Raw genomic sequence first — 212,728 nt, 5'->3', positions numbered from 1 at the left:
GCTATCTCCCAAAATTGTTTTCCAAACCTTTCACTCCTATCTTTTCCTTTCTGTCTGCAGTGCTTCCTTTAGTGTTTCCTGTAGAGCAGGTATCTTGTTCACAAACTCTGTCATTGTCTGTTTGTCAGAGAATATTTTAAGCTCTCCCTAATATTTGAAGAACAGTTTTGCCGGATATAGGATTTTGGTTGGTGGTTTTTCTCATTCAGTATCTTAAATAAATCACCCCCTTTCCTTCTTGCTTCCATGGTTTCTATTGAAAAATCCTCAATAGTGTTATCAAGCTTCCTTTGTATGTGATGGATCACTTTTCTTTTGCTGCTTTCAGGATTCTCTCTTTATTTTTGATGTTTGATAATCTGATTATTAAATGTCTTATTTTCAGCCTATTCCGATCTATTCTGTTTGGGGTATGCTCCGCTTCTTGGATCTGTAATTTTATGTCTTTCATAAGAGATGGGAAATTTTCAATCAGCCACTACGAACACTCCTTGGTGGCTTTTAAGAGATCTCAGGGAAACTTAAATGGTAGGACAATTGCTGGAAACATCTCTGTCTACATCAGATTCATCTTTACCAGAAAACTCTACTTCATCTTCTCCAGGTATTTGTTGCATATATCTCCAAATATAAGCAGTCTGGTCTCCAGAAGCAGTGAAAGCCAACTGCTCTGATGGATGAAATTTTATAGAATTTACTGACCCCACATGACTCTCTCTATATATATAATTTTATTTTGAAATAAATTCAAACTTACAGGAACAGTTGCAAAAACTATACAAACCCCATACACAGAACTCCAGCATACCCCAACCGCCCTCCCCCGATACCCAATCTACCGACTTTAACATCCTGTCATGCCACCATTTCTTTCTTTCCCTCCCTCCCTATCATCCATCATCTATTGATCTGTCTTCTGAACATATGAGAGCAAGCTGCACACATCCTTGAACAAACAATATAATTCACATATACGTTTCCCATGAATAAGAACATTCTTTTACGCAATCCCATTAAGTGCAGCTAAGAAGCTCAAGAAATTCAACACTGATACAAAGCTTAGATTTTATATTTCCTTTTTTTTTTCCTTATGTCCCAACTGTGTCCCTTTGAGCCTCCTCTCCTCCATCTTCAGATCCCATTCAGGATCATCCTTGGCATTTAATTGTCATTATCTATTTAGACTGTCTTTTTTTTTTTTTTTCCAATTGTAGAAACATATATACAGCCTAAATCTTCCCATTCCAACCTCTCCCTAGCATTCCATTAATGGGATTAATCACATTTAGAATGTTGCAGTGCTGTCACCTTCTCACCATCCATTACTAGAAATTTCCCTTCACCCCAAACAGAAACCATACACTCATTTCTTAACTCCCCATTGCCCCTTCCCCCACTTCTCATAACCCGTACTCCACTTTTCGTCTCTATGGTCATATTCTCTGATGCTTTCTTTGTGTTTACCATGGGGCTTAAAGTTAACCTCTTAAATCTATAACAGTCTCATTTTTCTTTGATACCAACTTAACTTCAATAGGACATGTAAACTACGTTCCTATATTCCTCCATTCCCCCACCTTTATGTAGTTCTTGTCAAAAATTGCATGTTTTACGTTGAGTCCAAAACCACTGATTTATCATTACAGTTTATGTATTTTAGATCCTGTAGGAAGTAAATAGTGGAGCTACAAATCAAAAATAAAGTAGTATTGGTATTTATATTTACCATGTGATCTTTACTGGAAATCTTTATTTCTTCATGTGGTTTCAGTCAATTGTTTAGTGTCCCTTTCTTTCAGCCTACTCAATTCCCTTTAACATTTCTTATGGACTGATCCACTGGTGATGAAGTCCCTCAGCTTTTGATTATCAGGAATGTTTTCATCTCCCCCTCACTTTTACCCTCCAGGTGTTTGTGAATTTTCTAAGTCTCTGATGGTTATTGACTTCTATTTGTATTCCATTGTGGTCAGAGAATGTGTTTTGAATATATTCAATTTTTTCTTCTTTAATTTATTGAGGCTTGTTTTATGCCCCAGCATATGGTCTGTTCTGGAGAAAGATCCATGATCACTAGAGAAGAATGTGTGTCCTGGTGATTTGGATTGTAATGTTCTATATATATGCCTGTTAAATTTCTCTCTATCTATCTCTCCTTTCTCTGTTTCTCTGTCAGTAGGGCTCCCTTTAGTATCTGAAGTAGGGCAGGTCTTTTATTAGCAAAATCTCTGAGCATTTGTTTGTCTGTGAAAAATTTAAGCTCTCCCTCAAATTTGAAGGAGAGTTTTGCCAGATAAAGTATTCTTGGTTGGAAATTTTTCTCTCTCAGAATTTTAAATATGTCATGCCACTGCCTTCTTGCCTCCATGGTGGCCGCTGAGTAGTCACAACTTAGTCTTATGTTGTTTCCTTTGTATGTGGTGAATTGCTTTTCTCTTGCTGCTTTCAGAACTTGCTCCTTCTCTTCAGTATTGACAGTCTGATCAGAATATATCTTGCAGTGGGTTTATTTGGATTTATTCTATTTGGAGTTCACTGGGCATTTATGCTTTGTGTATTTATATTGTGTAGAAGGTTTGGGAAGTTTTCCCCAACAATTTCTTTGAATACTCTTTCTAGACCTTTACCCTTCTCTCCCCTTCTGGGACACCAATGATTCTTATATTTGGACATTTTATTTTATCTATCATATCCCTGAGATCCATTTCAATTTTTTTTATTTTTTCCCCATTCTTTCTTGTGTTCTTTCATTTTCCATCCTGTGGTCCTTTAGGATGCTGAGTCATTGTTCAACTTCCTCTAATCTTGTATTATGAGTATCCAGAGTCTTTTTAATTTGGCCAACAGTTTCTTTTATTTCCATAAGATCTTCTAATTTTTATTTACTATTGCAATTTCTTCTTTATGCTCTTCTAGGGTCTTCTTTATGTCCTTTACATCCTGTGCCATGCTCTTCTTCATGTTCTTTATATCTTGTGCCATGCTTTCATTGTTTGACTTTAGTTCTTTGATTAATTGTGCCAAGTACTGTGTCTCTTCTGATCTTTTGATTTGGGTATTTGGGTTTGGCTTCTTCATATCGTCTGGTTTTATCATATGCTTTAAATTTTCTGTTGTTTTTGGCCTCTTGGCATTAGCTTTACTTGATAGGGTTCTTTCTGGATATAAAAAATATCACTCTCTAATTTGCCGGATCTACAGCTTGGTGGCATACACTTTCTCTACTAGCCAGCAGATGGCATCCGCGAGTCACCTATTCCCCTCAAGTCAGTTCTCCCCAACTTTGTCTTTGTGGTGTGTGGGGATCTGATTCTTGTGGTGTTCAATTGGTGCACTAAGTTTGGGTGTTTTGTTGGTGCTGTCCACTCTGAATGTGAGGTGTGTGTCTGGGTGGTTAGGGAGACAGGGCAGCTTTAATAATCAAACCTCCCAGGTGTTCCTGGAGATTTAAGGCTGTTGCAATAGTCTAAACCTTCATTTCAGTCTTGCCACAGATTGTCTCTGCCACTGACCCACAAGTCCTTGGTATTGGTGTAGGGTCCCTGGGATTTCCAAGCAGGTCCCACTTCTCAGCCGTGCTCTTCCAGGACCTCTGCTGAGGGAAGGCTGTGCCACATCACAAATGTGTGCCGGCCCTCCAGGGAAGCCCTGGGCCTCTGGGCCATGCAGGGGCATTCCCAGCCTGCTGTAAAGATGGCTGAATGAGGTGTGTTAATTTCCCCTTTTTCACACAGCTCCACCTTCCCAGTTCCAGGACAATTAGCTGTGAGTGCACTAAAGGCCACTGTCCATGGCCAATATTGTGGTGTGTGTGCAGTGCTGTGGGAAACACTCCCTGTCGGACTGGGTTTCTTGGCATGGCTCTGGGCTATAGCTCTGGCCCCAGGAAGGAGCGTTCCCAGCCTGCCGGGAAGATGTCTGCAAGGGGCGCGGTTTCTTTCTCATTTTGGCTCCCCTCTGCTCCCCTGGCACTGAGACAATCAGCAGCAGACTATCCTCCATGCCAGATGCCTAGAGGTTGGCACAGCCCGCTCCTGCCGTGCTTCACTGCGTGGTTCTCACCGTCGTAACTGCAGCCACTCCCCGGTTGTTTTTTTTTTTTAAAGAGCTAGTTCATCTCCAAATGCCAACCCATGGTTTCCCCACACCACAGCGCAGCTGCCAGACTTTCAGCTGACTCACTCGCTGGTTTCAGAATGCAGACTCCCAGTTTCACCAAATGCAAAGTCCCTGTGGATTTAGCAGAACTTGTCTGGCTGGTGCATCACTGGAACTGGTGATCTGGGTCACTTTCTGGCTTTTATCTAGTATTTTTCATGGAGGTGTTTTTTTGCCCTGTCTCACCTAGCTGCCATCTTAAGTTCTCCATGACCTATATATTTGACAAGGCACTTTCCTGTTTCTATACTCCATAGCAAAGCTGTGAGATCAGCAGATGCAGTTCCCAGCACCACTAGCTGTGTCCTGGCAACATTTACATCTGGGATTCCATCATGTGACCAATATACTCCTTCACAAGCTGGAAGATGGCCCTTGATGTTGTAGTCTTAAAGCTGGGAACAGTCTTGGTAATAGCAGCTTTGTATGTAGTCTTTCTGTACGTAGTCTTTTTGTATGTAATTTCTGAGAAAGCTAACTATGAGTGGCTTTTGTTTTGAGTTGGCCCTTGCTCAGTTCTGTCCCATCAGTCACTTGTCTCTCAGCAGCTAACCATTCATTAAGAGTATCAATTCTCTGTGCAATTCTGAATTTTCAATATAAAGTTTTCAAATTCTCTATTTGACCAAATAGTTCCAGGAACATACTATGAATCAAGAAAGACACTTTAGCATCATGTCCTTCTAAAATTTCTCTTGAAGTCCTGTCCTTTCCTGTTCTGAGCTGTTAATTCTTCCAATAGAAACTCTATGTGATTTGTGTTTTTGTTTTGCTTGGTGAGCAACTGAACAACTTCCATTTTTGGTGGGCATTACTTGAAGAAGATAATGTCCAGGTCACTCCTATCAAAGCTGCTGTATGCCCAGCTACTGCCCAGTTTCCAGCCCCAGGCTGTTTCTCTGTAGCCAGACAGTTCCCAGTGCCTGCAGCACAGCTGAAACCTGGCAGAAAGTGCATGCCATGGAGTATCTCCCCCGAATTTTTCTTAATGGTGTCTAGAATGGTGAATCCTGTCCAGGAGGTTTTCAATTTACTTTGCCCAGATCCATCAGAGGAATCACTATTCATGGTAGCTATATCCTTATGAAATGTATTTCTTAAATAATATGACTTAAAAGTTGAAATTACTCCTTGATCCATGGGCTGCAGAATGGATGCTGTGTTAACAGGCTTGAAAACAACATTAATCTCATTGTACATCTCCATCAGAGCTCTTGGGTGACCAGGTGCATTGTCAATGAGCAGTAATATTTTGAAAGGAATCTATTTTTCTGAGCCAAAGTTCTCAACAGTGGGCTTCAAATATTCAGTAAACCATGTTGTGAACAGATGTGCTGTCATCTGGTCTTTGTTGTTCTATTCACACAGCCCAGGCAGAGTAGAGTTAACATAATTCTTAAGGGTCCTAGAATTTTCAGAATGGTAAATGGGCATTGACTTCAACTTAAAGTGACCAGCTGCATTAACCCCTAACAAGAAAGTCAGCCTGTCCTTTGAAGCTTTGAAGCCAGGCATTGACTTCTCTCTAGCTATGAAAGTCCTTGATAGCATCTTCTTCCAGTAAAGGCTGTTTCACTTACATTGAAAATCTGCTGTTTAGTATAGCCATCTTCTTCAGTTATCTTAGCTAGGTCTTCTGGATAATGTGCTACAGCTTCTACATCAGCATTTGCTGCTTCATCTTGCACTTTTATGTTATGGAGATGGCTTCTTTCCTTAAACCACATGGACCAACATTTGCTACATTCAAACTTTTCTTTGGCAACCTCCTCACATCTGTCAGCCTTCACAGAATTGAAGAAAGTTAGGACCTTGCTCTGTTTAAGGGAATGTCATGGCTGGTTTGTTCTTCTATCCTGACCACTAAATCTTTCTCCATATCAGCAATGAGGCTGTTTCACCTTCCTATTATTTGTGTGTTCACTGGAGTAGCACTTTCAATTTCCTTCAAAAACTTTTCCTTTGCATTCACAACTTGGCTGACCATTTGGTGCAAGAGGCCTAGCTTTTGGCTACCTCATCTTTCAATATGCCTTCCTCACTAAGTGTAATCATTTCTAGCTTTTGATTTAAAGTGAGAGATGTGGGACTCTTCCTTTCACTTGAACACTTAGAGGCCATTGTAGGGTTATTAATTGGCCTAATTTCAATATTCTTGTGTCTCAGGGACTAGAGGGGCTGGAGAATGAGAGAGAAGGGGGGATGGCTGGTGGGTGGAGCAGGCAGAACACACACGATATTTCTTGATTAAGTTTTCCATCTTTGGCGCAGTTTCTGGTACCTGAAAATGATTACAACAGTAACATCAAAGATCACAGATTACAGATCACCATAACAGATATAATAATAATGAAAAAGCTTGAAATATTGGGAGAATTACCAAGTGTGACACAGAGACATGAACCAAGCACATGCTGCTGGAAAAAATGGCGCCAATAGACTTGCTTGACGCAGGGTTGCCACAAAACTTCAGTTTGTAAAAAATGCAATATCTATGAAGTGCAATAAAGCAAAGCACAATAAAACAAAGTATGCCTGAATTTGTAGTTGGTGTTAGAAGCTGCAAGAAATTGTTGTGGAAGTTGGAGTAACTGATTGAAGTTTTTGATGCCAACATATTACCACAGCAGCATTTTTCCTTTTTTAATGGTATTTAGAACAATGGTGTATCTCACACTTGCTGGTATCTTAGAGGCAATGAAATGCAATAATATATATTATGGCTTAAGAAAATTTATTCTTTAGGCATAATATTTTCATGAGCTTCTTTCCCTTGTCCTCCACTTGGATTTTAAAGGCCAAAAGCATAGATTTACTTTGTTTCCTTGCTTCTTTCTCCTCATTAAATAGAACAATCGATAATAGATGTTTAAGAGATTTATTGACATTGTTTTGTTAATCCTGAGTTAAGTCATTCTTTTTACCTAATTTGGGGGGTCAAGGAGGCTGAATCATGGAAAAGTGACCCAAAAACTAGGTTCTTAGAATCATTTATTATGAATTCATTTATTCATTCACACCTCAGATACTTACAGAGCACATCTTATATGCAGGCACTTTCCTGTACTGGAAAATCAGCATGGAATAAGACAGCCAGGGTCCTTAATCTCATGGAGACTGTATTCCAGAGGAGAGTGACAGACAATTGAGCTGATAAATGAGAAAATTCTAGGTGCTGATAAATTCCATGAAGAATAGAACACATGCTAACATAATAGAGAACAACTGAGCAGAGACAGTTGTTGATCCTTTCGATGGGATAGTGAGAACAGATGGCAAGGAGTCAGCCAAGCAAAGAGCTGGGGAAAGCATTCCAGGCAGGGACAATAGCAAGTGCAAAAGCCTCTGAGTCATAGAAAAGAAGAAAAAAGAGCAGCGAGGCTAGAATATGGTGAACAAAGAGCTGGGTTGTATATATAAAATATAGTCAGGCAGTGACTTAAATATAGGATAGAGCTTTATGTCTTGCTCATGTAAAAGATCAGGTGGAGAGTCCTGACTTGATGTTTTTGGGGACTTGGAATCTTTCTATCTTGTGGCTTTGCCATTCTCACCATGTGGCTTCTATCTTGTCGCTTCAGATGGTGTATTAGTCAGGTGTATTCTCTAGGGAAATAGAACCAACAAGAGATAACTGTGAATATAATATGTTATAAAAGTGTCTCATGCAACTGTGGGGATGCACAAGTCCAAATTCCATAGGGCAGGCAGCGAACTGGCAACTCTGATGAAGGTGTTCGGTGAACTGGTCAGGAACTGTTTCGCTGGTCAGGTGAAGAAGTGAAGGTCCTCTATCTGTCTTGCTTCAAAGTCTTCAACTGATTGGATTAAATCTAGCTGATTGAATTCTCTTATTGCAGAAGACATGCCCTTCATTGGTGTAATCAGTCACAGGTGCAATCAAAATTGACTGAAGATTTAATAAACCGGCCTTCTGGTTTATTAACCAGCCACAAATGTCCTTGCAGTAATGGTTAGGCCAGTGCTTGCTTGACCAGGCACCTGGACACCATCACCTGGCCAAGTTGACACATGAAACTAACCATCACAGATGACTGATCTAGCTACACCCTTTTACCATCATACTGGCATTCCAATCAGTAGGAAGGAGGTGAAGGGAAACAGAAGGCACATGCTTTCTATTTAGAGGCAAAACTTGGAAGTTGCACAGATTACTCTGTTCACATCCCATTGGTGAGAACTTTGTCAAATGGATACATCTAGCTGCGAGGAAGGCTAGCATATGTAGTCATTAGCTTGGATTCATGTATCTGCAACAACTTTGGTGATTGTTTGTAAACAAAGAAGAGGCAAGTAATTGTTAAGGGACAATGAATAAACTTTCTCCAAGGATAGTGATAGAAGAAGTGGTAACTATAGTAATATAGGCAGAATCCTGGGTATGGAAGGTCTTGCAGGCCATGGTAAGGAGTTTGGATTTGATTGTATATGTATTAATTATCTATTGCTGCTTAACAAATTTCTCCCAAAATGTAGAAGCTTAAAATGACAAACATCATCTTATAGTGTCAGGAATTTGGTGCAGCTGAGCTGGGTGGTTCTGGTCTCCCAGGAGGTTGGAGTCAAGATATTGACCAGGGCTCCAGCCTTCTGAAGGCTTGTTGAAGGTAGGAGGATCTGCTTCCAAGACGGCTTATTCACATGTCTGTTGGCAGAAAGCCTCGGTTCCTAACCATATAGTATGGACCTCTCCTTTGGACTGTTTGAGCATCCTCTTGACATGGCAGCTGGCTTGTCCCTGAACAAGTGATCCAAGAAAAGAGAGCAACGAAGAAACCACAGTGCCTTTTATATCCTACTCCCAGACATCACTCTCCATCACTTTTGCTACATTCTAGAAGTAAGTCATTAAGTATGACCCACAATCAAGAGGAGGGGAATCAGATTCTGTCTTTTGAAGGAAAGAGTAGCAAAGAATTTATGGACTTATTTAAAAACCATTACAGTATGATAGGAAGGCATTAAAACATTTTAAGGAGGAGAGAGTGACATGGCATGTTTTACATTTTTAAACAATGGGTTTGACTTCTTTGTGGAAAATATATTGCACAGGGATAAGAAACAGAAGCAGAGAACCCAGGCAGGTGGCTATTACATTCGTTTTGGCAATTGATAAACGTGCCTAAGGTTAGGGTGGGAGAAGTGGAGTTAAAGAGAAATAATGAGGTCCGGGATATGTTTCAGAGGTAGAGCAAAAAGAACTTGATAAAATATTACTAAATCTAATGTTATTTTGTGTCACTTCCTTTCACACCCTCAACTACAGTGCTTTTTCAAACTGGCTGATCATCAGAATTCCCTGGAGAGCTTTAAAAACATGGATTACTAAACTTCACTTCCAGACAATCTGATTCAATCGGTCTAGGATGGGATGACATTCAACCAGAAGTGGAAACCACTGCTGCATGTATTCAGTGAGCAATGAGAAGTATAATTGTTATTATTATTGCAAAATGGGGTAATTATTATGCAATGGGTTCTATTATCCAAAATACTCATTTCTTCACCTCCCCCCCAACCCTCACATTCAATCAGATACTAATCCCTGTGGATTCTGTCTCTAAGGTAACTCTCAGAGAGTGAATTCCTCCTAGCCCCTATTGCACTAGTCTAAGCAATCATTTATTACCTCTCAGAATATTGCAGTCATGTTTTATGTAATTTCCTACACAGAGATCTTCCTATCCTACATTTAAAATCTTACCACTTCTCTATTAAAGAAGAATCCATGGTTTCTTAGGATTCCCAGAGAAAGTTCAGGCTCCTTTAGGATGGTATTTGAGGTACCAACAGCCTGGTCCCATTCTGCCTTTGGAGTGATGTCCTGACCCTCTTCAACACATTCATCCCAGGCACAATTAATTATTCCCCCTTCCCTTGGAGTTATGTTTGTACTTCCACATCTTGACAGCTTTCTTCACATTGTTCTTTCTACCCAGAATTCTCTTCTTCTGCCCTCCCTCTCCTGACAGCATCCTACTCATCATCCCTCAAGGCCCAACTCAGATGGTCACTGCCTCTATCCCTCACTCAGAATTGGTCATTCCCTTTTCTGAATTCCCAGCTCATTTTTTTAAAAACACATTTATCATTTACGCCTATGCTCATAGCACCTAGTAGTGTGCTTGCACTTAGTGGGCTCCAAATAAAAGGTTTGTTTAAATGAACAGAATTTATTGCCTCCATTTGACCAATTTTTATCCAATTAGCATGGAAACAAAAGGAAAACTCATGTCATAAGTTTGGTTAATGAAATGTAGATGGAACATCTACCCGGAGATCTGTACCCAGTCAGAGCAGTCCATACCTGCTGCACTTTACATCCACACATTGTGGCATTAATAATTCTGAGGAGCTGCAAAATCTTTACAATCCAAATATTTTATTAAGAATTCCGGTGGCAAGATCTGAAACATAATGGTTTGTGGGTCTTTTTAAAGACTTAATCACATTTAGTTAGAAATTTAAGTTAACAAGAATATCCCATTCCCTAAACATTCTAGTTACTTGATGTTTAGCATATGGGTTACCAAATTTGCCTTTTCAAAGTCCGCATTTAGTGAATGCAAATACATCTATTAGGTTGATTTTCTAAATCAGTCAGGTTTTGATTTGAATATTTAACTTTTGCACAATTTGACCTTTACCTAACCTTTCACAATTATTTTAACAGACCTACATTTTCCTTCCTGATGGAATGATTTGCTACAAAATAGCTACTCTCAGTAGTCCAGAAGACATCTGTAGAGTTCCTTTGGCTGTCAAAATCCACCTGTCTTATATTTGGGGGAATTCCTCATTGAGTGTGGTCTTGGTGGAATACCAGGGTCTCACCTTCCCCTGTGGAGACCAAAGGATTCAAATCTTGCTCTCTCCACACTCTGGCATCGGCAGCACGGGAACTCTTACCCAGGATCTGACAATGAACACTCACACCCAGGCCTGTACCCCATTGAGAGGAAGGAAGAGTCTCTGCAGCAGCTCGTGGGGGCAGCATGGTGTCCAGTGATGGTTTCTAGGAGGTGCAGCAGAAGCAGAGATGGTGGCATCTTGGATTAGAGTCTTCCGATGGCCTGGTCTCCTGAACCCCTGGGTCCCTGCCCATTTCCCAAGCCTGCTTTTCCAGGCTCCTAGGATGTGTGAGCTCCTCTTTCTTCCAATATCTTTTTCTCTTTAGACAGTTAGAGTTGGTTTCTCTTGCTTGCAAGCAAAAAACCCTGGATGATGCCATCGGTATTGCAAGGGACAGAGAGAGGGTTCTGGACTCTAGAGTCAGACTGCTGGGTCACTTACTAGCTGTGCTTCCTCAGGCAAGCTGCTTATGGAACCAAAACCAATATCTGTGTCATAGGATTGTTGTGAGGATTAAATAAAACAATCTCTGTAGAGTATTTAGCATGGTCCTTAGTGCATAAGGGAGCATTCAATAAATAGTGGGTTTGTTATTACTAAAATTCTATGTACCTGCCCATGTGTTCAGGCTACTCACCACATGAAAAGAGCACCCCAGTGCATACTCTGTATTCAGGGTTGCAAACTCACACAGCCCCAATCTCATCTCTCCCCCTCATGATTTTATGACACGTTCTTGCATTGAGTACTTTCTCTATACTTCATTTTTTTCCCCATGCTGGTTTTGTTTTATTTAGTTTTGTTTCCAGTTTTAGATGTCATAACCCCTTCCATACTCTATATCCTGAGACTCTCTTGGGGAGCACTCCTGGTCACTGTACCTGGATCCTCTCTCATGTGACTGTTGCTCCCCCTACCACCTGCCCCGCAGCTGCCCCCCCAAGCTGTCCCCTACCTCCAGGCCTCCCAAAGGAGATCAGCTGCACTCAAGACCCAGTGACTTCAGGTGGAAAAGGACAAAACTGAGTTGAAGCAAGAGAACTTCTTCAACATGTGGTATACAGATTTAGTAGGTTTAATGGAATTTTTTAAAAATTAACAATCTATACCCCAGGACATATTATGGAATCTTTAATTTATGTACTTAGCTTTTGATTGATTTATTTTTCTTCCACTAAAATACACATATGTCCTCTCATGCTTAAACTGCAGAATCTTTCCCACTCAACTTCCTCCCTCTGGGATGTAATAAAAAGACAACTTATGGCCCAATAACACATTGGAGACAAATTTCCTGGAATAGAAAAATGTTTTTTATTACATGTAATGTTTCTCAAAGGAGGTACGTCAAAACATAGATATCAATCCTCTGACTCCATTTACTAAATATCATATTTGGTTTGAGAATATTAAAATGCAGTATGTTACTTTGGAAAGAATGAGTATTTGTAATGGCTGCTTTAATTTCCATAACAGCCATGTATAAATTAGAATAAAGGATAAATTAAAATTATATACATTCTACATCCTCTACTTTCTAAAAAAGGTGATGTCTTAGTTTCTCGGCTGGTAAAACAAATACCATGCAACGGGTTGGCTTAAACAGGAATTTATTGGCTCACTTTTTTGAGGCTAGGAAAAGTCCAAAATTGAGGCATTGGCAAAGTGCTTCCCTGAAGACTGTGGCATTCTGGGGCTGGCTGCCGGTGATTCTTAGGTCCTTGACTTTTCTGTCACATGGCAATGTGCACGGTGATGTCTTCTCCTTTCTCTTCCAGATTCCTTTGACTTCCAGCTCCCAGCTCTTAATGGTGGCTCTCTTTCTACAAGTTTCTTCATTCTGTTTATAAAGGACTCCAGTAACCCAGATTAAAACCCAAACTGATTCAGTTGGCCACACCTTAACTAAAAATGTAATATCTTCAGAAGGTCCTATTTACAATGGGTTCACATCCACAGGAATGGATTAAGATTAAGAACATGTTTTTTTCTGGGATACATAATTAAACTTACCACAGGTGATAAAAAGAATGAACATGGAGAAGAAACAGTGTAGGAGGCAAAAGCACAGCTCACTGATTGGGAGTTAGAAGACTGGAGACTTCTATCCTGAATCGGTCACTTCCTAGTGTGACCCTAGGCTCAGCCGCATTTTCCAAAGGCATGAAATGGGGACAATAATGCTCTCAGTGATGGCTATGAGAAACAAATGAAATAATTTGTAAAAAAAATTTGTATATTCTCATAGGAAGAACTCAATGCATGCTAGTTGATGTAATAGCTCAACATAGGATTGTCAGAGGTTCAATCATTTTAATGACATTGAATTATTTACTTAAAGTAAATACATTATTGTAAGTCTATAGTAGTAAGTCTACTACAGAAGAGTTCTGATTTGATCAATGGATTTCGTCAAGGAAGGCAATAGCAATTCAAGATAACTCCAAGACAAAGTTAAGTTTTCTTTTTTCTGAATTTTGATTAATTACTGAAAACATTCTGTGTTTAAGCTGGTATTATTATGATATTAAGGACATAACCTCAAAGAAACCATTTTCTTTTCGGTTATACTAATTATATATTAAATAATTAGACAGATAATGACCCAAATTTACTGAAAGGAATCTGGGAACTCCATTTTCTTAATTACTTAAAAATAAATTTGAGTCCTGGGATTAATATATGTGTGAGCTAAAAGTACCAATGTAAAACAAACCTCAGGTATTTGCTAAACGTAAATTTTATTTTTTTTAAAATAACAGAACTCGATCTTTATTTTACAAAACTCCTCTGCCAGGAGGTGGAAATGAAATTTCCAGGTAATATCAGTTGATTTGGTCTTCTCTTCATTCACTGTCTACACTTTTCTCACCAGCTAGAGTCTAAGTGTGGAGGTGGTGGCATTCAGTCCTCAGCTACAGCCATCGCTTTAGCTAGCGTCCTCTGAGGTGGGAGACCCCAGGGAGTCTCTGATGAAATGTTTTGTATGTGAGGCTATTCCATTTCTGCTGTCTCTCAGAGTCCCATATGCTCCACACTCAGCTATGAATGAAACACGCAAACTGGGGTGGCTGGGAAGGGCGCCGCTGCCTTGCCATCTTCTGCAGAGGCTCCTTCAGGCCACTGTGCCCACTGGCTTGCCTGGTGCATGGTGGGCTGTTCTGCTCCATGAGGCTCGCCCCTGTTCTCGTGTCCATCTCAGGAGGGAGGCACAAGTCGTCTCAGCTCTACGCCTTCATATTCCCCAAACTAGCAAGTGTCCCTGTTGTTTCTTCCGCTCCCAGGCTCCAGTACCTGGTTGGAGATCTACAGTGGGGCTCCTTCTAATGCCTAAGCTCCTTTGCTCACTTGTTCCCTCTCTCTCACAGCCCCAAAGAATTTTGATCTCTTTCTGGGTTAGGAAAGCTCCATTTGGCTTATCATTTATTTTTCTAAACCTGTTTTTTATGGCATAAACTTTATAAACCGAATTCTCCAAGTCAATGGAACTTGATACTCAAAACCTAGGCTTTTGAAACTTTCTTAAATTATTGTTTCTGTCTTGAATTCCACAAGTCCATTTTAAAATTCAAAGCCACGGACAACTGTTATGGTTTTCTGTAAATTTCTTTTGTAGCATCCTTGCTAATTGAATGAATGACTGCTTGGAATAGAAAGGAATTGCCAGGTACAAGCAAAACAAAATACTGCTTAAGGCATCAAAATACTATCAGGCCCACAAATGGAAGCTGCCTTATTCCTTGATCTAGTTTCTTCTTAGTTGCTTGGCCTAAATGATTTTCTAGCAAATGACTTTTCCAGTTAATGACGTGAGAGACTAGAACATACAAATGGAGAATGGTCAGATCATTTAGGATCATGGGACTCTGACCCACACTCTCTGCAATAAGCCTGAGAAGCCAAACCACAACCTCTGTGGCAATTGGCCTAGAACTGTTAGGAACTGTTGATCAATTACCTCCAGCTTCCTGATTCATCCACCTCCCTTTCAACTGAGGAACAATGAGAGAAAGCCAAAATATGCTTCCCAAACCAATCAGGTAAGATGGCCTGCTTCTAGTTAGCCGGCCTCCTACTTAGCCCTCCTCCAGCGTCCCCATGTCTACAACTGACAATCAGAGCTCACCTGAAGACTGCCTTTCCCTCCCTCCCTCCCTCCCTTCTTCCTTCCTTCCTTTCCTTCCTTCCTCCCTCCCTCCCTCCCTCCCTGCCTTCCTGCCTTCCTTCCTGCCTTTCTTTCTTTTTTTAACTATAAAGTTTCCTCCATGCCTGCCTTGAGTCTCTACCAAATACAAGTGATTGCGGGTGATTCCCCTGCTATAGCAAATTCTAAAATAAAGCCTCAGTTTGTTCTTATTTGGGTGCTCTTTGTTTATTTCCACAGGCTTAATCCACATAATGCAGTTATATTCAGACACATACATGGAGAGTTGAGCTTGAATTTGTTTTGGTCATAAAGTCAAGATGTTGGGAGTAAATAAATATTCAGCTTTGATCTCTGCTTCAACAGATAAGAATTAAAAATTATAACTAGAAATATCCTTTCCTTTGAATTGGTAGGTATTGTTATGCTTGCCTCAATAGATACAATTGGAATGTTGGTAGAAGTGTATGTGAAAGACATCATTTTCATAAACTGTTACATTTTAGTTAAGTTACTATTAAAAGGGACCCTATTGTGCATTCATTTGAAAGTGAAGAACATTTTTATAGTGCAGGCAATTTCCTTAAATCGGCATATACCTGTATCAGTCTGGACATATAAACCTGACTACAGTAAAACGATGATAGTCCTCAAAGGCACAAATAACACACATTAGTACACAGACATTTGTAGTTTTATTTTTAGCTCACTTTAATATGCATTACTTCATGCGGTCATCACAGCAACACTCCAAAAATAAATATTACTATTCTCATTTCATAAATGAAGAAATGAAGGCTAAGGCAAAATGACTCACTCAAGGCCTCACTAGTAAGGGATGAAGCTCTTCATTATCCTACAATGGACCTTGAGCCTGAAGCTCTAGCTGGGGAGCTTCTTACATCTCTGTGCCTGAAGGAAGGCCCCTGTTCCTCTGGGAAGGTCATGGAAAAGGGGGTAAGGATACTCTTGGAGCAGCAAGAAGGGAAAAGGGCCACCACTCAGAGGTGTCTCCAGTTGGGTTAACCTGGTGTTTGATGGCAAAGGTAATGATGGCCAAATGACCCACCCGTACAAAGAGTGGAGCCAGAAAGAAATTTAGGCCTTCCCATGCAAAGATGAGTTCTTTCCACTGTGCATTTGCCCGTATTACTCTTAAAATAAAATCCTGATCTCTTACCATGGTCTACAAGTCCCTAAATGGTCTGGCCTCTGCATTGCTCCTTTACTTCTCCTCCTACTACTCTCCCCTTCTCTATACTCCAGACACCTTGCAATTTCTCAACATGGTGAGCACATCCATTCTTCAGTGCCTTTAAAATCCTCACTGGAACACTTCTCCAGGATCACAAGATCTCCACATGGGTGGTTCCTTCTGTCTTCCTTTTTAAGTTAAATGTCACCTGATAATGGTCTTTCATGTCCGCTTTAACTAAAGCAGGTGCTCCACCCCTACACCCAGCATACTCCAGTTTCTCTCTGTCACACTGTCCTTCTATGTCAGATATCTAAAGCTAAAATTATTTTCTTTGTTTCTTGTTTATTGTTCCTTCTCCAGGTTGTAAGTTTGGTGAGAGCCAGAACCCTGTCTGTTATGTTACTGCTGGATACCAAGTACCCAGAACAGTGCCTGGAATATAGCAGGCCCTCAAAACATATTTGTTGAATAAATGAGTAAATAAATCACGAGCCCCCATTGAGAATCTGATGACAGATACGTACTACTTTGCAGAAAAAAAGCACAGAAAGTTTTATACATGTTTTTAGAAGGTTTCAGAGCCTTGAAAACTCATCTATATAGTCCTGGTTAAAAACCCTGTTATTGTTATGTCATTTCATAACGTTCATTTTGAAATTGTTTCTAGAATTTTGTTCTTTGTAATTAAACATAAGCATGAATTATAAAATTACATTTTATAGATAAATGGGACCTCCTCAAAACTGAATACTTCTGAGCTTCAAAGGACTTTGTCAAAAGGGTGAAAAAGCAGCCAATACAATGGGAGAAAATACTTGGAAAGGACATATCTGATAAGGGTTTGATATCCAGAACACACAAAGAAATCCTATAGCTTAACAATAAAAAGACAAATGACCCAGTTTAAAAATGGGCAAAAGACATGAATAGACATTTTTCCAAACAGGAAATACAAATGGCTAAAAAGCACAGGAAAAGATGCTCATCTTCACTAGCTATTAGGGAAATGCAAATCAGAACGGCAATGAGATATCACTTCACACCTACTAGAATGTCCCCTACTAAACAAACAGGAAACTGCAAGTGTTGGAAAGGATGTGGAGAAAAAGGAACATTTATTCATGCTGGTGGGAATGTAAAATGGTATAGCCGCTGTGGAAGATGGTTTGGTGGTTCCTCAGAAAGCTAAGAATAGAGTTGCCCTATGATCAATAACCCTGCTACTGGTATATACCCAGAAGAACTGAAAGCAGGGACACGAACAGACATGTGTAAACTGATGTTCATAGCAGCATTATTCAAAACTGCCAAAACATGGAAACAACCCAAGTGTCCATCAACTGATGAATGGATAAACAAAATGTGGTATATACCTACAATGGAATATTATTCAGCAGTAAGAAGGAATGAAGTCCTGAAGCATGTGACAGCATGGATGAACCTCGGGGGCATTATGTTGGGTGAAATACAGACACAAAAGGGCAAATGTTGTATGGTCTCATTGATATGAACTAATTATAATATGTAAACTCATAGACATAGTATCTAGAATATAGGCCACCAGGAGATAGAATGAGATTAGAGAATGGGGGAGCAGTTGCTTGATATGTGCAGAATTTTTAACTAGGTTGAATTTAAATGTTTGGAAATGGATGGAGGTGATGGTAGCACATTACTGTAAGTATAATTAACCGTGCTGAATTGTGTGTGAATGTGGTTGATAGGGGTAGTTTAGGGTCATGTATGTCACCAGAAGGAAAGCCAGGGATTAAAACATGGGGACTGTATAACAGTAAATCTTGTGGTGAATGATGACTGTGATTAACAGTAAAAATAGAAAAAATTTCTTCCGTGAACTAGAACTAATGTACAAAACTATTACAAGGAGTTAATAATAGAGTGGTATATGGGGAAAAAATGCACCTATGCAAACTATGGACTATAGATAACAGTAATATCTTAACATTCTTTCATCAACAGTAACAAATGTATCACACCAATGTTAGAGGTCAATGATGGGGGGATAAGAAGTATGGGATGTTTAGGGTTTTCTCTGTCACCCCCCCCCCCTTTTTTTTGAGTAACAAAATGTTCCAAAATTGATTGTGGTGATGAATGCACAACGATGTGATGATTCTGAGAGGCAATGATTGTATAGTTTGGATGAATTGTATGATGTGTGAATATATCTCAATAAAATTGCATTAAAAATTACATTTTAGGTGGGATATCACAAATCAGAGGCCAATCATTGTTCATTGAATCAATGATTTCTGAGATAGTAATTGATCCTAATGCCCATATTTCATTGAATTGAAGATGTGTTTTATGATATAAACATCAAGTGTTCAATTACATCCAGTTCTCCTATCCTTTGAAAGAGATGGGAGAATTAAACTTCCCAGTTCCCCTTGCAGATGGTCAGTGCCATATGACTAATTCTAGCCAAAGGATTGGAGAGAGAAGTGACATTCCATTTCCAGGCAAGAGCATATAATTGCTGGTGTGAGACCCTCCAGGACTCTACCTTCCACTACAGAAGAGATTGTGGAAGTACATGCTGTTATGGAGGCACAATGCCAAGCCATCATACAAAGGAGAGTTACTCTGAGTGTTACACAGAGCTTCAGCAGACTTTGTTGTTTCAGTCACTGAGATTTTCTGATGATTTGTTATTGCAGCACAACCCAACTTAACATTGATTTCCACCACTGATTGGAAAAGTACTTTTATTTTATACAAAATTAAGGGAAAAAAAGCTGCCATTTATAACAGTAAAAGTTCATTGTAAGATGCAACACAATTTCAGTAATGTAAAAATGTAGGTCTTGGATTGGATAAAATGTAGATTGTTAAAGAAATTCATTAAAGCATATTAGTATAGTGTTGAGAGCTTCAAGTCTAGAGTTGGAAAGAAAATCATGGATTCAAATCCCAAAATGTACTAGGGTGTGATTTGGTAGCTTAGTTTGTGGAATCCTTAGTTTCCTCATTGGTGAAATGGGGATAATAGAAGTTGCCTCATAGGGGTTTGTGAATATTAAATGAGATAATTCTTATAATGTGTTCAGCATAGAAATTATTCTATACTTTTTTGTCCCATTGTTGGTTAAAGCACAGAGCTTGTTCAAAATGAACATTAATTTCAAACAATATACAGGAAAACGTTCTTGCAAGTTTGCCATTATATCATACTAATCAATAAGCAAATATTTATTAATTCCTCACCTGGTATGAGGACTGGGCCTCTGAGTTAGATGCTCTTGGAGATTAAAAAAAAAAAAAAGCAGATGTAGAGGTTAAGGGCCCAATATAGATTACCCTAGGGTCTATCTACCCCTCTCTGATGTGTTTTTGGGTGAATCAGGCTAGAATGAACATCAAGAGCAGCTATGAAGAGTAAAAGAAGTAATAAAAATGCACCTGAAGAATGTATGAAAGGTAAGTCTCATCCCCACCTTGGTGACAGGTAGGGATGGTAAAAGGAAATCTGAGGTCTGTGTGTGTGTGTGTGTGTGTGTGTGTGTGTGTGTGTGTGTAATTATTACTACTTTTTGCCAAACCCTTCTCACTTAAGGCTCTCTTTCTCAACCATACCAACAAAATGCATACGTGCACATGAACGCGTGAGCATAAGGGTAAATTATTGTAGCGGAAGAGTTGCTCTTTTGAGATCTGTACAAGATTGTTCCTACTAAAATAGGGTTATACCCATACAGACTGTATAAAGTTATTCAGGGAACAGTATTTGATTCATGTTATATTCAAATTCATATAGAGCAGCCACCACTCTTGTTTAATTGCCTTTGCCTAGACTACATTTGAAAAAACCTAGAGCCATTAACAAGGTGTAGCAATCATTAGTTCTGAAGTTCACTCTAGACTGAAGTTTTCTTCACACATACTTTATAAGATTTCATTCTGTCACTAAAGATGAGCACTGTGGATTCTAACACAACATTCTCACTTCAGTTTTCTGGAGAACATATGCCTGTGAAGGAACAGGTGGCTGATTAATATAATTATTTTTATTAAACATCTGAACTACTGCAGAGAAAGCCATTTTCATTAAAGGAATTATAGCTGCATCTAACTATAATTACGGGCTATAGTTTGCCTTTTCTGTTCATTTTATTTTTAACTTGTGCAACTGTATCTTGGGACTTGGGGCATATAACTGGTTATCTGATATGGGCAGAACAACAGTGAATCAATGGTAATGATTCTGCCACCAAAGGAAACAGAGGGGACTTAAATAAGTTTCCAGAAGACAAAAGACTCTTTTCCTGTACAGTTTACAACATATGTTTCAACAATTTTATATTATTCAAAAAAAAAAAAGTTTTCTCACTACTTCCTTTTAAAGACCAAGAACACAAAAACAGAGAAAACTAACCCCAACTTATATATTATTTATCAGATATTCTGGATGAAATTCAGATTAAAAAAGACTTTCCTCCTCTGCCCAGCAAAACCATTAGGATGAGACCCCACCCCCCCACCCCAGACCGCGAAATACACCACTGGCACACACTAGAGAAAGTTGCCCTGTTGGTCCACGAGGGAGGAGGGGAGTGCTAGTGGAAGCAGGTTTGGGCTCCCTCGCCGCAGGCTTGTTACTTGGGTCTTGCGCTGCGAGACCCTTGGGCCTGGGGCTTACGATTGGGTGTACCTGGATATGCACCTAGAGGATACTGGGAAAATCTCAAGATCTAGAGGACGCCTATACCGCTGAGTACTCCCTAGGACCTCATCCATCCTCGTCTCTTGATTCGCTGGCGTCCTGCTAGTCGCCCCCAGGAACTTTAACTTTTCCTCGAGGCAGGTGTTCTGCGCGGACCCCCTGGAACGCGCAGCCAGGCTCGGTCCCGCTCGCTCTGGCCTCCTGGCTTGCTGGAGTCCCCGGGAACGGCTCCGAGCCGGGCGCGGCTTCTCTTTTCTTCTCCGGGGCAGCGAAGAGAAGAGGCGAGAGGAGGTGCTCAGCTCTCCTGGCTACACGCCCTAATATTTGCAATTTGGCGTTTACAAAACGAAATAATGCTAAAAAGGCAAAATAGGCAATGTGGAGGTGCTCAGCACTCCTGGGTGCACTCCCAAATATCTCTAATTTGACGTTTAAGAAACAAAACAATGCTAAAATGCAAATTAGTCAATGAATCCCCAGAATGATCCACGTTTGATAGGCCAAACTGAGATTTTAATGGAAAGCTTATTCATATCCCCACACTGAATTCATTCTATCTTCAAGTACTTTTAAAAAAATTGTGTAATTTTAAGTTCCGCCATTGTCATAATGAACACTCCACCATAACAAGCAGTGGAACAATGGACACCCCCAAATCGCATTGTGTTAGGTAATTACGAAGTGTCGCCGCGCGGGAAAGCTAAGGTGGGAACGTCAATGTGTTCTCCGCAGCGTGTACGAGAGTTCAGGGCCTCGTGTCTCACGGAGCCTCATCAAACCGTTCACGCCAATGCCTAAACCCAGAGAGAGGACAGACGCAATCTGAGCTTGGCCCCAGGTGTGGAAGGAGAGGGCCGAAGAGGGGGCGCGAGAGCGCGGAGACAGTGAGCACGGCTCGGTGGGGAGCCGACGCGTGCTGGGAAGTCACGGGAGAGAATCAAAACCGGCGGGGTAGGGAGGGTCCCACGCGGGCGTGGCAAAGGCGTCTGGGCTCCTGGAGACCCGGAACCTTACGGGCCCCTACCCTCCCAGCAGCACCCATCCAGCACAAACCTTTTTGGATCTAAACTCCCGGCCCTGGGAGAAAGGCGCGCGGTGTCACCGGGTAAAGCTGTTACTTTGTAGCGGAACACACGCTTCTCTGTGTGTGTGTGTGTGTGTGTGTGTGCGTGCGTATGTGTGTTTGTGTGTGTGTGTGTGTGTGTGTGTGAGAGAGAGAGAGAGAGAGAGAGGGAGGGAGGAAGAGAGAGGGAGAGAGAGGGAGAGAGAACAGAACGGGGGGAGATAAAGAAAAAAGAAAAGAAAGGAACGGGGGGGGGTCATAAGGCCGAGATGTCCCACTTTTAAGTAAGTGGTTCACTGAAAGGCAAACAAGTCAAAAGCTACCATGGAATCGCAGTGGGAGCCCGCGCGCCGCTGGGGGACGACCAGGCAGGGAGCGGGGACCTCTAGGTTCCACGCGCGCAGCAGAGGCCCCCAGAGAGGGAAACTCTACTCTGACAGCTGAGCGGAGGTCAGGGCTGCGGTTTCCTTTCCCTGGGACCCCAGCGCTGCAATACAGGGGCCGTGAGCTCAGTTTGTCCCCCTGGGCAGGGGGAATCTGCCCACTCGTGCCGCCACCTCAGGTCCCCACGCCCTCCCACTGGCCAACCTCTTCCCCTCGCTCCCATTCATTTTCTTTAGCAGCTTCTAGGTCGGGATCAGAAAACAACTCCAAACCCACCCGAACCCATATCACGAAGCTAAAGGAGGACTGGGGTCGGAGCGATCACCGAGGCCCAGGGGACCGGGATGGGATGCCGAACCGGGGCGTCGCGGAGCGTAGGCGGCCGCGAGGGGCGCCGCGTCCCGCCGGTGCCCGCCGAGGATGAGCCGGCGGCCGCGAGCAGCCCCCGGAGGAGCCGCGCAGCATTAGCGTATATGGTGACGGTGGAAGCCACGCCCGCTCGGGAGCCAGGGGGCTGTCCTAGCTCCCCCCACCTTTCCCCCTCCCTCCGGCCCCCCTCCTTTCCAGCTCCCTCTTCCCCCTCCTCCCCGCGCCGGCCCCCGGCCCGCCCCCGGCTCGGCTCGCGGGAGGCGCTGGGCGCCCGGGCTGGCGCGCTCTCCCAGGCGCACACACACATCCACGCACGCACGCCCAGAGCAGCCCTCTCCGCGCCGGGCCCTCGTTCCCCTCGCCCATGCAGACAGACAGAGCGACGGAAGATGGCTGACGACTCCACGGGGCACCGAGAATGCAGCCCGGCGGCGGCGGCGGCGGCGGTGGCGGGAGCGGCAGAAGCAGCGGCGGCGGCAGGGGCAGCGGCGGCAGCGGCGGCGTTGGCGGCGGCGGCGGCGGCGGCAGCAGGAGCAGGAGCGGCGGCGGCGGCATCCCCGAGACTCCCCGAGCTACCTTTCCCTCTGACAGCCACTGACGTTTTTCGCCGCTAGAAGAGACCCCGCTTCTCCGGCGCCGGCCTTCCCTCCCCCTCCCAGCCCCAGCCCCGCCAGCACCGCTACCTCCGCCAGCATTGCCACCATCAGCACCACCTCCACCACCACCACCACCACCACCACCGCCACCACCACCGCCGGCGGCAGCAGCAGCCATTTCATCTCCACAGAAACCAGACACAAAAACATGGCAGAAATGGAGAAAGAAGGGAGACCTCCGGAAAATAAAAGGAGCAGGAAACCAGCTCACCCAGTGAAAAGGGAGATCAATGAGGAAATGAAGGTATTTTTGGACCTCGGGGGCTGGGGAGACGGAGCTCTTTCTTCCGCCCTCTCCCCTTTGACCGTTGTATGGATACGGGGGGTCCTGGGGAGCGCTTGTCAGTTTCTGTAGGATGCCCAGAATGCCTCAGCTCCTCCTCCAGGTGCAAAACAGAGGCTAACTCGCAGTCTGTATCCCCGAGATTTGCCTACCTCATATTTGACTGGGGTGGTGGTGGTGGTGGTGGTGGTAATAAACCACATACTGTTTAACCTCATAAAACCCAAGTTGGCACAGACGCGTTTCAGGCGGTGAGGACGGTGAAGAGGCTCTACTAGTGGGCGGTATAGTTTTTTCCCCTTCTCTGGGAACCATCCTTCGGATCCCTCCAAAGTTAGGAGCCGCCGGCCAAAGCACCCCGGGAGCGCTCGATTCCACCCAACTCCCCAGTTCATCTTCCTGATCTTCGAATCCCGCTTTCCTCCAAGTAGCCAGCTGCGACGCGGTAAAGAGGCTGTCAGTGCCGGGGCGAGTTGCGGCCCGGGAGGCTCGGGGCTGGGTACGGTCCTGATGACCGCTCGCCTCGCCCGCCCCCGCCGGCTCCTCCCGCTCGGCAGCCTCCGCCTTCCGCTGGCCTTTGCATGCCTCCCTTCCCAGGTCATCAGCCCCGAACAAGCCCCGCTGCAAGAGAACTGTCTAAGGGGCGCCTTTCGTAGGGCGCCTGCCCATTGTTCCGAAAGACCAGTCGGGCTAGCGAGGCCGGGCTCCCCGCCAGGCCAGCGGTTCTCCAGAGGTGGCGAACGCAGCAGCCTGGCGCTCCAGCTGTTCGCGTTGGAGCGATTGCACAAGAACGCCGCTCAGCTCTGGGCCCCCTCATACTGCCCCCCCTCCGCGCCCCTTAATTCCATGAAGTTGCTGTTTTTGCCCGAGCGAGGGTTTGATTGATTTCATGAGTCTGTCTTGTTTATATTTCTTGTTTTTTAAATATATTTTTTCCTTCTGTGAGTTACAAAGAAGTAGCAGGTTTCGGGGCATTTAGTTTGCATTCTGCAGCCTTCTTGGGTTCCCCGTCTTCTGCACAGAATTCTTAACACGGCCAGCTGACTTGGTCAGTTAGGTTAACTTTCTATTTAAAAGACAAACTGGATGAAAATGGCCTGCAATTAACTAAAAATTTCACATTTTGACATTTTCTTGATTTGAAGGAGCGTATTCTGTGAGTGTGCCTTGTATATAGCCCACGCTTAGAAAGGGGTACATGTATATACATCCTATATGTGCATATGCTTAGCTTTCCCCTCCTCCCTGAAATGTTAGTAGTAATCTAAATTTTGGAATTAGGGTTTTTATGTCTGGGTAAGGAATTTAGTGCCTGGAAGCATGAGGGGCAGCATCAGTTCAATGGAGAGTTAAGGATGAATCGCCTTGGAAATCAATGCTGTCCCTTTTGATGGACACCACCATTGATTCCAATAATAGTTGTTGTTTACGTTTTTTAAGAGTAGTAGAAGTTGTTGTCTTTGTGGAATTGAAACACTCTACAATAACCATTCTTCCTCACTCTACCCTACTCTCCTGCTTTGCATTTCCAGATTACTTTTCCATTTCATTTTAAATGGGGGGCGGGGAGGGGAGGAAGGCCATTAGGAAATCACTGTGCACACTGGCCCTTTAAAATGCTGCCTAATGTGATCTATATGGATGGCAGCTTTTAAGTTTCATAGGTTCTAGAATTACAAATTAGCTAATTTTAATCAAAACATGTGAAATGTTATCCCGGCTGGATATAAAGGCTGACTGTGCTCTATGCTTGGGGCTCTCGTTGTTGACTTTGGCTGCAGGCGCACTCCGTGGTTTGGGAGATAGTTGTCCTTCTACAGTATAACAGATGTTTGTCTGAACTGGTGAGGAAGAAACAAAAACAACATTGTGTGAAGGGGAAAAATTACACAATTTTTAGCCAGTGCCATAGGACTAAGTATGGAATTAACCTTGGTGCACAGAATTTCCTCTTTTTTAAATGTTATTTTTCTTTCAAATCACTGCTTACTATTTGAAGTTCTAATCCTCATCATTTTAATACACAGCAGCATTAAATAAGAAGTTTTATGCAACAAATAATTAGTTGCCTCTAAGATTTTTTTTTCTCTCTCGCTGGTTTGGAACAATGTAAGGGAGTCCTGGCCGAAATCTTTAGTCATGCTCACTAAGTGCTAGACCTCAAATCACATTTCTAGTGGAATTGTTTAGAAGGTTTGCTCTAATATAACGGCACCAGAAGCCCTCGTTTAAGAAGTGGTTTCTCAAGGTCAGTAGGTGGAAAGATTATTTTGAACTCATTAATATTTTTCTGCTTTTAATATTAGCAACAATAACAACAAAACCCCATCCCAAACCTCATGGTATTATTAGGCCTCCATCTCCTCAAATCTAAAGTGTAGAGTAACATAACAAGTTGGTTGCCCTGTGCAAAAACGTGTGCAACAAAATGTCACCGAGAACACAATGTGGCCTTGTGTAGCTTCATATCGGTGCCGCTGGAGCTGCCTGGCTGTGTTTGCCTTCGTCTGAACGGCTTTCATCTGGACCAGTGTAAACTAAGCCCTGGTAAGTAATCACTGCCCAGCAGAAAGAAAGGAATGTATACAGCTAGCACAGCCTAAGCTGTAAAAACGGAAACCTGAGCCCCCACCGTGGATCACATATCAAGGCTAGAAGGTAGGGGGAATGAAAGGGGGAAAGAGAGGGAATGGAAAAGTCAGTCTGGGAAGTGGAGGATCAGGAGGAGGCCCCCCTTAGGGAGATTTGGCTCAGGGATTAGGGAATTTTATCGTGGTGTACAGTGACCTACTCAGGTTTCAACACTGGTTGGATCGAGTTGCTTCTCTGTGAGCTGAAAGAAAAAGGGCTGGTGTGTATGTGATTTTTTTTTTCCCCTTCGGGAAATAGAAAGGACATTGGTACAAGTGTCTATTTTAAGTACAGCAAATGCAGGACACTGAGAATGAGCAACAAAATTGCCTCATCAGAGAGACTTCCTTCAAGATTTCCTAATTGAGATAGTCACATATTTATTCAAAAATGGCTGGAGAAGACAAACCAGCTGAGGTTTAGCTGACACCAGTCATGGCATCGGAGATTGTCCTCATGTGGCTGGGAACTAATGTTGGTTGCTGTTTCACTAAATCAGATATTGTTACATTTTTGTTATCACTGGTTTAATGTACATGACAGTTGTAACAAATTTAAATTTGATACAATATAATTCTCTGTGTGAAAATACATGAGTTGGCATAGCTTTCTTATAGTCTACTTCAGTGAAAAGGTCTTCAGGTTGAAATGAATGCCTGACTATGACCTTTACAATATTTCTTTCCTTTTTTTTCTTCTTACCTTCATCCCAATTTTTCTTGATTGCTTTTATGGTGACTTGACTTGACTTACGATTAATATGCCTGATTTAATTAGTGACTAATAGAGATGATTTTAAAAAATTAGATGGCAATTCAATTTATATTTTGACTACTTTTGATTTCTAAAGTGAATATTGTAATTGTGTCTAATGTAATACGTCTTCAATATACTGTTAGCTTACACATATCATAATAAATGGGTCTGACAAAGGAATTTGAACATATGGAAGGGTTCATTAGTTTCAGGAGTTCATCCAGAATACAGTAGATATAATATATAAAAACTATTTGTACAAGCGGACATATACAGATACGAGTAAATATCGCTGCATTTAAGAGCACACATGGGTCCATACATAAACATGGATCTTAGTGAACTGTGATCAGTGGCTGTCAAACAATAATACAACTCAAAACTCTAAACTATGACTAGAGATAGTGAGTCAGATTTTTATCTTCTAAAACTCTTTGACAAAAGCAACATGATTGGATCAAGGATGTTCTGCCCTGGGCATTCCTAAACAAGCTATTATTAATGCAAATGTTTAGCTACAGGATAATCTGTGTTAAGTGTCATAGAGTCTCCTTTGCTGAAGAAGTTTTCTGTCTATAAATATTCTCAGTAAGTAATTTGTATCTAAAATTATGCTTCAGTTCCTATGCCTACAGTTTGTTAGGCACATCTGTTAGAGTTTAGTAGTAAACTCACCACAAGATTTTCTAGTTTGGTTTCTGATATTCTTTTGACATTAAAGAATGACTTATGTCAGTTGTGTAGACAACAAAGCTAGTTGCAGAGCTGGGCTGGTGAATGCAGTATGGTATATAGCTTGGAGGTTAAAAAAAATTAGAGAAATCAGAGTGTAGATTGGAAAAGTCAGTGCATTTAGGGTTGAAAGCAGCTCATTACCAAAACAGATATATCTTTTAAGTCTGGCCACTGAAACTTCATACTGAGGTCTGACAGTAAGCCTAAGGAACCTAGAAAGTGGGCTTGGGGTCAGATCTCACTGTGACATTGACGAATAATGTCAGACCTCCCAGCTGAGCAGTGGCTTCAGGTGTGCCACGTGGCAGGGCTGAGGACTAATGTAAGTCAGGACATGGCCCTTGCCCCTTGGGAGCTGGGACAGGATATTCCTGAGCCCACCAGCCTTGTCCTCAGCATCCCTGTCAGCTGTGCTACTCAAGGCTCCAGTCTAAACCCGTAAGAGACCGTTCAAAGTGGGGGTTTGGGGGATGAGTCTCTAGCTCCATCTGTGAACCTGGGAGTGTGATGTGTGGTAGAGCGTAATTCTCTACGCCTTATACAACTTGCGGGTTCCAGAGACGAGGAAATGGAAAGGAACCACTCCACTTCCTCCCGAATCTGAAATAAACATTTGAACTAGAAGAAAATGAGTCTGACAGACTCATTCCCTTCTGCGTTTCCTGCCTCTGTGCTTGCCAAGCACTGCTCTGAGAAGCCAAATCCTACTCCCCTTGTGTGAAAGACAGACTCATAGAAACCAAGAGGTAACAGAGTTTTTAAAGGAAAGTCGAAAACAGGGCCTCACGAAAGGCGAATATCAGTGAGCATAAGTGACTCTGAAAAAGGAGAGTTCCAGGGAAAGAGTGTCTTTTTAGGGTGACTAGACTTCCTATAGCTTGTAGGAAATGTCCCTTTTATTGTCTTTATATGCTTTTTTTTTTTAATTATTAGAAGTAGTAGAAGATGGATCATTTAAAAATCCCTGAAGTCTAAAACTTCCTCTTGTGGAATTGGAAACCAACTACTTACACTCTCAAGCTAATAAGATTATTGAATATTTTTCTAGAAGAGGAGGGATATTACAGGGTAGAATGAGAAGGGGAAAAAAAGCACTTTCTTTTTCGATAGTGCTAATTGAAACATAAACGTACATGAAAGCATGAGGTAAGTAAGATTTGCTGAATGTATATTTAAGGATCTATCAACTGATGGGTGTTTATGTCTCTTATATAACCAAACGCCTGTGGAACTCTGTAGGGCTTTAAGGCCAGTGGCTTTGGCTTTGGCACAGAGGGAAAACAATGTAACAGTGTTGGTGATTTTGAGGGCAATTCTGCAGCTGTGATAGGACACAGCTGCACACAGCTGCACACCTGCCACACTTGCCACAGTGTCAGCCTGAGGACCAGTATCATCAGTTTCACAGCATTTGTTTGACCCTTTTAGGACATTGGATGTCCAGGCAGCAGATTAAAATGTGGAGATATAATTATCTGTTCTGTCACAACCAAAAAATAAAATGAAACGAAACAAAAAACAACCCATAGATTTTATGTGTGGAAGCACACAATTTTGGTTTCATAAACCTATCTATGCCATCCGATTCATAATATGTCATCGAGAGAACAAGGCTTTCTCCTGAGGCCTGCTCTAGGCCAGAGTTGGGTATTAGTGTCTGGATGTGTCCTTTGCCTTCAGTACTGAATTATAATCATTGTGTTGTGGCTGAGAACAATGCTGCAAAACAAAGCAAAATAGAGCACAGTGACCATCTTCAAAGGATTTCAAGCCAAAAACCTGTAGTGCCAGCCTGGGAATAGTGCTTGAAACTGACTACTAGTCAAATTCAACTCCTGCTTCACTTTGGAATTCTGAACAGAGCTCTGCCTTTCTTCTGCATATTCCATTTCTTTATTTGTGTTAGTGCATCCAATGATGCTTAACAGAAAAACAAAGTATAATTTTTCAACAGATATAATCACAATTACTGTCAAATTTTAATGTAAGTTTTCATGCCATTTTCTATGTGTGATATATAGCTTTTTAAAAAAACAAAAACGGTCTCAGTGTACTAAGCTGCCTTTTAAAACTTAATATATTATGAATATTTTTCTGTTGCTATAAAAATTTATCCATGTATCTAGTGGAAAAATTGTATTCCATTATATGACCAAACTATAATTTATTTAACCAAATTCCTATAGTTAACATTTGTTTCTAGGAAAACAACACTGATTTAAACCTTTCCAGACATGAATAGTTTTACAGTTATTTCCTTAGAATAGTTCCTAAAATTCCTAGAAATAAAATAGCTGAGTCAGAGAATGTAAATTTTAAGGCTTTTAATGCATAGGGTCAATTGACTCTTTCTAAAGATTGTATCAATTTAAATTCCTAATAGTATGAGACTGTTCGTTTACTTAATATTCTCACTAACACTAGATATGATACTTTTTTCATATTTTTATTTTTAAAATCAGGTTTTCCTGAATTTCATTTGATCATTTCTCTGTATTTATATATTTCTTTGATATTTGTGGAAGCTTCCAAATGTTTTAGCATATTTTTTGGGTGCATTCAAAGTGTAAGGCGTTGTGCTAGGCGAGGCATAAAAAGAAAAAGGCTCCTGCCCTCAAGTAACTTACCATGTAGTTGGGCCAAATGATACATTTTTCTAGAACTGGGAGTTCGAGTTAAAGTGGGAATATGTTTGTGGAGAGGAGAGGATGGGCATGGCTTTTCTCTCATTTGGGTGAATAGCTCTTCGAAAACTTTCTGCTCTCTTGGGTAGGATACAAAGTTGAAAACATATGGACATTCAGTTATGCATGGCCTGGAATGAAAAAAAAAATCCCAATCAGTGGAACCTACCTCATTATTTCTAAAACTGTGTGTTGATTTCAAAGTTTAAAAAATCATCAGTCCTCTTTGAAGACTTTGACATACTTGTATTTCAGAGGTATTTTGACAATTTTTAATTACTCTTATTTTTGAAGTGCCTTGAAGTCAACCCTTGATTATTTACCTGATGAAATGATAAATTAAAAATTATTTAGATTGAACTTTGACATTTGCATAGTACTTCTGCTTGAATAAAGAAGGAGTCTAATGAATGTCCTGAGAATTAAGTTCCAACAAAATTAAATTGTGCCAGCATTGAAGAACTAACTCATGAAGAGTGGGAAAACGGTAAAATTTCCTGCTTTTCCACCTATCTTTCTATGATTCTTTTATTTTTTAATTCTAGAAAGAGATTATGCTTTCAGACTAAATGTTAGGATTGTCTTCTTTCTTAGGGTCTCAGGAGGTGAGGGAGTGAAATTGGAGAGGGTGAGGAAGAGAAGGGGGTTTAGGTATTAGAAGTGCAACGCGATAAGAGTCAGATGTGATGTCAGAAAATTGTAAAATGAGAAGACTAAACTTTAATTGTGAATTTTGAGAATTCCTTTTCCAAGAATACAAGTAGTTAAGGAGATTAGGGATAAGTGATCAAATCTGAAAACAAGAGAGTCTCAGTATCGATAGACATTGCCCTGGTTGGAAAGCTCTTTATATATGATATTGACATCCTATGGTATGATTTTTTTTTGCAATTCTTTGGTCCAGGGTGGTAGCTTCTTTGGAATTGCTGACACATTGGACTGTACAGAATTTATAATAAGAAGAGGCATGGTATCAGAACCAGAAGACTAGTATTTTAGTTTTGGCTTTGCTGGGTGATCTCTCATGTCTGTCATTTATCCTCTTGATGGTCTAATTTTCTGTTGTAAAATGAGGATGTCAGATAAGATCACCAAAAGTTCATTATGGAAATCAAAATGGCTAATACATAAAGTTTTTGAAAGGAACAAGAGTGTTGAAGAATGTGGAAATGCTGTAAAGTGCTATGAGAGTGTTAGACGTTATCATTGTAATTATAGTGGCCTATTTTCCAAACCCAAATCGGACCACATGGTATGAAAGGATTTTTGTGCCACTTCCAAGGGCGAGAAGCAGTCTGCAAAAAGTAATTTGGATGCCAAAATCTTGAAACTTCTGGCACATTTTGATGGCTTATGGAAGCAATGATAAAATATTTGAAATAGTGGATGTTTGGTAAAATTCATGATGTGTGATCACTATAATTGTTATTCTTTTGCAAAATGTATTTCATTTCTCATATAAGTAGAAGTTCATTGATTTCACAAAATCTAGAGCTAGAGGGACTTTAAGAGCCTCTCTAATCCTGTCCTACGACTCTTAAATGCTGGCTGCACTTCTCTTAAAGCTTTTTGGGGAGCAAATTTCACATTCTCCCTTGGTATGATAGATTGTAGCAGTATTATTGAACATCCTCACCTCAAAATCTCCTGCATTTAACTTTTATCACCTTTTTTTTTTTGCCTTAAAAAAAAAACTGTAAGAAATTTATGTAGGAAAGGAATAATTCTTTTAAGAATAATGATACAAAAAAGGTCAAAAAAATGACTGTTGGAATTCTCTACCAGACTCAAAAACCCTTATGGGCCATAAACATTAAATTAATTTATTCTAGAATATGTTATGTTTCTTGGATGCTAACTCCTAAAATCTATTTCATTTACTTTGGTTTAGCACAAAAAAAAAGTGCAAAATGATATCTGGTGTCAAATGCTACCTAGAACATTAAAAAAAATTAAATTCTTTATTCCTTGGGATTCTTTGATTTCTTAATACAATAGTGTATAAGACAGAGTTATTTGATTTCTCTCTCTCATCTTGCTCCTCCTTTCATTAAAATTTGAGACTTATGGCATGAGGCTTTCTAAACCTTTTGTTTTTGCAGTCATATATCACAACATTAAAGTATTTATTTTTATTTCCAATGACAAGAAAGGAAATGCTTTAAGAGTTTATTTTCAGTGACATTTATAATAACTTGAAAATAATGGAATAGATGAAGTTCATGTTGATTGCTCCATGAAACCTTGCATTTTCAGCACAAACCATAAACTGAGTGATGCACTTAAGATACCCAAATATTATGGATTTGGTGTTAATAATCCAGTTGAGGTTTCAGTTTTTACCCAGCTGTCTGAAACTTCTGGATCCCATGCCAGGGATTGGTTCTGAAAGGCTGAATGGATTTGCAGCTGGACTAAAACAAACACATCTATCCTTGGCTAGGAGGTTGCTCCATGAATTATGCATCTGTAACCTTTGTGTCACTTCAGAGGTTAGACAGAACCAGAGAGAGACACATCCAGATACAAACAGTCTACAAAATAATATGGTAACACATCCAGATACAAACAGTCTGCAAAATAAAATGGTAGCCTGGAGTTACTATGCAAAAGATTTTGTCTTGTTGGCATAGTTCTTTTACAGATTGGGACAAACAGCACATAGACCAATAGGATGTCTTGAACTTGGCTTTTAATGCTGTTGGGAATTGGTTTTTTGATGCAAGGTGTGTAAGCCTCATCCTTGGAGATTTCTGCTTCCAGTCCACTGATGGAGGACCTCAATTTGTGTGCTTAGGGACTGTCATTCTGAAGTCAAGCACTTGGCTCAGTGAAAGAAACTGAGTGTAAAGGGAGAATAATGCCTCATTAAAGGAATCTCTTTTTTTAAAAAATTTTTATTAAATTCAGTTTTATTGAAATACATTCACACACCATACAGTCATCCATGGTATACAATCCACTGTCCACAGTATGAAACATAGTTATGCGTTCATCACCACAATCTATCTCTGAAAATTTTCCTTACATCAGAAAGAACCAGAACAAGAATAAAAAATAAAAGTGAAAAATGAACACCCAAATCATCCTCCCCATCCCACCCCATTTGTCCTTTAGTTTTTATCCCCATTTTTCTACTCATCCATACACTAGATAAAGGGGGTGTGATCCACAAGGTCTTCACAATTACACTGTCACCCCTTGTAACCTACATTATTGTATAATTGCCTTCAGGAGTCCAGACTGCTGGGTTGGAGTTTGGTAGTTTCAGGTACTTACTTCTAACTATTCCAATACATTAAAACCTAAGTTGTGTTATCTATATAGTGCATAAGAATGTCCACCAGAGTGACCTCTTGACTCCATTTGAAATCTCTCAGCCACTGAAACTATTTCATCTCATTTTGCATCCCCCTTTTGGTCAAGAAGATACTCTCAGTCCCATGATGCCGGGTCCAGATTCATCCCCGGGAGTCATATTCTGCATTGCCAGGGAGATTTACACCCCTGGGAGTCGGGTCCCACGTAGGGGGCAGGGCAGTGAGTTCACCTGTCGAGGTGGCTCATTTAGAGAGAGAGAGGGCCACATCTGAGCAACAAAGAGGTACTCGGGGGATACTCTTAGGCACAATTATTTGCAAGTTTAGCCTCTCTAAAGGAATCTCTTTTAATGGAGTAGAGCAAAGCATTTAGCCCAGTCCTTCTCAGTGGTATTCCTGGAGTTGTTGAGCTTATTATTCGTATTGATCAGACCATCTTTGTGCATTCATGAGAAGAATGACTATTTAATGTGGATACCACCAGCCATCAGAGAGACTAAATGCCTTACTAAAGCATGATATGGCTGACTGTTGGCCCTGTGGATGGTGACTCTGAATCGCTCTGGTTAGATTATTTTTTTTTAATTGCTGGTGCCCTGTACCATCACAGATTGACCCAGTTGGAGCTCCAAGCTTAAGTGGGTACTAAAGCAAAACTTCTAGCATCCCGTGGGTGGTTTGAAATGCCAGGTTTGATTTTTAGGATCAATAGTGTACGATCTTTTCTTTTTTATGCAACCCCTGCTGAAATCTAAAGTCATGAAATTCAAGAAAATGTGGTGCTCACAGGCTGAGGCTGTGCACGCTCTGGCTTGAAGCCTTGGTGCTTTAATTTCAGGTGTATAAACTATACGTCCCAGGGTAATTTAGAAATGACAGCTTCTAAAGAGAATAATAAGAGATTCTTTGAACTACAGAGAAGGTTAGAATATGTAGTTTGTCCAGCTCAGTTTAGGAGGCTCCTGGTGCCTTGCCAGGCAGAGATGCTGTCAGGCACACATGAGCGCTAAGATCATTCACTCACACAGTGTCACCTCTCCTTGCCAGATCTAGCAGTTGATAAATTAATAAAAACAGTGTGAAAGTAAAAGCTTTAAATCTGTCCAATTATACCCATCATTTTGAAAATTTGATAGCTATACTAAACAATAATAATAATACCTTATGTTTATATATTGATGTATAGTTCATAACGTGTTTTCACACATTATCCAAAATTTGGACTGGCTAGTAACCTTAAAGGTTACATGGTGCTTGTATGTTAATTGTCAAAAGACAATCATAGTGACCTTTGATTTCCTGGAGAAAGAATCTGTCGCTAATGAAATTTGTAAAGCAAATTATGCATTGATTTTTTTTTTCAGGATGTTTTTCTTCCTTTATTGATTGTTTTTCTAAATGCAATTTTATTGAGATATATTCACACACCATATAATCCATCCAAAGTATACAGTCAATGGCTCATAGTATCATCAAATTGTGCATTCATTGCCACAATCAATTTTAGAACATTTTCATTACTCCAAAATAAAGAAAAAAATTAAAATTAAAATTAAAAAAACACCCAAAACATCTCATACCCTTTATTCCCCCCTATTATTTATATATATTTTTGTCTTTGTTTTATTACTCTTCTGCCCATACACTAGATAAAGGGAGTGCCAGTCTCAAGGTTTTCACAACCACATGGTCACATGATACAAGCTATATAGTTATACAATCATCATCAAGAATCAAGTTTGTTGGGTTACAGTTCAACAGATTCTGATATTTCCTTCTAGCTATTCTAATACACTAGAAACTGAAAAGGAATATCAATATAATGCGTAATAATAACCTCTAGAATGACCTCTCAGCTCTATTTGAACAATCTCTTAGCCTCTGAAACTTTATTTTGTTTCATTTATTTTCTCCCTTTTGGTCAAGAAGCCTTTTTCAGTTCCATGATGCTAGGGCCAGGATCATCCCTGGGAGTCATGTCCCATGTTGCCAGGGAGACTTACACCCCTGGGAGTCATGTCCCATGTAGTGGGGAGAGCAGTGAGTTTATTTGCAGAGTTGGCTGAGAGAGAGATGTGCATTGATTTTTAAAGAATACTCTTCAAAAGGGAATGTTAAAAAGGAAGACCCTTGTAAACCATTCAGCTTCCTGTAGAGTAGTGGTTAATTTAGAAATTATTTTTTTTGTTGAGATTTTGCTTTATGTGAGATAAGCGTCATGTTAAGAAGCAGCACCTGAATCAGAAAGCAATTCTAATTTAAACTAAGATGAGGCACAAAGAGGTTGATTGTTTTAATTTTAAAACCTTTTCTTCTCAGCTGTTTTTGTGCTTTACTTTTTAATATTTTTGTGTAAGTGTGAGATATAGACCTCGCAGAAGAATGTGCTGATATATGAACTTCCTATTCATAAGCCAAACTGACAAATAGCTTTTTTTCTTATTACCTTTAAATTGCAAATGTCTGAAGACCTGTCATAATTGGATGTGTCATCCTGGAATTTAAATACATTACAGTTTTTGAACATAATTTGAAAAGTGAACATAACTCTAGGGAAGGTGGGACAGAGCTGGAAGTGCACGGGTTAGGGCAAACAGAAATCCGTTTATGCATTCTTTTCAAATAGTTATTGATTATATAAATAAGTGGGCTATGCTTCTCTTTTAGAACTTTGCAGAAAACACCATGAATGAACTCCTTGGTTGGTATGGCTATGATAAGGTTGAATTGAAAGATGGTGAAGATATTGAATTCAGGAGCTACCCTACAGATGGGGAGAGCCGGCAGCACATTTCTGTTCTCAAAGGTAATGACATTTAATGTCCCTTTGTTTGTGCGAAGAAGGATTAACTATCTTGACCTGCCAGAACTGAGTTGCATTGGGACTCTGGTTTTGTTGATTATGCCCATGGTTGATTTAAATGTACATCCCAGTAGTACTTTCCCAGAAGCAGAATTCCACAGAATAGAAGAGCACATCAGAAAACAAAAATTGGCACACCTCAATCTCCTTCCAACGATGAGAGAACTAGACAAGGGCTGTGGACCTTAAATGCTGTGGTCCTGCCCACAATTTTATAGAAAATGACAATGCTTGCTAACTTCATCTCCTAGTTCCCTGAGTCCTTTGATATATCATCAATTGTTGGACTGAGCTTTTCTGTTAAGTGAAATGTTAGGTTTTGGATTATCACATTGCAAAGGAGACTCACAGTTAGTTTGGTAATCTCCCCACTCTCCTTTTTTGTAGAAATTCTAAAGGGAAGCCTTATTTTCATTTTGTGTTTGAAGTTTTCACCATTCCCCTGTCCCTACACCCTTGGATAGGGTAGGGAAGTAAGAGAGTAGTAGATGATTAGATTCTAAGTTGTTCCATAAGAATTTTCTCAAAGCTGAGTGAAAGAGTGGAAATTAAAGGGGCTTGGCAGAGCTGAATTAACACTGATTCTACCAGTGGTTTACAGGACCAGATATTTTATGGGGATTGCCTGGAACCACTGGTGAGTGTTGATATGGATCTAATTTTGGAATGAGAGTTTGTTGGTCAAAGAATAGGGGAGGAGTTTGAGGAGAAGAAACTAATTTGGGGAGCTTCAATAAAATGTAGGTATAACTGATTGTGTGTCATCACTGACAGTTTGATCAGTATTTGCATTCCATTCAAAATCTATTGACATAAACTACCTGTTCAAGCATTTTATTCCCAGTCTTCAAGACAGCGCCTTTCTTCTTATACGTCAAGCAACAAAATGTAAATGAGCTGTCCTCCAGGCATGTGGAATTGAGTGTATGTGACAAATGTTGTGTTAAGCTTGCTATGAAATTGTGCACCTCATGTTACAGAGTTAGTATCATCAATTTCACTGGAAATGAAAAGTGTAAGTCATATGTTATATTCTATAAACTAATAGCTCATATAGTGCTTGGCCTAGGTAATAATCTGTGCCTCTGGGGAACATGGAAGGAGAGAGTGCCAGGGTTTGCTACTATAGGGAAGAAGTTGTATTCAATGATTGAGGTTTTTTTTTTAAAAATTTTTTTATTTTAATGTTTCCCATACAAGGATAAAATCCATAAAGTTCATATTATTGTAAGTTTTCTTTCATTTTTGTTAATTTTAATGAGTGTTACCAACACCCTGTAGAAACAGCAGTTTTCTTTCCAATCATCTGCTTCCTTTTCATTGGTTCATTTGATTATATTATGACCAGAGTTTATAATGCAGTGGAACCTTGTTACAGTGCTGAGGGTCATGTTTAGGCTTTGCTCCTGGTACCCAGAGAGTGATGTCTGTTCTATATCACTTTGTACATGGAGAAGGCTAATTGCTTCTCAGTTTTCGGTGGGATTTTGCAGTGCTAAAATTCATTGCCACAGGCACTACTGGGATGTTAGCTATTGTAGTAGAGCAAATTATAAAGGACCCCATTGGAAATTTATGGTAACAGACTGAAATGGTCCAGGATGGTCCTGTATAGTTTTGGTAAAGAGTTTAAAGAGTTAGAAGAAAAATTTGTTTTGTTACATGGCCATTTTTCTTTGAAAAAAGCGGTCATAAGAAAAATTCTAGGTCTTTTGAATAAATCCTTTTGTCATATTGACTATTAATTTTTTTCTTTTGCAGAAAATTCTTTGCCAAAACCAAAATTACCCGAGGACAGTGTTATTTCACCATACAATATAAGCACAGGCTATTCAGGGCTTGCAACAGGAAATGGACTCAGTGACTCACCTGCAGGGTCAAAAGATCATGGCAGTGTACCCATTATCGTACCTTTAATTCCACCACCTTTCATAAAGCCACCAGCAGGTAAGTAAGTCATTACTGGGGTTCCAGTGATAATGATTCTTGGAGAGTTGTTATCTTACTAATATTTATTAAATGCTCAAGTTAATTCTGGAAAGGGCTGTATTAGCAACTTTGTAGATAAGACATGTTAGTGCACGTATTATTCAAAGTATTATTGCTTTATTAAGCAAATTCCAAACTTTCAACTGACAATATACTTCTTCTACCAATGGCTACAAAAAAAAAGTTACTTTTCTTCTCTGAAATCACGTTTTTTAAATGAAAAATGATGAAATAGTTTTAAAAATAAGATATATAAAATGATTGGTTAGCAAGAAAAAATGTAACCACAGTTGAACTGGGTGTGGTGTAGTGAGGACCAGGTCTCTGTGAATTTTTGGATAGAAGGGACAGTTTTATAAAGAGCATGTGGTAGTCTTGTTACCCAGTATGCCTTTGTCTAAATCTACTCAAGAACCAACCTAGATTACTCATCTTCTTTGCAGAGTTCTTTCTAATTCCTGGAAAGCTCTCTTTGAGCTAGACTTTTTAAAAATGGAGATCTGAAAGTTTCATCTTCCCAAGAATGTAATCAGTCTTTTATATTTCCAGAAAATTAGATGCCAGTGTATTGGTTCTAGATAGCAATGGACTGAGCATTAAGGGATATTGCAAGCTAGGCTACAGATGTTTTACACAGAGAAAGAAGTTAAATAAACTTGGATCTGGCTTGTGGTAAAATGCTGGAATTTTGCTAAAATGCTTATTTGCTGCACTGGCTATTTTTCCGTACATTGAATTGAACAGTGATAAATACTGAGTTTTTATAGCAGTATTTTTGTAACATACTAAAGCCAACTCTTGTACTTTTATTAGGGAAGATAGGTGCTTGGTTATGTTTCCTTAAACAGTGAACATATTTGTAGATTTGAATTCCTGGACTTTTATAGATATATTAACACCATATTTCAGGTGTTACTAACATTTTCCTTCGTGATTATGGCTATATCCTCTTGCTTGGCCTACTACGTTTTAGTAGTAAAAGTGTCCTTTCATACTGAGGTCCTTAGATTTGTCATTAAAATCCACTTACTTGCAAAATTTCTTAAAATTGCGTTCATCTACTAATTACTAAGGTAATTGGTGTGTCAAAGTTTGCCTTTTTCATGCCCCTATTCTCCTTTCACTGATTCTTTTGTGCAAAGGGGTCCAAATTTATCTCCCGGGGACTAAAGACATATTCTGCGTAGGCCAGTTGTGGGGGAAGGGGGAACTTACTTCATAAATACAGGGTTCATTTTTGAATGTAAGTCCAGTGGCTTAGGTGATTGGTGGTGATAATGAGGGTATCAATAAGCTGTTGTGACTAAGTGAAAAGAACATGGGCTTTAGAGTCAGAAAGATTGGGTTCATATCCAGGCTTTGTCACTTACCAGCTGTGAATGTGGGCAAGTTTCATAAGCTCTCTTGCCTTCAGTTTCCCCATCTGTAAAATGGGCATCGCTGTCCCTCCCTCATGGGGTTGTGGTGGGAATCAGATGAGAAAGTGTCTGTGATTTGCATAACATGGCACCTGCCACCAGAGAGGCACTAAGTAAATCCCATGCCTTTTTTTCTTTTTTCAGTCCTTATTCTGCCCTAGAATAATCATGCACATGATTTGTGCATAAAAAGGTGTGCATCCAAATGGAAATTCGCCTCTAAGATTTATCTGAGCAAAGCAAACAGCTTTAGAAATTAGCATAGCTGAGGCTAACATGAGTCAGGCATGCCAAAAAACCTGCCTGGAGTATCCTGCTGAGCCAGCCACGTGGAATTCAAGCACACAGCTCCTATTTAACTCTAGTTCCACATCAGATCAGGAAATAAATATGCAAAGGGATAGAGGCCAAAAATTGAGCCTTGGGAGTCTTAGACATAGGAACTCTGAGGAATTAGAAGCCAGAGTAACTGAACACCAGTGGTTTTATGCTGTCTTCTGTGGAACTCCAAGTGCTCATCTGTTGAAAACAAAATGTAGTGAAGGACGTTATTTAATTTTCTGTCTCTGCTCTAATCCTCAACTATCCTGTAACGATACAGAAGGGTTCCTTGCTTTGAAGTAACTTAGAAACTTTTAGTCCCAGAGTAAAAAAACTTCAGGGCAGATGAGTTTTGATTTAGTCATGTTCTCCAGGGCAAGGGTCAGCAAACTTTCTCTGGGAAGGGCCAGATAGTGAGGATATTAGGGTTTGTGGGCCACACTGTCCTTGTTGCCACTGCTGAATTCTGCTATTGTAGCCGGACAGCAGCCACAGATATTACATAAACAAATGGACGTGGCTGTGTTCCAATAAAACTTTATTTACAGAAAGGTGGTGGGCAGGGTTTGGCCCAGGCCATAGTTTGCTGCCCCCTGCTGTAGGGTAAGATTGGCAAAAGTCTCATGCCAACAGGAAGATGAGTACAGTTCTGAAATCAGACTATAGGCTTTGCCAAGGTCTTCTGTGTAATATCATAAGGAAGAGATAGCAACAAGGGCAGGAAAATAGTGGGTTTTCAGGGTTTGAGGTGAGCTCTGGCACATATTTGTGCTCCATCAATATTTGTTGAATACATGAATGATTGAATAACGTCTTAATTCCTGTTGCACATACATAGGAGAAGAACCAGCTACTTTGTTATTCACTGAGAAAATAACAGCAACATGTCTGGATTAATCCTAACCTGTCTGACATTGACCACCACCTCCCTGACAGTGAAGTGAGGATTCCATGGCTCTTAATTATCTGTAGCCAAGTCAAGTCCACAAATTATCCAGAAGCTTCTGCCTAGTTAATCATTTCAGCTCTTCCCTTTGCTAAAACATTTTACCCGTTATTATTCAAGGTAATCGGGTTGAGTTGCAACCCACTGTCAATTTTCTAGCTGTGTATAGTTTAATGTGGCATTCCTGAGGGGAACTAATAAAGGGTACAATGGCTAGAAACAAAAGGCCCCTAGCTAATCAGCCCCTGAATAATTGAGAGTTGATTGTATCATGCAAGTGTCTACCTCTAGGAAAGGGAAGATGAGGCTCACATGTATGCTTTGGATTCCTGGAAAGAAAATAACTATGTTAGTGTTCAAATGATTCCTGTTGTACTGTAAACTAGCTATGTGAAAATGCTAATAATAATACCTTCTATTTGTATTAAGTCCTTTACAGTTTATGAAACCCATTTACATTCACTATTTAATTTGATCTTTACAATAACCCTTGGAAATAGCATGCTTGATGTCATTAATAAAGAACTGAAGCTCAAATAGGTTAAATGGTTTTTTCAAGGTCACATGGCTTCTAAGTGTTTGAGCCAGGACTAGTACTAAGGACATCTGACTCCTAATCCAATATTCTTTTTAATGTAAAGTTGCCTTTCAGCAAATTCCTATGAAACTTCCTAGACTGTATCAGAATAAAAATGCCTGTTATACTGCTTCCAGATTCTCCAGTGACAGGGAATATAAGTTATTCCTGCAATGGGTTATTTTTGAAAGTCCACATCTTTTGGGAGACTCAGTTTGTTCTTCTCTAACCCTGGGATCGTTGGTCTGTGAATCTGGATGACCTGGTAGGGGTTGAAACACCAACTTGGTTGTAAAGAGCTTTGCCATCATGAAGCAAGTTGCTTCTCTTTTGGGGTTCCAGAAACCCCATCTGGTCAGGTACTTGTTCCCAAGAGTATGTTTCATGCGCTCAGGCGCGTTCACCACTGGATCCCACCCGTGTCTTGGTAGCCAGTGGTGGGATCATGGTGGTATGACTTGAGCTTGGATTTCTACTCTCCTTTTGCACAGCTGCATACAGTGTAGTTTACTTCTGGGTCTGGGGAACTGCTCTTAGGTCCTGCCCTCCCTCTGCTCCAGAGAAGGGGAACTCCCCGTGCTTTAGTAATTACCACAAGCATTGACCCTGCATTGGCTGCACATGTTTGTGTCCATCTTCTGAGGCCAAGCTACCCGTACCCCTCAGAGACACGCTCTGGCCCTTGGGGAAGGGTTTGTGACATCATGGTTGTTACTATGGTAGTAGACTTGTTATGAACACAGGGTAAGAGCCTGATGTTGCTTTTTTTTCTTTTTTCCTAAAAAGTGAAGGGAATCACTATGAACCTTAGATAAGAATCACAGACTTTTCTTCAGACTCGAGAAGTGGACAGCCTAAGGCTTTGCCATAAAGAGCAGCCATTAAGAAAAGCATTATCAGGATGATGTTGGAAAATAGTAGAAAGTATTGACCAACTCTTTCTTTTTATGCAAATGTGCCTTTATCCTTTTAGTTTGAATGAATGTGGAAACCTATTTCTTTCTAATTTAAAAATTCACACCATGAACATAGTCTGACAAAAAAATGTATCAGTAAGAGTTTTGAGTGAGACCTCAGGTTAGTTATGTTATAACCTTGCTGTAACACTACTCAGAGATTTTAGTATCAGCTTGGTCCTTTGGGACTTCAAGAGGGTTGTGCTAGTAAAGAACTTTTGGCATAGATTGCAAGAATTGTGCTGTGATGAGTCTCCTTTAGAGTATTTATCCCTGCCCCTGAAGTTTGGTTTTGAAGTAAAGCATTCAAAATGAATTTTAAATGCAAATCTTTCTCAAAGACCTTATAATGGTTTTTCCTTTACAAGTGTAATAGCACTTTGGGCTCTACTGACCACACCTTCACTGGGCAGTGTTTGGGCAGGTTTGGGTAGGTTTGGGTCTCCCTGCCTTTGACCTCTCTTCATAGCAACCAGGCTAGACTGTTGCCGAACTGGGACCTGAACCAAGATTTTTCTCTCGAAGTCTCGGGCTTGTTCCATAGCAGCGTTTTGGTTCCCAAGAATTAAAAAGAAAAGAAAAGAAAAAAAAAGATAGATAAAATTATTAGTGTAATTATTTTTGTTCATGAGCAAAGTTGAAACGCAGCCACTTTTACTAGTGAAGTTTGCATTGAGCCTTGCTGCAGAAAACACTGTGTATCTAGGAAACGGCATTTTAGATCTGCGTCTTTTGACAGGTTTTCCCAGAGGCTTACAACTTGCCTATTCAGAATACAGAAACCCTCTAAATCCCTTAATACTTTAAAATGAAATGAAATGTGAAAGAAGGAGGGAATATATTTCTCTTGCTGCATTTATACGTCAGTTTTGAATAAAATATCTTTTACCTCAAATTGTAAGCAACTTTTTCCTCACTGTGAGGTGAAACGTAGGGTCCATCCACACAGCACACGCAGGTTTGTGTGGAGCGAGATGAGATCAATCCCCTAAGACCAGCTTGATTTCCTGTGTGCAGAAACATCTTGCCTTTCTTTGAAAACAATGACTGTTTCCTGTCCTCCAGGATGCTTTGCTTTCCAAGTTCATGTTCAGTCATAGTCATGGAAATATGATATATTTTTTCAGGCAAATCTTGACATTCTTAAGGGGGTATAAGAACTGGGCTCTAAGGAACCATTAGCTTAACTGAGAATATGGAAACATTCACGTGATCTGCTAAGCTCTATGTATGTAGCTTAGTAACCCACAGTTAAAAAGCATGTTACTTTTTGGCGCTTGTAATTCTTACATGGAGTTGTACTTACAGGGAAGTGGGAATCAGAATGTGGTTTGCATTATGATTATTATTTATTTTATCTGTTATTCAATATTCTTGGGGCTTTGCATATGAATGATGTATTCCAAATAGCCACTGAGAAAACAGGATTTAATTAAAATTGCTTTGCCGTTTATGTATTTGTCCAACTTTTAAAATGATTATTAAATAAAACTACCTAGAGTTAATAGGATTTGGATGACTTATTATTTATGTACCAGATATAGTTCTCAAAAGAAAAAAAAAAAGGTTCAGGAAACCTAAGTTCTCCAAATCACTTGGGACAAAGACTGAAAGGATTATGGTGAATGGCAGGAATAGGAGTAGTTAATAAAATAGTGATATAAACTTGTCATAGCTAATTATTTTGAACACGTATTATGGGCCAAGGACTGTGCTAATAGATTAACATTTAATTTTCATAACAACTCTATGTGGATGCTGTTATTAACTTTGTTTTACCGATGAGGAAACTGAGACCCAAAAAAGTTAAGCAACTTGCCTGAGGTCACACAGGTAATAAAAGGCAGAACTGATATTTGAACCCAGGCATTTTGTCTCCTTAATCCATATTCATAACCACTGGATTATTAAAATAGCATATCAGTCTTTCAGTCAATTAATGTACTAAATATTCCTCACATTGTGCTAGGTAATACAAATATATATCATCATCCCTAACCACTGAGAATTTACAGTGTAGTTGGCATATAATCTAAATATCATTCTAGTTTGACTTTGGGATGCATGATATAATTTTAGCTTCATCTGGTGGGTACACAGTGGGAATGAAAGGGCAATTAAAGTGAAGTAGCAGAGAGTTTGTAGTCAGATAATCCAGAACTGCTGTATTTGTACAATTGAGAAGAAATGGCACCTGAAACATAATGTGAGCTTGAAGAAAGTCATCTGAAATTCAATGTAATTAAAAAAGGCCCAAGTGCTATGATATGGATCCTTTTTTATCGCTCTTTCTACAATCAAAGATTCTTGAAAAGGTGTAAGTTAAATTTCAATATGTTCAATCATTCTTAATGCCCAAGGGAATCTGTAATTGGAAGTCTAGCATGATTTGGTGAAAAAAAATACCAGAGCAAGAACCAGGAAACCTGGGTTGTAATGCCAGTCTACCATTAACTGGTCGTATAATCTTGGATAAAGCATTTAGCTTCTCTGAGCCTCAGTCTCCCCATTTGCAAAATGATGTGGTTAGCTTAGATGATGTATAATTTCCTTACATTTATAAAATCCTGAATTCTGCGACTCTTTTGTATAGTGAATAACTTGCCTGATTTTATAATTTGAAAAGCTATATTTTAATGTGTCTTAATATGTATTTTTTAATTGATTGAACATATTCCAAAGAAAACTAACCTATGTTTGTAGTCATGGTAGCCAAAATGTTGATGGAGGATTAATGCTACTTAGGACAACTTTTAATGATTAATTTTTACTCTCAACTAATGAGTGACTTGAAGTAATAAATTAAAATTTTTTAAAGATAAAAAGTACTTGAGAATGTGAAATATTAGTAATCTAAAAGATTCTATTACTCATGTTATTAGACCCAATTATTTGACCTTACACAGAAGTAGTGATCATAGGAAGTAATAACCAGACATTGTGCAAAAGGGAAGTTAAATTATATCTAACTTAACTTACCAAAGCAGGCGCAAGAAGAAATAGAAAACCTGAATAGTTCTATATCTTTAAAGAAATTAAATCCATAATTAAACTGTTTCTACAAAGAATATTCTAGACCAGATGGCTTCAGTTGTAAGTTCTACCAAACTTGTAAGGAAAAAATAAAATGAAACTTAGAGAAACTTTTCTGGAGAATAGAAAAAGAAGAAACACTTTCAAACACATTTTATCATCCCAGGTTAACCTTGATCCTAGTACCTGAAAAAGACATTATAAGTAAGAAAAATGATAACTCAATGTAATTGAATTGAATTAAAATTGAAAAATTCTGTTCATCATGAATGCTAATGTAAAAATTGTGAGCTAAATCATTGCAAACCAAAGCCAGTGTTATACACAAAAGAATAATACATCACAACTAATTTGGATTTATCCCAGGAATGCAAGGTTGGTTTAAAATTTAAAAAACAGTCAATATAACTCACCACATTAACAAAATAAAGAAGAAAAATCATACAATTTTCTCAACAGATGCAGAAAAATAATTTGATAAAATTTAACACTACTAACAAAAACTCTTGGCAAACTTGGAATAAAATGAAACTCTCTTAATCTGACAAAAAGTGTCTATAAAACGTATAGCAAACACCAAGCTTAATGGTTAAATGTTGAAAATTTTTCTCTTGAGATCAAGAATGAGATCAAGATGAACACTATCACCATGCCTGTTCAGTTTTGTACTGGAGAACATAGACAATGTAACAAGGCAAGAAAAAAGAAAAGGTATAAGATTTGGAAAGGTAGTAATGTCATTTTGTATGGATACTTCCCTGACCAAAATCTACAGACAAATTGTTATAATTAATGAGTGAATTTAGCAAGATCTCTAAACAGTTAATACATTCAAGTCAATTATGTCTTTATACCAGTACAAAAAAATTTTAAAACAAAACTAAAAAATGTCATTTGAAATAGCATCAAAACCTTCAAATACCCACGGGGAAAAAAATCTAACAAATGATGTGCAAGATCATTATACAGTTTATTATGCAGTTATGTACCCCAAAGTAAATGTGTCTATATGTGAGCCAAAGACACATAGAAGAATCTTCATAGTAGCATTTATTCATAATAGCTAAAAACTGGAAACAACCCAAATATTCACCAACAGTAGTTAACATAGACTCTTACAGGTTCCTTGGATGGGCTTAAGAGGTTGAGTGTGGGCAATGGAGTTAAATGTGAAATCGTGTGCATATCCTCTATGCATAATGGAGGGAAGTTGGTCCTTTTTTTTTGTCTCAAAAAGGTCCTTGTCAAAAAATATTAGGAATCCCTGACCTAGAGACCTATATTCCTATGGGTTTTTTTTTTTTTTTTTGGTATTTTTCTTTTTTCTTTCCTTTGTCTTAAAAAATTTTTTTTTTGACTCTTTCTCCTAGTTTAAGCAACTAAGCCCTGAAATGGAATTTTAACATTTTTATCCTCTATTTTGACTGTTCATAGCTTTTTCAAATCAAGTAGAATATTTTACATCTCATCATTCCATGGCTTTGGAGGATTATTATCTATTTAAATGCAAGTAGATTATGGTGAAGCCTAAAAATTAGGTTACTGGAATAAGACATAAATATTCCCTGTGGTAGTCTGCTTTTTGATATGTTGGAAAAGAGAGAAGTTTAGGGGACCTGGGGTTACACTATACAATGTCTCAATGTGGGGCAGAGGGTGCTGCGACTTTTTCCCCCCAGGGCACATTTAGCAACGCATTAGACAATTTTGGTTGGCGCAACTGGGGGCGGGAGGTAGGGGGATTACTGCTACTGTCATCTAGTAGGTAGAGCCCAGAGATGCTGCTTAATACCCTACAGTGCACAGTACAGCCCCCACAATCAGAACTCTCTGGCCCCAAATGCCAATAGTGCCATGGTAAGAAACCAGGCTCTACCACTGATGGCAGCTCTATATGGGACATACCTTGTGCACCACTGCAAATCCTCTGGCCCCACCTCTTACTCTGGTGATGGTTGTTGTACTTTTACTAGCTTCAGGCACGTGCATCTTGACAGTGCCTTGCCTCATGCTTGTGCTGTATTTCTCTAGCTTCCTGCCTTGGGTCTTTTCTGACACAGCAGCACAGACATCCCATGTGAATCCTTTGGGCACTCATTCACACATGCACAAACCAGTTATGTGGGGAATTAACACACTAGATCAATGAGGATAGAGTTGATTAATAAATGCTTCCTCCTTTTGTTTCCTGGGTGGATAGTTATGAAATGTGTTTCATAAACTCTGAAGGATGTCCTGTGTGATTGAACACCAGTCTTGCTTAGTGGTGGCCAACTCAGTCACATATCCTTATTTGGCTCCCCTTCCTTCCCAGGTTCATTCCCCTTGTCCCTGACTCCTACTTGCTGGAATCACATGCCCAGGAAAACCACCTGCATGCAAATCTTTGTCTCAGATTCTATTTTGGAGGGAAACTCAGGATAAAATACCATGTGAATGGAGGTTCAGGGTGAAAGATCAGAAGTTAATGGAAATGAATATTAAAAGAATGTTATGAACATTTTGTTTCCTTTAAGGTCAAAGAGTAAAAAAAGAGGGTACCAGATTCTTGGTGGTGCATATATTTGATAGTTCAGAGAGGACCACTTATAAAGTTGGCCCCTCAGCCAAAGAATTTTCTAAGCCTCTTGTGGTAACATCAAAGGACAGCAATGTTGGCCATACAGAAGAGGAAAGGAAGAAATTAAGTCAGAGTACAGAATAAGAAGAAAGGAAAAAGAATTTCCCCTGCCTGCATCCCTTTAAATGGATCTTATTTTGAGAGATTTAGAATCCTAGAATTTTAGTTAGAGAAGACCTTGAGAATCATCTAGTTTAATGCCCTCTTTTACAGATGAGGAAAGTGATGTCTGGAGAGGCTAAATGACCTTTTCAAGGTCAGTCAGCTGCATCAGTGGCAGTACCAGGACTAAAACTCACTTCTGAAGTGGGGAAACCACCTAAACACGGACTCTAAATCACATACCCCTGTGATCCCTGAGGCAGCCTGGAACTTCTCTTGGCATTATCTAACCTCTTTGGAGGGCATGACCTCGCTAGGATAATTCTTTTAGGACACCCTACCCCAGGTCACCAATGAACTAAGAGGGTAACAGGAAGCAAGAGGAAAAGCCAGCTGAGCCTTTCTTTGCTTGTTAGAGAATTACTGAGTTTTTGGAATTAACCTAAACTTGACTGAGCTGCTTGCTATTAATTATCTGAAGGAATAAATTGAGTTTGGTTAGGGGAGAGAAGTGCTGGTGAAGTTGGCAACTCTTGTTATTCTGGGGACATTCCCATTCTTGCCTCCTCACAGTTCCCGTTAAACTGAGATTTGGTGTGTGGATTTGGTCAAGGAGAGTGAAAAACAACAATCCCATTCTGTTCTGGGGCTTTAACACCGGTTTTTTTCTTCTCAGGCAGTTTGTTCTTAGTGGTTACCAAAGATGGCACTCTTGGCTTCCTCTTTCCACTCCCCCCAAGTGTCCAACCACCCAAGGGACATCTGCTCTTTTCATCTCCTTCTACTGAGGCAGACATTTCATTCTGGTCAACGGGACACTCATGGTTCCTGTATCACATGACTCATATTCTAGGGGAGGACTCAGACATTAAAAAGAAATCACAGTCAAGTCTGGTGATTTTTAAATCCAGGGTGCTGTGGGATCTGACCAGGTTTAGGATCAGGAAAGGTGTCCTGAGGTGAGGTTTAAGATCCTCGTTCTTGAATAGGTCAAGGATTTTGGAGTTGTGAGTGAGGAAGTAGCACATGTAAAGGCTGATGGTAGAGAAAGCCTGGGAAAGTGAAAGAAGCTGGTACCCAGGGAGAAGGCGGGCTAGGGAGGCCTGGTTGTGGGAGCTGAACAACATGCTGAGGAGTCCCAACTTCTTTATGAGGGCAGTGAGATGCCTTTTGAAGGGTTTTGAGCATGTGAGAGCTGTGATCAGATTTGTGTTTCAGAAGAATTCTCCAGATGCAGAATGGAGAGAATGAAAGGATGGAGGTAAGAGAGGAGGCCATCTGTAGTATGAACAAGAGGTATTGGTGGAACTCCAGGAGGACTGGGCACCTGGAACAGTGCCTGGCGTATAAGTAGACACTTGATCAATCTTTATTGAATAAACATATGAATGAATAAATGAGTGGGTGTATTACAAAGGTATTTAGGAAGACCCAGTGACTGATCAGAATGTAGGAGGGAGAGGGAGGGAAGAGACAGGAAAGATGCTAGATTTCTGTTAGCAGGTAACTGGGTGGATGGTAGGGCCAGCACTGAGGTGGTCAACACAGAGAAGAGCAGGTTATAGGGAGAGGTATATATGCAGCTCTGGGCTGATGGGTTTAGATGTCTGGAAAGGAGTTGGCCATGATAACTCAGGAGAGATACTGTGTTGGTTTGGGAATTGTCAGCTTATGGGTGATAACTAGAGCCACAGGGTACATGGATGATGTGGCCCTAAGGAGGGTTCAGAGAGAGGAGAGGATTCTGACATTTCCAGTTAGTGTGGCCCTTCACCGTCCCCATAGCTGGGCTGTTCTGGCACGTCATGTCTCGTCACATGCCAGAGTGGGGATTGGTGTGGGGCCCCTTCAGAGAGTCCCCCAACCATTTACTACTTTCATTTAAGAGGTCTAAATAAATATTTCAAGGTGGGAAGAGTGAAGAAGGAAGTACATTCTCTTGTTGACAACGTTCCAGTAGGTTCACCTTGGTTCTTTTAACAAGTTCAGATGAGTGATGGTCTTCCTACTCTCCAACATACTGAACGTGCCTTTCTGGGTGTGACTGCAGTTCAGGGCATGGAGGGAAGAAGAGGGGCTGGCGGGGGGAGAAAAGCAACACTTCGTGTGAATGCTTTGCCCCTCCTGGGTGTCACTTTGATCCCCTGTCAACTCACCTCCTCTGGAAGAGGAGCTTTAGCATAGCAGGCTGCTTGGCCTGCTGCCCGGAATTCTAGAGGTGGGCCTTGTTATGTGATCAGTCAGGTTACAGCTGCTCATGCTCCCTTCCATGGTCACCGAGACCACCTGGCTTCTACAGTGGAGGGGATGGAGCCCCCAGAGTAGACCTTTCCGGGTCCTTTTCTACCCCACATGCCACTTGACACTGGGGGTGGCCATGGAAATCTCCTTGAGGACTAGGACCATATCTGTCTTGTTCACCATTTTAGTTCCAGCCCCTAGTACAGTGCCTGGCACAAAGTTGGGTAAATAAATGATTGCATTGTTTACAATTAAGGTTTTCCTTCTGGGGAGATTGGTCAAGGATTATGAGTCCCATTAAGTCTAATTAATGGGACAGTTACATGCATGCTTTTCTTTCCCTGAAGTTCTATAAAAAAGGAGCTTGATCTGATGGTCCTAATAGACTACTATCTGTATTTCTTTGTAGATAGTGCCTCTCTAGGCAGGGCAGGGGCTGGGAATTGTTCTCCGCATGATGGATTTGCTAGTGTACACTCTTTGACCCTGCTCTCTTGTCATTAACCACATGCTTTTGTGGGCTTGATGCTGGGGCTCTGTAAGTGGACTTAAGTCACATAGGAGAGAGAGGTCCAGTGAGAACAAATCCACAATTGCAGCATTTTTGTCACAGGGCATCAGAGATGGGGGACAAGATTTCACCCTGGCAGTAGCCCAGTGAGCATAAATTATTCACAAGCAACATTATTCTCCCTTCGCCTCGTTGTTGACTACTGTCACTTTCTCTGTAGGGCTTTACAGGAAAAGGGTTGCCTTCTGTATTTGCTGGGTGTACTTTGTGCACCACGGGTGTCATTGGTCAGTCTGGTCGTGGTTGTTGAGGTGGGTGTGGGTTAGCGTGCCCAGCACTGGTCATGGCGACAGTCCTCATCTTTCTACCCAGTGTAGACTGAGGGGACTCCTGGCAATGGAGGATCCAGTTCTTGGCGAAAGAAGAGAAACCATCCTAACAATTAGTGACCCACGTGGAAGTGCTCATGCATCAGTGCTAAGAACAGGGCAGTGGAGCAGCACATCTCTGGGAGAATTCTTCACCAGTCCAGCTCAGTGGAGTCTCTGTGAAAAGATATTTCCAAGGTCAAATTTGTGAAATACAGCACATTCTACCCCCTCTTGAAGATTCTTAATATACGTTGGTGGTACCAAAGTGTCCCGCAGGTTAAACTGTTTAACCTGGTGTCTGCCGTACATATTTGACCACGGAACTCTTTTTAAAAATAACACCCATTTAAGTATCGTGTGGATTTAGGGTTCTGTGGAGTGTGCCTTGGGAACCACTGCATGGAGGAACCTAGGTTTTCCTTTTTCTTCTTTTCTACCTACTCCTTTCCTATTTCAGTTTCTTAGGGTAAGTGGGAAAGACAGAGTCTACAGTGAATCCTAAGTGGAGCCGAGGTTGTCTAAGAGACGTACGAAAAGCCTTGTCATGGACAAATCAGTGAAATGACGGGGGATGTTCAAATTAATGTCAGGGAGTCTGCAGCTCAGGTGTAATAGTGTGACGTCAAAGAATCCGAGTTTAGTATGGTCATCAGGGGAGAATTACTGTATTTTGTGACTTTATGGCATCTCTTTTTCTTCATCTTCTTTGAATGAATGCTGGAAAAATAAGTGAGGAAGAGACACTAGAAGTAAGGCAGATGTACTCTGACTCGAATTGCAGGTAGACGAAGTCTCTGAAATTCTCATTATTCCTGGGTCAGTTGCATTTCCACGTTTAGGTAATTGTTTTACTCTCACTCTTAAATCTGTCCTCTCCTTTTCATTTCCGCTGTCACTCCATAGGGTCGGGACTTCATCCCCTGTCCTCTGTGTTGACTCACTCATCTGTCCTTTATTCATTCGTTCAACATGGCTTCAGCACTGCTATTTGCTGGGCACTAAACACACCAAAGGCGAACAAGACATGGACCTGCTCTCAGGTTGCTCACTGAGGTTCTAGGAGGGCATCGGATCTTCCCAAATTGATGCACCCTGCTGGAGTCACGTTTCTCAGCGCCACTCAGATCTTGTCAGGTCCTGCTGAGTAACATTCAGGAGCAATTTATTACATGTGGAATATAGATAACCACCCCCCCACACACTCCTTGCTACCGCCCCAAAAAAGCAAAACAGCCTTCAAGCGACTCCTTGTTCAGGCCCATCTGCTTCCCCAGTTGATTCTCCTACTTTTCCCTACACACCATCTTGGCCAAACTGGGTGGCTCCAGGACAACTCCCCAGCTCTGAACTTCCTGCATGCCCCGGCTCCTGCCATTCCTTCTGTCCTTCCTCTCCTTCTCTTGAACTTCTGCCCTTCCAAATCCTTCAAGACTCAGAAGCTGAAACCCCTGGGATCTAACAGCAATCGGAACGCCTATCTGACCACTTTCTGCTTGTCACATGGTGATTAACATGCCTTTCTGTTTTTTCTCTTGGGAGCAGTGTCTTAAGCAGCTCAGCATTCTTGACCAGTTACCTAGTGCAGGAATCTGCATGTGAATGTTTGGTTCTTTCTGAAATCACATCCTTTATAAATATATACATAATTAAAATTGGATTAGAAAGGCTTCATTAAAAATTCAAAATTAATTTAAAATTCTGTCAGTTTCTGTAATTTTGCATAATATGTGCTCAGTCCTTTTACTTACTGGAAACAAATTTTAATTTATGTATAGAGATTTTATTTTGGGGTTAAGTACTATTCTGTTTAGAGGCAGTGGGCTATTTAAATTCTGGAAATCATTTCAAATGATTCTATTTCAAATGAAAAATAGGGTTAATTTTAGATACTGCAAAGAATCATACAATTGTATGGAACCTCTGTCATTTAAGTGCATTATCCTTTTAATGAGAACTAAGTACAATAAAATTTTATTCATTCAGACTCTACCATTTGAGAATTTTTGATAGTTCAGCTATAAAGGTGGCTGACTGTTTAAGTTTTCACTATGATACTTTCAAAAGAACGAACTTCTCAGGCACTTAAAAAGATCTACCCATGTGTAGATATTTGATGTAATAATTACAAAGAATTCCCATCTATTAATTACAGAATATCTGGCAGTACAGTGATATATTTGGCAACACCTTGTCAGCTATTAATTCAAATTAAGTAATCTTTTAAAAGAATAGCTGTAAGTGAGACTTTTATTAAATCTAATGGCTTTACTCTTAAATAGTCTGAGTTGGTGAAATTTAACCAATTGCTGGGTTGTTCTTTGTATGCAAAGATAGTGGTTCTGCAGATGTAATCGTTGGGAGGGGATGTGATTGAAGAGGCTGGTGCCTGGTCTTTGGGCCGTTCCAGATTGCATACAGCTGAAACCTACCCTTTTCTGTGTCTCTAATTGCCAGTAATTCTAAGGAAGTGTCATTTACATATATAATGTGCATAGATTCTCTCTTTTGATCCTCACCACAGCTATAGTTAGGGTGGATATTACCGTCCCTGTGAGTGACTTGTCCACATCACACAACTAAAAGGGCCAGCCTTAGCATGTTTGCTGACATCTTCTGTCTCCATCTCTTAGACTCCACCATGCTGTCTTTGAAGTAATGGAGATTTAGGTTTGCAAGGCAGTGTTCCTCCATTACCTCACTTGCTTAAACAAGAAGTCATCCCCTTGAGACTCTTGTACTAAGTGGATCTGCCTGTTGCTTTTCTTTTCTAGCACTCTCTAGCTATATGCCATTCCTCCCCATCTCCTTCAAATTCTTCCATATTTTAAATCCACATTTAAAAGATACTCTGAAAATATTTAATTCCTTTTTTTTTTTTTTTTTTTGCATTATGCCACAGTATGATCTGACAGTATTTTTTTTTTCTTTCCGTCTACTGTACCTTCATTTGGCTGCCCTCAGCTTGCTATAGCTTATATCCAGGGCCAAATATAAGCAAAGTAATGATTAGAGGCTTCTTGTGCCCCGGCCTCTCCTGTCTCTGCCCTCCACCTTTCTCATCGGAACCCTGTCCTCTCTTCTCATGTTGCTTTGTGTCTTCTGCAGCCTTTTTCCCTTCTCCCTATGGAAAGTTCTTCAGAAAGGATCACGCATTCTAAAGCATAAATCATAATTAGTAAATTTGTATTGAGCCTCCTTTCAGGAATTTGTATTTTAATGTCCTATATCTCACTTAGCCAAAGAAATGACTCTCTCATGGTAGAAATTAATCTATGAGTGAGCAGTTGAGGGATAACTTTTTGAAGCTGGGAGAGTCTTCGCACCCTTGAAATTACCTTTGTAGGTGGTCCACTACTTACCCACATGGAAGGCTTATCTTATCTGTGTCCTGCTGTAATCTCCCTTCCTTGCAGAGAGAAGGGTGATGAGTATATTGCTTGTCTGTGGGTAGAATAACTGCTTTCTGGATTCCAAGTATTATTAGTTCTCTCATCATTCAATGTATAAGTTGCACTTGCTGGTGCAAATTCATGTGGGCTGTTTGCAGCAAATCTCATAGTCAATGAAGCAAAGGCCTGCTCTGCAGGCTTTCAGCCTGTTTCATAAGAAATCATTCAACAAATATTAACATTTCAGCTGTCTCCTCAAATACATTTTGATCTTTTTTATTCCATTTCCTTTATCTCTTAGCAGGTCATGGGGCAGTGTGCTAAGTAGCAGAATCTATTCTGTTTGGTGGAGGGAGGTCTCTGAGGGTGGTGTATGATCTCATGCACTTTAGAGAGGCCACAGTTGCTAAGGTATCGTGGTCAGGAGCTTGGGTTCTGGAGCCAGATGGCCTGGGCTTCAACCAGGCTTTGGTATGTACTTGCTGCATGATTTGGAGCAAACCACTTAGCCTCCAGACCTCAGTTTCCCCAACTGCATCATAGAGATAGTGTTGGTACCCGCCTCAGGGTAGTGGTGGTGGTAGCTCTTGAGATGAAGATTAAATGATGGATTTAAAGAATTTTGTTGTGTGCCTAGTACTAAGTACTGAATAATGATTAGCTATGATTCTTTTCCTTTTCGCTTAATGGTCCAGGTTTTCTCTGGGTCTCCTTGTGTATTCCCTTCTAGAATAAAGCATTGTACAGAAGTTCTGGAGGACTTTATAGGGACTTTTAAATTGGACTGCTCTAAAGTCTTTGGAATTAAGTAATTCCAAGAAGGGCTGCAGAGAAAGCAAATGTTAACCCTGATTTCTTGGCTGCCTTCTGGGCCATGTCTTTATTTTGTTCAAAACATTTGCTCCAAAAAATAGATTGACAGAGTGTTGCCTATGCCACACCATTGTTTCATGGTGTGGGGGACACCCATGAGTCACCTCAGACTGTCTTGCAAATTGTCTAAAATGTAATTCAGGTCTCAAAATGATTATGTGGATGAGTGCATTCTAGGAACTGTCAAAGAAAATAAACATCAGCAACAAATACTTTCAGGAGTTTCTCTTAGTCACAGACTCCTATGAAAAGTTACAGTGTGGTAAATGTACAGTTTAATTGCTTGTGGTCCATTAAGGCCCTCCTGGTTTTCTTTGGGCTCTGGTCTGGTAAGCTACATGTGTGTTCTTATCCAATCCAAAATGCCCCTAGAAGATAACCAACCAATGACCATTGTTATTTTTAAAAGTCACCAGGGAAGGTAATTTCTCAAACAGCTACAGCAAGGCATTCCAAAAATGCTTGATCTCATAGTTCTTTGCACTATAATAAATAAGCACAATTTTTATTCCGTCTCAGAGTAATTAACTTGAACTTACCCTTCTGGGATTTAAACTAGAAAAATGTTCTATAGCTCTTTGAACAGTAGATTGGAAAGAAAATGCCCTAAACATTCTGCTTAATTAAATCCTAAGGAGGTGGTACAGACGTTTCATGATTAATTGCAACATGCACATTCTGACTGATCCATATTTATATATTATCATATGAAAATTTTATCATGTTACACAAACTGTTCTCTTTGAGAATGTGATTTAATGCTGTAAACATTTTGCATTTGTTGTTGCATTGTTCATTATGAAAAATACACAGGCTGTAAATCTGTAAAACTATAATATGTGAATCTTCCTTGAAAATCTTTGTAGCGTCCTCTAGTCTTTAATGGCACAATCCTTTAACCTAAATATGAGAGGAATTCCAGGTCTTTCCTGGTTGGAAGAACTATTTCTTTTTTAATTAAAAAAAGTTAAGGCAGGTAAAGTTAGAAAAGCTAAAATGCTTGGACTTTCTGTTTTGCCAAAGTGAAGCATGCCTGTCCTTTCCAGGCGTCACTAGGATAAGATGTGGTTATGGAGATGAATGGATTCCTCTGGCTTTAAGCACTTAAGAAGAAAGGTACACTTTTCTAGGGATGCAGTCATCCTGTGTAAGATGGGAGCACCATTTCATGACTGGGGAGAGGATTTTGAGCTGTTTTGGCTGCCAAAATTAATTTAGATAATCATAGTTCTTTCTTGGTTTCTTAAATGTAATATTAATGTAAATGACTGTTCATAAGACTAGGATACTTGAGATATCTAAAAATGTTTTCTTGAATTTTTGGAAAAATGTGCTTACCAGACTTTTCTTTGGATCATTAGCTATTGATAACAGTTTGATGACAGAAAAGGGGAGATTTGGTGGAAGTATTCCAGGGTATTTGCCTTTATGAAATGGAATTTTATAAAAAACGGATGGGGATATTGAATTATTTAACAAGACAGATGCCAGCCACCGTTTCCAGAGTTTTCCAACTGCCAGATACAAAACAAAAGGATGCAATTTCTTTTGTCTCATCTTCCCATATTGTTACTTTGTAGTGAGAATGATTTATAAAAAATAATCTGTTTTACAATTTTACTTTTTTGTTTATTTGTTAGGTCTATTGTAAGAAAGTATCCCTTGTCTCCCCTTAATAAATGACAAGTGGGTCTGTCTGGCGATGATGGAGTGAAGTGCACGGGAAGGCCCCGCGAGAGGTCTTTGTGCCCCAGGACCCCTCCTCCAGGCCAGGCCACAGCAGCAGGCTGGGCCAGCCCTGCCAGCTCTGCTCCTTACCGTTTCTCATCTCAGTTTTAGTCCACTGTAGTTAAAGTTCTAGGATTTTAAAAATCTCATGTTTTGTTTTCCAAGCCGGAGTATTTAAAGGATGAAACAACAAGGGGAAATGAATGCATGCGCTAAAATGGCTCCCTGGGAAATGGGGTCTCCTGCTTGACCTGTGAGGACAAATGATTTCCCCCGTAAAATTTTTTTTCTTACAGATTTCACCAGAATCAAGCTTTTTGCCAGCGGATCATTTGTGAGAATTCTGCTATTATCATCTTTTTCAGGAACTTAAGATTTTAAAGCAGCTTATCAATTAGGAAACATAGAAACTATTAGTTGGTGCTAGTTAGTTTAGTGCTAATATAATTTTAAAAACTCTTCCCTGCTATAAGGTAAATTATAGAGCTTTGTTAATTGTTCGTGTCACATAAAATGTCTATATATAAACAGGTGGTACCATCCTAGAAATCATATAAAATATTAATAAAAGCTTTCTTTGAATAGAATAAGTTACAAAATGTGTAATTGTATGAAATCTGAATTGATGGTATGACTCCATTTTTAAAAGTTATGTTATAAAAATGTTTTATTAAAATTAAAGGTCACTTTTACACTGTCTCATTTGATAATTACCAATAAATCACAATACGTAATCTGTGAAATAAAACAGATAATTAAAATGGCGATATTTATTTCATTAAGTAAATAAAATGCTGCGCGTAGTCCTGAGTGATGAGACTCAGGGGGAGAAAATAGCCGTATCACTGCACTACAGATTAGTTTGCTTCTAATTTTGCAGGCTGATGACCACACTGCCTCAAACCAAATCTTTCCCCTGCAAATGGAATGATTGCATGACAGACTCTATGAACCATGAATAGGTCAACCACTCATGGACCAGGCCTTGCTTAGCAATTAGTCTTTGGGGGATTTTATTCAGAAATCAGACAACACTATTACCAGAGCTGGTTGGGGATTTTGTGATTTCCATTCATGTCTGGAGCATGAGCCTGGGTTAGTACAAAACAATTCTATAAAGGAAGAAGAGGCACTCAGTTTATAGTGAAAATCAGTTATATACACACAATTGGGAGGGCAGAGAAAATGCAAAATACAGCAAAGCCCCGAGGAGGGAACAAGGAAATATTTCTTAGGCTTTTACTTAAAGTTTCTTTGTCCTGCCTCCCCACTCCCACCCCCAAGAGGTCAATGTCTTCCAAACTTCAGTCATTTGAATATCACCGTCAGGATTTTTGTCATATCCTCTTACAACCTGCACTATGATTTATTCAATATATTTTATCAACAGACTCCCTTAACTACAAAATTTTAAATATTGAAAATATTTGCATAGCACCTAAAGGCATTCTGAGCACCCCCAAGATGGGGGTGATGGGTCTTACGGGAGCTGAGGGGACCATCTGCCAGGCAGCCCACCACCAGTACCACGCCTCCGTTCAGGGCCACGAAGCCCCATGCAGAGGAGAGTTTAAGTCAGGTCTGTGCTCCCCGAGGAGTCCGGGGTAGGAAGGCTGCACCACGGAGGCCATGCAGAGGGCTGGCCTCATCCCCTTCCACCAGAATCTGGCCACTCACATCTTTCCTTCCTTGATGAAACACATCCCTTTGGAATCATTATTTTTGTAAGCATATACCAGACCCCATATCACTCAACAGTAATAGGGAGCAGGTCATGATTGCACCCGGCTCCTGACTATTGAGGTTCCCATGGAGTATTTTTAAGGTTTCCCACTCAAGGGAGACCTTGTAGGCTTTCAGCAGTATCCTTGATGAAATGGGTCATTTTATGAGCCTCATTAATGTTGGGGCTGGTTTAGCCAGGAAGATTAAGTATTTTAGCCAGACTGAGATGCCCTACGAACCCCCATAGCTCTGGAGTCATGCTCTGGTTTTTAAGTAAATTATGTTATTTGGAAACTTAGGAGCCAAAAAAAGGAAAAAAAAAAAAAAAAAAAAAAGGAAAAAAAAAAAAAGAAAGGAAAAAGTACTGAGCCAAGAGCTGGCTGTGCTATTGAACCAGAAGGTGGTGAGGTAGGGAAACTAAAATCAGACTCTGGTAGGTTCTGTCAGGTTCAGGGTGTATCTAAGTTTGAAGGGATGTTTGCTTCTGATATGAACATTTTTCTTATACTTTTATTATAGAAGATGATGTGTCAAATGTACAAATAATGTGTGCCTGGTGCCAGAAAGTGGGAATCAAGCGCTATTCCCTGAGTATGGGAAGTGAGGTGAAAAGCTTCTGCAGCGAGAAGTGTTTTGCAGCCTGCCGACGAGCCTACTTCAAGAGAAATAAGGTAAGAGCACTAGAGACACTAGAGAGAGGCAGCCCAAGCAGGCCTCAGCCCAACACGGGCGCACGTGTCTCTTAGCTTCTAGCTGAAAACACGGCGTGCCTGCTAGTGTTAACTTTTTACTCTTTCTGTTTTGTCTGTTCTATTTCTCTGCCATACTTCACCTTTTGGAATCAGCCACCCCCCTCTGACATGTCACCTGCTCTTCAGTTTCTCTTGGCTGGGTGTTTGAATTCTGAGAGGGTGAATGAATCTGATGGGGACACGGTGATTACAGCTGGTATACTAAGTGACAGTGTCTCCTCAGGAATAAAGTGCACAGACCAGAGAACCTGAAAGATAAATGGTAGAGATTTCTTATAAAGGGTGAGAAACGAGCCACGTAAGCTTGGCCAGAAAGCTTTAATCCCAGTGGTCTTCCCAAATGCTGTTTCCAAAATCTGATCCACAAATTCTAGACAAGAAAAAAATGTCAAGTCTCACTTGATACCTTCTAGTCATGCTACAGTTGATTGACATTGAGAAAAGGTAAAATAATGAACAGTTGGAGCCACCATTGCTCACACAGCCAAGCATTTGTGAGAAACCTGGTGGGCAAACACAGGAACAGCCATCATTCTTAGTTCTTTTTTTCAAGACAGCTCAGGTCTGAAAATGCCCATTTAAAATATTATTAGCCACCATGGGAAATAGAATGCATGATGTTTTTATAATCATACACACACTTGTATACACACAACTGATTTCTTAACCTTAAAAAACTGCTATATTTTGATACCAGTTACTGAAATTATTTTCCATTACTGTCCTTGATTATTTTCCATAAATCTCTAAAACCTCCTTAATTCATAAAATTGTTCACATTTTGCTAAGCATTTCCATTTCTACAATACCAGATCAAAATCTGTCCTTTCTTAAAGCAAACAATTATTTCTTTTAAGTCTGATATTTGCAATCCTGAAATGCTAATCATAGACTCACTGCATTGCAAGAAGCACTGTTGCAGCATATTATCTCCTGCAAATTTGGGTCACATCATTCTGCCAAAAACATAATGCCAAAAGAATTAGGCTGCAGAATTCAGTGGGGTGGAATTTTAGAGGCAGTCTCTAAGAATTAGGTTCATAATCCTCACTGGAACAGAGAGGCAAGTAAGAAAATTGTTTGGAATTCTTTTTGGAAAGGTCATCAGTCGAGTTCACTTTCCCTTGGGAGGGGCCGGTGAGGCTGGGGAGGAGAGCGTGAGGAGCAAGTCACCAGAGACCCTTTTGGTTTTAATAGGGAGGATAAAAATGATCTCTAAGACCTGAGGGCTGCCTTTTTGAGTGCTGAGCACTGTGGTAACAATCCTAGGAGTGGACCCAGCTCTTTATTCTTCAAAACCCTACTTATCACAACAAAATACTTTGCATTCTGTTCCGGAAGATGGCTCTAGAACAAGGGTTTTTATCTTTCTTTAATTCTGAAGGGTTATGAGTCTGAATCTTGATGGGTTACCTGTTGTGAATAGAATCAAGCAAGATGTATTTGTCACAGTCCTGGTGGTACATGTTACACTGTGCAAAGTGATTTTTACTTCGGTAAACCTTTAAAGAAAGAACTGATTCCATTTGGAAAAACAGCCCAGGCTACCATATTTACATTTTTACATTGTTACAAAGTTTAAGGTTAAACTGGATTTAAACTTCTATAGCATACATTTTTTGAAAACTGGATTCTTATGTTTAAGAATCAGCTTTTGGTATATTTACAATTGGTAAAATCAGCAGGGGGAGGAGGACCATTATGTTTCAAATCCTGCAAGGAATTAATTGGGATAGGTTTTCCAGCAACATGGTGTAAAACCTGGAAGTTGCCATGGTTTGATGTTTAGCCAATGACTTTGCCTACGGATGTCAGTAGCCCATTAGTGTACATACAATAATACCTGTCTTTTCTGCAATCTTCATGCATATTTATATATTCCAAAGCTCTTCCAAAGCTCTCCTTTTTCAAATAGAGAAATAAACTGGTCACATCACCCACTGGTTTCTTTTTTTTTCATTTTAAAAGCGTTATCTCTACAACAATATTACATTGCATTACAATAAACATGTACAGCTGCTGCATTTCTGTTAACTGATAGGATTTTGTGGTCATTTCTTTTAGGGCTTGGGTTTCCTAATAGTTCGTGTTAGACGCTAGTCTCTCTACTGCTGTTTCTAAGAACTGCTGAAATAAGTCCCCACTGAAGCAAGAGCAAAAATTGCTTCTCGTCTTGTATCATTTAACAAAGTCCTTAGTCCTCATTATAAAGATTGCAGACTTCCCTAATCTTAGAAAAAGGGCAAAATTCTCCTCATTCTTAAATAAAAGATTTTTTCTGACTAAATTCTACACTTTTCAATATTGAGAAGTAGATGGAAAAGAGTCAATAATGTGTAAGCAGAACAGAATTTTGCCTTAGGTATAATCTGGATTTAAAAAAAAAAAACAGGTAAAATTAACTATGTTGTAAATTATGCTTTTTAATGACAGCCCCTTTCTTGCTGGTTAGCATGCTGGGATCCAAAACTGCTTTCTAAATTGAACCCAAATTGCATGCACGACTTTACAAAGAAAAATCCTGGTAGAAAAGGTAGCTAATTAGGAGCAGTATTCAGCTGACCTCTGTTTTGTGTCTGGGCAACACCTGCATTTGTGAATGTAAATTGGACAGCTGTGCGTGTGCTTCCCGTGCCCTCTTCTTCACAAATGCTTGGGTATATAGGCAGGGATTGATTTGCTGCTAAAAACAAGGACAAAAATAGCCCAACTCTCAAAATGAAGGCCCGCTGAAAATTGGCTCTTTGAATTTCGTTTGCTTTGCAAACCTTCATTCCTCTTTGGATTTCTGTGTCTGTTAAATGGGCTAAGTTAAAAAAAGGTCACATATCTCTCTCACAAACCCTGGCACCATGAGGTGGGGTGCGGTGTGTTGAAACCAAGTTAACTCTTTACGGCATGTAGGTTATATTTTTTAACTGAATTTAAAATATAATTCAAGGAGTTATTTGGATTACTACAGGTACGTAGGTTTTCTTCAGAGTGCTTACACTAGAAACAGTTTGCTCATAGAGGACCACAAATCGCAGCTGTAGTCACTTAAGGCATATAACTGCCACGTAGATATTTCGGGATGTTGGCTCTAAAAAGCTTAATAGCGTTAATTCATAATTATATTGTGTAGAATCCATATTCCCCAAAGGCTGGCTCAAAAGTTTCTGAAACAGTGGCTAAGCAACATAATTATGCTTTTGTAGTCTTTGGACATTGGAGGAACAATAGGATGTCAATCTTGTTACTCAGTGCACTGGAGACTTTTCAGGGAGCTAATAGTTCACTCTTTTCCCAGCCCCTTTTTGAGGCCACAAGTAGAGAAGGATTTGAAATGATTTCTAGCCTAGTGATTTGCCTAGGAGTTGAAAAGTCACAGAAGCTCCTTAGTGGTTTTGCAAGAGATGCTGAAACATTTAGTCCAATCTGCTAATACCAGTTTTACTTTGCACAATAGCAGAAACTTAAAAAATATTCTTTCCTAACAGAGTAATGCCTTGAAGCAATTATCCCTCTAAAAACAAGAGTAATAAATGAGACCACAAATAGTAGTCATTTCCAAAGAGCCTGTGTTTGATCTTTTTTTCCTTTTACATGGAAAATATCCTGTTGTCTAAACTAATGTCCAAAAATCAAACAGGAAATCAAAACTCAAAACAGAAGTCCAAGGCGGGCAATATAAAGGATGATGGTTTTCTTTCCTTGTTCGAATCTCAAGTTTATAGTATTCTTTAAGGATTAGTGGCATTGACAATTTAGTAACAGGCACAGGTTCCTAAGAGCACCAAAGGCTTACCTCGTTGTTCTAGTTTTTCCATAGTTTGAAATAAGAATAGAGAAAAATACTTCTTTAATACCAGAATGTTGCTGCTCCTCAGCAGACGGTAGTGGGAAGAAACCCAGATAGATAAGAGAAAAGGATAAGAATGCATTAAAAATAAAAGCTTAGAGAGGCAGAAACAGCATTTGCAAGTAATGCCATTAAGGTATCCGAACAATCATTATAATAATAATAGCATAAATATTCAATGAGAGCAATATTGTGGGAATAAGTTTGGAGGAACTCATTGCTAATTAACCTGTCTCTGATATTATTTGGAGTTACATTTTATTTAGACATAGACTATTGGTCTTTTTATTAAACTTGAATGTATCCTGGGAAAAATTTCTTGGTTTCAGCCTTAATTATATAACCTAGTAGTGCAGAAGAAATGTGTAACATTTGCCCTGATAATCCAGTGAGTAACCTGTCCGCTTTTTTTCCGTTTAAACACCTGCAAGACTTAATTTGCAAACTGGCTATCATTCATGAAGTTTTGGAGAAAGAGATTAAGAAATGAGTTGCAATGACTGTTCCCTGACTGCCTGAAGCTGAGGCCATAGACCTGTTTTTGCCAGGTGCTTGTAAATAGCTCTGGTCCATGAGTAAAGGCTTCCAAAGAGACCAGGGAGAGTCTTCTGTGGATTCACCTGGTTTTTATTGGGTGCCAGTGAGCCCACTGGGGCCGTCTGTCTGCACCCTCACCTGCAGGGTGATTGCCTTGGTTCTGCAGAGCCCACTGGAATGTGCTGGAAGCCCGCCCACAGCCTGGCCTGTACAGTGGCCTGCCTCCAGGGGCGTTTGTCTGCTGGTCAGTGGCTGAGCTTCCCGTCAGTCCCAGCAAACAGGCATCCTCAGAGAGCTCTGGGGAAAGAGCAACAAAACCGGCTGTTTTCTTGTTCCCTGGTATTTTGAAATACGGAATGGAATATTGATGAGTTTCTGCAAATGAGAACCTGTGAAAAGCAATAGCAGAAGAGGGAGGAAGCATTAGTCCTCTGAAACATTTAGGATGGGGTTAGAGCAGGAAAGTTTTGGCCAAGGTAGTGAGGTGTAGGTCAGTTTAAAGTGATGCAGGCTCTTAAGGAAAGCTGGAAGGGGTTCCAGGGCAGAGGTTCTGCAGATGGGGTAGGGGGCTTGGGGGAGGGGCATGCACTCTTTATATTTACTGAAAGGAGGTATGAGTTGAAAACCAGCTGAGGATACTGGTCTCAGGGATAACCCGAAGCACAAACAGAATGTGCAAGTGGGTTGTACAGAAAGAAAGAATAGCAACCCCCTCTAATTTTTACGGGCTCTATTTTGGTTGATTGTAGTGGGAACAGAGAAGGAATAACCCTCACCCATTACCCAGAATAGACTTCAATTTCTGAATAACATTAGATATTTTAGATTAAATCTGAAGAGATGATCAAAACCCCTAATAACGCCAAGCCCCAGTCTATGTTCAACATTTCTTTGCAGTGAGTAGTAGTAAGAAGAGGGTATATTTCATAGACACGAATCTGGTTACCCAGGAATCAATACACAGGGCTATCGACGTATATGCTTGAATATTAATTTTCAGACGTAGTAAATCTCTGGCCATCCTTCTGGTGATAGCTAATGTTCTACACTTAAATCAAGTTTTTCTCATCTGAACTGCCAGTAATTATCCAATCCATCTAAAAGGCATGCTCCCTTTTAACATTAACCACAGTGTCAGATTGCATCAGCCGCATTGTGTTCTGGTGACTGCTGCTGCGAGTGATGAATGTGCGTGCTTTGAGTTCATAGTCCAGCTGTCTGTCTGGGCAGTGGGCAGGTCAGTGAAACAAATGATCAGGAAGGGATCTATTTATTTGGGACATTCACTCTCCTTATCGATCCAGTCACTTGCATGCCAGGTTTCTCACTTGCTGCTAACAATGGTCAGGTTTATTTGAAGAATAAGCATTTAAAGAATTATTGAGTGGGTCTTTTTTGATGTGATACTCCCATCAAAAGCTGCACCCAGCACAGAATTACTCTTTGTATAAAGACCAGGGCATGGAGAAGGTTCCGTCTAAGAGTATAGCCATTCAGTGTGCTGTGCAGAGAAATGAAGAGAAAAATGTGGTTTTCCTGGGACTGTAGTTATGCTCTGTTAATTCAAATTCTTTGTTAAAAGTGTTAAATATCAAAATACACACATGCATGAGACAGGGCAGGTGTCTTGTTGAGATTTTTCGGTGGTTTGGATCCAGTTTCTCTCATCCACTTTTGTGATGGGTGGTTACAAAACCTAGTACACTCAAGGAGGCTGTATGCAGGAGATGCAAGCCATAGGCATGCCCATCTCAAAACCTCCGGATAGCCTTTATACACATAAGCAAAAGCATGAACTGGGTTAACCAAACATAATTCTCTATTCCTTGGACTCTTTTTGCTTTGTTCATATTATCACAGATTAGGATGGAATATAGAAAATCTTGCTGCAGTTGACCACTTATCTGCTCCAGCAGTTTAGACTGAGAATGGAAAATTCCCTATGTTACAATCCACTCTTAGGGTAGAATCTAATGTCTACTGACAGACCACCTTTGTGAATTACAAATGTCAGTAGTTGCATTCTCTGTAAACACAGGCTGTGGGCCAGAGCTGGGCACTACTACAAGCAGGCAGATCAATGGCTTAATGAATCCATAAAAGATGCTTGAACTCTGCTGCAATTTACTGAGCACTTTAGTTAAATGAAACTCCTGTAGTCTTTAACAAAGATAGAGATAATCAATGACTGGGAATGGAAGTCAATGTCCAGTAATCACAGCCTCCCAAAATTTGTGTTGTTGTCTCATTGCTAACAGAGGGTTAGTCAGATTCAGGTTCTGATGCTCAGTGTCTATATTGATATTTGCTCAATATTTGAGAACTGAATTTGGCTCAGAGGTGACATAATCCTGCTAGTGTTTTTTTCTGTGAAGACTATTTTTAAACTATTGGATCTTTTTAAAATAACATTTCTCTAAAATGATGACATTAAGCTCAAGAATTATGTTTATTCTAAGATGTAGTGTCTTTGTAAGTCATCCTCATGATGAAAGGTAAATAGGGAAATGAAATCCATTCATGATTAAATCCTCAAAATGTTGAATTGCATCATGTTGGAGAGCCTTGATTAATCCTTCCATGATAAAATATTCCTCATTAGTTTGCAGTGGTTAAGGGTTAACCACTCCTGTTATAAATTCAGACATTAATGTATTTTTTGCTGAATTCATCTTCTAATAGAGGAAAATATAGTTAGTAGATATGAATTTTTTTTTACTTCCAAATGTGCTTTGGAAACATTACACTGATTTATGAGAGAGATTTGCAGGCATGTGGGAGAATTCCTTCATAAATATGTTGAAATGCATTTAAAAGTATTTAACCACTTTTGATTATGGAAAAACAACTGTCGACTTTGAAGTGATTACTTTTCCATAGAGATAGTAGAATTGATTACATAAATCAAAGATTTTTGCATCTGATTTTTGTCACACAACTTAAACTGCCTTAGTATTTAACTTTCTGAACTTATTAAATAGCACTAAGAGAGCTATTTATTGGGCTCCTACCCCAATAAGTGTATTTTGGGGGTGCAATGGGTAATAAAAATAAGGACATTTTAGGTATAAGGACTGCTAATCTGCATCACAGACCTTTTACCAAACATTTCATAATGAAGTGGTGATTTATATATGGATCCAATAAATGATCTGGTATCTTGCGATCTGTTTTTTGTTTGTTTGTTTGTTTACACTTTTAATTGTAGTAATATATATATAACATAGAATTTTCCATTTTAACAATTTTTAGGTGTATAATTCAGTGGCATTAATTATACTCACAGGAACCATCACCACTATCCATTACCCAAAATTTTTTTATCACCCCACTTAGAAACTCTGTACCCATCAAGCAGTAACTCCCCATTCTCCCCCCTCCCGGCCACTGATAATCTCTAATCTACTTTCTGTGGCTATGAATTTGTGTATTTCATATGAATGGAATCATACAATATTTATCGCTTTGTGGTTCATTTCACACAACATAATGATTTCAAGTTTCATCTATGTTACAGCATGTATCAGAACTTCATTCCTTGTTATGACTGAATAATATTCCATTGTATGGCTATACCACACTTATTTATCCATTCAACTGTTGATGGGCACCTTGGGTTGTTTCTACCTTGTGGCTATTGTGAATAATGTTGCTATGAACATTAGTGTACAAGTATCTGTTTGAGTCCCTGTGTTCAATTCTTTTGGGTATATAGCTACAAGTAGGATTGCTGGGTAATATGGTAATTATATGTTTACCTTTTTGAGGAACCAACAAACTTGCCCACAGTTCCTGTACCATTTTACATGCCTGTCAGTAATGTGCTAAGGTTCCAATTTCTCTGTATTTTCTCCAACACTTGTTATTTTCCGTTTTTAAAAAAATTATTTTAGCTATCCAAGTAGGTATAAAGTAGAAACTCATTGTCCTTATAATCTGTTTTGATAGAATGATTTCACATTATTTGAAAATTGGCAAGCAGTTCTATGACTGCATTTCCAAGACTTTGTTATAAGGAGGATCTTTGAATGCCTTGAAACTTTCTGTGATTATTCAGGAGGATTCTATGTATGATAAGTTAGAAAGTTAGGTTGTTGATGTCAAAGGATTTAGGGATACTGAGATCCAGGGGACAAGGTGAGATAAAGATGGGCAAATAGTTAAAGACAAGGGGGTTATATCTAACAGAAAACAAGTAACTACTTGAAGCTTTTGTTCCAGTTAAAGAAAAAAAAAGCAGCTGTTATTTATTCATTCATTTATTCTTAAAAAATAAAATTAAAAAAATACATTGAGCCCCTATAATGTTATAATGCAATGTTTCAGGTTTGGTGGATACATTACTGAATAAAAGATGAAGTCCCTGCCTTAAAAATGACCTTGCATTCTAATTGAGGATATAGATAACATTCAGGTTAAAAATATGTACATATATAAGATAGTTTCAGTTCGTGATAAATATTATGAAGAAAAAGCAGGGAGAAGGGTTGGATAGTGATGGGTGCTGTTTCATATCACAGAAGTTCTCTCTGAGGAGGTGACGTGCAGATAGAGATACAACGAAGAGAAGGAGCCAGTGTTAGAGGACCTCATAGAAGAAGTTTCCAGGGAGGAGGAGAAACAAGTGCAAACAGAGCTCCTCAGGCATGGTGAACAGCAGAAAGGTCAGAGTGCCTGGGGTGGAGTGATCCAGGTGTTTAGGGGCCAGAACATGTAGTCCGGAGAGTTGAGATTTTGTTTTAAGTGTGATAGCAGATATTGAGCACAGTGAGTATTGTGATATGATTTTTGTTGTTGATTGGTCCTCTGGTAAGTGATGTATCTAAGATCCTGGATGCAAAGGGGATTTAAAGAGTAAGAATGGCAACAGCATTCCCTTCAAAGTTGGGTGTGTCTGGCAATAGAAAACTAAAAATATCTTATTCACTGAATTATTCATTAGTAGTTATGAAACATTTCCCAGTAGCAAAATTGTGTTGAACCCATTTAGACTTTTTTGGCAAGGTAAGGAAGGAAAGGAAACAAGGATGGACATCATTGGTTATGTGTCCTAACACAGCGGTTTTCTTTTTATAGGGTAGATGGGGCTTGCCCCCAAACCAGTGGGAAGATAAGGGCCCCAGAAGGAAAGCTCCACACCAGACTCAGGCTAGGAGATCTACAGCATCCACAGGTCTTCTCGAGTGCTACTTTTAGATGTGGCATGATAAAAAAGAGATGGTAACTTTGAAGGGACTATCTTTTGGTAAAGGGATTATTCTGAAGTTGATGTTATTCTAAGAGTAGTCTTAGTTTGAAGATTACTTATGGAGTGTTTCAGAACTTTTTATGAGAGTAACAGAAGGCCCAACTTAAACTGGTTTAAACAATAAAAAGCATCTATTATCTGATGGAACGGTAAAGTCCTGAGTAGGGTATGTTCGGGGTTGGTTGATACAGCAAGGCAGTGGTCTTATCATGGTCCCATTTCTTTCCAACTGTATTCTTCCTTATAGAGCACTGGCCGTATCCCAAGGCCCAAGAGGTCCCCAGAGCTTCCCAGAGGTCATGGGATGGCTGCTAGCAGCAATCAGGGCTTCATGCTTCATTGCTTATATCCAAGAGAAAGTATACCTGTATCCTAGCATTCCAAGCAAGAGTCTTGAAATTTACCCTTATTGGCTATGTTTAGGTTGCATGCTAAGGGACCAGGGGAATGCAATGTTCTGATTGACTTGAACCAATCAGAGCTTCCTTCTGAAGTTTAAATTGGGCTCATTTTCCTCTAAAGCACCCATCCCCCTCCCACCCCCTTTTTTTTTGCTGGGCCATAACATTGGTTTTAATGGCATTAAATCCAGGAGGTAACACTTTGGTTCTTCCAGGGAGGTTGGCTGCTGCTTGCTGGGCCGGACCACACTCCTCCAGTCTAGTCCACAGCTGCCGGGCTCGCCACTGCCTGCCCCACCCCCAACTCACCCACTGGAGACCCCTCTCCCTGCCATTGCACTGATTAACAGAGAGATCCAGAGCCTGTCCCTGCCTCCTAGCATGCAGCTTGGGTTCTGTTCACAAAGAGGTGGATAAGGGCTTTGGTGTCTGTTGGCAGCCCCATGTGGACCCCCTGGGGATAGGTAACTACCAGAATCAATCCTGGACTTGACTGGCTACTTCATGGAGGGAGCAATTTTCAAATGCATCTCTACTTGCAAACAAGAAAACAAACAAATACTCCCTAGCATAATGGCCACATTTATCCATTCGTTTGTGCATTCATTCTTTCATTTGTTCTACCAGCCTTGCCTACTGGCCTTTATCTACCCTGACTTTTCAGTCAGCTTCATGCACTATAGATTTAGTACGTTAATACTAATTCATTTCAGGTAGTATATTGACAGTTTGTAACTCCTGAAGGTAAAGCATTTTGTAAATAAATAAATAATAAATAATAAACAATGAAAGCCTAAGTGTTTTAAATTATTAGATGCATCAAAAAAGCAATAATGACAATAGAGAAAAGATTGGGTGAAGATGCACTGATTTGAGAGAGGAGAATAGTGTAATCACTGTCTTATGAATTTGGTTGCATGATTGAAAATAAATGGGAGAAGTCACTTTTTGATGGAAAGAGCCACGAAGAGGGCAGATTAACCCCTCTGGGTGTGGAGAAGAGAGGTGGTTCTGTTATCTAGAGAGAACTGCAGAGCTCTATTAATGTTAATGCAAGGGCAGGGAGAAAGTTTGGGTAATGATAAATTCCGGGACAAAAAAATGTTTTTGACACTCAGTCCCCAAACTAGACAACTGTAATAAAATGGAAACAAGGCAGCACGTCTGCTGGCACAGTAACAGAGGGCAATTCTTGTGGCACAATGGTGTGGTGGGAAAGAAAGAATTCTCCCTTTCTTTGAATTTTTTGTTTCATCCTGGTATCTCGTTTTAGTGCCTATGACCATGGTGATGACTCCACAGACATGCAGTGATAAATAAATAGGCAAGTGAGCAATTCAGATTTTATCTTCTTGCATATTAACTGGGTGACATGGACATGGATTTTCTGAATGGGAGGTAGCTGCATTGCTCTTCCGGATGCCAATAAAGAAGGAGGTACCCCTAGCCAGGGCTCACCACCCCTGCACCTGCCTCAAGTGACTGTGGGTGGTGACCACAGTACAGTTCAGCCTGAATTGGCAGTCCCCTCTCCAGTTCTAGTGGCTCCTGAAACCCACCCATCCTGAAAATCATTTCCAAAAGAGGCTGACTTTTAAACTGTGATGAAAATGGCTAACAGCAGGCTGAAGGTTAAAGTAAAAAACTTAAAAACCATAAAATCTGCCTGGAGGCTATTTAAGCAAACTGTTTTAGAGGCACAGATGGTTCATATACCTCTGAGCCAAAAACAAAAAGTAAAAAGGGGACAGTAAAGCTGGCGTGATTAGGCAGACAAGTATGAAAGTTTTATTAGTACTAAAAAGGTATCCTTTAGAAAAGTGGAAAAGTCTGTCCTGGGAAACTCAGAAGACATGTTAAAGACCAGTTGGAAATGGAGAGGGCAAACAGATGACATTTCAAAAAGCAACCAAAGATAGTGAAAACATACAGTGTACTTACATGTATTGGGTATCAGAAGCTGTGCTCTAAGGAAGCTGGAAGCACTGTAAGAAAGAGGTGCAAAATGGAGAGTTTGGTGTGGCTCCCTGTCCTGTTTCAGCCTTTGGTGCAGAGAAGATTTAAAGAATTTGGTGTAATGTAAATGGTGTTTTGAATCTCCAAGGAAAATGAGGCGAAGCAAATTTGAAAAGCTTCAGCACCATAAATCAGAGGTTCAAAGCATACAAAGGAAATAAAGTGCGATGTTGACTGTATTATTAAAAATAGTAAGCATACCTGAGAACTGAGAAATCACTGGAATTGGAGGACTTCTTTCCTCTTTTGAGGACATTCCTGAGGGTATGGATGCACTCCCCCAAGTATGTTGTTGTCTGCGTGCATGCATAAAATACATATATGCACAGCCTCCAGATTTTAGATTGGTAAGCTTCCATTATAATTTTTAGAAAAGTCAGACTCTGAAGTATAAACAGACATAACAGAGTTTGTAGGGCTGCCATTTGAGAAGCCTCCTCTGAGAAAATAAACAGTACTTGTGTCTTGAGTTAGCATTCAATATAAATCTAAATAAAAATGACCAAATACAGTCTTGCAAAAGGTAAGGTAACTTGTTTGGATTTTCAAAAATCCAAGTAATTCACTTAGAGTTTGGCTGACTCCCTCCAAAGGGACTCTAGAGGAAAATAAATAACTGAAGGCAAGGAATAAGCCTTGCCTTGGATTAAGAACCTGGATAAGAAGTGGGTGGTTTCCCTCAGAGTACAGATAAATTAATAGCGTACTATCCCAGGGGTTTTTATTGGGAGTAGTGTCACTTAATATGCTGATTGCTTATTTGGAAAGTAGATGGAAGGAAGGAGGGGAAGTTTGCTACTTTCCCTAAGTTGCTTTCATTTAAAAACCACAGAGGATTATTCCCTCCCTTCCCCCCAAAAATCTGCTCTACAAATATATGAATATAATGAGGTGACCTGACGTCAGATGCAATTCCCTTCACCCAGCTGTCAGGCAACACAAGGGAGCAAAAAGTTTCAGTCCTCATGTTTCCTGATACAGGCTGACTCTCAGCATCCCCAGGGAGGGGAACTTGGTTGGGTCTGTAGGGGACTCAGTGATGCTGCCTGCCTAGAGCAAAAACATTAGCTTTTAAATGCATTCGAGAAAGAATTTAAAGTGGACGAAAGTTGTATGTCAAACAATATGCTGATAATCAAGCTATGTCGCATCTTCACGGGCAACCTGTAGTCCCTTCTGTTCTTCTTTAACCTGATTTTTATAAAGGACTAATGCTGAATTTTAAAAGAGTTGATATAGAGGATTAAACCTATTTTTATTAGACTCTAGGTTATACAACTATGGGATATGAGTTCCCAAAAGGTATACTGTTGAAGACAAACTGAAACAATTGGTAAAGATAAATGTAATGAAAGTGTACCCAGCCTCTTAACACTCATGGGTAACCTTTGCAGATGGCAACCATGGAGAAAGGCTGGGTCAAATTCCGTGGCAGATGGTTTAATACCTGGTACATATATTAATCCCCCAAGGCAGCCCTGGAAATGCAAACAGGTTGCTAATGATCATGTACAGCAGTTGTGAGCTGCTCCTGCTCTTGCAATAAAGTATTCACATGTCATGCTTCAGGATTGAAGTTGATGAGTTTCTGGGTTGGGAAAACATTGCCTCCTTTGTGTTGTGCTGCACAGCTGAGGGGGCATGCTTCAGGGAAGGGTTGTTTTAGACCACTTCAGGTGAACTGAAGGGAGAGCAGGTGGACTCACGTGTCAAGTCTTGCTTCTGTATATAGTAGCACCATTGAGAGTACAAGTATGAGAAATTTGTGAATAAAATGTGAAGGCAAACTCCTACAACGCAACAACAAAAAAGACAGCCCAATTAAAAATGGACAAAGGAGTCAAATAGACATTTCTCCAAAGAATCTATACCAATCGTCAATAAGCACATGAAAAGATGCTCAACACCATTAGCCATTAGGGAAATACATCTTGAAACCACAAGATATCACCTCACACCCATTAGAATGGCTGTTACTAAAAAATGGGAAATAACAACTGTTGGCGAGGTTGTGGAGAAATAGGGACCCTTGTGCATTGCTGATGGGAATGTAAGTGTAACCGCTGTGGAAAACAATTTGGCAGTTCCTCAAAAAGGTAAACATAGAATTACCATATTATCTGACAATTCTACTCCTAGGTATATACCCAAATGAATTGAAAATGGGGACTCAGATACTTGTACAACAATGTTCACAGCAGCATTATTCACAAGAGCCCAAAGGTGGAAACAACCCAAGTGTCCATCAATAGATGAATATATAAACAAAATGTGGTATATCCATGCAAAGGAATATTATTCAGCCACAAAAAGGAATAAAGTTCTGATGCATGTTGCAACATGGATGAACTTTGAAAACATTATGCTGTGTGAAATAACCCAGACACAAAAGGATACATAGTGTATCATTCCGCTTAAATGAAATATCTAGATTAGGCAGATTCATAGTGACAGAAAAATAGATGAGCAGTTACAGAGATTGGGGGACAAAGGAAGGGGGTGTTACTGCCTAATGAGCACAGAGTTTCTCTTTGAGGTGATAAAGTTTTGGTAATGGATGGTGGTGATGATTGCTCAACACTGTGAGCAACTGAATTATACACCAAAAAGTGGTTAAAATGGCAAATTTTATGCTACCACAATAACTTATTTTTAATGAAAGAAAAGGAACCCCCTGCAGTAACAAATAATCTGGATGACACTGAAGAGTATCAGGTTTTCTGATAATTTTAGTCTAAGTCACATTGTGAAACTGTTCTGAGCATTTATTACATATCTTTCTATAATAAAAACAAAGACTGCCATGTTTAAAAAAAATGTGAAGGCAGCAGACATCACGGCTGTACATCTAGTGGAACTCCATGCCTGTAATCAAGTGAATACTGAATAAAAAAAAAAGAATCCCCAATCTTATATCCTGTTGTCAACAGAGAAAGACTTGTACCAATGATATAATTTCAATTTTTCTTTATCCTGGGTTGTTTAATAAGCAGGAAGAATATTGTCCACCATCACCATCCCCAATTTCCAGAGCATTCAAACTTGGTCTAAAGGGTGAATTACAAACATAAAACCCAGAGAATTAATTATGAAGATGCCTCCCAAGGCCTATACCAGGAATGGAGGTCATAGAAGTTATTTATATTTATTGAAGTTTAAACCAAGACAGCAGAAATAAATATAAATCCAGGAAAAGTTGAATGAAAAGTTCAGATGCATTATAGGGCTTCATTCAGGGCATCTTTTCCTATTAAATGTGAAGAGAGAATAAAATTAAATTGTGCAAAGGTAAACAAAAGTGGAGCTTGAGTTAACATTTCCATTCCCCCACAAGCAGAATGCTCCTCCTCATCCAATTCCTCGTGCTTTCTTTTTCTAATGCAGCCATTTAGCGCTTAGTAAATATCCGTTACATTTAATTCTTTATGACCATGTAATTCAGCTCTGGACAAGGAAATCCTCAGCATCCCCAGTGAGTAGATGCCTGGCAGAATGTTTGTTCAGGAGCTGGTGAAGGCAATGTGGGCCTCAATTTCTTTTTCCCTGTGTCTGTAGGCAGTGGGGTGCTGTGTTGACTAAAACGTCTGTCGGCATGATTATTGGAGAGAGTGTCCACCACTTGCACTCTACAGGCATCCAGGGGCCTGGCAAGGTGGCCAAAGCTATGTTGCTGTAAACCAGCAGTGCCCAGGGAGAGATGGAGAGATGGGCCTCTCCCATCTCTGGGCAGTGTGGCACCCATGGGGCCCCTCCCCACCTCACCTGGAAGGCCAAGCTTGCTCCTGGTGGGGACAGGAAGGGAGTTGGCTGCTTCCACCTTGGCCTTGGGTCCTGAGACTACAACAACGCCTCTGTCACTCAGCCCCCTTGGAGGGTCTGCTAGGAGGACCAGGGACAAGTTGACCCACCACTGTTGGCTTGGACCAGGGTATTAGAATAGGTTGGGGGAGCTGAAAGCTGGCGAGTAGCACAAGACTACATATTTGGGTACAGATCGTCATCTGCTCAAGACATGAATGTATCAGCAACTCAGTGAGATCCTCAGAGGTTGGGACCTGTCTCAGAGCTGGGTGCTGTGGAACATAGCATTCTCAGACAGGGTTTCTGCTCAGAAAAATGTCTGTTTGAGTGTGAAAGTTTTCCTCCACACATGGACATGGAAACAGACCTCATGTTGCATATTTATGTCCTTATTTATCCGGCAAGCATTGTTGGCATCTGTAGCATGCCGGGCACTGCTCTGTGGCTGGGGCTACAAAGATAAACTAGCAAAGGTTTCTGCCTCTCCAGTCCTTGCAGGTGAATAGAGGAGCCCAACAAGTAAACAAATGATGTGGTGTGAGGCGTGCTAGAACGTGTGTGTGTAAGAACCGGGGACCCCAAGTGACTTACTCAACCCAGGGGCCATGCCCTGAGCATGAGTGAGCATGTGTTAGTATAGAGACAAAAATGTAAATTCAGGAAAGGGGATGGACAGAAAAAACTAAGGACTGTGAGGCAGAACAAAGACCTGAGTCAGAAATGAGAGCTCCACGTGCCACATGTTAAAAATCAAATATATAGCCCTTACTGTAATTCCTGTTTTAAAACATTGCAAACCTTATAGGACTATTTACAACAGGATTACATGACTTAAAAATTGATTGTGACATCATTTTGTCTTCAGATTTTATTATGAAGGAATCTTCAGGTGATAAAGGAGGCAGAGATGGAGGGAATATAACAGACAGGGCTCGTGAATATAGTAATGCAAAGTCTGACGGACACGCCAAGAACTCTTCACACTTCTAGAGCTCTTCAAACTTACCGTGTTGTTACAAAGCTTCTCCAACATCCTCCTTTTACAGATGAGAAAACTATGGCCCTGAGAAGTTTGGTGACTTGCAGGGATGGTTCACAAGGGGCAGATATGGCAACTTTGATGAGGTCTCTGATGCCAGCAACAAGAGGAGAATCATAACTGCAGTTACCTGTAGAGTAATAGAAACTGGTCTTATTTATGATTAAAATAGCCATATTTAGTAACGGTACATATACACCTTGTAAATGGCTTAGTATGGTATTTTTCAAACTTTTTTTCTTTTACCGTGAACCCATAGTAAGAAATACATTTTGCTTTGTAATTTAGTACACGCACACATAAAGTCATACCATCTTTCATAGAATCTAAGTCACTTTGAAGTTGATGTTTTCTTGATTTAACAGAAAGTGTCAACAGAAGATTTTTCACACAACTATGTCACACTTGCAACCTGAGCTGATAACAATTATAAAATGCGTCATGCTTTCAGAAGTGATAAAATGTGAAAAATATTTGGGTTTTAGAATATACATTTGTTTTAGAATATATTTAAAACAAACAAAAGTTTCATGAAACAGTATTTTTCTATGTGATACACTCTGATATTTCCTATTCTATTCTATTCATTTCACTTAAAAATTGCTGGTTGGGACTCATTAATGGATTGAGAACTCAGCTTGAAAATAGTAGATCAACAATAATATTTGTTTTAAATGTAACTGTTACTGGAGAATAGACAGGCCTTCAAGATTTCACCACTGGGCCCTCCTTAACCTTGATTCTCCAGTTTCACCTAGATGAACCAAGATTTGTTTTTGTTTTTTTTTAAATCAGTTTTCTAAACTTTCACCGCGGGCTCCCTTAATGGAGTTATACTTAACACTTAAAATGGCCAATGACTGCTCTGTTTCAAGTTTTCCAAGTATTCACTTGTTTTGATGGAGAATTAGAAGCAGTGGGTGTATCGATCTGATCAGATAGTAAAAGCGGATGCTCAAATTTTAAAATGTGCGCTGGCAAGCTCTTGTATTGGGTGGAAATGAAGTAAAGGAAGGCAGAGGCGACTTGGAGTGGGGAGGGGCAAGCCAGAGGGGTGGACGGTGAGGAGGGACAGAAGATGCAAGCAGGAGAGGAACCACTTCCCAAGCAGCTTCTATCTGTAGTTCTGAGCCCTGGGTCAAAGGCGATGAGGAGTTAAATGGAGGGATTCACCGCTGCCATGTCTGGCACAGTCTTCTCCAGACCACGGTCAAGAGTGGTGATTGCCAGGCTGTTCCTCAGTGCTGTGCTGCCAATCATGGCATGAAGCTCATTTTTTTTTTTTAAATTCAGTTTTATTGAGAAATATTCACATACCATACAGTCATCCATGGTGTAAAATCAACTGTTCACAGTACCATCTTAATAGTTGTACGTTCATCGCCCCAATCTATTTTTGAACATTTTCCTTACACTAGAAAGAATCAGAATCAGAATAAAAAACAAACAAACAAACCCACCCAGATCACCACCCCCCCATCCCACCCTATTTTTCATTTAGGTTTTGTCCCCATTTTTCTACTCATCCATCCATATGCTGGATAAAGGGAATGCTATCCACAGGGTTTTCACAATTACGCTTACGTCACCCATTGTAAGCTACATTGTTCTACAATTGTCTTCAAGAGTCAAGGCTAGTGGGTTGGAGTTTGGTAGTTTCAGGTATTTACTTCTAGCTATTGCAATATATTAAAACCTAAAAAGTGTTATCTATATAGTGTGTAAGAATGTCCACCAGAGTGACCTCTTGACTCCATCTGAAATCGCTCAGTCACTAAAGCTTTATTTCATTTCATTTCACATCCCCCTTTTCGAAAAGAAGATGACAAAGCTCATTTTTTGCAAGGATTGGCCAACACCAGGGAGGTGGTTTGGGAGGACGACTGGCTACCAAGGAGAGAGAGTGACCGAATATATTTTAAAGTAGGCTAATAGATGGTGGGGTAGATGATGGCTACGTTTTCCACATGTAATGAATTTTATACTCAAAGCCAGATTGAAGGCAGGATGAGGGTAAGGTGAGGCATAAACCTGCATAGAAAAGTGTCTGGAGCAGAGGACTTTAACCTTTGGTTTGGATCATGGGTTTCTTTAATAATCTGAAGAAAACTATGGACCCTCTTTCCAGGAAATGCGCACACACACAGCATTTTACTGTGGTGTTTATAGGTAATTTCATAGGTTCATGGGCTTTCTGAAATTCGTTCATGGACCTTTTGAATACAGGTTTCAAATCCTGTTACTTGGATATGGGGAGAATTCAGCTCCCCCTGGTCTCTTCTGAAAATGAAATTTCTTCCCTTAAAGCAGAGAGAGAAGACAGTGTACCTTGGGATGGAGGTTTGGGGGGACGGACGGGTGGAGGTAAACTGGAAATCAATCAGCTAACTAGGGGTTGACTGGTACTCTTGGTGTCCCCATGCAGATTTTTAAAATAACTGTCAAATAATAAACTTTACAGTATTAGAACAGGGCACAGTTATGCCTGACTGCCAGAGATGATGCTGTTTCCAGAGCAGAGACCTTGAGATTCAAATGATACAATTTCTCAGGTGTTTTGACGAATACTTAGAGCAGACAAATACCTCTCCAAATGGATGTTATTAACATAAAAACTGGTGATGTTATGGACAGATTCTTCCATTTGCATTATGGAGACATAACGGATGTGGAGAAGCTCCCAGTCTCAGTAATGCTGGATTAAATAACCCTTGCTGCCCGGATGTCCTGTCAGACACATAGTATTTAACTCCTTGCCACCTCTTAAAGGAATTTAAACTGTCAGCCCATTAAATGTTCATCTCTAATGTGAAAATTTTAGTTGAAGCCAATTTAGCTTAATTTACCAAGACATCTCTTCATCCTAGGGAGTGTGGGGTGGGGAGCAGGGCTGGGGTGCATCCGCAGTGCTTCTTTCCGGAACATTCTGGAACACACAGGACACAGAATGGGGTTTCTGTGGGTCGCTGTGGCATTTATCAAGGAAAAGCATTGCCGCCCTCCTACTACTGCTCATTCCTGCTCTGGAAGAAAGTGTCATTCATGCTGCCGTTCCAGTAGATGCAGGAACAACCTCAGAAAGCAGTTTCCCTTGCGTTTCTGGAGTGGACCCAGCGCTGACCGTTCACTCCACGGAGGGTGGGCGTGGGGAGGGGAGAACCATTGTTCCGAAAGCCTGACTGGGACTGCAGATGGAAGGGCTTATTCAAGTCAGCATCTTTTTGAGTGGTTTTACTTTTTTTTTTTTAAATCCCCCTGTGAGGGAAATCTGTGATTACATTTTTTTTTTCTCTGCACAGGTGCTAGAATGCATTGCGCAAATACAAACATATCCCACTTCATGAGAAAATTTGGAAGTCATTTTCCTCCCATCTGTCTGAAGTAGACTGTGCTCTAAAACTGGCCATCCACCCACCCATTCTCCCACGCACCCTCTCGATGACAAGAAGGAGATGGGATTGTAGGAGAAGGACAAAAAACCCACAAGGCATTTAAAAAGATGGCTTATTAGTATCATTTGGACAGCTATGAATAACACATGATAGCTTCTGGGGTTTCATATTATTCACAGAAGAGTAGCCTCGATTTTCCTCCTCTTCCCTTTCCTATTCTAATACTCCTTTGTGACAGATACCTTTCTCCTTCCAATTCCCCAGTCCTTGCCAAACCTGAATATTCTTTGATCACAGATCATTTTCATATGTCCATGGTGAGCTCTCGCCCACGCTAGGTAGGTAAGCAGTGTTCTTTCCAAACGGGGATGCAGAGCCTGCTTCCAGAGGAGCTTGCAGCTGTAAGTGCTCACAGTCAGACAATCAGAGGCCCAGCAGGGCACCTTCGGAGCACAGCTGCACAGCTCCCCTCGCGCTCTCCGAGGCACTGCGCCCTACGTGCGGATTCCAAGCTACATTTAACACAATTGCCCATCAGCACTTAGGAAGCAGTTACCACAGAAACCCAGCAGAGACCAATTAGTCACATGATTAAATTAATTAAAATAACTCAGGGCATCTGCCATCTTGCTTCTTCTGCTATGGATAGCGCAGGACCCAGACAGTCCTGTAATTGGTTAGCTATACTGTTGTGTCTCCCGATCCTAGAATTGTCTTACCGTGAGAGGGGGTGATCCTGATTTGTTGTGTGTGTGTGTGTTTCCTGAGACCTCTCTTGGATTGTTTCGGAAAGATATTCCTTCCCTATAAGCCAGGCAGTATCGAATTTACAAAACATCAGATTTAATAAACAATGGGATTTGTTATGTTGGGGCTAAGAGGATTTGGAAACATTTTTCTGTTGCACAGTTGAAGACATTGGGAGCTTTTCTTTTTTTAAAAAAATGATGGTTTTAACAATTCATGCAGAGGGTGCTCTGGAATATGCATTTACACTAGACCTGAGAATTCTGTGGCAAGGAGGGGAAACCAGACCATGGCTCTCCTTGTTAAAGTAATAGGGGGTTATAAAGGGTCACCAGTCGCCTCTGTTAGAAAATGGTCCTGAGCCAGGGGTGGCGTCTAATGATGCCGCTTAGTGGCTTGTCATTGTTAAAAGGCAAAAACGCGCACTCTGAAGCTAGTCCGGTAAATCATCGCTTTGTCCTTGATATGCTGAATGACCTGATAATGGCCTCTCTAAAATCTCCATGTAGTCACAGATTTTCTGTTTTACTACTGCCATACCTACAGACACACACACAAACCAGCCTACCTGAAATTTCCTAATGCTCATGGTAGCGTGATTTGCATCACCTCAGACACTTCCTGGAGACCCCTCTGATCCATCACACCCAGGAGCAGATGACTGGACACAATTTGGGGGCATTCACTGAGGTAATGCTGTGGTTTCCCAATGTTCTTTCTTTGTGAATTGGTTTGGAAACTGGCATGAATTAATTATATAGTTCGACTGCATTAATTTGTGCCTAACAAAGCAAGTTCCACAAGCTCCTTGATAAGCTTTGACTCCGAGAGAGGAGAATCACAGTCATACAGGAATAGAGGATGGCACGTGAATAATCAGCTCGGACAGATCTTTCGGCATCTGTAGGCATAGGGCTAGCGTGAACCTCATTTCTTCCTGGGTGATGGAAATCTAGTCAGATCTCAGAAGAGATTATACATGTGGCAATTTTGAAAATCAGATGACTGATAAAAGAGAGCCAGGTAGTAATTTTAAAAACTGCAGCCTAACATATAGCGAACCTCAATGGAAATTAATTGATAGGCTGTCATCCATATCAATAGTAAGAAGACCATTTGTATCACATTTTATAGTTCATAAAGCATTCACATTTGTCTAGGCTTCAACTTAATCTCTCCTCTCTGATGCTTACCAATTCTTTCCCCCTTTTTATTTAATGTAGCAAAGAAGAGCTAAAACTAAGACATAGAATTTTGTATTTCACATTTTACAGAGTTTTGTTTTCCTTTGACATAGAAGAAAAATGAAAGCATATAAAACTTCCATTGCATAGGTAATTAAAGAACTCTTCTGGTAGAGGTGATTTTGAAAATAAAAATGTATTTAAAATGTCATACCTAAAGCTAAATATTAATGCTCTGTGAATTATAAGCTTACTTAGTACAAGCAGAAATCTGTTTCTGCTATATCCATATTAAATATTTCTCAAACTATTAGAAATTACGGAAGAGATAACCACTTGAAAACTTTTAATGGCTACTCTTTTGAGAATGGCAAAGTGAACCACAAATCAAAATGTATCTGATGTCCTTTAGTTGTGTATCAGACTTGGTCAAAATAAGTCAAATGTTTGGAAAGTTATAAAATGTTTCAGTAGACAGGCACAGAATGCCGAATAGTGGCTTCGAAACACAGATTTCAGCTTTATTTGATCACAATTTGTGTAGACCGCACTTTATCCATGAATCGAGTTTTCCTAGCAATGAAAGAAATTGCCTGTCACCATCACCATTCTAAGTTCTGGCTACTGAGAAGAACTTCCAGGGGCCAAGATTGGTTGTGGAGGGGGGTAATGGTCGTGCGTGTGCCCATTGCAGTTTCTTTTTTAATCAGTTTTACTGAGATATATTCACATACCATAGTATCCATCCAACATGTACAACCAGTGGCTTTTAGTGTAATCACAGAGTTGTGCATTCATCACCGCAATCCATTTTAGAGCATTTTCATAACTCCAAAAAGAAAAACTCTATACCCCTTAGTGGTCACCTCTCAATCCCTCTATCCCTCCCCAGCCCTACATAACTACTAATCTAATTCTGTCTCTGTAACTTTATTTGTATTTGCATTTTACATAAATATAATCATACATTATGTAATACTTTGTGTCTGGTTTCTTTCACTTAGCATAATGTTTTTTAAACAATTATTTGTTATTATTATTATTATTGTTTTTAACTAGAGAGGTTGTTAGTTTACAGAAAAGTCACAAAAAATATAGCGTTCCCATATACTCCCCTATTATTGACACTTTGCATTAATGTAGTACTTTTGTTACAACTGCTGAAAGAATTTTTAAAATATTGCTGTTAACTATAGTCCATAGTTTACATTAGGTGTGTTTTTCCCTTATACCACTTTATTAAAAACACCTTGTAATAGTGTCCTATTGCAGTTTTTAGACTACCCTTTGTCTTGTCTCATTCAGATTTCTCCCATTCTTGCAGGGAGAAGACTTTGTGTAACTTATGAATAACTTCTCCCTTCCCTCTGTCTCCGTCTTTCTGTTATATTTATATTCATTGTGTATTGACTAGAATGCAAAATTTAAAAATGTTAGAGTTAGGATGCTGATTCACAAGATCAATGAGACTGTTGCTTCTGAGACTGACACATCGTAAAAAATATTACAAAGTTATATTTCTGCTAAAATTGTGATTATAAGAAGTAGTTGCTGCCTGTGTTGATTTTTAGCTTTTCATTTGACTTTCCTGTCAAATCTTGGTTCTGAGTACTTACTGACACAATTAAATTGTCAAAGAAATCAACTTCAGATGAGAAAAAGTGAGATACTTTGGAAGTAAGTTTGTGTCTCACTACTATTTCTATAAAGATCTAGTTCTTTCATAGCAAAGAGCCAGGGCAATTTGTGCAGCTCCATCTTCAATTCTTTCTGGAATGAGGCAGTATACAAATAAGTTAATACATAAAATTGAATTAATAAGTAAAACTTGCAGTGTATCATGGTTAGTGTGTAAGTTGCAACATGCTAATTTGTAGCACTCTGGGGTGATTAAAAAAAATCAAAGTCACCCTGAGAATTTGTTATTTTATTCCATAAAAAGCTATTTTGATTAGTACCCCTATACTCTTTAACCTCTTACACTGCTCCTCTTTTTCATAGCTTATGTATATCATGCATTTATATATGTATATTTATTTATCTATTGTCTGTGTTTCCCAGTTTAATGAAAATCCCATGAAGGCAGTGATTTTTTTTGTCTGTTTTGATCACTGCTGTATCCCCAGTGTTTAAGACCGTGTCAGCCATATAAAAGATTCTTGATAAATATTCATTGAATGAATGAATGAATGAACTAGGCCTGAACTAAATGATGAACTAAATAATGAACTAAATAAACTACACCTGGCTTTTTAAAATAAGGAGCATTGAAAGGAATGTTAATTTGTTTACCAAATTAGATTAATTAAATGTTAAAAAGAGCCTGCTGTGGGCAAACAGATGTTCTTATCTTTACCATCAAGTACTAGTTGTATTTTTTGAGCCTTTGGTTCTGGACAGAGAATGAAGAGGCTGCAAAAGTAAAGGATGCTCTAATTGATGGTCATATTTTTTCTTCTTTCATTATGTAAATCCTTTCGCACAAAAGAATCTAAGTGGACTGGAGATGAAAAAAAAATTAAGATGGAATTTGTCATATGAAACCTCTTATTTTGTCTTGTGTGAGAGACTGTGGATTTGTGTGAAGTTTGTGACACATAGATCAGATAGATTATTTTCTCTTGATGTTGTCCACATGCAGTTTGTGTCTCACATAGAGCACAGACTCTTGTCTTCTGAAGTGGAAATCTCAGTTGTCAGTCACTCATGGTTTCCAGGTACAATTTCTTTCTCTTTTGAAAGGAACTGTGTTCAGTGCATTGCATAGAGCTGGCTATGAATTTACCAGGGACAGGAATGGGGGGTGTCCCATGCTCAGCGAATTTCAAATGGAGCCCAGAAAAAGGTAGAAAATCACTAATTTTTCAAGATGAACTTGTTGACCATAGAAGTAATATTTACTATGTGCCATAGGAAAACCCTTCTTTGTTCTCTCTACTCTGTCTGATGGTTTATACTTTCTTAGCACTTCCAGCTTTCACCGTACCAGTTTGCTTTTTTAAAACACAGGGTTTCAGGAACCTTCCCTACCTTCCTCATCTCAAGTAATGTTCAGATATACTATTGTGCAACCACCTCCTGGGTCTCCTATGTAGAACCTCATGGTAAGGATAGGAGTATCCCAGAAAGGAGTTGAGAATTTTCTTAGGGTTCTACAGATGGGACCAGACAAAGCCAGGGTGAGAAGTCAGCCTTGTATGACTCCAGGAATGTGGCCTGTGGCCCCTCCAGGGTCTCACCTCCACCCATCCCACCAGGGGGACTTTCCTTTCTGGTTCCTCTCCTCCAAGCACTTGGCTCCCCAGATCCATTCTCCCTTCCCCCAAAACTCAACACCAAGAGCCTTCCTGACCCCCAAAGTTTAGTGCTTTGACACCACCCCACCACCCCCAGACACCTGTAATCATAGCCCCACCCACTTTTGAAGTTCTCACTCTGTATCAGACATGGGACTAAAGACTTGAAGCCGATTAATCTTCACAACTAAGCAATGAAAAAGGTATTCTCCCATTTTACATGAGGAGCAGCTGAGACTCAGAGAAGCTAAGTAACATGTCCAGGTCAGACAGCGCTTGGTGGCCATGCTGGGAATGGACGTAGATCTCCTTCTCTGCGAGACCGTGCTTTTGACTGGCCCCACACAAGTTTGAAGGTGAGTGAGCACAGCGGTGGGTGCACTGTTCCTACGCTGCTCTACCTCTTACCTTGTCTCCGATTGGCATCTTAAATCCCTAGAAAAGCCTAATCATCTTTTCAGACTTATTTTCTGAGAGGCTCAGAAGTGTCCTTCCAGCTGGGGAGCAGCAGTGAAACCACCATCAGTAATATGCTTGCTTTCAGTTTCATAAACTCTTCTGATGTCTTCTCTTCTGGGAAGGTCTGTCTCTGAGGGTATCTGACCCACTGAGGTAGGATGTCAGCTAAATCCACGTGGAATCTAAACTTCTTCAAATCGAGGCTGTGCAGAACTCATCAGGGTAATGATTCTGGGCACTATAAGCATCTTCCCTGAGAGGGACCTATCTAGCTAGTAGATAGAAGTTTAGCTGAATGCTTTTTCCTGGTTTTGTAAAATTCCAGCTTAATTTGTGCTAGAAGACATTACAGAAATGAAAGCAAGGAGCATAGACTTCATGGGGCTTCTTTAAATTAAAAAAAAAAAAATCCAAGTTAAATATTTCATCATTGTCTAGGGAGAAGTTAAAACTTAAGAGAAGGGGGTACTTTCAGCCAGATGTGAGGACAATTTCTCCATCTGTGGCACTTTAATAGGAATTGCATTTCCTGGAGCCTTTCATTTCCTTGAATATTCTGTGCTTGCAGAACATAGCTCCCCAAACTCCTGGCCTGGCTGAAGAGGCCTTCTCCTTGAAGTCTAGGTGACCAGTCACTCTGGGCCGGGCTGGGCTGAGCTGCCTCTGGAGGAGGCGCTTCCTTCCACGCAGTCACGTGTGCATGTGTGTGCGTGTGCGTGTGTGTGCGTGTGCGTGTGCGTGTGTGTGTGTGTGTGTGTGCATGCTCTGAATGGGGAGCTCTGAATATAATAGAAGAGCTTGCCTGGTCAGAATCCTTGTCAGGTTAAGAAGCCCTTTGTTTCTGTTTAGTTTCTGAAACAAGACAAATTATGATATTTTCTGTTAATTTCTTTTCTTAATGAGTTTCATTAAAATCAAAGCTTCCGGAAGACTGAGCCTTGACAGCTGTCTAAAGACTGTTTCATGTACTGGGGGCTGCTTATACTGAATAATTATTACTGCTTCATATTTTAAAAAGAAGTAAGAACAACAGCAAGAACTAGATCCCTTGAATGGTGTGTCATACATTTCTGTTTCTTTCCAGTGTCTGGGATTTTGTAGTGTTCAAGAAAGATCATTAAAATCATGTATTCTTTGAACTAAAATATTATTGAACCTTTACACACTTGCTTGTTAATGGCTCCTTGGTTCTTAAATACTGAATTTCACTTAATGATGGCATATTAAAGGAAATCCTTTAGAGGTTAATAAAAGCAATTTTTAAAAAAAGATTGTCCTTAGACACTGGCAGGTCATTTGGTACCTGTTACCTTAATGTCTTAATAAGAATATGGGAAACAACATATTTTATGCCATGTTTACCGAGCAGTCTAGTCATGCACATTCACTTGTCTTCCCCAAATAATTTTCATATGCCAATTTGGTATAATAAAAGAGACTTTAAATTCATAGCTGTGTGATAAAAATGGAAGTGTTTTATTTGGGGGGCATAATTTTTATTTCCCCCTCACCCCCTACAAAAACAGAGACCAGTGACTGTGTCATGTTGAGATGCTGGGATTCCCTTGAGGAGGGACTGAAATATTCTGAGATGGTTTACCTGAGGGCCAAACGTGGAAACTCTTAAAAAGGAAAATAAACCAATATCAAAATTATGCAAAAATTGGTAAAATGAAATGTATATTGACAAATGTAGGGATGAAATGACACGATGTCCTAGAATTACTTTAAATATTTTAGCAAGGGAAAAATGAAAAGAAGGGATGGAGGAAGTTACTGGACACAAAATTTTGATGGCTGTTGTAGCTGGGTGATGGAATTTGGGAATTATTCTAGTGTCTCTAGTTTGGGGTATATTTGAAGAAAATCACAATACAGTTTTTAAAAAATGATAAAATTATAATAGGTGCATGATATTTAAGGGATAGAAAAATAAGAATAATGGACTGTAGGAGTTTGAAGGTCCAAAATAATTTCACAAGAAAAGCTGATGAGTAAAAGGAATTTACATCATTGGGGCAAAAAAATTTAATGAGACACAACTCTGCAATTATTTAAGCTGTGAATTTATCAGCAGATAAATTTGTTAATTTAGGGGAAATTAAACTGGGCAAATAACCTGTATTTGGGGGAAGGATTTCTAGGAGCAGATCTAAAATCTCTCAAAGGAGGCATCATCAGTGAAAATGAGTTTGATGGCTCATGTATAGGAAAGCAAAGTAGTATATAAATAGTGAGGAACAGACCACAGAAAAGAATAAGCGTTTTCATTATCCTGATTTTTTTACCTAGCTATATTTAAAGAAAGAAGAAACCAAACTTGTAATAGACAAACCGTCATTTCTTAATGATACATTGATATAGCCATAAAGTGCAGAGGACACACTTCCCGCGATGGATTCGGCTGGTAAGGGATGGGACCTCATGGGCCACGCTCCCTAGGAATGTGGGAGGCCAGGCAAGCACAGGGAGGGTCCCACAACTTGAGACGGAATTCAGACTAGCACCAGCCACTGGGAGGAGTCATTTCCGTTTGCCGTGGAAGCCCTGGATAACATCAGGGAGCTGGTTTCCATTCTTGTACGATTCTACTTAGTGATGAAATGGGATGGGTAGTTGGGCTATAAAGTCTTTAGGTTTCCTCCAAATTCTGAGATTCTGTGAGTATATAAGACAAAGAGAAATGGGAACATCCTAAGCAGTAACATTTGGGCGCAAAATAGGTATGTCTGTGTGAATGTGTCTCTGTACACACAAATATGCACACGATTCCCCTAAAGGAAGATGCCTACAAATTGCGAGCTGTAGGCTGGCTGCCCACCAAGTAGCAGACTGAATGTAATCTGGCCCTTCTATTTCTTAAAGCTTTTAATACTAAGGAGCCTGGTCTTTCTCAAGAACTCCTCATTAAAGTATAAAACACTCTCCCGTAGTTTTCGTCGCTATGAAGGCGCTCTCCTTCCATCAAGTCTATCGCTATCTTATGGAAATCTCTCCCCCAGGAGGTCACTGAGCCCAGAGCTGCAGCTGTGTTTTAATAAGGGCTGGATAATTTTATGACCAATAACATTTGTCGTTACACATGCTGCAGGAAGGTTAATCAAATCTCAGCCTTCAGGGCATAATCTGGGTTCCCACAGGAATTTTTCCTCCAGAATTCTGTGTTTGGCTGGGAAAGCTTACTTCCCTCCCCTCGCATTAGTTGTTGACCATTGCTCCATGATTTTGGATTTGTGCGGCTCTTTTTCCTCTTACTCACACCAGAATATTTCAGTATTAAAACCATGTGGGCACAAACCTGAGTGGCGTTGCTTCGGGAGAGTGGCTTTCAGGGCTCCGTGCTTTCATGCCAAGGCTTTAATTTTCAACTTGAAACTTTTGTGAGACTGGAGTATTCAGTCTATCTTTTTCATTTGCCCTGGGGAACCTAAGCTTAAGGACAACTTGCAGACCTGAGATACCAAATATTTTTCCAGCATTTCTCTGTTGCTTAGGAAACCCATAAACTGGCTCAAACATCTCACTTGGGGAAATATTGAAGTGACATTTAACTCAGAAACAAACTGCCTTTGGTCTGCTAAAAAAAACAGCATCACTGCCTGAAAGGGCAGTGGATCAAAATGAAGAGGGCAAGAGAGAAAGAAGAGATGGCTATTGAAAGCTGAAGTTTGGATGACTGCAACACAAATTTTGAGATCGTCAGTATTTTTTTCTTTGGCTCAGTTTATACAACTAGATCAACCTGTGGTGTTTCAGCTCACACTGTAATGAGGGGATAAAGCCTCCATGTCATTTGAAGGGTTAAGAGTCCCCAAGAAGTTTCTTCTTAGAACTCGGTGATGTTTCATGAAGCAAAAGTGGTGACACAGATGATTGGAAATAGGACCTAGCTGTCCATGGGCTCGAGAGTTTCTGTTAGGTCCCATTGAGCTCCTTTCTGTCTGGATCTGTTCTAGAATCTATCTGCACAGGATGCCTTTGCAGGTTCAGTTTGACTGAGGCCAGGTTGCTTCAGAGTCCCCTACTCCTTCTCCTGCTGGATTCTCTAGATCAAGTCCAAGGCAGGTGCTAAGAGTCTGACCCAGGTTGAGTGATTACTGTGTTGTGTGTGTATATGTGTATGTGGGCTGAGGGTGGGGAAACACATGTAAAGGTTCATATATCCAAAGTGATGGGCCTAAAACTGACCCACTATCCATGTGGTCATCTGGGTAGAGGGGTGCCTTGGGCCTCCTCCAGGTTCCCAGGTCTCCTGGGTTGAGACTGGAACCAGGCGGGTTTGGGCTAAGGAGGGTAGAGCCCAAGGAGAGGAGGCAGAGTTCTAAGGAGTAACTCTCCATCCTTAGCACTTTCCTGGACTTTGGCTGTTACTTGTGGAGGTATCCAGAGATAAGTGGAATGAGTAAATAATATTAACTACACAAACAAACAAAACAAAACAAAAAAACAAAAAACCCAACCCATTAGGTATAGAATATGCACTTAATCTCCAGGCATAGAATATGTACCTAATCTCTAGGCGTTAGTGTGGAGTCAGAGAGACTGCAAAATCAAACTGTACCTAAAAGTCATCTGAGTATTCAGGTTAATTAATCAGGCTCTGTACTTCGCACAACTGTAACCTGGGACATTGTGTGAACTGGAAATGGAGTGGGCAGGCAGCCTGGTAGCTGACTCACCCACCCCTACTGCACAGGACAAGCAGGTGAAGCTGTACCTTCCAGTTGCTTCAAGCATAATCTTGCACTTTCCCCTAATGGAGCTCAGCTCAGTTTATGTCAACTTGTGTGTACAAATAGATTTTTAAAAATTGTCCCTTGCTAGGGGAGCTGACATCTGCCGCTCTCAGAAATTAGGGATGGCAGATGCTCGGAAGGGTGAAAGGCCATGACTAATCAGCTGATTTTCCATCAAAAATAGAATCCACTCAAACTCCACTATTAACCAAACAGACAGCATTGTCTGACCCACACATTTAGTGGTGATTTCAGGTAAAGAAGGAAAATGAGCACACTAGTTCTTCTTGTTAACACTACTCTCTTCTCCTGCAAAAACAAAGTAAAACAAAAACCATTGTCACCCATACATTCCCTTTTCTAAGATTTATTGCAGTGCCCAGTCCACTTGACTCAGCAGGCGATGGATGTTTGTGATGAGATGTTGATGGTTTCAAAATCTTCATGTTTGTTCACCTTGAGGCTCCTTTCATCTGCAGAAGCCACTTCCTCTCTCTACCAAGGGAGAGAAAGAAAACAAGCATCAAGACTTTCGCAAGGGAAGAGAGTAGAGTTAAATTGAAGACAGAGTCTGTCTATTTTAGCTACGCTCTTTAGGAAAGGGGGTTGGAATTGGAAGCAGAAAGCGGTGAGAACTGAGGCAGCTTTAGGGTTGGCTTCTCTCCACCCTCCTTCTCTTACAGTCTCTCTGATTTTCTCTGGCTGTCTGCTCCATGTTTTTCTTTCTGTCGACCAGATTTCCCTGCCTTCCTCTAGTTCTTGGTTCCTCTTCACTTCAGCATGCCCAACTCCATTGTGGCTTCTCTAGCTCCTCTCAACATCTGACCTTTTGGTTCAGCTTCCATTATTATCCACTCTAGGCTCTTGGTACATTCTAGTTCACATTCCTGAAAGTGGAAAGTTGAATCAGTTCATGTGTTTGCAACAGACTGTGTCATGGATTGCTGGACCCCTTATGTGGTGGCTGCCCTTGGGTCACGGGCCTGTCTTTGGTCCAGTCGGGTAAAGCTGGGGTCATGTGGTACAAACCATGGCTCCATATTTCCTTAGAAGGGGCTGTGGCAGCAGACACCATGGTTGATATCTGTAGTCTACTGCTCAACATTTAGGGAGCATCTGCTCTTGCCAAGCACTTGGCTGGGCATCAAGGGTGATCAAAAGCTTGGAGTCTTTCATGTTTTAGGAGAGCTTCCTTTCTTATCCATTTCCAATTTACACAGTAAATTAGGAAGGAAAAATGACCACAACTAGAAGATAAGAAATGTCAGGGAGCAGATTGGGAAGATGGAGGAAGTTTAGGGCTTAATAAGCCATATTATTTGTGATTTTGATACAAAATCTAGAACACACTTTCTTCATCTTCATTTTGCTGCTTGAGTGTAAAATTGAAAGATGGACAGGCCCTTAAAAATGGCAAAAAAATTCCCTATTGAAGTCCTACTTCTGGGCCTCAGCTAAAAACTCATCTCCTCCTGATCACTCCTTTCTAAGTGATTGCCTCTCTCCCCTTGCCTAGCCTGGCACATATTCAAACAAGCACCTGCCATTTATTTTTTTCCTCTTTATTTTGTATATGTCTGATCTTCTTAACCAGACAGAAAATTCCTTGTATCTCTTTCCTTGTAGTTCCTTTAGTTGATATTCTGTGAGATGAGGTAAATGAATTAAAAAAACTGCAAGAAGTTATTCTAGGAGCAGCCAGGGCTTATGATTAACTATACCATTTATTAAAATCCAAGCCAGTCTGAGAATTTGGTTAATAAAATATGCAGGCATTTTGATTATACAAAATAAACTAACAGTACTTGAAATGCTCAAGAATATAGACTTTGGGGAGGTAATTTCTTGATTGAATAAGAAGATGGTGCCAAAAGCCATTGCTCCTGAAAGGATGAGCTGCTGAAGGTGTGCCTTTGCCCTGGGGGGCTGGCAGGAAAGGAAGGTTAGAAAAGGAGTAGTAGAAGGAGGAGTTTGAAAGTAGCCCAGAGAACCTCCTCCGGCTCAGCATTTTCTGGTTCCAGAGTGGGTAAGTGGAAGGAAGAGCAAAACTTAAACTCAACTGGCTGGTTCCCTTGTGACCTTGTTAAAAAGTCTGTGTTAAGAATCTGGGGCTTTATCCAAGTATGTACTACTTCTTTTCCCTTCGGTTTGTATATACTGCTCAGAAATCTCCATTAAGAATTTCTTTCAGATACATCAATGATAATTATCACACGCTATTGTTAATAGATATAGTTAACTGTCTAGCAGCATTTATGTTTCCTGTATAGTTCAACTCATTAAAAAAAAAAAAAGCCACAAAAACAAAACAAAGAAAATTAAACCTGAACACTGATAGCACTGAAAAGAGGGAGATTTTTCCAAGATTTTTTTCCTACTCATTTCCAAGGGTAATAGAAAGAGGATCTGTGATTTGAAGTGAGAAGGGCTTTATCTATCTATTTACTTAACTATGGAACAGTTGCTTTAAGACATTTTAAAAGTTGTTAATTTATTTGGGGGGCAGGTGAAGGAAGAGTGGGGAAAGAAGGTCAGAACAATCGACTACTTTTTCTCTTTTATATCCCCAATATACAGGGAATTCTGAATCTTGAATGATGTCAGATTTTGCTAGGAACTTAGAAGTGTTTAGAGACACTTAGGCAGTGCAAAGGATGCCCGAGGCTCACTAAGGGCAGGGCACCCCTTTGCAGGAGTGTGGGATGGTGGATGGAAGACTTCAGACTAAGAGGGCAGAAATGACGTCATCTTTGCGCTACCCCCCAAGGGAAATCTGAGACGTTTCACTGAGATTGTTTTTCCACACAATTTTCAAACATTCCCAAGAATAAGTCCGCAGTGGACACAGGCCGAGTTTCCCCAAGGACATGGCATGTGTGGCAGGGAAGCCCATTCCTGGGACCTGAAACCACAGGATGAGGTGAAATGAAGTAAAGGCAGATTGTGACTTTCTGCCCCACGTGGCTGCCTTTGTTGCAATGAGTGTGAAGCACGTGCCTTCCTTAACTTTTAGTTACTTTGGCTTTTTTTGGCAAGTGTCACATCTTATAAGTCACAGTCTAGCTTCTCCTGTCCGTATTTTTACTGCACAGAAGGCTTTGCAATTTGCAAGCGTTTGCAGCACGGCTGGGCCTGGAGATAAAACAGAATGTGTATGTAGTACAGTATGCATTCAACTGATGCACAAGATTCTTTACACCATATGTGCAAAGGAGTGTGCTTTTCACTCGAAGCGCCACTGCCAAGATTGCCAGGAGCACAAGAATAAGTGGAGAAGCGACACCCCCTACGTAATGTAGCACCAGGCCTCGCCCCTGCCTTGGAAGGACCCTCTTGCTTTCACCGGCCGCCTGCATTTTTAGCTCCTCTCTCCCTCTGCTTCCCACTTACCTTTATGCAGCCCTAACTTCATCCTTCTCCCTTATCCTGGGCCTGGGACACCCCTCCAGAAGGAGAACTAGGAGGAGAGGTAGTGATTAGTATGTACGCTATTGAGAGTAGCAAGACTGTTGTTAAAAACTTATCAGTTACACAGGAGAGACACAAGGGGACACCAGCTGAAGTTTCTTCTACCCTAGACTAAACTTCTATAGTCCTTCATTTCATAAAGCAAAGCCTACTAAACCTTTTTACAGGACAAGAGCATTGGTCTGGTCTTTGTATCTTCCAAGTGAGAGAAATAAAAGAATTGTACTTTCCACTTACGTCTTTGAATCTGTCATACTCTCCTTGTATCGTTTAGCCTAAAACACAAAATAAAACAAGCAGGAATTTTTTCAGATTCGAAAAACATTTGATTTGAGCTGTTTGCCAGCTGCTTCCTCAGAAATGTTAACCAATAACCTTTGGGCCAATAGCACAAAGCATTTTAACTTTGATATTTGCTGCCTACCTCCTTTGGCTTTGCTGAAAATTTTGTTTGTTTGAAAACACAGTATTTATAACTGAAAGATATCAGTGGACACATGACTCAAAATCTTTTCTTGAGCTATATTATCGGGGTTGCATGGCGGCTTCAGCCTCTCTCCCATTCAACCAAGTGTGGGTAACAAGTACCAACCTGGCTTTACAGAAGGGAAACAAAGCCCTTGGGTAGTGACTTCCTTTCTCCTGTCCCTCCAGTCCTCTTTCAGCCCCAGTCTGGGGGGCAGGGCTCCTCACCCGCGGGTTCTGCAGCAGGGTGTGCATGACGGACAGGAGAGGGTGGTCTGCATTTGATGGATGTCGACAACAGTGTAACCACAGTGGTTTTATAATTGTCCATTGTCAGTAAGTCAGTGTCTCAACTCTGTACATTCACTTTGTTTGAGCTATTTGCCGGCTTCCTCCCCAGAAATGCTAACCAATAAACTTTGGGCCAATAGCACATGGAATTTTGTGCTTAGGTTTTTCATGATTGCTAAAAGAGTCACTGCTCTTGGCTACGTCCACAACATAGAACAACACGTGGCTCTGTAGGCTGCCCCTGTGCTACTGTGCCTTTCCTGAGCAGTGCATCTGGGGAATTCCATGCCTGGCGAGGATATGCTTGCAACGGCAGGCTCTTGGGTTTCTGCAGTCCCCCTTGTCACCGTGGGAGGCCTGGGGGAAGGTGATTACATCACAGGGGAAAGAGTGAGTTGAAGGCAGATAGTACCCCATTCAGGCAGAAATCTGGGTGAGTGGCAGAGAGACTGCTGTGCCAGTGAGCGCTGGATGAGAGGTGAGAGCTATGTGTTCTGGAAGGGTCGGGGATGGGAAATGGTAGGGACATTGAGCTGCCCAGGAAACTCGACCGACCATCCACGATGGCCCTGTTGGAATGTCCCTTACTAAAGGGCAGGGGTCAGAGGAGAAATGTCCTGCATTTTAGCAGATTCAGTGTAGAGTGGGGAAGGCGTCTTGCAGCCTTGGAGAGCACCCTTGGCTGAGGAGAAGCTCTGTCAGAGCCTCCCCTTAAAGTCCGTGCTTTGGATGACACATCGTCACTTGGGAATGGTAGTGACAGTCACCCTGGAATTCAGTCCTCATTCATTTGGTAATTGGTTATTTTAACAGAAACTGTGACTAAGGAATGTTATTACACAGCTGCCAGCCATGTAACGGGAGAGAGAGCTGTCTGTGAGCAGAGGAACCGGCCTCATCTCTACTCTGAGGAGTGTTCTCCATCAAAGATGTCATTTTTCATTTTTACCTTGAAACAAGACAGACATCATAGCTCCTGCCTTGTCTATATTGTTTGTAGGAAGTGCTGGCACTGATGCTAATCTACGCTAATACACTTTCATTTTGATTTTATCTTTAGAGACATTAAATCCTACAGCATAGGAGGGCAGGATGTGATATCGAGACACAAATGAGGATAAACATGATATGAGACCTGTAGAGCAGCTTCCTGTGACAAGGCAAGGGGTGAGAAGAAATAGAAATTAAAGTGTTTCCTGTGAGGAGGAGATGTTACTTTAAGATGAGATAACTCAGTAAGATAAAAGAAAGCATTTTCAGGTTGCCCAAGTGACCTGTTCTCACTTACGGAGAAGGGATCTCCGGGTGACATAGAGTCATGTCTGAGGTTTTCGAAAGAGAGGTGATGCATCAGAAAGATGGGGATGCACCTCTTAAAAAAGAAAAAACTCAAAGGCAACAATTTTTAACCGAATTCTGAAATGAGTAAGGACCTAATAAATGCTGCAACATTCAGCTTAAAAGAAAAAAAATCCTTAGCCTTTCAAATAAGAAAGCAGTACCCACTAATTTGCACATTCCTGACAATGGTGAACCAAATATCGGGCTGTTCAGAAATTCTTCGTCTCCTTCATTTTCTCTCCTCCTGCCTGCCTGCCCATTGTCTTTGGCGAGGCCTTTCAGTTTGGAAAGAAAGTGTGGTTTATCAAGTCTGTGTGCCCAGCCTCTGCTGAACACTTAAATCAACAATGGATAAAGCTGCCTCTGTTATTGAGCTAGAAGGCAGTTTACACAGAGGGAAGTTAGTAGCTAGAAAATAAGGAATAAAGGGAGATGGCATGACTGGTAAGCAAGAGGACTAACAATAAATTCTTGGTTGAGAACCTTGGCAGAGCTGTGTTGAAGGCAGTGGAATTCAATTTAGAGCGGTACCCAGAAAACCAGGGCCACCTACCCGGGAGCTGCTCAGCGAGTGGGGAATGTTTGTTGACAGGGTTGCTATTCACTAAACATACCAGGAGATAAAGAGATAAAAAGAAAACAAAACCATGCCTTATTTGCAGAGAGCAAAATGGGCAGTCAGATCAGGGAAGGGAGATAAAATTGTTGTTAAGTATTGATTGTGTACAGACTGTATAGAGGGTTAGGAATGTGATTAGTGGATGTGTTTATGCATTTCTGGATTTCCTCAAACGTTTGCCATTGTCTTCTGACTGGCGTTTGCCTTTTGCTACTGAAAATGCTCTAGAGTTGCACACATTCTAATTTTAATCAAGACTTTAATGATAAGAAAAGCCCCTATTGCCTTCCTGCCAGCTGAGTTTTCTTCCCCCAAAAAGAAAGCAGGTTTGTAAAATTTAAATAAATAGTATATACTGAGAATTTACTGTGTGCCAGGCAGTGTGTGGGACATGTGACAGATTGTCTCATTGATCCTTGCAAAGAATTTCTGAGGTGGGTATTATGTCCCCAGTTTTACTGATGGGTAGGTAATCAGTGGTGATGCCAGGAATCAACCTCAGCTCAGTCTGGAGCCCGATGTCCCTCCCCACCCCTTTCTGTGCTGACAGTGGGGCCCTCAGTTCTTAAAAATTTGCTCTCATTTTTTCCTGGCTTTTTAACTGCCCTCATAATCCTTTCTTGCTTGTGAGAATATTTTCTACATCTTGCCTTTTTGTAGTTTACTTTCCTTTACCTTTTAAAAATTACAGTTAAAAACCTAAATTTTAAATAGGACATAAATGTATGTATGACATTCCAAATTGTTTATGGTTAGACCTTGGCAAGGGATCATTTACTTTATTGTTATGGTTGATCTTAAACATTTAAACTATGTTGAGCACATGGGTTGAGTGCAATTCATTTTAGTTGCTTAGTTTTTCAATTGCCTCCTACTGCCTGGCACGTGGTAGATGTTCAATAAATGAATGAATGAATGTGTAAATGAATAGAAACCTAAGGAAAAATAATGTAAGTGTTCTTGTCATTGCTGTGTGCTTTCTGTGGGGTCACAATGCCATGTAGAATGGTTTGGACTAACTATCAAGCAGTGCAACCTACAGTTTATGGAATTGGGTAAAACATTTTTATGATTCAAAGGCCTGTCATCCCTTAAGGCAAGGAAATGAATAAAACTATACTTATTATACTAGGGCACTTGATTGCATATAAAAAGTGCTTGCTTTTATTAATAAGGGAAGGCTAATTTAGTAATAATTATATTGATTGATAATTTTACTCCCCTTTTTCTATTTTCCCATATCAAACCATAGCAAGTTTTCATGAAGAGGTTTATGAATCTAGAATCCTTTGCCTTGAAGACATGTTTTAGTCTGTCTAGATATACCAGAAAAAAAGATTCTGGTTCTTACTTTTACCTTGGAATGCTATATAATCTTTAATCTGTGGGGTATGTGAATGAAATGAGTGGACCCCCTAGTGAGGAGGCTGTCAATTCTGGGGCTGTCTCCTTCTCTGTCTCTACAAAGAATTTCTCTTGCTATTGTACATGACTCCCCAGGCACAATCCCTATTTCCACCTCTAGTCTCCAGCCTCTCTCTCTTCCCGTCCTTCCCTTGTCCTTGTCCCACATCTCAGAGGAAGAGTCCTTGGAGAGGCCAGTCCTCCCATACAGGTAACCTTGTATTCTTGTTTCCCTTGTCGTATTCTTGGCGTATTCTTGTTTCCCTTGTCCCTTGGCCTGTGAGACTGACCCCCAGCCCCTTGGTGAGGTGCCTGCTCCCCTGACCACCCCCTGTTTGAGCTGCGTTGGGCATCAGTGCTTCACCCCAAAGGGGACAGACCAGAGGGCAGGATTTCTCTCTCTCCCACGAGGACCACAGGGGCACGAGTGTGTGGGCCCTGACACCCTTACCTTCTGGTCATACCTGCACAGTTTCTGCTGCTTGTTGTCAGCCAGGCATCCTCTGCTGGCTCTTCTTGCATGGAGGAGCCAGCGTGCTGTGGGGGCCGAGAGCCTGCGCCTGGTGTCCCGACACCTGCACTCAGAGCCCGGCTGTGCCTTTTATCAGCTCTGTAGCCTTGGGAAAGTCACTTCACTTCTCAACCCTTCAGTTTCCTTGCTGGCAAAATGGGAGTGGTAATGGCAATACAGACCTTATAAGGGTTTGGGGAGCTTTGGGGAGCCGAAGTCTGTAAAATGTTTAGCACAGTGTCTGGCACAGAGCAAATATTAAATCTTTCTGTGATTATCAAAGTGGCTTCTAAATTGAGTTTTCCTCCTTTCTGCCTGGTGACAGCAAGCACTGAGTCAGAAGTTTCCGCCAAGTGGTGATTCCTTCTCCAGTGGGGTCCAGTCTGTGGTCTGAGAGCTGCCTTCTGGTGGGGCTCCCAGTCATCTCATGTCTAGGGTCACTCTGTGCAATTGAGATACCAGTGCCCAGAGGTAATGGGATAATTTGGGAATTTTGGAACCCAGAGAGGTGGGGGAGGAAACAGAGCACTCTGGACTGGTAGGGCTGCTCACGTGCCAGGCAGCCCCACGTCTCAATCTCAATCACACTAACAAGGGAGAGGACGTGGAAACCCAGGGCACTTTTATGTATTTTTCTTCACCAGGATTTTGACCCCCAAATATCCCCTCCTGGGGACGTAATTATAATAATAATGAAAGAGGGTGACAGAGGAGCAGGTGTTGACTGAAATTGCCACCCAGAGTGGACCTTCACCTCCACTCAGCTGTTGGCTTCAGTAGGCCCTTCCCAGATTCTGCTCAGAAGATGGTAGCATGACGGTGATTGTAATTGAAAGCACTGAAATATATGTGAATGTGGTTAAAAGGGGGAAATATGGGATTTTATGTATGTCACTAGAATAAAATTTTTTTAAAAAATCCATAGAACTATACAACACAAATAGTGAACTCTAAGTTAAACCATGTATTGTTAATAGTACAATTACAAAAATGTGCTTTCAATTGTAACAAATGTACCACACCAATGAAAGGTGTTAATAATAGGGTAGTATATGGGATCCCTGTATTTTATGTATATTTTTCTGTAAACCCACAACCTCTCTAATAAAAAAAAGAGATTACCCCTATTTAAACATGCCACAATCCCACTTTTTATTATCTCCATTCACCGTCTGCAGAAGGGCTAGAATTTAAAATTAAGACTACAGAGAGCATTATTTGAGCAGAGGTTGTTATTTATGAAGCAGTTTTGCTGCCATGTTTGCATTTGGCTCCTCAGAGGGGCCAGTTGGTCCTGGGTTTGGAAACAGGGTGGTTTGGACTTTGTTTCTCTTTAAGCCTCATGGTGCCTCCATGAACGGATTGAGTGGTGCTTCAGTTGTAACTGAGGCTCTGTCAGCAGGGAGCAGAGTGAAGGAATGTGTCACCCTGTCTTTTTCCTTTCCTTTGCCTTCATCCACTGGCATAAAACACAGCATCACTGAATATTGATAGGAACATTTGTGTGAACAGTGCACAAAGGCAGGATTTTACCCCCAGACCTGGTCTTCACATTCAGGCCCACTTTAGATCTTTATAAATACCATATAATATCCACTTATATTTCTTCCTAAAGAAATCTTGTCTGTAAGATGCACTGTATTTGGTGCACCACTATAGGGTGCTGACTCTAAAACTGCCCCAGGCCAGAGCAGTGACCAGGGCGGGTTGCCCTCCTGTGGCTCTCCAGAGTGGAGGAACCACAGTGGCTGTTCAAGACTATGTCTGTGGGGACAGAACACTCCAGGCAGGGCCAGAGTGAAGGTGAGGGCTGCAAGCTGGGAGTGGTATGGAAGTGGGCTCAAACCAGAGCTGGTAGAGAACGAGTGATAAAAGTGCAGGGTGATTGCTGAGAGTAGCCCTGGGGCATCTGCAGGCCCACTTTGTTGGTTGGTGGACACCAAGGGTATGGGGAAAACCGAGCCTTTGCATATGGCCTGTCCAGAGAAGAGATAGGCAACCCTGTCATACCTGGACCCCGATTATGGCGTTTCTGTGGTTGCTGGTGGGAGAAAAGAAAGTTAAACTGGTTTGAGCACTGACCCTTTGGAAAGGGAATGATTACAAATAACGGTCATGACATCATGGTTTTTGACAAGTATTGCTGCTAATTCAGAATTTACTAGATACTAATTCAAGGACACTATTTGTTCCAGTTTGTGACTCATAGCTGCCCATGACCACCATCAACAAGGCATGCTCTTTGAGATATTCCCTCCGGAAATAGTGAGAAATGTGCACTGATTCATCCTTGTGTCCATCTCCCCTTGGCTGAGGCCTCCACGCGTGTGACGTGGTAGGTCACGATGAAAGGTGTGTTCCATGGCTGTGACACAGGGCAATCTAACTCATCCAGGTCTGTGACCCAAGCCTTTTGCATCGTATTCCCACCATCCAAGCCAATTTAGCCTGTCAACCTTCTTGGGGCTGCATTGGGGGAGCTCTGCCTCCATTATTCCTGATAATGGAGAGTGTCATGGTGTTGAGCAGAGGCTGGTGAACTGACCTTTGGCTCGCTCCCTTTGAAGAGTCACCACAGTCCAGGCCTTTTTCTCAGCAAGGCAAGTCCAAGCACCCAATTCCACCAATTCACCCAGAGATATCCACTGCTTTGATGAACTGATTCAAGTTAACCAAAGATACAAGCTGCTTTTATATACAAGAATGCCAGGCTAAGTGGGAAAGATCCATAAATGTCCTCTATAATCTTTAACAGCATCATCTAAGGAGCAATAAAACATTATACCATAATAGTGATAATGCTTATGGAAATTCACAAAGGGAATTGCTCAAGCATCTGAATAGTTGAGTCAGCTCTGTAGAATATGGACTTCCTGGTATTGGGGGGGCCTATGTGTCGTAATCAGTGATCCAAAGTTACTTGATAAGAATCAAAGTAAAGAGGTTGGTTTGTTTTAAGGATGCATTTGATAAATTTTGAAGTGCTGTCTGTCTCAGTCTGTGCCAGAGACCTACTGACCTGGGCGTGCTCTTGCCTCTTTTCCCTGAGTCTTTGCTGTTATATTTGTCATTAAATACCCTCCCTTCCAAATTTCCTTGGTGTATTCAATCTTGGAATGTTAAAACCAAAGAATTATGAAAACCTTCCTTAGTTAATAAACATTTTAAATTTAATGGCATCAGTATTTTCATGTTATTCCACACTGATTTACTTTTACCACTAGCACAGAGGTGGTAAAACAAAGGGGTGCACAAGGGGACAGCCTGGTTTCCACTTTTTAGCTATGTTAGTGTCGTATGAATTATATAACCTCTTGGTGCCTCGGTTTCCTCATATTAAAATGGGGATAATGATAATACAAACCTAAATTTGTTTTTTTTTTTAATTAGGTGTGTGTGTATGTGTAATAAATGGGTTAATACATGTAGAGCACTGAGAATGTGTCTGTGAATATGTAAGAGCTGTAGAAACGTTAGCAGTTACTATTAAAACCTGATCATATCCAGAGCAGTATCTTAATCTGATTAGCAGTGTGTTTCCTAATCCCATTTGAGGCTGGGTTATTTCTGAGGAGATTTCCTGTAGGTAGTGAATGGCCTTCATAACGTCTGGATCCGTTTTTAGCCGTACAGATGGGGTCTGGAGTCCCCTTCCTGCCCCGCCTGTGTCAGATTTTTACTTATTTCTCACTCCGTCATGAACTCGGAATGAAATGTGATGAGTCCAGCCCCTTCTGCCTAGTGATTTCAGAGAACAGGAATAAAAGCACTACCTGAAATGCCTAAATTGGCCAAGGATTTAAGCATTTTATGGGTACTAACCGGTAGCAAAGTGGAATAATTTGTATTTCCCTGCCTTTTGTTTCGCTTCACCCGCGTCTCCGCGTCTCCGGGTAATAGATGCAAATGAATAGTGAAAAAGCCAAAAGGCAGATGGGGGTGGGCGGAGGCAGGAGGTGGGGGAGGGGTGCAGCCAAGGGGCCTGGATAATCCACCGTGGATTAAGGGTCCCCGAACAATCAGAAGCTGCCGGGGGTGTGATGGTGGCGTGGCTTTAGCAGACCGTGGAAGAGAAGGGGGCCGCGTGCGCCAGCTGCCGGGCCTTACCTATGGACACTTGGAAATAACAGATCTTGCCAAACAAAGACAGTCGCTCAGATGATCTTTCAAAGAGTCGCACAAGATAAATCCAGAAGGGTCATCTGTATAATAAAGGAAAAATAGATTTAAAAAAATAAAAAGCCATATCAGGGATTTTCAGAACCACTTAGCAACCGCTCAGATTATTCCAGACACAGCTGGAACGTGCTGGGACGAGCATGATATATTTGAGTTCGTGTGGCAGTTGTATTTTCAGCCTGATGTGGAATCTGTTGCCGTAACTGAGATGCAGCCCATTAGGGTCCCCAAATAAGGGCAGCCGTGAATCAGGCTCAATCAGCCCACCATCCCCACTGTCACCCAGTGCTGTGTGTGACCTGACATCATTTCAGGACATGCTCACGGAGGCCATAAACATGATTTGATTCACATTATCTTCTTGTTGCATATTTGTTACCATTATTCTTTGAAGACTCCAAATTGGATATTAAAAATTTATGATATAGATAAAGGTTTGCATGGAGTGAAAAAGAATAGCTGTGGTAAGTACATCTCATCCATCAGAGGTGTGTGAACTGTCAGAGGATGGAGAAAGCCCAATCGGCGACGTGGATGGAGAATTAGCAGGAACAACACCAGGGAAACAGCTTCTCCCTCTGCCTACATATTATTAACTGAGAATTTAAATACATTTTGTTAAAAGAACAAAACAAAGCAGCCCAACTGCAAGAATCCCCACGGTCGATTTTTAACAACAAGCAGATGAAAGGGAGGGCAAGGGCTCCTGATACAAAGATTAGTAGAGATATGAATTGAGCAGATGTCTGTGTCCAGGGATCAATGTTTCTGGGTGCCTGGAGTTTCTCTGGAGCAGGGAGCCCAATGCCAGGGGGGGAGTCTCCTCTGACCAGGAGAAAGCTCTCCACCTAAGCTGCACGCTCGCACATACGCACGCACGCACAATCACACAGTCCTATCAGTGCTGTTCAGCTGTCTGGATCTGTTTGGCAACTTGAATATTTGCATAGAAACAACTCATGGTTAAGGGGTATCCATTGTAGACAGGCAATTCAGAGCAGAGAAGAACAGAACGCTTCTGGGACTTGCTTATGAGAGAGCGAAGGGTTAATGGATCCATTCAACATATATTTACAGGATTATTTATTACACAAGATGCTTTACTGAGCATCATGGGGATTTCGTATATAATACATGCTGTCTGCCTTCAAGGGGTTTACAGTCTGGAAGGGGAGATAAGACATGAGTTGTAACCAAGGTGAATTGTGCCATGGAATCCCAGATTGACATGGGGCACTAGGAAAAGGTGAGATATCAGAAGCAGAGAACAAGGCACTGGGTGCCTAATCTAGGAATGGACATTTGTGGATGAGAGTTTGTTGAGCAAGAACCAGATCAAGCTGACAGGGAGGGAAGCAGAGGAGAGAAACATGTGGAACAAAAAGATCATGGGCCAAAATCCAAACTGAGTGCACCATGTGAAATGAAGCTAAGAACCTAACCGGTGGGAGGGACAAGTGTTGGACAGAAGTTCAGGGAATAATCTATGAAGGTCAGGTGTGAGGCAGGTGCAATCAGAGAACTCTGGCAAAAACTGAGCTCTGCAGCAGGAAACTCAACCTCTGGGGACTGGAGTGCAAAGCAGAATGTTCAGTCTCTGAAATAAGGAGTTAAAGGATAGGGACCCATTCATTCATCCATTCACTCACTCATCACCATTTATGGAACCCTTATAATATACCAGGAACTAGACCAGGCTCGAGATAAGCAGCTGAGTAGAACAGTGTCTGCACTAAAGGACCTCACAGTCTAGTAGGGGTGGGCTGGGCAATCACACCAGTGGTCCTAATACAGTGCAATAGACGGACTGTATATCTATACAGGGGCAGAGGGGCACAGAGCCCGGGTTAGGACTAGGAGGAAGGGTTCCCAGCTGTGTTCTTAATGGAGCTGCAGTCTGGACAGAGGCTTAAAGGATGCACAGGAATTTGCCAGGAGAATGGGGAGGTGAGCTACAGTATCATTTCTGAGAAAATGGGGTACAAGACAGGAAACCCAGTTGAAGGGAACAGGGGATTCAGTCGTGAGGAGCTGGGCACCAAGCTGATGGATTAGTCCGTAAGCCTCTCTGTGTTATTCCAGTGCACAGCCAGGATGGCCTGAACCAAGCTTCTAGGTTTCTGCTCCCTGAGGGGCAAAGAAGCTTGGGAGATCTTTCTATCAAGTTCACAAAGATGCTCACAGCACACCAAAAGGCAGTATGCAACCGCTACCATTTAGTCCTCTCTGAGCTTTCTCAAGAGAGTGTACACTCATTGAAGAAAAGGATGGACCAGAAATGAGCTATCAAAAAATGAAATTCCAAGAGTTTTCAGAATTGGTGCCCCCACTCATTTATCTTGAGTTTGTAAGAGACATTCTATTACTTCTGGTTCAAAAAATTAGTTACAAAATATGAAATTAGTGTTTCCCTTTTTTTCTGTACAACTATTCATCTCTCAAGTTATTCCCACAACTTTGAAATGCACTATTTTTGATGTTCCCACGTCTGGTGATAACACCACATGTGTGAGCTGACATGTCTACATCTGCTGCAGCATTGGAAAGCTGAGCCTGGAAGCCTCCACAGCCCTCTCCCAGCTCTGATTCCAGGCAGAACCTTTTCTTCTTCTCAAAAAGAAAATTCTGAAAAAACAGTGACAGAGGTGTAAACTCCCATTCTTCACAGGGAAGTATGAACTCGGAAGCCTAATTATCTTTCCACTTAAATGGCAACATTGTTAACCTTTCTGGTCGTGGTGGCCAGCCAGGAGCATCACACTTTTCTGGGGTAGGTGAGTGGAGAAGTTTCTAGAATAGTCCACATTTTCTAAAGGAGTCTTCCATGGGAGAAAGAATGCTAATCTTTCTTGAATGTGCACATGACACCAAGTTTCTGGCCCAAAGGAAGAAGGGAATTCTTTGAAAGAGAACTAAAGTTTGCTGTGTGTGAGAATTAAAAGAAGTGACTTAGTGATGATTCACAGGGAAAGGGAGCAGAAGAGAAGGTTCATTTAAGCCACACATTTTTGAAGTAGAGGAACAGTTAGTCTAAGTTTCTCACATAATCTAATATTTGCTCAAATGCCAGGTGCAACATGAAAATGGATGCACGACTGTCAGCAAGGTGGGGGAATTCCCTTGCAGTTGAATTGAAGGGGTCTTATTTTTATTTCTGTTTTATGGCAAGAAGTGAAGGTTTCTCAGAGGAATAGGTCAAAAACGCACCTTTGGTCTGACAATCACAATTGTAATAAAATGCAAAAAATAGTCTCCGGTTTGCTTTTCCCCGTAGTTGTCATAAATATGTGCATGTTAGTCAGAATAAAGCTGTTGAGAGTAAGACACAGAAAGAAAGTTAGTTCATCATGAAGTGTCTTGACATTCCGTCTTCTGTCAGAATGGGTCTCTTCTGTCACTCAGGAACAAAGTCAGACTTCAACACAAGTCTCCTGGCCCCAGTGGACACCAAGGGCGGTGGCAGGGGTAGGGGTGGGGGCAGTCGGCCTCAAAACGGGCAGAGAATGCATTGTCTGTAGAGAATTAAAAAACAATAATAAAACTGGCTTAAAAACTTGTTCCACTTACGTTATTCCTACAAGCTGGTGTTCCCAAACAGTGTCACTGTTGGCATATTCCTCCCTGCAGGGGCAGACTGCTCCATCTGTTCGTGTCCTTGACACACCATTGTCTGGCACCCAAAATGAGGCACATACCCGATAAGGAACTGACTTCAGGATATAAGAAGTTAACTAATGTTCCACAATGATTCTCCCTACAGGGAAAGGGAGTTCCTATGGATTTTGTCTAACACTGCCACCAAGTTGCTCTAGAATGACAATAAAGCTCATTCTTAAAGAGCAAGTACTGTGCACCAGGCCGTGGCCTAAGGACTTTGTCAACGTTGACATATTTATTCCTTACTGTGACCTTACGTTGGTTATTCCCACTTGAGAGATGACCCCCTAAAGAACGGAAAGGTAAAGCACTTGCCAAAGCCCAGGGCAGAGCCGGGACTGGAGCCCTGGTGCTGGGCGCTGGAACCACCATGCCCTCCTGCCTTAGGACTCGCAGGGCAGGCTCCAGCTCTGGCAAGAAGGAACAGGAGGGCCTCTGGTTTCTCTCTGTGGCCTATACCACAGGCTCCCATCCCCACAACCACTTTGAAAAGGTGTTGAGGCCTCGAGAGCCAGGGAACATTTCTCCTAAGGCCTTCTCGGTGGCAGGGGTGGTTTAGCCAGACCCCGTGGTGAACAGAGGCTGCACTCAGGTGGTTTGGAACAGACTCTAGTGCAGCCGACCCAGGGTATGTCTTTCATGGAGAGAGAATGGATCCCAGAGGATGGTTGCTGGGAGTCAGTCTTATATGCAGAAACGGAGAAGAGTCTGAAGGCTGGCATTTAGAAAGGTCTAATGACTTAGAGACGCTCAGTCATGCTTCTGTGGTAAGCGTCCACCGTAGTTCTAAGAATATTACTCATTCATGCAACAGATTTTTATTGAGCATCTATCTTATGCCAGGCACGATGCTGGGGCTGGGGGTACAATGGTGAGAACATGCCATCCTTGCCCTTAGGAAGCTTGCTGTCTTGTGGGGGAAACCAAAATTACACCGAAGACTGTAAGGTTGCAGTGGTGTCAAGTCTAAGAAAAAGAGGACAGAATGTTAAGGAAACCCATAACAGAGATATGTGACATAGTCAGAGAGGTTAGGAAAGGCCTTTTGGAGGAAGTAGAACAGTAATTCTTGCAAGATCATTTGTCATGCCAGCAACTCAAACAAAACAAAACAAAACAAAACAAAACAAAAAAACTTAAAGAGAATTTTTGCCCACAGGCAGTGAGTCATGTAATCTCTTAAGTCTTTAGAATGAGAGTCACCTCAGGGGCCACATCCCATTTCATCCTAGCATTTCATAATTATTCACATCAGTTTTCCTGGGACTTGGTTAGACAATATTTTGCCAACTCTCTCAATACCTGTAGGGACTCTCCTTAGAATCAGGGGATCTCAACTCTGCTTGCGTATTACAATCACCTGAGAGTTTTTAAAAACAATACCCAGGTTCAGTCCCCACCCCGAACCAATTAAATCAGAATTTTGGAACAGGCGACAGGGGCATCAAGCACCAGTATGTTAAAAAAACATCCCAGATGATCCTAATGTGCAGCCAGGGTAGAGAACTACTGCCTTAGATGAATGCAAGGAATGCACTTAACTTCACTTAGTCATGTAATACTAATTTAAAATTTTACACTAAAAAACTTCAGAATGCAAAGGGGATTATTTTGGTGGAAGCTGAGTGTGAGTGTGCACTCACACACTTGTGAGCATGAGAGTGATGGTGCATGTTGGGTGCTTCCCATTTCTGTGGCATGTGGTGGAAATACAGCAAGTGGCTGGAGGATGGGATTTCTGGGGTTCTGGAGTCAGGTTGGTAGTAAGAGGGAAGGCCACGCCCAGGCCCATGGGAGTTGCAGGCGGAGGCAAAAACATGGCTCAATAAACAGGTTCCTGGCTTTCTCTCTCCACTTCCCAGTCTCCTCAATCTTCATCTCCTTTCTTTTCCACTGCTGCTTTATTTAACCTCATAAATTATGAGACTTTATAGGAAATCTATAGCCCCTCAGAGGAAGCACATTCAAATCTTAGATAATGGGCCTTTTTTGTGTCCTTAAAAAACATAAAAAAAAACATTATGAACACCTTACATGTGAGTGGAATAAATGTATTTTTGTAGCTAATGTTGAAAATATCCCCAGGCATCTGGTGTGTATGAATGTGTATACATAGTGCATGCATAATAAACATATTCTACCTTATGAATATTTATACACAAGATACATATATATTGAATATAGACGTACATATGTAAATAGTAGCCCTTGTAAACTATATGCAAAGTGTGTTTCCAAGCATATGTATCAGAGTGCATCAAGAATATAATAAACCCACCCCCAAGTTTAGCATATTTTGAGGTGGCATTTTAACAGAGTTTGTAGTAGGTCTAGTTACTATCTATGTTTGGGTTAAGTACCAACTAAAAGTAACTAAGTAAGAGGAAATAAATATGGTCCCTGCCTGTAAGATACCATACCTTGCAAGGTGACTTAGTATTCTGTTATAGAGAATCAAACGCTGCTCATTGGCATCATATTGCTTTCTTCGGACTGCCTTTTATTTACACACTCCACCACTGCCTTTCAAGTTGGGGTTTGGAATGGCTCCCATTTAAGGCTATATTAACTCAACCCTGATGTAGCCTCAGGGTAGAAATGAAGCAGTGAGAAGAAGCATATACATTTGTTCTCTCTGCAACTATAGAGCCCAAATCCTTTTAATTTAATTCTGATTTCATTAGGAAGAAGGGAAAGGTACAATAAAAAGGCACCAAGTCCTCAGAGAGGTCTGTGCATCTCAAAAATGAACCCCAAACAAAGCAATCTCTTCCCTCACAAACCTCTTGTAACCCAAATATTACTGACCAACAACATTCCACTTCCAAATTCCATCCAATTCCCTCCTTGCAATAAGTAGCAGAAGCCTTTTTTAAAAACAAGCTATACATTTAACAATGTACAAAATACAGATATCTTTCTAAAATGACAATCACCAGCCCCATGGCCGAGGAGCTCAGAGTGACACTAGTCAGCCAGCAGATTTCACTCCATTAAAGGAGAAACAATACCTAAGCTCCATCTTTTCTACACCCATTGTTTTCTCCCCTTCAATCCATACATCACAACAGGTAGTTCTCAGCTGTTCCCTTTGTGCCAGACGTACATTGTATCCAAAGAGACGGCAGACAGAACTACCTGCTGCTTCCTGTGTGGCTCTCCCTGTGTTTCTCTCCTTTTTCCTAGTTCACTAGGGCTTTTTAAAATCAGTTGGCAGGAAGCCAGGAGCTCATCATTTTAATGCAGTGCAAAATGGAATATGCATAATTATATGCAAGCCATATGTGAGGGAGACAGCTCAGCTGTGAATTTCAGGAGGCCAGGAGAGAGAGCAGTTAGGGCTAAGAAGAGATGAGAGCAGAGCAGAGTGCAAGTGTCACCCAAATGAATGGTTTAATGAGTGTGCTGCAGACACACCTTTCACCTACCTGTCCCTTCTCTCCACCTCCAAACCAGAAAACGATGGAGATTAGAGAGATGACTGTATGCAAGTGATATTGCTCCTGGGTTCTGTTAATGTCGCCATTTAAACTTCAACTTTCTTAATTAACAGTATAGATAAAAATAACCAGTAACTTTTAATGCAGCCTCTTAATTAAATACATTTTTTACTGCATTTGATTGAAGAATCATTGTTCTTATTAGATCATTGCTCCTTTCAGATCTTTATTTAAATATTGAGGGGAATCAGTTTATCGCTAGTAGTATTACAATGCAAAATCTAATTATGGGAATTGCTTTTCTTATGGCCTTGCTATTAGAATTTTTTAAAAGTGCATTATCTAGAGATTGCTTAAGCATGCCAAAGAGTTTAAATACGTATGTACGTCGTATAATCCTAAATGTGCAATGAAAGTCACCGGAAGACTAAAGTGGTGGTAATTTCCAACAAAATTATTTAATTTTGGTTTGTTTCATATTGCTTTAAGTATTACACCACAATGAATTTGCATGTGCAATCTAAACCATGTAAAGAAAAAGTAAATCCCAAGTTTTGATATCTAAAAGGCGTACTGCGTATTTAAACAAACTTCTTAATAATGTTGTTATTTCTGGATTCCCGTTTGTTTAATGATCTGAGCTGTTATGCTTTTAGCTTTTTTTTCTTCCATTATTTGTAAGTCCCTAAATAGGCCATTATATTTCCCTTCAGGCTAGAGATGAAGATGGACATGCTGAAAATTTTCCCCAGCAGCACTATGCTAAGGAAACTCCAAGGCTTGCCTTCAAGAATAACTGCGAACTACTTGTAAGAATAACATACTTACAACAAGTCTAGAATGTTACTTTAGCACAGTGAAAACAGTTTTTTGAAGGGGTTTGTTCGTTATTACATAATTTATGAAATATTATAGTTTTTCTGTATAGAGTTCTAAATGCTAATTCTGATATCACTGAATATTAATGATGAGATCTCAGATTGTATGCAAATCTTTTATATCTGATTATCGACACGAATGGCCCTGTCATATTGTTTTGTGTAGTTGTTTATGAGCAGCCATTTGGAGAATAGCTAGTCAAGTTAAAAAGATAGAGAAAGACAGTTGATATATGTAGCTTGGAAATAAAACAACCCCTCCACCAGTCCTCCTCCCACTTCCTAATTGTACACTATTTTTGGAGACAGCATTGTAATATTTTGTTCTGCTAGGAAAGATAGCAAAGTTGACACGTAGTACTCCCTTTAGAATTCAAGCATTCTTCCACCTTCTTGCCAAACTCAATCAGGCACTTTCTGTCTCTCCCATGTAGAAAGAGTCAAAGCAGTGACAGGATGCGGGGATGTTTACAAGTCGTGAGAGAGAGGATATCAGCTGTGACAGAAACTCTGTTCCAAGGCAGGGTTAATTTGCTGTTCTTTTTAGCATTTACAGCGAGACAGGATGAAAAGCAAGCAGGAATGCCTATTATATTTCTATTAAATGAATCTGTTGGGACCTAGTGTTCTTGATTAACTTTTGAAAATGAGTGCTCCACAATGCATTTTCTGTTTACCTAAAGTAAATAGAGAATGAATTGTCATTCATTTAGAGAGTCAGACACCACTTTTGGAATTGAAGCTTTATGAGGGATGTAGCTATGTTGTCCCTAAATGTTCTTTTCTTTTCAATTGGATTAAAGCAAAACATTTGCTCCAATTAAAGGAAAACACTGAAAGAGAATGAGGATGCTCAGTTGTTATATTTTGAGGTAGTCTAATTTTCTGTTTAGTTTTATTGGCTGAGTACAGTACAACTCTGCCAGATCTCTGCATTAGGAAATCCTGTATGTAACAGTCTTTGGACTTAGCTATGATACCAACTGTTCATTAAAGACAAAGTGTCCAAAGAGCAGGAGAAGCGAGAAAAATGCAGTTCTTACCCATTCTAGTCACAGTAGCTGTGTTGAAATCAAGAAACTCCTTTTCTCTCTCCACAGTCCTACAGTTAAAAAGCAGTACTCATTCTGTGTGTGGGTAGTACCTTGGCCAACCAGTCTGCAAGCAGATTTGCTGCTTATGAATGCATTTTTTTCCTGAAATTTTAACTCACCTTATATTTTATCTTAGGACTCTTAAATTTCCAGCCCTGCTTGCTTTACCTAGATTTGGGAAATACTTTTCATTTATTTCATTTTTAATATTTCACTCTGTAATTATGGTTATCCATCAGAAGACCAGGGGGGCCATTTATGCTATGTTTTAGTGTCGGAATATGTTGGGGGAGCAGCTTGCTTCTTTTTAGAAAAATTGTTGAAAGTAATATGCCATATTTGATTTTTGTTTTTTTTAATTTATTGGAAAAATGAACTTGCCTGAGTCCTGTTGTGGTCAGTTTATACTGAAGGAGAGGGAGAAGCTTGCTTCTTTATAGAGAAATTGTTGAAAGCAATGTGCCATATTTGATTATTATTTTTTTTTTTTTGTCTTTATTGGAAAGATGGACTTGCCTAAGTCCTTGTTGTGGTCAGTTTATACTGGAAGAAGTAAAACATCTGTGAACATCTTTTCTAGCCATCTTTAGAGAGAATATATATTTAGACATTGCTGTACTCGAATGCAATATCTCATTGGCAGTAGTTTTGAGAGATTGGTATAACCGTTGTCCTTCTATTTGCTGTTTGAAATGCTCTATTTTGGCCAGCGTACTTTCTGTGATAAAATAAAAAGGGGAATAAAGAGAAGAAACAAGTAAGCTTATTTCTCCAAGGAGAAATTGAATTTTTCTTCAGCTGCAAGAGAAGCTATGATGTTTGGCTGGTTATGAAGTCCTAAGAAGTTATGCTTCCATACGAAAGAGACTTATTTATTTTTAAGAGAGAAATAGGAAGTACTTGGAGTTTTCTGAGTGCAGCTTAGAGCAAATTTTTAAAGGATGTGTCAGAGAAGATTGCAAGCTCTGATCCAAAGTGCTTTCTTAGCATAAGGGTGGTTGTGCCATCTTAGTGCATGGTTTGCTGCAGCAAGAATAGCCTCGAGCGTAGAAAGTGGAGGAGCTCTGTGGGGGGCATTGGCTGGCTCTCAGGAGAAAATATTGAAGGGCGCAGCCTACTTCTGGGCTCCCAGTTGATCAGGAGCATATGGCTGGAGTTTAATCCTCTGGGCTACAGATTCTGACAGCATGTGGCCAGGTAGACGGGGCATTGCCTCCTACTCGATTATTGACTGCCGGACGTGTCTGCCCACCCCACCCCCTGCCCCAGCCTCTGCTTCTTGGAAGAGGAAGGAATATTAAGTAACCAAAACAAAAGCAAAGTAAAATCAATGCCTGGAATACACAAGTATGTGTAATCAGAAGGCAATGACAAAGAAAGCATTGGCTGATATAAAAATCTGTTATGCAACTGTAGATTTCCTGTAGGGTATTGATTTTTCCATTTAAATCCCAAACTGTGATATGTGCCTTCACACTTAATGTACAACACAGATGACTAGATATTTAGCTTGGTGGCCAAGATTCTTTAGTTGGTGATTGTGCAGCAGTTTCCTTATGCTTTTTATTAATTTTGAAAATGCAAGGCTGTCAAGATGAGTGACATTGGGTAAAGCTTGAATACTATTTGATATATCACAATCCAGTGTGGCCCCATTCACCTCTTCATAGATAGTCATACGTGTGTGTGCACACATGCGCGCGCGCACACACACACACTAGGGTACTTAGCTGTCTAAGTTTATGTCCATATCAAGTAATTTTCAACAGAAGAAAATGTGGGAAATTCACATCATGTGACAGTATAGCAACATGGCTTACAAGAGCCCAGAAGGGGGAACGTTTAGAGCCAGCTCTTGGTGACAGGCACTTACCCCAAATTCCAACTCCACTGCTGTTTCTTCTCCCATTATTTCTTCATTCCTTTGGGACTGGAAGACTGTCTCATCTTTCCCTTTTCTCATATCACTGGTAGAAGTTGGGTTAAGAGTTAGAGTGAAAGGAGGACCTTAAATACACTATGGTATGTTGAAACACACTTTTTCATCAGCAAGCACTTTCTCAGTTCTTGGTAGCCAGCTGGGAGTAAGACCGTGCAGAAAGGCGGCATCAGCTGGGTCCTTGGAGGGAGATCTATAGCTAGAAGACAAGGAGTGTTGAGAGGCTTTGGAGAAGGTGCTAAAGACAGCTGAGCCTCCTCCCCAAATTTTCTTAGGACCAGTTCAGAGAACATCAGTGTATTTAGGGAGAGGGTCAAAATGCAGTCAAAGAATTGTAGCAACTGTTGTAGTGTTATTTGGTACAGAAAGAAATCAAGCTTAGCAAGTCTGAAAGAAGAAATGAGAGAGGGGGCAAAAATCAACCTGTTTTCCTCAGTTTCAGATTCTTGAGTCATCACCTAGACAAAGTCTGAATCCTGTTGGCTTTTCCTCAGGCTGTTAGTGGTGTGGGTAGTGCAGACGGAGAGAGAGAGAGCCCACAGCTGGGAGGCTAAATAAAAATACCACCAAGGAAGAGTTCTTAATGGTCACTTACAAAGTCAGTGCAGGGGGACGATGACAGCCATTTGAGTTTTGTGGTCTTGTGAACAGAGGTGGCAGGAAAGAGAGATGTTTAGGCAATTCTTCTTGGGCTGGTTTTCCGATCTCATTTCCTTTTGGAGGCAGATACGTAGGTTCTAAGGGTTGGACATCGTCTTGAAGCAAGAGAATGCTCCATGAATGCAGGGTTCAATTTACAGAACTTTATTGAGCATCCTATTTGTATAAGGCATTGTACCAGATAATGGTGGAGGGAGGGGGCACAACATAGAAAAAGACGCAGTCCCTTCCCTGAAGGAGCTAACAGTTCAACAGAAGGAATAAGGCATATGCAGTATTACAGCCATCAAGATTGTGGGCTCTCAGTTCTTCCTGAAAGTCAGACTTTTGCCCCAGCTAGACTTTGATTTCTACCATATCATTCTGGAGTTATAGCTGAGGTTCATAGGCACAAAGGCTTACAACTGAAAACACATCTGGAATCATATCACATCACACCCCATTGTTTCACCTCTTTGGTCTCCTTGAGCGTAACATTTTCATCTGTAAAATGTGATAACAGAAGGTAATAAACTCAGAGGATATTTTAAGGCTCAAAAAAAAGACAACCTATTTAAAGTGCCTGGTATATAGTAAGCACTCAGTACATACTAGCTGCTATTATGATGATTTCTCTTATTATCATGCTTGTTTTCATGGCACAGTGTGCTGTGCCCCCAGAGAGCTCCAGCAGAGTTCTGGAGCACAGAGGGTAAAGATATTATTTCCATGTGGGGGTAATCACAGACTTCACAAAGGAGGATACCTTTGGTCCAGGCTGTCTATGGGTTGGTTTTTTTTTTTTTTTTTTTTTTTTAAACACAGGTAGAAAAAAAGTGTAATTTCTCAAAGTCATAGCAAAACCTACACCCATAAGTCTGAAAGCACATCAAGAGGTAACTCAGATCATCCCTTTCCCATCTAGAAATCCCCTTAATTAATCATCATCTAAAGACAAAGACAGCTATGGACCACCATCTTTGTAAGTCACAAGGCTCTTTTTGGAAAATATTCTAGAATCTCACAGTTCTTACCTACAGTGATTCTATATATCAATTCAAATTTCTAATTTAGTTCTTTAAATTCTCTTCAGGAACATAGAGTCATGTTACAGCCTCCTATTAAAATAAAAATGCTGAGTCTTTCTTCTATAATTTAAATTAGGAAAAACTTCTAACATTTCTATGATTTATAGTGGTTTTTTTTTGTTTTTGTTTTTGTTTTTTAATTAAATTCAGTTTTATTGAGATATATTCACATACCATACAATCATCCATGGTGTACAATCAACTGTTCATAGTACATGGGTTGGGTTTTGATTATAAGAGGAGGGGTGTAAGGCAAGGGGGCATTGCAAGCAGAGGGAAAGAGCACGGCCAATGGCATGGGGCTATGTGAGTTGGCCAGAGCAGAGGGTACCTGAAGGGTAAGGGATGAGCATACAGCCTGGGCTCATTTGCAGGGGTCCCAGTGACTGACACAATTCTGTCGAGTCTGGACTTCAGTAGTTCTACTTCATGGAAATTCCTAGTACTTCTATGGATTAAAAAATACATAATGGAAACCTTCTAACATACACAAAGGTAGAGTGGAGAAACTAGTGTAATGAACCCTCCTGTACCCATCACCCAGCTTCAATAATTACCAACTCAGGTCTGATCTTTGTTTCATCTATCCCCCTTGCACCCTTTTTTTGCTGGTGTACCGTGAAGCAAACATGATATGTGTGTGTGTGTGTGTGTGTGTGTGTGTGTGTGTGTGTGTGTGCACGTGTGGTAAAGAATTTAACATCCTGCTTCTCTGGCTAGAAAGGATCCATCAATATGGATAAAATTGGGAAGATGGAGCTTTAGGACTGAATCTACATAAAACAAATGCTTCCTGTTAATGCAGTGTGCTCCTCCCTCCCTGTTCATCGTGACCTCATAAAGTGTGGACCACCGGACCCAGTCTGTAAAGCCCCTGAGGTAAAAGGTGGTCCTTCCACAGTGCCAGCAGTGACTTGAATCTCCTTTACTCTCAGGTCCTGCTCCTAAATATATTGATTTAAAAGTAAGATCTGATCCGTTTGCAGCCCAGGCCAGCTCACTAGCACACTGTGGCCTCATCAAAACAATAGGGGGAAATTATGGCTTGCTTTCATTTGTTAGCTGTAACTAGGACTTTCCTGCTAGGTTACAGCTATGATGCCTCCATCCCACCCCACCCCCCAAAAGGTGTTAGAAACAGCTACATTTCACTTGAAACTTGGTAGGTTTTTTTTTTTTAAAGCAGTAGCAATTGGCTGAGGGCCTTCTTCTTAACATTGTTAGTCTATCGGGGCGCCAGATTCATGCCCCAGCCAACTTAAATTTACACACTATTGCTTTGATGTTACCGCTGAGCAGCATAGGGACGAAGAATTAAAATTCATGGTGATGCTCTGGACTTGCATCACAGCAAATGAAACATCATATGCTGTGGGCATACGTGGTATGCTGTGCACTAGTTTCCTGAAATAGTAATTGTGAAAGCCCCAAAGGTGTAGAATGACCCAGAAAAGCCCAGGGGCTGGTTACTGCCTAGAGGATTGGCCCTTCCCAGTGCTTTTTCCACCCACCCTCCAGATACCTTCAGTCTGGGTCCCTTCCTGTGCTCCCATAGTTTCCTGAACTATTTTTTTTTTTTGAAAAACAGAACTTTTAAGAAAAAAAAAGTAATAGTCTTAGCTTAAGAAAAGGGTAGATCCAATAGGGGTGGCCCAGTTAGGCTCTCCAGCAGGACCATTTAGACTTCCCCTCAGATGGAGGGAGTGGAATCTGCTTGCACTGTCCTATTCCACTTGCGCGTTCCTCCATTTCCGTTTCCGTCTCCTATCCTGCCATTGTTTCACCTTGTCATCCAGCTGTGCCTGCTGCTTCCCTCTCCCTTTCCCTGGCTGCCCGACTTCCATGGCTGCCCTGGGCTCAGGAGCAGGTCCTTACTCGTCTCCTGTACAGAGGCTCTGTACTGCCGTGCAGTATCCCTTCACCCATGCAAACACTTTTTTTACTTTGTCTTTTTAATTTCTTTATTTGAGGGAGAACCAGCCGAAGGAAGGCTAGAGTACCCCAGCTTCTGCTTCGGTATGTTCTTGGAGTAGGGGGCCCTCAATTTGATCTGAGATTCTTGGTTCCTGGCAGGCTCCCTTTTCCAAGCCATGGGGAACTTGGCCTTTCCAGTTTCAGGGCCATGGCACAAGGAAATGAGAGTCACGTTGGTTTGACCATCATGCTGGCTTCTCACACAGTGTCTTGCCATGGCTCTTGGAGTCAGCGAGACGTGTCGAGGACCGTGTGTTCTCCACAGAGATGCTGTGGTGTGTGATGGGTAAGATCCCTGCTCTGCAAACAGGCCAGCTGTGCAACTGGGCATCTCTCCTGCTTCCTTGAACCTCGGCATCTTTATCAATACAATGAAGATAAATATACCACCTGCCTCATAGGGTTGTTTGAGGCGTAAACGAGATCATGCACATGGAGCCCTTAGCATAATGCCTGGCACACAGTAAAAGTTCAATAGACAGTTGTCATATTACTAATAAAATGTATCTAGAAGGAGGTGGCACTGATTTAAACACAATCTTGTGGCAGATGTTGGGTTTATCTTCGTTTCTTCTCCAACTTGAGTCTCTTCCCAGTTGACTTGGACAAAAACCAAAATGTAACATTTTAATTTAAGACAAAGAACTTCAAAGACACCCTTGAACATCCACTTGCCCATTTATGCCTGTGGCACTGGAGATGCCTGTTGTTGTGAAGCAAATGTTCTGATTTGCGAGGTGCTACAATTTCTGAGTACTTTTTCAAAGAACACAGAACTTCAAAGAAATATCATGGTGTTGTGGTGAAGAGCCTGGGCTCTTGAACCAGACGGTTTGGTTCAGATCCAGGAATCTCCAGCTCTCTCCTCATGGTCTGTGTGACCTTGGGCAGGCTGCCGCATCTTTCTGTTTTCTTGTGTACGGTGAGAACAACAGTAGTACCCTTCTGGTAGGATTAGTGTGGGGTCTAAATGAATGACTGCCATAAGGTGTGTAGAACAGTATTTGGTAAACAGTTGGTGTTCAATCAATTGTGATTATAACTATTATTTATTTCAAGGTTGCTTGCTTTCAAGCACAATATAGAATACAACTTGGCCAAATTTTCTAGCAATAGATTATCTGAAATTTTTGAGTATCCAGATTTGCGTACAAAAGCCACAAAATTTCCTTATAAAAAATGAAGATGAAAAGGTACACTGTGCAGAAAATTCTTAGAGATAAGCTTTTTTTTTTTTTTAATAACCATCAGGGAAGGCTATATGATCTGAGACCCCTTCAGACCATAACCCCTTCATAAATTTGTTAATCTTAGAAATCTGCAACTAAGAAAGTAAATGCATAGTAAAAGAAAAAAAAAAGTGATTTAAACAAGGAAGTGTCTGCCATACAAATGGTATGGCCTCTGACAAACCTACTGACGGAGGCGAGGACCCATATTTTGTGGGGTCCCTCAAATGTGCCAGCGCTGGGCTTGGTCCTTACAGACCCTTTTTTGGATTCTTTATTCTCATCACCACTTTGCTAAGTGGAAATGGTTGTTTCCATTTTACAGATGGGGAAACTATAATTCAGAGATGTCATGTCACTTGCCCAAGGGGAGGGGGCGTCAGGTGAGCAGGCGAAAGTTTGACCCATATCTGTCTGCCCCCCCATACCCCAACCCCGTGCTCGTCTGAGACACGCGGCTGACTTCTCAGGGTCAGACACCAGGGCTTACACATCTTGTCATCCCAGCGCCAGAGAAGGGGTTCAATCTATGGTTATGAGATGGACGAATTAAAAAATTAATTTAGAATCACTCTTCCTAGCTTCTTTATAGTAACAATTCTTTTGTAGAATTCTGAATCCAGAAGGAACATCTATGGAGAATGTTAGAAAGTGCAATTTATTCAGAAAGGCATGGCAGTGTTTGAGAATTCCCAATGCATAATAAATTGTGGGGAAAGGATCCAAAGTACTTATCTTTTTAATTTGACATAGTAACAGGACAGCTGTAAACTATAGAAAACTAGACTTCTTCAATGTGATATAAGCATTTGAATGTGTTATTTTTGAAATCTGACAATGGATTTTGTATGATAAGTGCTAAGTTTTCTTTTAAAGATTTTTGATACTTTTTATGATCAGCAAGGCCATTTTTAAAAGGTTTGAACTACTTTGATTTGGTAGGGTTGTATTCCTGAGTGTGAACTCATCTATTTCCTTTGAGACTTGTGGACATAAAATCAGGTGTCAAGTCACATTCTCCCCACATTGCTTCAATGGCTAGAAATGGACAATTACCTAAAATACCAGAGAAAGTTTGCCTCTGATGGCTTCAAGGAAACTCTAGGTATATGAAGCAAAACCAGAAAAGTTAGATAGGATATCAATTGTCCATATAAACGTACACAAGTAACCAGCTAGAAATAACATTAATCTTATTCAGTTGTGCATGTAGTTCAGGAGAACAAGCTAATGAAAGTCTCTTGGGAGAAAAAAGGGAAAGGGCATAAAAAATATTTGGAGGTGAGAAGAATGACATGTGAGTAGTAAGGGAAGCAAGAAATTGGAGATGGGGCTATGGGGGTGGGTGAGAGGGAATTTTAAAAGGGAAGAAGGAAGATAGAAGCCCGTGATTAAGCTGGAAATAAGCAGGTCCAGGAAAAGAAGAGTCTCTAAAATAATGTATTTGCTCATTGCATTTTGGCTTAAAGTGTCTTTAATAATTGTGTTTTTTTTGGAACACATCCCATTTCCTGGTGTGAGGCATCATGCTTTCCTGGAGGACTCTCTTCCCAGCTCCTCCTTTCTACTCCATGGCAACGTACACCAGGAGTCGAGGTCTTTGCCAGGAGACAGCACCCCATCCTCTTTTAATGCCAGATGTGGCTCCCCGGCCTGCGAGCTCTGAGAGGGCAGGGGCTTTGTCTGTTTTGTTCATCTTTGTACCCCTGGGAACCATGCTCAGCACATATAATATTTCATGAGTTCTAGGACATAACATTCCCCCCTAACATTTTAACATATCAGAAATGAGAGTTGCATATTAATTAATATTAAGATTATTTTAATATTAGTGGTATTAAAATAATGGCATCTGAACAATCAACAGTGACATGGATTTGTTGAACTATGGAGGAAGGTGCACAATAATTATTTGTTGGATGAATGCGTGCAAGAACAAAAGCCCCCCAGGTAAAAATAAAATGCTTAAAGTTGGTTTGGGATTTTGTGTGTCTGCCACTGATGTGATGGAGTGGAGGGTTGGCCTCTGGTTGTCTTGGCTGAGCGTTTTACGGCCGTACACTTGGCCTACAGCGGAGCGGAGAGATGGCTTTATTCATTCTTGCAAGTGAAATGTTGAGCCAGTTAAGATGTACCCCAGAGATAAGCCAGGTTTAAAATTATAAACTGTACCTTTGCCTTAATTTTGCAGAAAACCGCTTATTGTTCTACTTGGGGTTGCATATCTTTCAAGATTTCTCTTGAAAATTCATGAAGACGTGTTGGTTGAGGGGCAGTGATCTCTGCCGACCATCTCTCACCCCTCATCCCTCCCGTGCCCTCTATCTCTCTCATTCCCTTTCTCAATTAGACAAGCTGTGGATTTCATTAGGATAAAGTTATGTTTTTATATATTAGGTTGCCCTTGTCCATCATCACCCCCACCTCCACTGTCATCTCTTAGAGAGATTCCCAACCTACAGAAAAGACAAAGTACACATAATTGCATTTCCTACACTTTAGAATTTTATAATCTACATTCAGGATATCATCTTGTTTGAGTAAATTTTGCACCCCAAACTTAACTTTGTGAAATACTCTGCTTTTTTTTTTTTTTGGTGTTCAGATCTCAATAGAGTTCGGTTTCCTTTAAATGAAAAATGTGAATCTGACTCTGATATTACAGCATGATCTGTTATGCATTCTGTGTGTGAACAGGGAAGTGAAGAAAGCCAGAGAAGGGAAAGGAGGCAGTATTTAAATGTTGATCATGAGTTAGGCTAGGTAGTCACATGAAAAGGGTCCAGATTATTAAGATATGTGAAACACTTTGGGGGTTTCCATTATATAGCCATTTCAATCAGTGGTGCTTTTAACTTCTAAATTGTCAATGAATATGTAAAAACACTATCCCAGAGTACTAATGAACCATTTTTGGCTTAAAGAAATATTTCTGTATTTACTACGTAGCTCAAATTTTGAAAATATTCAACATCATTGTTTGATACTACAGAATGTACGTACACATGCAAAATGCAATATATGAAGGTAAATTATATATCCTATGTAGACATATGGATATGTATATAAAGGAAAATGAAAACAAACTAGAGGGTTACTAAAGGGTTTATGAGTCTATGGCACTTACCTCAAACATTTATGTAGTATTTTTTCTATACTAATTTGATGTTTACCTAGGAATACATAAAAATAAATAACATGGAAAAATAAAGTTGCAAGGAATTTTTTTTCACTTTTCCTTAGTTTTCATGCATTTCAATTTTTAAACAATGACTGGCATTAAATCAGCCACTGGCATTAAATCAGCCAAGTTGAAAATGGAGCTTCATCAATGGAGACAGCCAGTCTTGATAATTCAGACAACAAACAAACAAAAAATCTTTTCTTATGGGATATATTCTCACTGGTTTATTTGGTCTGAATAGTTTCTTAAGTCCTTAATTTATTCTTTTGTCCATGCTGCATGAAGTCAATGTTTATAATGCAAAGCAATATATATATAAAGATTTAAAACCTTTTTTAAAAACCTGGGTATTTAGAATCATGGGCATATTAAAAAGGAGGAATTACATGAGAGTTGGTGATTATGGGATGTGTATGTGACCCAGAATTTGAAGACATTTGTGTTTCAGTCAAAATGCATTTTATTGAGTGCATACCATCTCTCCAGTGCTGGACTTAAAAGGCATGGGCTGCAGGTGCAAAGTATAAAATGTGAGTCCTTCTCATAAAGAATTTATCAACAAACCATTCTTATTTAACAGTGAACTACCAGTGTACAATCAAATGCCAGGTGTGGAGGTATGGTAAATGGTAATTAGAGAACAGAAATACATATTAAAATTTATATGTATTCAATAAGGAAATAAAAGGTCATCTAATTGGGAGGAAATGATGGGCTGGAGAAATCAGGAATAGGTTCTCACTGGGAGATAGGGCTTGGGCTGGTTCTTGGAGGGTGGGTAGGGAATGGAGAGGCATCCCAGAGAAAGAGGAAACTGTGGGCAGGATGGTGGTGAGGGGGAGAAGCAGTGTGATGGGGCCAGTGGGAAGCTGACTGGACTGGCATCATTTTGTGAGTGGTAAGAACTGAGTTAACTCGGTGGGTTGAGGTTGGATAATAAAGACCATGAGGGGCAAACGGCTGAATTGATGTTTAGTACTTTAGGTTCTAGGATTCGGTATTAGGTGCCTGGGCCAGGACCTACTCCTATGAAAGTGGTGCTTTCTTGGGAGGGAGGAGGGAGAGCAGGGAGCCTTCTAGAAGGCGGTTAGAATAGTGCAGGTGCCTTGTGACAAAGACAAAGACTTCTCACAGCTGCGAAGGCCAGGAAAGACTCTACAAATGACTGTCCTAAAATATGGGGCATCAAGTTCTTATGACCATGTTAATATAAATAACTGGCAACGATTTTGTCTCAAGCCAAATTTTCTTGTAAATTTAGATTTGGGATCATAGTCTTAATTGAGTAAGTAACTAGTTGTGTGCAATGGGGAAAACAGACTCAAAGTAAAGCAAGAAACTGAAATTTCAAAATATTTATGTTCTGGAATGACTCAGGGATCAGTATGATTTAAACTGTAAAAATAAGAACTAGGGGAAAAAATGTTCCGAAATTTGGATTCTTTAAAGAGGATGGCGTCGTCATTAACCCCTTCCCTCAGCAAACAGCTGAGGGCTGTGTAGAAGAATGGCCAGGAGTGTGTGCTCTGCCGTCCAGTGCTGAGCTTTGTAGGTTACTCGCTTTGTGGACTTGGAAAGATCAGTTTCTTTATCTGTGAAGTGGGAGTAATAACTATATGCACTATATAGGCTTGCTGTAAAACTTAAATGAAATAGTACATATAAAGTGCTTGGCACATAATAAGTGCTCAATGAAAGGTAACTAATAAAGGGGAAAAAAATCCCTCTTTTCTATTCAAGTTTTAAAAGAAGGAAGAAATGCCAATTATTAAGTATTCAGATTCCTTGCTTTTTTTAGAAAAAATTCAGTTTTATTCAGATATATTCACATATCATACAAACATCCGTGGTCTACAATCATCTGCTCACAGTACCATCATATAGTTGTGCATTCATAACCCCAGAATCCTTGCTTTTTAAAAACAAAGAGAATATCTTATGATTGTATGGATTTAGCTTATTCTTTTCACCTTGTCCATGTATGGGACTCCAGAAGGAGAACTGGTATTTATCCAGTAATGACCCTAAAGATTTTCAAGATCTTCATCAGATACAAACAATTTACTGTGCTTGCTAAGGTAGAACAATGGACAAATATAAAATGATTTTTGAGGGGAAAAAATGTCTCAGAGAAAAAAATGTGTTTGCTAGTTAATCCCCCAAACTAAGTTTCTTATTATCCTGTATTCCTTGATTATTCTAATTACCCCTTTTAAAATTCCACTTTTTTTGGAAGTGTATACTATCACCCACTTCTATGGCCATCTTCTTTGTTCATATGCTGATAAGTTTCTGAATTTCTCAGGCACTTGATTGTTGGTTTGATAAAATAGTTTTCCTTCGATCTGATTTAGTTGTCTGAAGTACATTTGGGGACTTGTTAAAGTCATAGAAATGAAAAAGCAAAAATCCCAAATAGCATGAGCAAAATGTCATTTAGTGAACTTGTTAAAACTCAAGAGCATCTCTTTTGACTAGAACTCCTCTTTGAGATAGCCACACTGTCCCTACCCGATTATCAAGGTCATGTTCAAGAGGAAAATAAACCGTGGGACGAGAAGGTGCCTGGTAGAGTAGAAAAACATACAAACAGGACATGAGACCTGATGTATTTCCTTGTGCCCTGGCTTTTTCCTTTCTTGTCTTAATATGTTTATTTAGTCTAATTTCGTTTTAGCTTTAGTCAGGCTTTCTAAAATTACAATGTACATGAGAACTGGAATTCTTTTCTTCCAAAAGGAATTAGAGGATATGTAAAATGCCTTTCTGTCCTCCTCTGGAGAAGGATAGGCGTCGTGTCCATCTCTTCTCTCTGTTTCTAGCCTGGGCTGCAGTGGGCAGGGCCTCTGGCACCCATTTGTGAGGGGCAGAGCAGCACCCTGCATTGCCTCCAGGAGACTGGCTCTCACATCACAGTGTGGTAGCTCCAGCAAGCAAAGAAAATACATTGATTTCTTTTTTTTTTTTTGTTAAGTTGGCAAAACGAACCATACAAAGTTATTTTTAGATTTTGACGTACAAGTTTAAAAAAATGTGGTTGAATCTACTGTTTTAAAAAAAATGACAAAATCGATGAATTTACATTTTGAGTTTTCTATTGCAAGAAAGAAATTGTAGGACTGTTCAGGATGCTGATGGTTAAAGCAGAAACCCCGGGGGTAAGGGTTTTGGAATCAATTCTCCTTCACTCTCGACTACCATCATCCCCAATCTTTTGGCTCATCCTGGCCAAGATGTTAACATTTCTAATCTTCATTGTTTCCATAAATTAAATAGAGAACTTATTCAAGTGTCATCCACTGTCATACTGATTGTTCCTTCTTTCATTCAGTTCGCAAGCTTTTATTGAGCACCTTTTATGTACAGGACATAAGGTCATCTTGGATGGGTACAAAATGGACTAGACTTTTACCAAATTCGACCCTTAGCTTTTACAAGACCTTGGTTCATTCACTTTATAGTTTAAATCTTCTTAATGAAGCCTTTGAATAGGTGCTCAAGAAATGCTGATTGTATGAATGAATGAACAAACCATACTGGTGTGGCTCCCAACTGGCAACTTTCCATAATCAGCTCAGACTCATGGACTCTCGTGTGTCTGGGGAGTTGTCAGGAATGTCTGGAATGCAGCAGCGTTGGCGGAGTTGAGTTCCTCTCTGACACATTTCTGAGTGGTCCAGTTTGTTGGGCAGAAGGAATAGGGCAACAGCTGTTAGAACCACTGATGGGCTTGGAGAACTCCCTGTGGCCCCTTCCCTCAACTTCAGCACACTTCTCCTCCTTCCCCCACCCCAATAGCCCAAATGAGAGTGGAGGACCTGGAAAGAATGTTCTCTGAGGTGCATTTGACTCCCCATATTCATGCTTATCTTTGAATTTAGCTAGCAAAGAAGATAAATCAAATGTAGTACTTAAGGCATTAGATATAAAAATGTATTTTTTTTTGCATTCTTTTTGAACTATTCAGATTAAGGTCTAAAATGAAAGGATTACCTTGAAAACACTGCTGCAGAAGGTTTAAGTGACACATTCAGTCTGCTCTTTCTAGGATGGCAGACATGACTTCCAGAAATGCCCCCAATATTTCCTTTGATGTGTGCATGCTCGCGCTCGCTGGCTCGCGCTCTTGCTCTGTCTCTCTCAGGTGATTTTCATGCAGAATATCAGTGGATCTAAGATGTAGTGAAGGCTTTTTTCTGGAACCCTTCTCAGTCTGCTAAATTGGCCCAATAGAATTATCGCACTTCTTTCGGAAGCAGAAATATGCAAAGTCTTAAATTTTATTATAGAATTTAATACCACAAATTACTTAAAATTTAATGAATTTCACTACTGACTTAATTGCTTTTGACTAGTTCACTTAACTTATTAAAGAGAAGCAAGGACATATTCATTTAATGAGCAGCAGAAGTCTTGCCCTCACATCTGCCTACATACTATTTTCAATTAATCAATTATAGTCTGATGGTGTGTAATTACACATTAAGAAAGTTATTGGATATCTCAGCATGCCTGTCCCAGAGGGCTCATGAACACACTAATATAACACACCTGTAATGACCTGCTCTCAGATCTGCAAATTACGCTCATTTCTCTCTCTTTCTCTCTCTTTGCTAAATTAAGATGAGAGCAATTACCGTTAACTTTCTACGTCACATCTAGTCTACGTGACATGGAGAGAGAAAGTGAAAGAGAGGCTAAAGGAAAAGTAAAAATGGAATAAGACTTCATCTGCAGTTATAAGTCATCTGTGTTTAGCTTCCTGAGAACACGGTACTGATTGGAGAGCCATTGCCGCATTTCAGACGAGCAGAGGTCTCTCTAAACTTTGTCTACTGAATCATACCAAATCCTTGAGAAAATCAGGCCAGCATTATTATCAGGCCAGCACAAATCAAATAATGGCTTGTTTCTCAGCTTCCTTCAATCTCCTGAGGAGAGAAACAGGCAAACAAGGAAAACCTTTTGAAATTACATTCAGGCAAATTTGCTGGGCTTGTTTCAGATCAAACCATAGTCTGGAACTGATCCCCACGCAGGAGCGCTAAGCCTCTGCATAGCAACTAAGCTGCATTAAAAACAAACAAACAAAAAAAGTGAGAAAGAAAATTAAAAAAGAACCCCGCTACAAAGAGCAAAAGCCAATGTTACTACACTAATGGCTCTAAGGCTCGGGTTACTTGATGGGGTCTATTCTATTATGTGCTTCTGATTTGTGCTAAACCAGTAAAACCCAACAAGAACCTCTTAATCCAAATGATATAGTCAGAGACATAGTAAATGCCTAAACCAACCAAGAGATTTTAAGCACAATGCCCTGTAAAAATAAGCTTTTGATGTCTCCACAACTCAAACTCAAGAAGCAATCTGTTGACATTTTCGGCAAATGCTATCTCAGTCTCAGACAGAAGCAGCAATGGCTTCTGAGTATTCTTCAGAGTAAAGCAATTTCCCCCCCACTCTTCCCCTTCTTCCCCTGAAAAGCCCCACTTGTATTATTAGTTTACTTAGGTATTGACAAGGTCAAATCTACTGTGATTAATGACTGCCCATCAGACGAGAAATAAGAATACAGTGATACTCAGCTCACAGATGCTCATGAACATGCAAATAAATGTGGCGAGCCTTCTCTCTAGGGAAGGATTTGCTTTGTTGATGTTTTAAATTCTACAGCCAATTTTGGGCATTTTGTGTGCTGTTTCCCCTGCTTATAGCCACAGGCTGTGCGCACACACACACACACACACACACACACACACACACATGTCACTTGGGCAAAGCCTGCTCCAGCATGCCTTCTGGAGATGCCCAGGATCCCACTGGCCTTTGACGGAGGGTATGTGTCAGCAGCAGTCTGTCCAGTATACTTTCAGGGTGTGTCCTTTCCTGGCACTCCTGGCCTGTCGGGACAAATGTCCCTGCCCAAGGGGCTGTCTTCCTGTGTGGGCTACATTTGTGGCATCTCATGGGCTTCCATGGGGCTGAATTGTAAATAGTGGCCGCCACATAAAACATGCCATCTGTACCCCTGTGGGTAGTAGGATGGAACACAACAAAGATTTATTCCAGGAATATGAACTGATGTTTACAGACATGCCAGGGCTGGCTTTAAAAACACAGTGGAAAACTGTCTCAAAAGCAGTTTAAGTACCATGTAATAGAAGCCTGAAAAAAGCACCATAGGAGCTTGAAGGAGGCCTCTACACCCAGGAAGATGCACCAAGCTAGCAAATCCACACAGACCCCTCTGCCCAGAGGGTCTTGTCAGGAGCTCCTGGGGAAGCAAGTCCAGAAGGCAGAGAGGGTGCCTGTGGCTACCATGTTTTGGGGGCCTCAAATCTCCCTTCTCCCGTATCAATTTTAGGAAACGGGGGGATAGAGAAGCAAGTATGGATTGAGAAAATTGTATTGCCAGTGGAAAGTTTCCTTCTTGGCTGGGCTGAGACTCAGGGCCATATCTGGGGAACATCCTCCATTGGGGGCATTAAACCCGCAGACGGACCCAGGCACATTGGCTATGAGTGTGATGACCACATAGTCCCAGGATTGGATGGCCTTCCCCATTTCACAGATACTGTCTATTTTAATAAATCAGCGGGATCAAACGAGTTCAGGTGGCCCAGCGTTTGGAAACGGCATCACTCTTTTGGGAACACCATGAATTATTGACATATTTAATCCCCTCTGTGTGAACTGAGAGTAATTTTTGCCATCTCTTCTACACATATGAAATATATAAAGTCATAAACACGAGCCAACAGGTCCACAGATGTATAATCAAGCCGTCTAACTAAGCAGGATTGACTGTTTCTGTGTTTTTCCATTAGTATTCCTTCGCGGCTTGCTTGTCAGTTTTGTCACCTTTGAATGCTTGTTAGCAGATACAGCAGGCTCGATCTGTGATATAAGTCCTTTCCTACTGAATCGGGTTAATTCTTGTTTATGCATGCTGTGGTTATTGTCTTGTGAAGTGATTTTACTTCACTGCTCATCCTACTCCGGGGACTTGGCCGCTACCTGTATGATGAGCTGGGGTCTAACCTGAGGGAAGAGGTGAATCTGTGTATCTCGTATTTCTAAATTCTCCACCTCTTCCCTTCTGAACCTAGGAAGGAACCTTAGGCTGAGGGCAGGGGATAGACAGGCTCTTCTAGCCTTTACTAAGGTATGTCTCTGAGGATGCCCTCTAGTGGTGCGTGGTGTAATAACACCACACCCTCCAGGATGGCCAGGAAGTGAGGCAGTTGGACTCAAACCTACAAACTGTGCCAGCCCTTTGGGGCCGTGAGTTGATATTTTAGATTCATTAAGCCAGTTTCTGGTGTATGAATGTGTGCATGTGTGTGTGCATGCATGTGCATGTGTGTGTGTGTCCTTGTGCACATGTGTATGCAACAACTTTTACTGAAGGTTCAAGTTAGTGAGGGCTTTTATATCACGGTCCTATGGAAAAACTTAAAATTAAATATAAGGCATTCCAATTCACAAGTTTTTTAGCCACCTGCCACCAAGGATTTCTTCCTGTCCACATTTCCCTGCAGGTCCCAGTCACTTGTCAGCCTGTCAGAGCCCCCTCTCCCTCTCCCCCCACTTCCTTCCCTCACCTCCCTGCCTGTTGGTTCCCCATGCTCAAATTTCTCTCAGCCTCTTATGTTGGACAAATTAGCCTTCAGCCGGTTTCTGTGCTTCCTGTATTCCTTGGGGACATTTCCCTTTTGTCCTCTCATATTATATACTGTAATATCTCTTTTAAAAGTAGCAGTGGGAATAAAGGAAGCCAAAGGGGACTGATGCTTGGGCCAGAGCACTGAAGACCAGGGAGGTCCCATCTACAGACCCGTGTAGGGCTGAAGTGGGGTGACGTAAGGGGTGGTGAAACGCAGCTGCTTTCTCCTGCTAAGAGATTATCCTGCCACAGCTAAACCTTGGAGGCTTCTAATTCAAGGTGGGGAAAATATATAGGAGAAAAACATAAATTTGCAAAATCAGTATATTAACATGTTCTCTCTTATGGTCTGGGAGAAGGAAATAGTGATTTGATCGTAGCAGCACAAACTAGCACATAGGCAGTGTGTCCTCGGGAGCCAAGTTTGAGAATCACTACTGCCCCAATCTCTGAGAATGTCCCAGGAAGTCTGAAGCTTCAGGAAGTGTTCCAGTTTGCTAATGCTGCCTTTTCGCAAAACACCAGAAATGGATTGGCTTTTATAAAGAGGGTTTATTTGGTTACGCAGTTACAGTCTTAAGGCCATAAAGTGTCCATCAACAAAGGGTACCTTCACCATAGAAAGGCCGTTGGCATCCGGAAAACGTCTGTTCGCTGGGAATGCACATGGCTAGCGTCTGTTTGCTCCCAGGTTGCGTTTCCAAAATGGTGTTCTCTAAAATGTCTGCATCAGCTCCCAACTGCCATCTTCAAAATGTCTGTCTCAGCTACAGCAGTGAGCATCTTATATCTGAGCTTATATAAGGCTCTAGTAAACCAGTCAAGGCCCATGCTAAATGGGCGTGGCCATACCTCCATGGAAATACTAAAACTAATCCACACTAATACGTCTGCCCCCACAAGGTTGCATTAATGAATATGGCTTTTTCTGGGGAACATAATATATACAAACCAGCACAGTAAGCAAACCCAAATCTTTCCTTAGGCAATGTGCCTTGACTTGGCATTTAGAAAATGTGACCCCTGTAGTTGTGGACTGACCCTCAATCCCAGCTCGTCTGCAGCCCTTCACTTCTCAAAATGTTGCCCACTGACCAGCAATGTGGACCCTGTGGGCTCAGGTTAGAGATGCAGAACCCAGCCCTACTGAATCAGAATCTGCACTTTAACAAGATCTCCAGGGGATTGGTGAGCACACTGAAACTTTGAGATGCTCTGGGCTTGGGTACGATGACAGATTTTTTCCTGTAAATTTGGGTCCCCTTCACTGGGTTCCTTATTGTTAAAGGACATACGCCCACAGCACATCACACCCCCACATCACACCCCCACCCCATACCTTCCCCCACCCCGCCCCCATTGACAAGCACATCGGGTACCACAGACAGAATTCTTATCCACAGCTGAGATTCTATCTCGGGAGTCACAAGAAGAAACAGCTTGGAGGCAGGTGACATGGGGGTGGCGGGCACAGCCAGTAGAGAACGCAGCTCCTCGGGAAGTTCTGCGGGTTGCTCTACTGCCTATGTATGTTTAATTTCTGAGTTTAGGAAGAAAAGGTGAGACAGTTGACGGGAAACTAAATCCCCAAATGTCTCCGCGTGTGTAAAATTTGGGCTCAATTGTTTAACCCGTGGATGGAAAAGAGAAGGGGTTGTATCTTAAATTAAGCTCCATGTCCAGCCTGGAAAGTCATCTTGGTGGGGGTTATGGCCATAGGACGCGTTGGGGCGTGGGCTGGGGGTGATTGGAGGGTGGAGGAGCGGTGATGGGGGTGGGGGGGGTCGGCGTCTGCCCCCGGACCCTGCATCCCACCCGCCACCCCGGAACCGGCAGCTCCTCCATTGCGTTGTGAAGCTGCTCTTCGCTCTCGTTCCTCAGCTAAGGCAGATGAAAGCACTGCGGGGAGGGGAGTTGGGAGCAATTCCAGCTCTGGTACCCCCCTCCACCGTCCCCCCCCACCATCCCCCGCCCCGGCTAGAAACAGCTGGCTAACCTCCCTCCAGAAACACAGTGAACAGGTGAAGGAGCTTAGTAGGTGGCAGAATGGGGGGCCTTGGGTTTCACAAATTCTGGAGAGACCCGGTTCACACTGAGAAGGGAAACTGGGGAGAGGGCCTTTGTGTCAAAGGCTCTCGGCACTGGTGAGCACTTGACCTTAAATCTTGTCTCAGGCACATGCCCTGAGTGATGTTATTCATAGACTAAGGTACATTTTCCAGTACACCTGGTTTTACACTCTCTGCCTCCTGTCACTCTAAGTCACTGAGATGCTCCGGGCTCCAGCTACACCTCCCAGTCTACCTTCATACCCCATCTGTGGCAGAACAAACTGGTCAGATAATGTGTCCTGATTTTTTTCAGACAATTTGGTGATAAGTTGTTGCACAACAGGAAGTGGACAGCTAACTTAAAGGATCATGTCTATGGCTGCCTGGAATTTCGGGGACAGCCCCAATGTAAAATATTCTGGTCTGTTATCACTGATGGTTCTTAAATAAAGCTCCCGAGGATCACTGCTGTGCCCCCAGTGGAAGGGATAGCCCTAGAGATGGGCTGCTGATGTCAAAGACTGGCATTTCTGCAGAGAAAAATTAAGTTAATGAATGCAATTTTTGCTTTTAAGAATTTCTTTCCAAATTTTTCGTAAGCATTTGGCACCTGGTACCTATTGTGGCAAACATTTGCTAGCCCTTGACAAACTGAATAAGCAATAGGAAAAATTAGTACTGAAGAACCCAGAAAGCTGATCATATGTAGGTCAACAGCTGTTTGTGTGTAGGTGGACAGTACGTGGTTTAAGGTCAGGTTTCTTGATTGTGGACATGCAATAGAATCAATATAATGGATATGACATTGTTTTTGGTTAAAATGATAAAATTAAATGTATCAGTATTTCATGGGGTTTTATAGAGAGCTTTGCCCCCGATCAGGTCTGAGAAACCCTGTGTCAGTTCAGTGTCCTAGCTATGGACCTCTTTACAGGGCTCTAGGGAAAGGCAGATTGGTTTGTAGGTATAATGTGCTGTTTTGAGGGGCTACTCAAGAGGAAGGGATAGGCCCCCTTCACCTGAAATTTCACCATTAGATTAGAGATTATTTTCTTTGGGCTTTGATGCTATGTAAGATGAAAGCTTTAGAAGGATTGCCATTTTAAGTTTTATTTGCCTGGGATCAGGGTCTTGGAAGAAGGATGGATAACCAAGGGGGAGACAGACAGTTTTGTTCAGGACTGGATTTTTCTCTTCCTTAGCTGTACAGAGAAGCAAAATGCTGTGAGTTAGCTAATTGGTTGAAATTTTTGCATTGTTGCTTCCCTTCACCTCAGAGGTTCCTAAATGGTGATCCATGGCCTGGGGCAGGTGCATGATATATGAGGAAAATGAGGATGAGGTACACACACACACACACTTTATATGGCAGGATGAATTCCTGGTCCTTTGGGAAGAGTTATCTTTTCTTTCCGAGATTATATCTTTGCTCATTGTGTATTGTTAAAAATGTCCCTTTTCTTTTCTTTTCTTTTTGAATAAAATGGCAGTGATAATAAACAGTAATTTCAAAAATGTCTTGAGGTAAAAATAATTCAGGGGACCGACATTGCGTAGTGAGCTTAAAAGATGTTTTTGAACTTCTACTGACTATGAAATCCAAAGCCAGGGAAGCACTGCACTGCCTAGTGCCCTCACTCTAGACATGGACATCTCTTTTAAAATGAAAATTTTTGATTATGTTTCCAAGTCCTACCTTGCAAGTAGTCAACCAGGTCACATGTAGAGTTTACACAATTACTGGTTTAACTTAATTTCCTTCAGCTTGCATTAAATACCTGCTATATGCAAGGCCTTCAGGAGATAAGTTAGGAAACAGACACTGTCCTCAAGGAGCTAGGAATCTAGGACAGCTATGACAGGAACCCGAATGACACCAGAAATTACAGTGGCCTGTGCTTTCGTGTAAGGTAAACGTACCAAAGAGATGTCCCAAGGATGAAAAGGTCATGTCCAGCCAGGGAGAGGATAACAGGTGGGTCTCTTAGATTTGGCACCAAAAATCTCTTTAGCTTAATACAAAAATAAGAGGCATCCATCTATTTTGATCTGCTCTCTACCCCCCAAAAGAAAACCTAAATGTTCCTTCTTCCCCCAGCTCGTCATATCCTACTTGGCTACTTTCAATAAGTGCTTCATGAAAAGTGAGGACAGAATCACAGAATTTTGATTGCATGCTCCCACCAGTGAAAAACATTTTCTCACAATACTTATTAATTTGTAAATTGTATATATGTACTACTATTCTAATATCTTTATATACAGTATAAATTCCCATACAAACAGAAATGATTAACAGTAACTATAAATAGATATTCTGATATTTTCTTCCACGGCTTCAGTGGGTCATCTCTGCACCATCTGGGGCACCTACCCCATCCCACCTTGAGCACCACCATTCTAGAGAGGCGTGCAGAGGCTGTGGAAGGAGGCTGGGTTTTGTAGTAATAGCTCTTATGGAAAAGAAAAGCCCCAGGATGATCACAGTTAGGACCCACACATCCTACTCCTGAGCAAATCTCAAGAGTAAGTTGGTGTCTATGGATGGCAGAAAGAAATTACAAAATAACCCTGGATCACAAAACAGAGATTCTTTATTTTAGGTCAACTTGTAGTACAGAATTTTTAACACATCGGTAACTAATCAACAGATTTCCCAGCCCCCCACATCCTCCACCCTGCCCTTTGATCTTGATTGAGTTTGTAGGCTGGGGTAGGACATGTTGTAGCAGCCCTGGAGGATGAGTCATCTTGCCTCCTGGCTGCACTGGGCATTACGAATCCCAAGTGGGAGGAGGAAGACAGGGATCCTGGGAACGCCTGCTGGTGAAGCCCTGCACCCCCCGAGATCACTGACCCGGGGGGAGAACCAAACTGGGGAGGTGGGGATGTGGGTGGGGGCAAACGGTAGGTCAGGACAGGGTGAAGGGGTCATGTTCCTACAGTGCTGCTGAAGGGCTCCCAGGACTCAGTCATCTGTGGCTCTTTAACCCATTCTTGGCCTACAGGGTCTGGTTCTGTGAGGATCGCCCCCACCGTAAACACAAACCACCTTCCATAAGCCGAGTTGGGCCCTCACAGGAGTCACTCCATAGGAATTCATTTACAGCTATCTCTTCTTATTCATGTCTCCCCTGCCAAATGCTGTGAGTTCTGGGAAAATCAGAACACAATCAACGCTTCTGCCATCCTTTATCAAGCACCTACAAAGTGTCAAGTACAGCACGTGGGAGGAGGGGAGAGTAGAAAGGGAATGAGACAGAGTCTTCTGTTCCCACAGTGCCCATTTGGACAGAGCTGTTCAGGGCCTTGGTGACCAGAAGGCTGGGTCAGGACCATAGAACTCACCTAGCTTCCCTTCTGGGGCAGAAGAAGGCATAACAACTCTCTGAGTTATCTCCTGTAAAACGTTTCATGGACTGAAACGTTGGTAGCTCTTGAAGAGGAGGGCGTTTTGAGGTGACTGGTCGGCTAGCAGAGGCAGCAGGGGGTGGGAGCTGGTGGGGGGAGGAGGGAAGTAGCAGGTCTGAGCAGCCAGGGGGTCCTGTGTGAATGCATGACCTTTGCCCAGGAGGCCCTGGCAGGTGCCATCTGGCTGCCACAGAAGCCTTCAGGAGAGGCATCACCTCCTGCAGAATAGATGAATCAGAATTCCTGTGAGTGGGGACCAGAAAGAAGCTCCTCAGTGATTCATTCTAATGTGCTGCCAAGGTTGTGATGCACTTGGAGCATCTAAAGGTGCTTGGGTCCTTTTCCAAACACCAATGCTCTCCTGGCTAGTTCCATAAACACCTAAAGCCATGTTTCCATTTGCTCCAAGCCTGACCCCTTTAGTCTCTCTGTGTGTGTCTCTCTGTGTGTCTGTGCATCTCTCTTGCTCTCTCTCTCTCACATACACACACACACACACACACACACCATGGGCAGAATCAAGAGAATACATAAAGGCAATGGAATAATTGTCTTGAGAAGAGTTGAACATTTGTTCAACTGATACTTTTATAAGTATATGCATCATTACTGTAGTTATCATTTGTTGGGTGTGAAATAAATACCTGGAAAACAAAATGATTCCTGCATGTGGGAGGGAGCAGGCTGGCATCTTGGCCAGCGCAGGTGTGGCTGCAGGTGGGCCGCAGGTGCAGCAGCTTTATCCTGCAGGCTTGCTCCCAGTCTGCCCAGCTGATCCCATCAGGCTCTGGTCCTTTACTTCGGAAGGTCAAGTGGTTCTGTCCTTGCAGCTACCCGAGTTCTGTCTTCACTGAAGACTTCAGAGGCGGAGGCCTGTTATAATAGCTGAACACTGACTTGAGGCCTTTGTGGGACTGTCTGAGCCTGGGGTGTTTATTATCTTTCTGAATGGCTCACCCCCCCGCTCCCCCACCCACCTCCCTGCAGAGGAGAAGAGGGAGGGTGCCATAGCAGAGCCAAAAGAACAGTAATCTTCGGAAAAGAAAGAAAAAGGCCAGAAACAGCAACAAAAACTTCCTGCAGATGTGGAATTTGAAGGAATCCAGAGAAAGCAAGCCTATTTTTAGCGAGAGTAAGAGTGCAAACCATGATAGACGCCACAGGCTGCTGTCACTAACATTTGGCTATCAGCAACATTTTCATACTTAAACCTGACAGCCCTGCACATTCAGAAGAACCAACACTCTACCTGCTTGCTGAGTAAAAGCTATCGCCTTCCTCAGCCCAGTGGGGAGCACTGGCCTCATGTGATAGCTGGCCAGCCAGACACTGGGTTCACATGTGTTGCCACAAATATTTTTCTATGTCTGCCATTGATGACAGGCTGCTTAGTGGTGGTGGCAGGAATGGTGTTCTTGCCGGGTGAAAAAGCTGTGCAGTGTTACCTCTGTAGAAAAAGGCGCTAAACACTTCGCTCAGTTAAGCGGGCACATGTAGAAACACAACACTCAAATGAGCAGGAATAAAAAATATGTTAAATTTAAAGAAATTAAGTAATACCATCAGGAAAACCAGTGAACTTGAGGTGAACCCAAGAACGTCAGAAAGAGAATCCCAGAAACATGAACTCTGGAGCAGTTTAGCCCACAGACCCCAAATGACACATGTGTGCAACATCCTCTATGCCGTGTGTCTTGTCCAGATCAATATCATGAGGTCTGTCACATGAGTTCTTTTGAAACTTTCAGCAGCAAGAACTTTTCTAAGTCCAGTTAGAAAATAGTTCACTGTTAATGAGGTGAGTTTGGATTTCTTTTGGCAAGATTACTAAGGACGAGAGATGGAAGATGACTTTCCTTGCTCACTGTCCCTTTCGACTTCCACCTGCATCTACCTTATTGCATCCCGATTGGTCAACAGTGGCTCAAAACTGAATGGGTGGGGGGGAAGAGGAAGAAAACCACAGGGCAGAATTGAGAGCCTCAACTTGGGGTGGATGCAGAGTGACAAACTCAGCCATTTTTATTATTTCCAGCTTTTGTTGACATTGCTATACATGCTCTGGGGTTTCAGCTTTTGTGGACAATCAGCAAAGCAAAGCATGATGAGAAGAGAGCTTGAAGGATTTGTTTAGCCTTTTCTTTGTGGGCTTAGAGCAGTGGTTTCAAAATATGGTCCCCTGACCAGCAGTTTCAGTGTCCCCTGGAAACTTGTTAGAAATGCAGATTCTCGGGCCCTACCCCAGACTTACTGAATCAGAACCTTTGGAGATGCGGCCAGACAAGCTGTAGGTTAACAAGCCTTCAGGACTGTGATGTATGTTCAAGTTTGAGAAGCACTGGCCTTGAACCCCATAGCTTTCTTTATGCAGGATCTCAGAATAGCACTTGTAAGCTATGAGCTCTGCTGCAGCTACTTCCTTCACTGGGGTCAAGGCTGTGGCCTGTTATATTTCATTTCTGCTGCAGAGATCAATATTTAGAGCTTCTCAAGTGTCTTAAGACTGGGTCCAGGCGAAGAAAAACCTGTCCAAATTAGGGGTTCTTTTTTTGACCTTGTTTCAAGAGTAATACCTCAAAATATTTCAAGGGGATGGCAGGAAAACATTAATTAAAAATGCTTATGTTTAAAATATATGTAATTATTCAGTTGTGGTTGATTATAGTTTCTGTACCCAAACTTGGCTGTTTTATGTTCATTTTGCACACTACCTTAACTATAACAATGACCCACTCTACTGTTATCTATAGAAATCAGGTCTGTTTTCTGAGATTTAGAGAGGTGGTAAGTGAGGAGAAAAGAAAGGGAGAAGGAGAAATTGGTTTGCTGTAAGTTCAGATACTTGACGAGTGGTTGATAAATTATTGTCTTCAGAATATACAAGCTTATTCCAGTTTGCTAATGCTGCCTTTTCGCAAAACACCAGAAGTGGATTAGCTTTTATAAAGGGGGTTTATTTGGTTACAAAGTTACAGTCTTAAGGCCATAGAGTGTCCAAGGTAAGTCATCAACAACTGGGTACCTTCACTGGAGGATGGCCAGTGGCATCCGGAAAAACCTCTGTTAGCTGGGAAGACACGTGGCTGGTGTCTGATCGAGTTCTGGTTTCATAATGGCTTTATCCCAGGACATTCCTCTCTAGGCTGCAGCTCCTCAAAAATGTCACTCTTAGTTGCTCTTGGGGCTTTTGTCCTCTCTCAGATCCTCAGGAGCAAAAGGCTGCTTTCAAAGGCCATCTCCAAAATGTCTCTGTAAGCTGCAGCTCCTCTCTTAGCTCCTGTGCATTCTTCAAAGTGTCCCTCTTGGCTGTAGCAAGCTTGCTCCTTCTGTCTGAGCTTATCTAGTGCTCTAGTAAACTAATCAAGGCCCATGCTGAATGGGCAGGGCCACACTCCATGGAAATTATCCAATCAGAGTTATCACCTACAGTTGGGTGGGTTGTATCTCCATGGAAATACTCAATCAAAGAATTCCAATCTGATCAACACTAAAAAGTCTGCCCACAGAAGATTGCATCCAAGATAATAGCATTTTGGGAGACATAATACATTCAAACTGGCATAAAGCTCAAATACCTTCTTCCTAATTAACTCCTTCCTACTCAGAGAGGTTAAATAACTTGCTTGCAGTTGCATGGCTGGGAAATGACAAAGCTAGGATTAGAAACCAGCTCTAACTCAAAAGTTGCTGAAAAAATCAGTGCATTCTGAAATATTAATGGCTGCTGGTGGCTTAAAATGTTATCCTAAAGAGCTATTTGGATTTTTAACAGGGGACTCCTGGATATGTAATATTCATGCCCAAAGAAATAAATCTTTAAAGGTAGAATGGTGTACCCGAGGGAGGAGAAGGGGAGAGATTTTTGGTTAATGAGACCTTCCCAACAGCCACAATATCACACCACATAGCCTCCTGCAAGTGCTGCTCGAGAGATACTTGGAGGGTGTTGTGCTTCATCTGAAGCGTCACACATTGAGAGTGAAACCGAGCTGTGAGACAGAGATAACTTGGACCGTGAGGGTCTGGAAGTCATATTGCCTTAGGGTCAGTGGAAAGGACTTATCTTCCTCCCCCTAGGAAGAAAAGGTCAAGGGAACACAGTCCCCTGTTGCCAGGTATATGAAGGGCTGCCACTGTGTTCTGGGTGGCTCTGAGTGGGTGAGCCAGCCTGTGGGTAGGTGTTGCAGGAAGGAGCTTTCTTCTCATTTCCAGAAAGAGCTTGCTAGCAAGAAAAGTTTGGGCACACTTGTGAAGTAGTGAGTTCCCCGTTGGCTGAAGCATAACAGTTGAGTCTGATGACCAGCCAAGCATATTGTAGCAGGGCTGCCTGCACTGATTAGAAGGTGGGAGGCAATGACCAATGCTGGTGCCAGTTCAACTCCAGGTGTTATGACTTAGAAGCTCCAAAACTTGCTGAATTGATGTACATTGAATGTGAAACCCATATTGGAGGGGAATTTGATATTGTTCATCATTTTAGCTGTTTAATGTACATCTTTTAAAAAATTCACTCAGCCTCATTGGTGGAAATTTAATGCTGAAACATTTAGATGCCAGCTAGTGGTACTCTTTCTGTTTATAAATTCAGTGGGGGGCATCGACGTGAATGTCTTCTCATAACCATGTGCTGATCTGATCTATTGGCATTTCCCTTTTTTTAACACTAATAATTAGAAAACTCAAAATGGAGCTGCTCCATGAGTAGGGATTTTGAGAGCTAACAAAGCAGGAAAAATCCTGCTAGCATCTGAGGCACCTGGAAACCACTCACATTAGTGAGGGCTGAGGATTTGGGTGGTTGGCATGATCATGGTCTTCAGACATCTGAAGGATGTAAACACTGAGGAAGGAAGGAATTTATTTAGCTAAAGACAAGGGGATAATTAGGGTAGGAGTAATAGAATTAAATTAAGGGAAAAAAAATTTAACTGAATATTAGTGGGGAACTTCCAAGCAATTACGATTTATTAAGCTCTTAGATATTTTCTAGGGAATGTTTTTCTGTTTTCTAAGTCACTTGAAAATCAAAGGGACAAAGGCGGGGATAATCTCCTCGAGGAAACCAGTTTTTGGAGATTAGGCAAAACAGAACAATTTTCTCTGCTTTCCCCTAGTCTGTTTTATAAATATGAGAAGCTCAGTGGGCAATCCCCTTCTGAATTATTCCTGTCCACCGAAATTAAGTGCTTGCTTTCCTTAAAACCAATCCAAAGGATGGCGTGTTCCCCCCAGTGAGAAAATTAGGAAGGAGAGAGTCTGGGGTGGTTTCCCACCTACTCTGGGGTCAGGCAGAGGCCTGGCTGCCCTTCTGTCCGCTGGTTTGTTAGTCCTGCATCCAGAGGGCAGGAATGGGGGTGACATTAAAGATTCCTATGATTGGTGGGAAAGGATTTTGAAACCCAGAGTTAGGGGATGCCTGCTACTGGGAGAACCAAACACTGCTTGTTGAGGGTTATGGAGGCCTCGGCCATGTTGGAAACCTAGATACGCCCAGGCTTATCTTTTCCTCAGGAGTATTTTGTTTACACTCGAGGAATTGACTTGTCCTTTCCAAAGTCTAGCACAGCCAACCCTTCCCTGCAGAATAAGACAGTCAGCTTCAGGAACCACCAGGCACTATTTTAGGACTTGCAGCCTTCATGAATTAGCCAGGCTGGCTCCTTGCATTGCCTGGAGGGTGCATGGGGATGGGCTTCTGGCTGAAATTAATTACAGAGGCATTTGCATTGAGGCATTTTGCAAGACCTATCTGATAGTACTGAAAGGTAAAACAATAAAAAGGTGTACCGACCTTTGGAGAATATATTTGTTTAATCTCTCGGGAATTTCAGTTCCTCTAGCTTCCCCTGTGGTCATGGAGGTGGCTGGCTGGGGAGGCTCTTTTTCTATTACAGGGGTCACTCCCATGTAATTTTCCACTTTAAATGCCTCATCTTTTTTCATGAAGTAAAATGGTGCTTTGCTCTTTGAAACAGCCTTGTGACATGGCTGATCTGCACTGCTAGCTTTGTCTTAAAAGGGAATAAAATTCTTAGGTTGAAACCATATCAGAGGCTGTTCTATAGCCATCTCTGCGAGGGGTCGAGTGCAGACGCAGGACAAATGATGACTCTGATGGCAGAAGCAGGGGGGGCCGTAATCTGTGGAGCAGCGGATACTTGGAGCTAAGGCTCCCCGTCCTTGGACTTTGATGGCCTGTGATCTCCAAGCCTGGTCTGGCATCACCTCAGGCAGCAGCCTTTGCATTCAGGCATCTGGGACGGGCTCAACTGTGTCCTCGGGATGTTCTGTGTTGGAGCCAGTGGGGCTGGCCAGGCAGCTGGACCTCCAGGTCAGATCAGCCGCGGAGGGGACACCTGGGGGCCACCAAGCTGCTGCCTGAGCTGGAGTTTGACCGGGAAAGCAGCAGTGCTCACCCAGAAGGAGAGTTGCTTTTCTGTTGAAGATACCGCTTTGTTTAAAATGCCTTGAAAACAAGCAGGATGACTGATTTCGGGGGAGCCCCAAGGGTAAGAGGGCACTGTGTAAACCAGGGTTGTCCCCTAATTAGGTTTTTATGTATGCTCTCTTTGTTTGGGATTTTTATACTGGTGGGGTTCTCATCACAGCTTGGGGTAATGTCCAAGGACATCTTCACATACCTTCTATCTCCATTTGCTAACCCCGGTTCTGAAGAGCACTGGGTGCTCCCGTGATATTGAGGGGCGATGTAAAACTCAAGATTAATTTGGATTCTCATTCATTGAAAAGTCACATAATGGTTAGGAACATATGACTGTGTGGGAAAGAAAAAAATCAAACAAGCCGTCTTCTAAATGGTGGGGTAATTACTGTCGAGGAGTTGGTTGCACAGTGGGTTAGTGTTGCATTTGCTTTCTTGTACATGAAAGACATCTCAAGCTAGGAACACAGTTGCCTGTCTCTGTGTGAATCCCTTTCACTGCGTGTCAAGCTGCAGGAAGTCCAGCTGATGTAAATAGATTAATATTTAAAAAGTAATACAGGAGAATGAAGTTGCAAACATAAAATGTTTAATTATTAAAAACCCATAATGGAATTCCAATCTGGATCCATCTCTCACGTCTCACGGGTGCTCAGCAAAAAGCTCAATTAACCGGCGAGGCTGCTCGTTCCACAGCTCACTTTTCCTATTGCAAGACCAAACCTATGCTTTCTTTAAATGTCCAGCAATGTTGATTCGGGCAGCTTAGTTTTATGCTTTTTCATTAAATCATTGTTGCAGCCTTTGTAGTCACATGGATGGGTAAAATGACTTATACATCATCAACAGGACTTAGAAGAGAATTTGGTTTGCTTCCAACAGGTAGGACTTAGGAGAGTTAGGTTACCTGTTAGAAATCACAGTATTAAAAGCATCCCTGCTCCCTTTGGGTTAATCAGGCCATGAAGTATGTGTTACGGGAAACCGGGGTCTGGTTAGAAGAGTTTCCTTCGTCCAGGAGTAGTCACCCATTTTCCTTCTGAGACCACAGTTCTTCTGGCCCTTTGAGACGCAAGCTCACTCTTAATAAGGGTAAATATGCCCAGAGGTCTGTGTCAGGGAATGACCAGAAGAAAAGACAATATGATCAATGACTTGGAGTAGAATTAGCCCACATAGACCAATTGAATTTATTTCAAAATCAGTGTGCCAAAAAGCTGATTGAGAGATTATTTTTTTATTTTATATTTTTATTCAGCATGACAGATAAGGATGGTCCTTTGTGTACAAATATGAAAATACTGACAGGCCATTTTTGTTGTTGTTGTGCTTTGAGAGTTTTCCTCCTCGATTGTGGTGGTTCATTTCTCATGAAGTGCTCATGAATCTGTCCATGATGCAGAAAGTGCGGCGGTGTCGTCTAAAATGCTCTTGGGTGGACGAGCTTCAGGGTTTGGAAGGTCACACGGTAGATAGCCGTACTCCTGACATCCTCTCGGGCTTATGTGCTATGTGGGAAACTAGAACCAAGAGGACAGAAATCGAGTTTGTAGTGATTGCAGAAGCTGCAACCACAGGGTGAAATGTAATAAGGCCTGGGCTTCGGTGAGCACAGGAAGCCGATCCGAGGGGAGGGGGCAGCTGTCAGGTTGAGAAGTGTGACAAGGGAAAGAGTAACCTTGCTTCCCGGCAAGACAGAGCCCAACAGGCAGAAGGAAGCTGACGTGGGAAGCCCCCTCACCTTTTCCTACAGTTCAAACAATGAACAGCTGCATTTTGAGTCCTTCCCAGTGCAGGGGTATAAAAGTGGTACAAAACCCAGGCCCAGTATCCACAAAGGAAGGCTTTAAGAGAGGAAAAATGGTAGGCCTAGTTTTCCAGACCCCGTCTTACATGCATCCACATCATTTTTCAAAGTGTTTTTCTACAGGCTCCTGCTAGAAAAAGAAACGTCTGTTGTTAAAGATTGGGAAAACTCTGATTGATCAAGTTAAACGCACTTCTTTTCTGCAAACTTCTTAGGGAGTTTGAGAATCCCCCAGAAGAGTGCAGGATGTGCAGAATTTCCTAAACTCATTGACCATGGGCACAATGTTGATGGGACTAGTTGTTGGTCCTCAGACTGCACTTTAGGGAATGGAGAGTTGGGATCAGGGTGGACATTGAGATAGAGGCAGTTGCAATAGGTTTAGAAATAGGCAGGGACCAGGTGGAGCATTCACAGTTCCTTCCTATGGAGACCCTCAGAAATGCCAGCTCTGTTGTATGCGGGCATTGGAAAGGGGAGTGCCCTGGTGTCATCACTTCCAGCTACTGAATCTCCAGAAGATATGGCCTCCCGACCCTTGGGCATGAGTTGGTCCACTCCAGCCCAGGGCTGAGGCTGTCCTGGGCACCCCACACCTCTAGCAGGACATAAGATTGGGATATACTGCAAAGAGCATCCTGAGCACACAGAGAAAGTATTGTTAGAACATGCAAGGAAGGTGGGCTTTGAAGTGACTGCGCCTTCCTATATTTTCCTTATCTCTTAATAGAGAGTAATACTTGGAAAGGTTGTGGTGAGGATTCAATCAGAGGGAGTAGATAAAGCTGGATGAGATAGACTATTGGTCTTTTCTAAGGTTATGAAGGTTTGCTATAAAGAAGTCCAAGGAAATAAGTAAGACAGGAATCTTCATGGAGCCAGGACAGTTATTTTGGCAGTGCAGGTGGTCCCACAGTGCTAATAGTTGGGCAACTGGGCTGTCTTGTCACTACCAAGGAATGGGCATCTTGCTCCCTGCTTTAGTGCTTGGCCCTTAAGGATGCACCACTTCCCGCAGCTCGGCTTCTACTCCTGCCATTTCCAGCCCCTTTCTCTCTACACCCTACTTGGTGACCTCTGCTGCCTTGCAAATTCTTCTCGCCTTTCCTCTGTGGTCTTCTGGCTTTATTTCCATGACTACTATTCCTGTCACTACTTGGTTTCTTCAGTATATTTTGATATCAAATTTCCCAAAGAAAAAAAATCTGATTGTTTTGTTGGGTTAGTTTGTCACTGCCCAGCAGAGTCCACACCAAGCTCTTGAGATGCCCTTGGATTCAGTAAACTGTGACCAGAGAGGCCGTACGGCTATGACCATGGAGGTCCTCAGCATCTTATGGGTTCTATTCTGATACACAAGTACTTGGTAAATGTACTTTACCTCCTCCTCTTTCTTCCCATCCCCAAGGGTATGCCTTGATAGAGCAGAATTTAGCTAGTAATGCCTGTCACTTTGCTATGAGATATGAAGCACAGAAAGAGATAGGAGGCCCATCCTCAGATATTGAGATTATCCTCCAAAGACTCCCTTCTCTTGTGCCTCGCCAGATCGGGTGGCTGTATCACAGGCCATTTGGATTAGGCAGCTCTATCACATGCACTTCTCTTTTCACCTAGGAGCCAACAGTCCAATTGTCCATTGCGTTGCAAATGAAAATGTTCTTCCACTTTTCATTTCCTTCTTCAGAGATGGCCAAAGAATGGTGTAGTTAGTTATACAGGGGTAATGAGATGGGGGCTTTTACCCAAAGATGACATTTGATATGTAATTGTTGCTAGTCTTAATTGATTTATCTCTCAAATAAGGTGTGTGATCTGGCTGCTTGTCTCTTTACAGACTGCTGGTGAGATGTATTGTGATAGTGTCTGTTGAGCCACTTGAATTTAATGGAAGAAAGGAGGTATATAAATAGCAGGTGTGTGTAAATATATATGAATACATATCTTTGTCCTAGATCTTGCTTCACATGATTTAGCAATTTGGGCATTCAACCTGGATAGGGAGCTTGGGTTGGACTAACTTGGGATTTAAGGATGAGGATTGAGTTGTAAGAGGAATACTCAGTGGAGAATCTAGCATTAGTGGAGTGTTGATTTTCAACCAGGTAGTTAGCACAGCAGGATGGCTAAATTCACAGAAAAAAAAGAAGAGAACTAGGCAAACCAGCTGTCTACAAACTGCTGGGAAGCTTTTCAGAGACAAAAGAATCAACAAGTAGATTCGAAATCAGAAACAGTTCAGTGCATCCTTCTCAGATCCCGAAGAAACTGTCACTAGTGGGGAGCTCTCACATGGGTTTTAATTAACTAAAGAATACAGGCAACCCAAATTACTCCCAAATTAGTTTATGAACTAAGCACACTGGGCCTCTTTGAATTTGTAGCATTGTGCACCAGATACCATAAATGTCACCTTTCTGTGTGACTGAGCACAGGGATTCCATTGGTGACTGTAGCCCAGGTGCCTGGTGTTGGCCTGAAGCTGAGCCTAGGGCTAAAACATCCACAGTGTACTTAAGACCACAACCTGGCCTGCAGACCTCCTCATTATTGCAATTATGTTGCTGTCAAACATTCCACAAGCCATTGGAAACACTGGAAAATTGGGATGGTGTGGGGGGATAGGAGGGTAAAGTTTTTTCGTTGATTTGGGTTTCTGGGTTGTATTTTTGTGGTATGCTTTTTACTTTGAAGTACACATCATTAGGAAAATTCATGGTAGTGGGTTTTCTATTTGTTTTTATAACTGAGTTTAATAGAAGAATAATGGCTAAGTAAGAATAAAATGTAGGTAAACCAGTTGGCTCTTTTTTTGTTATAGCAAAAATGTTATTGCTATACATTTATAGTAATAAAACAAAGTCTTTTCTTTATATGGCACTTGATGTTTTCCAAAGTGCTTCCAAGTGCTTCCATTGTTTTGATACTCACAGCAGTCCTTGAAGGGTAGGGGCCCTGAGGTCACAGAAACATGACCCAAAGTCACTGGGTGAATGGGACTTGGGTCTTCCAATTCCTAGCCCACCACCTTCCTCACCAAACCCTGCCACTTCCACGTGAAGAGTAAAAGCCTGAGGCATTGGTTGAAAATGAGAACAAATGTGTTTAGAGACTGAAGACTGTGAATTCCAGAGAGATAGGCACCTGCTACTCAAAGTGAATTTAGATCTCCAAGCCCCCATGAAGAAATTTGTAGATAATTTCGTATCTGCTTTTCGGTAATCTTTGCTCTACTGGGAATGGGAGAGGTTTCAAAAAGATCAGAAATAGACAAACGTTGACCACATTTTCAAAATTGCAAAAAGGTTTCTGATTTCTGAAACCCTAGACCAGTAGGCTTTGCTGGCTTACCCTCAAAAGTCCTTGAATAGATCATTAAGCAAATGGTTGATGAGCAGTTAGGAGAAAGAGGTTTTGGTTGATCAGAAACTCAGCATGAAGCAAGCATCCTGGTAGAGTGAAAAGAGTATGGGATGGAAGTCAGCAATTCCAAATCTGAGTCCTGGCTCTACTTTTTGTAGGTTGTGAGAGCTTAGGGGAGAAGCACTTTATCTCTTTAACCTTTGTTTTCTCACTTTCAAATAAAATGGGAAAAACAGTAGCTCCTTTCTAAACTTGTGAGAATTAAAGGAGCTAACTTAAGTGAAAGCTTCAAGCTTGGTACATAGCGGATACTCAATAAATGTTTTTAAACAGCAGAGACCTAGCAGTGGGATGTGAGTGCTATAGAAGCACATGCGTCCTTAGGTGGCATTCTTGGAGGTGGGTGTTGTTCGTGAGGGAGGTTTCACTGCACTCGGTGTCGGTCGGGCTACTGCATTCCACTCTGGGCCCCTCTAAGGGGAAGTGTATGCACCCTGTCCCCTGGGGACTGGGTGCAGAAACTGGGGATGTTTAAAAGTAACAATCTGGGGGAATATGATGACTCTTTTTAAGTATTTGAAAGGCTGAGATTTGGAAGGGAGTTAACTGATGCTGGGCAACCCTGGAGAATAGAACTATAGCCAGTGCGTAGAAGTGATAGGGAGGTAGAGTTTGTGCAACTTCCTGATAATCGGAGCTGCCCAGCAATGAAATGGGTTGCTCCCTGCAGCATAGGACTCAGCAAATATATTGCAACTCTCTGTGGAAACCACCAGAAAAGTCAGTGCAGAGAGGAAAGATCATTTTGGTGTGACTCGCTCTGGCTGCCGCAGGAAGTGTTTGTGCCATCTGGAAGAAGGCCTATGTATAGAAGCAAACCCAAGCTTGCTGAGTTGGGGAGAGGTTGGCTGGACGTGACCTATGAAGTTCCTCATAGGTCTAAATGTCTGTGATTCTGGAATTTCAAACCAAGAAATTATCATCATATATTAGTCAACCATCTTAATTCTGTACTTTCAAAGGCAAATGCAAAAAATCCTTGAGATAGTGGAGCAGTATGGGCTTTGAAGCCAGAGAGCTCTTAGAATCTGGACCTGCCATCTATTTTCCATGTAGGCAAACTTAGCAAGTTTTTAAGCCTATCTAACCCCCAGTTATTGACATGATAGGGTATTTGTGGAGATTAAATGAGATAATCCATGTAGGATGCTTAGCATGGTAACTAGTTCTTAAATAATGCTATTATTACTAGTTTAATGTATTATTCTCATGTCAAGCTGGGGCTTGCAATAGGCCTGATCACAGAAGCCATGCATTTTGACTGAGTGTCCCGGAGATATTTGAGGACTGGGCAGAGATGGACATCAGGGGCCAAGATGGGGCAATGATGAGCACCCACAGGTAGGAGCTAGTTTGGTCTGTGACCTCGGTTGCAGGGAAATGTGAAGAGGCTGTTAAAAGAGGATTGAACGAGACCAGGCAGGGAGGACCCTTCCCCAGCTGTTTCCAGGCAACCAGTAGAGACCTATTGAATGCATATGAGGCCACCAAGAGCAGCTGAGAGCCTCCAAGTTGTAGCTGGAGAATGGGCTGGGTAGGGGCACACAATACAGAATTGCCAGAAGGGCCGTTAAATTAACCCCGCAGTGCTCTTGTTGCAGGGTGGGGGTGGGGGGCTCCCGCACACACACAGCCTGAGCCCGACAGCATTTTGGTGGTGCCCATTGCTGAGAAGCCAGCAAGGGCACATCAGGAGTCCGGGAAGCAGCTTCAAATAAAATCCCCAGGAGAGAGCCTGCTCCAGCTATCACAGATAATAACAGAAGTCCTTCCAAACAGGCCTCTTACTGATTTGAGATTAGCTGTGTTGTAGAACTCAAAACATACAGGGTTTTAAACTATGATTTATGCCTTTTTTTTTTTTTTTTTTTAAAGACCAGCACGAAGAAAGAAATGAGGTGAGTAACCACAGATAGAAGCTGGGCAACCAGCACACGTCACCTCTTCACCCATCAGTTTGCTGGGTCTCCACCAAGGTTTGTCCCTCCCCAAAACTGTCCTAGGCAGGGGAGGTTTGGGGAGGGGACTCTCACAGTCACAGTCGCAAGTAATCAAACATCAAATATTCAAATACGCATTTAGAAAACATCGAGAGTAACAATGAGATCAAAGATACATTTGAAAAATTTGAAAAGAGATTCAAATATGTATTTTGAAAACATGAGGAGTTACAGTAAACAAGGTAAATATACATCTGAAAAACGATTCAGATAATATCTTTGAACAGAGGGGTAGCCACAGTGTTGGGTCAGAAGAACAAAGGGGAGTTTGGTATTGAGATTGTAAAATATTAAGCATAATTGTTAGTTAAAAACTGTTAGTTGCGTTTTAACCTTTAGAACAGATCTGCTGATGGGGGGAGGGGAGTAGGTTCTGGGGAGGATCGGGGCTGGGGATGGGAGATGGGGCATGTGCTAATTTCTCCCGTTCATTGTTAACAGCCAGATTTCAAACTTCTTGAGGGCAAGTACTGTGTCTCTTTTCTGCGCTGTCCATAGTCCAGTCCATTTTGAGCATTGTATATAGTAAAGATTAAATATTTATTTTTGAATAAATAAAAGCACTACAAATAGAAGCTCAGTTCTCTTCAGTTTGAAGGAAAGATAGTTAAATACAAACAAAACAAAAACTTGCTGGCCTCCCATTTCCTGGAGTAGACTCTAAGCTATTTGAGGGCAGGGGCCACATCTTACTTAACTCGTAGCCCCAGTTCAGCACAGTGCCTGACATGTCTTGGGCTCTCAATAAATGTTCACTTGTGAATGAATGAATTGGGTTGTGGGAGGTCATAGTTTCAATATCTGGAGTTGATAAAAAGGAGAGAACATCTAGTCAGGGCGCATGGCAGCTGCATGACAATGGGAGACGGGTAGGACATAGCTCTCTGCTTTTATGTGGCACATTTTCCCTGTCTGTGATCACTTGCCGGTTTCCTTTCTTCTGCACGTTTCCCAGGGAGTGCTGTCACTGTTGATGATCTCATTTTATAGCTGAGCACCTGAGGCCCAGAGTGATTAAATGCCTGGGCCCCACCTGGAGCTGGAGGCTGGCGGGGTGGACTAGATGATCTCTGAGCTTCCTTTCAGGGCTAAATTTCATTGATCCGAGATTTCTTCTACAATTTATGTGTCCTCTCTGGGCCCAATAAGTGGAAAAAAGCAAGTCAGACATTTGGCTCTGGGTAGACCAGGTTTTTGGATGTTTGACTGCATTTTCAGTGTCCATCTGAATGACTTGTGTATGAGGATGTTAAGTTGCATTTATCCAGCTTAAATGAAGCGGAGAGTTTTGTAATGATATGGTAACTCTCTTAGGCAACCGAAAATGTCAGCCCAAAGGGAAAAATCACCTTCACCCGAAGCCTGTGTTTGGCTGTGAGGATAGAGACACAGCCACAGAATGCAGCCGAGGATTCCAGCTCTGGCTTTGGCTGTAGAAACAGAGACTTTGGTCAGTAATGAGCGGTTTTCAAAGCTCACGGAGACCCTGAAAACCAAGCCCATCTCTGCTTGGCCTTACAGAGCTCATGGCACATGTGAAAGAGAAGGATCTGCCCTTGTGATCTGGGCCAAAATTTCTGGAATCCAGCTTAAAACTTATAAGATAAGTAGAACTTGAGTCATGGTATAAAGCTCCCCCTGGGCAGTTTTCTAATGAGATTTTCAGTTCTAACAAAGATGCTCTTTAGCCTCTCCTTGAGTTCCAAATCCTATTTAAGAAAGAGAGAGAGACACACACAGAGAGAGACCCCAAACCACAAAGCAAAACAAAAAATCAAATAAGTCATTTAAATAAAAAGAACTGTGTTGCAAACATCATCATTTTGGGATCTGAACCTGCAGACAGTTTCTTATTTTGAAAATGAACTTCTGCATTTTTTTTTTTAAGTACAAGCACTCTTGTTGGTTCTAATTCCCTCTCCTGATTTCTGTATGGCTTTACATGTCTATTGGTAGGTCATCTTTTTCTTTGCTTTACTTTCCCATCCAACTTTGCAAGGAAAATTGGAACCATGAGGATAGTCTTCCCCCGCTGGTTTCCATGCCCCCCACCTCACCCTCAAGCACACATTCTGCCATACGGCAGCGGGGTCATCCTGTCTTTATGGCGTCCAATACTGTGGCTTCTGGCCATTCCTTTGGAAGATAGTTCTGCCATGTGATGAGTCAAGCAGATCGTTCATCGGCTCTGTTTTTTAATAAAACATGAATAGCATGCATGGTTTATGGCTTCCACTATTCAAACAGCAGTTGTGCCTAAGAGGAATGATTCATTTTAATGGTTCTAACACTCATTTCCAAGCAGCCGTGCCGCTTTATCAAGCTTTAGCCTGAATTAGCGCATGCTAGCCTTGGAAAAAGAAGAGGGCTCGGCAGGAGTTGAATAGAGGCTTCTCAGAAGGGAGGGCAGCTGGGACTCACAGAGAACTGTCGCTGGGTTTCTTGTCACTGCAGACAGCCTCTCTGCTACCTCTGGGACAGAGTCTCCTAGGAAGCATGGTGGGAGTTGGTGTCTATAAGGCACAGCCTGCATTTGCCCAGAAAGAAACACGTCCCATTCTATTTGAAAGACACACGGGTTTATAGGAAAGCTGTGGATGAAAATCTCCTTTTCCCTCCTCACTCTGCCACAGGAGCATCCTCCCCACCAAATGAACTTACACTTACCGGACGTTCCTGGGACATCAGCAACTATGAGGGGGTGATGGCTGGGCAAGCTTAGTGATATGCCTGGCACATAGTCATGACTAGCTTTTACTGTTAGCTTCATTTTACAGTGAAGAAACTGAAGCTGAGATTTTCATGAGGTTGCACTGCTAGGAAGTGATTGAGTCTAGACTCAAACCCACATCTTCTGATTCCAAATTGCATGATTTCTGTAGCATCCTTTGCCTCCCGTGTGCACTGCTGGAAGCAATATCTAAACCAAAGGATCAACTAGTGCTGGGTCTGTGGCACTCCAGGGCTGGACTGAGAAGCAGATGTTCAGGTGAGGGATATTCTATGACCCTCAAATCATGTTTCCAAGTGACCGTTTAAAGTGGTAGGGCATGCCCTGAACTCTTCAAAACACTGAGTGCCCCCAGCCACCAGCCACACCTCATCTTCCGTGGCTGCACTCTCAGGTGAGCCCATGATTTTTCTGAGCTAGCCTGGACTGTGAGATCAATGACACATTTAACTTGCCAAGGGCTAGAGAACCAGCCTCTTATGGCAAGCTACAATTTTGCTTAAAGAGCTGCAGCTTCTGAGTGCTGTAATTGGAAAGTCAGGAGAATGCAATTATTTTGTTTTGTTTTTCAATTCGTGGATGGCATTCAACATGGCATCAACAATTGATGGCATTGTAAATATCTTTTTACTAATCCATCGCTGCAAATGTCTTTGCCCAGATAAGAACGATTTTAACAAGAGTTTCTTAATTAAATATTACCTGATGCCAGATGACCACTCAGAAGACAGCGGTGGGTTCCATTAAAGGATGAACTTCACTTCTGCAGCTGACAGCTGATTAATGTGTTAATTAGGACCCCGGCCCCTTTCCCCGGTTTCCCAAATTTCCTTTTAAGCCCAGCAGAATGTATATATTGTACCCCTGTGGGTAACCTCATGGCACACTTTGGCTTTGACTTTAGACATTTATATAAAAATAAAGGCTCAGTTGCCAACATGAATAGCTTCCTTTCTTTCCAGGGGAAATACAAGCTGGAAATAGTTATAGGAAACAGAAGTCCTGTTTTTTGGTTTTCTTATATCTAGTGCAAGTGATATTTCTGCTGAGGCAATGTCTTTTGAGCAGTTTAGCTGTGTAAGTTGCCACACATTTATTTCACAGGAAAGGAGTGAATCCATCAGGCCACTGAGCTTATAAGTACTGCCCTGGCAGCCAGCCACCAAAATATAAATACTTTAAATGGACTAGAGGAAATGTTCATTCTGTTGTTTTAGAACTGGACACATCCCAGGAAGGTAAATTTAATCTTTTTGAGGCCTGCTGTTGTAGGGTTGAATGAAATACGCGTTTGTTTATCTCTGTTGTGATCTTTTTGTCTTTCTGGCGATACATTATGTATTTGCGATATGAAGCATTTCAGCTGCCTGGCCCAGTGGCATTGCATTAGCTGATTGTTCTGTCCCCAGATTGTCATCGTGAAACAGCTTCAGCCTTGGCTCTGTTCAGTCTGGGACCTGTTAGGGAGAGCAGTGGAACCAAGGGGCCAGATTCCAACAGAAACAAAGCTGGGGTGGAATTAAGGGGAAAATCATTCCAGAACCCAGTGAGCTGAGCTCTGCACTTGTTAATCTTTATCTTTTAAAATATCTGAAGGAATGTTGGTACTTCTTGGCATAATAGGGAAAAAATAATGTCCCCAAAAGTAAATATATATATATATATATATTTAGAAGTCTGTGGAAAAAAGAAGGAAAGAATACCCCCACATCATCACAATTCAGAAAACCACAGTTTATGAGACGCACGCTGTGTATCTCATGGATATGCAAATGTTATTTTGTTAAAGTGAGAAATATACAGTATATATTTTCAACTAACTACCACATCTTAAGTAATCAGCTCAGGCTCTTTAGATGTAATCTTTAATTACTACAAGTGTGTCGTTAGTTAGAGGTAGAATGAATGATGGTATTGCTTTTTATTGCCTCACATGATATAGCCATTTGTGCCATAAATTCATTGACCTCATCTTAAATGATGTGTCCTGGAAGACAGACTTGATTCATTATTTCTTAAATGACAATTTTTTTCTCTAATAATTTTTTGCTTCGTCGGAAAGATTGCTTTTCTGTATTTTTAGATTAGTATTCGAAACTGAAATGTAATAAAGCAAGGAGATGCACACACACATTCATACACATAGCACCTGTCAAGATAGTCACAAACAGTCACATTACTACCTTAACACTTAGGGGTGTTATAGAAAAACAATCAGTTAACCATTAGGCCTTGGCTGTAACTAGAAAGTTTCATGAAATAGAATTTTGCTTCTAACTTTGATGTCTGTAATTCTTTTTAGTGGAAATAGATAAAATATGGTGGAGAGTTACCATTTGATAATTGAGATAGGTCTAATGGCATTCCTTATTCATCAATGAATTACTAAAAGCGAAGGGAGAACATTTACGTTTATATTTCAATTTTTTTTTTCTTTTACTTCACTTGAAAATATTTATTTAGCTTGAGGAAACAGAGAAATTCTATGGAGGCAAAGAATTCAGTCTGGCATTTAAAAACCAATTAAGGGCTTCAGAAAATTCTTCCCCCTTATGGCCAAAAAATAAGATCCAAAAGAATTATGCCAGAAAATTTGGTATATTCTTTTAATTAGTTTAAATCATTGATAATGTTCTTTAGAGAAGCTATGTTTGATCCCTCGCTTCAAGCTTGTAAATTTACGTTTTAGGCTTTCTACAGATGTGTAATATTGAAACAGAAGCATGTGGTTTTATTTCATAACTGAATTTAAATGTCATGTCATTACACATTGTTTAACTTAAAATGATCAGGATTTTAAAATAATAACTAATATGCATCACGTTTTCCTACTAGTTTACTTAAACTCTATCTAGATGAGATTTTTTTAAGGTCTGATGGATTCTGCACATCTCAGCTATGATAAATGCTATGATAAATTCTGGAGGAACATGAAACACTCTAATGAAACGTAGACATATATTAGCATTGAAATTATTATTATTATTTTTTTTTACCATTTTAACAACTGGAACAGTTTTGATACCTAAATTGAGGGAATATCTTTCTAATCGTCAGAGGTCACTCAGCAGTTTTCTCACTCTCCTCAAATTTTTGCAAGAAGTATTTTGAAAAGGCCATTTGATATGAGACCAAACAGAAAAACTAATGTGTGCCAATAATATTTGTTATTCGGTCTCACACGATCAAGTTTATTTCCTGCAAATATCCGTTAAAAAAAAAAAAAAAGAAGGAAAAGAGTGGATTTACACATACAGACCCACATCTGCCACGCGTGTGTGCGCTCAGAATCACAGACTAGCATGCCACCACTGTTTACAATCAAGGAAAGCTGAAAGTTAAATGAGATGAGTAATCAAATGCCCAGCATATGTTGTTTTTGCATTGTTGATGTGACCAATCATTATTAAAATTTATCCTTTTAATGCTATCAGTTTACAATAGTAAAAAAAAAAAACACACAAAAAAACGCACCAACAGACACCCTCTTCAACAAAAACAGCATTCGGTTTAAAACAGTATTGGAACCAGTGCATTATTGGGCAGTGACTCAAATTCAATAAACTCGCCATTGCACTGCATTTCAGAATTCTTCCTCTGCTGCCATATGACTTGAGTGCTGAGGAAATGACCAGAAAGAAGAAGAAGAAGAAAAACAAAAAAAGATTGTGTGTGTAAAATTCTGTCAAAAAAGTAAGGCACGAAAGAACTATTGAAAATTTTGACATCTGTTTATCTGTTTATAGCTATGGCAAGATTACTCATATTAATTCTTGTTTAAAATGCCATATGAAGGAAAGACATTTGTGCAAACAAGAGTCATATTTGAATTGTAGATCATGTCTTCACCATCTGTGAGAGCTGATGGTGTTGCAAAATTAATGTGTTAATGAAATCACAATAATTTCTCCAAAGTAATGGGTTCTGAAGCCTAGAATGACTATTTTTTGAACTCTGGTGTCTAGCAAATTCCAATTGGGAAAAGCTCTCAGCCTTTAATTAGTTCTGCAGCCCAACTTTAAAATAAATTTGGTGATGTCTTTCTATTGCCAAGAGTAGATTTGAAGGGGGAAAGAAAGCCATAACAACCTTTGGAAAATGTTCTCTGGTGTTTGAAAAGTTGTTAAATAAGACTGCCTGCCAAGAAATGTCACCAAAAATTCTGACTACTGAGAGAGAGTGGGCAAACAGCTCAAAAAATAATTCTAGCTTGCTGCAACATCACAGGTTGGGAATAGCTAAACCTCACACAGACTTCATGACTAATTCCAAGTTTCTCCTTGGAAGCCATAGATAATGATGTTCAGCGCTTTGTGTTGTTGGTTAACACAGCACACCCTTTCCAAGTGTATTATCGAACACAGTCAATAGTGAGAAGTGACTCTACATGAGGAGAATTTTAAGGGGCTAGGTTCAAGCCCACTGAACTTTCTGGAGAATCCTTCCCTCCACAACTGTTAAGCTTTGCATTTACAGTGGGCCTCTTTGATAAGTGAAAATGTGTGGGCAGATACATGTACTCCTTTTTGTCAGATCCACCTTGTAGTCATGCTTAAAGGGGAAAACACAATTTCTTTTTCAAACAAAAAATAGGAAAATGTGATGCTTGCCATTCTGAGGAGTTAATATCTGTAAAGCAAACCCATCATTTTACAAACATGTAAGGCAAACCCATCATTTTACAAACATTTAAGGATTTTACCCTTTAGAAGGAAACATTTCAGCCTATTTGAAAAATTTGATAAAGTTTGAAAGAACCGTTATGTGAAACATGAAATGCTATCAACCCAAGGAAATTGTTTATCTCACCTGTTGTGTTTTTTTGTTTTTGTTTTTTTATTATTACTGTATTCTAGGTATGTGACTGGTGTAAGCACATAAGACACACAAAAGAATACCTGGATTTTGGGGACGGGGAAAGAAGGCTTCAGTTCTGCAGTGCAAAATGTCTCAATCAGTACAAAATGGACATTTTCTACAAAGAGACACAGGCCAATCTTCCAGCTGGGCTGTGCAGCACATTACACCCTCCCATGGAAAATAAAGCAGAAGGCACCGGGGTGCAGCTGCTCACTCCAGACTCTTGGAATATCCCGCTAACAGATGCTCGGAGGAAGGCCCCCTCCCCGGTGGTTGCAGCTGGCCAAAGCCAGGGCCCCGGCCCGTCGGCGTCCACCACCGTGTCTCCATCTGACACTGCCAACTGCTCTGTCACTAAAATCCCCACGCCAGTGCCCAAGTCCATCCCCATCAGCGAGACTCCAAACATCCCTCCCGTTTCCGTCCAGCCACCTGCGAGCATCGGGCCTCCCCTCGGCGTCCCGCCTCGCAGCCCTCCCATGGTGATGACCAACCGCGGCCCTGTGCCGCTGCCCATCTTCATGGAGCAACAGATCATGCAGCAGATCCGCCCGCCCTTCATCCGCGGGCCGCCACACCACGCCTCCAACCCCAACAGCCCCCTGTCCAATCCCATGCTCCCCGGCATCGGGCCCCCGCCCGGCGGCCCCAGGAACATGGGCCCCACTTCCAGCCCCATGCACCGGCCCATGCTGTCGCCCCACATCCACCCCCCGAGCACGCCCACCATGCCCGGGAACCCCCCGGGTCTGCTGCCTCCTCCGCCCCCCGGCGCCCCCTTGCCGAGTCTTCCCTTCCCTCCGGTGAGCATGATGCCAAATGGCCCGATGCCCGTGCCCCAGATGATGAACTTCGGGCTGCCGTCCCTCGCCCCGCTGGTGCCGCCCCCCACCCTTCTCGTGCCATACCCCGTGATCGTACCCCTGCCCGTGCCCATCCCCATCCCTATTCCCATCCCCCACGTCAATGATTCCAAGCCTCCCAACGGATTCTCCAGCAACGGGGAGAACTTCATTCCGAGCGCCCCTGGCGACTCCTCGGCAGCGGGGGGGAAGCCAGGCGGACACTCCCTGTCCCCCCGGGACTCCAAGCAGGGCTCGTCCAAGTCCGCCGACTCGCCGCCCGGCTGCTCCGGCCAGGCCCTGAGCCTGGCGCCCGCGCCTGCGGAGCACGGCAGGAGCGAGGTGGTGGACCTGACGCGGCGCGCCGGCAGCCCCCCGGGCGCGGGCGGCCCTCTCGGCTTCGCCGGTGTGCTGCAGGCCCCACAGGACGGCGTCATCGACCTGACCGTGGGCCACCGGGCCCGGCTGCACAACGTGATCCACCGCGCGCTGCACGCGCACGTCAAGGCGGAGCGCGAGCCGGGCGCCGCGGAGCGCAGGACCTGCGGCGGCTGCAGGGACGGCCACTGCAGTCCGCCCGCCGCCGGCGACCCGGGCCCCGGCGCCCCCGCGGGTCCCGAGGCCGCCGCCGCCTGCAATGTCATCGTGAACGGCACCCGCGGCGCTGCCGCCGCCGAGGGCGCCCAGAGCGCGGAGCCGCCGCCGGAGCAGCCCGCGGCGCCACCGCCGCCGCCGCCGCCTGCGCCCCCCAAGAAGCTGCTGTGTGCGGAGGAGCCGGCGGTGAGCGAGCTGGAGTCGGTGAAGGAGAACAACTGTGCTTCCAACTGCCACCTGGACGGGGAGGCGGCCAAAAAGCTGATGGGGGAGGAGGACCTGGCGGGGGGTGACAAGTCAGACCCGAACCTTAATAACCCCGCGGACGAGGACCACGCCTATGCTCTGCGGATGCTGCCCAAGACGGGCTGTGTCATCCAGCCTGTGCCAAAACCTGCGGAGAAGGCTGCCATGGCGCCGTGTATCATCTCCTCGCCCATGCTCAGCGCCGGGCCTGAGGACCTTGAACCGCCGCTCAAAAGGAGGTGCCTCCGAATTAGAAATCAGAATAAGTAAAAGGTTTGTATGTCCTCCTGGGCTCTCAGCAAGAGCCAGTGCCCCTCTGCCTACTTCTTACAAAGCAGGGGCCAGAGATAGTTGTATTAATAATCATTAATCACGGTTTTACAGTACACTTTGTGTGGTCACAAACGATCGTCTCTTTGTTCAAACAATATGATAGTTAAGGAGTATTCCCATTTTACAGTTGAGGAAACTGAGTCACAGCATGTGAGTGCCATGCCCAAGATGGCTTTTTTTAATGGTGAAGCCCAGTCTCCAACCTGACTTGAAACACTGTCTCCTTAGTTATGCTTCCAGTTTTATTATTATGTTCATCTCTGTCATTTATCCCCTTGGGGAAGAGTGGGATGTGGGGTGGAAGGAGTGATTACTTGGGACACCCAAATGTTCAGTCATGAGGTTGCAGGGCTGTGATTAAGGGTCCAGCTAACTCGTGGGTTAAGCCACATCCTGGAGCTGGGAACCTCACTGGCAGTATATCCAGTCTCACCAAATTTTCTCCATAAGCACAAGATTCCATATGCAAGATGAGAATAAAAATTTAATCTCATATGTTTAGGCCAATAGAACCCAGGCTGCTTAGCCCCAATTGCTTACCTGCGTGTTGGAGCAGCAGCCCGCAGCTCCTGTTCATGGGGCCTCTTCCTTCAATTTGGCAGCAACCATCACTTCCTGGGGCGGGCCCCGATCTCACGGACCAGCTTTGCTTTTTCCCATCCCTGAACTACGCAGCTCAGCTGGTCAGTTGCTCACCTCTGGAGACAGTGAGAGGCTTTGACAGGGACAAGAGCTGCAATGATGTACCGGATGAGAATTCACATCTCTGACTCATGGGGGAGGGGAGCGACCAGCGGCTTGAGCCCTGTTATAGCAGAATTTCAGCAAGGGGAAGGGGGACTGGCGTGTACGGACACATGCTGGCTATAGCCAGTTGCCTCCCGCGATCCTCCAGCCAATAAGTGGTATTATCAGCATCTTACAAATGAGGAAGATGAGGCTTAGAGATGTTGCCCAATTCAGAGCTGGTAAGGGGAGGAGCCAGTATTCATTTCAGGCCTGTCTCCTCTGTCCAAGTGGGATTCAATATGACCAAAATTCAGTAGAGTTTATTCAGCTGTTTGTAGAAAGGAACAGGAGAGAGAGGCAAACTTTACTGAGCACCTAACTTTGAGCATCATATCCAGGGTGAATATGATGCAATGTCTGACCTCAAGGCATTTACAGGCTGGTAGGGATATGAACCCACCGAGGAAGGAGGCCTGGGGTAGGAGAAATGGACCTTGAAGCAGGCATAATTGTTAACAATTGTGCGTACAGGGTCTCTTCTAAGTGTTTTTTTAGTGGTATCTGTTTAGAGCCATACAACAATTATTGTCTTCATTTTACTGATGAGGAAACAGAGGCACAGAAGAGTGAAGTAACTTGCCCAAGATTTCCAAGTTTCTTAGTAGCAGAGTTGAGATTCATCCAGGTTGTCTGACTCCAAAGCTAAATTTGTAAAATCCTCTATAGGAGAACAGGTTAATTGGTCCCTTTATTACCCTACTTGATGACATTCTTTTATCCACCTCAGTTTTTTTAGGGGAAAGTTGCTAGGGAACAACTAAGCTTACCTTCTAACTTCCCAAGTGTTTAGGTAGTATTCCAATCTTGTTTTCTCCAGCAACAACAAACCAAAAATACCAGTTCATTATTCCGCAGTGGAAAATATGAACACAGACAGAACACTTGATATAGTGTGTCCAGCACATTGTCCGTAAGTCAGAGTATTTACATGGGCAGCTAAACTGATAGACAGAAGTTTGCTTGGGAAGCACAGCCAGATCACGGGGACTTGTTGAGTGGTATAAGAAGTATTTTTCAGCCACCATAGTTCGAGGTTTCCTTTTCCACTTACGGCTTTGTCAGTAGGAGCAGAATTACGAAAATTTGGTTCACCGTTCCTTCTTGATTTGATACCTACAAGTTCCACTGTCTGAAAACAGAGGGCTTCAACTTTCTTACAGCCATCTCAATTGAAAATTCCCCCGGTTTCTCCGTGAGAATAATATAATCTGGTTGACAATGCTGTGAGTAATGGGAAGATGTGTGACAAAACCTTTAGAAAGTCAAAAAGCATTGGGGAATTGTCATTTTAACACATTCCGATATCACTCATTCAGAGGAGATTGAAGGGCTAACAGGAGGTGAAAGAATTTTCTACCTTCACTGAAAGAATTTTCTACCTTCACTGGGGTGAGAAGTGAACAGGTCAAGTATAGTGCCATTAGCACATGAAGTAATGTGGGGCCAAAACGTGAAAATATATAATGGCTACTTGGGTGATATATGTTTCTGAATAAAGAATCAGGCTATGGTCTTGGATGTGTTCCAGACTCATTGCTAAAAATATTAACCTGACTGAAGCCTGCTTCAGAAAAGGCAGTGAAGAAATTGTCCAGAACCCTATGGGGTTGGAGGGTTTTTTTTATGATGAATCCCCCAAGAAATTACAGCTTTTCTCTAACATCAGAAACGCTCAGCCTTTGCCAGTTACAGCAGGGTGACAAAGCAAGTGATTTAAGATGGGGGAAGAGCCACCTCTCCTCCACTAAATCACATTTCCTCTTACCCTCTGTAGTTCCATGTCACCTCACAGCACAGTCTCAACCTACCACAATTCACTCATTCCCTCTGACCTTGCCACATTTTCTGTGTACACGTGGCACTGGCGTTGTTTTTCTTCTAGGCCTCTGAAACCCAGCCCATTTGTGTGGTTGGGGAAATTGGAAATGGATCTGTTAAATAAAGGGCTGCATGGTTTTTGTGCCCTGATGTTGAACACTGTTTGGTGGTTAGTTAAAGCCAAAACAAAACCCAGGCTGAGAGTTGCGTTGGGTGAGGTGCAGATGAGTGAGTTCTCCATGTCCTTATTACATTATTCCTCATTGTTCCTCATTACATTATTCCTCATAGGAGAGTCTGGCAGTAACTTCAGGCAGTCTTCATTCTTCTCACTATGTCCACCATTCTCAGACTGTATTAGTATTTTGACCATTTTAAATAGATTCAAAGCAGAGTGTATCTTGAAACCAATAACCCAGGCATCTACAGTTGTCTTCAAAGAAGTCATCATTCTTGCTAGTTTTTTTGCAAATAATAGTTGTTGTATGTGTTTCTCCCTGCAGTTTGAAGCTGTTCTGTTCCTGGTTACCTGACTTTATGCTTCTTGATATGATTACACATGACTTGAATGGAGAAATATTTTTCCCCAGATGCAGAACTAATTAAATTTAGTTGATGATTTTAAAAGGTTGTAAACTCCCTCTAATCCTAAACTTTTAAGACTCCAAATACTAGTTCTGCAGCTTCAGCATCTATAAGCTGGGGAAAAATATTTGCCCAAAAAGTAAGAAAAACAATGGATAAACATTTTCCAAACTGTTCTATCCACAAAGAATTCCATTTATAAATGGAATACTCTCTTCTTTGTCTTTGCCTGGGGGCTTGGGAGGGAGCTGTTTGTATGTGTGCATTTTCTGAATCTCTGCAGTTAACACTTGTTTATGGTACATGGGGGAGTTCAGAGTAACCATCTGCAAATGTTTGAAGATATTCAAAAGAATCCATCCCCCCCTCCTTGATTTTCCAGGGAAATGACATATCCTCTTTAAGTAAAATAATCAGTGGAAAAAATGTGTACCAGGCTTAACTCTTTCAACCTCCTTTTTACCCCTCCAAGGCAGCAACTGGGTGTTGAACTGTTCAGTAGAAATGGTCCATACTATTTTCTGCCTTTGTGGCTGGCAGTTTCTTATGTTTCTAAAACCAGAAATAAAATATGTGGCCCCAATTTTGTGACGCTCTTCCAGGCTTGGCAGTAGGGCTCAACTTTTGGTTTCTCCGGGAAAGCCGGAGGAGACGCCTGTAGTTTTGACTTCTTGGAGTTTAATTATTAGTCTGGTCATGGACCTACAACCCCAGAAACAACTGTTTCGAGGCAGGGGGTTCACCTCATTAGGAAAGCCAAAAAGGTGGAGGCAACAGGTAACTTTTTTGCCAATTTAGTCTCTCCCACTGAGAAGTTTGAGAGAGGAGGCTAACTTGGAGGAGATTCTGAAGTCAGTCCATATGTTCCAAATACTAATATGCATGCATACTTTTAAAACAAGGAAAAGAAGGAAAACTGAGAGTGAAAAGAGGAAATCAATGCAAATGGGTTATGTTCTGGTCCTGGGCCAGAGTATATTTGATGCTCCAGTACTTGATTATTGGAAATGTTAATTGGCAACCTAACTCCTAATGTAAAAACTGAACCTGTTGTTGGGATGCAGATGACTGACTAGTTCCAGGTGGAGCTGATACAAAGAGCCAGAGGAAAGGCTGCTAGTCTGCATCTTATACCCTGGGAGTGGTGGCACCTGGGAGGCTACCCCCATGATCGTTCCGGCTTGTAGAGGGAAGCTTTCTGGAATGAACAGTGTCAAGACTGGCCTCAGTCACTTCCCATTCTATGCTGCTGGATCCATTTTAGCCCTTGTGACAAGGGGTTTTAACGTCGGGTTTTATGTGCACACACGTGGCTTTCAGGTCATATTTCAATTAGATTTTGATGGAATATGAAATGATAGGGGTGCCCAGGTATTTATTTCGGGTGTAGCCATCACCCTCCATTTTTGTCAGGGCTGGGATTGGGTGAAACGAGAAGCATCTAGTATGCAACTTTAAAGAGGCACTGACTCCCAGGGTGGTGTAGGGGAGCACAGGCCTGGCCTGATTTTTAGCCCTTCCGGTCCATGTGGCAGCCTCCCTAAGCTGGGGTTTCCTGCCCCCCACTGGGCCAGTCCATGGATGGCCTTTAGCAACTCCCTCTGAAATTTCATGGAGAGTTTTGTGTGCCTGTGCATAGAGGTATTTTCTTGAGAGGCGAGGGCCATGGAAAAAATCAGAAAAAAATCTGATCTACATATCTGAAGGATTATTTTGTATTATTTCTGAGTAATATCTGAGTTGGGATTTTGCTTGTATCTCCGAGGAAGCGGAATTAATTTTAAGTTTCCCTTAAAACTTAGAAATTTATTTTTGGCTTTTTTTTTTTTTTATGTGGACCTAATTTTGCTGAATCCCTGTTGCTGCTACATACTGTAGTGCTTGCTTCCTTCAAGATTGCCTCAGTAACAAAATGCAAAAGGTTCTAAATCTTTCTTCAAGTTCCCATCTTCTGTGCGGTGCTTATGGTGAAAGAAGAAGAAAAGGGGAGCAAGAAAAGAAACAAGGTAGCTACTTCCACTGCACGTGGGCTTTCAAAGTGTAGCCGTGCAGAGTCGCTGGCCTTCCTTGGAAAAGCTTTCCTCCCTGCCACTGAGGCCCAGGGAACGGGATGGCTAGGGTCAGAGAAGTGGACAGGTCACCAGATACCAGGGCTTTGTTGGGGCAGAAGCTGGGTGGGTGGGCACGCTCCCCAGGAGGCTTCTTTACCTGAACAGTGTGTAGTTGGAAACGGGGAAGCATTGGAGCAGCTGTTAATAAGCCGTTCCCCAGAAATAAGCCCTATGACTGGTTTCCAATGAATCACCCCTCGCTGGCCTACGTGGCTGTCCGTGCATCACAGTTCAATCATTGACACCTCCCTTCATGCCAACAAGCATTACAGAGGGGCAGAGGTGTCTGAGGACCAAAATACACTACGGCAGGGAACACTTATGTCATGCAGGGGAACCCTCACCTCCACCCTGAACACTCTGCCTTTTCCAGGCTCTCTTGTAGAAGAGATGTTGCCAGAGGGACAAAGGGTGGCTGTTCTCTGTTGTTTCACGGTGTCCTGCCTAGAATTCTTTTGTATTCTTCAGTTGCTGCTTTAAATGCATAATGAATTATGTGTAGAAGGATGTTAAGGCAATGTATTAGGCATGTGTAAACTTTTTTTAATGCCTCAAAGGCATAAAAGGAATTCATTTCAGAGAAACAAATAAATTGGCTTTAAAAGATAAACAGTTTAGCGCTGGAATCGTTGAACAGCACTCCATTCTCAAGGAAAAGGAGTAACTGCCATCTCAGATGCCAGCTCCAAATACTGCGTGGAGAGGTTTTTCTCTGGATTTATGGATTTCCACAGCATTTTGCTTAAGAAAAAAATGTAGGGTGGGGTCAGGGCTGAGAATGTGAGGCCATCAGTGAAGAGGGAAAAACACACCCAAATTGTGTCACGGGTCATTTTTAAAATTCTAGTAAAATTGATTGGAGTGTACTAAATGACTGTAAATTGGAAACCAGTCAAGTTGCCTCTTCCTAGGGCTGCGCTGTGGTCTTAAGCAACAGCATGTGTGCACAATTTTCCCATGTTGTCCAAATGGGCTATGATCCTTAGGGAGAAGGGAACACGAGGGCAGCATGCTCTCCACACAGCCATGGGTCAGTGCTGTGGCAAAGCAAAGCCATCCAGAGCTCCCAGCCTCATTCCCGTACATCATCCCCATTTGGAACCTCTGGTTTGTCATCTTTCTTTGACAGCAAGTTGTGTTTTGTTTGGGGTAAAAAGGAGGTAAGGATGGGACTTAATGCATTTTAAGAACAGAAGGGAGAAGCATACTTTATGTGCTCGTTTGATGTGAAGCATTGACATAAAGTCCAAGAAAGTGCAATTAAAAAGCATATCTCTTCCTCATTTGCATGGCTTATTTCCCCAGACATGTCTTTGTATTGAAAATGAATGGTATTCCCGTAGAACATGTGTCTCAATTTGTAATGATATCCTCCTTGCAGCTGGCTTAGTTCTCCAAGTGTTTCTAAAATGTTACTGTCTTAAATTTGAGCCAACCTACAATAACAAATTATCTAGAAGCAAAGTGGCTAAGCTACATTTGGTGAGAGAAGGGGAAACCCTAGATTTCACCCTTCAACTTTTGTTTTGGAAATTCAGAGAGTAACATAATCTTTTTCTAAGGAAATCTACACACGCACACTTTAAAAATTGGGCAGATTGGGTGTCGTGGGAGCAAGAATGACCAGGTTTAAGTTTCCCAGTGAAGTTCTGCATCCCATCAGCAAGCCCTTTTGATATTTTAAACCCATATTTAGAGTAATTTCAAGTTATTTGGAGCACATGTGGTTAAATGTAAAACTTTGTCATTATGATTTGTTAGATGCTTATACTTTAAATATTTATAAGCCATTTTTAAGTACTTTATCCAAAAGCCTTTTCCCACTAGAATACTGTAGTTGAGTGGTATCTGAGCATTATTATAGAAGACACAGAATAAAGTCACTGCAATATGCATGCACATTCTTCCTGCTTTTCTGGTTTCAATTCAGGTGCTGTTTTTAGTAGATTCAGCTTATTTTTAAAAACGTGTAAAAGGTCATAAACAGGTTGGTTGCCTGTGATAAAATACATATTTCCCAGTTCCCAAAAGGTAAAGTGTTCCAATTTGAACTATATTAAGTCCCACTTCTTCTCCTTCTTCTTCTATTCTAAGAGTAATTAAGAAAACTTTCCATTAGAGTGTTGGATCTGAATGTCTGTCCCTGTGAACTTACAATGTCATGTTGTTCCCCCAAAATGCCTTAGGGACAGGTTATTGGTGGTTGGATTGAATTGTTTACTATTCACTTTCAGCTGTCTCAGAAGTGGGGACCTAGGGATTCCATCTTTATCGTAGGTAACCTGTTTGCATTTAATATGAAGAAGAAGAGGGGAAAAAGACCACCCTTTTTCCAGATTCAGAATCCATTTAAGCTTCAGAGGTTATAAATTTCAAACTGACCTCAGGCCTCTGGGGTTCACACTCTTTTATGGCTGGCAAAATACAACTTTCTGGTAAGAACAGGGAAAAGAAGGCTTAAAAAGACTCATAAAGTTGCCTGGACATCTAATAGCTCTTACCAAACAGCATTTTCATGAGTTAAATGTAAATGAGTCAGAAACATATAGATTGAATTTCTTTTAAAATACACTTGGGTTTAAAAATTAAGGCCAAAGTGCTTGGCAAAATAAGTTTTGATTTTAGCCAAACCCGGAAAGTTTGAAAAAAATAGTTCTCCCATTTGCCAAACCAAAAATATGTCCAGGTCCCTCTCTTCCTCTCATTTAATACAATGGCGTCATAAATCTGGGACTTAATGGCTGTTTTTGTATCCTCCAAGGTTTGATCAACGTGCGTCTCAAATACTAATTGAGAAATGATGCAGATTTTTTGTGGAAAAAACATGACCTTGCAAATGAAGACGAAGGGCCACTGGTTCAGTTTTCCACTACTGATTTTGACAGCACCTCTCAATATCTGATCAAACTGTTCTTTGTGTCAGCAGTGTGTGTGTGTCTGTGTGTGTGTGTGTGTGGTCTGTGCACAAGCAATCATAACTTTTAAAAAAATTCTGTATTTGGAATTCATTTATACTTAATTTATGTATTAAAAATTCAAAAATTTCATACACTCCTAATCCTATCAAAATAGAGGGAGACAGTCCCCTTTCACTTATTTATGGCTCAGAGATAGTCTTCATTTATCTCCTCTGAGGATAAAATATCCATTTTGCACATGGACAATATCTAACAGTGACTCTGTGCAGGACACTTATTAAGAGATATTTGAAAGAAAGAGAAAAGCAAAAGAGGAAAAAAAGTGGGGGAGGGTGTGGCAGGAGTCCTTGCCTTATTTTGAGGAGCTAATAACCTGTTGAGAGAGACAAATAACCGAGGTCACTTTGACAAGCAACTTACAGAACCATGTGATGCTGAAGACTGTAGGCTTCCGTGAGGGCACCCAGCAGGTCCTTTCACTTACCATTACAACCAAGTGCCTAGTACTGGGGCTGGCACAGTGGACACTTGAATATTTGTTGAACAAATGAATGAGAAGTGTCTCAGTAGAGGACCGGCTAACGGAGTCATCTTGATAGGGGTCCATAAAGTAGGTGAGTTGGTAGTTAGGTCCTAAAACTGGGAGGGACAGGGCTTGGCATCCGGGAGTGGAGGAGTGAGGCATGCAACAGGATGTCAAAAGCCGCGGATGCAGAAAAGAGCAAGCCGGTCTAGCGACGACCTTCGCGTTCCCTTGGCTGGAGGAGCGGTCTTGCCCGTAGCAGGTGAGGAGCTGGAGGTTGGCGGAGAGCAGGTAGGTAGTGGAACAGGAGGCTGAGGAACTGGTACTGGGTCCGTTAGGCAACATCACACGAGGTGACCTCAAGCAGAGGAGTGACAGGATGAATCTCTGTTTCAGGAGAATTACTTTAGCGGCTTTTCGGACACTGAAGAGAAGCAAGCGGAAGACTGGCATCCCTGAAGTTGACTGTTGCATTCTGATGACAGGCTGATTACCAGAAGTCAATTCTACAATATTTGCAGACCGTTGTTGCTAGAGGATGGGGGGTGGGGTGAGGTGGTGTGGGAAGAGGCTGCGGCTTCCGTGTTCTAGGTGTGTTAAGCTGCTGTGGCAGGGCTGGGGAGGAAGAACGTCTTTATGCCCAGATGGACCTAAGGAGATTCCATAGCCCAGAGTGGAAGGCAGCCTCACAACGGACAGAGCATTCCAAATGTTCAGCCCCAGATTGCCACAGAAACAGAGCTTCCGTCTGTCTGAAAGGCAGCTCTGAGCGTCAGTCCTGCAGGGGCGGGTGCATGGTGTGGGCTGTCATCAGTAGGTGGTGGGGAGGTACAACAGTTCTCGTAACAAGCACCTGCTACACACCAAGCACTTCCTTGGCATTTTAACTTATGGTATTTTCCTTGGAGCCTCAAAACAACTCTATGAGGTCGGGGTTATTCCCTTCATTTCTTGTATAGGGTGGGTATGGCACAGTGGTTTTGAGTGTTGGCTCTGGAATCAAGCCACCAAATTCCAGCACTGCCATTTACTGGCCTTATGGCTCTGAGTAGAAGTCTTAACTCCTCTGTGCCTCAGTTTCTTCATCTGTAAAATGGGTTTATAATGGTATCCCATAATGTTGTTGTGGGCATGTAAAGCGTTTGGAGCAGTCCCCCTGCAGCCCAGAATTTCTTCCCTTGGATGTGTAGTGGAAGATAATGAAACCTTGGCAACCTCGGATGTTAAGGGAAACCTTTCCAGAAATTCTCGTAAGATCTCTGATTCCTCTTTTACAAGTGTAGAGATTGGGGACAAAAAAAGAGTGAGTGTTCAAAGTCACAGAGTGGCGCAGCCAGGATCAGAACCTGAGTCCTCATCTGCCTTTATTCTCATTGGGACATGGGGTAGGGCTGCAGCTGCTTGAGTTACACGCCCTGCGCCAAGGACTGGAGTCATATTTTTGCCAGCCGGTGCATCGCTTCCTCATGTCAGGCAGCAGATTTCAGATAGGAAATAGGTTGTACCTGAACATCTGGGGGTTGAGGGTTGCAGACAAGCAATTACTAACCACACTCGCCGTCTCCTTTGTTGTTTGGGAGAGAAACTGGTATGTGCTCTCATTTTTACAGTGAAATTTGCACTAATAGGAAGTTTCTCTCTCACTCGCTCTCTGTTGCCTACCCTCTCCTTCTCTCACTCCCTCCCTCCCCACCTCTGCTCATGAGCTGATTGTGAAGAATATATGAAGTGTGGGAGAGTCCTCTTTTCCAGACCTCCCCTAAAATCTCAAAATCTACTCTTGACCCACAGGCCCTAGCTACTTGCCACGAGACTAATTTTATCTGGATTTTCTTTTCTTTTCTTTTTTTAATCTAGAATACCCATGGTTCAGATAACAAGGAAAAATAATAAACTCAGTGCTAACACCAGTGAGCATCTTTTGTGGTCCAAGGTAGACTTGGGGGAAGGCAGCAGTCTGGAGAGACAGTTGGTAGAATACAGAAGAGGGAAATGCCCAGGCTTTTTCTTTTTTTCACTGACGCCTTGGACAAGTCACTTAATTAATCCAGGATTTAGCATCTTCCACTCCAACAGGACACAGCAACGCCTGTGCCTGTACGCACAGAGGGGCTCTGGGGGAGCAGAGCTGCTGAATCACATGAGCATACCTCAGCTAGTTTGTGTATTAGGTGGGACTTGAAGGAAAACTCAATTTTTTTTTCTTATCACATAACTCAGTTTTCTTATTTGCAAAACAGAGAGGCTGGACTCTGTGTGTGTCTGAGGTCTCTTCTAGCTTGAGGCTGGACCAGGCCTCCTGCCAGGGGTAAGAAAGGGGAGAGGTGGAGGGTGGACTAGGAGGCAGCACACCCCAGGGGTGGAACATGCACTTTGGGTGCATACGGAGGTGCTAGACTTCGATCGGCTTTGCCTCTTTTAGCTGGTGACCCTGAGCAAATTACTTCCTTAACCCCCCTGGGAAAGTTTCCTCATCTGTTAAAGGGGGACCACAATAACTTCAGAAGCATTGTTGTGGGTTTCAAGTGAAATAAGTGTTTGCAAATGCTTAGTGCAGAATTGGGCATAAAGTTGGTGCTCAATAAAATTTGGCTTCTCTCTTTGAAGATGCTGTGGCTTTCCCAAGCCATAACAGGGAGTAGGGAGGTCCAAAGCCAAGGGCATAGGCTGCAGGCTGTGTTTCTGCAGAACATTAGATGCATTATGTAAATTATTTTTATTTAATTTTTCTCTTTTGTGAATGGACATAGCCTCCAGCCTACAGTGCATTTATAAAAAGTGTACATCATTAGTCCCAAGGGCCAGAGTTTGCTTTAACTCCCAGGTTCCAGAAAGGAATTGAGGTGGTTAGAAGATCAGTTGTCTAGGGTGGAGCTAAGAACTTAATAGAAGGGGAATATTGTGAGTGCACAAGAGGGGGTGGCAAGATTCAGAGTGCCCTCCCGCTATCCCCTCCCCCCGTAACTTTTAGAGATCAGCAAGAAATAGCATGAACCGCTTGTAAGAATAAACAGGACTCTCTCGCCATTTAACTTACAGAACCAGCTAAGCAAAGAAAACCAAAATTTTTATTTGTCAAACAAAGAAAACTAAAGACGGAGTTATCCCAGTAGGGGGTTCTTGTATGACTGAGATTTGTATTGATTGAAAAGTAAAGTAAGAGAGACTGCTAAAGGAAAAAGACTATGAAAAAAACAAAAACAAAAAAACAAAAACAAGGTCTTATATTTGGTTTAATCTTTTGTTTTGCTTTTTTTAAAATAAATACACACAACCTAAGCTCAGCAGAACCGTGGGGTGGGTAGCACGGAGGCGATTCAGACAGAAGCCCACCCTGCCCTCCGCCCCACAGCCCTCTGCCCATCTGGGCTATTTTCTTTCACATTCCAAAGGAGCAGGGAGGTTTTTCAGTTACTGTCATCGACTAATAAGCTCTAAGAAAAGACATGCCACCCTCTTCATAAATGAGAACAGTTTTCCATCTTGGTAAAAGCCCTTTCAAAACTCTTCATGAACAACAGTTGAGGAGGGAGGGAGAGAAGGAACCACTTTTGGCAAAACCTGGCGGTGCTGGGGCCTTCTGGGGTGGGCTCGGCATGGGGGACCACGCTTCTCCGGCACACAGAAACCTTATCAGCGGGTGCAGGCGGCTCTGTTCACTGACCGTCCGGCTGTACCCCTGCGAGTGTCCCAGAATAGCTGTGGCCACCTGAGAGGAGTCCAGTCCTCAGGGACTTGTTATTGTCCCAGATAAACAGGCTGCGGCGGCCAGCGCGTAATGGCTGCATTTAACTGTGATAAGTAATGGGCAGGCACGCCTGCCGAGTGAGTGCCTCCCTGGCAGATTCTTGTTCTGGAAGTTTTATGTCCTTGCAGTACAACCTGTCTAAGCCTTAGGTTTTAAAGGCCAAAGAAAAGAAGGTGGGGATGGCTGTTTTGACGGTATCAACATTAAAGGACGTCCCGGTAGTCAGGTGCACGTTCACTTTCTGTGATATTCTCCGAAAATTCTTGTGAGCTAAGGGAGGATGAGTAACTCAGTCACACTCTTAGCAGTGCTACCCTGATGAAAAGGACAAGTGACTTGCCAGATGGACATAGGTTCTCTCCATGCACTTGGTGTGCAGTGATGGTTCCAGGAGGCGGATATTTCATTCTGGCTAAAAGAGGCAGGTGGGTTTGGAATTCTGAAGGCATCTGGCCATGCAGGCTGCTGGGGACCACGCATTGTGGTGTGGTGCGTGCTTCATGGTACCAGGGATGGGCTTGTTTGTGTGTCACTGCGCATGCCATCTTCCAGGTTAGAGGACCTGGGAGCATCCTGCCTTCACACAAACCCCCAAACTCAGAAGAAAACCCAAGCGTGGGGCACAAGTACAGCTACTGCCCCAGCATCCTCTGCGTGAGGAGCTCTCCAAAAAATCTCCACCAGAGATGTGCGCATGCATGCATGCATGCAATTAACAGACAGGAAGGAGGCTGGCTCTGAAAATGTGGACCTCAGGGCCCAGAAGTCTTAAATACTGATAACAGGTGAATACCCAACAGCTCAGGTTTATAATCCATAGTGGCCTTGGTCCAAAGATCCTACAATCACAGTATGTGAGAAGTGAAGGGATATAATAGAAAAGTCACCTAGACTCCCTTCCACAGAGCAAGAATCAAGGATTGGGAAGGTTAAGGAATAGGTCTAAGGTCACACAGTTATAGCTGGACTATAACTCAGGTCTTTGGTTTACCATTTGTAGTATTTTCCCCTTTGCACAGATCACCCAACTTAGAAGGCACAGATTTTCCGTAAGACTCTTCCACTTGGCAAAGGCTAAATAGGAACCAGCTTAGGCTCTGGAACGCTGTACCTTGAGCCGCTCTCTCAAAATCCAAGATCATTTTTTCTTCACTCTGTTGAGTTTCCTACACTGTATATCAACAAATATCAGGAAGATGAGGCCCAAGCTTTATTCTTCTCTCTCCCTGCTGCTGGGATCTCCTCTTGTATCACCAACAAGGGTGCGGAACTAAACCAGCCAGAGCCCAAAGAACAAATGCAGATGACTTCAGCACTGCCCCCTCCTCAAATTTTATTTGCAGAAAGAGACTTGTACTGCCACCATCTGGCCTTTGTGGGTGTCCCAGACTTTGCGCGTGTGTGGTGAGAGGGAAGGAAACAGCACAAATTGTCTACTTTGCCATTCTCTTAAAATAAGCTCGGTGCGAGGAGGCTTTCAGAGCAGCAGGAGTGGGGCTGCAAAAAATAGAGTGTGGTGCAGCTGCACCCTTTAGAACTTTGGGGGAAAACACATATTATTTACCAGACAATAATAGATACCAGAGAATAATAATGATTATTACAGTGTTTGGGATGGCAAATGCTATAGTTAAGGTTCCAGAATGGCTCTCATTATAATCCCGTTTTCCCAGTCTCTTATGAAAGCCTTGAAATGTTCTCCAGCGAGGCTGGTGTTGTCCATATTTTGGTCTCTGTCCAAAGGTGATTTGAATATAAAGAAACTTATTTGAGAAATATTCCTCTTTTTATTTTTATTTTTTGGTAGTGATTACATGGCAGAAAACAGCTACATCACTGAAAAAGCATTTGCCACATTCTTAAAGAGGTAATTCAAAATGGTGGGGTTTCCCAGTCACTGGGAGAAAATGTTAAACAGCTTTTTCTTTTCCCTTTTAAAGAAAGAAGCCAGTGACCCCTATGACTGCAAGTTTCAGACCTTCCTCCACTGCCACTTCCAGGCTGTTCTCACTAAACGCTAAATAATTGTCCCTGGAAGACACCACCCCTGTGTCTTAGGATCCACTTGTCATTTCCACTGCTCCTTCCCAATCCTTTATGACCTCCCATGGGTGGTGGTTCTTGGAGCTGTTGTTCCTGTAACCCTTCTCTCCATTGTCATTTATTTAAAAAAAAAACAAAACAACAAAACAGTTTGATTCACACACTATACAGTCCATCCAAAGTGCACAATCAGTGGCTCTCAGTATAAACACAGAGTTGTGCATTCACTACCACACTCAATTTGAGAACATTCTCATTGCTCCAAAAAAAAAAAAAAAACCCATACTCCTTACACTCTGCTATTATTGATGCTTAGCTTTGGTATAGTGCCTTTGTTTGGTGAAAGAATACTGCAGTGTTACTGTTAACTACAGTTTGCATTAATTGTATTTTTCCCATTTCCCACCCTATTATTAGCACCTTGTAATGGTGATGTACATTTGTTCTAGTTCATGTGAGAACTTTCTTACATTTGTACAATGAACCAGTCATCATCCAACAGGTTTTGCTATGTTGTAGTCCCATGTTTTATCCCCTCGCTTTCCTTCTAGTGACACACATGACCCCAGACTTCCCCTTTCAACCATACGCACACTCAGCTCTGTTAGTTACACTTACAATATTGTGCTACCATCACTTCTACCCACTTCTAAACATTTCAGTGCTTTTCATTCTTGAAAGAAAGAAGTGTGGGTGAGTGGGGGAAGGGGGTAGAGAAGGAAGGAAGGAAGGAAAGAAGGAAGGAAGGGAGGGAATAGAAGGAAGGAGGAGAGAAGGAAGGAAAAGAAAAGTCAAGTTTGAGCTCTTTATTCAGTGAAAAATATCCACATTTCCAAATCTTGACCGTGCCAAATGAAAAGGTTTCCATGGCCTTGTAATTCCACCCCCACTGCATATTTGTGGTGTTTTGCATTTTCACTTTGGTTATTTAATATACATATTAAATGCACACAGATCTGGTGGCTTAATGTGATTTGGAGAACTCAGACATTTCCTGTCATGCACATTCAAATTTCCAAACCTTGTTTTTGGCTGATTATTGTTATCGTTACCATTAACACCAGGGCTTGGATAGCAGGGTTCAAAGCCCAGGCTTCTACTTACTCCTCCCCATGGGTGCTCTGACCTTCTCACACTTATTTTAAATTCATGTTACAAACACCCTGAGCAAGTCTCCAGGTCTCTTTGTGGCCTCCCTTTCTTCATCTTTAAAATGAGGAAATTGTCATATATTACCTCTGGGGTCCCTTCAAGCTCTCAGTTCCATCACCGCTCTGAAATTATTTGTTCATTGTTCTAAGGATAATCCCAACAGTTGTAAAGATGTTTAGGTTCTTCTCTCACCACCAGAAGCCAAATTTTACCCACTCACATTTCCAACATCCCCATTTATTGGCAAGGGAGAAGGTATTGTTTTGGGAGCATGGCTGTGGCTTCTTACTCATTTAACAAATGTTTGTTGAGTGCTTCCAATGAGCCAGATGCTGGGTATAGAGATGTGAGCAAAAGAGACACCGTCTCAGAGCTCAGAGACTTTGGTTGGCTTCTTAGTGCTGCTTAGCAGGAGTGACGGTATCCTCAGGAGGCTGTACTTCAAACCGAGGGACAGGTGGCAAGTAAAACAAACCAGCAGCGATCAAAACCCAGAGCCTAATGTGCGGTGCAAGTGGGGATTGGAATCCCCCAGAAATATCCTTTCCTGGTGAAAACTCCTGGCCAGACCCTCTGCCTGGGATTCCAGGGCCTGGCTGCTTTATGGTCGTCCAGGCCCCTGGTGCTGGTTGGTTTGGGTATGAAAAGATGTGACCGGCTCACCATTGACAAGCAAGGCAGGCAAACAGACAGGGCCAAGCATTCCTTCCAGCCCCACTGAGAACCTCCCCTGCCTTCTGCAGGAAAGCTCAAAACAGAGGGTATACATGTCGATGGTAATTTTTCAGTTGCTAAAATGTGAATTTCACAGCCTTCCGCTTTTGCAGCAAACACCAGGCAGTTAGGTGGAGTTCAGGGGTGAGGTCTGGAGCTGCAGGGTGCCCTGGTGACTTTGCCTGGCTTTTGGGTAAGCTTGGGCCACTTGAAGCGTACAGTAATTTGGAGGGTGAAAGTTGCTCAGTGGCAAAGGATGCTGTGGTCTTTGGGTGAGGGCGTGGGGCACCGGGTTCCTTATGGTATTCCAAAAAGCAACTCGAGTTTCATTTCCCCACACAGAGCTGGCAGGGCTGGCCCTGAGCCGAACCGTGAGTGGAACTCAGGACAACATCACGCCCTGCTCCTTTAGGCTGGGGGACCCATCTGAGGTCCGAGTCAATGGCCCGAGTGTGTACCGTTCTCTGACTCAGGTCTGGGGGTTCTCCCCAGCTGGGGATGGCTTGGTCCAGTGGGTCTGATGGGCCCTTCTCCTCTTTTTCCAGGAATGCTCGCTCACAGGGTAACTTGCATGGAGAGAAGGCGCTGAGCAAACATGTCACACCATCCAATGACACCAGCTGGTCAGCTCACCACCCCCTCTGGCTAAAACTCAAGCAAATAAAGCCGCTTCCTGCCATTAGCACGTCAGAGGAAGTAGCCCTCCCTCGGTGGCTCCCGAGCCCAGAGAAGCCAGCACATCTTGGACCCACCAAGCCGCTCAGCCTTCCTGCTGCCACCATCTCTGCTTCTCCCCAGAGGAACTTAGGGATTTCGCCCCTGATTTTAAAATTAAAAATAATTAAAATAAAAATGCCACCACAAGCTACAAGGACCAACGTAGGTATCTCCCCACTCCATCTTCAAGGCTCAGAGGTGGAGGCTGGAAGATGATATGGATTGAAAACAAAACCTTTTTAAAAATCTTTTTAAAAACTGCTGTGGTTTTGCTGCTACACTAAGAATTGTGATTTGCATTGTACGGTTTCGGACCTATACTGTTCACGTTTTTGACGGCGGAGAGGGGTCTTACTGGAGTCCCAACACTTCAGATTCATCTCTATCCTGCCCAGGATGCACTTTTAAATGAAGAGTTAGAATATTTTATTGGCTAATATACTTTTCTTGTTATTTTTACAAAGGCCACCTTTATCCTTTTTAATGCCATATTTTCAGTGTTACACTTTTATGGCTTTTAATTTTTGATTTGACAGATGTAGAAGCAGCATGAATAGTTTATACTGTGGTTTTTCTGAGACTGAATGCCAAGAGAACTTGGTCAATGTTTATTCTTCTCAGCTTTCTCTTTAAACTCCCCTAAATAGCGCCCCATTTGGGAACAGAGCAAGAGTGTTGAATTGAAGACCAAAATGCCCTCAAGGTGTAAAATAATCCGAGGGGGAATATTTGCTGGGCGTCACGAAAGACTTGGATGAAATTTCAACCCCGATGGTTTTCAGTGATCCAGGAAGTCAGTGAGACAATCTCTCTATATGCAGAGCCCTTTCATGATAATTAGAATGGTATGGACAGACCAATGAAAATAAGAGGGAAAGTGAGAAAGCTCGGCCATGATTCTGTTTCACAGTTTGCTTTCTCCTGTCATGGTTAAGAGAAATGTGCAATTCGATCCTCAGTCAGTGGGTGGAGGATGATAACAGGGTAGATTTACTTGTGTGCACTTGTACAGTTGTAGCTGCGAGTCCAGAAGTCTTCTACAGCATGTGTACTGGCACCACCGAGTCGGTGAGATAGTCGTGGAGTATCCCATTCTGATGAGTACAGACAAAACAAACAAACAAAAACAAAAAACAAAAAACAAAAAACAAAAAAACAAAAAAAAAACAAAAAACAAAAAAAAGAGAGAAAGAAAATATAAGAAAAAAATCAAAAAAAAGAGAAAACTTAAAAAAAAAAAAAAATCAAATCACCTTGTGATTCAGTGTATCTGTTTACTAACTCCAGTAAAGCAATTGTCCCTCTGGATGGGGTCCAGGTGCCCCCTGCCCAGCAGGCTGTGGAGCCGGCGGCAGGAGGGATGGCGGCTGTGGGGCGGGTGGGAGTGCACAGCCTCCGAGCACCCCTGGGCCCTGCGGATGCGGTGTACATACTGTATTTCTATATTCTCCTTTGTACAGAGTCACTTAACAAGTCAAGCTACTGTTTTACAGGTGCTCCTTATTTATTAGAGCTGTGAGAGCTTGGGGGGACACACCTGGCGAGTGAGCTCGCTTTTTAAAAATGAAATTTGGGGGCAAGGGAAGGGAGGTGGGAGGGAGGGGAAGCTCGCAAGCCTGGGAAGAGATTTATAAAAGTGAACAAAAGGAAAAAAAAACCTCCAGCAACAAATTAAACAAACAGGCCCCAAGACCAAGCCCACCCATACAGGAAGAAGCAACCCCCAGCCCACTCTCCACCCCCCATCCCGGGTGCTCATTTTCCTGCTGGGCTTCCAGCATCTCCTCTCTCCCTGACTGGTGTCAGATTCATCAAACAAAAATAAATCTCTAAGAAAAAAATGCACTTTCATGTGCTTATTTTGATTTTCTCATTATTATGACGATTGTTGGTATTTTCCTTGTAACAGAAGGTGTTCATTTCTTTCCCCCAGGGAAAGTAAGATTTTAAAAAATGAAGCTAGTAGGTTTTAAAAGATGGCGAGATATAGGGTGACACCAACCGTAACTTGCTGCAGTCGTGCTTCTCTGCAAACAAGAGCCCCCTCCCTCCTGATCTGTCTGAAGGTCCGTTTCCCAACCACGTCCATGGCTGAATACACACGGTTGAGCATGAAATGAGTTCCTGGGCCTGTAGACTCTGTAATGTCCCTTCCCAGAGTTCTTACCAAGTCCTGTGCTGTTTTGGCTCCAAGGGTCAGGGTCTAAGCCTCAAGAAGAACAATCTAATGGAGACAAAGCTCCTCGGTAGGTTTCATTCACATCGATACACTGTCTTACCCCATGGGCCAGGAGACGGGTTTGTTTTAGCTTGACATGAATGGGATGGATCAGTCTGTTTTTTTCTTTGGTACCTAAATTAAACATCAGAAAGTGTCTAAGGTGAAAAGTATATCCATACCTCACTCTAGTCAAAGTAGATTTAGTCCATTCCTGTTTTACATATGAGCAAGCAGAAGCCTAGAAGTTGGGTTGACTTGTCCAAAGTCCCACACTGAGTTTGTTTAACCTGTCAAAAAAGAAATGTTCACTAAACCTAGGAACCATCAACAGTTTCCACTGAAGGACCAGCCTGTGGATTCTGGAGACCTGGCTATTTTCTTTCGGGGCGCCCGAGGGAATCGTGGAGGTCTCTCAGTGTGGGGTTATGCTTATGACAGAACGCCATCTGAACTCCCCAGGCCCAGCCCACGAGTGCAGGGATCCGGGGTACTGGGCTGTGGGTGTCTGGTGCAAAGCCCCTGATGGCATTATTCATCTGGATGTGGCCCTAGAGACGGTCATCCAGGATATTCATTTTGCTTTCGTCCATAGTCCAAGATTGTCAAGCAAACATCTTGACCCTTCTGGAAACAAAAGATACCTTTGTTCTGACATGAAAAGACTCTGTGGCATCTCATTAGACTTCAGCACACTTTTTCCTCCTTCTCCTCCTCCTCTTTGTCTTATTATTCCCTGATTGCAGAGTCCTCTTGGACAATCAAAACCACATAGAAAGAGAAGTAGAAAAAAATGGCAGAAACAGCCACTAGCATGCGTTGAACATGTGTATTTCAGCTTCATTTAATCTTCACAAAAACTCTATGAGGAAGGTACGATTATCTTCCTTTTATTACATTTGAAGAAACCAAAGCTCGGTGAGTTTAGTAATTGATGGTGGCCACACGGCCAGTGGATTGCAGAATGGGATTCAAACCCAGAGCTTTGGTGCCAGAACCCAGACCCCACGTCCAATCTGGAGAAAACTGTTGACATTGTCAGGAAGAGTTGGTTGTTTTGACTTCCTGTACATTTGTGGCCATGACTTAGTGTTTTCCTAAAATGGGCCTCATTTTAAACTAAATCAGATAGATGGTTGAGTATAAATGGCTATTGCCCACCACACCTTATTGGATATGGGGAAGCATTAAAGACACTCAGCGTTCTGAGAAACGGATCAGGCAGTGACTTTGTTTTCAGTTTTCCAACGCCCCCCTGAGCACAAGGCCCTTTGCCTGATGCCAAGGGGGACCCTGAAAAGAATAAAGCTCACAGCCTTGTCCAATGGCAAAATGGAACTGTGGAAAAGCTGGATCACTTCTTGGTCTCACAAGAGATCTCTCTGGATGTTTTCCAGGGTTTATGTAACTAAGTTGCACATCTGGGGCCCAGATTGACAGCTTTGCAAAGCCACCCTCCCCTTGCAGGGTTCCCCCAATCTTGGAAGGGCAGCTTGAGCTGCAAGCAGCCTATGGGTTCCGGGTCATGCCGTCCAACGGCACAGCCAACAGCCAGGGTGGAAGCCCAGGAGCAGAGGCACTCAGCACTCACTTGGGCTCCCTCGTCTTCTTTGGCTGCCTTTTCTCCCCCAGAGGCTAGATTCTTAGCTTCCTTGACCCCCACCAGCTTCAACAGGAAGCCCACCCTGCAGCGTCTCGTCCTGCTTACAGCTCTTCAGTGACTCCCTGTGGCCTGCAAAGGCAGGGCCACGGGCCTCTGCAGCCCAGCCTGCTCCTCCTGCCAGCCCTACCTGCGCTCCACCTGTCCTGAATTATAAGCTGCTTCCTGACATCCTGCTTTCTTTCCCCTTCCTATTCCTTTGCACATGGAGTTGGCTGTGCCTCAAATGTCTTTTTCTCCTCTTCCTTCAGCAATTTCTGCAGCCTGTCCATACTCGCCCCAACTGTTCAGGTGACACTTTTTCAGGGCCCCCTTCTTCCCCCTCCCCTTTGGAGGCAGGCACCCCCTCCATGCCAACTTCCATCCTCGTGTTCATCATACTCTGCTTATTCAGCCACTTGCATGTCTGTGCCCTTGGCTAACCTGCAAAATCCCAGAGGATATGGACTATGTTCTATCTCCCTTATATCTTCTAGGCCCAGGGAAAGTCCTATTTTATTTTAAAAATAAAATTAATAAGCATCCCCTTCAAGGCTCAGTTTGCATGCTGCCCCTCCATGAAGTCAAGCCTGATTCCCCTGAGGTGCAAGTCACCACTTCTCCCTCCAGTTCCTGTGGCTCTTGTTTAAGCTGAAGAGAGGCCACTTTTCATACTGTCCTGAACCAGTCTTCTCACATCAGCTGGGCTCCCCAAAGGCAGGCACTGTGACACCCTCCTGACTTTGCATCCTTGAAGAGCTTTTTTCACTGCCCTTGGGACTGAAAATGTTTGTTGAGTTGAAGCTCTTTTATCCTGCTTGCCTGATGACAGAAGAGAACACAAACCGAGCAGTGTGCGGCCAATCTGGGAAGACGGCGGTTTTGTTCCTTATTTCTGGTGCTCAAGGCACAGAGAGGCCAGTGCCACTCCCCATTTAGCCAGTCCGTCAGCCCATCTTTCATGAACAAGGACAGCCCTGAGGGCTGGGAGCTACACAAAGGGATGAGACTCAGCCCCTGGTCTGTGTTTCTGTGGGTACAGTGACCCCAGGGGGCTGTAGAGATTAGATAATTACACTTTTTACCCAGAAGAGTCCTAGAGATTAGATAATTCCTCGATGTTAGGGCACATTTATAAAGAACATTAGAGTTTGTCTTCCATACCCAGGAAGTGCCTCTTGTTCTCTCTTCTTGGTTACAGATGGTATGAACAGTTGCCAGCAGTATATGAGAGTCTTCTAGTGAGAGGGGGTCCTCGGCTGACAAACAGAAGACAGCTCATGGCCATGAGGTGCTCACTCTGAGCAGGGCACTGTTCTAAGGACCTTTGCAGGGTCCACTTATTTAATTCTCGCACCAGCCCTGTGAGGGAGGAACTCATGTTATCATAATCCCCATTTCATAGACAAAGAAACTGAGGCCTGAAGGGGTTTTCTGCCCATGGGGCTACAAAGAGGCGACAGAACTCAGCAGTGGACCCGGGGTCCCCACACCTCCTCGTGATGCCAAGTGCCCTCCGCACCTCCCTCGGCCCAAGACGCGTGGTGGTTCAGGCCATAGGTCAGAGTTCAGATTGTTTACTTAGCAGCTGAACCATGCAAGGGAGGCATCTTTGAACTTTATGCTGTTTGGAGAGAGAGAAAAGAAATTGACTGCTGCTTGTCCTGACACCGGGTTTTGGACAAGACCAAAAATATGACTGTCATTATGTCTGTAGGTAAACTTTGAGGGGGTCTTGGAGGGGGGCCTGCACCCAGTAGCTCAGACAGGGAAAAGAAAAGAGGGGTACTTTGGCACCAGATTGTATTTCCTGGGGCAGGGAGAACGAGGATACACGTGGGCCAGGGGCTTTTGTCCATTTCGTGTTGTTCCGATTTTTGGACTGCAGGCTGTGGGCCTTCTCCATGACACCTGCATAGAAGGGAGAAGGGTGTTAAACAAGAGCAGCAGCAGAGCTGCTGGAGCCACATGGGCCCAGCACTCAGGGGGCCACAGCCAAGCCTCACAGTCCCTTTTGGGCAGGGCCCCCAGATCCCTGGCCCAACCACTGGACCAAATAGGTAGGTTGAAAACCTCAATATGCCAGGCACCATCTACTCAGACTCTCCCAGTCAACTCTCAGCAAACCAATCGGCCATGCAATCCCCACTTTTTCTTTCCTTTTTTTTTTTTTTTTTTTTTTTTTATGAGGAAAATGCAGTCCATGAAGTTTAAATGCTCCACTCACGTCCCTCAGCTGGCCAGGAATAGAGCCAAGATCTGAATGCTCTGCCCTAAGAGAATGTTCTTATGATGATGCCACAGCTGCAGAAACCCCAGCATCAACTCAGGTCATAACTGAGTTTGAATCTGAATCAGCCAATGAGACTCATGCCTGATGGAAATGGATGATGGTCTCCTCCCACATCCATCCCTCAGGCACAGCTGGACCAAACCAGCAGACAATGAATCCCCCGAGAAGGAATGGATACCACTGCTAATATTAATAAACATTTATCCAGTGCCTTCTCAAAGCCATTCTGTTGCATAATTTCATATATACCTCATGAATATCCTGTGGTGGGTACTGTCATTATCTCCATTTTACAGATAAGAAAACTGAGTACTCAGAGGTTAGGTGAGTGGCAGAGCCTGGAGCTGCTTCTAGACAGTCCGATACCAGAGCCTCACTCTTAACCAGCACACTCACATTTTGGCTTCCCCCTTGCATGAACAAAAGGGGCATTCATTGAGTACCCCCTGTGTGGCCAAATTTTACACCAGTCACTTTCACATATGCAAGCTCATCTTTCACATATGCAATCTCATCAACCCCAGAAGTGATATAGAGGAGTGCAAAAATGTTTCCCATCTCTTAAGTTATAGTAAATATAGAAGGCCCACAACTTCTTTACCTAACAAACCTCCCATAAATCTCTGTCCTGAATGACAATAGGAAAGCTCAGGGGGGTACATGCTGTGGCTCTTTCCTCTATTTATTTCCACTCATCTGCTTTCCTCTAACCAGACTGGGAGCTCCTTGAAGACAAGGACCAGGGTGAATTCCTCTTTGCATTCCCAGCACCTGGCAGGTAGCCTGCGCTCACTGTCTGTGTTCAGACCGAGCTATCTGGTGTATAGCTCCCAGGCTGCTGTGCCTTCCAGGCTGCAGCAGTTGAGTCCCTTGAATCAATGCCACATCCTTTATTTCCACCAAAACTCCCCTATTCCCATTTCCTGCTCTGGGCTTCCTTCCAGACCTTCTGCAGTTGCAACTATTGGGGAGTCTTGGTGTCCTGGCAGTGGGTGAGGGACCACCACCTCCACTGTGTGGACAAGGCCAGTACCTGGAAGGACACTGGAAGGGCAGCATACGAGGGTCTCAGCTAAAAGGTACCAGGTCTCAAGATAACAAGGAGAACCTCTGATCATTTCCTATCTACTACTTCATGCAAACAAATCACATCTCATTTAAATGTTCCAAATAAAATAATTTCTACTGTTAGAAAAACTATATATATAATAATAATTAAAAACAAACAAAAAAAAACAGCTCTGGAAGGCATGCCTTTTGACCTTGTAAAGGAAAGGAAGGTGGATGCCAAGGTATATTTCACCAGAAACTTTAGACCATGTGGATTTTTTTTTCTTCTTTCTAGATTTATATAAACAACAGAGAAAGATTATTCAAACTAAAAACAATGAAAATAATTGCAGGTAGAAAAAAAGAGAAGAGTTTTATAAAACAGCAGCACCCAACAGAGGCTCTTTTTATTTCACACTCCACAGCCACCCCTGGTCCTCCATCTGCATGGCGACCTCCCTCCCCAGGCTGCCCCATTTGGCTCACAGTGCCTCCTTCATGTATAGGAGCTGGATTTAGGGCTCAGGACCTAAGGCCAGGAATGCAACAAGATACTTTTATACTTATTGATCCTTTAAAAAGAGTTTGTTTTCATGAAACTTTAATTCACTTTTTTTTTTTTTTCTTTTTTTAGCTTTTTAGCCTAACTACTACACATTTTATCCCTGTTCTTTGTGAAATGCTAATCCAGCCTGGGGTTTTCATTTTCCGGGTGTAACTTTTCAGAAATTGTATATCTGCATAGCAACCCAGAGAGGACTGCCTATGTCATGGTGTCACATGTCAGAAAGATGAAAAGGACTCCAAATATAAGCTCTCCACAAACTTGGCCCTCCGATTCTGGGGCAGAGAGCTCCTTGGCTTTAATATAAATGGCAGAAGAGCCATTTCAGGGCCAGTGAGGTGCACACTGCTATCTCGTCGATGACAGAAAACCACACATGACCTCAGCTCTGCTTGGGGGAGACAATCAAACCAGAAACAAAGGTCGTATTTTTCTCCCCATCTCGTCCCTGCCTTCAGCTTCCAAGTGCAACCTGAGCCTGGATTCTGAACCCAGTGTCCAGATTAGAGATTGTTGACTCAGATTTAGTGGTGAAACGTGAGCCTGTCTCTGTTGATGGCAGACCTTGAAGGAGCAAGTTTACTTAAGCCAAGAGAGAGATTGTATGTCAGAGGAGAGCCTGGCTTCTCTTTATCACAAACTTCCTGATCTGCCTCTGTTTTAATAGTTTCCACCGCCACCACCAAATCGAGGGAGGGAGGGAGAGAGAGAGAGAGAGAGAGGAAGCTCCCCAGCTCAGTTCCTCTCTTCAGTGTCATAAATCAGGAAATTAACAAGTGTGTAACTGGCCTTTGCCCCAGTCAAAGACAATGAGCTTTTTGTGTTCCTTCCCCATGGCCAGCACTTAACATAATCAATGGAGTGCTCTGCTCAGAAAGGGTAAAAAATGGGGCTTGATCTAGCCATTTAAAGGATATTTCCCAATACTCAGGCACATGGCTTTTACGAGACTCAAACATGGCTTAGAAACTTGCCTTTTGGTTTGAAGGCAGGTCATTAAGCGAAATCATTACATTGCTTTCCCTGTCTCTCTCTCTCTCCATTTTCACTTTGGCACCCTCCCAGCTTTTCCTTGGCTTCCAATTTCATCCCTTTTTTAGATTCTCTGTGCCTTCAGTAATTTATGTGCAAGATATTTTCCCAACCTCCAAATGTTTTTCCATTTGGCAAACTGTATCCCGAAGCCTCCACACAATGTAACCGTAGAGTTCATTTAACTAGAAAACACAAGCTTGGTTAGCAGAAAAGCCTAAACCCAGCGGACGTCAGTGAACCTGGGTGCCAGGGACGCTACAGACTGGGGATGCAGTGGGGGTGGGTGGCAGGGAGAAGTGCCTTTTCCAGGTTGCCACAGATGCTTGGCTTCAACTCTCCTTGTCTCTGAAAAGGAAAGAATTCCTTCCAAGCTCCTTTCTCGCATAGTTTTTGGAAGCTTCGGGGCACCATATGGAGAATCATTTCATGATTCTCCTGATGGCTTTTACGTGAGCAGCTATAAATTGGATGGTTTCCTGCAGGTCTGATATCCCTATAGTATTTGCTATGGATTGTTGGGAATAGTCGCTGACTATGTTAATCCTGTGCTGTTCTTAATAGGAAAGAAAATCCAAGTCCCCCCTTCCCCTTCCTGATAGGGGAGATGTTACTCCGGGAAATGGAAACTGGGGGTGGGGTAGGGCATGTCATAAAAGCCCTTCCAATGGATCACTGGGGCGATCTGCCCCTATGACTTTTTCATTCCAAATCATGGATTTAGGCCTAGGGCAGGAGTTCAATCTGGTGCCTCTTCCTAGATGCTGTGCTGCTCAGTTTCTCCCCCAGGACACTAAATAAGCCTGGCTGGGCTGGGCCACTCTCTGAGATGCACACGAGGCTGATGGGCTGGGTTCATGTCCAGTCACTCACAAGAGATAACTAGACAGCACGCTGGCTTCTGAAATATGAGCTCTATTCATTGAGTAACTGGCACTTTTTTTTACTTTCAAAACAGTTGCAATGACACAAACTCCCTATATTTTACTTTTTCAAAAGGTGGAATGCTCTTTGAACTCTTGACTCAGTAATCTGCTGATTTAATAAGCAAATCAAAGGCAGAGAGTCATTCTAACAAGGATAGGGCTGTGGGTGAGTCTTTTTAGAGGGTTTATTTTGCTTGCATACCATTTCCTAAACTCACTGAATTCCTTGGGCATTCCATAGGAGAGCCAAGAGGGCAGCACCTGATTAATTGAGCCAGCATACCACCTGTGAATGAGGAAGCAAGTCCTTAAACTGTTTTCCATGCATGTCCATAAAAAAAACAAAACAAAACAAAACAAAAGAACATGAAAATCATAGTACTGAAGAGTGATTGGTTCTGGGAACTCACTCACTAGGATGTATTTTTAGGCTTTTGTTTATCTTCTTTGATTGATAAAGTAATTATCAAAAAGCGTTAGAAAATAATAGCCAACTGGTGAGAAAAGGAACAGTTGGAGGAAGCAAAGCAATGGAGGAAAAGCATCCACAGATTCTGCTTCAGGCTTCCCAATGAAATGCCATGAAAATTCCGCTTCTCCTTCTCCTTTCGCTTCTTCAAGGGGCTGATCAGGACTCTGGTGGCTAAAGCCCTCCCCCATCACACGGGATCTGATTAACTCCCCGAGAAGGGCTGCTCCAGTGTCCCCCACCAGTTCCCTTCCCCTCTGCTCCCCTTTTCTCCACCTTTTTCCACTCTAAAATCTGCCACAGGGCAAGCAGAATCCCAGCAGATGTTTGTGTTTTATGAGCCAAATAGGAGCCTAAAGGATCAACCAAATAGCAGCCCCACTGAGAGGTGGAACCAGGCCATCTGACATCAGGAACACAGAACAGGGCCCGTCCGGCAGTGCAGGGGCTTCCAGGGAGCAGAAGGAGGCCTAGATAATTAGCTGGCACAGCCTGCACACTAGCCCATCCCACTGCCCTTCCGAAGAGCACACAGAGGCTTTTAATGGCAGCTGGGGGTGGGGGTGTGGGGGGTCAGGCAAGACCCTTCCATGAATCCATATCGCTGGCTGGCTGTCCTGGCCCACGATGGCCTCTCTTCACGCCAGAGTACCATGTGGCATCCTGACTGTAGCTCCCGGCGCAGCAGCGAGCTGGAGGGTAAGGACCACTGCCACTGAACTAGCTTGGAAGCACCATGCTGTCCAAGTAGACAGTGGCACCCCCACACCACCGTGGGGCCAAATGAGGAGACTGGACAGAGCATGGGTGTACAGATGGGAGATGGACATTTACTGCTGTGTGCTTTTGGCTGTGTTGGTCTTTTACGTCTCCAAGGCTTGGTTTCTCCATCAAAGATATGGAGATTATAACACCTACTCTTAGGGTTCCTGCCAGAATTAAATGATTAAACAAGGCCAGTCCTGGGCCTCGTTGCCCTCAGATGCAGTCCATGACTTTCCCTGCTCTGCTCTATGAGAAGAGACTGGGGGGAAGGGGTTTCTTTCTTTGTCTCTCTGCCCCAGGTGGCTTCTACAGCAGCAACTTCCTCTCCTCCTGGTCTCCAGCCCCCTCTGGAAGCTCCCATAATGTCCCTTCAGCCTGACGGTCACTCACGGTCCCTGTCCACCTCAGCAAATCCATCATTATAACCAGTTCTCTTCATTGAGCTCCCTTGGTTGTAGATGCCCGAAATTCTTTCTGTTTTCCTCGGTGATCTTGGCTGATAGTGAGTGAACGTGTACACATGTAGCACACCGAGAGGGAAACAGGCTTTCTGGAGACACCATGCCATAAAGTGCAAGTGGGGGTGGGCTGCTCCCCGTGTTTTTCTCACCCTGAGCATCAACCAGCTCCTGGACTTTAACCATGAGCTCAGGATCTTCCTGAGCCAGTTGTCAATTTGAAACAATTTCCAGAAGTGCTCTTTAGCTTTGGCGCTTTATGAAAACTGAAAAAATGGGATAAGAACCATGCAAATCATTATCATATATTAGTTTAAAAATATGTACCATAATAAAAGATACCCAGTGGGCTCCTGATGTACCTCCCACCTACTCTTCACTAAGGAACCTTTAGGTATTGGGATTCTACGTGTCTAGACTCTCCTCATAGGTTCTGCTCATCTTTTTCCAGGTCTTCTGCTAATCCTGTTCCACACCAGGTAGCCCTTTGCTCATTTCTGGATCTTACTCTCCGTTTCAGCATGTTAGGAGTTATCGATCCCTGCACTATTAAACAGCCTTAGCAGCTTTACTAGCCATGATGCTGCTTGCTCTGCCTGCCACCAGTTTTGCACTCCCTTTTGTCTGCATTCCGACTTTTGGTTCGGCTGAGCTATGGAGATGGGGATGATTGCACTACACTCCCTTTGGTAAGAAGAGTCACTTCCTGAGTGGATTTTCCCCTTGAGCAGAGAAGAAGGCCTGGCACTTCCTCTGTAGTGTTAATGATGAGCTCCTCCTCCCAGCCCGGGGCCACCCCTGCTCAACCATTAACCCAACACTGTGAACTGTACCGGCTAGGAAGTGCTTTCTTACCTGTCAATTATTATATTTTGTGGGCCACCACTGGTTGGGTTATTGATCAACCTGCTTCTCCATGTGGGGAGAACTGAGAGCCCAAGATGCTCCTTGGCAGCAATTAAGTCTCAAGTTCTAGACTGAAGTCCCGAGGGAGAGGGGCAGGGACTGAGGAAGGGAGGACAGCAGTGCCTTTGCTTGAGGGGCATGTTTATTCAATACATCTTTCTCCCTCCTCATCTCCACAGGCAAAAATTATGTCATTTCATCTCAAACTGACAGGGCTTGAAAAGCATTCTTCATGGGCAAGGCTACTCGCCTCCCCTTTGGCTGCCTGAATGCCATGTCATTCCTACTGAAAGTGTAGTCACTGAAGCTACACGGGGGACTTGAAATCTGTGAGGTGGCTGTGCACAGAGTAACCTGTGGCAGGGATGCTTGGCATACCAAATCCTTTCCATTTTCTCTCCTGCCACTGTGGAATCGTCCCTCTCTTGCACGTTCATAAGGCATAGCATTTTAGAGCTGGAAGGGACTTCACTGTTCTGTAGCTCAAGGTCCTCATTTTTGCACAAGTGGGAACTGAGGCAGAGCTGAGAACTTGTCCAATGGCAGAGAGCTAGTGAGTGGAGGTGTCAAGGGGAGAAGCTGGGTCTTCATGGACTCTCATTCAAGGTCTCCTTCCAGCAAAGCGTTTGCTGCCTTGGTGGGTGTCAGTTGGGTTCCACAGGTGCTCAAAGAAGATTAATGGTATGCTGGTAAATGATTAACTATGGGCTGTCATGGTGGTGGTGGGGGGGGAGGAATGTGTGCATTTACTATATATAAAATATATATTTGTAATATATAATATATATTATAAATTTTATTGATAAAAGAATGTGTAGCACAAAATTTACAAATAATAATAAAATATTCAACACTCTGTACTAGAAATTCCCAAGAGCCAATTGATTCTCACAGACAGTTTTCATTGATTTTTGCTGAATTCTTGGACCTGTACTTGGTCATAACTGATGAATGAGTGTAGTTCCAACATGAATGTTGAATGATATTTTCTTGTATGTTAATGTGTAAGACAAAAGTGATATCATGGAGATGTGGGTTGAAACTTGGCTCATTCATCAATGATGTGAGCGGCTTCTTTTCTAAATTAGACATCAGTTAGATAGATGATCTAAATCAGGTAAAAGTTTTCAAATGCTGGAAGAATAATTTCCTCAATTTTTTGTGCTGTTCACAATGTAATGGTTACAAATATGAATGAACTTTTAAATTCAATCTGTGTTAACATTTCCCATCACTCTTAAGTCTAGTGCAAAACAATAAATCCAGCCCTGATTTGTATCATCTGCTGATTTCTGTGGTGTCAATACTCCCACCTTGACTGATTTCAAGCTACTGACGTGATGGATGTCACTGGTGGGGTCAGAAGAGATGTGCAGTAACATATCATAATTTAGTAATTCTACTCTACAGATGTAATAGATGCAAATAACCTCAAGAGCCTAGATAATAGTATAATGTAGTAAAATAATTAGGTAGTAATGAGTTTTGACTGCTTATTACCTTCATTTTAAAATTTAATTAATTGTAAGTGTATATAATTTGATTTTTAATAATGTATGCATTTAACAACTGGCTTACAAAATGCCGAGCTACTAGGAGCTGACTCTAGCACGCCACTGGCAGAAGATGGTTAGGATAATGCTCACCCCCAGCTTTGCTCCTTCCCCAGGTACGTCCAAGGCCACTAGGTCAAGAAGACCAAGCTGATGACCACGTGGGTAAGAAGACATGGGCAGAACTTGTGCTGGGGGGTGGAGGCTGGATTAAGAACCCTTTTGATTGTATGTAGTAGGTAACCAAAGTTATTGGGGGGGGGGGCACATATTTCCAAAATCTACTGAAAGTAAGCAGTTTTAAATATTAGTTAAGGAAGTTCAAAGGAAAAAGAGAGAAGGGGAAAGAGGAATAGGAAGGAATAATAACTATGATGTTAAAATGTCCTTTACTAAGAAAGTAATTTGCAGACACAAAATTGCAGGCCTGCTTTTGCGGGAACTCCAGGACTCGTGGCTTCCACGGCCCTGCCCCAGGCATGCAGTGGTGGACACGGCACCGGGGCCCCTCGGGCATTCCCTTTTGAGGGCCTGACCTCTTACTTCTCTGGAAGGAGAGGATGAGATTACCAGAACTTTGGATCCATTTTTGGATCAAATAAAAACCGCAGGCTAATCCTTAGTGTGTTCTTCTCCTCTTACAGATGCTGACCTCACTGGATGGGTGGGGCTTCGGATCTCTAACAGTCCCAGCCCTGGGATGGGAGGCAAAAAGTCACATGCTGCTCTCGGGGTCTGCAGGGCCCCTCCTGCTGCCCTCAGCAGTGCTCTTTGCGCCCTACACGTCTTTCCAGACTCTACTCCAGCATTGCCTCCTCTGGAAAGGCTTTTGGCTACCCTTTCCCACTCTTTCTCCCACAGCTCCCTGTGCTTGCCTCACCTCCAGCATTGGTTGAATTTACTCCATCTTTTTGCTCACTTTCTATGTTCCCAACAGGACGGTGGGCTCTTTGAGGGAAAGGATCTTCTCTCGTCAATGCTTGGTGCATAATAAGTCTCTATAAATCTTATACCTTAGATTATTTTGTATAGTGATTCTCAAATATGTGTGCATATGAATTACCTGAGGAATGGATTAAAATGCAGATCACCAGGTCCCAGACCCAGACATTGTGAAATCTGCATCTTTAATAAAATCATGTGATTCTGATGCATATAGTTCACTAACTATGCTTTGAGAAATACAGAGTGGTTCAAACTTTTATCATTGTACAGGCAGGGAAACAGACAACTAGAGATTAAATAACCTGCTTCAGGACCCTTCACTACTTAGTGTGGTGGGAGATCATGGTGCTTTCAGATGGAACCATATTAAATTCTTATTAATCTAATTAGACCACAGCCATGCTGGTGATTACTATGCCTTTTTGAAATATTAAAAATAACTTTAATTAAAATCATTGCACACCACATTTTAAAACTGTGACAAGCCTCTCTAAAGTTAGATGCCTCTGTGACTGGAAGAATTAGATTTGGAGTGTGTTGTAGCCAAGATTTGAACAAGTCCCTGGTGATTTCTGCCTCTCGAGTGTTATTTACCTCAGTGGCTATCACAAGAAGCTGTTTGCCACACACTCCATGTCTAGCAGTGTCCTCTGACCCCCTTCTGTGCCCCAGTTTGTGGCACATAAAGGACCATAAAGCAGACCCAATGTTCAGGTGTCTGGTTCATGCCTGTTTTTATGAACATATCCTCATTTCATCTGTTGGTTGTCTGGTGAGTGTCCTGAGGGTGGGTTCCTCCCTTGGGCATCAGATATCACCTAGAGGGCCTGTGACTGTCACTGTGGCCTGCCAGGAGCTGGGCAGACACCCACGGAGCGTTGTGCCAGCCCCTCAGCAGCCCTGTAATAGTGGGTTCCGGAGAGGGGGCTGCCAGGAGAGGCCAGGAAGGACAGAGGAGGGAGGTCTGGTCAGTCCCTAGCAGGAAGCATGGTAGACAATGGGCAGGAGCTGTGCTTCTCGGCCACAAGGTGTCAGCAGTGGGCTGGCCAGGTGCTGCAGGAATGCCCCTTTTTGGTTGGGGAAACTGCCTTTCTTGTTAATAAAAGCATGATGATTAAGTTACCAAAAGACCCTCCCTTCGTCTTGCCCGTGGACTAGTCACATGTCTCTCCCTTTCTTCAGATGAGTAAACCTGCCGCTGTTGGGCATCTTGACCGAGCGTGAACTGCAGCTCAGAGAGCCCCACCCAGGTGGGGATTCTGGATAATGCCACAGAAAGTAATGATGTAGGGGGTCCATGGAAATAGAATAGTGCTGATGCTTTTCAAAAAAAAAAAAATCTGGATGTGCGTTCTGTGTCTGCTTACTAGCTGTGAGTTTGAAGTCTGGCTTTGCTTCTCCATCTGCAGAATGGTGTTTCTCCCATCTTTCAAATGGCAGTCATCACAGGATGGTCATGAGATAAAACAATTTGCAAAACATGAGGTACTATCTTCACGTTGGTGCCGTTGTTGGGGTTTCATCTTCTGATCTGAGCGGTGTCACAGAGCTTCCTTCAGACTTCGAGTTGCAGAAATTTAAGCAGGAAGAACGGAACAACTCTTCTTGGGGCGGGTCATATGCCAGCCGTAAACTCCCCGTCCAGCCGGATAGATTCATCGTCCAGCTCGATTCTTCCTGGATGCCTTTCCATGGCTTGTTTCCAAGTGGAAAACTGGCAGTGGATGTTTGCTATTCCTTCTTCACTGAGCCTACTTTTCCATATTGGAAGAAGATGAAGTGCACATTTCAAAATGTAAGTTTTTCCTGCAGGACACTATCCCCAATGCTGGGGTGATGGAGAAAAATATTAGATGAAGTCAGGGGATAACTGAGTAACATACTGGTTTATAAACTCACGGAATAACATGAAGGCAGTTTTTCCACTGGTGGGGCTATTTATTATGTCCTGGCTGGCCAGACCCTAGAGTAGAAGAAGATTTGGTCTCTTAGCAATAGAAATAGCAGGAACTAATTTTCTCTATTGCTCCTCTTTCAAAACACAGAGGTCAGCTGATGTTGAAATTCAACCCAGTAGTGGGCCTGGCTCAAGACCGACTTGCCTGCTTATTACTCTATGGGGTGAAAGAGGATGGAGCACAGGCTGCGTATCCATGAGCTGATGACAAAGAAGCGATGAGGCTGTTGTCACTGATCATTGTTCTGTGGACCTTTTCCTGTGGCTCATCCCTGGATGGAACTGAAGTACTCTGAAAATATCCCATGAAAAGCTCTGCTGGGATTTCAATTGGAATTTCACTATTTTATATATTGATTTTTGGATGTGACATCTTGATGATTGTTCCAATCCAGCTCTTGAAGGGCTTAGGTCAATGCAACCCTAAGACCAAAGAACATGCCAGGCAAAGTGTCAGACGTGAGTTTATTAGGACTTGGTGGCAGCTGTCCAAGGAAAATGGAATTAGCACTCTGCAAGGGTTTGGACAAAGACATTCCATAGGGTATGAGAACAGAGTTTCAGCAGCATCTCATTACACAGGGGTCTGGAGGTTTGTTATCAACAGTGATCAGGGGAGGGGAGTATCAATACTTTGTTTACAAAACCATCTGTACATACTTTCTTCTCTGAGGAGTTCTGATGAGCTTTACCTTTTGCCCTGCTCACTCGGGCTGCTACATGCTGTGGGGCCTCATTCCCCATTAAGGAGGGGGAGCTCCGGCCCTGGGTCTTCACAATGATATAGAGTTTTTCCATCCATGAACATAGTTTATCTTTCTATTTAATCAATTTCTCTTTTATATCATTCAGTGAAAAATTTTGTTTCCTTATAAACACCTTGCACATCTTATAGTGTATTCATTCTGAGATAAGTTATATTTTTATGGTTATTGTGATGGTATCTCTAAAAATATCTACATTTTCTAATTGTTTGTTCCTGGTATATAGGCAAATATTCGTGTGTGTGTGTGTGTGTGTGTGTGTGTGTGTGTGTGTGTGTGTGTTGATATTATACCCAGCAACTTGGCTGAAGCCTTACTAGCTTTAATAGCTTGTCCATTGCCTTGGATTTTCTAGGCAAACAATCCTATCATCTCAAATAGTGCAGTTTTAGTTTTTCCATTTTTATTCCTGATATATTTTATTTCTTTTTCTTCTCTTGTGATGCTGATTAGCATTTTGAGGTCATCATTCTAATTCTATTTTGAAATAATTTTAGATTTACAGAAAAATTGCAAAGAGAGTTCCCATATCCTCCTCACTCAATTCCCCCTATTAACATTTTCCTTAATCATGGCACATTTGTCAAAACCAAGAAACCAACACTGGTACATTAGTATTAACTAAACTCAAGATTTTATTCAAATTTCACTAGTTTTCCCTCTAATGTCCTTTTTCTGTTCCAGAATTCTATCCAGGATCCCATACCATGTTTAGTCTCCTCTGGTCTATGACAGTTTCTCGATCTTTCTTTGTTTTTTATGACCTTGAGAGTTTTAAGGAGTACTGGTCAGGTATTTTGTAGTACGTCCTTCAATTTTGGGTTTGCCTGATGTTTTTCTCATGATTAGACTGGGGTTATGTTTTTGTGGGAATAATACCACAGAGATGAAGTGCCCATCTCATCACATCATATCAGAGATACATGGTTCATTCTAGCTTCCCTTCCTTGCTTATCTGTAACTTCCCTCTCCAACAGTGGGAAGTCTAGCTCTCACCATCTACCATCCATTAATATTCCACCATTACACTTAATGTATTTTTTTTTTGATAGTTATCCTTTATTATGTTAAGGATGTTTCTTTCTATTCCTAGTTTGTTAAAAAATAATCTTAAGACTTGAATTATTAAGTTATATATTTTAGGTCAATTTTCTATTGAGATGATAATGTGAAACATTAAACCCTCTTTGTGTTTCTGGATCAAACCCAACTTGATTACAGAATTTTAAAAAAATATTTGTTTGAAGTACATGATATTGCTGTCTTTGTAGGCCAAAAATAGTTGAACATTGTCAACCTAATACATTGGTGGATTCTGTTTGCTAATGATTTGTTTAGGATTTTTGTGTGTATGTTCCTAATTGTGAAGATTGTTGTCTTTAGACAGAAAGGAGATGAGTAGGACAGAAGACAAAGGGGAAGGAGTGTTGACTTTGCTGGAGAGGGAGAGGAGGCATTTTGGCTAATTCATGGTGAATCCCCCAGTCTACAAAACAGCTGCAAAAACTGCTATCATTTTAATATTGAGATCTTCCCCACAACCTCTCATGCTATCCACACACATCCCATAGAATGGGGGAGGGGAGAAACCACAAGCTTCACTGGGAGATGTCTCTGTGCTATTTAAGAAACTTGGACACAGAAGAGCTCTATGTCCTATGGGCATTCAGGAGGACACTGATTTTTGTTTCCCAGCCTTCCTTTCCTTCCTCAGATGACAGCACACCTTCTTCTTTGAAAGAATTGCTCCATTATGCCTATGTCATATGAGTCTGATAGGGCTACCAGTTCCTGTATCTTGCCTCCTCCCCCACTACGAAGATGGGCATGTAGTCCATCTTCATAAAATCCAGTTCTCTGGCTTTAATGGCTGGTCCAAATGGCAGACAGAAGATTCAAGTGGGCCCAATTAGAGTCCTTCCATGAAATAAAATCTGCTGACGGTGTTAGAGAATCTCCCTTTCCTTCCTCCTGGATCTTAAGCTGGAATCGTGTAAACCTGGAACTGCTACACACCAGTGTCCCTGTCCTCTGTCCTACCTACTGGAGGGAGTTTTTGAAGGATGACAGAATGAGATCGGCACAGAGAAGCTGAGATGGCAAATTGAGAGATGGTCTTGACGATAAACTCTGAGTCCTTGGATCAACCCCGTCCACTCCAGTTGGATATGCTATTAACTTCCTCTTTTTAAAATTTGTTCATTGTGGTAATATATAGATACTATGCAAAGTTTCTTATCTTAAGCACTCTCATGTGAACAATTCAGTGATATGAATTACTCAACATTGAGCTACCATTGCTAAAACTTTTCCTAACCCCAAGCAGAAAATCTGTACCCATTAAGCAATAAGTCCCCATTCCCACCCCCTACCCCCAAGTCCCTGGTAATCTCTAATCTACTTTCTGTGTTTATGTATGTGCTTATTCTAAGCATTTCATATAAGTGAGAGCATACAATATTTGTCCTTTTGTATCTCGCTTATTTCACCCAACATGATGTCTTCAAAGTTCATCCATGTTGTAGCATGTATCAAAATGTCATTCCTCTTTATGGTTGCATAATATTCCATTGGATGTATATACCACATTTTGTTTATCCATTCACCTGTTGATAGATAGACTCTTTCTTGGGTTACATCCACCTTTTGTCTATTGTGAATAATGCTGCTATGAACATTGGTGTACAAATGTCTGTTTGAATCCCTGTTTTCAATTTTGGGGGGTATACCTAGAAATAGGATTGTTAGATCATATGGTAATTCCATGCTTAACTTTCTGAGGACCTGCCAAAATGTTTTCCACAGAAGCTGCACCATTTTACATTCCCACCAGCAATATTATATCTCCATTCTTGTCAACACTTATTATTTTCTACTCTTTAAGTAATAGCCATCCTAGTATGTGTGGGGTGGTATCTCACTGTGGTTTTGATTTTCATTTCCCTGATGGCTATTGATACTGAATGTCTTTTCATGTGCTTGTTGGCTTTCTTTGGAGAAATGTCTATTCAAATCCTTTGCCCATTTAATAAACAGGTTGTTTGCCTTTTTGATGTTGAGTTGTAAGGGTTCTTTATATTTTATGGGATTAAACCTTTGTCAGATATATGACTTCCACATATTTTCTCCCATTCTGTAGGTTATCTTTTCATTTTCTTGATAATGTCCTTTGATGCATAAGATTTACAGTTTGAATGAAGTCCAATTCATCTGTTTTTTCTTTTGTTGTCAGCACCACTCCCCCTTTTTGCTTACGCCACTTTGAGTTAAATCTCCTGATGTATTTGTGATGAAATCCGCAGAATGAGGTGGGGACTGAGGATATCTATGTTGCCTGTGTGCTCTCAGATTATGAAGCTCACCTGCGGGGAGGCACAGCCAGTGATCGTGGCGGTGATGGTTCAAACAAGCTGTCACCATTCCCTGGTGGGCAGCAGGGGGATGGAGCCCCACTCAAAAGGAAGACCCTTCATAGAGATCCTGGCCTGGTTACTATAAAGAAACCCCAGAGTTCTGTGCCATGAGAGAGCGAGGAACATGGAAAATGACAGAAAGTGGCACTGTGAAATCAACATGTCTAACGGATTGTACCCTTGAGTGTCCTTTCATTCATTGCCCAGAGTGCTTAGAAGAGGATGCTATCTTAAAGGCACTCCCTCAGATAGGCTACTGTAGCCAAGAGTTAATTATTAAAGAAGTGGTATGGGGAGGCCACTGCCTCTTCACCCACCCTGAGTCCAGGCATGCTAATCTACAGCTGGATTCAGTGTCCAACTGTACAAGGCTACAAGCAGAAGAATGATAGGTGACGAAGACCAAGACCAACATTCAGAGAATAAAATGTGATTTTAATAAATTAATTAATTTTGGGGGTAACTTTTCATTTTTAATATAGTTTCAAATTTACAGAAAAGTTGCAAAAATGGTACAAATAATCCCAGGTACCCTTAACTGTGATTCTCCAGCTGTTTACATTTCGCCCCATCATTTGCTTTCTCTGTCTCACCCCCTCCCTCTCTCTTGCATACACTTAAGAAAAAATAAAACCTTTTGAGATTTAGAGACATTGTTCCTCTTTACTCTAAATACCATAATGTGTATTTACTCAAAGCAAGAACGTTCTCTTACATAGCCACAGTACAATTATCAAAATCAGAGAATTTAACATTGTTTCCATATCATTATCAAATACACAGTCCATATTAAATTGTCATCAACTGTCCCAATAATGTTTTTTGTAGTGATTGCCCCTCCCCCTCCATTTAGGCTCCAATCCAGATCATGGATTATATTTAATTGTTATGTTTCTGGTCTCCTTTAGTCTGGTACAGTTTTTTAGCTTTTCTTTGTCTTTTATAACCTTGACATTTTGAAGAGTGTTTTGGAAATTATCCAGACCTCAATTTGGATTTGTCTAATGCTTCCTTATACATTCTTTTCCTGCCCAATTTTTAAGCTGTTGGAAGGTGAAGACTTTTTTAATAGCCTTTTTTTATTATTAAATTCAGTTTTATTGAGATATATTCACATACCATATAATCATCCATGGTGTACAATCAACTGTTCATAGTACCATCATATAGTTGTGCATTCATCACCCCAATCGATTTTTGAATGTTCTCCTTACACCAGAAAGAATAATAATAAAAAGTAAAGGTAAAAAAGAACACCCAAAACATCCTCCCCATTCCGTTCTATTTTTCTTTTAGTTTTTGTCCCCATTTTTCTACTCATCCATCTATACACTACAGAAAGGGAATGTGATCCACAGGGTTTTCACAATCACACTGTCACCCCTTGTAAGCCACATTGTTATACAATCATCTTTGAGTCAAGGCTACTGGGTTGGAGTTTGGTAGTTTCAGGTATTTACTTCTAGCTATTCCAATATATTAAAACCTAAAAAGTGTTATCTATATAGTGCATAAGAATGTCCACCAGAGTGACCTCTTGACTCCATTTGAAATCTCTCAGCCTCTGAAGCTTTATTTCATTTCATTTGACATCACACTTTTGGTCAAGAAGATGTTCTCAATACCACAATGCCAGGTCCAGATTCATCCCTGGGAGTCATATCCTGCATTGCCAGGGAGATTTACACCCCTGGGACTCAGGTCCCACGTAGGGAGGAGGGCAGTGAGTTCACCTGCCAAGGTGGCTTAGCTAGAGAGAGAGGGCCACATCTGAACAACAAATAGGTACTCAGGGGGAGACTGTTAGGCACAGGGGGAGACTGTTAGGCACAACTGTAAGCAGGTTTAGCCTCTCCTTTGCAGGGACGAGCCTCATAAGGGCAAGTCCCGTGATAGAGGGCTCAGCACATCAAACCGCCAGTCCTCAATGTTTGTGAGAACATCAGCAATAATCCAGGTGAGGAAGTCCAACACTTCCACATTTCCCCAGCTCCTCAGGGGGGTTAATTTATTTTTTTTCTTGAGAAAAGACCATTTCTTCACAGGAGGCTTAGAAAAGCGGAGTGATTTCTTTAAGGCCAAAGAACAACGTTTTTGAAAATACCTCAATTTTTTTCTCATAAAAAATGCAAATGACACTAAAACATGCAATAAAAATTAAAGAAACAAAGATTATCTGAAACCCCATCACTCAGAGGTGACCATCATTTACATTTTCAGGTATATATCCCAGATTTAATTCATCAAAGAATAAGCTTAGAAGCTGACTCCATACCAGAATCCAGATCGTTTGGTGCCTTTTAAGAATATTTAACACTTGTTTTTATTTATTATGACAGATTTCAAGCATATGAAGAGTACAGAAGAAAATGTAACAAACATTCATGAACCCACAATCCACATATAAGAAAAGTTAACATTTTTCCTTATTTACTTCAGATACTTTTCTTTTTAATAAACACCGTGTTGCTGGTGGATTGACTCCCCCCTGAAGATAACTTCCTCTGGAGATAACCACTATCCCTCAGTTGGGAGGATCTTTCACATTCTTTTAAAAAAAATTGTATATATGTTTGCATGCTTAACCAATATACAGTATCATTTTTGTATATCATTGTATTTATATAAATATTTTTAAAGATTTACATAAATGTATCAACATGTATGTCTCTTTTTCAACTTTCTTTCATGCACCACTCTATTTTTGAGATTTATTCATCTTGATACAGCTACATAATTTTAATTCCTCTAGAGTATTCCATTGAATAAGTACATCAGAGTTCGTTTATCCCTTCCCTTTGTTGATAGGCTTTTAGGCTATTTCCAATGTTTTGCTATTTCATACAATGCTACCATGAACATATTTGTTTTTGCCTCCTTGTGAACACTGTGAGAATTTCCAGAGGGAAATTGTGGGATTGTAGAATGGGCATATCTTCAACTTTATTACATGTTACCAAATCGGTCTCTAAAATAGTTGTACACTCTACATTGGGTTCTGTTCATGGCCACCTAGCTCCATAAATTTACTTTGATTTTCATCCAGAGCTGCTCTAACCACAACCTGTGCTCTTCCCACTGAGCCTCCTCCCATGTTGCCACGGACCAGGGGTCTCTCTTGGTCCTTCGAGTTGCTTGTGGTTGATTGTTTGTAAAGATGGCTGCAGTGACCCCTTTCCATTGCTGTGTGCATGCCCCCTTCCACAGCTGTGTGCACACCCCCTTCCATTGCCATGTGCACGCCCCCTTCCATGGCCATGTGCACACCCCCTTCTATCGCTGTGTGCATGCCCCCTTCCATTGCTGTGTGCACGCCCCCTTCCACAGCTGTGTGCACACCCCCTTCCATTACCGTGTGCATGCCCCCTTCCATCGCCGTGTGCACAGCCCCTTCCATCGCTGTATGCGTACCCCCTTCTAGTATGCCTATCCCACTCCTACCATCAAGAGGTGGAGTCTCTGTCCCCTCCCTTGAATCTTGGTGGCCTTATGACTTCTTTGACAATTAGAATATGTAGGAATAACCTATGTGACTTTTGGGCCTCAGCCTTAAGAGAAGTTGCAGCCTCTTATCTCCCCATCTTGGAAAGTGATGCTGCAAAGGACACAGAATGTGCAGCCTTAGGTCTCCCATATCAAATTCATTTGCCCTGAAAAAGAGAGATTGGAACCCTGAGATTTGGGAGAGGGACATTTGGTTGGAAGAGTGTAAGGATTTTCAGCCACATTTCTCCTTAATCCTCCAGGCCAGCTGAGGCAGACCTCTCATACTAGGTAGAGGAAAACAGCTTCCCTTCGCCTGGAGGCAACAAGAAGACCTAGTCAGAATCTTCATGAGAAGGTACTTGTATCTTTAAGACCTGCTCCCTAGCCTCGTCTTGTTGACCCTGGGCCAATAACCAGGATCAGGTCTCAGCATAGCTAAAAGGGGAAATCCAGTCTCCAGTTCAGGAGGAAAGAGCTTACACTCCAAGGCACTGCAGTACCTGGCTAAATCTGCTGGCAGGAGCCAAAGGAGCAGGTGTGGAAGTGGCTCATGAAGAGCTGGAGTGAGAAGCTTGGGCTGCAAGGCTGGGCAAGGAAGACTTTCTTGCTATGGGTCACTCACCGGTGCCTGAGGAGTCAATGTTCTGGCAAGAATGCCGATCCTGATGGTTTGCTTGAAGGTGGGATACAATGGTCTACGGTCAACGAGAAGAAAGGGTGCTGCTACTGCTGTACGTGGGTATGAAGGTATGCCCACTGAGAAGGTGCATTTCTTACCCTAATACAAGTACTTACTATATGACAGGTCTTGGACATACATGACCTCCTTAAATGCCCATAACCATCCTAGGAGAGATGTTTCCTACTGGCATCTCCGTTTTACAGCTGAAGATGTTTAAAGATGTAGAATAACTTGCCCAAAGTTTCTCAGCTACGAAATGGCAAGGCCAGGAATCAAATCCTGGTAGTCTGGCTCCTAAATCCCTATGCTTTGCCTCCCTGCTTTGTTCTTAACTGAGAACTGGTTACTGCAGGGCCCTGGGGATGAGGCAGAGCAGAGCAGGTGGATGAGAGAAGGAAAGTTAAAAAGAGCCACTTAAAATATCATTGTGATTCCAATTTCTTAGGGCTGGGATCAACTCTAGACAGTGTGTCCCATATACAGAGGAGGGAAGGAGTAAGGACACAGTCAGTCTCACAGAAGGGCTTTTTGTCTTTGGTCAATAGGCCAACTCCCCAGTCACAAGGTGGAGAGAGTTCTGTTCATCCCACTGGCCCAGACCCCTACAGCTGGCAAGTCCTCTGTGAGGCTGCTGCTATGGAGATGGGAGAGGAGAAGATGATTGGGGTTTACACCTAATAGCTGCTATAATTCTTGCTGTTCTGACCACTACTGATTATTATGCTCATATTTCAGGTGAACAAGCTGAGGCTTATAGAGATGGTCATTTGCTCAAAGTCATGGGGCTTGGAAGAGGAGAAGATGGGATTCGAACTGGTTGTGTCTCTTCTTTCAGGATTCTCGGGTAGGGCACATTTTCTGCCAGCATTTTAGTGACCACTTGGGCGCCTTCTCACTCTTCCAAATATATTTACTTTTCTGGAATGTTAATACTATAATTGACCATTATTTTCCTTTTACATTGGCTGTCCTTTGTACTTTTTCAATTGTTCAGATACAGACCACTTCTTTGCGGGGACCGGCGTGCTGCTCTGCAGAGCCAATTTGCCTTCTGTGGATAACAGCAAAAACTAAAACTATCCAAGTCTGGGCTGTAAAGAGCCAGCTGGTCTCCGAGGGTCTCCTGACTTTTTGTGGTGGTGACTAATAGGAAACAGCTCTAGGGGTCTCTTCCCAAAGGGTGTCCACGGAGTTTGGGTCTGCCTGAAGAGCCTTCCTGCTGCAGGGGGTGGGGGGTGGTTATGTTCACATCCATGGGCCCTTCCCTGCCAGCAACAAGCAGAGCAGGAGGCTCAGGCCTGGATGATTCTACATTCATTTTGCCTGAACTCTGGATAATAGTGCAAGTTTAGCCATGATAGTGATGATGATACATCACAAAAGGTGATATTCCTTACAGGTAACATGAGTTTATTGGGAAGACAGAATGGCAAAGCTGAAAGGACCCTCTGAAACTATCCAGTCCAGTGGCTGCAAGATATTTTTTAGACCGTGGATTCCTTTCTTCAAACACATTCATCCACCCACTGTATGAAGTAGATAGAAATGGAGCAACTCTGAATGGGGGGGAGTGGGAGGCGGGCCTAGCCTGCTACCCAGCCCCTTAGCCTTCTCCCCCAGGGGCTGTGAGGCCCCCCTAGGAGTCCCAGTCTCCTCAGAACCCAGCTGGAAAAGTACTGGCCTGATCCAACTCCTTTATGTTATGATGAGGAAACTTAGGCCCAGTGACTTAGCCGAAACCACCCCAAAGTGTGGAGGTGGGAGACTGAGAAGAAGTGGGGGAGTTTCTTATACAGAACAGTCTCTCCCTCTTTTGGGTGCAGTTCCTCAGGTAAAATAGGCTGTGGGTTTTCGTCTCCGTCGCTCTCTGCTATGCCCAGGCCGAGTCACCTGAGAGCCTGGTTTGGTAGGAGCAGAGCTGGAAATCACCAGGGCCTGTGGGTGACAAGGGTCACTGGGAACGGCCTTCCCCTGAGGAGAATTGGGTTCTTTCTCAAAACCAGACCACCCGGTTATTAACGAAGGACCTCATGGGGGCACCAAAGGCCTTACAGAGAGACGAGGGCTCCTGCCAGCTCTGGGGTGGCCTGCTCTGCCCCTATGCGCCTGACTCCTGTCCTCCAGGCACTGGCCACACCTTCGGGTGCTCCCAGAGCGGGGCCTTTGAGCAGTCAGCAAGGAATTGAGTGTTAAATAGTGTGGGGCCTGGTTCAGAGAAGGAGCAGCTCGGTGCCTCCTTCTCGCCAGCTTTAAGCCAGTGTTAGACACACTCCCCCAAGCCCCGGGTTTCCTAAGGCCCTGCCCTGGCGTTTCCTCCAACCTCCATTTGCCCCCAGCTGGACCCGTTAAAGCCCCCAACAGGGAACTGGCTCACGCTGCTGCAGCTGCATAATCAAACACTAGGAGCCCAAATGAGAAAGCACAACTTGGTACCACGTCCAGAGCCTTGACCAGCTTCTCAGGTCGTAAATTATATTTCACTCTTTGAGAACAGCAGGTCATGAGAATTTCCAGGCACCTCTCATAAGAGCTGTTTCAAGGGCCATCTTAGAGTGAACAGTGGGTAGGAAGCACGTCAACAGCAGCCAGGCTCACAACCTCCCTGCCCGGGGAGGGATTCTGTGTCCGAACCCAGCATCCTTTGTCCCGGCCCCTCTCCCGAACCCCGGGCCTCCCTCCGGGCCTCTGAGCGCATCGCAGACGAAGGCCCATTCGGGATTTTCAGAGCTTTTACTGGATGCCTCTTTTAAAATGTCTTATTTTAATGAAGAAGTCTTTCATCTGCCATCCTGTTTCCACAAGCCAGGTTTGGAAGGAATTTTCACAAGTCACTACGGCCCTTGGAAGCGTGTTTTCTGGTGGAAAATGTCAGGCTGTGAGACAAGCACAGAGATGTTCTCACTGGCGGTGGGGCTGGGGGTGGGCGGCGGAGGACGTACAACACCAGGAAATGATGCTGCGAGAGCCAAGTCGAGGAAGGAGGCCGAGGTACAGCCGAAGGGGGAAAGCGTTTGATGGAAAATATATAAAGAATAATTCAGCCAGAAAACACAAAGTCTCTCCCAGGGGAAATTATATGCAGCTCCAAGAAATGCTCAGGGCTGGAGGATGAGCGCAAAGGGCTGGGCGAGAGGGATGGAGGGAGAGAGAGGGAGTGGGAGGGAAAAACGTCATCAGCGACTGGAGGGAGACAGAGAAACTCAGTATGTACAATGCACATACCTGAAGACATCTCAAATTCACCCCCTCTGGAGATTTTTGAGCCAAAAGGGGATGGGGGTGGGGGAGAAAAAGCTGAACTGTGCTATGGAGCTGGAGTAGCAGGTCAGTGGGGTCAGGTTCTGGGAGTCCAGGTCCAGTGGCTCTCAGACATCGCCCCGTCCCGCCCAGAAGCCATGCGGGGATAGAAAGTTCCTGCTGCATGTTTTCCTGCCCCCCCCCCACCTGCTTTTCTCCCAAGCACTTCCTGCTCGTAGTTTTTCACCAAGGGAGGAGTCTCCCTTGCCCCCATGTCTGAGGGGCTCCCACAGCACTTTCTGTCAGCTGCCTGATGCACTCCCCCTCATTCTACTTCCCCTTCCACGGGGCCATGACACCATCTTTGGAGAAGATCGATGGGGTTGGTACCAGCCAGTCCTTTCCTGAGGGCCCCAGGGGGCAAAGGATGGGCAAAAATACATATACCCAGGCAGAGGAAGTTTGGCAGATGATGCTGTGGAATTTAAGCATCAGCAAGAGCCTTGGGGTGGGGTGGGGGGAGGTGAGAGGATGGGGGATTCTTGTGCTACTCTAAAGCACTGAGATGAAATGGGAAGTGAGAGTCCTGGGGGTTAATGGAAGGGGTTAACATCGATTGACTAAATCACTGGAAAGCATCCTCCAGGGCTGACCAGCAGAGGACCTGGAGTTGGCTATGACTTGCGTTAGCCTTTTATAAACCTGTGCATTTACTCTCAGATGACATGACAGTGTGTCTCCTGCAGCTGGTGATGAACAAAGGAACGTTTTCCTACCTCTTTGTGATACGCAGTCCAAACCAGCACCAAACGAAAAGGAATAGGGAAGTGGTAGGCTCACATGACTGTGCAATTTTAGGAGAAAAACATCATCAGCCTGACTTGTACACAAGTGGCATTTTAGACGTGCTTCTGTTTATCCGGTTTCCGCTAACGAGATCCTACTTGTAGATGCAAAAAATTTAAAGATGTTATCCTCAGCCTGGAGAGAAAGAAACTGTAATTTGCAGCTTTCTCTAAGAGTGATAACCTTATTAAGTAATGGGATTCGCTGATTAACTGCTGCTAACAAAACATTGTTGCCAAACCTGTTATTCTGAAACCAGCAACAGAGCTACTGTCAGATCCAACTTCTCCTCCACCCCCCAATCCCAGGGGATTTTACAGAACTATTTCTCATTTAAATAGCCTTCACCTTCCAATATTTTTTACTGCTTCCACTAATAGGTTAGCATTAAATTAGGAGCCATTCTTAGATGGATGTCTAATCAACCTCGATGAAAAAAGTTCAAGGAGAAAAGCAATTTTCCTTTAAAAAAATGATTTTTTAAAATGAAAGGAGTAATGGGAAAATGTACAGTTTCATTGAGCACAAAAATGAATGGAAGTTCTTAGTCAGAGATAAGGAGGAAAGATCCGTCCATGTTCCATGTGTGTGATGGCACTTTAAATTCCTAGAATCGAGCACTTTCTCACAGTGATTCACATAGTATGTGGGAAACTCTTTTCTGGCAACTTGCCTAAGAAAATTGGCTCCATTCAGGTCTTGAGAACTACTTTCCCTCTTCGATTCTTAGCAGAGAAGCCTGAGGTGGGTCATCATCTTGATCTCACCTGTTTAAGCTCCCCAAATTCCTCTCCTCCCTGCTGAGCCTGGGTGGATCCTGTCATTTCAGGATTCTCAAGGCCATGGATCATGAGTCTAGTCATAAACAGCCCGTTCTACTGCTCAGTCATGGATCCATGGGCAATGGGCGTCAGCCAGAGTGGGGTGCAGGAACCTGGATTTCGTCTAGGCCAACTCCCTGGGGTATGAAAAGGCAAAGTGACTTGCCCAAGGCCCTTAACTACCTAGTAGGAAAGTCAGGACTAAGACCCAGATTCGTGGCTTATGTTCTCCCATGTATCTCCTGGCTCTTAAGAAACGTGGAATGAGGCAGGGGGAATGTACAACACATGCATACTCAGGTGTGTACACACCTGTACATTGGCTTCAGACCTCACCTTCGTGCTAGCTGTGCTGTCCCTGTCCTTTAGTGACGTCTAATTGCCCCACTGCAGAATTACTTTAGCCCAGCGCAGGATGCCTCTCTTCATCGCCAAGTTCCCTCCTTCCTTTCTACGCCTGAAAGAGTTTGAGCATTCAGGTGGCCTAATCTATGTTCAGATTTGACAGAAGAAAAAATTTTACTTCAGGATTTCTTCCCCATTTGGGCCTTCTATAGTTAGGATCCTATAGTTTACACAACTACAAGTTGAAAAAAGTAATAATGAAAATTGGCTTTTGGAGCTTGCTTGTAAATATCGGAGGGGAGCTGACTCAGGAAGTGGGGAGGACACTTGCAGGTGGGTTTTCCTGCGGAGGCTCAGGGACATGTGAGAGAAGCACCTGCCCGGGAGGAGGGGAGGGCAGTGAGGAGCTTGGAAATGGTTTTGTTCCAGACAATGCATGTCTATTACATTATAAGCAAACCAGGGGCAGAGTGGGAGATGACAACCCGACTCCCCCCGAGAGCCGTCCCCAGGCCTTCCTTCCTGGCCTTGGAGAGCTGCAGAGGACATTGGGGGCATCAAGATGTCCCTTCCCCTGATGGAACTGTTTTCACTGAGTTCCTCTGTCAAGGATCATTGAGAAGCGCTTGGGCCAGAGGAGACCTCTGGCAGGAGGATTGGTGAACGGCAGGGTTAGGGTTGGGTCAGGAGCCAGGAGCAGTCATGACCCCCAGATGGCTAGGGTCACAACCTGGAAGAGGATTCCAGATTTGACAGACACTGCTGGAGGGGTTTTTGCAGCACCAAAATTTATTTTAATCCCCTGACAACGAGAGGAAGCAGGCCTTCTTGTCCTTGCTTACTGACCAGGAAGGAGACCTTAGAGGTGGAGAGAGGGGGCTTAGATCACCCCGGTGGACACTCACGCTGCCCCCTGGTGGTCACGGGCCAGAAGAGCACAGTCAGCCAGCGGGGAAGTGTGGTTGACAGCGCGCCCTGGGCGGGCCCAAGGAGACGCCCTCGAGCCAGTGCTGGTGTCCAGCTGCCTGCCGCGAGGTGCAGAGGGCAGTGGGTGGGAGTGGCGCCCGGGGCGGTTTCGAGTCAGGCCTTTGTGGCCCGGGCTGTCAAAGGACCACTTTTGAAAGTCTTTCCTTTGTTGTCTAATTATGAGAACAGGATGAAAAGATAACAAACATAAAGTCCTTGATAGGTAAAATAGACACAGGCTCACAAACATTCTGTTCTTTATTTAAAATCCAGAAATACTTTTTTTTAGCATGAACAGGAAATACTGCATGATCTTGGAATCTCAAATTAAAGGTTTAGGTATCTTGTTGAATCACACCTGGGCCCACAATACATTTTTTTGAAAATTCAGTTTTATTGAGATATATTCACATATCATACAATCATCTGTGGTGTACAATCAGCTGTTCACAGTACCATCATATAGTTGTGCATTCATCACCCCAATCTATTTTGAATGTTTTCCTTATACCAGAAAAAGTAAAAATAAGAATAAAAAATAAAAGTAAGAAAGAACACCCAAATCATCCCCTTCCCTCCCAGCGTATTTTTCATTTAGTTTTTGTCCCCGTTTTTCTACTCATCCATCCATACACTGGATGAAGGAGTGTGATCCACAAGGTTTTCACAATTACATTGTCACCCCTTTTAAGCTACTTTGCTATACAATCATCTTCAAGAGTCCGTACTACTGGGTTGCAGTTTGATAGTTTACAATACCTTAAAACCTAAAAAAGGATATCTATATAGTGCGTAAGAATGTCCACCAGAGTGACCTTTTGACTCCATTTGGAATCTTTCAGCCACTGAAACTTTATCTTGTTTCATTTCGCATCACCCTTTTGGTCAAGAAGATATTCTCAATCCCACAATGTCAGGTCCAGATTCATCCCTGGGATGAATGTCAGGTCCAATTCATCCTGCATTGCCAGAGAGATTTACGCCCCGGGAGTCAGGTCCCATGTAGTGGGGCGGGCAGCGAGTTCACCTGCCGAGTTGGCTTAGCTAGAGAGAGAGGGCCACATCTGAGCAACAAAGAGGCTCTGGGGGAGACTCTTAGGCACAATTATAAGCAGGTTTAGTCTCTCCTTTGCAGTAACAAGCTTCATAGGGGAAAGCCCCAAGATAGAGGGCCCGGTATACCAAACCGTCAGTCCTCAATGTTTTGTGAGAACATCAGCAACAATCCAGGTGAGGAAGTCCAACACTTCTGCATTTTCTCCCAGTTCCTCAGGGGGGCCCTGCATATATATTTTTATTCTCTGTCCAAATTCCTTTGGCATCTGTTGTTATTTCACACTAACCTGTAGAAACTTACCAGGTCTCACTTCCTATTCAAAGTTCCATGTAATTATGGTATTTGACCAAACTGTATGAGTTAAATTGTTTAGAAAATATAGATCCTGCACCAAATAAACATCTCTTCCCTTGGTCTCACATGGAAGTTGAAGACTTTTTTTTTTTTTTTAGTTTTATTGAGACATAGTCACATATCATACAATCATCCATGGTGTACAATAAACTATTCACAGTACCATCATAGGTTGTGCATTCATCACCCCAATCTATTTTTTGAATATTTTCCTTATACCAGAAAAAGCAAAAATAAGAATAAAAAATAAAAGTAAAAAAGAACACCCAAATCATCACCCTCCCCCCAAGTTGGAAGTTGAAGTTTTAAAACCATGATACATTTTTGATACACTGCAACAAAAATGAGAAAAGAGCACACCCCAAACTTTAAAATCATTAAGGCCAGTAGGTTTGTTTCATTAAACTGTACTATCTGACCGTAGTGTACTTACTTCAGTGTTTAAGTGAATACATTAAAAACAGACCTCTGAATAAAAAGAATTGGCCCAAAAGATAAAGTTACAAAAAAAAGGGGGGGGGGGGCTATGAGCAGTTAAAATCACATTTTAACATGGTGTCTTAGATGATACTCTATTTATTGAAACATTATACACTATAAAATTGGGGACATCCAATTCACACTTAAAGAACATGCTACATTTAGAGACTGCATAGACAAATGAGAGATTTGTAAATATATGCAGTGTGAATACATGTGTGTTCCCACAGAGATAATGTATCTGTATGAACAGTATGTGATGAAATTATACTAGAGGAAAAATGACTTTAATAAACTTGAAATTTTGAGGCGCATGGGGAATAAAATTCACATTGTTTCTAAGTTATGGACACTACATCTTTTTTTTTCCCGTCTTTCGCATCTTAGTGTAATGCTTATTTGCATTTAACCTAGTTATCTTATGTTTGTATGCTTTGCAAACTGAATTACAGAACCAAATTGCCTGTTACAGTTTCCCATTATGTGACACAATTACATACAAACACTGATTGCATCATGCTTGCACAGAGCAAAAATTAAGGAATGGTTCTTTCCCCAGTTGACAGGGTTTGCTGCTCTTTCTCTCCAACGTAAATGCCACTCACCTTTACAATGAGTTCTATTCACTGATTCCTAGTCTGAAAGATTCGATCCATTGGTATTAAAAAAAAAAAAAAAAAAGGCTAGGACTTAAATCTGCACCATTTCCTAAGCTCGAAACTCCGCACTTCCTAGCACTTCTAAACAAAGCATGCAACTGAAGAAACCTTCTAGGATTACACTATGTCCATTAAAAATGAAAGCACAGTGACTTTTCAAGTAATTAAAATATCTGCAGCATATACCCTGGGTCCTTCTTGCACATGTGCTTCGGCACAGGCAAATAATGCACAAACCGCCTCTGGATAGCCTTTCTCTCACATTCCCAAACCCATCGAAAATACACACGAACAAGCACATACACACCCTGTTAAACATCTAGGTCGAGAGAGGGGAATGCAGTCTGTCCTGTTTTTATCTTACTGAACTGAGGAGGTGTTTCCTTTCCTTCCCCACTATTTACTGCAGGGTGTGGTTACCAGGAGCGGCTACAGCTGCCACTCTCCCAGATGGAGCAAGATCGGGACGCTTCCTGAGTGGGCAACTTGGGGTAGAAAAGAAGCATAAAGAGGTAGAAGGATGAGAGTAATTCAGACTGAGCTGAGAGAAGGAATCTGAAAATAAACCAGTCAAAGTACAAAACAAAAGGCATAACAACCTCTCAAACTTAGATAACATTCCCAGTTGCTCAGATGCTGTCACTATTTAACAAGAGTCTTACCAGATAATTACTGCATAGTATAGCTAGTAAAACAAACCTCTTGGCTCAGTGACGCTTTGTGATGTTACAATGGCACTTCATTAACAAAAAGTTTTATTGTTAGTGGAAAGGAAAAATAGTGATGGAAGACATCTATGATGAAATGATTTTCTTTCATCTATTTATTCAGTTTTCTTGTGTGTCTAGAATGAAAGTAAATTTGTTTGTAAATATACTTAAAATATAAAAGTCTTTGTGCTAATAAAATTACTTCTAGGTATATACAGAAGGGAAAAAATCTAATTAGTCTATGCCTATAAAATTGAAATATTTGCTACATAAAGCAACTAATATTTCAAGATTTCTGGAGAATGAGATGAAAGGACCTTTTTTTAAAAAATATTTTGATCCTCATGTAATCAAAGATACTGCTGTAAGATGACAATAAATTAAATATTGTGGCTCAGAACACAATGGTTAATAAAAGAAATCAAAGTCTCCCAAACACTCTCACACTTTGGCAGAGACATATTCAATTCCTGAGGAAAAACAAATTTGACTTTCAGAAAGAACTTGAGGGTGTGTGATTGTGCTGGATAAAGACTAGAAATAGAGAGTCCTTTTTCCAGAATTTTGTGCCTCTCTCCCTCCTCCAAACCACATTTTCCTTTGGGAAATACACCATCATTTTCCCCTTCCCATACACAAGCACTTAATATTGCACATGTCTCAGTAGATTTGGTAAGTGACTAAAAACAAAACTTCACCTCTGGAAATGCTTCTGACATAGGTCATTGTCCCACTTCTTTGATCCTGACTGGGTCCTCTTCACTTAAACATGAGGGAATGGCCTGAACTTGGTAACTAAGAGATGCACCAACTGTGCTAAGCAGGTCCTGACAATGCTATGTGTTCTACAAAGAACTGCAGGATGATCAGAATTGCCACTGGCTGTCAGAGTGACTCCATGCAGACTTCAGGAGACAGTGAGCGTGGCCAGGAGGACCAACTCCTGCTTCCCAAGAGATGCATCGAGTTGGCTGCAGGTCACTTGGCCGAGTGAGGAGGGACGTCTCACGGGTTGGGTTGTTGGACGTGGGCTGGATGAAGGGTGATGAGGTCTATCAGGATGAGTCACAGAATGAAACATTCCAAAGGGATGGGGCTCTTGTTCCCAAACTTAAGGACCGGGCTAGGAAAATGGAAAGAATAAGTGGAGATTGGGCAGGAAGTGTGACAGGGCCAAGGAATGCTGTGGGCGGGTGATGCTGGACGATGGGAGCCAGGCAAGGGTCAGGACTGCTGGGCCAAGGAGGGAAGAGCCTACGTGTTTATTGCTGATTTCTCTCTCCGCCTTTCCTGGCCAAAAGGCACTGGAGCTAGAGGAATTGGAGAAACAGAAAAGGGGAAACAGAAACCCAGAGACCAGGAAGGAGGAATGACAGGGAAAGAAAAGAATAATGGGAAAGGATGGCAAAATGATGCTTACATGGCTTCGAGGAGCAGGATTGGAAAATATCTAGATGAGGCCAGAAGGGAGGAGAGGGCAGAAGCTAGAAATCATAAAACCGAATAGAATAGGAAGAAACTAATTGCCTGTAGCTTCTATTACAGTAGAGCCCCACCAGCCTTTGCTGAGAATAACTGAGTCATAAATGGTTTTGAAGGTCAACCCTGTCCTGTTCCAGATGAGGGGATGGGGGTACGGGGGAGGTAACTGAAAAAGCTTGTTTCTTTGCACTGCACCATACTGTTCCTCCAGGAGGGTGATGTGGAACCCATGGGGAGGGTACGGAGAAGGTTCTACATGGACGGGTGTCACCCAAGGCTCCTGCTCCTCCGGGATTCTAGGAATCAAGGCGATAACTCTGTGTATCACAAACACTTGCACCATCCTCAACTCACCGTGCCTAAAGATACAGCAACAAAATTATTAAAAAGTAAACATGTTGAAAGTTGTGCATCTAAAGGATGTTGCCCTTCGGAGTAGTCTATACATTTGCAGCTCCTTATGCTGACACCTCCCTAATATATTAAGTTAACAAGTGAATTATGACTATTATGTGCCAAGTAAAGAAACCAATGAGGAAAAGACAAACTAATTTTATGGAGACACATCATTTTACATCTCAGAATTGATTTACCCTTGTTACTCACCAGACATGACCTCAGTTCCTTTAGCTTGCTCCAAAAATCAAATGCACCCTCAAGGGAAGAAGATTGGCTT

General features: G+C 42.2%; 1 protein-coding gene and 1 pseudogene across 3 annotated transcripts; one reads left to right on the top strand and one right to left on the bottom strand.

Annotated features, from left to right (window-relative positions):
• Positions 1-467: 467 nt before the first annotated feature.
• On the bottom strand, positions 468-4,970 carry LOC119540432 (annotated as a pseudogene).
• Positions 4,971-23,526: 18,556 nt separating this feature from the next.
• LOC119539706 (sine oculis binding protein homolog) lies at positions 23,527-177,129 on the top strand. 3 transcript variants are annotated; one of them, XM_037843415.1, is made up of 7 exons: positions 23,527-23,773; positions 36,606-36,744; positions 38,563-38,748; positions 60,121-60,272; positions 111,139-111,234; positions 156,838-158,796; positions 175,803-177,129. In XM_037843415.1, exons 1-6 carry the CDS (start codon positions 23,678-23,680, stop codon positions 158,791-158,793), a joined length of 2,625 nt encoding a protein of 874 aa, XP_037699343.1. In that variant the 5' UTR covers positions 23,527-23,677; the 3' UTR covers positions 158,794-158,796; positions 175,803-177,129. The 3 variants fall into 3 exon arrangements, with proteins under 3 accessions (XP_037699343.1, XP_037699344.1, XP_037699345.1); XM_037843416.1 differs by lacking the exon at positions 111,139-111,234 and having other exon boundaries at positions 23,644-23,773; XM_037843417.1 differs by lacking the exons at positions 23,527-23,773; positions 36,606-36,744; positions 38,563-38,748; positions 60,121-60,272; positions 111,139-111,234 and adding an exon at positions 149,141-149,148.
• Positions 177,130-212,728: the final 35,599 nt, after the last annotated feature.

Source organism: Choloepus didactylus, chromosome 7, assembly GCF_015220235.1.
Source record: "Choloepus didactylus isolate mChoDid1 chromosome 7, mChoDid1.pri, whole genome shotgun sequence".
Taxonomy (NCBI): domain Eukaryota; kingdom Metazoa; phylum Chordata; class Mammalia; order Pilosa; family Megalonychidae; genus Choloepus; species Choloepus didactylus.
Note: the sequence above shows the minus strand (reverse complement) of the source record. Positions and strands in the feature narration are given on the sequence as shown.

Coding starts and splice junctions, on each gene's coding strand:
- LOC119539706 (XM_037843415.1), top strand. CDS start 23,678: ATGGCAGAAATGGAGAAAGAAGGGAGACCTCCGGAAAATAAAAGGAGC. Junction 23,774..36,605: donor AGATCAATGAGGAAATGAAG/GTATTTTTGGAC, acceptor CTTCTCTTTTAG/AACTTTGCAGAAAACACCAT. Junction 60,273..111,138: donor CCTACTTCAAGAGAAATAAG/GTAAGAGCACTA, acceptor ATTTCCCTTCAG/GCTAGAGATGAAGATGGACA.